Source organism: Mobula birostris, chromosome 7 (assembly GCF_030028105.1).
Source record: "Mobula birostris isolate sMobBir1 chromosome 7, sMobBir1.hap1, whole genome shotgun sequence".
Lineage (NCBI taxonomy): Eukaryota > Metazoa > Chordata > Chondrichthyes > Myliobatiformes > Myliobatidae > Mobula > Mobula birostris.
Window position 1 is genome coordinate 133,894,360 of NC_092376.1, and position 288,358 is coordinate 134,182,717.

Consider the following 288,358-nt stretch of genomic DNA (forward strand, 5'->3'; position numbering starts at 1 on the left):
AATTGATTAATCTTCATGTTTTCAGTCAGAATAATATTACTATTCTGTAAGTTATGGTGTTAAGACCAGATGGAATATTAAAAGCTTAAAAAAAAATTAATCACTAAGTTAAACCATTCAATGAAACTAAATAATTCTACAATGATGTAAACTCATAATCATGCAGATATTGGCATTCTTAAATGAGAACACAAAGTGCTAGAAATATTTGATTGATAAGCTGGTATTTTTAGAGAGAGAAGAACAGGATTAATGGACTAATTTCTGTAGAGGAATGATGATGAACCTGTTTGTGTTGCAGAAGCGAGGTGTCAATTGGCACAAAACAGACCTTTAAATGTCGGGCCCATGTCAACTAATCTAATCACATTTGTCAGAATTTGATCTTAGTTTTCTATGCCTTGCATTTCAAATGTTTGTCTAGATACCTTTTAAATCTTCTGAGGGTACCTGCCTTAACCACCCACACCCGCTTCCAGGAGGGCAGTCCAGATTCCAACCATGCCTCTGAATTAAAAATACCCTCCTCAAATTGCTCCTAAACCTCCAACCCCCTACCCTAAACGTATCCCCACTATTTTTTGACACTTTTGCCATGCGGGATATTTTAATGCCATATATCTTTGTTATGCCCCTCAATTTAATATACAGTATATCTACCCTGTTCCCCTCTTTAGCCTTTTCTTCTCCAAGGAAAAAGTAACAGCCCAACTAGCCTCTTCTTACAGCTGAAACACTTCTTCTCAGGTAAATTCCTGGTGAATCTTCTCCAGTTAAATTACATCTATTGTCATTCTTGCAATTGGTGGAACTTCACATTTCCATGCAGGTGCAGTTTAGAACAACACACCCAAAATGCTAGAGGAACTCAGCAGGTCAGAGGGTCTTGATCCAAAACATTTCCACAGATGCTGCCTGACATGCTCAGTTCCTCCATCATTTTGTGTCTGTTGCTTTGGATTTTCAGCATCTACAGACTTTCTCGTACTTATGATCCTGAAACTTGATCTGACTTCAATTTTATCCCATTTGTACATTAGTTCCTCTGTAAAATATCCTGAAAATGTTAAACATTGTGACTTAAGAATTAATTAATTTGGCAACCACTAAACCTTTATGTTATAATTTCTTCATCTGAATATTTCAAAATATTTAAATGTTATTATTTCAGCTCCTACTTCAAGAACTTTGATGCTGTACTGTGCCTGTGCAATTATATGGAGGCATCTTTTATAACGTTTGATGTTAATTATAAAATATACACTTTTGCCTTTTTTTCAATGAACTGAGAGAATTCTTTAATGTAACTAGCTACTCAGCCAAATTGTAGACATCACAAGTGATGGATGCCAAATACTCTGCAGAACTGATGCTTTTGGGGAGGACATCTCTGTTGGAAACTTCTTTTCAATTTAGCAGTGAGTCATTACTAGTGCCAAATGCTAGCTTTAGATGGATGGCCTTCAAAAATATGAAATGCCTCTGACTCAAGCATTTTGTTTTCTCTATTGTTTTCTCTCAGCAGCGACCTGACCTACTGAGTATTTCCAACATTTTCTGTTTACATCCTACAATGAATTGTTTTGAAAATCTCAATTGATAATATTTGAATGCATTAAAATATTTGTGGACTTACCACAGAATCTTATGCTACAAAGCTTTCCTCACAAAAATGTTGAGCACTTTATAATTTTATTGCATTAATATATATTTTTAAAGTATTTTTATTAATTTTATTCATTTTGTATCCCATTACAGAGCAGAAATGATACGGTATAATGTTTGTGATAGGCTAATCGTCAAGGAGTGGAGAACTCAATTCACCTGCTTTTGTGGTGTCCTTGGATGATTCAGCCACCTGCTGAACTGCTTCTTGAGCTGCCTCCACTAAAAGGTGAGGAAGAAGTTTAACTATTAAAAAAAGTAACATTATTATACTTTCCTGATGTGCCGCATCCACCCCCATTCGTTCTCTTTGCCCAGTTACTAACCTACTGTATCTGACATTCCTTTTGCAGCCGTTTGTGTTCTGCTCTTCAGCTCTTCAATCGACGTTTTTATTGCTGCCATGTTATTCTGCTCTGTCTTGCTCAATGCAGCGAGTGAGCTAGCAGCAACTTCACATTGGGTTTAATAGTTTTGCTGTCTTTGCCCTAAGGCAGAGGCTTGACAAACCACGATTAACGAAGCAGAATGTTTTGCAAATAGAAGAGATTAGTAGAGTGTTCAGCAAAGACAGCTTAGCCATGTATTTTCATTTGATCTTTCTTTGCAAACGAATGCAGTTTTAAATGGATTGCAGATTTAGCACTTTAGAATAATGAACAGCTCGTGATATAACTCAGTGCCAGAAAATGTGGCATCATCTGATTTTCAGTGGGTTGGTCCGAGAAGGACAGCTGCTCGATCTCGTGGAGTTCTAATTCAATAACAGTGAATACCATATGGGTTAGACTAGGTGTGAACTGCATTAATTGGTGATTCTGCTTACCAAAAAGATAAGCTAATGGTTATCCTTATATAGCAATGTTTTGCATATTTATTTTCTCAGTTGGCATTTAGTGTAATATTGTAAACTTGATATTAATATAACATTTTCTTCTTGAATGCTTGTACTAGTGGACAGTTAGATATTATAACTAGAAAATTAGTTACCTTTATGGAGTCCTACAGCATGGAAAAGGGCTCTAACCCCCACGTCCATGCAGCAAACATGTACACCAATCTCACTCTCATCAGCTCCTTCCATTGCTACTGGAAATCCTCAAAGTGAAACCTCCAGAAGAGAAACTAGTTCGATAAAATTATTATTGAAGCTATGGATTTAGCACCAGCTATAATGAAACGATATTGGCAGAGATGGAAGTCCAAGTTCTGTTTAATTATTCCAAGGGATTGGTCAGTTTTTTTGTGTATGTATTGTTTGAATCATACATACAGTCATGGGGATGACCAGCATTCCCTCCAACGAACCAAGAAAGAAGATGGCGAGCCACCCAAGATGACGTGGGAGCAGACTGTTTCACAACATGGAAGACTTAACGTGGTCTTACTTTTCATTCAAAGGATTTGAATTTGATTATCTGGAAGAACTGATTATTTTAGCAAGGACTCTGATAAGTGACTGCATGAGATTTTCATTGTTTTAAAATTGTGATGTTGGAGAAATTGTTGTGAAAGGAGTTAGGCTGCATTTTTGGGGGGGGGGGGGTTGAATTTGAACTTGTAAACCTACTCTCCTGAAACTGAAACTGAGGTTAACCAAAATACTTAAAAATAGGATTTAATCAGCATAATTAGACTTATTACTTAAAAAACAGGAATTCAATTAGCTTTCTAACTAAATAGGGATAAATAAAAAAGCTAATGTTAGACTGTAAAACTTTAAATATTGAATAAAACTAGACCTAATAAGTTAAAGAAATTAGAGTAATAAAAGTTATTCTAATAAACCCCACTGATTTTGATATCTGAGGTTTAGAATCGCAATACAGTGTTGAATTTTTAAATGTCCTAATGTGAATATTTTGTTCCTATTTCCACTTTCTCACCCGATAATCAAAACTTGCTTTCAGAAGTGTGCATTTTCCAGTTACTGTCTCCTATCAATACCTAGAACTTCTGATGGCCCACTAGCACTTTATACTTTATTGTCGCCAAACAATTGATACTAGAACGATCATCACAGTGATATTTGATTCTGCGCTTCTCGCTCCCTGGAGTACAAAAAGATAGTAAATATTAAAAATTTAAATTATAAATCATAAATAGAAAATAGAAATTGGAAAGTATGGTATTGCGAAAAAACCGAGAGGCAGGTCCGGATATTTGGAGGGTACGGCCCAGATCCGGGTCAGAATCTGTTCAGCAGTCTTATCACAGTTGGAAAGAAGCTGCTCCCAAATCTGGCCGTACGAGTCTTCAAGCTCCTGAGCCTTCTCCCAGAGGGAAGAGGGACGAAAAGTGTGTTGGTTGGGTGGGTCGTGTCCTTGATTATCCTGGCAGCACTGCTCCGACAGCGTGCGGTGTAAAGTGAGTCCAAGGACGGAAGATTGGTTTGTGTGATGTGCTGTGCCGTGTTCACTTAGTGTAGTACTAAGTAATTATGTTTTTCTCATGAGTACGGCGAGTACGGCAACCAGGCACACAGGATCAGACCAGCAATACACAGTGTTGCATAAAACACTAAGAACAATTTATAGTGGACAATTAACCAATCATCCAGTAGGACACCAAGTCAGAGGGAGAACATGCAAACTCCACACATACAGCACACAATGTCAGGATTGATCTAGGTCGCTGGAGCAATCAGGAAGTAACACAGCCACTGAGGCACTTTATTTCAGTACCAGTTGGTAATCTAATTTCCGAGTTGTGAAATCTTGTGTGTTTTGACTGTTCTTCAAACTTGTTCTTCCAATACATAATAGAGAACTTACCTGCTACCTTAGCTTGAGCCAGAATATGAAGACACTGGCATTTTGTTGCCCTTGATTGTCCAAGTTTGTATCTATCTCAGTTTGTGTTGAATATTCGTAATACATCAACATTCGCAGACCTTGTGAGTACAAAGATGCATAACACTCTGATAAAGTTTTTCTCATCTTAACCTTGTGCTGCTGACTTCTTTTTCATTAACCATGGTCTCTAGTTCTAGATTATTACATCAAAGGAAATATCCTTATGGGATCTTCCATGTGAAGGCACTTCAGTGGTTATGAAAGAGGAAAAGGATCAGCTCTGGTTAGTATCTTTAATTACAGTATATTGTACCAGATACATATTATATACTTAAAAAAGTTCACTTCCTTTGACCTAAAAAAAACTAATTTGAGGAGTAGAATGGAATGAGCAGTCAGTAATCTCAATTTTAAGCAAAAACATCACAAAATTTAAGTAATACAAGGGGTGATCGATAAGTTCGTGGCCTAAGGTAGAAGGAGTCAATTTTAGAAAACCTAACACATTTTCAACAAAGTCCCCTCCTACATTTGCATACTTTGTCCAGCGGTCCTGGAGCATTGGAGAAAATTTGAAGTTAATGTCCTTCTACCTTAGGCCACAAACTTATCAATCACCCCTGATGAGTTATTAACTTCAAACTTTCTGCATAATCACTCAAAGAGTTGAACTGTATGTGCATGTACTGAGAGCCATATTACTCATATCCTTCTACCTTAGGCCACAAACTTATCAATCGCCCCTGCTGTGGACACTTTCTGGAGGTCCAAGATCCGTATGCACCTCGACCGCTGGACTAAGTGTGTAAATGTGGGAGGGGACGATGCTGAAAAATAAATGTGCTAGGTTTTCTAAAATTGACTCCTTCTACCTGAGGCCACAAACTTATCAATCACCCCTCGTACATCATCTAACTACTTGGTTAACTATTTTTTTAAAAACTGTACATTTCAGAAGTCAAGTGCAATGATTCAATAAGGAAATAGTTTGTGTCATGCACCTGAAAGCATTGAAGCTAATATTCAACAAAAATATAAATGTTCTTCATTAGCACTGAGTTACGATCTTATTTGCCAATGACAGAAAAGGTTTTCTAGCAACTGGAGTATGACATAGAAGTGCATTATTTGATCATTGTGTGGTGTGGTAGCAACCATTCTGATCATGGCCCTGGCTTACGTATTTCAAGGTTGCAGACAGGACTGCAAAACCATTAAACCTTACCAAAGGAACATTGCATTAAATGGATACCAGACATTGAGGCTGTTGTACTCCACACTGAGAAAAGTCCATTTTTTAATTCTGTTGTGGAAATGATCGAGCCTTTTACCTCTTCTCATCTGCCTGTCACTTCCCCCGGGTCCCCTCCTCCTTCCCTTTCTCCTATGGTCCACTCTCCTGTCCTATCAGATTCCTTCTTCTTCAGCACTTTACATTTCCCACCCAACAGGCTTCACCTATCACCTTCCAGCTGACCTCCTTCCCCTCTCCTCCCCTCCCCTTTTTATTCTGTCACCCTCCCCCTTTCTTTTCAGTCCTGAAGAAGGGTCTTGGCCCAAAACATCAACTGTTTATTCATTTCCACAGGTGCTGCCTGACCTGCTGAGTTCCTCCAGCATTTTGTGTGTGTTCCTTTGTGGACTATGTAATGAATTTCTGATTTGTGTTTTCCAATTCAATTTTATTTTAATATTAAAGAACTTGTATTTGCATTGGAGTGAGTGACGTAAATTTTTGCTGTAACTTTGGCACTGTAGCAGTAGAGCCATTTTGAAATATAATTATTTCTCATCATGATCACATATGCATCATTTTAAACAATTTTGTGGCTACTAAATTGGAATTATACAACCCAATAATAGCTATATATTTCTCTGACATTTGTGAAAAGACAGGTACAGAAATGTTTTATACATACTTCATAGAACTGTTTCTGATCTATGATTCATTTACAGTATTCAGTATTTTAGCTCTATTTAATAGGTTTTTCCCAGAATATTGCAATAGACCCCATTTGTTTCAATAAATAATTAAAATTTGTTTTAAAGAATTTCTAAGTAGACGTATATTTTACAAGAAATTTTCAATTGAAGAATTGGAACTGTAGTAAACATGGGTCCTGTCATTGTTCCAATACAGTGACAGATGGATGTGTGTACATTCATGCCATGATTTGCAATGATTGCCTTGTTAGAAATGGCAGACATGTGGTGTGAAGTTAAAGTCTGCTGGAATTCTGTCAAGCAGGAAGTTCATGAAGGCAGTATACAATCATGATTTGAGTCATGTGTACTTATTTGACCAACACTCCATCTAAGTATTCAGCAGCTGGAAGAACACATATAACGACTGTAACCACAGGGTGGACTTTACCAATGACTTTCCAGGTCATTGAAGCCATGAATGTTTGCTCTGGAATCTTTCCATGTTGGAGGTGGATAGATTTGCAAAAATCTGATGTTTGCTCTCCACTGTTCCATGAGGAAAATCACTGACACTTTCTGTTAAAACAACAGACCTGAACTCATTTTATTCTCTTTTACCAGGAAGCAGCAGCATAAGACTGCAGCATTCCCTCCTGAATGCACACATGTTGACTTCGAAATGCACCACACCAAATTTCACTTCCTCAGCAACCAGCCTGTGTGCGACCAAGCCTGCCATTCAATAGTTATTATCCTGCCTACAGCGGTTGTGAAAACTCCTTCCTGCAGCAGCCCACTGCACTCTCCTCAATAAATAAATTGGGTGACAACAGCTATTTACAGCTGCCATGCCTCTTAAATCCATTGCCGGAAACATTTCACATGGGTAAGGTGTCATTCTGCTTGAATTAAATGTGATAGAGCAGCCATGCTCTGACAACAGCTTAATTCCTAGACTGCCCTGGAGAAGACATGCAGTACTCCCGAAGTAATTATTTAAGTGCAACCACAGCTGATCACACTCATACATTACAATATTGATTGCCTTCATTTGTCTTTTACTGGTCTAATGGTACCCACATTTGTGTCTGGTGAATGACTGCTGGCTTTCAGTGGAAGATGGACTGGGTAGCTCCAGAGAATGACTCAGACGAGCTTTAGGACTAGTAAGTCCAGCTTTAGATGCTACATTCTCATCCTGAACATCAACACTGGTCAGGTTGTTTGACATGCAGATGCTGGTACAATGATGGGATGGCACTGCGGGGAGTTCTGCAGATTTGCTATTCAAGGCAGTGCTCCACTCATTATATCACTCATTTGCTGGGACACCTTCAAAGCCCTTTAGAATAGCAGTAACCCAACCCCATTCTGAGTTTGTTTGGCAGTAATCTGATGTTGCATGACAGATGGACATCATGGTAGCATAGTGGTTAGTTTCACACTTTACTGCGCCAGCAGTAAAATTGGGGTTCAATACCCACTGTTGTTTGAAAGGAATTTGTCTCCATGTGACCGCACAGGTTTTCTCCGGATGCTCTGGTTTCCTCCCACATTCCAACAATCTACAAGTTAGGTTTTGTAAGTTGTAGGCATGTTACAACTTGGAAGCATGGCGAAACTTGTGGGCTGCCCCCAGCACATCCTCGACACAAACGATGCCCAGTGGCCACCCGTTTTAATTCCACTTCTCTTTCCCATTCCAATATGTCTACCTATGGCCTCCTCCACTGTTGTGATGAGGTCACACTCAGGTTGGAGGGACAGCACTTTATATTCCGTCTGTGTAGCCTCCAATCTGATGGCATGAATATCGAATTCTCGAACTTCTGGTTATGCCCCTCCCCCCTTCACCATTCCCCATCCCCTTTTCCCGCTCTCACCTTATATCCTTGTCTGCCCTTCGCCTCTCTCTGGTGCTCCTCCCCACTTCTTTTCTTTCCATGGCCTTCTCTGCTCTCGCATCAGACTCCCTCTTCTCCAGCCCTGTATCTCTTTCACCAATCAACTTCCCAACTCTTCACTTCACCCCTCCCCCTTCTGGTTTCACCTATCACCTTGTGTTTCTCCCTCCCCTCCCCCCACCTTTAAACTCATCTTTTTTTCTCCAGACCTACCAAAGGGCCTTTGCACGTAATGTTGACTGTAGTCTTTTCCATAGATGCTGCCTGGCCTGCTGAGTTCCTCTAGCATTTTGTGTGTGTTGCTTGGATTTCCAGCATCTGCAGATGCTCGCTTGTTTGTGGATGCATTTCACAATAAGTTTCAATGTTTTGATGTACATGTGACAAATAAAGCTAATCTTTAAAAATCTTTAAGTCTCTTCTCTTTCTGCCATCCCTAGGCCCCAGGATGCTCCTGATTCTCCTGCAGAGGAAGCTGAAGCATTGATCATCAGAAGCTGGGTCTCCAAGTGTTGAATTGAAGCTGGTAATCACTTCTCTCCTGTAAAGGGTAATCTCCAAACTCTGCTCTCAGTGCTATGCAAAGACCCTGATGTGTGCCCTCTGCATGCATTTAGGCAAGTGAACTTGAGCCCTAAACATTATTTTGTGCATGCTCATTTGCTGTGGCCAGACCTATTGAAATGCTTTCTGATCTCATTCCAGTGAAATTGCATAAGAAGATGCTTCCTGGAGAATTAGGATCTGTGCGATCCTTCCCGCCTGTTCTTGCTGTCAGTTATTCATTCTTAATGACTCACCACACCAGGGGATTCCATCTCTAAGCTAACTTCTGAATTTTGGCAAAGTTCCATGTTGTGGGAGTGTTAAAATGGGTGGTTGTATTTTGTCATTTGCATCATCCATGCTCTCATTCGCCAGCTGCTCAGACTGTATCTATCTCAAAGGGGAGAAACGTGGGGGCTTAGCTGCCATGAGGGGGGAGGAGAAAGTCACTGGGGATGTTTCCACCATCTGTAACTGTGAAGCAAATTGAAAAGGAGGTGGAATCTGAGGACGTGCGTGCTTAGTCCAGATGCAATAGGATTTGCCCGGAGGGTGTTGGGTACCACCAGCTGCCTCTGCTCAGGACTCACCAGCAATACACCTGTTTCACCATCTCCAAGACTCTAATAGTTACAGCAAGTCGCAGTGGCCATGTCTCTGGGATTGAATCTGGATTTGAGGCTCAGAAGGGAAGGGGGAGGAGGAGAGCTGTAGTGATAGGGGATTAGTTAGCAGTAGTTAGGGGAACAGATAGGACATGAACAAGATTTTCACATGGTATGCTTCCTCCTAGGCGCCAGGGTAGGGATGTCAAGGATTGGGTTCACAACGTTTTAAAGGGAGAGGGTGAGCAGTCAAAAGTAGTGGTACACTTTGGTGCCAATGACAGAGCCAGGGAAAGGGAAGAGGGCTGAAGAGTGAATATAGAGTGCTAGGAATGAAACCAAAAAGGTCATAATCTTTGGCTTGCCTCCTGCGTCACATGCCAATGAGGGTAAAAATAGGACAGATGAATGTGTGAATGAAGAGTTGGTGCAGGGGAAAGGGTTTCATGGGGATCTTTTCTGGGGGAAGGTGTGACCTGTACAAAAGGGATGTGCTACACCCGAACTTGAGAGAGATCAATTCCCTTGTGGGCAGGTTTGCTAGAGCTGTTGGGAAGGGTTTAAATAAACTTCACAGGGGAATAGGAACCAAGTGACAGGCCAGATGATGGGGCATTTGGTGAAGAGATAGGAGCATTTTGTGGTGAGATGCTGAGAAAAGATAGACAGTGGATAGGACATAAATACAGTCAGCTGGATGCATTGAAATGTGTTTAATGTGAGAAGTATTAAGAACAAGGGTGATGAACTTAGAGCATGGAATTATAACGTTGTGGCCATTACAGAGACTTAGCTGTCACAAAGGCAGTATTGGCTACTTGATGTTTTGGGGTTATATGTTTCAAAATAGGATAGGGAAAGAGGGAAAGGAGGTGGGGAAGTTGGACTGCTATTCAGAGATAATATCACAACTGTAGAAACGGAGGACATCGTGGAGTGGAGTAAGTCAGTGTGGGTGGAAGTCAGGAACAGGAGGAGAATATTCTATAGCCCCTTAAACACCCCCCCCAAAGCTAAAGCAACACTGAAGAGCAGATACGCAAGTATACGATGGGTGATTGATAAGTTTGCGGCCTAAGGTAGAAGGAGTCAATTTTAGAAAACCTAGCACATTTATTTTTCAACATAGTCCTCGCCTACATTTACACTTAGTCCAGCGGTCATGGAGCACACGGATCCCTTCTTTGTAGAAGTGGTCCACAGCAGGGGTGATTGATAAGTTCGTGGCCTAATGCCAAAAGTAAAAAGACATCCAGCCAATGAATTTAACAAGATGTTTTTGCTCACAGAACAGCCACTCCTGGATTTTTTTTTGTTTTTGGCACCATACTTTGTAAACTCCAGAGTTTGTTGTGCATAAAAATCCCAGGAGATCAGCAGTTTCTGAGATACTCAAATCACCCTGGCTGGCACCTAATTAATTAGCTTGTTTATTTTGGCTTTTTTCTTAAAGCTGTGCCAGACGCGCTCCGGCTAGCACTGCACCCCTGGTCAGATCTCTCAGTGAGTGAGCATTTCAGAGACAACAACCACAACTCCCTAAATTTTAACATAGACTTGGGCAAGAATAGGAGCAAATGGCATGGGAAAATATTTAATTGGTGGAGGGAAAGAACTTGTGAGTGCAAATTGGAAACAGATGTTCTCAGGGAAATGCACTAATGCGGAAATGTGGAGGTTGTTTAGAAATCATTTGCATGAGGTTCTGGATATATTTGTCCCCCTGAGGCAGGGAAAGGATAGTAGAGTGAAGGAACCATGGTTGATAAGACAGGTGGAAATTTTAATCAATAGGAAAAAGGAAGCATATTTACTGTTTAGCAAGCAAAGATCAGCCAAGGCTCTTGAGAGTTATAAGGTAGCCAGAAATAAGACAAAGAAGAGACTTAGGAGAGCTAGAAGGGGATGTGAGAAGGCCTTTGTGAGCAGGATTATGGAAAACTCCAAACACTTGAAGAACATGTGGATGACTAGGGTGAGGGTAGGACAGGTCAGGGATAAAGGGATATACATGTGCCTGGAGTTGGAGGAGGTAGGAGAGGTCCTTAATGAATACTTTACTTCGGTGTTCAGTAGTGAAAGGGATCTTGATGAATATCAGGTAGGCATAGAACAGACTAATGTACTGGAGCATATTGATATGAAAAAAGAGGTAGTGCTTGAACTTTTGAAACAAATAAGTCTACAGGGCTGCACGGGATATACCCGAGGGAAATGAGGAAGAGATTGCAGCTATTTTGAAGATGGTCTTTGCATCTTCACTGGCCCTATGAATAATACCAGAAGATAGGAGGATGGCAAATGTTGTTCCTTTGTTCATTTGCTATTGTCTCATCTTCTGGATTTATTCAAATGGCCATACACATGAACACAAACACACACACATTGCTTTGTGCGAGGCAGGTCGTGTCTTAACAACTTGATTGAATTTCTTGACAAGGTGACAAGAGAGACTGATGAGGGTGGGACAGTGAATGTTGTCTACATGGATTTTAGTAAAGTGTTTGATAAAGTTCCTCATGGGAAGCTAATCCAGAAGATTGATATGCATGGGGCCTGTGGCGAATTGGCTGTTTGGATTCAAAATTGGCTTGTACATAGAAGGCGGAAGGTAATGGTTGGAGGCACGTATTTGAGCTGGAGGTCTGTAATTAGTGGTGTTCCGCGGGGATCTATACTGGGACTTCTGCTGTTCATGATGCATATAAATGATTTGGATGAAAATGTAGATGGGTAGGTCAGTATGTTTGTGGATGATACCAAGATTGGTGGGATCGTGGATAGCGTGGAAGACGGACAAAGAATACAATGTGATATAGATCATTTGCAGCTATGGGCAGAGAAATGGCAGATGGAGTTTAACCCAGATAAATGTGAGATATTGCTCCTTGGTAGGGCAAATGCAAGGAGACAGAACACTGTTAAGGGCAAGATTCTTAACAGTGTTGCTGAACAGACAGATCTCGAGATCCAAGTTCATGTTCCCTTGAAAGAGGATACACAGGTCAATAAGGAGGTTAGGGAAACTTATGGAACGCTTGCTTTTATTAGTCGAGGCTTTGAGTTCAAAAGTCAAGAGGTTATGTTGCAACTTTATAAAGCTCTGGTTAGGGCACATCAGGTGTATTTCATACTATTCTGGTAGCCCCACTACAGGAAAGATCGTGAGGCTTTGGAGAGGGTGCAGAAGAGGTTTACCAGGATGCTGCCTGGTTTAGAGGGCATGTGTTATCATGAGAGGCTGGATAAATTTGGGTTGTTTTCTCTAGAGTACCAGAGGCTGAGGAAAGATCAGACAGAGGTTTATAAGATTATGAGAGGCATAGATGGAGTGGACAGGGAGTATTTGTTTCTCAGGGTTGAAATGTCTAATACCAGAGGGCATGCATTGAAGGTGAGAGGGGGTAGGTTCAAGGGAAATGTGAGGGGTAAGTTTTTTACTCAGAGATTCATGGATGCTTGGAATGTGCTGCCTAGTATGGTGGTAGAGGAAAATACATTAGAGGCTTCTAAGAGATGTTTCGATAGGCATATGGATGAAAGGAAGATGGAGGGATATGGACATTGTGTAGGTAGGAGGGATTAGCGTTTGGGTGTTTTTGATTTGCCTTTTAGCTGGTTCAGCACAACATTGTGGGCCAAACGGCCTGTTCCTGTGCTGTACTGTTCTATGTTTTACGATCATGGGGTAGGTCAAAAGGCTGGCATAACATCATGGCAGAAGGGCTATGTTCCACGTTCTATATTCTATGTTCTTATCTGACTTTAAGAATGGAATTAGTATAAAAATGGTGCTTAATTTAAGAGGTCAATCAATACAATTACAGTTATTGATTGGCAAACAATTGTTTGTTAATTTTCTCTTCCAGAGAAAGATTACAGAAACAGACTAATTGTAATTTTATTGCTTTATTTACAGGTGGGCATTCTTTTCAGCAAGAAGACATATCTTGTTCTGTTTGTTTGATTTGTGACTCAGCTGGATACGTTTACACCACATTCAATATAATAAAGATTCTACTTGGTTCTTATTTGGTTGTTACAGTAAAACATTCAAGTACAACAATGTATAAAAATTAGTATGAAATACTTAGTCACAAACAAGCAATGTACAGCTAGATAGCTATTTAATCTGAAATTCAAACTTGACATTTGCAATCGTATTTGTCCTTAAACACATGAAATCATATTGAAACAGTTCACAGACAATGTCATCTCTACAAAGTCAAGGTCTCATTTTGGTGGGAGGAAGTCAATAAATAAGCCGTGACAGTTAAAATCTTATAACAACATTATGACTAACAAAGAATCCTTTTACACTTTATAACAAATTAATAAAAAGTTAAAGAATCATTGAATCAATAGAAGACAATTAGGGTAATTGTTTTATACCAATTTTTCTTTTTATATTCCTGCTCATGCCTCTGCTTCATATTCTTCATATTCCCCCTAAAAAGGAAAAAAAAGTAGATGTACATTACCTTCCCAATAAGAATTTGTTTCTCACAATATATTGAAGGTCATCACATTTCATCTTGACTCATTTGTAATCATATGCAGTAACTACAGTTCATCCACAGCTGATATTTTCATCACTAAGTTTGAATTCACTCATCATAAATGCTGGGAACAGCATTAGCCTCTAAGTGTGACTTTTTTTTGCCCTCACAAGAATTTTTCACTTTGGCAGGCATTGTGGACCATCTCAAGTCAAGTTATGTTCATTATATACATGTATATAATGTATATAACCATATAATGTATATGGAAATGAGAGAATATTTCTCCGAACCAGGCTCTAAAGGACAGTAGTACTCATTAAGCACAATACACGATAACTTATGAAGAAGGTAAGGATAAAATCTACAGATGAATCACACAATAATAACAAACTAAAGTGCACTAATATTAAATATTGTAAGATACAGAACATTTTGAATACGATCTGGCAGGGAGTTCAGAAGTCTGGGGGAAAAAACCATTTCTCATCCTGACCATTCTTGTTCTTATGCATCATAGTCTCCTGCCTGATGGTAGAAAGTCAAAGAAGACGCTGGACAGATGGTGTGATCTTTGGTAATACTAAGGGCCCTGCGTATGCAGCGCTCCTGATAAATGTCCCCAGTGGATGGTAGGGAGACCCCTATGATCCCCTCAGCTGTTCTCACAGTCCTTTGTAGGGGCTTCTTTCTGGTCACCCTGAAATTTGGCTGCCCAAAGAAGTGCCAAACGCATGGAGACAGGAAGGTTTATGACTGGGGACAAACTCGTATCACTCTATCTTGGGTAACATAATTACTAACAAACTCTTTAAGAAGATGCCGCAATATTGGAAGGGTGACATGAAAGAAAGTTGAAGTTGCTTGTGTACTCAAACTCCTTGAACTTGACTTAGAACTGATGCCATTCATGTGTGACATTGAATTAGGTATTCTGACGTCCTGTGTGACTGAACAGGTTTATGTACATCACTTAGAAAAAAAGGCTGTACATAATGGACCCTCTCCAGGGAAAAAAATGTAGCTCATTACCTTTTGTATTATTTTGGTCCCAAGTAGAGAGGACAGCACTTTTGAAGGGTCTTTTAGCTTATTTTGCAAATTAAAAATAAACCTTTACACAATTAGATGATTATCAAAAACAAAATCTGATATTTTTGCTGTTTCTGAACTTTTGAACTTTTTGCTGTTGGACCCCGGCCATATTCCACTAAGATACAACACTGGGCATCACAGGAGGTTGTTCCTGCCTGTGGCCATTGAACTTTGCAGCTCCTTCCATGGAGGGTCAGACACCCTGAGCCAATAGGCTGGTCCTGGACTTATTTCTATCTGACCTAGTTTGCATTTTGTTGTTTGATTGTTTGTGGTTTTTGTATTGCTATATTTATGCTCTATTCTTGGTTGGTGCAGGCTGTAATGAAACCCAATTTCCCTCGGGATCAATAAAGTATATCTATCTATCTATTTACCTATTTACACTCAAAAGCCAATTAATTTCTGTACATCAAACCTTGAAGGGGATGAGCTACACCTGAACATATAAAATACACAGTGAAATTCTTGGATCATCCTTATGTGAATAAATTAATGCCAGTGACTTACAGTAGGGTGTACAAAAATTAGTTGGCATTTAACCAAATATATTCTTCACATTAATAATCCTCTACCTGCAGAATGAAATTAGTCAAGAGCTAATAAATATTAATTTTAGGAGATGGCTTTGAAGATAGCAGAATAAATAATTTATTTACCAAAAAAGTATGTGAAGCCCAAAGCTCGACAACATGGAGTAATCACAATAACACAGCTTAATTTTTTAAGAATTCTCATTGCAGCCTCCCTTATCTTGGTTCGACATTTTGATTTACCCATTGTTATATATATTACAGTGCATATTTTCAGCTTGATAAATACCTCAGAGTTAATTTGAATATATGTTTGGTATTCCTTTACTAAATGAAGAATTGGAAATCATGGTTAAATTTCTTACACCACAGTCAAAGCTGTAGAAGACTTTATTTTACCATGACTGATGAGTTGTATGTAATTCCAATTACTTCGTGCCATAAAATGCAGAAAAATGCATACCCTCTTCAGAGAAAAACAAATCACTTTTTTTTTTACTTGTGGCTCAGACTTTGTTGGTCTTCAGGGTTTTTGATGTTCATAGAGATAGACTCGGGGACAGGGAGGAGAGTTAGGATTGGTTTAGGGGTTAGGAACAGGGATGTGGGGAATTAGAGGACAGGCCTGAGTCTAAACCTCCACTCCGTGTTTGAAGGCCAGCAAAGTGGACGTGGACAAATGTCGGGCTGGCAGACGGGAAGCCATCAGCAGGTTCTAGGATCAGAGTTCCGTACGGGTAGGAGTTATGAGTGATGGTGACTTCCTAGGTACACGAATCATCAAAACTGGGGTTCGAGCCTCATCATCAGTGGGTCTAGAGTTCAAGGCCTGGAATTCAGATCCTCATCCAGAGTCCTCACTCATTGGCCATTCATGAGTGCTGGGTTGATACTGAAAACTGAAGCCAGAAGGTCCATCAGATGTCCAGATTGAAACCCAAAGGTCCAATGGGAGTCTGGAAGTTGAGCTCGATGGCCAGAGGCCCGAGTCTGTGAATCTTCGCAAGTCTGCTGGGGAAATCAAAGCACAATGGCTGCAAATCCATGAGTCTGCTGGAGGCCGAAAGCAGCCTCTCCTGGGGTTAGAGAACTGTGGATGTGCGTGGGTGGGTGGGTGGTTGAGAGGGAGGAATGGGGCTTGTTCTGCTGTTGTTAGTTGGTCACCTGGTATGTTCTATATTCATTTTTGTTCAGCTGAACATGGTGGGCATGCTATGTTGACAGCCAAATGTCTGGTGACACTTGCAGGCAGCCCCCAGCACATTCTTGGTTGTGTTGGTTGTTAACACCAATGGTACATTTGACTGTAGGTTTCAAGGTACATGTGATAGATAAATGTAAATCTGAACCTCAATCATCAGAACTTTAGAATCGTTAGTGGATTATCGGAGTTTTGCCATGGTTTGATCCTGTAATTTGCTGTGTTATTAAATGCCAAAAGATTCTAAATCAAAGTGAATTTAGTAAATGCTAAATGGTAGAGTACAAGTGAAAAGGAATAATGCTCATTCTGTACAAAAATCCAAATAAAAATATTTTATTTTATCAGCTAATATAATTAGTAATTTCAAATGTAAGATTCTGGATTTTTACTTCCATTACAGATCAACTAACAATCCTCCTATTGTTTTTAGACAATCCTTTCAATTCTTTCTGCTTCTGTTTCCTTTTCATTTTGTTCAAAGGCATCAATCAACCTTTCAGTTGCGTCAGTAGTATTTTTAATCCTGTTACAGAATATATCAAAGTCTGCAACATGCATCAATTTGTCATGAAGTATGACTCTCCTGGTGATATCTTAATTCCTTTGCTCATTTATTATTTTGCAAATTTTATCTTTTATCCTCATTTTAATGCCTGTCCATGCAACATTTTTTGTCTCATTAAATAAGCAAGCAAGCTTTCTTCAGCCATCTTCCAAATTCTTTGTTTGGGGATAGTATGCCAAGAGTAAATGTTTAAAAGTGCTGTTCCAGCCATCATGTTATGGGAGAGATTTGATTAACCAACTAGCTTTTCCCTGTCCATCAGTTTCATTTTTATCTACGCTTTATAAGGTTTGTCCATTGTCATCGATGAAGACCTCGACACCATTAGTACTTTTCAGGAGCTCGAGTTGCTAGCTCGACACAACCTGGCACGGATGGAAAGTGCGCCTGGGAGCGGCCCAACTGGATTCGAACTCAGGAACCTTTGTTCAGGAGTCCAGCGCTGATGTCACTGCGCCACCAGCTGGCCTCTATGATAGTGCCAAGACTAGGGCTTGATTTGGATTTAAGTGAGGGAGAGTTGCGCAGCGTCAGCCTCACTCTCTGTTCCAAATTCCCTTCTGGATCCAGTGGCAAGACAAGAGTCGAGACAGCTAGAGGTAGGACTAGGCGCAGTGGATGTCCAGGACAACTTCTGTGTCTTGTCCTGCTCTACACGTTCCACGACGCTTGCAGAGACCGCCTTCTTGACCATTGGACCTTCCATTGGTCTCGTCTACTCAATCCGCTGAAGTCTGTCTTCACTATGTTTTATACTTTTGCTCTCAATAGGCAATTGTACCTTTGAGTAACTGACTGGGGTAACGCATTGGGCAGATCGCTATTCCAGCGAGAATAAGCTGGAGTAATTGTGAAGTTTGGGCTTCATCAAAATGCCACCAGTTACTTTTTGATTTCAGGCATTTGTATTATTCCACAGACTAGAAGCCACGCAACAAGTACGGTGGGTAATGAGCATAGTGGGGTCCAGGGTGTCTGTGCGGGCAGGGGGGTGTAGAAGGGGGTGGTAAGAAAGGTACCTGAACTAGGCTGTCACTATAGTATTACATTAATAAAGAACTGGTGTAGTCTGAGCTTATTGTGAGTGGGGCTTATTCACTTTGTTGAAAAGCATTGTAGAGATAGACGATGGAAATTCCCACTGGGAATATCACTGCAGAATGTGTTTCAATTTGCTTTGTTTCTGACTGCAAAAACATTGCCGTTATGCTATCAGGAGACTCCAAGGCAATTGCTATTTGGTCCAGGAATGAAGATGTAGCGGTCAGGTACCAAGGTGACTAAGAGATGGTTTGTATGGGATGGCCAGCTTTTTATAAGTGCATGGCATATCCGGTGCAATAAGGGATATATGACAGATATTATTTCCATTTGTTTCCCCTTCTCTGTCTCCCTCTCCGACTCTACTTCCACCTTGCTCACCACAATTCCGTCATTATTCTCTCCATGGCTTCCCTCCTTTACCTTTCTGTATCATCTTGATCTCACTCACATTCTTTGTCTGCTCTCCTTTTTCTTCCTACTCTATCCTGCTGCACAGTAAAGAGGCTTTGAAAGCTGTCTTGGTGGGACATGGCACAGTCTGTGGTCTGAGTAATTCTAGCTGGGCTTGGTTGCCCTCACTATGAAAATTCCTCCATACAGATTCTGAAAGTACTTGTTGGAACAATACTATTTGCTTTTAAGTATATTCTCATTTAATTTTGCTAATAGTGATTGCTGTTGCTGTTCACCTTCAAATGCAAAATCCTGGCTGCAATTCTTGGCCAAAACTCTGACCTACTGTTTTCTTTGTCAGGAAAACTCAAAGTGAAGCAGAGTAAACTGTGAGGCTCTCCATTGGTCAGGATTGTATCCCAGCTGTCTATGTGATGTGCAAGCCAGGGCAGTACAATATGGAGAGTAAACTATGTAGCAGCCTCCCTATTGCCACACAGCTGATGAATCCAAAGGAACAGCAGAAGCCAGTACAGTTTGGCACCAGCAGCATTGCCAGTCAGTGTTGAATTTATCATAGGACCGCTTTGGGGACTCTAGCCCTGGATTTTTCCTTGGTGTTTATTCCCGAAGCCTTGTCTATGAATGGGTATAGCTGCAAGGCAGCCCCTCTGACAACCAAGTCCAGCTTTTGGTCTCCATGTGTAGCTTAGCTGTTTCTACTGACAGGAGAAGGATCAAAGAAGAGTTACTGATGCCTTAACACCAGTCGTTTTTGGCAGATGGGGCTAGTCAGCTGATCTAGGAGAAGGAAAACCCTGATCTCAAACCTCTGCTACTTTGTGGCTGTACCCACAGCAGGATTATAAAGTGTCAAATATGAAAATTGTCCATGAAAGGATAAGAGCGTATTCAAAGTAACAACAAAGCAGGTAGTTTGAAAAATAATCAAGAGAAAAATTGTTAAAAATTTAGAAAGGTTTGAGTTAATTAAGGAAAGCCTGTACAAATTTGTAAAAAGCCTTTTGTGTTTGACTGGATTGTTTATGATCAAAAGAATACAGTGTACATTATCCATATAGATTTTAAGAAAATCATTGAGAAAGAACTGCACAGAAGGCTGGAAGGGATTCAGAAATGATGAGGTACAGGTAATCCACTTGCACCAATCCATCATGGTAGAGAATCAAAGAAACTACTGGAACTGAGAAAGAATTTTGGACTATTAAAAATATTACAAACTTTCTTCTGGTTTCTGCATGAGGCAAAAATTCTGATCTCTTGCCCCAGACTAATGTAAATACAATTCTACCAGCAGCTTGCTGTGCTTAGCTGTCAACAGTAAATTAATTCACCTGAACAGAGTAACCAATCTTGCAATGATCTTCCCATAGGGAATTACCATATACCTTCAGGATTAGCAAGGCAAAAATATTCTGATCGATAGCAAGCTCAGTAAAGTAGCTCACATAAAATGCTGGCAGCATCTATGGAAATAAGTAACCAGTCAACATTTTGGGCCAAGACTCTTCAAAGTTGGAAAAGAAGGGAGAAGGTGCCAGAATAAAATAAGGTGAGGAGATGGGAAGGAGGATAGTAGCTGATTTTGTACAGGGCAAGCAATTTATCTTTAAAAATATGAGGCATCCCAGTTAATATGGGACTGTTGGCAACCTTAGCCCCAGGCAATATTGGATATTCTGCTGGAGTGATGGTAGACTTTCGCGCCATGCTGCCTTCATCTTATGAGAGACGGTGCACCACACGATCAAGTTTATCTGTGCTTGCTTATGCTGTTTCTATGCCTGATGTGAGAACCTACACACAGGATAGAAGCTTCCTTCACTGTGCTATCAGAATTTGGAACAGCCTTCCAGATGTTGTGGTTGGAAACATCTGCGACGATGGGGTCCAAGCCTTTAAGAGTCGAGTGCACAAACACCTATCATCTCTGTGAGGGAAGTCACATGCTTCTTCATAATCATGAAGGGGACCAGGATGGCAATGCTTGGTTGTTGGTAGGTAGGGTTAATACCTGACCTTCAAGAACACTTGTGAGTTATGTTCCGGCTGGACTTAGTCCTTAAACTGCTGGGGAACAGTGCAGAAAGAGCAGGTGCTGTTTTCTCCCGGTAGGGATTAGTTTTTAGTTCCAAGTGCAGCTGCCACGTTTTGTCACCCTGCAACCTTATCCTGCAATCTCTTTGAATTACGGAGGACAGCATGTGTATAAATGTCTCTCTCCAGCAGACTTCATCGTGATCATCATGACTCCAGTATTTCTACCAGTTCTTAATGTTTCTTAATTGTACATATGATTTTATGTGTTCTATTGCCCAGCAGCAATGAACCATCTGATTGGCCTATCAGAGTTCTCTTTGGGAACTAGTTGACGATCAGCATTTCTGATCTGGCTATTGTTCACGATTGCACTTATTAAAAAAAAATTTAAAAAGACCCAAAACTAACTTCACTGATTTGATTTGATGCAAACAACACAATTCATATTATGTTTTGATGTTTATGGGGCAAATAAGGAAAACCTTTAACAAAAAGCTTAAATATTGGTGGATTCTTTTGCTGGGTTACCTATGTGTGTCTATAGTCTAACCAGGCCTGTCCACCAGCATACTCCTTTATCCAGATTTTCACCACAGGATTTTTGCTCCCAGGTGCAGTTCCAGATAAAGGAACAATAGATAATTACTAATGCCAGGAAGAAGGTACAGAATCAGAATCAGGTTTATTATCACAGACACATATCATGAAAATTCTTGCTTTGTGGCAGCAGCACAGTGCAATGCATAAAATCAATATGTTACAATAAGAAGTATATGAAAAATAAATAAAGTGCAAATAGGAGAAGACAATAGTGGAGTAGTAATTATGGATTCATCGATCATTCAGAATACTGATGGCAGAGGGGAAGAAACTGTTCCTAAAATATTGAGTGTGCGTCTTCCGGCTCCTGTACCTGCTCCCAGATGTCAGTAATGAAAAGAAGACATGTAGTAGATGGGAGGGTCCTTAATGATGGATGCTGCCTTCTTAAAGCACCTTTTGAAGGTGTCCTTGACGGTGGAAGGCTTATGCCAATGATGGAGCTGGCTGAGTCTACAACGGTGCATTGGAGCCTCCATTCCATGTGGTGGCACAAGCAGTCAGAACGCTCTCCATGCTACAGTACATTTGCAGAAATTTACTAGAATCTTTGGTGACATACCAAATCTCAAACTTCGAATGAAGTATCGCTGCTGTCATCTTTTCTTCATGTTTGCATCGATACATTGGGCCCAGGATAGACCCTCTGAGATGTGGGCACATGGGAACTTGAAGCTGCTCAACGTTTTCACTGCTGAGTACTCAATAAGGATTGATGTGCATCTCCCAACTTCCCCTTCTTGAAGTCTACAATCAATTCCTTCGTATCAGTGACATTGAGTACAAGGCTTTTGTAGCGATACCACTCATGAGCCTGAAGCCTAAAGACCCACACTTAATGTTTAAGAAACAATTTCTTCCTCTTTACCATTAGATTTCTCACCAGACCATGAACACCTCACTATTCCTTGTATACAGTATTTATTTTTTTAATTCTAAGTGATAGTTTTTTATGTTTTACGCTGTACTGCTGCCACAAAACAACACATTTTATGGCATATGTCATGATAATAAATCTGACCCTGATTCTGATTAATGTATTTAATAGAAGACTAGTATGTTCATAATGTGCCAAAGGGAACTAGGAGTATTACAGAGCTTCAGAATACAAATGGCATTGTAGCAGAGAATAAAAGCTTCACTGGGATGAATGCATTTTCATTATCTTGATTTTTAAAAATACTCTTCTTACAACGTTTTGATATACATTGGCTATTATGTGGTATGAATAGAGACTTTTGTTCTTTTGCTTCTTTTTCAATTTGTTGCATTCACTACTCTGCCAGGGTTGGACAAAATACTGATGGGCCTTGTATGTCAAGTTTTCAGTATTTGGCACAGAGATTTAAAGGGCGGCAGCAAGACAGCAGATATATGGCCCTATAGAATTAAGTACATGTGCATGGAGAAAGGAGAGGATAATATTTGAATTCTTCTTTAAACTTGCTTTGAATAATAAATGAAGATCTTTAATTAACAAAGTAATATTAGTCCACTTGAAACTGAGATAAAGCCATTTTTAGTTCTATTCTCTATTACCCATCAGTGATTTTAACAGACATCTGTGCATGTTGGCCTATCCTAGGCTGGTGGGTCCTGGGAGGCATGAGGGCCACTGAGGCACACGCCTGGAGTTAGGGGTCTTATCATCGGCTACTCCGGGGTTCAAAACCAAAGACCAAAACCCAAACAACTGGAAATCCGGAAGTCGAGGTTTGGTTACTGGAGACTAGAGGCCCATCCTGGAGTTGGAGGACCGTCCATGTTTTGGATGGGAGAGAGGAAAGGGGCCTATTTTGCTTGTTGTCTTCTCTTTTACAGTGCTTTGTGTTTTTCTGCTGAATGTTGTGAGCATGCTACAGTGGCACCGGGATGTGTAGCAACATTTGCAGCCTGTGCCCAGAACAGCCTTAAGCGTCTTGGTTGTAAATGCAACCAACATATTTCACTGAATGTTTCGATGTATGTGCATGCGATAACAAAATCTGAATCTGAAAGAACATGTTGCTGCATCTCAAAGTTTTCAATTCTGCTATAACATAATCATACTGTGGCAAGCAAATAACACAACAAAAACAGCAGTTTGATCTTCATCTCCAATTTTCTTCAGAATTGACGCTGAATAGCAATTTAATGATAAACCATCATCTGAAGAACAAAGATACTGCAGAAGCTGGAATCTGGAACAAACAAAAGAACACTGGAAGAATTCACTGGGCCAAGCATCAGTGGAAACAAAAGGAGTAACCCAATATTTGGGACAAGGATCCTACTTCAGGTCTGATGACAGGTCCTAATGCAGGGTCTTGATCCAAAATGTTGACTTATACCTTTTGCCTGCATGGAATTTGCTTGAGCTGCTGAATTCTTTCAGCATCCTGTTTTTTTGTCCAATTAACACAATTTTGATTCTTCCTGAAAATACTGTATGTCAGTTGCAACTAAGAAAGCTGCTCTTCTTACAGTGCTTGTTACTTGCCAGTGCCGTTCATCAAAATGTAACAAATCACTATATTTCAGGAAAACACAGAGTATACCACTGTAATTTTAAAACCTTGTACACCATAATTATTGATATCAGAAAATATGTTTGGCAATACAAAGGAGATGAAATCCAGAAAGAAGATTATTGGCTGTCAGCACTTGATATTTTATGCTAGCATTTGTAATTGCACTGCTGTGAGAAGTAGAAGTGACTGATGCAGTTGTTTGTTTCATGGCACATTTATCCAGTTCCGATTGATAATATTATTAATGTCAGTATTCTACCCTTGTTTAAAATGACAATGCCTATTTTAAGAAAATTTATACCTGAACTTTACTTTCCTGAGTTTCAAACCATGTTTGTAATTCAATTTGGAAATAACATTAATTGCAGACACATAAGGTAATCCTAGTATAAAGATCAATTCTCCAACAATTTGAAACACGTGAACATGCAAAAAAAATGTAGGTTCAACTGAGTAAATCACTGGTCTCACTTCACTGGCCTGGTGTGTTCTTCCATTGAATAATCTGTGGTATATTATCCTCAGAGGAAGATGCCTGAGGTAGTACAAAATACCAAATGGCAGTCACAACTTGAAACGTATTTGCTAAATGTGCCATTTAGAAGTAGAAGTTAGGGCAGTGGGATGCTCCTCCTGCAAGATGTGGGGCGGGGGGGGGGGGGAGTCGGGGAACCTCACGGTTTCCCTGATCACTATATCTGTGGGAAGTGCACCCAAATGCAGCTCCTGCCAAACCGGGTGAAGGAACTGGAGCTGGAGTTGAATGTACTCAGGATCACCTAGGAGGCCGAAAACCTCATAAATGAGACTTCTACTGAAATGACCACACTCAGGATACGGGTTTCAGATAGGTGGGTGACCACCAGTAAAAGGAAGGGGAATAGGTAGTCAGTGCAGAGTTGCCGTGTGGCTATTACCTTCACTAACAGGTACACCATTCAGATACTCTTGAGGGGGATGTCCTTTCAGGGACTAGCAGCAGTAGTCAGGTCTCTAGCACTATGACTGGCTGTGAGGCTGAGATGGTGGGGTCCGACAGGGAAATAGTGGTAGCAGGCTTAGGAGTGAGGAAGGCAGCCAGGAGATTCCATGATCACAGAAGAGGCATCAGGATGGTGTGTTGCCTTCTGGGTGCCAGGGTCGAGATTGTTTCTGAGTGGCTGCAGAAATTTCTCAAGGGGAGGTTGAACAGCCAGAGGTCACTGTACACGTTAAAACAAAAGGCTTAGGTAGAACAACGGATGATGTCCTGTAGCATGATTATAGGGAGTTAGGTGACTAGTTAAGAAACACAAGGCCTTCGAGGGTAGTGATCTCCAGATTACTCCTGGTGCCCCATGCTACTGACGTCAGAAATAGATTGATAAACCAGATTGGCTTTGTGAAATGGCCAATTGGAGGGACTGGAAGCCTGAGAAGATGTAGTTTCACTAAGGTTCGCTGATCGAGAAGAAAAGGCACCGACTACAGCTTTGAGCAGCAGCCAATCAATGTTCGGGATTGATTGACAAGAACAAATTAAAGTAAGGCAGGGGCAGGCAGGGCGGTCATCATCGCAGTGGTCATCATTGGAGAGGACAGAGTTAAGAGTGGAGATTTTGAGGCTTTAGCTCTTCGAGGGTTTAGTGAAGAGAGGCTTCAGTCACAAAGAAGATTATAAAAAAGGCTGTAGGTAGAGTCTTTGACTCCCTTCTTTACATTTGCTCAGTTAGAACAGAAGAGATGCCAGGCGGGATAGTGGAACGCTGCTCGCGGTATTGGAGAAGGCTGAGAGACCTCAAGTGTCTCTGACAACTACACCTGTGAGAAGTGCATCCAGCTGCAGCTTCTAACACTCCATGTTAAAGAGTTGGAGCTGGAACTGGATGAAATCCGGATCATTCAGGAGGCTGAGGGTGTGATAGATAGGGCATACAGAGAGGTAGTTACACCCAAGATGCAGGACCAAGGAAACTGGTGACAGTCAGGAAGGGGAAAGGGGTTAAACAGCCACTGCAGAGTGCCCTTGTGGCCATCCCCTCAACCACAGGTATATCACTTTGGGGGAGATGACCTAGCAAAGGAAAGTTACAGTGGTCAGGTCTCTGACACTGTCTGACTCTGTAATTCAGAAGAGAAAGGGAGAGAAGAGGCAAGCTGTGGTGATAGGGGATTCATCAGTTAGGGATACAGAAAGGAGGTTCTGTGGTTGAGAATGAGATTCCTGGATGGTATATTGCCTCCCAAGTGCCGGGGGCCAGAACATCTCGCTTGCGTCCTCAGCATTCTTAAGAGGTCATTGTCCATTTAGGTACCAATGACATAGGTAGGAAGGGTGATGGGGTTCTGCAAAGTGAGTTCAAGGAGCTAAGTACTAAAAGGGCAGGGCTTCCAGGGCTGTGATCTCGGGACTGCTACCCATGACATGTGCTAGTGCAGCCAGAAATAGGAAAATTATACTGTTTAAAATGTGGCTCAGGAGTTGGTGTAGAAGGGAGGGCATAAGGTTTTTGGATCATTGGGCTCTCTTCCAGGGAAGGTGAGACCTGTACAGAAGAGACGGTTTGCACCTGAACTTTAAGGGGACTAATATCTTAGAGAGAAGGTATGCTAGTGCTGCATAGTGGGGTTTAAACTAGAGTTGCAGGGGGATGGGAACCAGAGTGCCAGAACAGTCAGCAGAATGGTTCTGCCGACAGTTGATGGGAAGACCTTAGACAAAGTCAGGAATCATGTTGCGACTAGTGCACTAAGCTGTGTACATTTCAATGCAAGAAGTATTGTAGGAAAGGCTGATGAGCTCAGAGCATGAATCCATAAATGGAATTATGACATTGTAGCCATTAGTGAGACTTGGTTGCAGGAGGGTCAGGACTGGCAGCTCAATATTCCGGGATCCATTGATTTAGATGCAACAGAATGGGAAGGAGGGGTGGAATTACCAGTCAGGGAAAATGTCACGGCAATGTTCAGTCAGTACAGACTAAAGAACTTGTCTAGTGAGAAGTTATGGGTGGAACTGAGAAATAAAAATTGTATGACAATGTTAATGGAGCTATATTACAGGCCACTGAACAGTTAGACCATAAGACCATAAGACAAAGGAGCAGAAGTCGACCATTCGGCCCATCGAGTCTGCTCCGCCATTTTATCATGAGCTGATTCATTTTCCCATTTAGTCCCACTCCCCTGTCTTCTCACCATAACCTTTGATGCCCTGGCTACTCAGATACCTATCAATCTCTGCCTTAAATACACCCAATGACTTGGCCTCCACTGCCGCCCGTGGCAACAAGTTCCACAGATTCACCACCCTTTGGATTGGGCAATTAGAAGAACAATTTTGTAGTGAGATCGCAGCAGAGTGGTGCAAAAAAACACAAGATAGGTGATTTTAACTTTGAAATATTGACTGCGACTCCCTTTCTGTAAAAGGACTAGATGGGATAGAGTTTGTCAAATGTGTTCAGGAAAGCTTCCTCAATCAGTTTGTAGATGTCTCAATGAGAGAGTGTGATACTTAGTCTGCTGTTAGGGAATGAGACAGGGGAAGTGACAGAAGTTTGTGTAGGAACACTGTGCACCTAGCGATCATAATGCAAGTAGTTTCAAATTAAATATGCAAAAAGATTGGTCTGGTCCCCAGGCTGAGATTCTAAATCAGACAAAGACCAATGTTGATAATATCAGAACTAAGCTGGCATGGGTGGATTGGGACAGATTGTTTTCTGGCAAGGGTGCACTTGGTAAGTGGGAGGTCTTCAAAGTGAAATTTTGACAGTACAAAGCTTGTATGTGCGTGTCAGAATAAAAGGTAAAGATAACAATTGTAGAGACCCTTGGTTTTCAAGAGATATGGAGGCCCTGGTTGGGAGAAAAAAGGAGGTGCATAGCAGGTGTAGGCAAGTAGAGACAAATGAGGTGCTTATGGAGTATAAGAAATGCAAGAGAACACTTAAGAAAGAAATCATGAGGGCTAAAGGAAGCATGAGTTTGCCTTAGTGGACAATGTGAAGGAGAATCCTAAGGAATTCTACAGATATGTTAAGAGCACAAGGATTGCAAGGGACAAAATTGGTCCTCTGGAAGATCAGAATGGTAATCTAAGTGTGGAGCCAAAAGAGATGGGGAGATCTTAATTTCTTGTTTGCATCTGTATTTACTCAGGAGACGGACACAGAGTCTATATAAGTGAGGCAAAGTGGCATTGACTTCATGAACCCTATGCAGATTACATAGGAGGTGGTGTTTGCTGTTCTGAGGTAACTCAGGGTAGATAAATCCCCAGGGTCTGACAAGGTGTTCCCTCGGACCCTACAGAAGGCAAGTGCAGAAATTCTTGGGGCCCTAGCAGAGATCCTTAATTCATCCTTAGTGACAGAAGAGATACCAGAGGATTGGAGGATAGCTAAGGTTGTTCCACTGTTTAAGAAAGGCTCTAAGAATAAACCAGGAAATTATAGGCCGGTGAGCCTGACATCAGTAGTGGGAAAGTTATTTGAAGGTATTAAAGGGACTGGATATATAATTATTTGGATAGAAATGGACTGATTAAGGATAGTCAACATGACTTTGTGCCTAACCAATCTTACAGAGTTTTTTGAGGAAGTTTCCAGGAAAGTGGATGAAGGCAAGGCAGCAGATGTTGTTTACATGGATCTTAGCAAGGCATTTAACAAGATCCCACATGGGAGGTTGGTCAAGAAGGTTCAGTGGCTTGGCATTCAAAACGAGGTTGAAAACTGGATTAAACATTGGCTTTGTGGACGAAGTCAGAGAGTGGTAGTAGATAGTTGCCTCTTTGACGGGAGGCCTGTGACAAGTGAAATGTCACAGGGATCAGTGCTGGGTCTGTTGTTGTTCGTCATCTATATCAGTGATCTGGATTATAATGGGGTTAAATGGATCAGCAAATTTGCTGATGCCACCAAGATTAAGGGTGTAGTGGACAATGAGGAAAGCTATCATGGCTTGCAGAGGGATCTGGATCAGCTGGAAAAATGGGCTAAAAAATGGCAGATGGAATTTAATGCAGGCAAGTGCGATGTGTGGCACTTTGGTAGGACCAAGCAGGATACGTCTTACACAGTGAATGGTAGGGCAGTGAAGAGTGTGGTAGAACAAAGGAATCTGGGAATACAGGTCCATAATTTGATGAAAGTGGTGTCACAGGTAGATAGGTTTGTAGAGAAAGCTTTAGGTGCAATAGCCTTCATAAATCAAAATATTCAGTAAAGGAGACAGGATTGAAGTTGTATAAGATGTTGGTGAGGCCAGTTTTAGTCATGCACCTACCGGAAAGATGTAAATAAGTTTGAAAAAGTACAGGAAAAATTTACAAGAAAGTTGCTGGGTCTGGAGGATGACAGCATAAGGAATGGTTGAATAGGTTAGGACTTTATTCCTTAGAATGTAGAAGATTGAGAGGAGATATGATAGTGGTATACAAAATTATGAGGGGTATAGATAGGGTAAATGCAAGCAGGTCTTTTCCACTGAGGTTGTTTGGGACTACAATAAGAGGTTACAGGTTAAGGGTGAAAGATGAAAAGTTTAAGGGAACATAAGGGGAAACTTCTTCATGCAGAGGGTCATGAGAGCGTAGAAAGAGCTGCCAGCACAAATGATGCCTTTGAGTTCAACTTCAACGTTTAAGCAAAGTTTGGATAGGTATATGGATGGAACCTATCCATCCACCCGGTGCAGGTTAATGGAGTAGGCAGTTTAAGGGTTTTGACATGGATTAGATGGGCCAAAGGGCCTGTTTTTATACTGTACTTTTCTTTGATTCTGAATTGTGACTGAGGAGCTGGTAGAGGGAGCAGCGATACAGGTTTCTGGACCATTTGGGATCTCCTCTGTGGTAGAGGTGACCAGTACCAGAGGTCCGGGTTGCTCTTGAACCAGGGAAGGACCGAAAGCATTGCAGGGAATTTATTAGTGCTACTTTGGAGAGTTTAAACTGATCAGTGGGTGGGGAGAAGGGAGGGCAGGAACTCAGAGAAATTCCTTGGTTAAAGCAGTAGCCAGAGAGAGCAAGTTTAGTAATCAGGATAGCCAGAGACACAGTAAAGGCAAAGAATACTCAGTTAAACTGCATTTATTTCAATGTCAAGATTTAGTGGTAAGGGAGACTAACTCAGAGTGTGGATTGGCTCTGAGATGTTGCAGCCATAACAGAAACATGGTTAAGTGAAGGGCAGGACTGCTAGCTCAGTACTCCAGGATACAGATGATACAGGCATGACGGAGGTACAGGTAAACAAAGGGGGCAGGGTTTGTTTGTGGTCAGTTTGATAAATAGGACATAACAGTATTACTTAGGTGACATTCTTTGGGCATTGTCCGGTGAGTCCATATGGAGAGAACTTGGAAACTTGAAGGGGAGGGTGGGGGCAGGTACCCTTCCCCTCTAGTACATCCCTATTAGAGAAGGAGCTTGAGGAGAAGGCGTGTCAAGAAATTGCTCTCAGTTGTAAGAGCATTATATTAGTAGGAAACTTTAATTTCTCCTATGTTGACTGTGCCACAAAGAGTGTTGAGTGCCTAGATAAGGCAGATTGGTGAAGTGAGCCCAGGAAAGTTTCCTGAGGTAATATGTAAAGGGCCCTACTTGGGAGAGTGCAATACTGGACTTCATCTTAGGAAATGAGTCAAAGCAAATAGCTAAGGAGTATTTTGGCTCTACTGACCTTAATTCTGTAAATTTTAAGATAGTGATGAAAAAGGATAAAAAAAAAAAGAGGTCCATGTTAGGATCAGAAGCTAGAGCAGGGTTAATTTTGGAATAATTACCTAGCATTTAGCAGAAGTTGATTGGAAGAGTCTGCTTTAAAGGAAAGGATGTCAAATAGGAGGATTTTCTTGTTCTGAATGAATTAGTGACTGTATGATATCCTAAAGAATTCAATGAACTGAGCTGTGAGAATGCAGATACAGCAGGGGCAGCCATCACCAGGGCCCCAAGGGCCCGAGAGCAGAAAATGAACCTGTGCTCAACTCCATTATTCCATGGAAAAGAGTACAGTCGATGTTTCAGACCAAGACCCTTCAGCAGGACTGGAGATGGAAAAGATGAGGAGTAGAGTTAAAAGCTGGGGGGAGGGGATGGAGAAACACAAGGTGATCGGTGAATCTGGGATGGGGAGGAATGAAGTAAAGAGCTGGGAATTTGGTTGGTGAAAGAGATACAGGGCTGGAGAAAGGGAATCTAATAAAAGAGGACACAGGCCCTGAAGCACCAGAGATGGGCATGCAAGGAAATAGGGCGAGAGAGGGAAAAGGGGATGGTGAATGGTGAAGGTGGGGGGGGGGCGCTACTACCAGAAGTTCGAGAAATCGATGTTCATGCCATCAGGTTAAAGCCCTCCAACCTTATATCTCTTTAACCTTGCTTAAGTCTGCTTATGTACATCTAATATTGCTAGCTTTAGTTTCATAAGTTTAATCGTTTCAAGATTATATGTTTTGCTAGTTGCTAATAAAGGATCGAATACATCTCCTTGACTTTTTGAAACATTATTATTGGATTGATTGGAAGGTGCATCATACATGATAAATACCCATGCGGTCATCTGCAGCAGCATTAGTTTGTTTGAATAGCCCCTACAGAAGTGTAACTAAAAGGAGATGAATGAGAACAGCGGAAAGAGAATAAAAATGGTGGAACTGTGTGTTAATAAGATCACTGCAGTTGCTGAAACTTTGAAATAAAAGCAAAATTGTTGGAAATACCAAATAATGCGAGAAAGAAAAAAAGACTGATTTAACATTGTAAGTACTTCCAGATGAGGCACTAATTCACTTGCACACAAATCTTTCATTTTACAGTATTGCAGTAGGAACTCATGACATTGTTTCATCCATGGTGGATAAACCAAACAAAGACAGGGTGACTGATTTGCAGAACACTTTCCTTCAATCCACACAGTCAACCCTGTGTTTCCCACTGTTTTATTTCTCCATCCCACTCTCACTCTGATCTCCATCTGTGGTCACTTAGGCCATTTCACTGAAGTTTGAGGAACTACTTCTGACCAGGCATATTTCAGCCCCGAATCTTAATAGTTTTTAAATGTTTCTGTATGTCAGTTAAATAGTGTTAAAAGCCAAACATTCCAGAATGGGGCCTTAGGACTAAGTCATCTGAGGCCTCATCACACTGAGCTGTGGACTGCAGACAAAGAAGAGGTAGAATGAGTGTAGAGAGAAATGTAAATGATTGGAGGCCAGATGGGTAGTATAGGTGTTAGTTCCAAATGGCAGACTGGGTCCAGGACTGATCATTTTAAATACAAAAATTAGAAATTTAGAATGCTAGATCACATGAATAAAAATGGGCTAAGCAGCCCCTGAAGCTCACTGTGAGAGTTGCACGGTGAATTTCATGCTAGGAAGAATAATGTCAAGGCATTATGTGATTGATCTCGCTGTAGGGTCATGCATTAGCCACACAAATATTTCATCTTCGTCCTCTAGGATACTTGAATGTCTTTCTTAAAAATGTCTGGCAAGACAGTGTTGAAAATGATTCATTCATTCCTATTCAATTTACTTAAAGAATTTTAATTGGAGTGTAAGCAAAGGGAATGTTGCAATCTGTTATTTAGGATTACTTTCATTCCTTTGGTTTAAAAAAAAGCAATTTGATTTTCCCAGAGATATTCAAGTGGGGCTACATGTAAGTCAGTTGTTAAAAACTTAACATTTTCAGTGAATTTTGGAACTGTACAATTAGGCCTCTGAGTCGTGCGAGTTTCAGATAAGAGAGTATCTATTCATTGAGGATGCAATCAACAATGAAAGAAAATGTTGGAAGTCACTGCAGCATTAAAATTATCTAGAAACTTCCACTGCAAATAATTAATATTCTGTTCCTGGATGCAGGAGCAAAGCTCATTGGGATTCTGTGAAAGACCATGTGATATTATATTAACAGCAGTGTACAAATTTGCATCATGACAGGAAAATTAATGTAACAGGTCAATCATATTTCTCGGACGTGCAAATACTAGGATCTTGGGCTTGAATAGTCCTTTCTATGGACTGTTGATGTTGATATGCTGAAACCAACGACAGAATTTCTCTCAGATTTTATTTTTTTTAAATTAAACCCAACGCATTGCTTTTCAAGCAGACTGCAGATATTGAGATCTGATCCAATAATTATAAAGTTTATTTACTTTATACTTGTTCAACAGAAAACACTAGACAGTTTGAATGGTTGCAGAAATCTTATATCTTTCTATAATCACAGTTTCCTAATATTACATTTAACTTGCCTATTTGTTTTTCAAATGTGCTGAGAAGTACTATGATTTTTCCAATTATTTCAAAAATATTACTTCCTTGATTCAATTTGTAATTATATCACATGTCAATATTCTCAGTTCAAGGCACATTACTCTAGTTACAACTTCTAGTTGCATGCTTGTTTCACATAAATTCCTTCAGCTGGAGGTCTTGGTGTTTTTTTAAATATGGGTTTCAGCCTCTCAATATGCAATGGCAGGAGAGCCTTACACTATGACTGTTCTGCTTAGAGACCATTTGACAGCTGCTCCATGCTTCAGCACAACCCTTCATCTTGTTATTCTGGGCTATGGAATCTGCCCATCCACAACATTTGGTCATTGTACTGGAAGATCAGCAGTCTTCAGGCAGACCGTACATCATTTTTCACTAATCTTCCAGCAGCAGGTCATGCTTGTCTGAATGACCATGGAGCAGAGTTTATGCATCAAGCAGTTGTTCAGCATGAATATTGAGAGAGACTACCACATGTCTTTCCAATACTTCTTGGCTAACACACATTTAAGAAGGATGATAATCTCATCTCAGTACATCTGCCATAAGGACAACATGTTGCAGCATTGAAGCTCCTACTGTATTTAATACATCTGATTGGGAGTGCCTTTCTCACCATGAACACCACAGAGGTTGAAAAAATAAGACATATGATCAGAATTGGGCCAGTTGGCCCATAAAATCCAATTCTATTCCATCATGGCTGATTTATTATCCCTCTTAATCCCATAACTTTTGACATCCTGACTAATCAAAAACCTATCAACCTCGGCTTTAAATATATTCAATGACTTGGCCTCTGCAGCCAATTGAGCCATGAATTCCACAGATTCACCATCTTCTGACTAAAGAAATTTCCTGCTCAGCTCTGTTCTAAATGAATGTCCGTCTATTCTGAGGCTGTGCCCTCTGGATCTAGACTCACCCACTACAGAAAACATCCTCCTCACATCTACTCTATCCAGAACTTCAATATTCGATAGCTTTTAATGATATTACCTGTCATTCTTCTAAAAACTACAGTAATTGTGGACCCAGAGCCATCAAATGCTCCTCATATGTTAACTTTTTCATTCCTAGTATCACTCTTGTAAACCTCCTCTGCACCCTCTCCAATGCCAGCATAATTTTTTTCTTAAATAAGGGGCCAAAAACTGCTCCCAATTTTCCCAGTCTGACCAATGCCTTATAAAGCCTCAGCATTACATCCAATGTGGCAGTTTGCTTCACAGCAGAGCAATCATCTGCCCTGGAGTTCCGTGTTCACTGTTTTTGACGAAGGAGTAGCAGATGGGATAATGCAAAGCAAACTCTTTAACGTAATCTGATTTAAATTGGTTTAAACTATTTTAAAATGAGAAAGGAAAGACATGTTTTTATATAAAATCCTTCACAATATCCAGAGCTCCCAAAGTATATCACAGCTAATAAAATATCACTATGTAATGTCGGAAAGACCATAGCCAATTTGTATGCAATGAGCTCCAGAAAACAGCAGTGAAATAAATGACCACATTTTCTGTTTTTGTTTTATTTTGTAGGTTGGACAGTAAACTAAAGGTAGGGTACCTGGAGGACTTTAGTGTCTTCTTTAAATACTACTCTAATATAATATGTTTCTAACATAGGCCTATCTGAGACATACTGCAACACTTTATTCCAGTCAGTGTAGCTCTTCCCAGTACTGCAGAGAAGTGTTAGCTTGAATTAGGTGTTTTGTCACTAGAGAAAGGCTATAAAATCAGACCTTTCACCTCAGAAATGAAAATGCTACCACTGGGGGAGGTGGAGGTGAAATATTGGACTTACAATTAGCATTCCATAATTTCACAGTGCAAGTACATAGATGTCACTGGGCCTGATCATGATTGATTTGAGTTGCCATGTATTTTTGGTCCTGAACCCTCCTTCTGACTGCAACTCTCATTTTGAAGCTTTATGGGACTAATTAACTCCTGGACCCAGAAGACATGGCTGTTCTGTGAAGCAGAGCAAGCCATAAGCATTAGCTGGGCCTCGGGGCCTCTGGATCAGCTGGCAATTCCTGGACTGCTGTAGTCAAAGGCCTTTTTTAACTAGCTTTAACCATCTCAACTAATCAACTAGATTTAAATAACAAACAAATCGATTAAAGAATTGGAAAATAAGTTTCTAAAATGCTTTAAATTAGTAACCAATTCTAGCCACAGAAATAATGTAAAATGAACAAACCACTTAAAAGCACTTAGATTTTCGATAATTCTGTTAAAATGTTTAAAATGAAACTGTTTGTATAGTGGGAGGTCAGGTGTGCCAGCAACTGATCTCCAGTGTGTCTTACACGTTTCATTGCAAAAACTGGAAGTCAAGGATAAACTGTTCCTCAAGGAGGATATTGACAGCAGCTACAGGGAGAAGGCAGGAGAATATGATTGAATCCTTAAAGTATACCCAATGATCTGAATGGCCTAAATTTTACTCCTATGATTTATGAGGTTATGGCCACTTCGGTGGTGATGTGTGTTATCTGTCAAGTCGGGGACCGTGCACAATTCTGATTTGATGGAGACAGACGTGAGAGCACGGAGGAACATCTGGAAAACTTCTGAAATGCTCGCTTTGCTGCCATTGCTACTGTGTGGTAACTGGAATCTCCAGAGCAGAAGGCCCCGAAATTCTCGGCTTTGCGTGTTTCAGCGGCCGGGGCAAGGTCGAAGGTGCTTGGCAGAGGATGGAGCTCGGGAGGCTGTATCGGAGAGGCTTGTCGGAAGCTCGAAGTTTTCGGACGGATGGACTCAGTGTCGGCTGTGGTCAGCTGCTTCCAAGGTATCGGCAAGTTGACGGTGTCTGGAGGTTTATGGCAGGGAGTTTCTCCCTTTTGCCGCCTGCTATCGGGGACCTGGGAGTCAATTGACTCGGGGACTTTTGAGTCTTTATTTACCGTGCCCATGGTATTGCTTTGCACTGCTGTAACTATATGTTATAATTATGTGGTTCTGTCAGTGTTAGTCTTTGGTTTATCCTGTTTTCTGTGATATCACTTCGAAGAAACATTGTATCATTTCTTAATGCATGTATGCATTTCTAAATGACAATAAAAAGAGGACTGAGTGTTCTCATAATCTAATCTAAATCTAAATCTAATTTCTAAGATCATAATCCAGAGACCTGAGGTCAAATCTCACAACAGGCTATCTCACTGAAGCCTCCTCTTATTATTTCAACCTCTAAAAAATACAAGCCCGGCTTGTCGATCCTTGCCTCATAACAGATCCTGCCATTTGCAGATACAGTAAATCTTTCTGAGCTGCTCCAATGCATCAATGCATTATTGGCACCCAATTGCCCACCACTGAGAACATCTACCATAAACCCTGCCTGGGCAGGGCAAAAAGCATTATCAAGGATGCATCTCAACCTAACCATGGACTTTTTACTCTCCTCCCATCCAGTAGGTGCTACAGGAGCCTCTGCTCCCGCAGCAGCAGGCACAGGAAGAGCTTCTTCCCTGAGCCTGTGACCCTGCTGAACCTCACATCACAGCGCTAAGCAGTATTGCACCCATATTGTACTGTCTCAGTACTTTTATATTTGTATGCTGTAGCACTTACTTTTTATTCGCAGTTATGTTGTAAATAATACTATTCTTTTGCACTTCTGGTCAGATGCTAACTGCATTTCATTGGCTTTGTATCTGTACTCGGCACAATGACAATAAAGTTGTATCTAATCTAATGTTATCTAATTTATATCTTTCCTTAAATAAGGAGACCAATACTATACACAGTACTCCAGGTGTGGTCTTAATAATCTTCCGGAGAGCTGAAATGTAACCTTCCCACTTTTGCATACAATACCCCTCACAATAAAAGATAACATGCTGTTATCTTCCTGAATCATATGCTGTATTTTCTTACAATTCATATACTAAAATACTCAAATCCCAAAGATATGCCAGTTGATAGGTTAAATTGCTACTTGTCTGATGATGATGATGATGATGATGGTGTCGACTCAGGCTTGAGAGGCTAGTGTCGGGTATTTTCCTGACAGGGGTTCCAGCCCCAAATATTGACTGATCATTTCCACGTGAAGCACCTTCAATAACTCCAAAAGACTGAAGTTGGGTAAAATACTGAAAGGCTTTTATTCGGTGTACAATACGACCTCCATGGTGAGTGCCTGCCCCCGGACTGAGGGGGAGGGGCAAGGCGGAATCACCTTTATTCAGGAACTGTGGGAGGAGCCACAGGGGCAGTCAGCAGAGGGACGTGTCCAGACAGGTAACCCAGTTACAACATATATATGGTTTACCACAGCCACCCCTCCTTTTTTTTAAAAGAGTCCCACGGGGTGAAGTGACTGACAATATTTAAAACAAGTATATTTGCAGGTCAAGTCTATCAGGCGGTCGAGCCCGTCGCTGTGATCTACATACACTGGCGGTAATTGTATCGGCGACGGCGGTTGTGCTGGCTCCGGCCTGACTTGAGGTGCCAGCACATTAGGCGTTGGTAATCCCTCATGCCTGTGCGTCGCGCCCGATATGGGAGTGTCGTGTGGTGTCTCTGTAGGGCTTGGAGTGTGCGGTGCCTCGTGGGTACATATATCAGTGGATACGGGGTTAATAGTCACCATGGAGTGTTCAGAGTAGGGGCCCGGTGCTCCTGCGGGCGCCAGGTCGCGGATGGAGACCGTGTCCTCCCGCCCATCAGGTAAAATCACATAGGCATACTTGGGGTTCAACATGACATAAGTGAATCCTCTCGACCATCGGGGAGTATTTATCGCTCCTCCCATGTTTCCGGAGCAGCACTGGCCCTGGGGATGTCAGCCAAGTTGGTAGGGTGGTCCCAGTGGACGACTTTCTGGGAAAAGAAAAGAGCCGCTCATGAGGGGTGGCATTGGTGGCCGTGCATAACAGGGAGCAGATGTAGTGGAGTGCCTCGGGAAGGACCTCCTGCCAGCGAGAGACTGGCAGTCCCTTTGACCTGAGGGCTAAGAGTGTGGATTTCCACACCGTGCTATTCTCCTTCTCCACCTGTCCATTCCCCCAGGGATTATAGCTCGTGGTCCTACTAGTTGTAATTCCCCTAGCCAGCAGGTATTGGCGCAGCTCGTCACTCATAAACGAGGACCCTCTGTCACTGTGGATATAGCATGGGTATCCGAACAGAGTGAAGAGCTTGCGCAGGGCTTTTATAACTGATGTGGTAGTGATGTCGGGGCAGGGGATGGCGAAGGGGGACCGTGAGTACTCGTCGATAACGATAAGAAAGTACCCATTGCGGTCAGTGGAGGGAAGGGGGCCCTTAAAGTCAACACTCAGTTGCTCAAAGGGGCGGGTGGCCTTGATGAGTGGTGCCTTTTCGGGTCGGTAGAAGTGCAGTTTGCACTCTGCGCAGACTTGGCAGTCCCTGGTCATCGTCCTGATCTCCTCAAGGGAGTAAGGCAGGTTCCGGGCTTTCACAAAGTGGAAAAGCCGGGTGACCCCCGGGTGGCAATGATCTACATATAGGGCGTATAGCCGGTCAATCTGCGTGCTGGCGCACGTCCCCTGGGATAGGGCATCGGAGGGCTCGTTGAGCTTCCCAGGCCTGTACATGATGTCATAGTTGTAGGTGGAGAGTTCGATTCTCCACCTCAGAACTTTATCATTTTTGATTTTGCCCCACTGTTGGTTATTAAACATGAATGCGACTGAGCGCTGGTCAGTTAGCAGGGTTAACCTTTTGCCGGTGAGATAGTGCCTCCAGTGCCTAATAGCTTCCACTATGGCCTGGGCCTCTTTCTCCACTGCGGAGTGCCGAATTTCAGGGCCTTGAAGGGTATGGGAGAAGAACGCCACTGGTCTTCCCATCTGGTTGAGGGTAGCAGCCAGTGCAAAGTCAGAGGCGTCACTCTCTACTTGGAAGGGAATGGACTCATCCACTGCATGCATTGCTGCCTTGACAATGTCCCCTTTTATGCAACTGAAGGCCGCGCGGGCCTCGGCTGAGAGGGGGAATGTGGTGGACTTGACCAGGGGGCGGGCCTTGTCTGCATAGTTAGAGACCCATTGGGCGTAATATGAAAAGAAGCCCAGGCACCTTTTGAGGGCTCTGAGGGTGTTGGGAAGAGGGAGTTCCAACAGGGGGTGCATACGGTCGGGGTCAGGGCCAATGACTCCGTTCTCCACGACACACCCAAGGATAGCAAGTCGGGTGGTCCCGAGTACACACTTGTCCTTGTTATAGGTGAGGTTGAAAGCTTTGGCTGCTTGGAGAAATTTTTGGAGGTTGTTGTCATGATCCTGCAGGTTGTGACCGCAGATGGTGATGTTATCCAGATATGGGAACGTGGCCTTCAGTTGGCACTGGTCCACCATCCGGTCCATTGGCCTCTGGAAGACAGACACACCATTCGTGACACCGAAGGGGATGCGCAGGAATTGATAAAGCCTGACGTCCACCTCGAAGGCGGTGTAAGGGCAGTCCTCCCGGCGGATGGGGAGCTGATGGTAAGTGGATTTTAGGTCTATGGTCGAGTACACCTTGTACTGTGCTATCTGATTGACCATATCCGACCAAGATGGCCGCCCCATGTCTCGCACGTGGTGGCGGCGTAAAGGGAAGATGGCGGCAGGCAAGATGGCGACTCTCATGTCTCACAAGCGGCGCTGCTCGATTCCGCTCGCGATTTGGACTCACAGACCTTGGCGAAGTGGCCCTTCTTTCCTCAGCTGGAGCAAGTAGCTTGTTGAGCTGGGCAGCGTTTCCAGGGGTGCTTCTCGAGTCCGCAGAAGTAGCACTTTGAGGACTCGTGACTGGCGGCAGCCGAGGTTGATTCGTCGGCGGGTTGCGGGGTCTGCGGGCCGTCAGGAAATCGCATGCCTGGAGAGCCTCAGAGTTATGCAGAGCGGCCTCCAGCGTGTCGGCCAGCTCGATCGCCGAACTTAAGGTAAGATCGGCTTTTTCCAACAGCCACTGGCGCACATACACTGACCTGGTCCCCGTGACAAAGGCGTCTCTCACTAGGAGCTCCGCATGCTGTGCTGCTGTCAGCTCCTGGTGATTGCAGGCTCGCACGTAGGGCCTGGACGAACTCAGCACTTGATTCCCCAGGCCATTGTTGCCATGTCGCTAAGCGATGCCGAGCATAGACGCTGTTTATCAGCCGCAAGTATTGTCCTTTGAGGGCGCTCATTGCGCCATCATAGCTCGGGTGGTCTCTGATCAGCAAATAGACCCATGGACTGACCCTGGAGAGTAGAACTCTGCGCTTTGCTACGGGGTCGGTCGCTTTAATCTCCTCTAGGTACGCTTCGAAGCAGGCCAGCCAGATTTCGAAAGCATTTCCAGCTTCTGGCATTTGCGGATCGAGGTCTAACTTGTCGGGTCTCAGAGAGTGTTCCATGCTTTAAAATTTACAGTGAATAAAATTGAAGCACCTTCAATAACTCCAAAAGACTGAAGTTGGGTAAAATACTGAAAGCCTTTTATTCACTGTACAATACGACCTCCATGCTGAGTGTCTGCCCCCGCACTGAGGGGGAGGGGCAAGGCGGAATCACCTTTATTCAGAAATCTGTGGGAGGAGCCACAGGGGCAGTCAGCAGAGGGGCGTGTCCAGACACGTAACCCAGTTACAACATATATATGGTTTACCACACCACGGATGCTGCCCAACCTGCTGTATTCCTCCAGCGTGTTGTAAGTGTTGCTTGGGCATTTTCATGCCTTACAGGGCACAGATTGGAAGGCTGTGTGGGGCGCCACTCCTCGCAGAGAGATTTTGCAGTATTTATCTTTATTTCACAAGGTCGAGTCGCAAGCTCAACAATCAACCCGGCGCAGGTGGAAAGCATACTCAGGAGCGGCCCGACTGGATTCAAACCCAGGAACCTCCGTTCTGGAGTCCGGCACTGATGTCACTGCGCCACCAGTCGACCAACTTGTAAATTTAGGCTACTTGTAAGTTACCCTAAATGTGGGTGGGTGGTAGGAGGATCACGTGGAAATATGTGAGGAATCGGACAGATGGGATTGTTCTGAGAGATGGTCGTCATCGTGGCTATCGAGAGATGGTATAGAGTTAATGGCACAAGGAAATACATAAAACCTGAAGAAAACAATGCAGAATTCGGTTATTCCACAAGGTGAGTACCTGCTGTTTCAGGTGACTTCCTTGCCTTACCAGTTAAAACCTTGTCGAAAACTAGAAGCACAATACATAAAATTTGGCAGTTTTATAAAATACATTTCTTCTTCAATGTCAGAGGATATTCTCCAGATGTTCAGAACTTGACACCATTTTTTAGTATCATGTGAGTAAAAAGGACAGCAATTATTTCCAAAATGATATTTGATAGCAACCATTTCTACGCCACTCTGTTAATTTAACCAGGCATTTCCAGTTAAGTATTACACTTGTCTTGGTGTCTTTCATTCCTTTACTCACATTAGATTTGTATCATTTTATGCCTTGCTCATTTAAATGCCTATATAAATATCTCTCAAGTATAACTAATTGTATTTGACCCTTTAAGTTCCTCTGGCAGTGAGTTATGGATATTAACCCTCTCTGTGTAAAAAATTCCCTCAACTCCCCTTTAAAACTCCTCCCTCTCACTTTAAACCCATGCCTTCTTGTTTTTAATATCATGGTAAAAATATTCTGACTTTAGTCTATCCCTTAGCTGTGGTGTCTCTATTTTGCTACTTTTACTTTGTGGCTCTTTATTGTTTCCTGCACAACTTTTTGAATGTTTGTTTTCCTGTTACTCTGTAGATTTTCTTGCTCACAGTTTAGAAAAGGCCCTTTAGCCTATGGATTCAATTTCCAGCCCAGTTACTCAAATCCTACAATAATCCCAATGTATTCTCCCCACATTTCCAGTAACATCCCCTAAATTCTACCAGTCGCCTACACAGCAGGGACAACTTACAGTGGACAGTTTATCTTGCAGTTTATACATGTTTGGGATGCAGAGGAAACTGAAACAGCCAAAGGAATTCCTCGAGGTCACAGAAAGAATATGCAAATTCACACAGACAGCACCAGAGGTCAGGACTGAACCTGGTCACTGGGAGGTAAGGCACCAGATCTGCTACCTGCACCACTGTTATTCTTTTATATAGTTCATGGCCTCTTTTTTCTACTTGTAAATTGTATGAAGGAGCCTTTAAATTTACTCTTCTTTAACATGAATGATGATTATAAACCTTATTTCAATTAAAAATCCATATTGATCCTGCTGGATTACACAGAAATGATTGAGAGAGATCCCAGATAAAGATACTACAATAATCACTGCAGAAGTGATGTAGAATAATTCATCAGAATCATTCTTAAATCATGTTATGATGGAAATTATGAATCCTCCGTAAATACAACTGGAACAGCTTTAGTTGATGGAGTGTGAAACATTTAATTATGTTTAATCTACAGCTTAATAATCGACAAGATTTGCCAAACTCATTTTACAGTGGTAAAAGACCTTTGTCTAGTATGTTACATTTTGTCTAGTATCTCATTGAATTAGTGATGCTTTCATGTTGCTTGGAGTAACACCTGTTGGGATTACATTCTTTCAGCACAGTAGAACAGAAAGTAGACAGATTTCCTGCGAAAAAATGTATTTTGTCTCCTCTTTATTTTGAGATGTCTGTCATTCACAATTGTCTTTTCTTTGAGTCATACTGAATCATACAGCATGGTTACAGGCCCCTCGGCCCAACAATTCCAGGCCAACCACGGTGCCTACCCAGCTAATCCCAATTTCCTGCATTCAGCCCATATCACTCCAAGCCCTGCCCCTCCATGAACCTATCCACAGGCTTCTTATGTGATATCATTGTACCAGCAGTAACTCAACCATTTCTTCTGACAGCCCACTCCACATAGTCACCACTCTCTGCATGAAAAAAAATTTACCCCTCAGGTCACTTTTATATCTTTCCTCTCTCACCCTAAATCTATGCCTCCCTACTTTTGGACTCCCCTACACTGGAAGAAAGACTATTACTACCTGTCTATCTTATCCATGTTTCCCCTAACTTTAAATATTTTTATATGGTCACCCCTCATTGTCCTACATTCCAGGGTATAAAGATCTAGGATGACCAACCTCTCCCTATAACTCTCGTCCTGGCAACATTCTTGTAAATCTTTTCTGCACTTTTTATAGTTTAATTGCATTTTCCTACAACAGTGTGTCCAAAACTGCACACCGTACTCCAAGTCAAACCTCACCAATGACTTACAGACTTAAAAGAGGCAGCATGGTGGTGTAGCAGTTAGTTCGACGGTATTGCAGCTTCGGGTGTTGGAGCCCGGAGTTCAATTCTGGCACCCGCTCTAAGGAGTTTGTATGTTCCTCCCCGGGAACATGTGGGTTTCCTCTGGGTGCTCCGGTTTCCTCCCACATTCCAAAGACATGCCGGTCAGTAGATTAAGTGGTCATTGTAGATTGTCCTGTGATTAGGCTAGGATCAGATAGGTGGCTTGTGGGCAGTGCAGCTCATTGGGTTGGAAAGGCCTGTTCAGCGCTGTATCTCGAGATAACATAAATAACTGCAACATATTTTCTCCACTCCTATGCTCAGAGTCCTGACTGATGAAAGTAATGTGCTAAACAATTTTCAACTAGTCTGTCTACCTGTTATTTTGCTTTCAACAGACTATGGACTTGTACTCCTAAATCCCACACAAAAAGCCATGCTGAGCCCCTCCTGTCTTGGACTATCCAAATTTTGGTTGATGCTGTCTCTCAGAACTCTCTCCAATAACTTTCCCTGTGGCTCCCCTGGCTGTTAAACTGCAGAGCAACTTTGGCCATCTTCCAGTCTTCGGGAACTTCAATGGCTAATGATAAAGTAAATATTCCTGCAAGGGCCTCCACAATTTCCCCTCTAATCTCCCACAAGGTTGAAGGATGCAATTGATCAGGCCTGTGGATTTATCCACCTTAGGCTGCAAATACTTCCTCCCTGTAGTATGGATGTCCTCCAAAACATCTGCACTTGCTTCTCTTTTCTCTTAAGCAACCACAAATTTCTCCTTACTAAACTCAGAAGAAAAATATTAATTAAAAATTTCACCTATATCCAGCATTTCAATGTATGTTCTATCAGGGGATATTCTGTACTCTCTCTCTGGTCTCCCTTTTAATCTTAATATAACTACAGAACCTCTTGGGATTTCCCTTAACCTTACCAGATCCATCTCAGATACTCACGTTGTCCTTTTGATTTCCCTCTGAGAGGCATTCTTAATCTTCTTATAATCATCAACGGATTTACTCAATCCTGACCTCTAAAGCTCAATGTATGCCTCAAAATTTCCCATCAGCCAAGGTTCCTTAATCTTGCCATGCTTACCCTTCACTCTAACAGGAAAATGCTGCTCCTAGACACTTGCTATTACACTCTTTAAAGTTCGAAGTCCAAAGTTCAAATTTACTATCAAAGTATGTATACCATATACAGCTTCAGTTTCATCTTCTTGCAGGCAAAACAAAAAAACACAATAGAATCCATGAAAAATCACATACAACGAAGACCGACAAATGTCCAATGTGCAAAAGAGGACAAAATGTGCAAATAGTAAACAAAAGTAACTAAATAATACATAGAACATGAACTGCAGTGTCAGTTCAGCACTGAGGTGAGCCATTGGCTGCGGAGCAGCAACTACTCCTGAACATGGTGCCACCGGACCCAAGACTTCTGTGCCTCCCACCAGTTCGTTTTACCACTTCTGGTCCTCAAAGCTTTAATCTGGCTCGATTCTTTAATCACCATGGAGTTATGGACAAGAGAGAATCTGCAGATGCTGGAAATCCAAGCAGCACACACAAAATGCTAGAGGAACTCAGCAGGCCAGGTGCCATTTATGGAAAAGAATACTGTTGACATTTTGGGCTGAGACCCTTCATCAGGACTGGAGAAAGAAAGAGGAGGAGTAGAGTTAAAAGGTGGGGGGGGGTGCTGGGGGGAGAAACACAAGATGATAGGTGAAGCAAGCGGGCTGGAAAAGGTCAACAGAAGATATGACATCCGATGGGTCTCCAGCTCTAAACTGCCCAGAATGAAGCACAAATACATAACTAAACCTTTTGCTTTTACCATGCCCTCAACCACGTGAATAATTACCATAATTAACATAATAGACACGCTACAAAGAATACAATCCTCCAAGAGATCCACAAGCTTGTTGTAGGGTTTGGAGGCTTGCAGACCTGAACGACCTGGAGAGCTATGTTGGTTGTGGCAGGGCTTTATGCTTTAGCTCTTGATAGGGTCACCCTTGCCCAACAGGTCAAAGGGTGGAGGCCAGACTATTAGTGGTCTACTGATCCTCCAGGTTTGGGGATTAAGCTCAGGGCTAACAACCCTGACTGGTAAGACAAAATTTTTATGGAAACAGCATTGAAGATTCCTTCTACATCTGAGTGTGATGGTATTCCCAAGTGTCCACCTGGACTTGCATTACTAACACTAGTGAAAACCAAGAGAAACATACTGATTTGATGAAGGAAGTCCTGAACATCAGCAGAGATGAAGGACCTTCATTGCTGCCCTGAATGCCAACAGCGTAATGGGCAATATGTAAATAAAACAGAATAAAATGTAGGTAGAAAAAATACATGGCTCCTAAAACTTCCTTGTAAAAATAGGGGACAAGCTCTCCTCTACAATCACTCTGAGCACCGGTGCCCCACAAGGCTGTGTACTCAGCCCCCTGCTGTACTCACTGTACACCCATGATTGTGTAGCCAAGTTTCCATTGAACTCAATATATAAGTTTGCTGATGACACCACAATTGTAGGCTGTATCTCGGGTAATGATGAGTTTGAGTACAGAGAGGAAATTAAGAACCTGGTGGCATGGTGCGAAGACAATAACTTATCCCTCAACGTCAGCAAGACGAAGGAATTGGTTGTTGACTTCAGAAGGAGTAGCAGACTGCATTTACATCCGGTGGTGCGCAACTGGAACAGGTCAAAAGCTTTAAGTTCCTCGGGGTCAATATCATAAATGACCTGACTTGGTCCAACCAAGCAGAGTCCACTGCCAAGAAGGCCCACCAGCCCCTTTCCTTCCTGAGAAAGCTAAAGAAATTTGTCCTGTCCCCTAAAACCCTCACTAATTTTTATAAATGCACCGTAGAAAGCATTCTTCTAGGGTGCATCACAACCTGGTATGGAAGTTGTTCTATCCAAAACCGGAAGAAGCTGCAGAAGATCGTGAACACAGCCCAGCACGTCACACAAACCAATCTTCCATCCGTGGACTCACTTTACACCGCATGCTGTCGGAGCAGTGCAGCCAGGATAATCAAGGACACGACCCACCTAGCCAACACACTTTTCGTCCCTCTTCCCTCTGGGAGAAGGCTCAGGAGCTTGAAGACTTGTATGGCCAGATTTGGGAACAGCTTCTTTCCAACTGTGATAAGACTGCTGAACGGATCCTGACCCGGATCTGGGCCGTACCCTCTAAATATCCAGACCTGCCTCTCGATTTTTTTGCACTACCTTACTTTCCCTTTTCTATTTTCTATTTATGATTTATAATTTAAATTTTTACTATTTACTATCGATTTGTACTCCAGGGAGCACGAAGCACAGAATCAAATATCGCTGTGATGATTGTATGCTCTAGTATCAATTATTTGGCGACAATAAAGTAAAGTAAAAGTAATCTATTAACTGCTATTAACAAGCTTTCAGTATTGTCTCTCAGCCAGAACCACCAGCTACTGTGTCATAGAAACACAGAAAACATAGAAAACCCACAGCACAATACAGGCCCTTCGGCCCACAAAGCTTTGCTGAACATGTCCTTACCTTAGAAATTACGTAGGTTTATCCATAGCCCTCTATTTTCTAAGCTCTATGTACCTATCTAGGAGTCTCTTAAAAGACCCTATCATATCTGCTTCCACCACTGTCACCGGCAGCACATTCCAGGCTCTCACCACTCTCTGCGTAAAAAACTTACCCCTGGTATCTCCTCTGTACCTACTTACAAGCACCTTAAAACTGTATCCTCTCACGCTAGCCATTTCAGCCCTGGGAAAAAGCCTCTGACTATCCACACAATCAATGCCTTTCATCATCTTGTACACATATATCAGGTCACCTCTCATCCTCCGTCACTCCAAGGAGGAAAGGCAGAGTTCACTCAACCTATTCTCATAAGGCATGCTCCCCAAACCCGGCAACATCCTTGTAAATCTCCTCTGCACCCTTTCTATGGTTTCCACATCCTTCCTGTAGTGAGGCGACCAGAATTGAGCACAGTACTCCAAGTGCGGTCTGACCAGGGTCCTATATAGCTGCAACATTACCTCTCGGCTCTTAAACTCAATCCCACGATTGATGAAGGACAATGCACCGTATGCCTTCTTAACCACAGAGTCAACCTGCGTAGCAGCCTTGAGTGTCCTATGGACTCGGACCCCAAGATCCCTCTGATCCTCCTCACTGCCAAGAGTCTTACCATTAATACTATATTCTGCCATCATATATGACTTACCAATATTAACCACCTCAAACTTACCTGGGTTGAACTCCATTTGCCACTTCTCAGCCCAGTTTTGCATCCTATCAATGTCCTGCTGTAACCTCTGACAGCCCTCCATACTATCTACAACACCCCCGACCTTTGTGTCATCAGCAAATTTACTAACTCATAACTCCACTTCCTCATCTAGGTCATCTATAAAAATCACGAAGAGTAGGGGTCCCAGAACAGATCCCTAAGGCACACCACTGGTCACTGACCTCCAAGCAGAATACAACCCGTCTACAACCACTCTTTGCCTTCTGTGGACAAGCCAGTTCCGGATCCACAAAGCAATGTCCCCTTGGATCCCATGCCTCCTTACTTTCTCAATAAGCCTTGCATAGGGTACCTTATCAAATGCCTTGCTGAAATCCATATACGCTACATCTACTGCTCTATCTTCATGAATGTGTTCTGTCACATCCTCAAAAAATTCAATCAGGCTCATAAGGCACGACCTGCCGTTGACAATACCATGCTGACTGTTCCTAATGATATTATGCCTCTCCAAATGTTCATAAATCCTGCCTGTCAGGATCTGCTCCATCAACTAACCAACCACTAAAGTAACCCTCATGGGTCTATAATTTCCTGGGCTATCTCTACTCCCTTTCTTGAATAAGGCAACAACACCTGCAATCCACCAATCCTCTGGAACCTCTCCCACCCCCATTGATGATGCAAAGATCATCGCCAGAGGCTCAGCAATCTCCTCCCTCGCCTCCCACGGTAGCCTGCAGTACATTTCGTCCGGTCCCGGTGACTTATCTAACTTGATGCTTTCCAGAAGCTCCAGCACATCCTCTTCCTTAATATCTACATGCTCAACTTTTTCAATCCATTGTAAGTCATCCCTACAATCACCAAGATCCTTTTCTGTAGTGAATACTGAAGCAAAGTATTCATTAGGTACCTCTGCTATCTTCTCCGGTTCCATACACACTTCTCCACTGCCACACTTGATTTATCCTATTCTCTAATGTCTTATCCTCTTGCTCTTCACATACTTATAGAATGCCTAGGGGCTTTCCTTAATCCTGCTCACCAAGGCCTTCTCATGGCCCCTTCTGGCTCTCCTAATTTCATTCTTAAGCTCCTTCCTGCTAGCCTTATAATCTTCTAGACCTCTATCATTACCTAGTTTCTTGAACCTTTCGTAAGCTCTTCTTTTCTTCTTGACTAGATTTGCAACAGCCTTTGTACACCATGGTTTCTGTACCCTACCATTCTTTCCCTGTCTCATTGCAACATACCTGTGCAGAACCCCACACAAATATCCCCTGAACATTTGCCACATTTCTTCCATACATTTCCCTGAGAACATCTGTTTCCAATTTATGCTTCCAAGTTTCTGCCTGATAGCCTCATATTTCACCTTACTCCAATTAAACGCTTTCCTAACTTGTCTGTTCCTATCCCTCTCCAATGTTATGGTAAAGGAGATAGAATTGTGATCACTATCTCCAAAATGCTCTCCCACTGAGAGATCTGACATCTGACCAGGTTCATTTCCCAATACCAGATCAAGTACAGCCTTGCCTCTTGTCGGCTTATCTACATATTGTGTCAGGAAACCTTCCGGAACACACTTAACAAACTCCACCCCATCTAAGCCCCGCGCTCTAAGAAGATGCCAATCAATATTTGGGAAATTAAAATCTCCCACCACAACAACCCTGTTATTATTACACCTTTGCAGAATCTATCTCCCTATCTGATCCTCGATGTCCCTGTTACTATTGGGTGGTCTACAAAAAACACCCGGTCGAGTTATTGACCCTATTCAGATTCAGACTCACTTGGCCTCCACTCTATCACAAATATACCCTTTCTTCTCTCCACCCCTTGCCCTTCCTTGCAACTCAAAACATGTTTTGTTTTTAATTTTTCCTAATTCACTTAACATGTCACTGACCTGAGGGCATAGCTCTGTTTCTCCCTCCACACACGTTACCTCTCCAGGTGAGTACTTACATCATTTATGTTTCATATCAAATATCCTGCATCTATCCAGATATTTGTTTTTTACTTTACACAACTTTACGAAGCTTGTCTTCTCCATTCTGTGGTCCAAGAAATCCCATCGAAATGCATGGTTCTCAGATTTTTATGCAAGACCTCTTCTGACCTGTTCTGAGTGTAATGAACCTACATAGAATGCAAGCTTGAATCACTGTGACACATAGGGTGGCTGTTGCAATTCAATGAGTCCCAAACAAACTCTGGGTCCAGAACTTATTTCCTGCTAGAACTCATGACCATAGCCAACTGTCCCCGCCCCCGCTGATTCAATTAATGACATCCTTTTATAAATAGCCAGTGAGCTTTATAACCTTCTGCATTCACAAATCTTACTACTCAAGCTGTTTTAATTAATGCTATATTGTATTGAGCAGGCGGAAAAAGATTTTATTGTTCTACAGTTTTGCATTTCTATCCTCTGAATTGCAGATTTGAATTTGTAAATTTGCTACATTTTACAGCTGTTACAGAGTTTCATTCATATGAGAAGGGATGTTTCTCCTAATATATTCATTCATGAGATGCAGATCATGCTGGCATGGTAATCATTTATTGCTTTTTCAAACTGCCATTGAACTGGTGCTGAGCCACTGCAGTATCTTTGTTGAATCAGAACCAAGATTATTGTAACTGACATTAGATGCGATATTTGTTGTTTTGTGGAAGCAGTACAGTGCAAGCATAATAAATTACTATAAGTTACAATACATAGTGCAAAACAAAAGAAATGGCAAGGTAGTGTTCATGGATTCATGGGCTATTTAAAAATCTGATAGCAGAGGGGAAGAACCTGTTCCTAAAACATTGAATTTGTGTCTTCAAGTTCCTGGACATCTTTCATGAGGGTAGTAATGAGAACTAGACAATTCACGGATGGTGAGCGTCCTTAATGATATATACCAAAATCTCAAAGCATTGTCTTTTGAAGGTGTCCTCAGTGGTGAAAAGGCCTATGCCCATGATGGAGCTGGTTGAGTCTACAATACTTGGAATCCTCTTACAATCCTGTGCATTGGTGCCCATATCCAAGACAGTGATGCAACTAGTTAGAATGCTCTAGATGGTACATGCTGTATTCTGGAAATTTGCTAGAGTCTTTCATGAAATACCAAATCTCTCAAACTCATAATAAAGTGTAGTTGCTGGTATACCTTCATCATGTTTGCATCAATATGGTGGGACCAGGATAGATCCACCGAGGTGTTGGTGCCCAGGAACTTGAAACCATTCATCTTTTCCACCGCTAACTGTGAAGGATTAGTGTGTGTTCTCCTGACTTCCCTTTCTTGAGGTCCTCAATCAGTTCCTTGTCTTGCTAACGGTGAATGCAAAGTCCTTGTGTTGACACCACCCAACCAGCTGATCTATTTCACACCTGTATGCTTCCTCATCGCTATCTGAGACTCTGCCAACAACAGCAGTGCCATCGGCAAATTTATAGATGGTGTTTGAGCTATGCTTAGCCACACTGTCATGTGCATAGAGAAGGAAGAACAGTACATCCTTGAGGTATGGCAGTGTTGATTTTGCTGAAGACACTTCGATAACAGTATTATGTAAGGTTTGCAGGTTCTGATGCAGCAGTGTTGACCATTTGATTTGGAAGAGCTCTTGCAAATTGTGTGTTCCAATATGCCCTAGACCATGGCTTCAGTGATGCTGTCAAGATATGTCGGTGTTTACCTGCATTGTCTTTTGTCAATAGTAAATGCAGCAGCCACAGTGCACAGGTACAAGAAGAAAGTTTTTTTTGTAAGTTGGTGAATGGGGAGACAAGAAATTGGGGTTACTTTATGCTAGTTGAAGTCAAACTTCTTTTGTGCTCGTGATATGACACATTCAGTCAAGTGCAGATTAATTCATTTCTAACCAGGCATATAAGCCGTGAATGGTGGAATTCCTCAGTGTTCAGAGGATCTGTCCTGGGCACTGCACGTAACTGCAATTATGATGAAAGCTCAACAGCACCTCTGCTTCCTTAGAAGTTTGCAAAGATTCAGCATGACATCTAATACATTGGCCAACTTCTATAAATGTGCAGTGGACAGTAGATTTACTGGTTGCATCACAGCCTGGTATGGAAACACCAAAGCCCTTGAACAGAAAATCTGACAAACAGTAGTGGATTTGACCCAGTCCAACATGGATAAAGCCCTCTCCTCTGTTGAGCATATCTACAGGGAGCTCTGTTGCGAAAAAGCAGGATCCATCATCAGGGACCCCTACCAACCAGGACATGTGCTCTTCTTCCCGCTGCCATCAGGAAGAAGATACAGGAGCAACAGGACTCACACTACCAAGTTCAGGAACAGTTATTACCCTTCAACCATCAGGTTCTTAACCAGTGGGGATAACTTCATTCACCTTCACTTGCCCTATAACTGAATGGCTCCCACAACCTATGGACTCACTTTCAAGGATTCTTCATCTCATGTTCTTGATATGCATTGCATATTTATTTATTATTGTTTTCTCTTTTGTATTTGCCAAGTTTGTTATCTTTTACACATTGCTCGTTTGTCTGCCCTGTTGATGCGGTCTTTCTTTGATTCTATTGTGGTTTTTGGATTTACTGAGCATGACCGGAAGACAACAAATCTGAGGGTTGTATACGGTGGCAGATATGTTCTTTGATAATAAAATTACTTTGAGCTTTGAAAAGCTCTGGAAGGTCAGGAGATGAGTTACTTGATAAATAATATCCGGTTCCAGACCTGACTAGTTTAGCTTCTGCTTAAGGTTGGCCCTTAGAATGCTGGTTGTAAGAGATACAATGCAATTGAACGTCAAGAGGAAGTCATTACAGTCCACCTTGTTAAAAATGATTATTACCTAACACTTGCGTGGCACAAATATTACATTGCCATTTATTGGACCTACTCTAACTGTTATCCAGGTTGTATTTTACGCAAGTATAAACTTTTTAATTTGGCGAGAAGCTGGAAACAGAACTGAACAATATGTTATCAAAGTACCTCTCATTTCTGATGGAATGATGGAATGAATGCCACCAATGGAGTAATTAAAAATCATTAGCCCTTGTAAACTGCTCTGGGCAAATCTTATAGCAATATCTGTCATGAAGTGAAGCAGATTCTTTTCTCTGTCTGGTTCTTTCCAGATCTGTGTTAACCATAGGTACCATTTTCACCTCTCAGTCAGAAGGTAATGAGTTCAAATACCTTTCCAGACGTTTTGATACAAATCTAGACTGTCACTCCAATGACAGAGAGTTGTGTTGTACTCAGATGTTAACGACAAGGACTGGGCTAACTACTGCAATGCTGCTTTGTCATATAAGTGATTCCATAGAGGTGAATGTTTTTAATGTTTTTGATTGCCCTGCTGTTGTATTTAAGTGGCAAAGTGGCAATGCTAGTAGGGCTGTTGCTTCACAGTTTGAGCAACCCAATTCCAGTCCTAACCTCTGGTGATGTCTGAGCAGAGTCTGTACATTCTCTTTGTGATTGTGTGGATGATCCAGTTTCTTCCACATCTAAAGGGAGGCAGGTTGATGACTTACCTGGCCATTATAAATTGTTCCTCATGTGTGGGTAATTATCAGCTCTAAAAGATTTAATGGGAATGTAGAGAGAATAAAATGGGAATTATGTAAATGGGTATTGTGGCTTTATATAACTCTGGTTAGGCTGCATTTAGGGTATTGCATTTGATTCTGAACACCCATTGTCGGAAGGATGTGGAAATTATGGAGAGGATTCTGAAGATTCTGAGAGGATATTGCCTGGATTAGAGGGCATGTTCTATAAAGAGAATTTGGAGAAACAAGGGTTGTTTTCTCTGGAGTGGTGGAGGTTGAAGGGAGACCTGATAGAGGTTTATAAAATTATGAGAGGCCAATAGACAGCCAGTATCATTTTCCCAGGATCAAAATGCCTAATACTAGAGGGCATGCATTTAAGATGGAGTAGTGTGGGGGGCTAGGATCAAAGGAGATGCGTGTGGCTTTGGTATGTGACTGTGCAGAGGATGGAGAGATGTGGATATGCTAGTTAAAGGGATTAGTTTAATTAGTTAACATTAGTTTAATACTCCAGCACAACACTGTGGGCTAGAAGTTCTATACATGTGTTGTACTGTTCTATGTTCTAACTGAATTCACTACAGAACATTAACATAGGATAATATCTGCATCTTTCATATTTTGTGGTATCTTTTAAATGTATAGATGTTCTAATTATGGAGCAGGAACTTCATAATTGAAAAAATTGCCTCTTCATTGGGAAGAAATGATTTCTTTTCATTTATGGATAAAGACTTCCTTTCATTTATTCAACGTACAATCTTTAGAGCCTGATTATTAACCATCTAAAATATTGAAGTCATCCTCCCCTGACAAATGCTGGTCTTCCCTGAACAGTGAAAAATTTGTCTTTTATTTTGGGTAAAAGTTTGCAGCATTATGGTCATTACTACAATATCCTCCTCAAATATGTTTATGGTGTTTAACTCAGCTAATAAAAATATATTTACTCGATTTTCTTAATAATTTAGAAGGAATTTATCCTATCCTTTCCTAACATGTATTTTTTTTTCCATTTCCCTCCTTGATCAGTATCAGCAATTTATTTTCTCACTATGCAGGGTCACTTATCTGATACAACTTGGAAGACTTCATTGAAGAAATTAATTTACTTCCAATCTGACAATGGAAAAGAAATGGCATTTAGAACAACAAAATATCGCGCCAAGTTTAAGAATGACTTTTGCCATAATATTAAGTTTAAAGTCCTATTAGCCATTTTTACTTTACAGTTTGCAAGTATAACAGTTAAAATAGGTGATATCACTGACAATAATCTGAGTATTGTTGGCTTCAGTGCTCACCAGTTTGTAATATTGATCTATTTGAACAGCATAATAAAATGCCCTTGGGGAAATCAACTGCTGTAGCTAATTTGTGCAAGAAGTACTTCCTATTTTGTTTATGTTTCTCTACAGCGTGTCTCTTCTTTTTTGCTCCCATTTTAAATTTCTCATGGCTTAAACTAGGACAACTATACAGAGTCTTCAGCGATGGAGTCCAGCCTTTCAGGAATTCTCCATTACAGGTTTCCCCCGCCATCCGAAGGTAGAGCGTTCCTATGAAACGGTTCGTAAGCTGAAATGTCGTAAAGCGAAGAAGTAATTACCGTTTATTTACATGGGAAAACTTTGTGAGCGTTCGCAGACCCAAAAATAACCTACCAAATCATGCCAAATAACACATAAAACCTAAAATAACAGTAACATATAGTAAAGCAACTTTGATGTGTGTTGCTTGAATTTCCAGCATTTGCAGAATTCCTGTTGTTTTAAAAACAGTAAAAGCAGGAATGATATGATAAATACACAGCCTATATAAAGTAGAAATACTTTTCCACAATCATTGCTGAACTGTTCTCCGCAGCGAAAGTCTCACGCAAGTTCCGTTGGCAGAAAATCTCACGCAGGCGCTGTTGGCAAAAACACGGCGCAAGCGCTCTCCAGTAACCTTTAAGCTATGAAGCTGCCAAATCATACCAAATAACACGTAAAAATACACAGCCGATATAAAGTAGAAATAATGTATGTACAGTGTAGTATCACTTACTGGAATTGGGACAGCGCAGAGCACACTGATTATGGTGTGTTAGGCTGAGTCGTTGCAGGTTGGATGGTGCAGTGGCCCCCACCCTCCAGGCCACCAACTGATACATTGCCGTGAAGCACGCAGGGGTGCAGTGGTAGCCGGGAGGCACACAGCACATCTTTAAGAAAAAAGCCAAAATAAACATGCTAATTAATTACGTGCTGCCCGACACGTAATTGTCAGCCTAGATTAGTGCTGATTGCCGATTGCATCGCCTCTGATCTGGGCCGACAATTACGTGTAGGGCAGCAACTAATTAATTAGCATGTTTATTTTGGCTTTTTTCTTAAAGATGCGCTGTGTGCCTCCTGGCTACTGCTGCATTCTCCGCGAATCAGTACAGTATCTGTCCACGGCCTGGGTGTTGGGGTGGTGGGACACTGGGGTGTCATCTCGTCGTCTGTTTCCATTAGAGCAGGCAGCTCATCTTCTCCTATGACTGCCTGCCTCAATGTCGAAGGTCGAGGTTCGGCATCTGCTGTGGCTGATGTGGAAGGATTGCTTGACTGCTGAGCCTCGCGCATTTTTCTATCATACAGTTCTTTGTAAGGACTCAAAGAATCTTGCAAATATCCCCTAAACCTACGTACCCTTTCAAAATTAAAGTCATACTTTATCATTACTCATTTGGTTTCGATTGTTATCCTTTCCTCCTCCAATTTCATCAGCTCTTCATCTGTCAGTTCTTGGTCATAGGATGCCAAAACCTCTTCAACGTCATTTTCGTCAGCTTCCACAAGCCAAACTCACTTTGTCCTTGCTTCGTTCACCACGATCGAAACGCTTAATTATGTCTAGTTTTACGCTAAGTGTAACACCCTTACGAGCTTTTTCAGGCTTTTCGGACACCATAGAACTCTAATAAGTCTTGCAAACAACTGCTCACAGGCTCATGTTAAAGTAATGCTGGCGGGAATGCCATTCCGAATCCGGGGGAGAGCGGCTGCTCGGGGTGCATGCTGCTTTTTATCGCGCGCTGAATTTTTTTCGTAACAGTAAAAGCACCTTCTAAAAGCGAAAACAGGGTACTAATGTAGGTCTTTCATAACAGTGAGGTTTCCTAAAGCGAACGTTCGAAAAGCAGGGGACACCTGTATGTGAATTTGAGGAGTCTGATTGTAACTCCTATGCAAGGTTAGATTGGTATGGAATCCACAAACCCATTCATTTTTATGGAGATTTTACAGATGCAAGGAAGGAAAGTAGCATATTTTTAATCACTCTTTGTTCTTAGTTTTGAATACCCTTTGGTGATTCAAATATATCGTTTTATAAGTATAGTGATGTGATAGCTGTGGGCAATAGTTTGCAGTTTGTGAGATATTTTTCTCATCTGTTCTAAGCTCTGAGGCCTTCTTTGATGCAGTAGACACAATATGCCAGCAATTTCATCCTCAGTGATATGAACAATCTACCTGTAGGCCAAATACATAACATTGCAGTGAGTTTGGGCCAGTTTGAAGTCAACGAGTACCAGAATGTTACCACATTGTTAATGTACTATCAGACCCATTTCTAAAAACCAGAACGCTTTCTCAGTTGTATAGATTTTTATATCTATACATGATCTTCTAGGGAATTACAGACAAGGAGTTCAATCTGGCAGAGCTGCTTATTTCACTAATACACATTTTCACATTACTTCACATCATTCAAGAAATTCAACCAGTCAATTCCCAGATGATTATTTTTCAATATCCAGACCAAACATGTATATATGATTTGATTCTTGTGCGACAACTACAAGCAGCATTTAATGAGTTAATGTTGTCCCTGGTCATTAGTACATTTTTATAGTATCTCACTGGGACATCAGAACATACACATGTTGTGTATTTTAATATTTCTGTAGCATTTGAGTAATATTGTAAATATATTGTTCGATTAAGCATTCTTGGTCATTTAAATAATTCACAATGGGTGAAATGTAAAAATCAGAATCAGGCATATTTCATGAAATTTGTTAACTTTGGGACACAGTACTATACAATACATGAAAAATATGGGAAAAAAACTGAATTAAAGTAAGTATATATATGTATATTTAATAGTTAAGTTAAAATAAGTAATGCAAAAACAGAAATAAATTTAAAAAGTAGCGAGATAGTGTTCATGGGTTTATTGTCCATTTAGAAATTGGATGCCAGAGTGGAAGAAGCTGTTCTCGAATCTCTGAGTGTGTGCCATCAGGCTTCTGTACCTCCTCCCTGATGGTAGCCATAAGAAGAGGGCAAGTCCTGGGTGGTGGGGGTCCTTAATAATGAATGTAGTCTTCCTGAGACACTACTCCTCGAAGATGTCTTGTGTGCATCGGAGGCTAGTACCCATGATGGAGCTGACTAGTTTTACAACTTTCTGCAACTTACTTCAATCTTGTGCAGTAGCACGCGCCCCGCGCCCCCCCCCCCCCACCTCCACCCAGACAATGATGCAGCCAGTCTGAATTCTCTCTATGGTTCATCTGTAGAAATTCTTGAGTGTTTTAGTAGACAAAACAAATCTCCTCAAACTCCAAATGATATATAGCCACCACCTTGCCTTCTTTATAGCTGTATCAATATGTTACAACCAGGTTAGATCCTCAGAGGTATTGACACCCAGGAACTTGAAACTGCTCACTTTTTCCACTTCAGATCCCTCTATGAGGAGTGGTTTGTGTTCCGTTATTCTAGACTTTCCGAGGTCTCACAATCAGCTCTTTGGTCTTACTAACACTGAGTGCAAGGATAGACTTAAATAATTTAACCTCTTCATCACGAAGGATGATTGCATTTCTTACTTTAATGGCTAGAAGGTCCATTTTGTTGAATTGGAAAGAGATTAACCCTCCTAATGTATTTCACTGGTTTTCACAAACTATGGTGTGTTTGAACTTGGAGAAAATTAGAAGTGCAGTTTATGACCCCTCCATTAAGTTTGAAAAAACTTGGAGGCCATTCATTCAGCATTTTCATTTGATGTAATTTGATCATTTCCAAACTTGTTTTATCTCTCTGTATTGTTGTTGGAGGGGAATGGAGTTGTTGACGCTGAGGTTTTCTTCTTTTCCATTTTTAAGTTGTTAGTTTTGCCCAAGTCTTTTAGTTTAGTTGATTAATTTTGTTTTTCTTTGGGGATGGGGTTTGTTTTTTTTGTTTTGTTTTTTTTTTCTTTTTCATGATTTTTTTTCCATTTTTTTTTGCTTTGTATTATCCATTGTTAGTTCTACATGATTGGGAGCTTTGTTAATTTACACTACTTGATTTTACAATTATTTTTCTTAAGTGTAACAATATATCTCCTACTATTTGTATTATTGCTATGTTTTGTTTCTATATTTTGAAATTAATAAAAAGATTGAAAAGGAACACTGAGTGCAAGGTTGTTGCTATGACACCACTCAATGAGCTGTATATCTTGCTCCTATATGCCCTCTCATTACCATCTGAGATTCAACCAACATCAGTAAATTTATAGATGGCATTTGAGCTGTGCCTAGCCACACTGTCACGGGTGTAGAGAGAGTAGAGCAGTGGGCTAAGCATACATCCCTGTTGTGTGCCAGTGTTGATTGACAGCGAGGTGGAAGATCCGGGTACAGAGGACCAGATTCTGTTCCTTTTCAATCAGGACTGTAGGAATGACAGTGTTAAATGCTGAGCTATAGTCAATAAACAGCGTCTCAACATAGGCACTTGCATTGTCCAGGTGATCCGAGGCCACATGTAGAGCCATTGAGATCGCATCTGCTATAGACTTATTGTGGCGATAGGCAAACTGCAGAGGGTCCTGGTCCTTACTGAGACAGGAGATAATTCTAGCCATGACCAACCTCTCAAAGCATTTCATCACTGTAGATGTGGGTGCTACTGGACAATAGCTGTAAAGGCAGCTCATCCTGCTCTGCTTGGGCACTGGTATAATTGTTGCCCTTTTGAAGCAGGTGGGAACTTCTGACCATAGCGAGGAGAGATTGAAAATGTCTTTGAATATCATCGCAAGTTGGTTGGCACAAGTTTTCAAGCGTCACTGGATACTCCATCGGGGTCTGCTGCCTTGCGAGGGTTCACCCTCCTGAAAGACAACCCGATGTTGGCATCTGAGAGAGAGATCACAGTGTCACCGAATGCTGCAGGGATCCTCATGGCTTTAGTTTTACTCTCCCTTTCAAAGTGAGCATAAAGGATGTTCAGCTTGTCTGGGAGTGAAACATTACTGCCATTCATGATGCTGGGTTTTGCTTTGTAGCAAGTAATGGGCTACAAACCTTGCCAGAGTTGAAGTGCATCTGACATCGTATCTAACATCTCTCTGTTTCTTAGCTTTTGAAATAGCCCTTTGCAAGTCATACCTGGTCTGTTTGTACTGACCTGGGCCACCCGACTTAATGCCACAGAGCCCTCAGCAGACTACAAACCTCCTGGTTCATCCATGCTTTTGGTTTGAGAATGTACAGCAAGATTTTGTAGGCACACTCATCCACACAACTTTTAATGAAGTTGGTGACAACTGCTGCATACTCAATCAGACTCAAAGATGAATCCTGAATAGAGTTCAATCCACCAATTTGAAGCAGTCCTGTAAGCTCTCCCGTGCCTCCCTTGTCTATACCTTCCTCACTACTGGTGCTGTAGTCTTCAGTTTCTGCCTATACTCAGGGAATAGAAATACAGCTAGGTGGTCAGACCTTCCTAAGTGTGGCCACGGGATAGCACAGCAGGCACTCTTGACCTGAGTGTAAACGTGGTCCAATGTATTGTTTCGTCTGGTACTACAAGTTGCTTGTTGATAATAATTATTTGGTGGCTTTATCAAGCTGGCCTGCTTAAAATCCCCCCCCCAGATGATGGCGAAAGGCATCAGAAATGTGTGAATTGCGTGCATCATGACGTTACCATGAGATATGTGCGCACCTCGCTTAAAGTAAATTACAAACTAAGACTTGCATTTCTCGGCTCTCTTGTTTTCCTTTGAAATAAATTAATCTTTTGAAGTTACAAAACGTAACAGTAGTGACAAAGTACTTTTACAATGAACCCAAGATAGCTACTGACCTGTTGGAGCGCAGTGAGAGGTGCAAGTTTTTTTTTAAAGCAGCGCAGCACACATTCTTTGGAAGGGAAGACACAATCGAGTTAGAAAGAGGCAGAAAATGGAGAAGTTCACGGTTCATAAATAATGAGTACTGTGTGATATGGTCCTAAAAAAGAAATCAGAAATAGCTGGCTACATTGGAAAGATAGACATGATCGATTGCTCCACATGTGACTGACTCATGTATACTGAGATAATTGAACAGTATTTTGAAGCAAATGGAATAATCAATGAGAAACGAGTATCAATTTTGCTCAGTGCATTGCATTTAAAATCATTCAGTTTGCTTCAAAGTTTTACTGTTGCAAGCAAACCAGCAGAAATGACCTTTACTGATATTGTTGAAATAGTGCAGGAACATTTAGAACCAAACCGATTGCTGAATGCAGACTGCTTTAGGTTTCATAAGTGGAATCAAAAGTAAGGGAGTACATTTCAGTGCATATGGCTAAATTAAAGAGATTGTCTGAGCATTGTCAGTTCAATGATGGGCTTAATGATGCACTGAGTGATTGTTTAATTTGTGGTATTTTATAAGAAAGCATTCAAAAATGATTCTCAACATTTAAAAGAGCAATTGAAATATCTGTATCAATGGAAACAGCAGACAGATAAAACTGAGTTGCAGTTAGGAATGAAAGGGATTATGAATGAAATTGCAGCATCTAGATCGAGGCCAACCAGGCAGAATAAATTGTGTTACATTGTGGCATGGGCTCACACACACCAATGCAGATTTAAAGGTGAAACTTGTCGAAAATGCAACAAAGTAGGACACATACAAAGAGTATGTTGGGCAGACAAAAATAGATTGCACAGAGAAGAGAAAAAAATAAAAAGTCAAGTTGCAGTTTCAAAAACAGCACTAATTGCATGTTGTTAATGAAAAATCTAATAATGATGAGAGTGCCACAGAACTGTGTAGCTTGAGACCTACTATGTGGAAACTAACAAAAGGCAAGTAATATGGCTTACACCAGAAGTGAATGGAAAATTAATTAAAATAAAAGGGTGGTGAGAGTTGATATTGGACTACTGGAAAACAATGCTGGTGAGGTAGTAATAGGGGATAAAGGAATGGCAGATGAACTTAATAACTACTTTGCTGTAGTCTTTACTGTGGAAAACACCAGCTATATGCCAGATGTCCAGGAGTGTCAGGGAGCAAGAGTGAGTTCCATTGCTATTACGAAGGGAAAAGTGCTAGGTAAACTCAAAGGTCTTTAGGTGAATAAGTCATCTGGACCACTTGGACTACAACCCAGAGTCCTGAAAGAGGTTGTTGAAGAGATAACAGATGCATTGGTCATGATCTTTCAAGAATCACTTGATTCTAGCATGGTCCCGGAGGACTGGAAAATTGCAAATGTCACTCCACTCTTTAAGAAGGGGGGAATATAAAAGAGAGGAAATTACAGGCCAGTTAGCCTAACCTCAGTGGTTGGAAAAATGTTGGAGTCTATTATTAAGAACAAGGTTTCAGGGTACTTGGAGACTAATGACAAAAAAAGTCAAAGTCAGCATGGTTTCTGTAAGCCAAAATCTTGCCTGACAAAATGTTAGAATTCTTCAAGGAATTAACGAGCAGGTTGGACAAAGGAGAGGCAGTAGATGTCATTTACTTGGATCTTCAGAAGGCTTTTGAGAAGGTGCCACACATAAGGCTGCTTAACAAGATAAAATCCTAAGGCTTTAGAGGAAAGATAATGGCATGGATAGAGGAATGGCTGATAGGCAGAAGGCAGCGAATGGGAATAAAGGAGGCATTTGCTGGTTGGTTACCAGTTACTAGTGGTGTTCCTCAGGGGTCAGTATTGGGACCAATACTTTTCGCATTGTGTGTCAATGATTTAGATAGAGAAATTGATGACTTTGTGGCAAAGTTTGCGGACGATACGAAGATAGGTGGAGGGGTAGGTAGTGCTGAGGAAGCAATGCAGTTGCAGCAGGACTTAGACAAATTGGAAGAATAGGCAAAAAAAGTGGCAGATGGAATAAAGTGCTGGGAAGTGTATGATAATGCATTTTGGTAAAAGGAACAATAATGCAAACTATTATCTAAATGGGGAGAAAGTTCAAACATTTCAGGTGCAGAGAAGCTTAGAAGTCCTCATGCAAAACTCCAAGTGTGGTAAAGAAAACAAATTCAATATTGACTTATATTTTAAGGGGAATAGAATATAAAAACAAGGAGATAATGCTGGAGCTTTATAAGACATTAGTTAGGCCGCACTTGAAGTACTGTCAACAGTTTTTGGCCTCTTATTTTAGAAAGGATGTGTTGTCATTGGAGAGATTCCAGAGGATGTTCACAAGGGTGACTCTGGGAATGAAGGGGTTAACATATGAGTTGCATTTGGCAGCTTTGGGCCTGTACTCACTGAAATTTAGAAGAATGTTTGGGGATTTCATTGAAACTTACCAAACGTTGAAGGGACTAGATAAAGGTGGATGTGAAGAGGGTGTTTCCTCTGGTTGAGGTTAATCGAGAATTAGAAGGCACAGCCTCAAGACTGAGGGGTGACCTGTTAGAACAGAAGTAAGGAGGAATTTTTTATCTGAAGAGTGGTGAATCTGTGGAATGCTCTGCCACAGACTATGGTGGAGGCCAAGTCCATGGGTATATTCAAAGTGGAAGTTGATAGATTCCTGACTGGTCGGAGCATCAAGGGATATGGTGAGAGGGCAGGTGTACAGGGTTTAATGGGATCAAGGATCAGCCATGATGAAATGGTGGAGCAGACTCACTGGGGCTCAGCTGTTTCAGTCATTCCACAAAATGAGTTTGATTGGCATTTCAAAGATACTAAACTAAAGTTGTAGATATCCAATGGTGAACTTATACTGGAGAAAAGATAATGCTTGTGGGAATGACAATCATGACAGTGAAATACAACAAGCAACAAGCCTGGGCTTGTATGTGGTAAAACAGGAAACCAGCATTGTGGGGATGTGAGTGGCTGAGATAACTAGAACTTGACTGGTGATCCATCCACCCCTACATTCCCTATAATAAAGCCATCTGAAAGCAAATATTAATAAAGATCATGGATGATGCCACAACTGCTGCTCATAAGAGGACAAACAGTTGTTAGTGCCAACCTCTGTGCCTTTGATTGTAAAGCATATTGGACCAAGGAAGGACCATGCTGCTCAGTAGGAGCATGAAAGTAATGACAGCACTAGTCTGATTACAACAGTCTTCGTAGGTAACATATCTGAGCAAGTTTCTGATATGTTAATCAGACAGTTACTTATAAAATGTGGCTTGGCTTTCAACTGGAAGAGAGTTCAAGGAACTTCAAGAAAGTTGCAAGCATTAAGTATAAAGTGAGTATAAAGAACCAGAATCTGCTTTGCATGCATTAAGTTTATTGCATGAACTTCAAGAGGGGACAAAAAGCTATTTGTAACAATAAATGCAAAGACCAAAGCTCAGCTGGATGAAGGTAAGGTTAAAAAAAAAGTCAATGAAGATACTGAAAACAAAGGATTCATCAGATAATGTTGTGGATGAGGAAACTAAGAGGAAAGATCAGATCGGAAAGGAATCAATAGAAGGATTAAAAAGAGTGCACTGTAGTGAAGTAAATGCACATTCCCAAGATCAAGATGCACATCCTAGAAAGAAGAAAAGAAATGAAAGGTGTCTACAGTTTAAAGAACCACTTTCTTCAGTCTCAGAGTCAACTTCTACAAACAGCATGGAGGAGGCCCAAGAACCTGAGATTATTTTCACAGCCACAAGTCTCACCTGCCAAGTTGAATGACTTCCCTTGTCAGGAAAGATATTATTCCTTAAGAGCAAGAAATCCTTCACAGTGATTAAATCTTTAGGCTTGAATGGGACAATTTATAATTTACTATGCTGTGGATGTCTGTATAGTAGTTGTATTATTTAGGTTTCCCCTGCTATCCGAAGGTAGAGCATTCCTATGAAACGATTCGTAAGCCGGAATGTCGTAAAGTGAATAAGCAATTACCATTTATTAATATGAGAATAATTTTTGAGTGTTCCCAGACCCAAAAAATAACCTACAAAATCATGCCAAATAACACATAAAACCTAAAATAACAGTAACACATAGTAAAAGGAGAAATGATATGATAAATACACAGCCTATATAAAGTAGAAATACTTTCCTGCAGCGCTGTCTAGCACAGCAAAAATCTCGCGGAAGCGCTCTTGGCAGAAACACTCTCTCCAGTAACGTTTAAGCTATGAAGCTGCCAAATCATACCAAATACCACATAAAAATACACAGCCTATATAAAATGGAAATAATGTATGTTAAGTGTAGTTTCACTTACTGGAATCGGGAAGACTCCAATAAATTGCAGTTTCGTCACAGTTAAACACTTGCTTATAAGAATCACCACCTGACGCAATCGGCAATCGCCTCTGATCTGGGCTGACATTTACGTGCTGAGTGGCACCTAATTAATTAGCTTGTTACTTTCGGCTTTTTTTCTTAAAGATGTACTGGGTGCGTTCCGACTACCGCCGTTCTACTGCATTCTTCGCGGCAATGTATCGGTCCGCGGCCCAGAGGTTGGGGACCATTGCTTAAACTATGAAGCTGCCCTTGTCTCATAAACTGATCAAACCACCTATGACTACCTTTAAATTCCACTTTTGCAACACTTTCATCACCATCGTCCAGTACTTTGTTTCAGCTTATTAAAAAGACTGACTGATTTCTCCTTAAGTATAAGGAAGCTTAATGGAACACCATGCTTTGTACAATTATCAATCCACTCAAGCAATAGACTTTCCATTTTATCCATTATTGGATGCCGACTAAGAGAGGCCACTTTGCTACGAGCAGAACCAACAGTAACATCGGCAGCTTTCAAAATTCTTTCTCTCTGCGTATAAATAGTGTGAATGGTGGACGCAGGCAAGTTCAACGCGCAGACAATGTCCTTACTTCGTTCACCGTGATTGAAACGCTTAATTATGTCTAGTTTTATGCTAAGTGTAACACCCTTACGAGCTCTTTTAGGCTTTTCCGATACCTTAGAACTCATCTTGCTAACGGATGCACAAAATAAATCGAGATAAAGCACGTGTTTAAACAATGCCGGCTAGAATTTCTGTTCCCGGGGGAGGAGCTTGGCTGCTCGGGGCACACGCTGTCTTTTTTCATAACAGTAAAAACACCTTCTGTTAGCGAAAACAGGTAACTAATGTGGGTCTTTCTTAACAGCGAGATGTCATAAAGCAAACATTCGGAAAACAGGGGACACCTGTATAGTATATTGTGTATATAGCTGGGATGCATTCTACACTGAGTTGGAGTTTATAGCTAAGCAGAGAGGAGTACTATGTATTTAATATTTTAGTAATACTTGAGTCTGTCTAGGTACCATATCCAATGCGGACTTTGGTGACCATGGTTTTCCATATAGATCTATCCTTCGTTTTTTCGATGACTTCAATTTCCTCGATGTGTAGCCACCTGGCTAGGCTTTTGATGTACATAAGCCGAGGTCTTCCTCTAGATTTACTCCCCTCAATCTTTCCAGAGAGCATGAGTTTTTCTAGTTCATCTTTCCGCATGATGTGTCCTAGGAATCTGAGTTGTCTTTCTCTTATTGTTGGTATGAGTGGTCGAACTGCTTGGGCTCTTCTGAGAACTTCTTCATTTGATGTGTGTGTGGTCCATGATATTTTTAACATTCTCCCGTAGAACCATAACTCAGCTGCTTCTAGTCTCTTTTCCATTGCTGGGGAAATGGTCCAGCATTCACTTCCATAAGTCAAGATAGAATAAATGTAGCACTGCAGTATTCTGTTTTTAGTGTACGTGCTCATCTTTCTGTCTGTTAATATGGTCTTCATTTTTTTGATATTTGAGTATTATTGTAAATATACTGTTTGCTTATGCATTCTTGTACATTTAAATAATTCACCATGGGTTATATATAAAATTACGTGAATTGCTTATGTCATAACATTACCACCTAATATGTGTGCACCTCACATAAAGGAGAAACTGAGACTTGCATCTCTCAGCTCTCTTGTTTTCATTTGGATAAGTTTAATGTTTTGAAGTTGCAAACCATAACAATAAGTAAATGGGAGCAGGAGTAAGGCACTCAGAATGAGCATGATCCGCCCGAAGCCTCAGTGTCTCTTTAGTGCCACTTCCCCAAAACCCTTGGTTTCCTGATCTTCCAGAAATCTATCTTTTTCTTCTTTAAGTACCCCCAATAATCAAGCCTCCACCTTTAATGATTTCAGAGATTCACCACCTCTGCAAAAAGCCGTTTCTACACACATTAGTTTCAAGAAACCATAATTAGAACTAAACAAAAAAAAGTCAATTTTAATGCAGAGTTGTTTAATTGATTATAGTGTAGCTAAACTGTTGTGATTAAGTGATTAGGGTTTTGCTGGTTAGTTCAAGAACTGAATTTTTGAAGGGAAATAAATGCTCTTGAACCTGGTGGTAATTGTGGGCCTCTGTACCTCCTGTAGCTACGGAAAGATAGTATGGGGCTCTTTGATGATAGGTGTTGCCTTCTTGAAGAAGCAGAATCTTCTATAGATATGATCAGCAGTGGGGAGGGCTGTGCCCCTGATATATGGGGCAGAGCCTATTTCTCTCCGCAGCTTTTTACATCCCTGTGCATTCAACTTGCTGTACCAGACCATGACACAACCAATCACGATACATCTATAAAAGTTTGCTAGTGTTCTATGATAAGCCGAAACTCCTCAACCTCCGAAGAAAATAAAGACCTGGATATGCCTTCCTTATGATTGCATCTGTGTGCTGGGTCCAGGACACATCATCAAATACATTAATATGCAGGAATTTAAAGCAACCATCTCACTCCACCGTTGAATCCCCAATGCAGACTGGTGTAGGTTCACCCCCTGTCCCCTTGAAGTAAGCAACCAGCTCTTCAGCTTTGTTGATGTTAAGCAAGGGATTTTGTGGCACCACTCAACCAGGTGACTTACCTTGCCTTCTGTGTTTCATGCAACAACGGTACTGTTAGCGGCGAATTTGAGGATGACATTGGATCTGATCTTAGCCACAAAGTCTTGCATATTGTGTGAGAATACGCAATTAATTCCAAAGTATTTAATCTCTGGTGCAATGCAATATGAAAACTTATGACTGACAGGTTACGGTGATGAATTTCCAAAGGATAGATGACAAAGCACAAAGATCCCATCATAGGCCCGCTCGCATGTGGTGCCTCTTAAGCAGTACAGGCAGAAGAAATGCTACATGAACAACTTGAGTTTATTTCCCACTGAGGTCCTGGTGGCACCTGGCTGTGACCACAATTGCCTTTTTCAGAATGTCAAGTAAAATACTCTGCAGTGAAGAGGCAAGGCAGGAGAGGATAGCTTTGCCTCTGTGCCCTCAGTTGCTTTGATTGGCAAATGAATTAGGGCCAGCATTGCAGACAGCCTGAGAATGCATGTGCACTGCACTGATAAATTGAATGCACTGTTTTCAGTATTAACAGAATTCTAACACTGATTATCAATGGGATACACTTCATGAAGTTCCTTTTGCTTTAGAATAACATAACCGGTTTATGCATGTATAATTAAATAATCATAAATCTATAGTATTTGAACAAGCTTTTTTTCAATGGATTTAATACTCAGATTCAAGATATTTTTGTTGAGCATAAAATTACTTCATAAGGAGTTTTCCATCATTTACCTCATGATGCAGATTTGATAAATCTTTTTGCAAGTCGTTCTATTTGATTACGTCTTCTATCACTTTCATTGAACTGTTAGCTAAAATTATTCATTAAAACACCATTGTCTAATGTATTCAGTTCAATTTCTACCCTGTTTAATTAACTACAAATAGTGAAAAACTATCCAAAGACTTCATTCCTGGTTCTCCCAATACAGTAATTTCACCAGCATGTTCACATATGTGTACTGTAGCTAAATATGCAATTATTTTACCTGTGGAGCCTCTTCATATGCTTCAGCTTCAATTCCACCTTCTGATTCCATTGCACTTTCCCCTACGGTTTCTTCAACAGCTTCTTGCCCAAACTCTTCAGGCTGTTGTAGGAGAAAAAGTAAATATTCATTCACGAGTTTATAGATTAGTATGATGATACAATTAAAACTATCATTTTAACTCAACACACAAGGTGTATGCCATCTACTTGTATTTTTAGAAAGCAGATATAAAAAATCACATAGAAGTATTGATGGGAGTCATTGTAGTGAAAATAAAATTAAGAATTGGTTTAACAATTTAAAGCAAGAGGTGTTTAAAAAGCTGTTTAAAATCTCGACCAATGAACCTTGAACAAATGAATTTCTGCATGAATTGATTTGATTCTATTATGATTCCTTTTTAAAATAACAAATGGATTACACATTTGCTGTCAAATATTTCAATATTATTAGTTTTGGACTTGTAATATCTTTATATTGATTTTGTAATGTTGGTCCTTTTATCTTCTGGTGCAATAAAATGACTGCATTACCAGTCTAATTCTAAAACCAAATCGTCTTTACATGTGCAAATGTGATAGTGTTAGACACAAAAGATTTTGTGATTTATGAAATATATAAGGTGACAATCTGGAGAGACAATTAGAACATATGCTATTGATTCATCTTAATATGAATAGGGTAATTTTCAAATAGGAAATTAGATTTAAGACTACAACATATCAGTGATTGGTGGCATGGAGTAGTATCTGAGATATTTTGGAGCAAGAAGAGACTTTAATGTTTGGTTCCCTTTACTTTAGTTTACCACACCTTAAATCTGTGACTCTTTGGCAGATTGGAAGATAAGAGACATATTTAGCATATCATCACAAGGTGTCTTGAATTATTTTACAGTTAAAGCAGGATTTAATGTAACTGTATAGTCATATAACTAACATTGTTAATTTAATCCATTTGTTCTGATTGTGTCAGCCACTTTCTTATCTATAAACTGTAACAGCCTGTAATGGCTCACTTTCAAATCTAAGCTAATAAAAAAGACACTGTTGTTGTACCATATAACCTACTGTATAATATAGGACTACTTTATGTTGTACTAATACATCGTATTGAGCACGCGCTATTAGGCGCGTATGAATCTCTATATATGTGTATTCAGTTCAGTTTTAGTCAGTAAAGAACCCTGTTGATTTAGCTCCCGTCTCCAGCATTTTTAGTAATGATATTGTTGTGTAAACTGGCCACATACACAACAAATTGGCGACGAGGTTAATGAACCTACATCGTATCAGAACGCAGCGTTATGAGTGATAACGACACTTGGAAGAAGAGAGCAAGGTATGAGCCAAGGAGCAGGAGAAGGAGGCCGCAAGTCTAAAAGGAAGTGGGAGACACAGTCGGAGCTGCAACACGGCCAGCCGAGACCACAGCCGGCACTGACCTCAGGGGCTGAGGGGCTGTCTGCCCCAGAAGGGAGATTTAAAAAAAGGAGCGACACACGCATCTAGCCAGAGTACGCTTGCGACTCTAGCAAAAAAAAAGGTCACACGAGTCAAAAAGAAAACAAGTGACGGGGCTAAATTCACAAGGGACTGAAGCTAAATTAACATATCAAGGATGGCATTAATTGGAACCATTACAGCATTTGATAGTGGCATTGAAGACTGGGCAAATTATATTGAAAGAAGAGTGTTATATTGTGATGCTAACAATGCTAATGAAGAAGAGAAAGCCAGCGGCTTACTTAGTGTAATGGGCGCAAAAACGTACGGCCTGCTATGGAGCTTGTTAGCTCCTGAAAAACCAGCTGACAAAACGTTCAAACAAATAGTAGACACTCTCCAACAGCATTTAAACCCCAAACCACTGGTCACTGCTGAAAGATTTAAATTCCATAAACAGAATCAGAGCAAATATGAAAGCATTTCTGAATATTGTGTTGATTTGCACAAATTATCAGAACATTGTCAATTTGGAGCTGGTCTATCAGACGCAATGAGGGACAGGTTAGTGTGTGGCATGCACTGTGAAACCACACAGAAGAAGCTCCTGTATGAAAAAGACCTATATTCGAGAAACTGCTAAACATCTCACTAGAAACAGCTGCACAAGGTGCTTCTGAGATACAACAAAAATCTATGGGATATGCCACTGAACAGAAATGAAGGAAAGAAATGTTACCATTGTGGGAACAGGTCACGCGACCCTGATGATTATTGGTTGAAAGATAAAGAATGCAGAAACTGTGGCAAACAGGGCCACATTGGCAGAGTATGCAAAGCTAGTAAACAGTAGAAAAAGGACAAATTACAGAGAAGCAAGAAACCCCAGAAAAGAAAATACAACAATATGCACAAAGTGAAAGAAAACAATGCTGTTGAAAATGACTCAGACAAAGTGAATTGTCTTGTCTGCAACTTCACAATGTGAAAGACACAGGTGATCGAAGAGTAATTTGGATCAATCCACAAATGGCAGGCGTGAGACTGAAAATGGAGTTAACACAGGCTCAGCTTTAACAGTGATCTCTGTACATGACTACAATCAACTGTTTTCTCACATACCTCTGAAACAAACTAAACTACTGCTGAAGACTTACACAGGACATAAAGTGCGTCCCAAAGGTAAAATTAATGTGGCAGTGACCTATAGAGAAAAAAACACAGCAGCTGAACTCTATGTACTGAAAAATGGAGGACCACCATTGCTGGGATGTGAATGGCTCAGGAAAATTCAATTGGATTGGCACACCATCAAGGCACTAGATGTGTCAGCAAAGGTGGGCAGCAAGGCTACATCTGAAAGACTGTCACAAATACTTGCTGACTCTGAAGAAGAGTTCACAAAAGGAATAGGAAAACTTCAGGGCATGAAGGCAAAGATTGAAATAGAGGAAATGCATGTCCAAAATTTCACAAAGCCAGGCCAGTGCCATATGCAATCTGTCCTACAGTAGAGGCTGAGCTGAAAAATCTGGAGCAGACTGGGGTCCTGTCAAAGGTGGATTAGAGTGAATGGGCCACGCCTATTGTTCCAGTGATGAAGAATACCTCCAGCACAAAACCAGGAAAACTAAGCAAGGTGCGCAAATGTGGCGACTTTAAAGTGACTGTCAACCTAGTTCTCCGCACAGTACAGTATTCCCTACCCCGTATTGAGGATATCTTTGCTTCCCTGTCAGGAGGGGAACATTTCACAAAAATTGATTTGACCCAGGCTTAGCTCCAAATGGAAATCAAGGAAGCATCCAAGAAATACCTGACAATAGATGCACACAAAGGACTTTACCAGTACAACAGGTTGGTGTTTGGGATAGCATCAGCGCCTGCAATTGGGCAAAGAGCAATGGACCAGGTTCTGCAGGGACTCAGTGTAACCTGGATGACATCATTGTCACCGGCAACGATGACGACGAACATCTTTCTAACCTAGAACCCGTGCTCACCAGGTTACGAGAATATGGGCTCAAAGCTAATCGACAGAAATGTGAGTTTTTCAAAAAGGAAATCTCATACTGTGGACATGTGATCAACAAGGATGGCTTACACGCCTCCAGACAAGATAGAAACTATGCTTAAGGCACCACCACCTGAAAATGTGTCTCAGCTGAGGGCATATCTTGGTCTAGTGAACTATTACCACAAGTTCTTGCCTAACCTATCCACAGTCCTACACCCAATAAATGCACTATTACAGACAGGGACACAATGGAAGTGGACTGAGAGCTGTGAGAAAGCGTTTTAAGAAACTAAAAGACTCATAACTTCGGAAGGAGTGCTCACACAATTTGACCCCTCCTTACCGATCTGGCTAGCTTTTGATGCCTCACCCCGTGGGTAGGAGCTGTGTTATCCACAAGTTTCCAGATGGTTCCAAAAGACTAATAGCCTTTGCCTCAAGAATGCTAACTTCATTTGAACCCAACTACGCACAGATTGACAGAGAGGCCCTAAGCCTCGTGTGGGGAGTTAAGAAATTCAGTCACTACCTGTATGGCCAAAAGTTTACTCTGTTGACTGACCATCAGCCTCTTGTGTCAATCTTCAATCCAAGAAAAGGTGTTCCAATGATGACAGCACAAAGTCTACAGCGATGGTCCATTTTCTTAGGAGGTCACAGGTATGACATTGAACACAGGGAGGACCAAGCAACAAGGCATTGCAGATGGTTTGTCACATTTACCACTGCCCACTTCCGAGGTAACTACGCAAATGGATTCAGCAGAGATCTTTCACACAACAATAGTTGATCAATTACCAGTGTAAGGGGTTTCTTTTTTTTTAACGTCACTGCGTAGTCTACTTAAAATGGCTTCTTTGTTATGTTATAATTGAAAGGGCTTCTTTGTTATGTTAACTGCTGAGAAAGTCCTTCCTGCTAGCAAACAACAGGAATTCTGCAGATGCTGTAAATTCAGGCAACACACATCAAAGTTGCTGGTGAACGCAGCAGGCCAGGCAGCATCTCTAGGAAGAGGTACAGGCGACGTTTCAGGCCGAGACCCTTCGTCAGGACGAAGGGTCTCGGCCTGAAACGTCGACTGTACCTCTTTCTTCCTGCTAGCAGTTTCTTTGAATCACGTTACTGATAAGAAGATGTTATGAACCAATTGCGATAGTTGTTATGTTTTTGGTGTATCTGTAAGATATTGTATGCGTGAGGTTTTGGGGAGAAGGTGGGAGGGAGAGACAGAGGGTGGACCAGGTGCTGTGAATCCACTAACGGGTCGGACCCCGAGTGGGGCGTTCGCCGAGGAGAGGAGACGGAGACGGACTCGTGTGGAGCGTCTGGTCGACCACCGTTGTTGGTCCCAGGCGGCCGGTCGAGGTGGTCTGAGGGGTCGCAGGGTGAAGAAGACGGGTCCTGAGCTCCAACTGTTTGTGCACGAAGAGATGAACTTTGATAAGTGTGGTGTCTTTGATTTTCCTTTTATATTTTATTCACTATTAATTATATAGTTCCAGTAATATCTATAAACTGTAAATCATTTAATCGTATCTGGTGTATTGTCTGTTATTTGGGCGGGATAGGGAACATCACACAGCATCCACACAAACTAATTTCCCAGTTTGGCGGGGCCAAGGGCTGTTTCCCTAGATGACAGTGAGCCAAGCGACCCTAAGGCTGGCCAGGGGGGTTACATTTTGGGGGCTCGTCCGGGATTGGATCTGCTGGTATGCTGTGTGGTTGTTTAAATCAGTAATGTGTGTCTCTTTGGGTTATTTGCTGGTTATTGCTGCATGCGTGGCAGGTGCTCTTTGTTCAAGTTCGGGCTGGCATTGACGAGTTGGAGGTGGAACTCAGGGCTGTCCATGCTGTTGGGAGAGAGAGGAAAGAGTGGTCTGATTTGGAGGTAGTGTCTGTGAATAAATGTTCTAGCTCTGGCAGGCTCCGCCTGGCGTTTGGGATAGTGTCCACCCCAAGAAGGGCGGAGGCGTGTGAGACGTGGGTGGAGCGGATCTCTCAGTTGTTAGATGAGTGGCAGTGCTTGGTTGAGGGAGAGCGACAGGGATTGGTTGAAAGTTTGAGTAGGCGGGCTGGTGACAGTGTTAGAGCTGTCAGGTTCACATACACAGTAGTGACAGCTGTCAGTTATTTGAAAGAGGGGGGAATGTTTTCAGTGTGTCTTCTCTGGCTAGGAGGGCAGCTAAATTGCTTGCAGTGCCAGGGAGATCATTTCAGGGGATCAGCCCCTCCTTCAGTTGTTCAGCTGATCAGAGAGGTATCAGGAAAGTTAGTGGAGGCCCAGTGGGGGAACGGCTTGGGGTCTCTGGGGAAGCACATTCCCAGCAATGTACCAATGAACTTCCGAATGGAAAAGACCCTATTCCTGAAGGCTTAGAGGGAGCACACACCAGGGTGTCGTTACAGATAGAGGGAAGCGATGCTAAAGTCATCCTCAACCCTGGGGCACAGGTCAAGTTGTTGTACAGTTTGTTTTACAACCGGTGTCTGAAGCATTTACCCTTGACAACCGCAAGGGCACCGGAGACTTTGGGTGCTAGTGGCAGTAGTTATTCAGAAGACGATGATTGGTTAATGACGTTAGAGTTCATGGGGGCATTGTCTGGGCACCCAGCGTGTCGAGTTGCTTCTAAGGACGTGTGTAGCAGCCTTGAGCCGGTACCGAATTTAAACGAGACCTAGCGGTGGTACGGCCTGAGGAAAGTAGCCGAAGGTGAGACCCTCTTAGTAGACGCTCCGAACTACCACAAGGGAGGGGAGTTGACGGCTGAAGACACCTCAGTGAGAGAGAGGTCGCGGCAACTGGACCCTGGCGCTGTGGAAGATGGAGGCAACGTGTTTGTGGATTATGCGACGTGGTTTAATGTGCTGGATCTGAGGAGTGGATGTTGCCAGATCCCAAGGAGTGCAGCTGTCGAGCCGAAGATGGCCATTATTAGTTCCCTAGGATTCTTCCAATCCGAAAAGATGCCCAAGGGCATATCCGGAGCCCTTCATCCTTCCCGCGGGGCATGAGGAAGACCATGGGGGAAGTGAAGGTGTGTGGAGTTTTGACGTACGTGGATGACCGCCTAGAGCTTGGATTCGCCTGCAGGGACTATGAGGCGAGGCGAGTGGCTGAGCCCGCGCGACAGAAGCGAAGTGTCAAATGTGGAAGAGTTTTTCGCCAGAGGAATTTGGTGCAATGTGACAAAAATGACCCGACATACCAGTTGAACTTCCTGGTGTTGGAACAGATGGTGGTGGACCTGGGGATGGAAACCCAGGTCGTCAATCTGAATGAGACACAGGGGAGAGAGGGGATTTGCACCGCTGAACTGAGTGCTCAGAAATGCCGGCCGGAGATTGAGTGCCGCACTTATGGGACGACCATTGCAGACTTGGATTTCACGCTCGTCAACGTGGAGAAGGAGCAATGGAATTCCGAGCTGACACTACAGTCATGTGCTGATGAATTAATCCAGCAAGAAGAAACAATGACCCACCTTCGAAGGGATCAGCAGAAACTCAAGACGTTGATTCCAAAAAGAGTGGAAGACTTAGAAGTTGGGGAAGAGCAAGGAAGTGTTCTGACTAAGGCCAACAGAAAACTGAGAGCCCAGGGAGGGGAGTTTGACTACACTCCCGAAGAGGTGAAGAAATGGAGGACAGATCTCAGAAAAGGGAGGCGGATGCTTGAAAGGAACCTGAAGATGACTATCGACAGTTTAAATGAAGTGGAAAAACTGAAAGCTGACCTGGAAGAAACTGGTGGGGTAACTGCGACCCAGATTGAGATGGCCAAGAACCGTGAGTCAGAACTACTAAGGCTGTGGCGAGAGTTGAAGGGGTCCCCGAAGAAGCTGATGCCTCGACTGCAAGAGGCTGAAGGGCTAGCCCCGACTAAATGTTTCAGTGTGGAGAAGCTCAAACAGCAGCTACCGATCGAGGGAATGAGGAAGAATACGGATTCGAAGGATGATGTGCTGTGCATGTGGTACATGCTGCCTTTCGCTAACTTCCCCGTGTTTGAGGAAGAGACCTTTAACCCTTCTCCCACTGAGTCAGGTGTGGTGGGGAGGGCTAGCTGTGGGCAGGCTGAGTTACGGCAGGACCAGGAAGGAAAAGAAGCGGGGCCCTGGACACAGGACAGGGGGCTCCGAGTTGTAATGGTGGCCTGAGTGAGAGAGGAATCGGCAAGCAAGCCCGAGGTATCCTTAGTAGTGTCTGAGCCTTTAGGGTTTAGGTGAGGGGGTAAGGAGGTCTCGGAGGATTAGGAAGCTCTCAGACGGGTGGAAGGTCCACTGTTTGGGGAGCAATGTCACTGTGTGTATCTGGATGGGTTTCTGTGTCTGTAGGACTGGTTGGCGAGTTATTTAGAAGTCATGAGGACATGACTTTATTTGGTGGGGGGAGAGTGTAAGGGGTTTCTTTTTTTTATGTCACTGCGTAGTCTAACTAAAATGGCTTCTTTGTTATGTTATAATTGAAAGGGCTTCTTTGTTATGTTAACTGCTGAGAAAGTCCTTCCTGCTAGCAGTTTGTTTGAATCACGTTACTGATAAGAAGATGTTATGAACCAATTGCGATAGTTGTTATGTTTTTGGTGTATCTGTAAGATATTGTATGCGCGGGGTTTTGGGGAGAAGGCGGGAGAGAGAGACAGAGGATAGACCAGGTGCTGTGAATCCGCTAACGGGGTCGGACCCCGAGCGGGGCGTTCGGCGAAGAGAGGAGACGGAGACGGACTCGTGTAGAGCATCTGGTTGACCACCGTTGTTGGTCCCAGGTGGCTGGTCGAGGTGGTCCGAGGGGTCGCAGGGTGAAGAAGACGGGTCCTGAGCTCCAACTGTTTGTGCAGGAAGAGATTGAACTTTGATAAGTGTGCCGCCTTTGATTTTCCTTTTATATTTTATTCACTATTAATTATATAGTTCCAGTAATATCTATAAACTGTAAATCATTTAATCGTATCTGGTGTATTGTCTGTTATTTGGGCGGGATGGGGTACATCACAAAGCAAGCACACAAACTAATTACCCAGTTTGATGGGGCCGAGGGCTGTTTCCCTAGATGACAGTGAGCCGAGCGACCCTGAGGCTGGCCAGGGGGGCTACACCAGTAACAAACAGCCTTATTGAAAGAGAAACACATAATGACCCTATGTTGTCAAAAGTGTATAACATCACAGTAAAGGGATGGCCAGCGGGTGGTAACACACTGTTTCCAGCCTTCTCAGTGAAGAAGGAGCAGTTGTCAGTGTGTCAGGGAACACTAATGTGTGGCTCACGAGTTGTGATTCCTCCCAAGCTACGTACCAGAGAGCTGGAGGAACTGCATGAGGGGAACCTGGGTACAATGAAGATGGAAAGTCTTGCCCGTGCCTCTTTGTGGTGGCCAGGAATCGATAAACAGATTGAGGACTTGACCAAGAATTGCTCTGGATGTCAAAAGATCCAGAACACACCACCACAAGCCCCTCTCCATCCATGGGAGTGGCCTTCATCACCATAGCAACAAGAGCACATTGACTTTGCTGGAGCATTCATGGACTCTATCTTTTTAAATTGCTGTCGATGCATATTCCAAATGGCCAGAGGTCATCAAAATGAAATCAGCCACATCAGAAAAGACCATTACAGTTCTGAGGACCAATCTGCACAGACAATGGACGACAATTTGTCTCTGAAGAATTCCAAAATTTTATGAAGAACAATGGAATCAGGCACTTTACGTCTGCCCCTTATCATCCATCCACAAATGGCTTGGCAGAAAGATTTGTACAGACATTCAAGAAAACCATCAAGGCAATGGACAGCAAAAATCGACCACTGCAACACAAAATAGACAACTTCCTCCTTGCCTATCGTAATGCAGTACATGCAACCACTAATCAGACTCCAGTGATGATGTTTTTAAACAGGAACCTGAGGTCCCGCATGGATCTTCTCAAACCAGATGTACAGCGAGATGTGGAGAACAGACAGTTCAAACACTCGAATGCTAAGTCAACACGGAGCTTCAGTGTGGGACAGTCAGTTCTTGCACATGATCATTGGACTGAAAAGTGGCAGCCGGGTATAATTTCTGCCATAGACGGACCACTGATGTATAGAGTACAAGTGGGAGAGAATATATGGAGACGTCATGTGGACCAAATCCTGGACGTTCAGGTGAAAATCACAACAACACCTTGCCCTGACTCCCTGGACATAAAAACAAACACTCCTGATGTGACCACATCAGCCTCTTCCACAGATAAGCCTGTCATCAGTGCTGAGGACCCACTTGATGTACCTGTGGAGACTCATTCCCCAAAGCAAATGTTTCAGGGCAGACGTTACCCAGAGAGGCAGAGAAGACCCCCCAAGAGACTTGAGTTATAATTACTATAATTATTATTATTACATTACTTTATTATAATTTGATATTAGTAAGTTACTAAGTAAACAATTGGTAAGCATTGTATGTTAAGGGTACGCATATTTGTTTAGCATAGTGCCTGCAGTAAAAAAAACAGTTGATACACTATTAAAAGGGGAGGAGTGTACCATATAACCTACTGTATAATATAGGACTATTTTATGTTGTACTAATACATCGTATTGAGCATGCGCTATTAGGCGCGTATGGATCTGTATATATGTGTATTCAGTTCGGCTTTAGTTAGTAAGGAATCCTATTGATTTAGCTCCCGTGTCCAGCGTTTTTATTAATGATATTGTTGTGTAAACCGGCCACATAAACGACAGTTGTGATGTCGGAAACAAAGCATCCAATTTAGAATTATGGAACCATAGAAAAGTTCAGCACAGAAACAGGCCCTACAGCCTCTCTAGTACATGCCAAACCATTTAAACTGCCCACTCCCATTGACCTGTACCCGGACCACAGCCTTCCATACCCCTACCATCCATGTACCTACCCCAACTTCACTTAAAAGTTGAAATCGAGCTCAGATGCACCACTTCACTGGCAGCTCATTCCACACTCTCATGACCATCTGATTGAAGAAGTTTCGCCTAATGATCCTTTTAAACTTTTCACCTTTCACCCTTAACCCATGACCTCTAGTTGTAGTCCTACCCAACCTCAGTGGAAAAAGTTGGCTTGCATTTACCTTATCTATATCCCCCATGATTTTGTATACTTCTATCAAATCTTTCAATCTTTTATGTTCCAAGGAGTAAAGTCCTAACTTATTCAATCTTCCCTTATAACTCAGGTCCTTCAGACCTGAAAATATCATTGTAAATTTCTGCTGTACCCTTCGGTGAACTGGACTGTATTCAGGGATTCATCTTTGAACCTGGATGCGTATGCTGCAGTTGTTACTGACTTCACTAAAACCTGTGTGGATGAGTGAGTGCCTACAAAGACTTACTGTACATTCCCAAACCAAAAGCTGTGGATGAACCAGGAGGTACATCATCTGCTGAAGGCTAGATCTGTGGCATTCAAGTCTGGCAACCCAGGCCTGTACAGGAAATTCTGGTATGATTTGCGGAGGGCTATTTCAAGGGAGAAGAGATAATTTCGAACAAAGTTGGAGGCGACATCAGATGCACGACAACCCTGGCAGGGTTTGCAAGACATTATTTCCTACAAAGCGAAACTCAGTAGCATGAATAGCAGCGATACTTCACTACCTGATGAACTCAACACCTTCTATTCACACTTTAAAAGGGAGAACACAACTACAGCTGTGAAGATCCCTGCTGCACCTGATGACCCTGTGATCTCTGTCTCAGAGGCCAATGTTAGACTGTCTTTAAAGAGAGTGAACCCTCGCAAGGTGGAAGGTCCAGATGGAGTACCTAGTAAGGCTTTGAAAACCTGTGCCAACCATCTGGTGGGAGTATTCAAGGACTTTTTCAACCTCTCACTGCTATGGGCAGAAGTTCCCACTTGCTTCAAAAAGGCAACAATTATACCAGTAACTAAGAAGAATAATGTGAGCTGCCTTAATGACTATCGCCTGGTAACACTCACACCTACAGTGATGAAATGCTTTGAGAGGTTGGTCATGACTAGACTGAACTCCTGCCTCAGCAAGGAGTGGACCCATTGCAATTTGCCTATCGCCACAATAGGATAGCAGCAGATGCAGTCTCAATGGCTCTTCACGCGGCTTTAGACCGCCTGGACAACACAAACACCTATGTCAGGATGCTGTTCATTGACTATAGCTCAGCATTTAATACCATCATTCCCACAATCCTGATTGAGAAGTTGCAGAACCTGGGCCTCCGTACCTCCCTCTGCAATTGGATCCTCGACTTCCTAACTGGAAGACCACAATCCATGTGGATTGGTGATAACATCTCCTCCTCGCTGACGATCAACACTGGTGCACCTCAGGACTGTGTGCTTAGCCCACTGTTCTACTCTCTGTATACGCATGACTGTGTGGCTAGGCATAGCTCAAATACCATCTACAATTTTGCTGACGATACAACCATTGTTGGTAGAATCTCAGGTGGTGACGTGAGGACGCACAGGAGTGAGATAGACCAACTAGTGGAGTGGTGTCACAGCAACAACCAGGCACTCAACGTCAGTAAGACAAAAGAGCTGATTGTGGACTTCCGGAAGGGTAAGATGAAGGAACACGTACCAATCCTCACAGAGGGATCAGAAGTAGAGAGAGTGAGCAATTTCAGGTTCCTGGGTTTCAAGATCTCCGAGGATCTAACGTGGTCTCAACATATCGATGCAGTTATGAAGAAGGCAAGACAGCGGCTATACTTCATTAGGAGTTTGAAGAGATTTGGTATGTCGACAAATAAATTCAAAAACTTCTATAGATGTACCGTGGAGAGCATTCTGACAGGCAGTATCACTGTCAGGTATGGGGGGAGGGGGGGCTACTGCACAGGACCGAAAAAAACTGCAGAAGGTTGTATATCTAGTCAGCTCCATCATGGGTACTAGCCTACAAAGTACCCAGGATATCTTCAAGGGGCAGTGTCTCAGAAAGGCAGCGTCCATTATCTAGGACATCCAGCACCCAGAGCGTGCCCTTTTCTCGCTGTTGCCATTGGGTAGGAGGTACAGAAGCCTGAAGGCACACACTCAGTGATTCAGGAACAGCATCTTCCCCTCTGCCATCCTATTGTAACTGAATATTGAATCTGTGGCTACTACATCACATTTTTAATATATAGTATTTTTGTTTTTTACAATTTCAATCTATTCAATATACGTATACATTATCGATTTAGTTATTTATTATTATTATAATACTTTGTTTTTTTTTCTATATTATGTATTGTCTTGTACTGCTGCTGCTAAGATAACAAATTTCATGTCACATGCTAGTGATAATAAACTTGATTCTGATTCTGACTTCGTGAAGAACTCACATTGACTGAGGAACCTTGACCTGATCACCTTCACGGTATTGTCTGACCTTTCTCTGTCTCTTGGGTGGGTTTTACTATGTTAAACCTCTGCTTCCAGCTTTGCTATCTATCAAACTTGTCAAAAATGTTCTTGACATTCAGGAGAAATTAAATAATTAAAAAAAAAAAAAAAAAAAAAAAATGAAATAAATAATTAAATAAATGAAAAATATTAAAAATCTCAAATATATGTAATCAGTTTAAAATATTCAATGCATTTGAAAAGGAATAAAAGAATAAAAGCAAACAAAACTAGAAAAATAAAAAATGCAGATACTGTTAAAATAAAAGCAGAAACTTTAAATTAAACAATTAAGGTTCTGATACCTATGTTCTTATTAATTAGTGTCCCCATTCACTCATATACAGCTTATCTGTAAACCTCACCCTGGTCTTCCACTACCAGAAATATCAAACCTTTTCCAATATAAAGGGTTACCCTGGGGAGACTTGTTCTGGAGCTGCTCTGGCCTAGAGTCAGGCCACACTTAGATCCCCTCCAGTTTGCCTACCAGCCTCGACAAGGAGTTGAGGATGCCATCGTCTACCTGCTGAACCGTATCTACGCCCACCTGGACAAGCCAGCGAGCACTGTTAGGGTCATGTTTTTTGACTTCTCCAGTGCGTTCAACATCATCCGCCCTGCTCTGCTGGGGGAGAAGCTGACAGCGATGCAGGTGGATGCTTCCCTGGTATCATGGATTCTTGATTACCTGACTGGCAGACCACAGTACGTGTGCTTGCAACACTATGTGTCTGACAGAGTGATCAGCAGCACTGGGGCACCACAGGGGAATGTCTTGTCTCCCCTTCTCTTCACCATTTACACCTCGGACTTCAACTACTGCACAGAGTCTTGTCATCTTCAGAAGTTTTCAGATGACTCTGCCATAGTTGGATGCATCAGCAAGGGAGATGAGGCTCAGTACAGGGCTACAGTAGGAAACTTTGTCACATGGTGTGAGCAGAATTATCTGCAGCTTAATTTGAAAAAGACTAAGGAGCTGGTGGTAGACCTGAGGAGAGCTAAGGTACCGGTGAACCCTGTTTCCATCCAGGGGGTCAGTGTGGACATGGTGGAGGATTACAAATACCTAGGGATACGAATTGACAATAAACTGGACTGGTCAAAGAACACTGAGGCTGTCTACAAGAAGGGTCAGAGCCGTCTCTATTTCCTGAGGAGACTGAGGTCCTTTAACATCTGCCGGACAATGCTGAGGATGTTCTACGAACCTGTGGTGGCCAGTGCTATCATGTTTGCTGTTGTGTGCTGGGGCAGCAGGCTGAGGGTAGCAGACACCAACAGAATCAACAAACTCATTCATAAGGCCAGTGATGTTGTGGGGATGGAACTAGACTCTCTGACGGTGGTGTCTGAAAAGAGGATGCTGTCTAAGTTGCATGCCATCTTGGTCAATGTCTCCCATCCACTACATAATGTATTGGGTGGGCAGAGGAGTACATTCAGCCAGAGACTCATTCCTCCGAGATGCAGCACAGAGCGTCATAGGAAGTCATTCCTGCCTGTGGCCATCAAACTTTACAACTCCTCCCTTGGAGGGTCAGACACCCTGAGCCGATAGGCTGGTCCTGGACTTATTTCATAATTTACTGGCATAATTTACATATTACTATTTAACTATTTATTACTATTTTTCTATTACTAGTTATTATTTCCATGACTATTACTATTTACAATTTACTAATAGTAGTATTTCTATTACTATTTATTACTTATGGTGCAACTGTAACGAAAACCAATTGCCCTCGGGATCAATAAAGTATGACTATGACTACGACTATATAAACTGAAGATTTGATGCATTCTGTGTACATTCAAAGTTGTCCATTGGAGCTGCTACTTCAATCCCAGGTAATATTCCACTGGTGCATTATAAGGTGGTGCATTGATTAGATGTTATAGAGCTTTATGATATCTCTAAACTAAAACCCCAGTATGCAATAATATGCTTACATTTGATATGAACTATTACTATAATGTAATGTTGCACCTGAACTCGAGGGGGAGCAATATCCTTGCAGGTGGGTTGCGAGCATGGTTTGGGAGAGTTTACACTAATTTGCAAGGGGGCTGGGACCCGGAGCGATAGAGCAATGGAAGAAGTGCATGGAGCAAAACCAGATCTAACATATAAGGAGGCTTTGAGGAAAAAGAAGTAGAATAAAGGGTGTAAAGGTAGTAAGGTAGCAGGGCTACCTTAAAGGTAGTAAGGTATCGGCTCAGTGCGTGTACCTCAATGCAAGAAGCATCAGGAACAAAGGTGATGAACTGAGAGCTTGGATACATATATGGAATTATGATGTAGTGGCCATTACAGAGACTTGGCTGGCATCCGGGCAGGAATGGATTCTCAGTATTCCCGGATTTCAGTGCTTTAAAAGAGATAGAGAGGGGGGGAAAGTGGAGGAGGGGTGGCATTACTGGTCAGCGATACTATTAGCTACAGAAAGGGTGCGTAATGTAGCAGGATCCTCTTTTGAGACAGTATGGGTAGAAGTCAGGAACAGGAAGGGAGCAGTTACTCTATTGGGAGAATTCTATAGGCCCCCAGTAGCAGCACAGATACCGAGGAGCAGATTGGGAGGCAGATTTTGGAAAGGTGCAAAAATAGCAGGGTTGTTATCATGGGTGACTTTAACTTCCCTAATATTGATTGGCACCTGATTAGTTCCGATGGTTTAGATGGGGCAGAGTTTGTTAAGTGTGTCCAGGGCAGATTCCTGTCACAGTATGTTGACAGGCTGACTAGGAGGAATGCCATACTAGATCTAGTATTAGGTAACGAACCGGGTCAGGTCACAGATCTCTCAGTGGGTGAGCATCTGGGGGACAGTGACCACCACTCCCTGGCCTTTAGCATTATCATGGAAAAGGATAGAATCACAGAGAACAGGAAAGTTTTTAATTGGGGGAGGGCAAATTATGAGGCTATAAGGCTAGAACTTGCAGGTGTAAATTGGGATGATGTTTTTGCAAGGAAATGTACTATGGACATGTGGTCGATGTTTAGGGATCCCTTGCAGGATATTAGGGATAAATTTGTCCCGGTGAGGAAGATAAAGAATAGTAAGGTGAAGGAACCAAGGGTGACAAGTGAGGTGGAAAATCTAGTCAGGTGGAAGAAGGCAGCATTCATGAGGTTTAGGAAGCAAAGATCAGATGGGTCTATTGAGGAATATAGGGAAGCAAGAAAGGAGCTTAAGAGGGGGCTGAGGAGAGCAAGAAGGGGGCATGAGAAGGCGTTGGCGAGTAGGGTAAAGGAAAACCCCAAGGCATTCTTCAATTATGTGAAGAACAAGAGGATGATAGGAGTGAAGGTAGGACCGATTAGAGATAAAGGCGGGAAGATGTGCCTGGAGGCTGTGGAGTGAGCAAGGACCTCAGTGAATACTTCTCTTCGGTATTCACCAATGAGAGGGAACTTGATGAAGGTGAGGACAATATGAGTGAGGTTGATGTTCTGGAGCATGTTGATATTAAGGGAGAGGAGGTGTTGGAGTTGTTAAAATATATTAGGACGGATAAGTCCCCGGGCCCTGACGGAATATTCCCCAGGCTGCTCCACGAGGCGAGGGAAGAGATTGCTGAGCCTCTGACTAGGATCTTTATGTCCTCGTTGTCCACGGGAATGATACCGGAGGATTGGAGGGAGGCAAATGTTATCCCCTTGTTCAAAAAGGGTAGTAGGGATAGTCCGGGTAACTATAGACCAGTGAGCCTTACGTCTGTGGTGGGAAAGCTGTTGGAAAAGATTCTTAGAGATAGGATCTATGGGCATTTGGAAAATCATGGTCTGATCAGGGACAGTCAGCATGGCTTTGTGAAGGGCAGATCATGTCTAACAAGCCTGATAGTGTTCTTTGAGGAGGTGACCAGGCATATAGATGAGGGTAGTGCAGTGGATGTTTTCTGCATGGATTTTAGTAAGGCATTTGACAAGGTTCCACACAGTAAGCTTATTCAGAAAGTCAGAAGGTATGGGATCCAGGGAAGTGTGGCCAGGTGGATTCAGAATTGGCTTGCCTGCAGAAAGCAGAGGGTCATGGTGGCGGGAATTCATTCGGATTGGAGGGTTGTGACTAGTGGTGTCCCACAAAGATCGGTTCTGGGACCTCTACTTTCCGTGATTTTTATTAATGACCTGGATGTGGGGGTAGAAGGATGGGTCGGCAAGTTTGCAGATGATACAAAGGTTGGTGGTGTTGTGGATAGTTTAGAGGATTGTCGAAGATTGCAGAGAGGCATTGATAGGATGCAGAAGTGGGCTGAGAAGTAGCAGATGGAGTTCAACCCGGAGAAGTGTGAGGTGGTACACTTTGGAAGGACAAACTCCAAGGAAGAGTACAAAGTAAATGGCAGGATACTTGGTAGTGTGGAGGAGCAGAAGGATCTGGGGGTACATGTCCACAGATCCCTGAACGTTAACTCACAGGTAGATAGGGTAGTTAAGAAAGGTTATGGGGTGTTAGCTTTCATAAGTTGAGGGATAGAGTTTAAGAGTCGCGATGTAATGATGCAGCTCTATAAAACTCTGGTTAGGCCACACTTGAAGTACTGTGTCCAGTTCTGGTCACTTTACTATAGGAAGGATGTGGAAGCATTGGAAAGGGTACAGAGGAGATTTACCAGGATGCTGCCTGGTTTAGAGTATGCATTATGATCAGTGATTAAGGGAGCCAGGGCTTTACTCTTTGTAGAGAAGGAGGATGAGAGGAGACGTGATAGAGGCATACAAGATATTAAGAGGAATTGATAGAGTGGACAGCCAGCGCTTCTTCCCCAGGGCACCACTGCTCAATACAAGAGGACATGGCTTTAAGGTAAGGGGTGGGAAGTTCAAGGGGGATATTAGAGGAAGGTTTTTTATCAGAGAGTGTTTGGTGTGAGGAATGCACTGCCTGAGTCAGTGGTGGAGGCAGATACACTAGTGAAATTTACAAGACTACTGGACAGGTATATGGAGGAATTTAAGGTGGGGGGTTATATGGGAGGCAGGGTTTAAGGGTCGGCACAACATTGTGGGCCGAAGGGCCTGTACTGTGCTGTACTTTTCTATGTTCTATGTTATAAAGCCTTAACAATTATACTGAAAATCAAAAAGAAATGAAAATGCTAGAAAAAGTCATCACGTTAGGAAGGATCTGTGGAAAAATAACTGAATTATTGTTTCAGATCAAAGACCCTTCATTCAAGATGTCTTTGCACTACTTTATTTCTTTACCAGAGATGCTGTCTGACATAAGTGTTTAAGAATTACATTGAAGATTCTGATACATTCTGCACATTAATAAATATTCATAAAAATTCAACATATTTTATAAACCTTGCATTATTCTTATTTTAGTTTCTTAAGATTGTAACTACTTGACAGGAAAAAAAAAGCTTGTGTTGGAAAATTTAAAAGGAAGCTCAATACTCAAAGGGTCAATGCAGGTTTGTTCCTGTGGAACTGAGGTTGATGTGCAAGAGAAACAATTTGAAGTGATTAGCAGGAGCAGATGGTGCTAATCATTTGTATCATGTTTAAGTCATTCTTGTTTTCTTTGGAATGGTGGATTTCAATCCAGTCCTAGAACCCTAACCACACTATGAGAACAGTATTTAAGTCTGTAAAGGAAAATCCTTCAGCAGTCCTTATCTATTTAAAAACAATAACTGATCTCCAGCATGAAGTCTATTTAATTGAGCTGCTTGAGTGCTTAGTGGAGATATTCTCTGAGGCACGTTCTCTACGAACTTCAGGAAGTTATTCTCTTGGGCACTAAAAGCACCAAGGCCAGAGTAATTGCATTTAAAATATTAAACGCAAATCTGTTTTCTTTACAGTTACTTATCAAAGGAATCATATCTTGCCTCACAATGCAGCAGTGCAACTAGAAATTATTGCCAAGAAATTGGAATACATAGCACATTTTTCAACACTATGCATGTAAAAATCATTTTTTTTCCTGGAGTGCGATGTGATTAGAATGATTTTCAGTTTGGTTATGCCAGTCTGCAAATTCAACTCCAATGGCAATTGTACTTGTGTTGTCACCATGTTTTCCACATCATAACAGCACGTGATGGCAAAGTTCTCCTGTGAGGTATTGCCATGGAAATTAGATCACACTGTTCTGAGGTGAGTCTGTCTTGAGGACATTAGAACAACAAGGTGTATATAAACTAAAGCAAAGTGATTTTCAATAGGTCGCAGTGCAGCTCCAGAAAACCGAGACTGGCCCGTTTCCTTTTGGTGAGATACTTACCTGCACATTTAGGCTTCCAGATCACACAGATCCTGAGTATAGGTTAATCTGTACCATCCACCTCTCCATCCACTGCTCTTTTCATCAGCTTAACTTTAACCAATTTTGAGGGACTGACAAATTCCGATCCTTGACCCCTGTTGAATGGATCCAAGAATCTCCAGACCTCCTGAGATCCTTATCTACTACCCTGCCGAGCCTAAATCCATGAGCTGATACCACTCATCTTTGGCGACACAAAATGCTGGAGGAACTCAGCAGGTCAGGCAGCATCCATGGAGAGGAATAAATGAACAAAGTTTTGGGCAGAATGCAGCAGGCACCAGGAATGTTAACTTTGGCTCTGGTAAGTAGTGCCCCTTTAGTAAACTCAAAACAGCAGAAACACTGTTTCAACATTCTAATGCTGTACTCCATCAGATTTTGTGGAGGAAGATGGTTATCATAATACATCTGCTTCCTACATCAACATGCATGTGATCAGTCATGTGATTAATGAGATATGCAAACCTATTGTCAAGTAACCTCAATGGGGTAGTGCAGGTATAATTTGTCCATCTATGCTGATCACCCCATCCTTGACTGAGCTGTTCCACTGTGAACACGATCTGTTATGAGTCAACATGATGCTTTCATATCAGGTCATGCATAGCACATACCTCCACCGCACCGCTCAGATGTGTTTCTGGGGTACAGGGGCTAGCGACCCTTGCACCTGTTTTGTGTTCTATCGCTGAGCAGCAGTGAACCATCTGATTGGCCTATCAGACTTCTCTTTGGGAACTAGTTGACTTGATCAGCATTTCTGATCTGGCTGTTGTTCACGATTGCACTTAATTAAAAAAAAACTAATTATGGCTGTAGTTGAAATGGTACAGATGTTATTAGGTGATTGCATTGGTTGGGGACAGAAGTAAATTTGCAATATGGTGGGCAAGGTGCTCCTGATCTTTTATTTTGTCGTTAGTGGGAATACTCACCAATGAGTGCACAGTGTTCAGTTTCAGTCACAACTTTTCAGATGATGAAATAGACCATATTTTGCAAATAACAAGAGCTGGACAATATCCAGGCAATAGCTGATGAACGGCAAGTGATATTGCCCACAAGTACCAGACAATCAATCAACAGCGGCTGAACACTTCTCCTTGACATTCCAGCATTTACCAGTGCTGGATATCCAGAATGGGATTAAACAGAAATATAATGAGTCCAGGCTCTGGAATACAAGACCTCATCAGAAGCTGGGATAATGACTTGCCTCTCAACTTCCCAAAAAAAACCATTCACCATTTACACATCACAACTTAGGAATGCAAAGGTATTTGGAAAAGATGCTGCCTGATCTGCTGAGTGTTTTCAACATTTTCTGTTTTTAATACAAGTATTATTATGTTACTAGATCCAGCTCTAACTACATCATTAAGTTCACTGATGACGCAACAGTAGTTGGCCTCATCAGCATCAATGATGAGTCAGCATACAGAGAGGAGACAGTATGGCTTGTGGACTGGTGTGAGCACAAAAACTTGAGTCTCCATGTGAAGATTGAAGAGATGATTTTGGACTTCAGAAAGGTGAAGGTTGACTACTCCCTACTGCATTTCAATGTCTCTGAGGAAAGAGTCAGGAGTACCAAGTTTCTTGGAGTGCACATCATGGATCTCACCTGGTCCTTCAACACCACCTCTTTAGTCAAGAAAGCACAGCAGAGCTTCCACTTCCATGATGAGTTTGAGGCAAGTGACACTCCCTGTCCCAATTCTAACCACAATCTACCAGAGCACTATCAAAAGTGTGCTGACCAGCTGTATCACTGTCTGACATGAAAAATGCAAGGCATCTGAACGCAATATCATGCAACGGACTGTGAGGACTGTTGAGAGAAGCATTAGGGTCTCTCTTCCCAAACCCCATCCCCATATAGGACTCACAGTAGAAGTGCTGTGTTCGCAGAGCCCTCAGCATTGTCCAGCACCCCTCACGTCCATCTCACAATCTGCTTGACCCCCCACCATCTGGCAAAAGGTACCACAGTATAAGAGAAGGAATTGTTAACAGCTACTTCCCCGGGCTGTGAGACTTCTGAACACTCTGCTTCCGCTCGGTACGCATTATTTATGACAGCGCCAAAAGCAATAGTACTGTATGTCACATATGCACTTTATGTCAACTTGTGCATCTCCAAAATACTTTTATCTGTTAATATTACTGTCCTATTTTATGTGGTGTATGTGATATATGTACTGTGCTTGCTCCTTGGCCCTGAGGAATGGTGTTTACATATACAGTTGAAGGACAAAATCTTGAACTGGGACTTGATTTTTTTACAAATGTGCCATGAATAATAATATTCAGAATGTGAAAACTATTTGATGTTGGCTAAGTGGCCTTCAGTAAAGCATTCCAGTCCCTGAAATAACTAGAAGGAATTAACCTGCAACTAACATACAAGTACATGAAATCAGCTATTGATTGTTGAAATGTCAGTTTTGTGAGGAGGTTAGTTGGATTGTTGAACTCCAAACAATACACATTAAATCCTGGAGGCACTCAACAGGTCAGGCAGTTTCCATGGAGGGAAATGAACAGTTGACATAATGGACCAAGACACTTCATCAAGTCCTCAAACATCGATTGTTCATTTCCTTCCATTGCTGCTGCCTGATGTGGTGAGTTCTTTCAGGATTTTCTGTGTATGTTGATCAAGATTTCCAGCATCTGCAGTGTCTCCTTTGTGTCTGTTCAGCTCCAAAATGGCCAAAACAATATCATATTGGTGCTGTCTGTAGTTGTGGAAGGCAATGACTAGAGGGATATTACCTTTCTCATCAATATGACAGTGGTCCAACTGGGATCACAAATAAATGCCTCTATTGCAGACTCCATTCTGGAAATCTACTCGTATTACCTAAAAAGACAGACTATGGCACAAACCAAAGATGTTATTGTCTTTTTTAAACATCACTGCCGGACATTAAAAACTTCAAATACTGCAAGTCTGCCCTATCAGTGAGTGAGTTGTTTGAAAGGTTAACTTGCCAGTTAAGTTGATAGTAAGGAAGTCAAATGCAATGATACCCCCAGGGGTGCTCGAGAGGGGGTGGGGGGGAGGATGAGCTCCCCAGTCGGACAGACACAACGGCATCAGACCCAGGCAATGAACAAACGACTACGAGGAAGCAGCGCGCACGTGGCAAAATTTGCAAGAATGATCGCGGCTTGGAGATCCACCAAGCGAGGATGAAGTGTCTGGCGGGAGCAGGAGCAGCACAAGGCGCAGGTGTCCAACCTGGTGAGATGAAGGAGGGGCTGGGCCCAGAGTCACCCCATAGTGCCCGGAACCTCCAAGAGTTGCAAACTAATCCCTCTAATATCAAGACTAACACGAGGCGGATCAAATGGCCTACAGCTAACATGACTTCACTGTGGAAGCAATTTGATGATGTCAACCAAATTCTGGAGGCAACAGTGAAGGGAAAGGTCGATAGGGAGCTACAAGCCATGACAACAATCATTGTCAATATTGCAGCTGAACGGTTCGGAGAAGAGGAGAAGGAAGGCTCCAAAACACCTTACTCGAAGAACCAAAGAGCATTGAGGATCCATAACATCAGGCAGGAGATGAAAGCGCTGAAGTCCCAATACAAGGAGGCAGGAGAAGAGGAGCGCATTGGCTTGGCCCAGCTGATGTGCATACTACAAAAGAAGATCAGGGTCCTCCGCCGGGCAGAGTGGCATCGGAGGCGTCGTCGTGAAAGGGCCCGAAAACGTGTTGCCTTTATCGCCAACCCCTTCATGTTCACCAAGGAGTTGCTGGGGCAGAAGCGCAGTGGGAAACTGGCCTGTTCGCAGGAAGACGTAGACCAACATCTGAAGAAGATATACAATGATCCTGAAAGAGTACAGGAGTTGGGAGAGTGAGACATCCTAATAGACCCACCTGAACCGGATGTGCAGTTCGACATGTCAGAGCTGCAACTAAAGGAAGTCAGAGAGGTCGTCCACAAAGCAAGGGCAAGCTCGGCTCCAGGACCAAGCAACACCTCGTACAAAGTGTACAAGAACTGCCCCAAACTCCTGCTGCATCTGTGGATGATCCTGAGAATCTTCTGGAGAAGGGGGAAGATCCCAGAACAGTAGAGAGTGGTTGAAGGGGTGTGGATCCTGAAGGAGGAAAATGCCACCCAGATAGATCAGTTTCGCATCATCTCCCTGCTGTGTGTCGAGGCGAAGATCTTCTTCAGTGCAGTTTCTAACCAGCTGTGCACCTACCTAGTAAAGAACACCTATATTGATACATCAGTCTAGAAGGGTGGCATTTCAGGGATGCCGGGCTGTCTGGAGCATACCGTTGTGGTGACACAGCTCATCAGGGAGGCCAGAGAGAACAAGGGCAACCTGTCAGTGTTGTGGCTCGACCTGGCAAATGCATGTGGCTCCATTCCGCACAAGCTGGTGCAGCTCACACCGACCAAACATCACGTCCCCAGCAGAATCAGAGACTTTATCGCTGATTATTACGGCAACTTCAGGATGAGGGTCTCTTCAGTAGCAATTACATCAACCTGGCACAAGGTGGAGATCAGCATCATCACAGGGTGCACTATCTCAGTGACACTGTTCTCCCTAGCCGTGAACATGCTTACTAAGTCTGCTGAACCAGAGTGCAGAGGGCCCAGAATGAATTCCGCTCAATGGCAACCACCTATCAGGGCATTCATGGATGACCTTGCAGTCATCACAGAATCAGATTCTGCAGGGGCTCAGAAAGCTGGTGGAGTGGGCCCGGATGCAAGGTGGTTAGAGCAGGGATCCAAGTGAGGACTGCTAGGAAGTGGAGGGCAGAGGAAGCTGTTCAGGAGGCAGAGGTGAGGCTGCGTCACAGGAGGCTGGTGGGAGTGGTCACATGAGGCCGAGCTGGGCTAGGATCCTTTCCAACTCCCCAAATGGACACCAGAGGGAAGGAAAGGTGTCGTCTAGTTCAGGAGGAGGTGAGAGCAGTAGTGGAGGAGACAAGAGCCTGCAAGGCAGTGGGAATGAAGCAATAGGGAGCTTGGACAAGATAGGAGAATGCGGTTGAGAGGAAAGTGACCTGGGCTGATCCTTGGAAAGCCGAACCACACCGCATCCAATTTCTCATCCAGGCAGTGTATGATGTGCTTCCAAGCCCATCAAACCTGCACACATGGGGCAAGGCAGAGTCATCTGCGTGCCCACTGTGCTCCAAGCGAGGAGCCCTGGAGCACATCCTCAGCGGCTGCACAAGGGCACTTGGTGAGGGACGGTACAGGTGGAGGCATGATCAGGTCCTGAAGACCACCACTGAAGCCGTCAGCGCAGGAGTTGAGTGGGCAAAGCGGTCCCAACCCTCCAAGCAGACCATTGCCTTTGTCAGAGCTGGGGAGCAGCCAATACCCGCCAAAAGAACATCTGCAGGCATTCTGACCTCTGCAAGGGACTGGCAGCTGTTGGTGGACCTCGAAGGGCAGCTGAAGTTCCCCAACCATATCGCAGCCACCACCCTGCGACCAGACATTGTCCTCGTTTCTGAGTCTACTAAGCAAGTGGTACTGCTAGAGCTGACAGTCCCATGGGAAGATAGCTTGGAAGAGGCCTTTGAAAGGAAGCTCTCCAAGTACGCAGGACTGGTCAGCAACTGTCAGCAGGCTGGATGGAGAGCGAGGTGTCTCCCAGTGGAGGTTGGTTGTAGGGGATTCGCAGCCCGTTCCTTAGTTAGAGCCTTCAGCATTTTGGGCATCGAGGGAGAGAGGAGGAGGAGAGCCATCCGCAGTACCACCGATGCGGCAGAGAGGGCCTCAAGATGGCTGTGGCTCAAAAGAGGGGAGCCATGGAGTCATAAGTAGCTAGCTATCTGGACACAAGCTGGGGTCTGATCAGCCCCGGCTGGGTCACCTGGAGGAGGGTGTATGATGTTGAAAGACCCGAAACACCCGATGATTCCAGGAACATCACTGAAGATGTGTCCAGAGGCATCAGTAGATGTATGTACACAGCTTATCACTCATTTCAAGAGGACTAGAATATAAAAGCAAGGATGTAATGCTGAGGCTTTATAAGGTATTGGTCAGACTACATTTGGAGTATTTTGAGCAGTTTGGGCTCCCTATATAAGAAAAGATGTGCTGGCATTGGAGAGGATACAGAGGAGGTTTAAAAGAATAGTCCTCAGAATGAAAGGGTTAACACATGAGGAGTGTTTCATGGCTCTGGGCGGGTAATCACTGGATGTTTAGGAGAATTGGGGGGGGATCTCACTGAAAACTACTGAATATTGAAAGGCCTCGACAGAATGGATATGGAGAGGATGTTCCCATTTGTGGGAGAGTCTACAACCAGAGATCACAGCCTCTGATATAGAAGGATGTCCATTTAGAACAGAAATGAGGAGGAATTTCTTTTGCCAGAGGGTGGTGCATCTGTGGAATTCGTTGCCACAGATGGCTGTGGAGGTCAAGTCATTGGTTATATTTAAAACAAAGGTAAGGGTGTCAAAAGTTATGGGGAGAAGGCAGGAGAATGGGGTTTAAAGGGACAATAAATCAGCCATGATGGAAAAGTGGAGCAGATTCAACAAGAAGAATGGCCAGACATCCCACCTCTCCCAGAAGTTCCAGGAGTCTCCGGCATATCGATAGTGGCTCCCTGATGCCCGGAAATTATATACAATATCCTGGAAATAGATTTTTTTGAGAGGGAGAGGGAGAGGGAGAGCGAGCGTCCTGATTGGTCTCTCTTCGTGCTAAGCGTGGTCCCCAACAACTGGGCCGCGAGGAAACAGTATGATTTGGCGATATGAAACAATATGAGTCAGCTGCACCTTTCCTCATTCCCTGTCACGCACTATTGAATTTTAACGCACGCGAGGTCATCAGTGACCCAAGATGTGCAAAGGAATGGGTCCGTGACCCATTTGTAAATGTCCCCGGTGAATCATCCAAGTCAGTGCGGGAAAAAGATCAACTCCTCGAGCTTGCAAATGACGGTGGGCTGAAAAGTAGGTTTGATGTAACGTCTCTGCCAGCATTCTGGATCAAAGTCAAGGCTGAATATCCTGAGATAGCCACGAAAGCACTGAAAACGTTGCTTCCATTTCCAACATCATATTGCTGCGAAGCGGAGTTTTCTGCAAGGAATGCAACGAAAACTAAATTGCAGAATAGACTGGACTTAAGGAACCCCCTTCGAGTATCGCTGTCTCCCAACACCCCTTGATAGGACCGTCTTGTTGCAGGAAAACAAGCCCAGGGCTCCCACTGATTCAGTGATATTGGTGTGTTGCAATGATTTTATATGTTCATATGAGGAAAACATGTGCTGTGTGTCTAATACGCAAATGTTACTTAAAATGTTATGATGCTATTGACTTATAAGTGACTTATAATTCAGTGGTCCCCAAACTCCGGGCCGCGAAGAATACAGCGGTGGCCGCACCCAGCACATCTTTAAGAAAAAAGTCAAAATAAACAAGCTAATTGATTAGGTGCCGCCCGGCACGTAAATGTCGGTCCAGATCAGAGGCGATTGCCCACTGCGTTAGTTAGGTGGCACCTAATTAATTAGCTTGTTTATTTTGGCTTTTTTCTTAAAGATGTGCTGGGTGTGTTCTGGCTACCACTGTACCGCTGCGTTCTTTGTGGCCAGGAGGTTTGGGACCACTGTTATACAGTAATTGACTTATCACTACATTCGTGCGAGGAAAATATGCGCTGTGTGTTTAATATTAAATTCGATAGATAAACCCCTTTAGAAACGAAATTGAGTGCATTAGCCATTTACAAGTCACTTATAGTTAACTTATCACCTGTATTCTGGTCACGTTTAACACCGGCCCCACCCTGCCCCCCCACCCCCGGTTGGCCGGTCTGCAAGAATATTGTCCATATTAAACCAGTCCGCGGTGCAAAAAAGGTTGGGGACCCCTGATTTAAACTAGCTGGCTAGCTGCCAAGGAGCTATGCTATTGATGTCCTATGTGATGAGGCCAAACTCCCTGTAGACTTGCTTAAAGTTGTAATAGAATAAACATGACATAATATAAGTACATATTTTAATGTCACATTTGCTGCATATACCCAACTTGGTTTACAGATTAGACGAAATCACTAAACAAAGTATTATATACACCCTTGGAGGTCGATCGGCGGGGGTGCTACCTCCCTGAAATGAATTTTTGCCGGGTGGGATGTCTGAATGGCCTACTTGTGCTCCTTTGTCTTATGGTATTATGGATAGCGGAGGAGTTGGAGGAGCTGGACCTGTTGTGGACCACATTGTTGCCTGCTATAGAAAGGCATTGGATTCAGTGTGTGAAGGTGTTGTGCATTCCAACAGTGAGTGATTGTCTTGGACATTTTTCTTGTAATCATAAGATCCCGTTGGCCGTAGATAATGTAGAATACTGCGTCCAGTTCACTGGTTTATTGGTGAGATCTGATGGCAGGAGGGCTGTGTGCCCTCAGTTGTAGTGGGGACTCATGCCACACTGTTGTAGCAGACATCCCACCCTGCAAAAACTCATTTCAGGGAGGTAGCACCATCAATTTGCGGGAGACTTCCGGGAGAGGTGGGATGTCTACAATAGAGTAGTTCCTTAGCAGCTGGCCCTAGCTAGCTTAAATAACGTTAGCTATGCTAATGAACGAATGACATCTGTTAAACTCACCTCAACATGTCTTTTACAGTCTTAACCCACCATGAGCAATAGAAAAGTCATTGTTGCAAACACTGCAGCGAGCAACACTGTCATTATTTTGACCCCTATTAGGCAGGGGTACACTTTAGTGTAGTCTGGGGTGACGTACGTCTTATATTTTTTTGGAACACTCTGCCAAGGCGCGCTCTCGCTCTCTCTCTCTCTCTCTCGTGGTCGCTCTTGTGCTCTCAAGCGCTCTTGCTTGCTTTCTCGCTCGCTCACCTTTACTCTCGCTCGCGCACTCGCTTGCCTTCACTCTCTCTTGCATGCTCTCTCTCGTGGTCGCTCTCGCACTCTTTCTTGCTTTTCTCTCGCTCGCTCTCAAAAAAATTGATTTCTGTGATATTGTATATAATTTGCGGGCATCAGGGAGCCACTATTCATATGCGCAAGACTCCTGGAAGTTCTGGGAGAGGTGGGATGTCTGGTTGTAGTGAGGACTAGGCCTCATGCCACACTGTTGTAGGGAGGACTAGGCCTCATGCCACACTGTTGTAGTGGGGACTAGGCCTCATGCCACACTGTTGTAGTGGGGACTAGGCCTCACGCCACACTGTTGTAGTGGGGACTAGGCCTCACGCCACACTGTGTTGCCTGTTGCAGCTGCTCAAGGTGAGGTGACACCGGACTGGGGGGACAGCCTCTCCTGTCCGTGCTGCTCTCCAGTGTTCGCTTGGTGGTAGACAAGCTGGATTGTGTTTGTCTGCAGACTGCTGTGTGCTTGATCTTGTGACTGTATGTTCACTGCCATCTTTATGTGCTACATGTGCCTCGTGGTGTTGGTACTAGGTTTTGCACCTTGGCCCCAGATGAATGCTGTTTTGTTTGGCTGTATTCATGAGTATTCATATATGATAATTAAACTCGAACAAGTTCCAACAAACCACATTATGTTTTAAGATGCACAAAATGCTGGAGGAACTCTACAGGCCAAGGCAGCATCTATGGAAGAGTACAGTCGACGTTTTGGGCTGAGACCCTTCATCAGCACTGGAGAAAAAAGATGAGGAGTACAGCTAAAAGCAGGGGAAGGGAGGGAGAAACACAAGGTGATAGTTGAAACTGGGAGGGGGAGAGGTGAAGCAAAGAACTGGGAAGTTGATTGGTGAAAGAGATACAGGGCTAGAGAAGGGGGAGTCCGATAGGAGAGAACAGAAGTCTATGGAAGAAAGGAAAGGGAAAGAAGAGCACCAGAGGGAGGCCATGGGCAGGCAAGGAGATTATGTGAGAGGGGGAAAAGGGGATGGGGATTGGTGAAGGAGTTGGTGAGGGGGGGGACATTACAGAAGTTCGAGAAATTGATGTTCATGCCATCAGGTTAGAGGCTACCCAGACAGATTATAAGGTGTTGCTCCTCCAACCTGAGTGTGGCCTCATCGTGACTGCAGAGGAGGCCATGGATAGACATATCGGAATGGGGATGGGAAATGGAAATAAAATGGGTGGCCACTGGGAGATCCTGATTTTACTGGCAGATAGAGTGTAGGTGCTCAGTGAAGCAGTCTCCCAATCTATGTTGGGACTCACTGATGGCTACAACAGGAGCACTGGACACAGTCTATGATCCCAATAGCCTCACACGTGAAGTGTCGCCTTACCTGGAAGGACTGTTTGGGGCCCTGAATGGTAGTGAGGGAGGTGGTGTAGGGCCAGGTGTAGGATAAGTGCCAGGAGGGACGAATGGACAAGGGAGTCACATTGGGAGCGAGCCTTGCGGAACGCAGGAAGTTGGGGGGGATGGTGGAGGGAATGATGTGCTCGGTGGTGGAATCCTGTTGGAGATGGTGGAAGTTGCGGAGAACTATGTGCAGGATGCAGAGGCTGGTGAGGTGAGAGATGAGGATGAGAGGAATCCTATCCCTGGTAGGGTGACTGGAGGATGGGGTGAGAGCATACATGTGTGATGCATAGATGCAGTTGAGGGCAGTGTTGATGGTGGAGGAAGGAAAGCCCCTTTATTTGAATAAGGACGACATCTCCTTTGTTCTGGAATTAAAGCCTCAACCTGAGAGAAGATGCATCTGCTGATTGTTTCTTCTTTGCTTCAAGATATTTTCTTTTAATTTGTATGCAAATTTTGAGTTCCCACTTTAACTATCTTAAGAACTTTTGCTGCAAAGGTGTTTCTTCCTAGATTTCAGAGCAACGTTTCAATTTCTCAGTGTTCCTTTGGAGAGCTACTTTTCTTCCTGAGTATTAATTTTGTTCTACATTATGCTAATTAAGCATATTTTAAATAAAACATCTGAATTGAAATTACTCACCTGATAATACATACTGTTTTAATTGCCAGGGCTTATTATTAACGTATTTTAGACAGGATATTTTATCCTTAAATGGATCAATGTTTTCATCATATTTCAAGTGATTTTATATCAGAAGCTAGATCAGTTCCCCAAGGAGCAGAGGAGGTTAAGAGAGGTTTATAAAACTATGAGGAGCATAGATTGAGTACACTCAGCATGGGAAGATAAGATTAGCAGCAAACAGGAAAGGATTTGGGAGTGCTAAGTACTTGGAATGCACTGTCTAGGAGAGTAGTTGAAGCAGAGCTACTGACAGCATTTTAAAAAAGTCTAGATGAGCAGTTGGACTGCTTGGGCACTGAAGACTGTGGAGAAAGTGCTGGGAGATGTGATTACTATTGGAGTGAACAACTTGGCCTGATTGATTTGTTTCCATGCTGTACGATTTGATGACTCCATAACATATCAGTTATTTATGGAAAAAAAAATCTATTAAGATTATGGTCAGAAGTTATAAACACTGGAACGTGCTTTTTTCTTGGATTAGGCACAGACAGTCACTTAAATGCTGCTATTATCAGTGACAATCCAGTTGTCATTTCTGGTATTAACATATTTCTAAGATGCAAGAAACATGAATAGATGTATCCCTCTTTATAGTTGGCCTCTGTTAATTCACAGAATATTATCATCCCAAAATTATTTGTCACATTGTCTGGAATCTAATCTAGCAGTCTAATTTGCTACCTGTTGCGTGTGCTGCTGATTGTTATTTTTGGTATACTTTGTAGCACATGGTTGCCAACTATAGCAAATATTTCGTAAATAAGGTCTTGTTGGTTTTGGAAGGCTAAAAAGAGTTTGAAAGCGGTGCAAATACTATTTGTATTCAAGTTAGGTACTTCATTATTCAGGAATTAAGCATAAGAGTTTGTAAGCCGGTTATTCAGACGAGTATATATTTCCTGATGATTTGGAAGTCAGCATTATACTTGGTTAATTGGGTTTTGTTCTGTATACCTTTCAACACCATGGCTATTTTGAGCACTATTTTACATTATATACTTTATACTTTATTGTCGCCAAACAATTGGTACCAGAACGTATAATCATCACAGCGATATTTGATTCTGCACTTCCCACTCCCTGGATTACAAATATTAAATATTAAAAATAGTAAAAATCAGTAAATATTAAAATTTTAAATTATAAATCATAAATAGAAAATAGAAAAATGGAAAGTAAGGTAGTGCAAAAAAACCCAGAGGCAGGTCCGGATATTTGGAGGGTACGGCCCAGATCCGGGTCAGGATCCGTTCAGCAGCCTTATCGCAGTTGGAAAGAAGCTGTTCCCAAATCTGGCCGTATGAGTCTTCAAGCTCCTGAGCCTTCTCCCGGAGGGAAGAGGGACGAAAAGTGTGCTAGCTGGGTGGGTCGTGTCCTTGATTATCCTGGCAGCACTGCTCCGACAGCATGTGGTGTAAAGTGAGTCCAAGGACGGAAGATTGGTTTGTGTGATGTGCTGCGCCGTGCTCACGATCTTCTGCAGCTTCTTCCAGTCTTGGACAGGACAACTTCCATACCAGGTTGTGATGCACCCGAGAAGAATGCTTTCTTCGGTGCATCTATAAAAATTAGTGAGGGTTTTAGGGAACAGGCCAAATTTCTTTAGTTTGCTCAGAAAGTAAAGGCGCTGGTGGGCCTTCTTGGCAGTGAACTCTGCTTGGTTGGACCAAGTCAGGTCATTTGTGATATTGACCCCGAGGAACTTAAAGCTTTTAACCTGTTCCAATTGCGCACCACCAATGTAAATTGGGTCGTGCGGTCTGCTACTCCTTCTGAAGTCAACAACCAATTCCTTCATCTTGCTGATGTTTAGGGATAGGTTATTGTCTTTGCACCATGCCACCAGGTTCTTAATTTCCTCCCTGTACTCAAACTCATTACGTACAGTAGGTGACTCTTATATGGCTACCATTTTATATTAAATATCCAGCCTATTTATAATACCTAAGTAACCTCTTGACATGTAAATTGGACCCTTTCTAAACCAAAAAAAGTAGTAGTATCTGAAAGTATTGTCATTTATCAATTTTTACTCCTTCCCCTCCCCCCATGTTCTTATTCTGACTTCTACCCGCTTCCTTTTCACTCCTGTTGAAGGGTCTCAGCCTGAAATATGGTCTGTTTAGTCTGCTCCATAGGTGCTGCCTGACTTGCTGAGTTCCTCCAGCTTTCTGTGTGTGTCACTCACTATTTGGAAGCTGGAAGACCATAATCTTATGAAGAGCTTTCATGAGAGTCACCTACATAACGATTGGCTATTTATGAAACACAGTAATAAACATCACTGGTGCACGTTGGACTGATCAATATTAATATATGGCTATTTTTGATAGCTGTTGACAGAAACTTTGCAAGTCTTAGCTGTTGGATATTATAGGATTTCTCTTTAATTCATGTTAAAGTTTGCTGTTAGATTTGATATACTTTGCATGATGTTCTTTTGGAAATTCTCCCCTTGATCTCCTTAGTTTATTTTACTGTCTTGTATTTGCGTTAGCTTTTACTTTTCAGATTCAAACAAGATTTTGCATGAGACTGTGAAATTGAAAGCAAATATCAAATGATCGTACCTATCATCATGCCACTATTTGTATTGCACTGCTATGATGTTATACAAATGTTGGGGTCACAGTTATCCTCAACCATTCTGAAAACTGTGGTGTTGTTATTATTGCTCCAGCCACTGAGGAGAGTAATAGTAATTACAATTTGTAAACGACTGTTTATATATTGTTTCTTGACTCATAATGTTGTAGAATACTTCCTGACATTCTTGTAAATAAAATCATTCTTGCAAATAAAACCAAAAACAAAATACATTCTATATACCTTTTGTTTGAACAGAAGCCGTTGGAGATTGTGAACCTGGCCATGTCTTAGATGTTGTGCAGATCGGCCAGTGGGAGTAGTTGCAGACATATTTTACCTCTCTTTGTTTCATTCTTTGGTTCCCACCTGTTTTAAGAAGGCCACTATCATCCTGGTACCTAACCTAAACAAGATAACTCTTTCTAGTTTAACCACATCTTTCCTATAACAGGGTGACCAAAACAAGAAAGCATGCCTAAACAAATGCAGCCCAGTGGCTCTGGCAAGTGCCTTTATGAAGTACTTCAAGAGGATGCTCCTGCTGGTCATGGCATGTATTAACTTCAGCTTTCCAGATAATTTCCACGCACTGCAATTTCACAAACCCCCAAAACAGGTCTATGGCAAATGCCATCTCCCTGGCTCTACACCAATCTCTGGAGCATCTGAACAATAAAGACACTGAAGTCAGACCTCAGCATTCAATACTACAATTCCATACAAACTCAACACTAAACTCCAAACCCTGGGAGTGAATGCCTTCTTCTGCAGCTGGATCATTGTCTTCCTGATCAACAGATCACAATCTGTAAGGTTAGGCAACAACACCTCCAGCACAATTAGTATAAACAGTGATGACTACAAGGTTGCATCCTCAGTTCCCTGACCTACTACCTGCCCCTCCTTCCCACATGGCCAGTTTCAGCTCTAACTCCATCTACTGCTATATTGGGCTGTATCTGAAATAATGATGAGTCAAAGGAAGGAACGGCATTAGAAAATTTAGTAATATGGAGTCATGATAAGCAACCTTTCCCTCAATGTCAGCAAAACAAAAAAGTCTGTCACTGATTTCAGGAATGGGAATGGTACACATACTTTTGTCTACATCAATGGTGTTGAGATTGAGTGGGTTGAGAGAGTTGAGAGCTTTAAACTGCTACAAGTGAACATCACCAATATCCTATCCTAGTCCAATCACATAGATGTCATGGCCAGAAAAATCACCAATGCCTTTGCTTCCTCAGGAGACTAAAGAAATGTGGGTATCCATTTCCCCAGTGATCTTTGCATTTTTTATCAATACACCATAGAGAGCATCCTATCTGAATGCATAATGGCTTGGTATGGCAATTACTCTGCATATGACTGCAAGAAATTACAAAAAGTTGTCGACACAGCTCAGCACATCGCAGAAACCAGCCTCCATGACTCCCCTGCATTCTGCCTATGCTTCCCACTGTCTCAGTGAAGTAGCCAACATAATCAAAGACCTCACCCACCCAGGACATTCCCTCTTCTCCTTTCTGCCACTGGGCAGAAGATATAAAAGCCTAAAACCACATACACCAAGCTCAAAAGTAGCTTCTATCCCACTGTTATAATACTATGAAATGGTTCTCTAACACAATAAGTTGAATTCTTGATCTCACATTCTACCTTGTTGTGATCTTGCCCCTTTTTGTTTACCTGCACTGCACTTTCTCTGATGCTGCTACACCTTATTTTACAAAGTTATTGTTTTACCTTGTTCTACCTCAAATCATGAACTCTGTAATGATCTGATCCGTGTGAACAGCATTTATCTTGGTCCATGTGATATTAATAAACCAATTCTAATTCAAATTTCAACTTAAGAGCATCAAAGATTGCCATATATAACTTCTATTACTTAGAATTGTTCAGAGCAGCTATCTTAGTAGTGAAGTTATAATATGCAGCTATTTTCTCAACTATTAATGCCTAGATAATCTTCTGCACTCGTTAAAATGGCACTCACAGTTTGGTTATCATCCCACTGCATCATACTCCAGCCAAGGCTTTGGTGACAACAAACAGGAGCTGCGCATTTTTGCAAATGTAATTCTCTGTCTAGTCCTCCTTTCCTGAGGCAGGGATATTGAATTTCCAAGCATATTTTTGGCCAGGATCTCAAAGGTATGACAATCATGATACAGTTCAATTTACATGTTATTTTTTATATAAATGTATGTTTTAAGAACTGTAAGCAAAGAAAGCAACTTCATGATTTCATTTTACAATATTCAAGAATTTTTAAGGGCCTCCATGTATAAGATTGTGGAAATAATATTGTCATCTAACACAGACACATTTTGACTGCTGTCAAGAATCATTTGTTCCGCCTCAACTTTCCTTCATGTGCAGGTCTGAATCTAACCCAACATGTAAGGATTATTTTGGTCTGGAATCCAGACCAGATTGAAGAAATCAAGACTTCAGTTCAAAGAAACAGGATAATTAGAAGCGCTGTTCTACTTGTAAACAACAAAGGTCCACTTTTGATACCAACTGTTGTATAGTATATAGAAAACATAGCGTACTTTTACATGTACACGTAGACAAATAACTATATATATTTTTAAAGAACAGAGTTGTTAGTTACTTAACTTTCATTTAGTGTTCAGATAAGGGTGGTCATAGGATAGTGCTGAAAATGTAATAACCTGATTCAGCATTTTCATTAAAATCTGAATCCTATTTTAATGTTTTTTTTATTTAGTTATTTTTCTGTCAGAATTATTGTTAACGTCATTGGATATGCCTTTTCTGTTTTAAAAGTAGGTTTATACAGTATATTTATTTATTTATTCAGGATATATGACAAATTCTTTAACTGCAAAAGAGAATTATACAATAGAATGCGAAAGTAAGTCCATTTCCCATGCCTAATCCAATATGGTTTCAGGTGCTCTCACTGATCATTTATTATACACTTTATTAGGTACACTTGTGCACCTGCCTGTTAATACAAATATCTGATCAGCCAATCATGTGGCAGCAATTCAATGCATAAAAGCATGCAGACATGGTCAAGAAGTTCAGTTGTTGTTCAGACCAAATATCAGAATGGGAAAGAAATGTGATCTAAGTGATTTTGACCATGGGTTGATTGCTGATGCCATACGAGGTTGTTTGAGTATCTCAGAAACTGCTATTCTCCAGGATTTTTTACATGCAATAGTGTCTAGAGCTTATGAGTGGTGCAAAAAAACAAAAAAAAAAATCCAATGAGTAGCAATTCTGTGGGTGAAATCGCCTTGTTAATGAGAGAGGTGAGAGAAGAATGGCCAAATTGGTTCAAGCTGACAGGAAGGTGACAGTAACTCAAATAACCACGTATTACATCAGTTGTGTGCAGAAGAGCATCTCTGAACATACAACACATGGAATCTTGAAGTGGTTGGACTAGGGCAGCAGCAGAAGACCACAAACATAGGCTCACTTGCTACTTTATTACAGGAGGTACCTAATAAAGTGGCAGATTTATCAGATATCACACAAAGTGCAGAGCTGAGCAATTGGAATATTTTGTTCATGTATAAAGTATACATTTTCCCTGATAATTTATGGTCCTGAATTCTGATAGATAACAATATTATTGTAATTAATAAATAATTATTGTTGTAATGAATGCTATGTTAAGGGAGGAGAGATATATTTTGTATTGAAAGCCATCTATACACAATATAGCTGGTATTTTTATTTTTTGGATATTGTTTTCAGCAAGAAATAGACAATTGGATCTAAATTGACCAACCTTAAAATAAGTAAGCTGATAATAGTATGTGACTAATTCATGCCCATTCATTGTTTTATAGTAAGCATGTTACATTATTATAGCCTGCCTTCAGCCAGTACTGTTTACATTGAATAAATTATCGGTAGGGCCCAATATCTTAATGGTCAGGAACCACTTAAAAGCACCTTTCCTTTCTTCAAACAGGGGATCATTGTAGCTACAAAAGATGGTGCGAAGTGAATCATGGCTATGCTATTTTGAGGAATGATTAAACATGATCTAGAAGTGATACTGAAGTTTACTGTCAGTGCATATTATGGGAAAGAATCACAGAGAATCCACAGTGGGAAGAGAGAACTGTCAAGAATATGTGCAGAAAACCAAGCAAAAGAGGAATGGAGATCTTCATTGCTCAGAAAATTGCTTCAAGAAAATATTTAGTGACCTGAAGCAAGTCCATCTTCCACTAGTACACCTCACCATTCTCACCTCTAGCCTCATCCACTGTTCTAATCTCTAAACTCTGACATTTTTATATTTCTCATATTTTCTTACCGCACAGAAGAAAGCAATCCGGTCCCATTCCCTCCACTTATTTCCCGGCAACCTTTTCTGTCACATGACCAATCACATATACACACACACACACACACACACACACACACACACACAATGCATGCACAGACATACAATCATGCCTTCTAAAGATATTTTACAGCAACCATATAGCACAGGATATGGAAAGAAACCAGGACATCCAAGGAATTCCATGCAGTCACAGCAAGAATGTGCAAAGAAGAATGTACGATCTCCACACAAGACAGCAGCAGTGGATAGGTCACTGGAGCAGTGAGGCAGAGGCAGAGGCAGTAGCACGGACTGCTACACTGTGTGCCATTCATCACCGATGTGCTAACCGTCTGTATCCATCAGCACCATACTTCATTTCACATCCTACAGCTCACCTCACATACTCAGAAACATAGAAAATAGGTGCAGGAGTAGGCCATTCAGCCCTTCGAGCCTGCACCGCCATTCAGTATGATCATGGCTGATCATCCAACTCAGAACCCTGCACCAGCCTTCCCTCCATACCCCCTGATCCCTTTAGCCACAAGGGCCATATCAAACTCCCTCTTAAATATAGCCAATGAACTGGCCTCAACTGTTTCCTGTGGCAGAGAATTCCACAGATTCAGCAAATTGTTATTCATAACCTGCAGACATTAGCAGCTATTCACCAGGATAGTACATGATATTGCATGGGATATCAACAGACCCAATTCTCCTTGCCTTACCTCTCCTTATTCTCACAACTTCTTCTGATTCACATAGTTGAAGTTGATGTAGGTACATTTGTACATCTTACTTACCTTAAATAGCAAATACCTCTTCTCCATTTTGCATTTCAGAGGCTCAAGTACTGAACTTCCCCAATTATAAGAGGGAGGAAGAAACCAGTGAGGATAAAGTGATACTGGTCAGAGACATGATATACTTCAAAACAAAGATAACGTTGAGTCTGAATGTGATGAGACCTCAGGTCCATAACATTTAGGGCAGAGGCACGAATGGGAAGTGTTTTAATCTGCTGAAGGTTAGGCCTTGATTAGTTCTGCTCAAAGCACAGATGGTAAAGATAACAGATTTAAGTTGTGCTTTGGAAGCATGGGGCTGCAGCCATATGAGCTCAACTTGCCCTTATTGTGATTAGATACAACTATTTCACTGGCTTCTAAGCTGCAGCAGTTAGTAAATACAGACTAAAGGGTATATTGGCAACTCTGATACTTAAAAAAAGAATGGGAAAGCATTATAAATAGATTAAGGAAGTTGATAGGATGGAGCGTATAGCTCAAAGACGGCATGATTAATGTCAAATCATTAATGCAGACTGTTAAAGTCATGATCTTTCTGTTCTGTGTTCCACTACAAATGGTTAGCTGTGCATACACGAAGTGGCTGAACAGATATGTGAACACATCAGTACATTTTTGAGCATTAGATGGTTGTACAGTGGCTTAAAAATGCATGCTATATATTCAACCCCCAATAATTTTTATGTTAACCTCTATTATATCGAAATCATTAGCAAGAATTTATTTCAAACTCCAAAATGTTTAAAAACTGCTTATGGATATTATTGTCATCCAAATACCATATTTTCAGTTTTATATGTAGTGTAATCTTTCGAAGCTGGGTGTTTATTATTTTTAGCATATGTAAAGCTGTAATGAATGGTTTTGATGTATAATTGCAGCTGCAGAGGGTTGGGTGTACATGCTTGATGAAGGCTGACCTTTATTTCCGATGGGAAATCATCCCTTTTCACTAGACCTGTGGCTGCTGCAATGTTTCCAGCTCCATCCACTGTCTTCTGAGCCACAGCTGAGACTCCTGTGATAACTGCACCACCCACCAAAGAGGCCTGCTCCTTTGTCTTCTCAGCCACTATAAAGCAAGTAAGATTGCTTTAATACATATTTTTAAAAAAACATATCTTATTTCATTTCCTAAATGACACTGTTTTAATCAATTTGAAATGAACTGCTTAAACTGTTTATCTTTTTAGGATCTTTTAAATGTTTATGTCCATTTACTCGATGTTTTATTTCAAGAAAAAATCATCTTGGAATAGAAATGTAATTTTTATTTATAAATGCTGGGAATTTTTAAATGGACTGCCTGCCCTTAGCTGGTTATGCAATATTGATTTTGTTTGAGAAAGCAGAAAGAACTAAAGCCCAACTAATGTGATAGCCTGTAAGAAAGGATAACAAAACATAGATACATAGAAAATAGGAGCAGAAAAGGCCATTCACCACTCCACCACTCAAAATGATCATGGTTGAAACTACTTTCCCAATATCCCTCATACCTCTTAATGATTTTTGTGTTTGAAACAATTCTAGAATAAAGTTCTTATTTGGAGAATTTTAACAAAAGAGTATCATGAGCAATTCAATATCATTAACAGTTGAAACTGATCAGGTTGCATCCTTCAAAATTTCCAAAAGCATTATGAGTTGGTAAGGATATTCCAACAAGATAGTCATCAGCCTCATGATTCTGCTGTGGTTTGAGAACAGGAACATTTAAGGTCAGGCAGTGTTGAAGAAGCTGTTAAGGTCTTAATGACCATCACTTTTTTTTAATCTCTGAGGCTGCTTCCAAGCTGGAACAAGAAACATCAGCTATATTTCACTGTTTGATAAACACTGCAGTATCATGGGGGTCACAGTTAGCTTGGGCTGCATAACAATTGACTTTTTCTTTGTCAAAAAGCAATGCACAGCATGAACTTCCCTAAGACCATGAACTTCCTGTAGGAGCCAAGTCAGAGATTCAGATATAATCCTTAACCATAAAAGCTTCAACTCCTGGAGAGTGCAACTCATCCGTGACTATATACAACACATAGCCATGGTAGAATAACGGTTAGCATGATGCTATTACAGTTTGAAGCATTGGAGTTCAAAGTTCAATTATGGCATCCTCTGACCATGGGTTTCCTCAAGGAGCTCGGGTTTCCTCCCACAGTCCAAAGACATGCCAGTTAGTAGGTTAATTAGTCATTGTAAATTGTCCAGTGGTTAGGCTAGGGCTAAGTCAAAGGGTTGCTGGGTAGTGTGGCTTGGTGGGCCAGAAGCACCTGTTCTGTACCGTATCTCTAAATAAAAAATATAACATCACAATTGCCAGATTTTACATTGATTTTACTGTTGCACCTTTGTCTTTCAGCCACTATGCCAGTCACAACAATGGATATCCTTTCACTGTCCAGACTGAAATCAAAGCATAAGAGCACAAAGTGCCTTCACAAGAACCAACCAGCTGCAACCTAATCAAACAGACTGTTGGCATCCTCAAATGATGCTAGTGCTCATTGAACCATCATGAAGAAGCCTTGTGATACACAGAGTAGCTAGTACACCCAAAAACAATACATGGTTGGATGACAATATTTCAGCCTCCCTTTAAACAGAGCAGGAGTCATCTATTATCTGCATTTCGTAGGACTCCTAATCAGTTTGCACAATACTGGGCAATCAAATAAGCTCAACTTTTCCCGACAATCACAGGTTTACAAGTAAAATGGGAAGAGAAGAAAAAGACACAGGAATAAAAAAAAAAGAGGCAACATATAGGAGTTCATTCTGGCTGAGCAATCAGAGAACAACTGATTATACCATGCATTCAGTTTTCATCTTGTGTTTTCTTTGTTGCTGAACAGCAGTGTTTGCTTGAGAACACTGACAGAATAAAAGCTAATGCTGTCAACTTTTCAAACTATATTTAGACATCCATCCAGAAACAAATCTACTGTATAGAAACTTTAATTAATCACTGTGTACTTTGTCCGGGTTTGTGCCTCCTGCATCTTCCCTTGACCTTGTGCTCTACCAATGGCTACAGCATGTCTGCAGACTGCAGCTGGGAAGACTGCGGACTTTCAGTACAGAGAATATCCAGTAGGCTCAGTGAGATATTGCACCTCTCATCACAAACAGCGGTATCCAAACTGGCTGGTCGATGAGAAACAGCAGTCATTAGAGAGACAGTAGTGAAATCATGAATACTGCTGTCCTGCAGGGACCAACAGATTCATGCTCCACAGACTCACTGTCAATTTCCCAAGGAAAATCTCAGCAATTCTCAAGAACAGACAGCAGAAGAGCTGTGAATTCTGCAAAATCTTTTAAACACTTGCATCTAGGGCCATGACAGTACCAGTTTGAGCTTGCATGGTTGCAAGAAAACCTGACATGAGAGCAGTCTGAGCTTGCATGGTTAATATCTGAGTTTCTACTACAAAATTTCGATAATATGTTAATGATTTGGATCTTGGAATGGATATCTTTGTAGTCAAGTTTGCGGACAATATGAAGATAGGTGGAGGGGCAGGTTGTGTTGAGGAATCAGGGAGTCTGCAGAAGGACTTAGACAGAATGGGGGAATGCACAAAGAAGTGGTAGATGGAATATAGCATATGAAAGTGTATGGTAATGCACTTTAGTAGAAGGAATAAAGGCATGGACTATTTTCTAAATGGGAAAAAACTAAAAAAATAACAGATGCAAAGGGACTTGAGAATCCTTGTGCAGGATTCTCTAAAGGATAACTTGCAGGTTGAGTTGACAGTAAGGAAGGCAAATGCAATGTTAGCATTCATTTGGAGAGGACTAGAATATAAGAGCAAAGGTGTATTGCTTTATAAAGCATTAGTCAGACCATACCTGGAGTACTGTGAGCAGTTTATGTGCTTGCATTGGAGAAGGTCCAGAGAGGTTCATGAGAATGATTCCAGGAAAGAAAGGGTTAACCTATGAGGAGCATTTGATGGAGTTTAGAAGAATGAGGGGGGAAATCTCATTGAAATATATCGAATATTGAAAAATAGAATGGATCCAGAAATGTTGTTTCCTATAGTAGGGAAGTCCAAGACTAGAGGGCGAGCCTCAGAACAGAGGGATATCCATTTATAAGAGAGATGAGGAGGAACTTCATTACCTAGAGGGTAGTGAGTCTATGGAATTCATTGCTGCAGATGGCTGTAGAGGCTAAATCATTGACTATATTTAAAATGGCCATTGATAGGTTCTTGATTAGTCCAGGTGTCAAGGGTTATGGAGAAAAGGCAGGAGAGTGGGGTTGAGAGGGATAATAACTCTGCCATGATGGAATGGCAGAGCAGACTCAATGAACTGAAAGGCCCAATTCTGCTCCTATGTCTTGGGGTCTTGTAATGGATGACTTCTGCTTCTGTTTAATGGGAAGCTGAAATACCAGTCATCCAGCCATACATAGTGACTGGGTGTGCTGGCTTTGAAATGGAGTTTCTGTCACTTTCACAAGAAGAAAGAAGGGCTCCAATCTTAATACAAAGCCCTTTACAAGTTTGTCAAGGATATTACATACATACTTTTGACCAAGCTTACCAATGCATCAAGCATTTCATTATGGAAACTCATTAGCTTGCTTCAGAAGATTGTTTGCCCACTGTTTTTACCTGTGTATGGCCATGCCTAATGAAGAATTGAAGCCTTTATTATTGTACAAAATACACTATCTGTAGGCTATTTGTGTACAGTGACTCACTATATGATGTTGTCTACTCCTAAGCTAATCTCAATGGTAATTCTATGATGAGTTTGTATCTGAACTACTGACAAGTTTTAGATCTCGTGTTGGAGTGCACTCACTTTCTTGTCTTGGTATAAGTCAATGATTGCCCTGGTTTGACTTCCTGGTTAACCGAATGGGTAGTACTGAGATGAAGTTGCTGAGTGCACCACTTGTTAATCATTGGAGAGTTTGAGATCATCAAGAAGTGAACAGCGGGAAAGATTAGGTATAATGTGTCAGTGTCAGTTTTAGCTATGGACATTTTATTGACAGCTCTAATTATGATCTGGATTCTCTCCTTCAGGTAGATCAAAGTAGCAGGTTCTGTCTATTTTTGATTCTGCTCATTGAAAGGTGCCTTCCCTTAAATAAAAGAGGGAAATGTGTTAATATAAAAATGCAAACACGAGGAAATCTGCAGATGCTGGAATTTCAAGCAACACACAAAAATTGCCTGTGAATTGCCTGTGAACGTGCATTGTGAGCATATATACTTGTGCGTTGGTGTGTCTGCGTCGCTCTGCAATTCAGGCACATTGCGCATGCGCACACATCTGCCCGTGCAAGGCTTCATGGTCATGGTAGTCTTTCTCAGGGTAAACAAGTTTAAAGCAAGCGTCTTTTTCGCAAAAGCGAAATGTGTCCATAATTTCAGAAATCTGTAAAGCTTTATGGAAAGCATTGCAGCCAGAGTTCCTTCCCTGCCCTTCGGTTGCCCAATGGGAAGCTATTGCAGCGTAGGAGGAAATGCGATGCTAGCAGGCGGACCAATCACAATTGTTGTGGTCTGCGTTGCCGCGACGCGTAGTTACAATTTGGGAGAGGTGTGTGTCAGGCTACGGCGTAGGGATCCGCGTAGGCTCTGTGTACTGTTCGTGGCTACGCCGTACCTACGGCATCGATTTGACGCAGAAGTATAAATCAGCCTTAAGAAGGTGTGAGATTTGCAAATAATGCTGGAATAGTGGTGCAGCACATGAGGAAATAATGTACTAAATGAAATTTAGGCCCCTGGATGATAGAGGTTATTGGTAGTGAATGATAAGGCCATGTGCATTGAGCAAGGCTAGTGGTTCCTTTGGGGAGATATGGCATTTGAAGATTTGTTCAATGATCTTGACCATGCTTGGGTGATCATTGCATATTTTGTCTCACCACATTCATGTGCTAGGAGCTGCTCTACCCACATGACCCCAGTACTACAATTTTACCACTGCTGCTCTATCTGCCTTGAAGGAATACAGGTCCACTATGGTTAGAGGATCAGTCGCCATTTCTTCCTCACCTACCAAAAATTTGTTACTACATCTGAAAATGTGAGTGCTCATTCTAGCTACACACATTCTGGTATACACTGTGAAGATCTCTGGAATGACTAACACCAATAATACCAACCATAATTTATTTTGTCTTTAAAAAGTACAAATCAGGCTTATATCAACTCTGTTTTGTGCATTTCAAACGCAGCACTAAGACACATGATGAACTACAAAGTCATTCAAAAATGTAATTAGCTTTGTGTACTATAGCAGAAACTATAATAACGAGCAGGCAGTAAAAATTCTATTTGGACCCTAGGTCCCAACCAATCCCAACCAATCCAGTCCCAACCAATTTAACTCCCAAAGATTTATGCACCATTCAAAATGTTCAGCTGAGAAATAAAATAAAGAAATTAGCAATTTGGAATCTTTTCCCTCATTAAAAGCATGCTGTTAACTTGTATAGTCATTTTAGTTTGCAGCTATACCTTTATGTTAAGCACTTTGGAAAAGCAAAGTTGCAGAGTCTAATCTAATCTAGTACTGCATTAAAGTGGTAGAAACAAAAACCTGGGCAGTTAAGGGGCTCGATACTTGTGAATATGAAAGATGTTTTTTAACTATGGTCTCCAGACATTGTGTAGGCATCTCAAAATCATAAATTAACAATGAAATGTACTGGAAACATTCCAAATCTTGTACTGGTATCTTTAATTTTATCCTTGATTCAGCATGTGTTCAACAAATGTATCTATTCCCTCTTCCACATAATTATACACGTAATTTGACCTATGCTTCCTGATCTGGTTGAGCAAACACTGAGAAAATATTGTTCATATCTCTTATTTCTACAATAATATGAACACAGAATGATATGTACAATGTAAATGCAATCTAAACTTATTAATTGATTTTTCATCAGTCTGGTATTAGTCAAATTCAAATGAGTCTATAAACTGCTGTGTTATTTCAACAAAAGTCAATTGAAACTAGCTATATTACTTCATATACTTTATAAAGTCAAGACTTTAACATATTTTAAAAGGTAGTGGATAATACTTCACGAATATATTAAGATATCATATGTTAAAAATCACACGTGAGTGTATCATGCTTCGACTTGTTATTAATTTCACTTTTTTGCAAAAACTAAATCACCAGCACATTTATCTGGAAGACAATCTTTTAGTGGAATGCTTTGCCTGATTGCAGTGAAATTCAGTCATGCATTTAACTTCACTGTTTGCAGCACAATAATCATTGTTAACAATGTACAGGAGAACAAGTTATTCAGCTACAGGTACATCGTAAATAAGCCATGCTGCTGGCAGGAGATTATTTTTACACACGCTCTGTTGAACTATAAAAATTATTGGCATTACTCTACGTCACATTGATGGATTAATCACATTATCGACATTAACAACCTTCCTAAGGTAGAACTAAAGCTAATCTACAATCCTTGATGTAGAGGATAGGAAGCATTATGCTTTCGATGCTGGTTCAAAAATTTAACTTCTGGATTACTATACATTTTAACTCTTCTATGAAAATTGATAAAATTCATCAAAATTTTGCTGAATTTACCTGAAACAACACTTGAAACACCTTCTTTGGTTTTAGACCCTGAGAAAAGATTGAATATAAATATCATTACTTTTATGAGTTTTTGTGAAACCATCAGTTTTCTCAGATTATTTTATTCATTAATATTTATTGCTACATGCCTCCGTGATATTGTTAGCTTTATAGGCAGTGACACTGAAATGAATGTGTTGGATGTATATATAGAAATATATACATGGATGTATACAGAATATATCCTTGGAAAAAGGATATATTTTGCAGGGTTATAGAGAGTGCCATATGGCTGGTCCATCTGCTCAGCATAAATAAGACCTTTGAGACTGAATCAGACTGCAGCAAATAACGAGAGCAGCTTTGGAAGAATACAATATTCTCTCGAGAATAAATATAAACGTTTTTGTTTTTTTTTTGCAACTGCTCCTATTAATTTGAATTTGGAGTATTCATTAAACACGCTTTAGTATATCATACATATCCCAACTATAGATGTCACTTATCAGTTACAGTACTGTCGAAAGGAAGGTTTCGTTGTGAAGATATTGCCTTACTAAACTCAGGGGCTGGTTTAAAATTGACAGTGCCCAGTCTGTACATACCGACGTAAAGAACCCCCTCTTTAGTTTTCTCTGCTGCCTCTGCTACTCCCTGCTTGGTTTTTTCAGCCGCAGCAGCCACTCCTTCCTTCGCTTTGGACAATCCTTTCATAAAAACATCCATTTTGGTCCTCGATCAGTGGAGCACTGCAGAATAAACATCAACTAAATCTGATTTAATCACCCCTAAACATAGAAGGTAATAGGCATCGACAGTCATATTTTTACAAACATACTGACCTTTGTTAAACTGGATAATAATGGATTGGGACAGATTTTATCAAAACACCATGAAGATGGGGGTGCTTTCAGATTAAACGAGGAGAGAGATCATCCTGCTCCGCCGCGATGATGCCACCGATAAACTGACCTGTCAGCCTACTGCTCCTGTGGTGCTGTCTGAAGACTGCTCCCTCAAAGCTCCCGTCCTCTCCGTATCTATCGCTCTTCGGAAAGCGCCTGTGATTTCATCAAAGTGCCATGTAACCACATACGGACACTCACTCACACATCCTCCCCTTTCGAGGAATGTAATTCCCCTAAGAGGGGATACATAATTTTTACCGAAGATCTCGCGTCTTTGCCGTTACCACGAATTCAATTTTTTTCCCAAGGTGTCGAACGGGATTGCGGTGTAACGGTGAAGCCGAGCAAACATCAGTTTTCTTTTTTAAAACATATTTGAAAACGTTCCTCTCTCCACCCCGACAACGACATTTCGCACACAAGTAAAGAATTCTGCGAAACATCGATTGGTTAACGGAGCTAGTTCTAGAAAGCATTATGACAACAATGCTTGGGTGACATAAAGAACACGCTCATACTTTAAGATTAAACGCCCATGGAAAGTAAGAAAATAACATGCAGAAAATAATCAGCAGGTCGGGCAGCATTTGTGGAGAAAGACTCTACATTGGACCTATGGAAGTTAGGGAACTTTAATGCCTTATTTATTTTCCGAACAAATGCTTGCAACTTATTGGTAAATTACATAGTTTATGAAAATCACCACAGCGCAGGAACAGGCATTTTGACCCGCCATGATGCCAATCTAAATTGATCCCTTCTGCCTGCACGTTATCAACATGCTTCTTTTCCTTGCCTAGCTGCCTAAATGCCCCTTAATCCCTGCTATCACATGGACTTCTCTCACCTTCCTTAGCACCTACCACTCTGAGGGGTAAAATCTGCCTGGCAAATTTCCTTTAAACTTCCCTCCTCTCACCTTAAAATTATGTACTCCTATACATGACATTTGCACCCTGGGAAAAAGAATCCGGCAATCTACCTTATCCATGTTTCTTGTAAATTTATATATTTTTAGCATCTCACCCCTCAGCCCCCAACATTCTAGAGAACTGCATACAATACTCCCAATGTGGCTTAAGGAAGGTCTTATACAGCTGCAATATGACTTCCCAAATTTCATACTCAAAGCTCCCACCTATAAAGGCATGTCCTTTTTACCACCCTATCTAGGCCTCGAGTCTTGAGCTGGACACCCTGCTCACTTAAGAAAGGTGCAGTGTTTTCCATGGCCTCTCCCTTACAGGTGTAGTGATCGCCGCAGGACCACTGTTCGGTTTGGCCTGCAAGAGATCACTCGCATATGGTCTCTCCTAAACTACTGTGTCCATAGCAATGCCTTCACTTGGAGTTCCTGATCTTACTGAGTTTGCTATGTCATGGCACAACCGAGTGTCCAGTGGTACAACTGGGCAGGCAGGCTGGGCTTATCAGCCTTGGTTGGCAGTCAGCCTCTGAAAAGGACGGCTCTCATTCCAAACCCAGATAGATAGAACTTGTTAGCCTAGCTAGGCAGCCTGTCTAGGAGAGGAAAAACACCGATACTCAACCTACAGCCTTGTGGTCACCATAGTCGTTGCAGCTCACTGTACCACTGTGGAAGAACCCGGCCTAAAGAGTGGAATCGGTCCATGTGCACCGATCCTCACCTTAAACCTGGTGGGAAGAAAAGTCCTACAGCGATAGACATATTCCCTCCTGATCATCGCAAATGAAGAACTAGCCATCATCATCGACTACATGTAGGGTGGTGGGGTCAACCAAAGGAGATGTAAGATGCTCCTTACCTCCACTAGCCTACAGGTCACCCTTGGCCAAGATGTTGCACCTGCTTGGCCTCTCGATCAAGGTCATGCGAAGCCATGGGAGCAAGTGGAGGATGGTCATATGAGCAGCTGGTGCATCTCACAGTTTCTGATTATGTGACAACTGATGCCAGGTAGACAATCTCTGAAGAGTATTGGTAATAGCTGGGGTCACCCATCTCGTAAAGACACTGCCCAGAAGAAGGCAATGGCAAACTACCTCTGTAGAAACATTTGCCAAGAAAAATCATGGTCAGCAGATAGAAGACCATGATCGTCCATGTCATACAACACAGCACATAGTGATTATGATGATCTACCTGTGTTGCCACTTTCAGGGAACTATGGACTCGCATTTCAATTTCCCTCTGCACATCAAAGCTTCTGAGATTCTTGCCAAATACAGTATCTTTTCCTCTTGCATTTGATCTCCTGAAATGCATCACATCACCATTGTCTAAATCAGAATCAGAAACAGCATCGAGTTTATTGTCACTGATACCAGTTGTGAAATTTGTTGTTTAGTTGTAGCAGCACCACACAGGTATAACAAATTACTATACATTCAGTGGCTACTTTGTTAGGTACACCTGTACACCTGCTTATTAGTGCAAATATCTAGTCAGCAGGTGTATGGGGTGTCAGGAAGAGGTAGCACCTTTGGTGGGGGAACATGTTGCATCCTTTTCAAGGTGGTTAGTCCACCTTTGGTCCCCACCTGGCACTCAGCTCTCACCTGTGGCTCCCCGTAGCTGTTTGCATGTGACAGGAGCCACACCCCAGGCAACGGCTTCGACAAGCCGGCTAAACCAGGTGAGGGTAGCCGATGGGTCTCAAACCCTCAGTGAGATAGGGAGTTGTCTATCCCTGCATGTGAAGACAGACTTCGGCAAATTGAGCGGACGAGACCAATGGAAGGTCCAACGGTCAAGAAGGCGGTCGCTGCAAGCGTCGTGGAATGTGTAGAGCAGGACAAGACACAGAAGACGTCCTGGTCATCCACTGCGCCTAGTTCCATCTCCAGTCGCCTCAACTCTGTCTTGCCACTGGATCCAGATGGGAATTGGGAAGAGAGAATGAGGCTGACACTGCACAACTCTCCCTCACTTACATCCAAATCATGCGCTAGTCTCAACACCATCATAATGGTGTCGAGGTCCTCATTGACGTTGACGATGGACGAACACAATCTAGTCAGCCAATCATGCGGCAACACCTCAATGCATGAAGGCATGTAGACACAGTCAAAAGGTTCAGTTGTTGTTTAGATCAAACATTAGAATGGGGAAGAATTGTGATCTAAGTAACTTTGACTGTGGAATGATTTTGGGTGCCAGATGAGGTGGTTTGGGTATATCAGAAACAACTGATCTTTTGGGATTTTCACATGCAACAGTCTTTAAGAGTTAACAAAGAATGGTGCAAGAAACAAAACAAAATCCAGTAAGTGACAGATTTGTGGGCAAAAATACCTTGTTACTGAGAGAGGTGTGGTAAACCATATATATGTTGTAACTGGGTTAACTGTCTGGACACGACCCTCTGCTGACTGCCCCTGTGGCTCCTCCCAGATTCCTGAATAAAGGTGATTCCACCTTGCCCCTCCCCCTCAGTCCGGGGGCAGACACTCACCATGGAGGTCGTGTTGTACAGCGAATAAAAGCCTTTCAGTATTTTACCCAACTTCAGTCTTTTGGAGTATTGAAGGTGCTTCAAGAGGTCAGAGGAGCATGGCTAGAACGTTTAAGCTGATGGGAAGGTGACAGTAACTCAAATAACCACATGTTACAACAGGGTGTGCAGAGAAGAGCATTTCTGATAATACAACACATCAAACCTTAAAGTGGATAGGCCACAGCAGCAGAAGGACACAAATTATAGGAGGTACCTAGTAAGGTGGCCACTGAGTTTAAATGACAATGATAAATAAATAGATAGCGCAGAAGACAAATAGTGATCGCGTGTTCATGGACCATTCAGAAATCTGATGGCAGAGGGAAAGAAGCTGTTTCTAAAACGTTCAGTGTGAGTCTTCAGGCTCATGTACCTCCTCCCTGAAGATAGTCATGAGAAGATGGTGAGAGTCCTTAATGATGGTCCTTAAAATTCATTTACCATTTCTCTGTCCAAATTTCCAACTGATCTATGTTCTGCTGCATTCTTTAACAACCTTCTTTGCCATCCACAACTCCAACAATTTTAATAATCAAGTCACCTATGTTTTCATCTAAGCTGTGAATATGCTGTATGTTCCAAATAACAGAGGTCCTAGCACTGGTTCTCATTGAACACCAATGGTCTTAAACCTCCAGTCAGAAAACACCCCTCTTCCTTCTTTGACCAAGCCAAATCTGGATCCGGTTTACAACTCACAGTGGATCGACATACCATGAGGGACCCTTGTCAAATGTTTACTAAATTCCCTGAAAAGAACACCCACTGCCTTACCCTCCTTTTCGTGACTTCCTCAAAAAGTCAAACAAATCTGTGAGGCAGGACACATCCCACAAAAGCAAAACTGACCATCCCTAATAAGTTCATTATTTTCCTGTCCTTAAGAACCTGCCACAATCATTTCCCTACTACTGATGTAAAGCTGATAGGCCTAAAATTACCTGGTTTGTCTCTGTTGCTCTTTTAAAACAAAGTGACATCACTGGCTATTTGCCAGTCTTCTGGCACTTCCCCTGTGGCTAAAGAGGATGAAAAGATCTTTGTCAAGGCTCCAGCAATCCTTTCCTTTGCTTCCCACAGTATTTTGGAATAGATTCCATTAAGCCCTACAGAATTATCCAGCTTAATGCTTTTTTTTAAAGCACTGAAGATCTGCAAAATACTCTACCGTATGAACATACCCCCTTCCTCATTTCACCATGTCCTTCTCCTGCGCAAATACTAATTTGAAATACTCATTAAAGATTCCATGCACTCCCTCTAGCTTCACATATACTGTAAATTTCCTTCCTTGTCCTTGGCTTTACATACCCTTTCCTTAGATACCCTTTTACTCTTAATACAGATATACAATGCCTTGGGATTCTGCTTAATCCTACTTGCTGTTACCCCTTTTAGTCCTCCTAATTTTTGGCTTAAGTTCTTTTCTGCTTCTTTTTTTTTCCCAAGGACCTTGTATGAACTCAGCTTCCTAAAAATTTCATATGCATTCTTTGTCGTTTTGACTAAACTTACAAATATATATTGTCATCGAGGTACACAAACCTTGCTATCCTTATTTTTATTTACTCATTTACGGGATGTGAGCGTCGCCAGCTAAGCCAGCATTTATTGATCATCACTAGTTGCCCTTCAGAAGGTGGTGATGAGCTACCTTCTTGAACTGCTGCAGGCCAGGAGGTGTAGGTACACCCACAGTGCCATTAGGGAGGGAATTCCATGATTTTGACCCAGTGACAATGAAAGAATGGTGATATGTTTCCAATTAGGATAGTTAGTGACTTGGAAAGGGATTTCCAAGTAGCAGTGTTCCCAAGTATCTGCTGTTCTCGTCCTTCTTGATGGTAGTGATTATGGGTTTGGAAGGTGCTACCTTAGGAACTTTGGTGTGTTGTTACAGTGCATCTTGTAGATAGTACACACTGTTGCAAATGTTTGTCGATGGTGGAGGGATTGGAGCTTGTGTAAGGGGTACCAATCAAGTGGGCTGGCTTGTACTGGATGGTGTCAAGCTTCTCGAGTGTTGATGGAGTGGCGAGTAGTCCATTACACTCCTGACCTGAGCCTTGTGGATGGTGGACAGGCTTTGGGGAGCCAGGAGGTGAGTTACATACAGCAGGATTCCTAGCCTTTGACCTGCTCTGGTAGCCACAATGTTTATATGGCTAAACCAGTTCAGTTTCCTGTCAATAATAACGCTCAGGATGTTGCTAGTAGGGGGATTCAGTGATGGTGATGCCACTGAATGTCAAGAGATGTATCTTTTGTTCTCACAGGAATGTGCTGGTCATGAACTCCAATCAGTTGGTTATATAATAGACAGTGAATAAAGTTATCCAAGATTACAATAAGATTATGATCAACTGGGCAAGAAGGCCAAGCAATGGTAGTAGGCACTTAATTCAGATAAGCATTTGAGATGTTGCTTGCATTGTGACAATGCACACTAAGTTAGGACTTACACTCTAAACTATATGGCCTTGGGGAGTGTTGTGGAACAGAGAGACCCATGCGTACAGACACATAGTTTCTCAAAAGTGCAGACACAGGTAGACAGGGTGGAGAAGGCGGCATTTGTCTGCTTGCCTTCATTGGTCAGGATACTGAGTACAGGAGTTGGAACACCGTGTCACAGCTATACAAAACATTGGTAAGGCTAATTTGAAGTACCGTATATTGTTCTGTTAAGTCTGTTTATTGAAAGGACATTATTGAACTGGAAAAGTACAAAAAAAATTACAACAATGTTACCGGGACTGGAGGGATTAAGTTACAAAAAGTGGCTGGATAAGCTAGGACTTTTCATCCTGGAGTATTGGAAATTGAAGGGTGACCTTATAGAAGTTTATAAAATCATGAGAGGTATAGATAAGGCGAATACTGATAGTCTTCCCCCCAGGAAAGGGGAGACCAAAATTAGAGGGTATAGGTTTAAGGTGAGATGAGAAGATGTAAAAGGGACTTTAATGGAGAAGATGTTATGCATATGGAATGAGTTTCTGAGCACGTGGTGGAGAGTGGTACAATTATGATATTTAAAACAATACATTTGGACGGGAGTATCAATGTGAAAGATTTGGAGGGACTGAGGCCAAATGCAAACAAATGGGAGTAGTTCAGTTAGCCAACTTGGTTGGCATGGATAAGTTGGGCTGAAGAACCCATCTTCCATGTTGTATCCTCTCTGAGTCCACACCATAAAAGTACTACTGTATAACAGCAGGTAATAATTTTTGCAATTATGTTCACTTTCATTACAAAAGAAATGACTTATATGATGTTTTCTACTTAACATCAATTGTACACTCACCCTATAGGCTTGATGTCCAACCTTCTCCTCAAGGACATCTGGCTTCCTGAGGCTAATTTAATGTTCTGTTCATCTTGCGGACAGCCTGCCTATAACTTCCACGTAGACACCTTTGGCCTGAATTTTCTAATTGCAGAATCTGCAAAACTCCAGGCATTCTAGTTCCTCGAAAATAAAGTGATCCAGCTTGCTAAAGACCTAAACAACATCCATGCATGGGCTGACTCCCATCACACGAATGCAAGGCATTGATAATCTCCAACAGGAGGAAGTCTAACAACATACCCATGCTATCCAATAGATTACCACTGCCCAAGTGACCCAGCATTAACATCTTGAACTAGACAAGCCACGCAAGTATTGTGGCTACAAGGGCAAATCAGTGCCTGGCAGTCCCCAGAAATGTTATAGCCTTTCCATAAAGGCACTTTCCCAGATGCAGTTCCCACAACACCCAAGAAGCTCATCACTGTCCGGGACAAAGTGACGTACTAGACCAGGGGTAGGCAACGTTAAGCACAAATGATTTTCTAGCATGCGTTATTCATTAATTTGAGGCAAAACATAACTAAATGTATTTAAGTGGATAATTCACATATTTCAAGTTTTTTATGGCATTTTTCTGGCCTACCGTCCACTCATTAATACGCAATCCAGCCTACAGAGGCAAAAAGGTTGCCGACCCCTGTACTAGACTGACAACACCAAGCATTCATTTTTTCCTCCACTGGCTACAATGTGTGCCATCAGAAAAATATACAACAGTTCTCGTTGAGGTAATTCTGACAGTGGTTCTCAAATCAATAACCTGGGAGGATGAGAGCTGCAGGCATGCAGAATCCACCAGAAATGTATCTCAAAGCAATTGAGCTGTTTCTCAAAGCAATTCCATTAGTCCCATTGCCACACTTATTTCCTGACAGACTATTCACCCACACAGAGTCATAGCGCAATACAACATGGATACAGGCCCGTCAGCCCAGTGAGTCCATGACAACAATGGTTCCACCCAATTAGTCCCAATTTCATGCATTCATCCTAATATCCCTTATCCTTCCATGTACCCATCCAAGTGTTTCTTGAATTATACTATTGTACCTGCTTTAGCCACTTCATCTGGTAGTTTGTTCCATATATTCTACACCTTCTGTGTGAAAAAGGTGCCCCTTATGTCCCATTTGATCCTCAATCTAGGTATCCTTTTCTTGGTCTCCCCTGCTCTGGGAAAAGACTGTTATAATCCATCTTATCTATGCCTCTCATAATTTTACACATTTTTATGAAGTTGCCTTCATTCCCCTATATTCCAAGGAACACAGATACAGCCTGGTCAATCTCTTCATATAACTCAGGTCCTCTAGCCCTGGCAACATCCTCATAACTCTTTCTGTCCTCTTTTTAGTTTAACCACATCTTTCCTATTACAGGGTGAACAGAACAAAATAGTACTCCTAAGTGACTATCACCCAGTGGCTGTGGTATCTACCATCATGAAGAGCTATGAGAGGCTAATCATGGCAGTAATTCCAGCCTTCCAGACACCCTCCACTGTTCATTGACTTCAGGAAGGTTGGTGTTCATGCTGCTGTCTACATCAGCCGTATGGAGGTTGAGTGGGTTGACAGCTTCAAGTTCCCAGGAGCGAATATCATCAATCTTCTGTCCTGGTCCAATCACGCAGATGTCACAGCCAAGAAAGCTCACCAACAAGAATAAGCCCTTCAAAGTAGGGAATCCACCATCTGTACTTAAAAAAGATGAAACTTAAAGAAAAAATTTTCGTAAAAAAAAATTATGTAGATAGCTAGGATGGCAAAAGATTAAATTGTGTGTGAAAGTTAGAGTATATTTATTCCACTGTTTTTGAGACTGGGGAATCAATAATGGAAAACAAGGAATTGGCGGATGAATTAAAGCAAGAACCTTCACTATAGAGGACCCAAGTGATATCCCAAAACAGCTGTATAATCTGAAATTGGGAAGGAGGAGTGAATTTAGGGAAATGTAGAGGATTCTATCAAATGGAAAAATAACACAAGTAATCCCTTCATCCAAAAAATATCAACATCTTGAACCTACAAGCCAGTTAGCTTAACAACTTTCTTGGGGATAAACAGTTGTAGCTATTCTCAAAGACATTATGGCAGAGCACTTAGAAGACAATCAAAGTAATGCACCCAGTCCTATGGTGCACCTGATCTGAGAGTGAGTGTGCGGGAGGTGTTGTTGCTAATCCGTACCAACTGGAGTCTACCAGTGAGGAAATTGAGGATCCAATTTCATAGGGAGGTACTGAGGCCCAGGAACTCAGAACTCCACTATTTAAGAAAGGAAGGAGGCAGCAAAAAGAAAATTACAGACCTATTAATCTGACATCGGTAGTTGGAAAGATATTGGAGTCAATCCTCAAGGACGAGGTTATGAAATACCTCGAGGTGCATGACAAGATAGGCCGAAGACAGCATGGTTTCATGAAGGGAAGATCCTGCCTCACCAACCTATTGGAATTTTTTGAGATAATCTCCAATAAGGTTGACAAGAGAGAGGCTGTGGATGTTGTGTATTTGGATTTTCAAAAGGCCTTCGATAAGGTGCTGCATATGAGGCTGCTTAACCAGATGAGAGCCCATGGAATTATAGGAAAGATATTGAAATGGGTGGAGCATTGGCTGATAGGCAGAAAGCAAAGGGTGGGAATAAAGGGATCCTATTCTGATTGGTTGCCAGTTACTAGTGGTGTTCCACAGGGGTCGGTGTTGGGGCCGCTTCTTTTTACGATGTATGTCGATGATTTGGATTATGGATTAAATGGTTTTGTGGCTAAGTTTGCGGATGACACCAAGATAGGTGGAGGAGCAGGAAATGTTGAAGAAACGGAAAGGTTGCAGAGAGACTTAGTCAGTTTGGGAGAGTGGGCAAAGAAATGGCAGATGAGATATAACGTTGACAAATGTACAGTTGTACATTTCAGAAGAAGAAATAATCAGGCAGATTATTATTTAGATGGGGAGAAAATTCAAAAATCGGAAGTGCAAAGGGACTTAGGGGTCCTCGTGCAGGATACCCTAAAGATTAACCACCTAGTTGGATTGGCGGTAAGGAAAGCGAATGCTATGTTGGCATTCATTTCAAGAGGAATAGTGTATAAGAGTAAGGAGGTGTTGATAAGGCTCTATGGGGCATTAGTGAGACCTCATTTGGAATACCGTGTGCAGTTTTGGGCCCCCTATCTTAGAAAGGATGTACTGATGTTGGAGAGAGTTCAGGGAAGATTTACGAGGATGATTCCTGGAATGCAGGGGCTAACATATGAGGAGCGTTTGTCAGCTCTTGGACTGTACTCGTTAGAGTATAGAAGAATGAGAGGGGATCTCATAGAAACATTTCGAACGTTGAAAGGGTTGGACAAAGTAGATGTGGAAAGGTTGTTTCCCTTGGTGGGTGAGTCCGGGACAAGAGGAAATAGTCTTAGAATTAGAGGGTACCCAGTTAAAACAGAGATGAGGAGAATTTTTTTTAGCCAGAGGGTCGTGGATTTGTGGAATTCGTTGCCACATACAGCTGTGGAGGCCTGATCATTGAGGGTGTTTAAGGAGGAGATTGACAGGTATCTAATTAGTCGGGGTATCAAGGGATATGGGGAAAAAGCCAGAAATTGGAACTAGATGGGTGAATAGTTTAGCTCATGGGGGAGTTGCGGAGCAGACTCGATGGGCCGAATGGCCTACTTCTGCTCCTTTGTCTTGTCTTGTGAACTTAGTGATGAGTTTTGAGGGGATGATACTTTTGAATCCTGAGCTGTAGTCAGTGAGGAGCATTATGATGTATGTATCTTCATTGTCTAGTTGTTCCAGAGCTAAGTGAAAAGCCAATGAAATACCCCTCAAAGTTCAAATTTATTATCAATGTACATACAGCTTATGTCACTATATATTATTACGAGATTCATTTTCTTGCAGGCATTTACAGTAAATGCTAAGAAATGCAATAGAATCAAGAAATCACTGCACACAAATAAAAACGGACAAACAGCAATGTGCAAAAGACAACAAATTGTTTAAATACAAAAAAGCAAAAAAAACAAAATAATAATTATAATAAATAAGTAATAAATATTCAATCTTAAACCTGAATCCTACTTCCATTCTGACCTGCCTGTCTAAAGATATCTTCACTGCCACGGTGCGGCCCACATTCCAAAAATGCACGGGTTAGTAGATTAATTGGTCACATGGATGTAACTGTGTAGCACTAGCTCACTGAGCTGGAAGAGCCTGTTACTGTGCTGTATCTCCAAAACAAAATAAAATTATCTTCTCCCAAGGCACTTTGCAGGCCTTTGAAATGAACTTTAAATATTCCAACTTCAGTAAACTGCTCTCCTTTCCCATTGTTGTGCTTCTGTCTCTTTCTCACCCTGTTTCTTTGAAACGTCTGCATTCATGTTTATCCCTGGATACACATTAACCTCTCTCCAATTATGCTATTGTTTTACACCTCACTTGATCTCCAATTTTGCTTTGAAAACCATAACTCCTGCATTTCCCTCACAGTTCTGAGGAAGTTTCAGAGCTGAAATGCATCTGCAGGAGTATTTTGTGTTTATGAAATGTTAACTGGTTTCTTCCTCCAGTGATGCTGTTTGACAGGGTGAATTCTTTCAACATCTCTGCTTTTGCTTCCGATTCCACCATCTGCAATTCTATTTGTTTTCCATTAACTGTTGATGCAATTTAATAAATACTTTCCGCAGATCTTTGCAGTTACTAAAGTCTATGAGCTATGATCCAGCAGCTGCTGGAGTACTTTGAATTGCTTTTGCACAAACCAATTGCTGGCAGACATGGGAACATTTTCCTTACAGAATACTATGTCTAGGAGAATGAGCTGGCAGCACACAGAGCAAGTTGCTTGGTTCAAAAAAAACAAGAGGCATAGGAATCCCAACAGAAATACACATTTAGCCATAGTTTTCTTCCACCAAAATATCAGATACATGAAACCTCTGTGCTTTTATAGAACCTTTTTATTGAAAGATACAGTGCCTATAAAAGGTATTTACCCCCCTTGAAAGTTTTCATGTTTTATTATTTTACAACATTTAATCACAGTGGACTTAAAACACAAAATAATTGATTGCATAAGTATTCACCCTTTAATATGACACACCAAATCATCACTGGTGCAGCCAATTGGTTTTAGAAGTCATAATTATTTAAATAGAGATCTGATTTTGAAGACCTGCGTGCAGTTAAGATGTTTCAATTGATTGTAGTAAAAATACACCTGTATCTGGATGGTCTAACTGCTGAGGAGTCAGTATTCTGGTAAAAAATATACCATGAAGACAAAAGAGCACTCCAAGCAACTCCGCGAAAAAGTTATTGCAAAGCACAAGTCAGCAGATGGATCCCAGAAAACTTCCAAGTCACTTAATATCCCTTGGAGTAAAATTAAGTCAATCATCAAGAAATGGAAAGTATGTGGCACAGCTGCATATCTGCTTAGAGCAAGCCATCCTCAAAAACTGAGTAACCATGCAAGAAGGGGATCAAGGGACCTTTGACAACTCTGGAGAAGTTACAAGCTTCAGTGGCTGAGATGGGAGAGACTGCACATACAACAACTGTTGCTTGGGTGCTTCATCAGTCACAGCTTTATAGGAGAGCGGCAAACAGAAAGCCACTGTTGAAAAAACTCACATGAAATCTCTGCTGGAGTTTGCCAGAAGCATGTGGAAGATACTGAAGAAGAGAAAATCTGCAGATGCTGGAAATCTGAGCATGCCGAAGGGTTTTGGCCCGAATTGTCAAATGTACTTTTTTCCATAGATGCTGCTTGGACTGCTGAGTTCCTCCAGCATTATGTATGTGTTGCTGGCAGATTCTGAAGTCGGTTGGAAGAAGGTTCTATGGTCTAACGAAACTAAAATTGAGATTTTGACTAAATATTAACAAAAAACACACCATCGCTACCATGAAGCTTCATTGCAGCAGGCCCTGGAAGTCTTGTGAAGGTAGAGGGCAAAATGAATGCAGCAAAATTCAGAGAAATCCTGGAGGAAATCCTGATGCAGTCTGCAAGAGAACTGCAACTTGAAAGAAGATTTGCTTTCTGGCAAGACAATAACCCCAAACATAAAGCCAAATCTACACAGGAATGGCTTAACAACAACAAAGTTAATGTCCTGAAGTGGCCACGTTACAGTCCAGACCTCAATACAATTGAGAATTTTTGGCTGGACTTGAAAAGGGTCATTCACTCACAATCCCCATGAAATCTGACAGAGCTGAGCAGTTTTATAAAGGAGAATGGGGAAAAATTGCAGATGTGCAAAGCTGATAGAGACCTATCCACACAGACTGAAGGCTGTAATTGCTGCCAAAAGTGCATCTATTAAGTACTGACTTAAAGGGGGTGAATACTTACGCAATCAATTATCTTGTGTTTTATGTTTGTAATTAATATAGATCACTTTGTAGAGTTCCGTTTTCACTTTGACATGAAAGAGTCTTTTTCTGTTGATCAGTATCAAAAAAAAACATATTAGATCCACAGTGATTCAATGTTGTAAAACAATAAAGCACAAAAACTTCCAAGGGGGTGAATACTTTTTATAGGTACAGTACTACCTGTTTCAACCTCAAATCTAATCTCTGAGCAATATGAGGACTACTGTTATGTGCCTTTGATAGAGTTATAGAAGTTTATAGCATTTAGTAGTTTTACAGGTAAGGTCTCCACCGCCAGGGCGAGGCCCAACATAAACTAGAAGAAATCCAGGGACTTGTCAATCCTCATTATTTCACATTACGAATTTCCCAGTTCTAAGGAAGAGTCACTGATCCTAAACATCAACTGTTTTTTTTTTCTTTTCACAGATGATACTTTACTGGATGAGTTCTTCCGGCATTTCTGGTTTTGTACAAACGGTAAAAGTTAAACCACCTCCAAGTGATTGACAACCCCTTTAACTCACAGCGTGTACATGCGTGCGCGCCTCCGAATGGTTGGGTCGAACGAGGGGAGGTGAAGGGAATTTACCTGCTGTAGATATCCAGACATAAACTGAATGATTTAGTAGAAATGATATACACTTGCAGCTGCTTGTGTAAGGGAGAAAAAATCCTGCGGTTTTCCATTATTTGCCGCGGGTATCGGCAGGAACATAATAATACTCCTATCCCTATTGGCGGTCGGCATGAACACCGCCATGAATGTACACACTAATCACACCATTTAAGTTAAATCAATGTTCTTAGCATCCGGGGGTGCGATTAAACCAAAATTTGCATTTAAAAACAAACAATTCATAAATAGCATTGATGCCCTGGGCATTTTAAAATCTTTGTGTAAAAAAAAGATCTCTTGATACTCCAGTATTTTGTCTTGACTTTATCTGACAAAAATGATTTTAAATGACTAAAAGAAACTTTGAAAGTACTTATTATCATCGAGAAAGTTATTGCAACTATAATATTAAAAACAGATTTAAACAGGCAGTCCTTTAGGCGTATACTCAAACTAATTGTTTACAATCTCATTTTCTGATAAACTTTTTACTTTTGGACCGAGATTTCCTTCAAGTAAATCACACACACAAAAAAAAGAAATAAAGCTCTGACGACTTGTCGTCATCAGGGGAGTTTGAGAGTTGCGTCGCTCTTCCCAAAAAGCCTTCTGGTTGGAGCAGAATGGTTAACAAGTGATCAATTAACTCCTTAAAAGGGGATTGATAAACTAACTTGGAGATTTCACGATTCAGTATGGCGGTCGCACAGCCGGTAAACGCGTTTGTGTGTTCTCCATTTGGGGGAGGGGTTGTTGGTCGGTAGGAGGTGGCTGAAAATAAGCTTTCGACTTCTCGTGGAAACTAGTCCGAGGAAGTGGCACTATAGCTTCTTTCACTCAAATTATTGGACTATCTCATATGATAGCTAAGGATAAGTGCAAGGAACAATTGGATGAATGGTTCTTGATCGGTGAATGTAACTACAACAGTTTTCCATTCTATTTCTTTGCTTTTTTCATTACAGTAATATTTCCTCCCCCCCCCCCCGCCCACGGAGTACGTGTAATAGGGTGAAGAAGCTGCCTTTTATTCTCTTTAAGTGATATTATTCCTTACTGTAGACTTCTATATACAATGTTTAGTGTTGTAAACTAGTTCAGACATTTAATTTTGGCGTAAGATCATCCTAATCCAATTAATTATGATCACAATGCAGAAGGATTGAAGGTACGGATATGCAAGGTAACTGCCCATTAGAGAAATTTGACACTCTTAATATCAGATTTTTCTTGAAGCTTCTGAATAGGCTAATGTTAAAATCATGTTATGAATTCAACCTTTGAATTCTTGAATTGAAGAAAAGGTGTTTAAAATGAAGCACGCATTTGAATAATTTGCATGTTTATAGGAAACATAATCACACTGGGGAAGTTAGGTAGGTGAAACTAATTCAACTTGATCTTTATATGGATGATGTAGATTATAATGACCATATTGTGTTATGCTGTTTGTTTCTGTTTAGTGCATTCAGCTTGATTAAGTTGAGGAATATTTTATCACTTGCACTAAAAATATTTTGTAGCTTATGTTTCACTCTAAATTTTCTTGTTTGAAGGTAATAGGTGTCTCCTCTTTCTCCCCCCCCCCCCCCCATTGTGCTTGAAAAGGTGATGTGATTTCTTTTGGAGAAACTATGTCGATAGTGATGGCAGGTTGGCATTTTTGCGTTGTAAAAGGAAGTTAATAGTTCGAGTTGGAATGGTGTTTGGCTTGTAAGGGGAAATTGGCGATTGTGTTCCTGAATGCAACTCCTTCACTATTTGGAAATGGAGTGTTGGGTAAAGTAATGGGTGACAGTAACACATTGTTCATGATAGAAAATGTTTACATAATTCACAAACATTGTTATTGAGTTTGTGTTCACTTTAAGAGACCGTAGCTGACTTAATGAAGTTAATGTAAAGTGGTTTGTTGATAAATGGGAATAAAAGGCTAAGACTTTTATTTAGCACGTGAAACAACTGTTGCATGTTTTATTCACAAAATCCTATATTGGTGACCCCGACGCTCTTGGATGGTTTCAGAATTACGCAACGACATGTCGACTGACAAAAAGTCGATTTGCGACTGCTGGAGGTTTGGCAGCAATATGCTGCCATGTGGTTTACACAGGCGGAAGCCCAGTTGGCACTGTAAGAAATTACTGGATGATACCGAAATTTATTACGTCGTAGCATCACTAAGTAGTTTCACTGTAGCCGGAGTAGTAAGTCTACTAGGAGACATGCCTGCCTGAAGACTCTGCAAACTCACCTTTTATAGACTCTTGGACTATGAGTCTGAGCGTGCCAAACATCTGCTCTCATTTCCTGACCTGGGTGACGTTCGTCCTTCATGTAAATTTCCTTGTAACACCGGACTACAAAATTATATTACTGATCTTTAGACCTCACGTTCCACGGTTAAATGCAGAGTATTCAATGGTTTTAAAGACCCATTTAAAGAGCCTTTAAAAGTCAATGCCTAGGTCAAGGCCGAGAACACAGTAGGAGAGACAGAGTTCGAACTGGGCTGAAGCACACGGCTATGAGGCCTCCTCTGCCTTCCATCTTTTTGAGGGAATGTACAGTCACTCAAAAATGAGACTGACAATCTTGGGGCAAGGCTGCTCTATCAGTGGCAGATGAGGCAGGTCTCAATTGTTTGTTGCATTGAGACTTTGTTAACAGCTCTCCGACCAGAAGGTTTACGATTTTTAGAATGCATCGATCCTCGAATTTTGGCAAGGGAAAGAAGTGGCGGCGTATGCTTTTTGGTGCATAGACATTGGCATTATGTTGACTTCTTGCTCCCCTGACTTAGAACAGCTAACAATTAAATGTAGAGCAGTCTACTTGCATTCGAGATCCTGACTGCAGTTTACATACAACCAACAGTTGATTATAAGCAAGCGCTCCTGGAAGTGCTCGATGCTGTCTGTAAACAAGAAAAGGCCTATCCTGGCGCATTTCAAATTATAGTCGGTGACTTTAACCCGGCCTGTTTGAAGAAAACTCTGCCCAATTATCACCAACACGCAACTTGTTGCACCAGAGGTCCCAGCACACCAGATCACTGCTAAATTATGATAAGGAATACATATTCCCTTCGCCCACGAGACTACGTTTTGGCAAGTCGGATCTTCATGACCTGCGCATAGAGCTTCAACAGCAAGGCTCCAGAAATGAAGACAACCAAGAGGTAGTTGCTGGAGGCTGAGCAGTGGTTACAAGATTGCCTTGAATCAGTGGACTGGGCCATGTTCACGAGCTCGTCTGAGGATCTGAATGACTGCACCAGTGTAGTTACAGACTTTATTAAAAACAGCTGTGAATGAGTGTGTCTCCATGAAATAGTTCAGGCTTTTCCTCAATCAGGAGTCCTGGATGAAGGATGAAATCTAGAACCTGCTAAGAGCCAGATCGGAGGCACTTTAAGTCTGGAGATCAAGAATGCTACAGGAGGTGCAGATATGATCTTTGGAAGGCCATCTCTGAGGTGAAGTGGAGGTTCCAGACTAAACAATGAGGGATGCTCCACAGCTGTGGCAGGGTTTAAGTGCTATAACACCTTAAAGTTAAAACTTGTGACAAGGGGGTCAGCAGAGCTTCGCTTCCAGATGAGCTCAATGCCTTCTATGCTCACTTTGATCAGCAGAACACCCCCATGTCTTCCAGTGATCATTTGGTCTCCGTGTCTGAAGACAGCATGCAGGCTGCCTTCAGGAGTGAATCCAAGGAAAGCATCTGGTCCAGGCCGAGTGCTGGAGTCCTGTACCGACAACTGTCTGGTGTATTAAGATATCTTCAACCTCCTTGCTCCAGCAGTGTGTGGTACCCAACTGCTTCAGTCATGCCGGTGCCCAAGCAGAGTGTAGTAACCTCTCGAAATGACTGTTGCCCAGTGGCACTTGCATCCACCGTGGTTGTGTTTTGAGAGGCTGGTGTTGAAGCACATCAGTGCTTGTCTGAATGGCGACTTGGATCTGTCCCAATTTGCCTACCAAAGCAACAGGTCTACAGGACATGCTATCTTGTTAGCTCTTCACACAGCCCTGGAATATATGGTCAGCAAAGATGCATACATCACGATGCTCTTTATGATTATAGCTCAGCATTTAACACCATCATCCCCTCAACTAATTGGTAAATGCCAAGACCTAGGCCTCAATGCCTAGTTGTGCAATTGGATCTTGGATTTCCTCATTTGTCCTCGGTCAGTTTGGATTGGCAAAAACATTCCACAATCTCATCAGCACAGGAGTACTGCAGGGATGTGTACTCAGCCCCCTGCTCTACTCGCTTTACACCTCTGACTGTGTGTCTAAGTGCAGCTCCAGCACCATATACAAGTTAGCTATTGACACCACTGTTGTGGGCGGTATCAAAGGTGGTGATGAATCAGCATACAGGAGGGAGACTGAAAACCTGGCTGAGTGGTGTAATAGTAACAATCTGTCACTCAGACCAAGGAGCTGATTGTAGACTTCAGGGGAGGGAAACTAGAAATCCATGAGCTATTAATCATCAGAGGTGGAGTGGGTCAGTAACTTTAAATTCCTAGGTGTCACTATTTCAGAGAGAACTGTACTGGACCCATCCTATAAATACTATTGCCAAGAAAGCATGAGAGTGCCTTTATTTGCTCAGGACTGCAGAGATTTGTCATGTCATCAAAAATCTTGGGAAATTTCTATCAATGTGTGGTGGAAGGTGTGCTGACTGGCTGCATTATAGCCTGGTATGTGAACACCAATGCCTTTGGTGGAAAATCCTCCAGAAGGTAGTGGATTCGGCCCAGTACATCACAGGTAAAGCCTTCCCAACCAGTGAGCACGTCTACATGAAACATTGCCATAGAAAAGTAGCATCCATCATCTAAATCCTTACCTCCCAGGTCATAGTCTCTTCTCGCTGCTGCCATCAGACAGAAGGTACAAGAGCCTCAGGACTCGCCACCAGGTTCAAGAACATTTACCACCCTGAACCATCAGGCTCTTGAATAAAAGGGGATAACTACACTTACTCACTGTTATTTCATCCTTGTTATTTATTGCTATTTATTTATATCTGCATTTGCAGTTTGTTCACAGTTCCTGATGTTTCGTTACTCTTCTGTAGATTTGCTAAGTATGCCAGCCAAATAATAACTTCAAGGTTGTTTAAAAACGCAAACAAGAGGAATTCTGCAGATGCTGGAAATTCAAGTAACACACATCAAAGTTGCTGGTGAACGCAGCAGGCCAGGCAGCATCTCTAGGAAGAGGTACAGTCGATGTTTTGGGTTGAGACCCTTCGTCAGGACTAACTGAAGGAAGAGTTAGTAAGAGATTTGAAAGTTGGAGGGGGAGATCCAAAATGATAGGAGAAGACAGGAGGGGGAGGGATGGAGCCAAGAGCTGGACAGGTGATTGGCAAAAGGGATATGAGAGGATCATGGGACAGGAGGCCCAGGGAGAAGGAAAAGGGGAGGGGGGGGGGAGAGAGAACCAGAGGATGGGTAAGGGGTATATTCAGAGGGAGAAAAAGGAGAGTGAGAGAAAGATAAGTACCGGATGGGCTACAAGGGGGAGGTGGGGCATTAGTGGAAGTTAGAGAAGTCAATGTTCATGCCATCAGGTTGGAGGCTACCCAGACAGAATATAAGGTGTTCCTCCAACTTGAGTGTGGCTTCATCTTTACAGTAGAGGAGGCCGTGGATAGATATATCAGAATGGGAATGGGACGTGGAATTAAAATGTGTAGCCACTGGGAGATCCTGCTTTCTCTGGCGGACAGAGCGTAGGTGTTCAGCAAAACGGTCTTGCCAATATATATAGAAGGCCACATTGGGAGGACCGGACGCAGTATATCACCCCAGCCGACCCACAGGTGAAGTGTCGCCTCACCTGGAAGGACTGTCTGGGGCCCTGAATGGTGGTAAGGGAGGAAGTGTAAGGGCATGTGTAGCACTTGTTCTGCTTACAAGGATAAGCGCCAGGAGGGAGATCAGTGGGGAGGGATGGGGGGGGGGGGCAAATAGACAAAGGAGTCACGTAGGGAGTGATCCCTGTGGAAAGCGGGGGGGGGGCGGGGGGGAAAGATGTGCTTAGTAGTGGGATCCTGTTGGAGGTGGCGGAAGTTACTGAGAATAATATGTTGGACCCTGAGGCTGGTGGGGTGGTAGGTGAGGACCAGGGGAACCCTATTCCTAGTGGGGTGCCGGGAGGATGGAGTGAGAGCAGATGTGTGTGTGAAATGGGGGAGACTTTGCCAATCACCTGTCCAGCTCTTGGCTCCATCCTTCCCCCTCCTGTCTTCTCCTATCATTTTGGATCTCCCCCTCCCCCTCCCCCTCCCGCTTTCAAATCTCTTACTCACTCCTCCTTCAGTTAGTCCTGACGAAGGGTCTCGGCCTGAAATATTGACTGTACCTCTTCCTAGAGATGCTGCCTGGCCTGTTGCGTTCACCCAACACACATCAAAGTTGCTGGTGAACACAGCAGGCCAGGCAACATCTGTAGGAAGAGGTGCAGTCGACGTTTCAGGCCGAGACCCTTCTGCTGCATTCACCAGCAACTTTGATGTGTGTAACTTCAGGGTTGTATGTGGTTACAGGTATGTACTCTGATAATCAATTTATTTTGAACTTTGAACTTCGAACTTCAGAACTAATGGACCATATGCTATCTCTCTTGGGCAATAACTATCCTTGTTTTATCTTTCAAGAAGTCTTTATGCAACAACACCTGATGAAGTTCACGAATCCTTGCTAATACCCCTGAAAAAGACTATAGGGAGCTTGCTAAAATGGCCCATAGTCTACAGTCAGCCAGGCAGAGGTGCATCCTTCCTCCTCCTTTCTGTTTCAGTAAGCCTTGTCCACAGAGCCTGCAGCGGACTCACACCCATGGCTCCGAACCATCGAACACCGGGTTTATGTTTCTACTACACATGCTTCAGCACGAATGCCAAGAAGTGCCGACCACCATGCGGCTTCGACAGTGCCAGTGCATTGGGACATCGGAGGTCTGAACACTTTGGGTTCCAGTTGTCAGGGTCGTCTGTTGTCCATATGGGCATCCATCAAAAGCGATGACACGGGCGTACAGGTGAATGCGCTGCCAGCATTGCCCATTGATAGAAGGCAGAGGGCTCCAGATAGATTCTCAATGCCTGTTTAGGTGAATTGTGTAGAAGATTCTATTATGACTAATGTGTCATGTGACCCACTAGTTTTAAGGTGCTTGGAAGTAGATACAAGGGGGATGTCAGAGGTAAGTTTTTCAGAGTGGTGGTAGAGGTGGATACAATAGGGTCTTTTAAGAGACTTAGATAGGTACATGGAACTTAGAAAAATAGAGGGCTATGCAGTCAGGAAATTCTAGGCAGTTTCTAGAGTAGGTTACATGGTTAGCACAACATTGTGGTCTGAAGGGCCTGTAATGTGCTGTAGATTTCTATGTTCTATACATCATCCTCCACAAGCTTGGGGGTTGGGTGGGAAAGAAACGGGAGAGGCACACATATTACTGATAATAGAAACTGTTCTACATAATTTGCAAACAGCATCATTAAGTTGTGTTCACTTTAAGAGACTGTGTCTGATGTAATGATGTCAGTGTAAGGTGACTGCTATTGGTTTGTTGGTAATGTAAATAATGGGTTGTGGCATTTGAACACAACGATTCTCGCATACTTCATTTACAAAATCCTTCAGGAGTAGGTTTGACAAATAACCATGTATTTTGTAGGTGAGATATGTTGAAATGGGTTAGCAAGGTCAGCCCATCGAGTCTGCTCTGCCAGTCTATCATGGCTGATCCCGGATCCCACTCAACCCCATTTCCTGCCTTCTCACCACATCCTTCGATGTCCTGACCGATCAGGAAATGATCAACTTCTACCTTAAATGTAGGCACGGACTTGGCCTCCAGTGCAGTCTGTGGTGGAGCATGCCACAGATTTACTACTCTGGCTTAAAAAAAATCCTCCTTGCCTCTGTTCTAAAGGGTTGCCCCTCAATTCCCCACCATAGGAAAAATCCTCTCCATATTCAGCCTATCCAGTCCTTTCAAAATTTGGTGGGTTTCAATGAGATCCTTCCGCATTCTTCTAAGTTCCAGTGAGTACAGCCCCAAAACTGCCAAATGCTCCTCATATGTTAACCCCTTCATTCCTGGAATCATTCTTGTGAACTTCCTGGACACTCTCCAATGATAACATAACCTTTCTGATATATGGGGCCCCAAACTGTTGATGATACTCCAGGTGCGGCCTGACTAGAGTCTTATAAAGGCTCAACATTATTTCTTTGCTGTTGTATTCTATTACCCTTGAAATAAATGCCAACATTGCATTTGCCTCCTTTACTACAAACTCAACCTGTAAATTCACCTTCTGGGAGTCTTGCATGAGGCCTCCTAAGTCTCTCCAGACCTCAGATGTCTGAACCTTCTCACTGTTTAGCTAAGTCTGACCTATTGTTTCTTTTACCAAAATACATTATCATACATTTCCCAACACTATTCCATCTGCCACTTTTTGCCCTCCCCCCCCCCCCACCCCCATTTGTCTAGGTCCTGCTGCAATTGCATTGCTTCCTCAGCACTACTACCCTTCCACTTATCTTTGTATCATCCGCAAACTTTGCCACAAGGCCATTAATTCAGTTATCCAAATCATTGACAAACAATGTGAAAAGTAGCAGTCCCAATACTAACCCCTGAGGAACACCAGCCAACCAGAAAAGGCCCTTTTTATTCCCACTCGCTGCCTCCTGCCTGTGAGCCATTCCACTATGCATACCAGTATCTTTCCTTTAATGTCACAGGATTTTATCTTGTTAAGCAGCCTCATGCATGGCACCTTATGAAATGCCTTCAGAAAATCCAAGTAAATGATATCTACTGCCCCTTTGTCCACCCTACTTGTTACTTCCTCAATGAACTCTTAACAGGTTTGTCAGGCAAGATCTCCCTTCACAGAAACCATGCTGACTTTGACTTGTTTTGTCATTCGTCTCAAAAAGTACCCTGTGTCCTTTACTTTTGGATGGTAGAAGCAGTTGGGATGTTGTGGCGAGTGACTTGCCATGAGATGCCTAGTTTCCAACCTGTTCAAGGATTCTGGTGATGAAGGGACTTTTTGATGTTAATGTCATTAAATGGCAAGAGTAAAAGGCCAGGCCTTGCACTTTGTCATAGAATTGTGTGGTTCAAAAGTTATTTTATCAGCCTATCCTGGATCTATTGCATGCTGTGTGGAGCAACTCTCCTTAGATCTTGGATATATACTGTGCAACTAAGACCGTAAGGCAAAGGAGCAGAAGTTGGCCATTGGGCCCATCGAGTTTGCTCCGCCATTTTATCATGAGCTGATCCATTCTCCCATTTAGTCCCACTCCCCCGCCTTCTCACCATAACCTTTGATGCCCTGGCTACTCAGATACCTATCAATCTCTGCCTTAAATACACCCAATGACATTGCCTCCACTTCTGCCCGTGGCAACAAATTCCATAGATTCACCACCCTCTGACTAAAAACATTTCTTCGCATTTCTGTTCTGAATGGGCACCCTTCAATCCTTAAGTCATGCCCTCTCGTACTAGACTCCCCCATCATGGGAAACAACTTTGCCACATCCACTCTGTCCGTGCCTTTCAACATTCGAAATGTTTCTGAGGTCTCCCCTCATTCTTCTAAACTCCAAGGAATACAGTCCAAGAGCGGACAAACGTTCCTCATATGTTAACCCTCTCATTCCCGGAATCATTCTAGTGAATCTTCTCTGTATCCTCTCCAAAGTCAGCACATCTTTTCTTAAATAAGGAGACCAAAACTGCCCACAGTACTCCAAGTGAGGTCTCACCAGTACCTTGTAGAGCCTCAACATCACATCCCTGCTCCTATACTCTATTCCTCTAGACATGAATGCCAACATTGCATTTGCCACCTTCACCACCAACTCAACCTGGAGGTTAACCTTAAGGGTATCCTATATGAGGACTCCCAAGTCCTGTTGCATCTCAAAACTTTGAATTTTTTTCCCCATTTAAATAATAGTCTGCCAGTTTATTTCTTCTGCCAAAGTGCATAACCATACACTTTCCAACATTGTATTTCATTTGCCACTTCTTTGTCCATTCTTCCCATCTATCCAAGTCTCTCTGCAGACTCCGTTTCCTCAGCACTACCAGCCCCTCCACCTATCGTCAGCAAACTTAGCCACAAAGCTATCTATTCCATAATCCGGATCATTGATGTACAATGTAAAAAGAAGCGGCCCCAACACGGACCCCTGTGGAATACCACTGGTAACTGGCAGCTAACCAGAATAGGATCCCTTTATTCCCACTCTGTTTCCTGCCAATCAGCGAACACTCTATCCACGTATGTAACTTTCCCGTAATTCCATGGGCTCTTATCTTGTTAAGTAGCCTCATGTGTGGCATCTTGTCAAAGGCCTTCTGAAAATCCAAATATACAACATCCACTGCATCTCCCTTGTCTAGCCTACTGGTAATTTCCTCAAAAAATTATAATAGGTTTGTCAGGCAGGATTTTCCTTTAAGGAATCCATGTTGAGTTCTGCCTATCTTGTCATATGCCTCCAGGTATCCTGTAACCTCATCCTTGACAATCGACTCCAACAACTTCCCAACCACCGATGTCAAGCTAACAGGTCTATAATTTCTTTTTTGCTTCCTTGCACCCTTTTTAAATAGCAGAGTGACATTTGCAATCTTCCAGTCCTCCGGAACCATGCCAGAATCTATCGACTTTTGAGAGATCATCGCTAATGCCTCCCCAATCTCCACAGCTACTTCCTTCAGAACACGAAGGTGCATTCCATCTGGTCTGGGAGATTTATCTACCTTTAGACTATTCAGCTTCCTGAGTACTTTCTCTGTTATAATTGTGACTGCGCACACTTCTCTTCCCTGCCACCCTGCTGATGTCTTCCTCAGTGAAGACTGATGCAAAATACTCGTTCAGTTTCTCCACCGTCTCCTTATCTCCCATTACAATTTCTCCAGCATCATTTTCTATTGGTCCTATATCTACTCTCACCTGTCTTTTACTGTTTATATACTTGAAAAAACTTTTAGTATCCTTTGATACTATTTGCTAGCTTCCTTTCATAGTTCATCTTTTCCCTGTTAATGACTTTCTTAGTTTCCTTTTGTAAGCTTTTAAAAACTTCCCAATCCTCTGTCTTCCCACTAATTTTTGCTTACTTGTATGCCCTCTCCTTTGCTTTAACTTTGGCTTTGACTTGTCAACCACGGTTACATTCTTTTTCCATTGGAAAATTTCTTCTTTTTTGGAATATACCTGTCTTGCACCTTCCTCACGTCTCGCATAAACTCCAGCCACTGCTGCTCTGCCGTCTTTCCCGCCAGTGTCCTTTTCCAGTCAACTTTGGCCAGTTCCTCTCTCATGCCACTGTAATTTCCTTTACTCCATTGAAATACCAACACATCAGATTTCGGCTTCTCTTTTTCAAATTTCACAGTGAACTCAATCATGTTATGATTACTGTCTCCTAAGGGTTCCTTCACCTCAATCTCTCTAATCACCTCCGGTTCATTACACAATACCCAAACCAGTACAGCCGATCCCCTAGTGGGCTCAACAACAAGCTGTTCTAAAAAGCCATCTCGCAGACATTCTACAAATTCTCTCTCTTGAGATGCAGTGCCAACCTGATTTTCCCAATCCACTCGCATGTTAAAATCCCCCACAATTATCATAACACTGCCCTTCTGACAAGCCTTTTCTATTTCCTGTTGTAATTTGTAGTCCACATCACTGCAGCTGTTTGGAGGCCTATAAATACCTGCCATCAGGGTCCTTTTACCCCTGCGATTTCTTAGCTCAACCCATAAAGATTCTGCACCTTCCAATCCTATGTCACCTCTTTCTAATGATTTAGTATCATTTCTTACCAAAAAAGCCACGCCTCCCCCTCTACCTACCTTCCTATCCTTCCGATACACCGTGTATCCTTGGACGTTCTGCTCCCAAATGTCTCAGCACGTGCTTTTTTTAAAAAAAATCTGTAAAGTGAAGATGTGTTCAAAAATAATAATGAAAAGTTTCTGAATATCAAAAAATGTTATAAAGGGCAGTGAAGTTTAAAAAAACTAAATCAAATCAATATTTGGTGTGGCCACCTTTTGCCTTTTAAAACAGTACTAATTCTCTTAGCTGCATAGTTGTGCAGTTTTGTAAGAGAATCAACTGGTAGGTTTTTTCAAGCATCCTGGAGAACTTGCCAGCGATTTTCTGCAGACTTTGGCTGTCTCTCCAGATAATCGCAGGCAGCCTCATTGTGATCAGGGCTCTGTGGAGGCTGTACCATCTGTTGCAAAACTTTGATCTTTTCACTGAAGATGGTACTTTATAAGCTTGGCTACGTGCTTGGGATCACTGTTCTGCTGCAGAATGAAATTGGGACTGATCAGATGCCTTTCTGATGGTATTACCTGATGGATGAAAATCTGCTTGTACTTCTCAGCATTGAGGATTCTGTTAATTCTGACCAGGTCATCAACTGCATTTGCAAAAATGCAGATCTAAACTTGCAGGGAACCTCCTCCATGCTTCGTAGTTGGCTGCAGATACTTATCCATGCAGCACTCTCTTCTCTTCTATGGATAAGGCAACATGCACAATGCTGGAGAACTCAGCAGGTCAGGCAGCATTTATGTAAGAAATAATCATGTTTTGGGCCGAGACCTTTCATCAGGACAGGTTTTCTACGGACAAACTGCCCCCTGTTTGAGCCAACATTTTCAAATTTTGACTTGTCAGTCCAGTGCACTTGCTGCGTTTAATCAGCACTCCAGTCCTTGTATTTTTGTGTGTAGGTGACTCCCTTGACTTTGTTTCCACTTCTGAAAAATGGCTTTTTGGCAGCAACTCTTCCATGAAGACCACTTCTGACAAGATTTCTTCAGACTATCGAGGGGTGTTCTTGGGTTCAAGTGGTTTCTGAGTTTAGAGCTGCTGAGCAGTGCCGGACATCTTCCGATTTAGAAGGGATGTCAGTTTGATATATATCTCTCATTTGCTGTACTTAGTTTCTGTAGCTGACCATAGCATTTCTAGTCCACAACATTGCCTGTTTCTTTGTGCCTTTTCAGAGTTTGGACAGCATATCTTGAAACTCCTGTCTGCCATGAAATTTCTGCTTACTAAGCAGGATGACCACATTGGGTCTTGTTGCTAAGCTCACTTTTGCCATGGTGTAAGGATTGAGGGTTTGAAGTTTAAACTGTCACATCTGCCACACCCTCACCTTTTAATTTGGTTGTCCTTCACTCATTTTTGTTCCTTCTACACCCATTTCTGTTAAGTTGATCAGTTTAGTTCATTCTACTCATTATATCATTGATCATTAGTACCTGCTTGTTATCTTTGTTGAATCGTACTAGGTTATATACATAGTAAAAGTAATCACATTTTTGAAAATTGTTCTGTATATTATATAATGTTACTAGAATAACTACTTGGTTTATTGTAGATCCCTTTTTAATAATTTGTCCCCTCTTTTTGGGGTTGGTTTGTCATTCTAGCCTTCTACTTTCAAACTCCCTAAAAGTAAAACTTTTAAGGGCAGTGGGTATCTTCCCTTTGCCTGTGTGGACCCTTCTCTCCTCCACCCCTCACATGCCTACTGATTTCTAAAAATGGTTGTTTTGTTTTCTGTGGAGGATGATGTTGAGAATTTTTTTTTTAAATTTCCAAGGGTGATTGTAGGAGCTACATATCTATTTTCTGTCTATTGTGTTTTGGGTGTTTTTATTTGTTACGGTAACTTGTCTTGTGGGTTTGGGCATGGTAGAAGTAATGAGTGTAGTCATTACTACTTTGTGCCATTGGTTGGATGGAGTAGGGAATGGGTAATTTTTGTTGATTGCTAATTCCACCATTGCTACACTAGTTTTTAATTGCTATTTTTTGATTTGTCTTTCTTGGCTTTATAATAAAGGTTTGAATGTACTCTTTTTGATGGAGTGGGGAATGGGTAATTTTTGTTGATTGCTAATTCCATCATTGCTACACTAGCTTTTAATTGCTATTTTTGATTTGTCTTTCTTGGCTTTATAATAAAGGATTGAATGTACTCTTTTTGACTTAGAAGTCAGTTATTTGGAAGTGCGTCAGAGTTAATTCCCTCGCTCGGTCTCAGTGGTTTTGATTTGTTTTTCAAGTAACTGCTACAATGATGTTGGGCCAAAAGATTGAATGGTAACCATTCCTGCTTTGCAGTTGTTCTCCCAACTTGTTTAGTAAGATATTGCAGCATTTTGTTTCAATACAAATTTTCTACTAAAATATCTTGCATTTATGAAATTTTTGTATACAGTTTGTATTACAAATGTACCATTATTGATCTCTAAAGGTTCACGTGACAGTTCGAAAATCTGAGAAAACAAAATCCCCCGGGAAAGAGAATCTGATTATTCAACCTTGTACGAAACATCCTTTACAGAACAGGTACTATCTTTACAGCTGTGATTTTTTTTTTGCTGTAAAATTTGTTAATTGAAGAAAAATAAGTACAGACTATGATAGACTATGGATACTGAAGTCTGGTGTTTAAAAAATAATAATAATTATAGACCAGTTAGCCTAGCCTCAGTGGTTTGGAAGATGTTGGAGTCAGTTGTTAGGGATGAGGTTATGGAGTACTGTACTTGGTGACACAGGACAAGATGAGTCAAATGCAGCATAGTTTTCTTAAGGGAAAATCTTGCCTGACAAACCCATTGGAATTCTTTGAGGAGATTACAAGTTCGAAAGTTAAAGGGGATGCAGTGGATCTTGTATATTTGGACTTTCAGAAAATCTTTGACAAGGTGCCACACGAGCCTGCTTATCAAGTTAAGAGTCCGTAGTATTACAGGAAAGTTACTGGCATAGATAGAGCATTGGCTGATTGGTAGGTGGCAGTAAGTAGGAATAAAAGGATCCTTTTCTGGTTGGCTGCCAGTGACTAGTGGTGTTGGTGTTGGATCTGCTTTTAATGCTTTATATCAATGATTTAGATGATGGAATAGATGGCTTTGTTGCCAAGTTTGCAGATGATATGAAGATTTGAGGAAACAGGTAGGCTGCAGGGGACTTGGACACAGGAGAATGGGCAAGAAAGTGGCAAATACAATGTTGGAAAATGCATGGTCATGCACTTTGTTAGAAGAAATGTATAGACTATTTTCTAAATGGGGAGAAAATCCAAATATCTGAAATGCAAAGAGACTTGGGAATCCTTGTGCAGAACACTCTAAAGGTGAACTTGCAGGTTGAGTCGGTGGTGAGGAAGAGAAATGCAATGTTGGCAATCATTTCAAGAGGTCTGGAATGCAAGAGCAAGAATGTGATGCTGAGGCTTTATAAGGCACTGGTGAGCTCTCGCCTTGAGTATTACGAACAGTTTTGGGCCCCTTGTCTGAGAAAAGATGTGCTGGCATTGGAGAGGGTTTAGAGGAAGTTCAAAAGGATGATTCTAAGAATGAAAGGGTTATCAAAGGAATATTTAATTGCTCTGGGTTTGTACTTGCTGGAATTTAGAAGGATGAGGGGTGCCCATTTAAAACGGATGCAGAGAAATTTCTTTACCTAGGGGGTGGTGAATTTGTGGAATTATTACCACAGACAGCTGTGGAGGCTAGCTCATTGGGTACATTTAAGGCAGAGCTTGATAGATTCTTGATTGGACACGACACTAAAGGTTACAGGGAGAAGGCCAGGGAGTGGGGCTAAGGAGGAGGGAGAAAAGGATCATGCATGATTGAATGGTGGAGCAGACTCGATGGGCCAGATGGCCTAATTCTACTCCTACGTGTTGTGGTAAATCCAGTCCAGGTGAAGGGTCTTGACCTGTAACATTGAATTTCCATTTCCCATCACAGATGCTGTCCAACTTACTAAGTTCCTACAGCAGTTCCTTTGTTAATTTTACATATTGGAAGAAATTAAGGTTTGATATTTGTTATTTTTGCATATTGGAAGAAATTAAGGTTTGATATTTGCCCCTATTTTAAAAAAAAATATAATATTTTACAACTGTTTGCTTCACTCTTTAAAATATGGACAATTGCTGAGTATAGTTGCACAACTGCAAGCAAGATTGAATGTAAACTTGAGTAAAATATCATCCATTTGATTGCAGAATAAAATATCTCCTTGGCAGATACACAGGTTTTTCTGTCTTTTAATCAAGCACATGTACGCTTTGATTTTTTTGTATTTTATTGATGTTAATCAGAACAGTATTTTTAAATGTACTTTTGTTTATTTTGAATATATTGATAACTGTTTCTTTGAAAGCCAAATGCCATGTTAATTGGTGCATAGAAATGAATTCATTTGAATGAATATCTTCTTGACTGTCTTCATGGTCATTCTACCCTGCTAACAAGGGGTGGAGGTCCAAAATTTGGAAATATATTTTAGATGTAGCCATACTTCAACAGACAAAATTTGCTGCTCTAGTAACTTTCCTAGAAATATCACTTACCATTCTAGGCTGTTGGCAGATGAAGTGCATGCATTGAAGTTTGATGTTGTTGGATACAAGGTTTTTATGATCCTGATTTTTGTTTTTGCCACAAAACACCTCATTGGCTTAGACAGGTTCAATGGATAGTTTTTCTCTACATGGAGAAAATAATTTTCATATGCTAATTGAGTTTTTCAGTTATTTAATCTTGACTGTGCTTATTTTATGATTAAACCAATATTTGTCCATTTGCTGTAGCATTTTTGTTCGCAGGATTTGATATCCCTATATTATTCTCCTCCATTGATTCTGCCTGCATTTCTTGCTGCTTGAATGCAGCAGCTAGCACAATCAAAGATCCCACCCACCCCGGACACTTCCTTCTCTCCCTCCCTTTGGGCAGAAGATACAAAACCTTGAAAGCATGAACACTAGGCTCAAGGTCTGCTATTGTACTAAGTTATAAGGCTATTGACTACTTCTCTAGAACAATAAGATGAGGTTTCTATCACAAAATCTACCTCATTGTGACTTTGCACCTTGCTATCCATCTGAGCAGCCCTTTCTCTGTACTGTAACCCTTTACTCTGCAGTGTTTTCCCTTGTACGACCTCAATGCACTGTAATGAATTGGTCTGTATGGATGGTATGCAAGACAGGTTTTTCCATTGTACCTCAGTACATCTAACAATAATAAACCAGTACACCATTTTAAGGAGATGGTATTTTATGGTGTTGCAACATAGTAAACTTTGCTTGTATTTGCATATTAATTTGCTTTTCAAAATGAGTTCAGTAGTATTAACTGGTTTATTTGTATTAGTTTTCTGCATATTTTGTGTTCTTATTCCAAATGCAGGTGGACACTTTGGTTTTTCAAAAATGATAAAAGCAAACCCTGGCAGGCAAATCTTCGTCTGGTTACTAAATTTGACACTGTGGAGGATTTTTGGGCGTATGTATTAATATTTTAAATAGAACAATATTTATAAAGTGGAAAATGTTTAATTAAAATTTTAAACTTTTGATATTGTGCTGCTACTCAGGCCAGCTACGGAGATGAAGCGTATCTGGATGCTGAATTAATTAAAGCAGCTTATCTTGTTGGCTAATATTACAGTACCTGATTTGATAGAATGAGACTAAACAGTGGATTCTTTTCTCCCTGGTAGTCTAAAAGGGTTGGGAGGGTGCAGTGATGGGTAGATTCTATAGAAGGAAATGTATTAAGAGAAACAGAAACAGATGTGTTGATACTTACCTCATGATTACCTCATGTGGCCCTGCAGGCAATCACTTGTGCTGCTTGCAAAATTCATTAGTGCATGTACAATGAACGTTAACAATAGGTTGGATTATGTTTTGGGTTGATTTTGAAATAGTTATTTGTTATTTCTGATTTGAATTCTGATAACATTTGACAATGGATATCAGATTGGGCATTTAAATCTCTTGCTCCATTTCCAGTGCAGCGTTAAGCTTTAAGTGCAAGGAGAACATAACTAGTGGAAATTAATAACTTGTTCTGATATACTTTTGGGAGCATAATCAAAATTATTCCATGTGTTTTCCTGCTTGGTGCTAGTAGTTTCAAACAATAGTAATTAATTTGAGTGCTTTATTTTTATTATAAATGCTTTGCAATCCTTTCCAGTAAGATACAGGTATGCAGTGGGGGGGGGGGGGGGAGAGTAACTGAAAGTTGACTTGTATATGTAGAACAAAGGAACTGGTTATGTTCTTTCACAACTGGTATCAGATCTTCATAGATAATGTGTATTTTGCAATGCAATTGTAGTGCTTTATTGCTAAACTGACCTATCCAACCTGCTACATCTGTGGCAATGCAGATTATTTCTAACTATAATGATAGTGGTTTATAAATTTTAGTATTCCAGTCAGTGAGCAAATTTTGGTTTGTCTAACTTGTGTTGATCTTTAGTGCATTTTAACAATGATTTTTCTACTCCTTATAGTTTAAAGATACATAAATAGTTTTTATCATCATTCCAGATTATATCTTTCACACTCAGTATTTCCTTCGCTCAGATTACTTGAGGCACTTGGTAAGGACAAATTGTCTCTAACAGTGCTTTTCTACCTGATTGACATTTGATTATATTTATTTTTACTTGCAGTGCATTAGTCTTCTGAGTTAAATGTTCAAATAAGGTTTGCTTCAGTTTTGAATTTGATTCCTTTCTTTCTATAATTTAATTTTTCTTCTATTTCTGTTTTAATAGATTATACAATCATATTCAGGTTGCCAGTAGGCTGACGTCAGGTTGTGACTACTCACTCTTTAAGGTTTGTAAACGTTGATAACCTTAGTCCTGGTTCCAAAGGAAAATACATGGACTTGTGTAAATTGTATATTATTAGATACCTTAGTTACATTCATGAAGTATGTAGTTTAAAGTGCAGCATGGGGGAAATCTAAAAGTGAGTGGAAAGTAATTTGAATTGCTTTCGTCAAGTAGGGTTCTGCCTGAACATGTAAATAACAATCAACCAATATTCTATGATCTAAACAGATCAAGACTGCTTGTTTGAAAATTCGCTTGAACAAAGTTAATTTTTTGCTATTCCTCCCTTGCAAAATGATATCTGCTCTAAAGTAGTCAATTTCGCTATTGAAATTAGAAACCTTTTTGATTTTATTATGCAAAAGCTAGTTAGTCTGAGAATTAAACTTGAAATATACACACATTGTAAGGGTAAGAAATAAAGTTAAAAGTTCAAATTAAATTTGTTATCTCTGTGTGTGTGTGTGTGTGTGTGTGTGTGTGTGTGTGTGTATGTGTGTGTGTGTATATATATATATGTCACCATATACAACCCTGAGATTCATTTTCTTGTGGGCATACTCAATAAATCCAATAACAATAACAGAATCAATGAAAGACAACACCAATTGTGTTTTCAACCAGTGTGCAAAAGACAACAAACTGCAAGTACAAAAAGAAAGAAATAATATTGAGCAATAATGTCAAACTTCTAATGAGGAGTCCTTGAAAGTGGGTCAATAAGTTGTGGAAACATTTCTGTAATGGGGCAAGTGAAGTTTACCCCATTTGGTTTTGGAACTTGAGAGCTAATAGCCGTTCCTGAACCTGGTGGTGAGTTCTGAGGTTCATGTAGCACCTTCCTGATGGCAGCATTGAGAAGGGCTTGTCCCAGCTGATGGACGTTCCTGATGGATGCTGCTTTCCTGTGATGGTTTTGTGTAAATATGTTGGGGAGGCCTGTGCTTGTGATGGACTTGACTGTATCCACTACTTTTGTAGGATTTTCCATTCAAGGGCATTGGTGCTTCCATACCAGGCTGTGATGCAGCCAGTCAATATTCTCTATATATTTATAGAAGTTTATCAACATTTTAGATGTCATGCTGAATTTTTGCAAACTTGAAAAGGGTATAGAGGAGATTTACCAGGATGCTGCCTGGTTTAGAGTGCATTATGATCAAAGATTAAGGGAGTTAGGGCTTTACTCTTTGGAGAGAGGGAGGATGAGAGGAGACATGATAGAGGTATACAAGATATTAAGAGGAATAGGTAGAGTGGATAGCTAGCACCTCTTCCCCAAGGTACCACTACTAAATACAAGAGGACATGGCTTTAAGGTAAGGGGTGGGAAGTTCAAGGGGGATATTAGAGGAAGGTTTTTTACTCAGTGGTTGGTGCATGGAATGCACTGCCTGAGTCAGTGGTGGAGGCAGATACACTAGTGGAATTTAAGAGACTACTAGACAGGTATATGGAGGAATTTAAGGTGGGGGGTTACATGGGATGCAGGGTTTGCAGGTCAGCACAATATTTTGGGCTGAAAGGCCTGTACTGTGCTGTATTATTCTATGTTCAAATTCCTTGGGAAGTGGAGGTGCTGCTGTGCTTTCTTCATAATTTCATTTGCAATGTTCCCAGGACACTTAAATTTAAAGTTGCTGACCCTCTCCACCTCTGCTCCTCCGATGAGGACTGGCTCACAGACATCTGGTTTTCTCCTCCTGAGGTCAATTAGCTCCTTGGTCTTGCTGACATTGAGTAAAAGGTTGTTATGGCACTACTCAGCCAGATTTTTCAATTTTCTTCCTAAATACTGATTGATCACCACCTCTGATTAGGCCTACCACAGTGGTGTCATTAGCAAATTTGAGTATTTGTCCTTGGCCACACAGTCAAAGTGTAAAGTGAGGCAGGCAGCTAACAACACAGCCTTGTGGTGCACCTGTACTGATGGAACTCAGAATCTGGTTTATCATCACTGGCATCCATTGTGCAATTTGTTAACTTAGCAATAGCAATTCAATGCAATACCTGTTAATACAGGAAGAAAAAAAAGTAAATCAATTACAGAAAGTATATATGTATATTAAATAGATTAAAAATAGTGCAAAAACAAATAATACATTAAAAAAGTGAGTGTTTATGGGTTCAATGTCCATTTAGGAATCAGATGGCAGAGGGGAAGAAGCTGCTGCTGAATCACTGAGTATGCCTTCAGGCTTCTGTATCTCCTTGACAGTAGCAATGAGAAGAGAGCATGCCTTGGGTTATGGGGGTCCTTAATAAAGGCTGTCTCCTTTCTTAGGCATTGCTCCTTGAAGATGTCTCAGATACTGTGGATGCTAGTACCCAAGATGGAGCTGACTAATTTACAAATTCCTGTGGCTTCTTTGGGTGCTTGTAGTAGCCACGCCTGCGTACTAGACGGTGATGTAGCCTGTTAGAATGCTCTCCATGGCACATCTGTAGATGTTTGTGTTTTAGGTGACAAACAAATCTCTTCAAACTCCTAATGAGATATAGCCGCTGTCTTGACACTATAGCTGCATTGACATATTGGAACCAGATTAGATCCTCAGATCTCAACATACAGGAACTTTTGAAATTGCTCTATCTCTGCACTTCTGATCCCTTTTCATGCAAGACTCCCAGAAGGGAATGAGGCATGAGAGAGGAGCTTGTCCAGGTGGATTGGAGGAGAGTACTGGCAGGGATGATGGCAGAAGAGATGGCTGAAATTCACAATGTGCAGAATAGGTATGCCCTACAGAGGAAGTTCTCAAATGGCAGGGGTAGGCAACCATGGCTGACAAAGTTAAGGACTGTATAAAAGTAAAGGAAAGGACGTAAGGTAGCAAAAGTGAATGAGAAGTTGGATGAGTGAGAAGCATTTAAATTCCAACAAAAGGCAAATAAGAAAGTTATAAGAAGGGAAGAGATGAAATATGGGGGCATTCTAGCCATTAAAACAGGATACCAGAAGTTTTTTTTTCAGCTATATAAAGAGTAAAAGGGAGGTTCGAGTTGATATGGGACCACAGGAAAATGATTCTCGTCGGGTAGTAATAGGGGATAAAGAAGTGGCAGATAACCTTAATGGGTGCTTTGCATCAGTCTTCATTGTGGAATACACTAGCAGTGTGCCAGAGGTTCGTGGGTGTCAGGGGCAGGAGTGAGTGCCATTGCTATTACAAAGGGAAAAAAATGCAAGGCAAGCTGAAAGGTCTTCGGGCAGATAAGTCAACTGGGCCAGATGGACTACATTGCAGAGTCCTGAGAGATATTGCTGAAGAGATAACAGATGTATTGGTCATGATCTTTCAAGAATCACTTGATTCTAGCATAGAGGATTGGAACATTGCAAATGTCACTCTACTCTTTAAGAAGGGAGGAAGGCAAGAAAGAAGGAAATTATAGGCCAGTTAGCCAAACCTCAGAGGTTGGGAAAGTGTTGGAGTCTATTATTAAAATAAGGTTTCAAGGTACTTGGAAACTAATGATAAAATAAGTCAAAGTCAGCATGGTGTCTGTAAAGGGAAATCTTGCCTGTCAAATCCGTTAGAGATCTTTGAGGAAGTAACAAGCAGGGTGGACAACGGAGAGGCATTCGATGTCATTTACTTGGATTTTCAGAAGGCGTTTGATAAGGTGCCACACATGAGACTGTTTAACAACATAAAAATCCTATGACAATACAGAAAAGATACTGGCATGGATAGCAGAATGGCTGACAGGCAGGAGGCAGCGAGTGGCTTCTTCTGGTTGGCTGCCAGTAACCAGTGGTGTTCCTCAGGGGTCACTATTGGGATCGCTGCTTTTCACATTGTCAGTGATATGGATAATGGAATTGATGGTTTTGTGGCAAAGTTTGCAGATGATGTGAAGATAAGTAGGGGATAGGTAGTGATAAGGAAGCAATGTAATTGCAGTAGGACTTGGACAAATGGGAATGGGCAAAGAAGTGGCAGATAGAATACAGTGTTGGGAAATAAATGATGCATTTTGGTAAAAGGAACAATAGTACAGACTGTTATCTAAATGGGAAGAAGGTTCAAATATCAGAGGTGCAGAGGGACTTGGGCATCTTCATGCAAGACCCCCAGAAGATGAATTTACAGGGTGTGTGTCTGTGAGTTTGTGTGTGTGTGTGGAAAATGCAATGTTAGCATTTATTTAAAGGGGAATAGAATTTCAAAGCAGGGAGATGATGCTGAGCCTTCATAAGACACTAGCCTGGCTGCACTTGGAATATTGTCAACTGTTTTGAGCACCATATCTCAAAGGATGTGTTCTCGTTGAAGAGAGTCCAGAGGAAGTTCATGAGGATTATTCTGGGAATGAAGGGGTTAACATGAGTATTTGTCAGTTTTGGGCCTAAATTCAGCAGAATTTAGAAGAATGTGGAAGGATCTCACTGATACCTACCAAATTTTGAAAGGACTAGATATACAATGTGGAGAGGATGTTTCCTCTGGTGGGAGTATCAAGAACTAGAGGGTACAACCTCACAATTGAGGGGCAGCCCTTTAGAACAAAGTTAAGGAGGATTTTTTTTTTAAATCAGCGCATAGTAAATCTGTAGAATGCTCTGCCACAGACTATGGTGGAGGCCAAGTTGGTGTGTGTACTTAAGGCAGAAGTTGGTCATTTCCTAATCAGTCTGGGCATCAAAAGATATAGCAGGCAGGTGTGTGGGGTTGAGTGGGATCCTGGATCAGCCATGATGGAATGGGGGAGCAAACTCGATTGACTGAATGGCATTTTTCTGCTGTTTTATGGTCTTGTATATGAGCCCAGTCAGTTCCATGAGAAAATTGAGAATTCAATTGAACAAGGGGGTATTGAGGATAAGGTCTTGGAGCTTATTAGTTTTGAGAGCATGATGTTGTTGACTACTGAGCTGCAGTCGATAAGGAGCATCCTGATCTATGCACCTTTGCTGTCTGTGCTTCTGTGTTGACTGAATAGCCAATGGGATGGCATCTGCTGTGGACCTGTTGCTCTGGTAGGCAAATTGGAGCTGATCCAAATGGCTTCTCTGGCAGGAGTCATTGTTTCATCACCTACCTCACAAAACACTTCATCATTGTGGATGTAAGTGCTACTGGATGATAGTCATTGAAGCAGGTCATGACTTTCTTCTGGGGCACTGGTATCATTGAAGCCTGCTTGAAGCAGGTGTGTACCTCCTACTGCTGAAGTAGGACGTTAAAGATCTCAGTGAACACTGCAACCAGTTGATCAGCACAGTTAATTGGTACTTGGCCAGGTCCTCCATCTGGGTTGGATGCTTTTCATGGGTTCATCCTACTGAAGACTTGCACATTGGTGTCAGAGACTGAAATCACAGGATCATCAGGGGCTCTGGGAGTTTCTGATGGTTCCTCCATGTTTTTGTGGTCAAAGTGTGTGTGTAGAAGGTATTGAGCACATTTGGAAGCGAAGCCCTCCTGTCGTCTATGTTACTTGATTTTTTTTTTTAAACCTTGTAAGAAGTGAGAACATTCAAACCCTGCCACAAATGTCAAGCATCCTTTGTTGATTAAAGTATAGTCTGGAATTGCCATTTTGCCCGTGAGGTGACTTTCTGGAGATTGTACCTGGACCTCTTGTAACTTGCTTGCTAGACTTGAATGCTTCTGAATGCCCTCAGCAGATTGTGGATCTCATGGTACAAGTGGAGTTCTGATTAGAGAAGACTCTGATTTTGTAGGGACACAACCGCATACAACTGTGTTCATAAAATCTGTGACAACCATGCTGTACTCATTCAGATCCACGGATGAGTCCTTGAGCACGACCCAGTCCACTGACTCAAAGCAATCCCGTAGCTGCTCCTCTGCCTCCCGTGACCACTGCTTTGTTGTCCTAATCTCTGGAGCTTTGCTCTTTCTCCTGTGCCTGTATGCAGGTAGGAGGAGGACAGCCAAGTGATCAGATATACTGAAATGTGGTGTGGTTATGATATGGTAGGCATTCCTTATCTAACAGTGCTGTACTGTTTTGAGACCTCTAGTGCTACAGGTTATATGCTGATGGTAATTGGGCAGGGTTTTCTTCAAACAGGCCAGTTGAAGTCCCTGACTACGATTTGAACTGCATTGGGATGGACTGCTTCTTGTTTGGTGACGGCATTATGCAATATTTCAAGTGCATGATTATAGTTGGCCACTGGTGCAGTCAGGATTATAAAAGTAGGTAAATGTATTTTGGCTTAATATCAGCATCCTAATTTTCATTCAGAAGAGGAAATCTACAAATTGCAGAGAATTTAAGATCTGAATCTTGAAACTGACCTTACTGATTTTTTTTTTTTAACTTTTTGATTTTTGTACCCTGTAGGATGGTATTGAACCCATGTGGGAGGACAGCAAAAACAAATGTGGTGGAAGGTGGTTAATTACTCTGTCAAAACAGCAAAGGATGCTGGAACTAGATCAATTCTGGCTTGAAACAGTGAGTTAAACCTGTATCTTGTTAATTTATTTTTGAGCAGTGCACATCTATTTCCCTTTAAACACTTTTTTTTGTCTAGGATCTCCTATAATCATTTCATTAAGAGAAAAAATGACAGCATCCCTTGTTTAACTTCTATTAATTTTCCTCTTGCATTGTGCTATGAGTTGATGTATCTGAATTTGAAATATTTGTGGAAAGTTCCTCAAAGTAGAGGTACTTTTATGACAACTTAGTGCACTTGTGATGGTAAAGACCCTTTCATTATTAGAAATTGTCTGTCCCCAAGTCAAAGTTGTAGTTTTAAGCTGTGCTTCAAGGATTTGATCTAAAAAATCTTGATCCTTGGCCTGTACAGTACCATATTGAAGAGGTTCAGGACTGTTCCCAGTACAGTCTTAAAGCAACCAAAGTAGCTCCTTTCCTGAGTGGATATGAGATCCATTGTAACATTTCAAAAAGCAGGGAAGTTATTCCTAGCCATTTTTTTTTTTCTGATGCCTATCTACTCTATCATGGTTATTTGATCATAGTCGTCTGTTTTTTTGGGAAATTGCTGTGGACAAATTAGTTGTCTTGTTTCATACTAGTCTGCTTAATTGTAAAGTGCTTTGATATTCTAAGACCAATTAGATTTTTAAAAACTCACATTTTAATTGTTGGATTGAATTAAAATTTTCTTCCAATCTTTAAAGAGATGCTGTTATTCAGTGAGATATGTATTCAACCCTTTCAAAGTACAAACAAATTCAATAAATCTTTTGTATTTAATATTTTGCTAGTTGTTGTGCCTTATTGGAGAAGCTTTTGATGAATATAGCAATGATGTTTGTGGTGCTGTAATTAATGTTCGAGCAAAAGGAGATAAAGTAGCAATCTGGACCTGTGACACTGAAAATGAAGCAGCTGTTTTGCATATAGGGTAAGTTGATGTTTGGCTATTCACTTAAAACCTGAGCAATGGAAGGTTTGTCAGCTGTTTTGCCTTATCAATGCTCAAATCTGAATTGTTTAGTTCATTTTCCATGTCAATTTTACCCTGTTATGTTATAATTGATGTGCTATCTCCTCTTCAATTAATGGGTTTTGCTTGAAGATACAGTTAATAGCCCTTTTATTTCACTCTCTAGTGTAACTATTTTAATCACTTGAATTGGTTTTATTTTGGATAGCTTCATCTTGAGTCTTGCTAGGAAAACACTGTCAAATTGTAGTGCATGATGCACAAAAAAAGGATTAAAGGTTCTGATGAAGGGTCTAGGATGCTACCTCACCTGTTGAAATTTTTCACATTTCATATTTATTTCCAGCATCTTCAGCTCTTCTGATTTTCAATCATTGGACTAAATGAACTTTAGTGCAAACCAATTTGAGAACTAAATTTGGAATTAATTTTGTTATAATTTTAATGGTTGCCAAATTTACAAAGCCCCCTTTTAATCTATTTCCTGTGTTTTTAATTGTGAAGCTTTAGAGGACCCAAACAATCTGTTCAAACAAATTTCAACCAGGTATTTCCAGTTTAAGTTGGTGCAGGTGAAGCACAGTGACGACTTGCTGGCAGCAAACAAAACTACTATTAATCACTTTTTTCTTTCTTGAAAATTATCACTGCATTCAATAGCCTGTAACTTCCTTTTCAGAGCTGATGTTATGAACCGCCTATACAACCCTACGCTTTTGCAGTGTGAACTGAGTTTCAAAGGTGCAGGATGGTTGTGGCGTGTACCTGCTGAATTGAGGTGGCAGGGCCTGGGGTCAGAGAGCAGGGAGTGAGCCGATGCATGGTCATTCCTGTAGCAGACTTGGAAGTGATTCAAGGTGGCAGAGCCAGGTCCAAGAGCAAAGAGCGCCCCACTGTTTGACCGATTTGGCATCATGCCAGATTGAAATGGCCAGGTTGTTGGGGCCAGAGAAGAGGGATGGGCTTATGTTCAGCTTGTTGTTTGTGTGGTTTACTCATCTCTGTGCTCAGCTAAGGCTTTGGCCTACAACTAATGGTCTGGAATCGCTGTAACTGGCTTCGTGGCTGTGAACTCACTTTCATGAGCTTCAGTTCTGAATGTTTGCTTTTATTGTTTACACTTTTTCTGCACATTGGGTATTTGGTTGCTTTTTTAAAATGAGTTCTATTGGGTTCCTTTGTTTTGTGGCTGCCTGTTCAGAGATGAATATCAAGGTAGTATATAGCACATACTTTGATTACATGCTTTGAACCTTTCATTCAACTGGCATACAATATCAAGTCAATCAGAATTGTATGGTGTCTCTTGCCATCTGTTTCTTTGATCCTTCATCTTTTTCAGATGCCATATTCCCTATTCGTATCAATTTGTTTTCCTTGTTCTTCCATTTGATTTTTGGAGGATTTATTATTCTATATTTCTTAAGGAAAACAAAAATTAGTGCTCCTCAAGATGTTTCTTCACGTGAACGAAAGCTGATTCTTTCGCACTCCAAATCATGAAAAATTTAATAGCTTGAGGACAAAGCTTAATATTTCCACTAATTAGGACAGTATAAATTTGCTTGTAACTTTAATTTTCCTGCATGAGCTGAATTTGTATTCCTACAACTCAATGTTTTTAATATAGTGTGTATCACAAGCAATGCAGAGCTACCTCACTTATACTATTTTGCTGTATGGTTATAAGTATTAAACATACTGAATCAGCAATTTAAATTTTGCAATTACCTATATAATATTTTAAATATCAGTAAAAAGCAAACTTTAGCACTAATGTATCAAATGCAGAAGAGCCTGAAACTACTGCATAAGAATTAAAAAAAAAAAAAAAAAAAAAAAAAAAAAAAAAAAAAAAATCGGCCTTGATAGCAATACAGGAAAGACAATTGTTTGGAATTCAGGCGAAATATTTTCACTTTATTTAAAAAAAAAAGTTAACATTTTTGTATGCCAATCCATCCCGAGATATTGCATGAGCATTGAAGTGAAATTTTAACTCCAGGTCACATGAAATGTGAATTAAGGGACTGAAATCATGGACCAAATATGATGGTAATAGTTTGGTGTGAAATTCCATACTGTACCTTGGTGCCAAGGTGGTTGAAAGCATGGCTATCAATAGCAGAACAACATCTTTCAAAATTTGTAACTTAATTAGCTGAATATTTAGATGCATTTTTAATTGGACCATGAATATAAATTACAGAACCCTGGGATACTACATTTGTTTGAAATAATATAATAGAATTTTACTTGTTTAAAAAAATTTGTTTTTTCTCTTGTACAGAAAAATCTACAAGGAAAGACTTGGCCTTCCTGTTAAGGTTGTGATTGGATATCAAGCACATGCAGATACAGCTACCAAGAGTGGAGTGGGAGTTAAAAACAAATTCATTGTGTGAAAATCTTTAATAGTAAAACTAAAAGTTTCATATAAATTTTGGGAGTACTTAATCAGTATTTAGACTTAGACTAAATTAAACAGTATTAAAACCATAGCTGTTGCTGTCTGGATTTAATATAGCAATTGGTTTATACTCAACTGTATGGCTTTTACTTGTCACATTGGACAACACATGAATGCTACAAATTATTTTTGTTTAAATTATGGGATTTTGAATTTTCTTTCAAGTATAGTTAATGTTAAAGCAACGAAGTCTGCAAATAGTCTTGGGTGTGTAATTATATTTTACTTGCAGTTTCTACTATTCCTCAAATACTGAGGGTAATGGAAAATGATCCTTTACATTATAATATAACATATATGCCAATTACTTTTGTACATTTGCTATAATTAAGAATGAATAATTATAAGAGTTTGAATCACTTTCAATATAGTATCTAAATTTAGCATGCTTTTCAAAGATGTAAACTTGTTTGAAATAAAGCATTATTTCAGATTTTGCTTCCTTGTGTTAATTTTAAACCAGCTTTAAGGATGTGAATGCACTTGAGAGGGTGCAGGGGAGATTCACCCATAAGCCGCACTCACAACACGCTGGAGGAACTCAGCAGGTCAGGCAGCATCTGTGGAAATGATCAGTCAACATTTCAGGCTGGAACCCTTTGTCAGGACTGTAGAGAGAAGGGGCAGAGGCCCTCTAAAGAAGGTGGGGGGAGGGTGGGAAGTAGAAGGCTGGAAGATTCCAGGTGAAAAACCAGTAAGGGGAAAGATAAGGGGGTGGGGGAGGGGAAGCAGGGAGGGGATAGGCAGGAAAGGTGAAGAAGGAAAAGGGGAAAGCACAATGGGTAGTAGAAGGAGGCGGAACCATAGGGAGGATTGTGCTTTCCACTTTTCCTTCATCTTTCCAGCCTCGCCTCTCTCCTCCCCCGTTCTTTATCTTTCCCCTTACTTGATTTTCACCTGGAACCTTCTAGCCTTCTCCTGTCCACCCTCCCCCACCTTCTTTATAGGGTCTCTGCCCCTTCCCTCTTCAGTCCTGATGAAGGGTTCCGGTCGAAACGTTGACTGATCATTTCCACGGATGCTGCCCGACCTGAGTTCCTCCAGCGTGTTGAGTGTTGCTTTGACCCCAGCACATGCAGAGTATTTTGTGTTCACCCATAAACCACATGGTATGGAATCTATCTTCTATGAAGAGAAATTGCTGGATTTGATTTCCTTTGAGGTGGGGGAAGTGGAATATAAGAAAAACTTGAGGCTTGTATGAAATGTGAGGAAGAACCTTCACTCTGATTGTAGTTGGAATCTGGAATACATTGCCCAAGTGGATGATGACAAGTACTATCTCTATTTTAAGAACTTGAGTCACTAAGGCATGGAAAACTATGGACCAACTGCTGATATGGGATAAGTCTAGATTGATATGTGATGATGGGCATGTACATGTCTGTTTCTATGCTGTATAATCTGTGCTTCCAATGTATTTTTTTTTGTATATGTATTTTTCTTGTTCTTGATTTAACCAAAAGCTTTGCTAGTGTTTGGAGGGTTGCTTTGTGCTTTAATGTGAAAATAAAAAGTAATTGGATTTAAAGTTTTGTTCAAAGCAACTGTAAAAATGATCTGTATATTTCTTAAAACCAAAACCATGTTGTGGACACTAGATTTCTAACATTAACATGTGCCATTGCAGTTGAATTTATAATATCATTTGACTTGTCTCTGAAAGCTAAGAGTAATGATGCATGATCTCTTTGGAAGTCTGGAAACAAACTGGTGTAGATTTGATCGCATCTAGCCTTGATCTGATCTCCAAAGTGATTTGAAAAGTGCAATTGGGATTCATCAGTTAAGCTATATATGGTCTCAGCCAATAAGATCTTCTACCATATCTCTACTAACTTTTACCAGCCTTAGCCTATCTTTTTGGCTTTTTTTTGGTTTTGAGGTGCTATTACTACTTTATTGTGGGTAAATTCCACATTACAATCACTTGCCTGAAAGGATAAACTGAAAATTTTAGCTCTCAATCCTGAACTCTCCTACTTTCAATTACTTCCTCCACCTGCTTATCTTAAATTTAAAAAAAAATCATTAAACAAACTTGATCTTCTAATAACAGCCTACATCTCTGTTCTTTGCTTCTTCCAGTAACAACCCTTTTACCCAGTATATTATGTATTCTGGCATTTCATACCAGATGTTGCTTGGTTAATGAAAATCATTTAATAGCCTTAATCTGCCTCTGAGCTGTTAAAGCCCTTATTTTGGAGCTGTAGTTAGTGTGTTATTGATGAGAATTCTAATTTTTGATGTAGTAATGTATTTCTTTGGTTAATTTTTCTCAGAGAACATACAGGTGATTTATGTTAGAGTACACTTATTATCAAAATGTTTGTCGAACACAACTGAGATTTGTCCTCCTGCAGCCAGTCACAAAACAAACACTATGGAGCCTGTTCAAAGAAAAACATCAAACACCCAGAAAAGAACTAACTACACAAATGGCAGAAAGCGAGTGAACAACAAAAAGAATATGAACATCAAACCAAGAGTCCAGGAGCATTCAATCTAGTTCAGTTCAGCTCTGCTCTTAGAGCCAACTGCAGATTGCAGCCTTCACTGAAATGCCCCAGTCCACATTGATCAAACCACTCAAAAACAAAGTACCCAGAAACATGGAATATGAACTTCAAAGTCCCCCAAAACAAGTCCACAGCTGGGAGCATCGTTGATCAATCCTGGCAATGTGGATCCCAAGGCTCCTGCACTTTCCTCCTACAGCAGCTACTGAGAGGAAGAGGAGACAAATGCAGGCAGATGGTGCTGAACTTCTATCTGCCCTCCACTCTTGTCTTTGTCAACTTCAACCTTGCTCATCTCAAGTGGAGAGAAGCAAAGGAGTCGATCATTGGCTTATGCCCCGCCATCAAGCAGCATACTCTACTCCAAACTTCACCGAACTCCCTTGGAGACTGAAAAGTGCCAGATTGCTCAATGAGTGCAAAAAGATTATCAATGTGAATTGCAAGTTCCATTGCACACAGCTTAGTAGAATCATGTTTGAAAGAAGTAGTAAGAGTAGTTTTGTGAACTACCTGCAGGATGTCACTGCTAGTCACGTAGTTTGGTGCTATCTTGACAAGATGACAACAGTTCTTGGTGATAGGTGCTACATGTTTAGGAATGTATAATACATTTTTACAGCTTGGCAAAATTTGTATCAGAAGAAACCTTTGCTTATTAATTGTGCAGACAGAAAACTAGCTCCTTCATTATCTGAAAGAAAATTTGCTATTAAGAATTGAAGAAATTGAATGGAAGCAGGAATAGGCCATTACTCCTGATTCAGTAAGGAGATGCTTGTTGCTTTGGTGCCATTTTCCTATACTAATCCTTGTGTGTTTTTTTTTCCCTACTAGATAAAAATCTATCAAGCTTGCATATACTCAGTAACTGAGCTTCCACAGCCCTCAATGGGGAATTGGAAAGGATCACTTCACTTTTTTTTGCATGCATATGAAAGCTTTTACAGACTATTTTGATGTTTCTTGAGCGATTGCACTAATTTTACTTTTGCATACCAATGTCTGCTTCCTCCTGCTAAATTGTAATTATCCCAATCCATTAGTTTACATTTTTAAATATCACTTTATTTTGATCTGTAAGTGCTTTGTTTCCCTAATGATGTATTTGTTTTGAGTTGTGCATTAATTTAAAGTTTGGCCAATTTGTACCCAATGCTTCAGTTTGCTTTGTTTAAAGTGGACTATAATTTCTAATTTGATTGTTTTAACTATATTAATAATCCTTTCTCGGTGCAAAAGGCTAGCTGTAAAATCACCTCTTAGTTCCTCATATACTAGTTTGGAAAACTATCTCTTGTAACTTCATCCACTACACATACTGTTAATTTGGTTTGCTCGGGTGATATGTAAATTGATTTAATATCTTTGATACACCTACCTCTAATTAGGTGACATATCTTGCCAGGTATTTATGAAAACTTGGATGCATATACCTATACCTCACCAAATCTGAAGGTGCAGGAGAGATGCATCCCAAAGAAAAAAAAATAGTATTCTAAATGCAAGCTGCCACAGGGAAGTCAAAGTTAAAGGCAAATGAGGGCATAAAGTAATAGAGCAAAAATTAGTGGGAAGTTTGTGGATTGGGAAGCTTTTAAAAACCAACAAAAGCCATAAAGACCAAAAGGATGAAATATGAAAGTAAGCTAGCCACTAATATCAGAGGATACCAAAAGTTTTCAGACACATAGAGTAAAAAAGAGTCATAGTCATACTTTATTGATCCCGGGGGAAATTGGCTTTCATTACAGTTGCACCATAAATAGTAATAAAACCATAAATAGTTAAATAGTAATATGTAAATTATGCCAGGAAATAAGTCCAGGACCAGCCTATTGGCTCAGGGTGTCTGACCCTCCAAGGGAGGAGTTATAAAATTTGATGGCCACAGGCAGGAATGACTTCCTATGCCGCTCTATGCTGCATCTCGGAGGAATGAGTCTCTGGCTAAATGTACTCCTGTGCCCACCCAGTACATTATGTAGTGGATGGGAGACATTGACTAAGATGGCATGCAACTTAGACAGCATCCTCTTTCCAGACACCACCGTGAGAGAGTCCAGTTCCATCCCTACAACATCACTGGCCTTACGAATGAGTTTGTTGATTCTGTTGGTGTCTGCTACCCTCAGCCTGATGCCCAGCACACAACAGCAAACATGATAGCACTAGCCACCACAGACTCGCAGAATATCCTCAGCATCGTCCAGCAGATGTTAAAGGACCTCAGTCTCCTCAAGGAATAGAGATGGCTCTGACCCTTCTTGTAGACAGCCTCAGTGTTCTTTGACCAGTCCAGTTTATTGTCAATTCGTATCCCTAGGTATTTGTAATCCTCCATCATGTCCACACTGACCCCCTGGCTGGAAACAGGGTTCACCGGTACCTTAGCTCTGCTTAGGTCTACCACCAGCTCCTTAGTATTTTTCACATTAAGCTGCAGATAATTCTGCTCACACCATGTGACAAAGTTTCCTACCGTAGCCCTGTACTGAGCCTCATCTCCCTTGCTGATGCATTCAACTATGGCAGAGTCATTCGAAAACTTCTGAAGATGACAAGACTCTGTGCAGTAGTTGAAGTCTGAGGTGTAAATGGTGAAGAGAAAGGGAGACAAGATAGTCCCCTGTGGAGCCCCAGTGCTGCTGATCACTCTGTCGGACACACAGTGTTGTAAGCACACGTACTGTTGTCTGCCAGTCAGGTAATCAAGAATCCATGATACCAGGGAAGCATCCACCTGCATTGCTGTCAGCTTCTCCCCCAGCAGAGCAGGGCGGATGGTGTTGAATGCACTGGAGAAGTCAAAAAACATGACCCTCACAGTGCTAGCTGGCTTGTCCAGGTGGGCGTAGAGACGTTTCAGCAGGTAGACGATGGCATCCTCAACTCCTAGTCGGAGCTGGTAGGCGAACTGGAGGGGATCTAACTGTGGCCTGACCATAGGCCGGAGCAGCTCCAGAACAAGTCACTCCAGGGTCTTCATGAGGTGGGAGGTCAATACCACCGGTCTGTAGTCATTGAGGCCGCTGGAGTGTGGTGTTTTCGGCACAGGGACGAGGCAGGACGTCTTCTACAGTACAGGAACCCTCCGGAGCCTCAGGCTCAGGTTGAATACATGGCGAAGTACTCCACATAGCTGAGAGACACAGGCTTTGAGCACCCTGGTACTGATACCATCCAGTCCTGCAGCCTTGCTTGGGTTGAGACGTTTCAGCTGTCTTCTCACCTGTTCAACCGTGAAGCCCACCATGGTGGTTTCATGTGGGAGAGGGGTATAGTCATGAGAGCAGGGTGGGGGACTGTGAGGAGGGGTAGGAGGGGAGAGTGAATATGTGTTGGTTGGGGGCCGACAACAGATGGCTCATGTGGGGGAACGGCAGGGGTCACAATGTCAAATCTGTTAAAGAACAGGTTAAATTCGTTGGCCCTGTCCACACTGCCTTCAGCTCCTCTGGTGCTAGTTTGCCAAAACCCAGTGATGGTCCTCATCCCCCTCAAGAATTGATATTGAGCCACTGGAAAATGATGTTAGAGAGTTGTGATGGGAGACAAGAAAATGAGAATGAACCAAATAAGTATTTGCATCAGTCTTCACTGTCCTGAGTCCCAAGTCACCTTTGACCTGCTTGAGCTGTGATTTGAGCTTCTTTAATGGTTTGTTGATGGTATTAATCTGGTATTTCTTCAGGATTCTGGTGATCCTTCTAGAAACCATGGAAACATAGGGAAGATGGGCAGTAGTGACAGATTCAAGATGGCTTTCGTTTACTTGATTCCCTGTGACTGCAGAGCAGCATATAATGGCCTGACAGGGTGCACAGAGGAAACCTGTATCAAGGAGCACAGGAGGTGTATATGTTTGGATTTCCCAGAGAAATTGGCGGTAGTAGAACATTGCATTCGCAACGGATATAAGATTGACTTTAACGGTAGAACTACTGTGCTATGTCAATGGTTTTTGGGACTGCCTGGTGAAGAAAGCCATTGAAATAAAACTATAGAGAAAAAGAATTTTAAAGACAAAGGTCTTGCTCTGAGTGAGAATGGAATTTGGTTGTAAACAAAGTGGGAGAGTGGAAAACTGGTTAGTCCTCATCCAATCAGGAGGGATTGATTGGGGGGGGGGATGTAAATACCACCAGACTAGACATGCCCAGGCATAATCCCTGAAGAAGATGGCAGAGTTTGTGATCAAAACATTAGTTAAAATCAATACTGGTAGCTGGCTGGAAGCTGGAGACTTTTATTCGTACATGTCTAGGGAATTGGGCCTTCTCTAAGCGAAGTAATAATATGCAACTTCACCCTACTTCTCTGCTCTTTCCCTATAGTCTTGCAGTTCATTTCTTTTCAAATGCTTATCCAGCTTTCTTTTAATATAATTGAATCTGCCTCCTTTGTATTTACAAAATTGTTTATGCAGTTCACTCTATGCAAAGGTTTTTCTTCCTTCTGCTCTTTTCTTTTGCCAATTACCTCTATTCTTGATCCTGTGGTCATCGTGGCTATCCCTTGAGGTCGAGGGTGATGGTCTTCATTCTGCTGATCTACTTATGGGCTCTCAAGTGGCTTATGAGTCCAATCTTGGCTTTGAAAGTTCCTCCACATTCAGGACAGGTAGTTCCAGATGGCAGCTAGGGCTTTGGTTGTTGCTGCCTCTTTCCATTTTCTTCTCTTCTAATTCTGCACATCTGTTGGCTTTGAAAGTTGCTGTTCCTTCTTGGATGATGGCTTGCCAGAGTTTCCTGTCCTTGGCATTGATTTCCCAATTGTTGATGTCAATGTTACATTTCTTCATTTTGGCTTTTAAGATGTCTTTGAATCTCTTCTGTTGTCTGCCTCTTTTACGTTTGCCTTCTTTAAGCTGGGAGTAGAAGATTTGTTTCGGCAGACGTTCGTCTTTCGTTTGAACAACATGACCGCTCCATCTTAGTTGGTTCTTGATGATGTAGGCTTCAATGCTTGTTGGTTTTGCTTCATTTAGCACACTGACGTTGGTTCTTCTATCTTCTCAGCTGATATTTAAGGTGTTTCGAAGACAGAGTTGATGGAACTTTTCAAGTGCCTTCAGACGCCTCCACCAAGTTTGATAAATCAAGCAGACACGTCGAAAACGGGGATTACATTGTGTTACTTTAGGTAGGAAGAAACAGAAAAGGGTACTATAAAAGAGATCTTTGAACTTAATGGAATTTTAATTTCATTGAAAGTATCAGGGCAAGTTGAGAAAGTAGTTTGAAAAGACATATAGGATCTTGGTCAATCCAAATCCAGCCAAGGAGCAAAGAGGTTGTAATAAAAAGTGGTTCACATTGCAAGGAAGCCAAAGTTGATGCATATTTTTTTTTCAATCTGGGCAACACATTTTAGAAAAGAGGTCAAGTTATTGGAAAGGACGCAGTAGAGATTTGAAAAAGCAATACCTGGTATTCCTTAAATTTGACACAAATTCACTAGTGTATCTGCAAAGTAAATTTATTACCAAAGTATCTACATTACCATATACTACATGAGATTCACCTTCCAGGTAATTACAGGAAAAAGTATACTAAAATTTACAAACTATACATAAAGAGGAGCAAACACTGAAAACATGAGTTGCAAAGAGTCCTTGAAAGCTGTAGCAGTTTTAAAAAAATAGAACAGGAAAGATCCTGGAGGAACGGAAAGAGGTGTGAGTGAAGAGATAAGGCAAACTATTCCCATTGGTGGAGGAATAATACAGTTCCAATATCTGATGTTCCTCCATGGCTCTTTACAATGCATACAGTAGATAAAAACCTGCAACAACTTTTAAAAAAGTGTAACTATGGAATCAAACAGATAATACAAAAATATATAGACTCGCATTTTAGAAATGAACTTGTAATATTTACGAATGGGTCAAACGACCCTAGATCTGGCCACACAGGTACTGCAGTCAACATTCCTCAGTGCAAAACTAGTATCAGGAAAAGAATATCAAACCATTTATCAGTGTATGCAACAGAATTAATGGCAATATTGGGTGTATTATCTTAGATAGAAGAAAATAATATCAAAAAGGCTGTAATCAGTTTATCTGCATTAACCTCGATCAAATCAAGAAAATCAGGAAGTAGACAGGATATTTTATTGGAGATTTTATGCAAGTTGTATACACTGACCAAAAATGGGGTAGAAGTAAGCTTTCTTTAGGTTCCTGCTCATTGTGGAGGGTAATGAAAAGGTGGATAGTATTACAATCGCTCAAATCGTCTGTAATAGACGTCCAGATCCCTCATAGCAAAGCGGAAGTCAAGAGCATTATTAAAACACGTATTGAGGAGACATGGTAGAAACATTGGGATGAGAGTGAAACAGGGAGACAACTGTACAAAATACAGAGGCAAGTCAGATACAAAAGATTGTCAAGTGGATATAGAAAGACAACTGATCATCAGTCGTTTTAGAATTGGATACATTAATCTTAATTACACATTACACAAAATAGGGAAACATCCAACTGGGTTGTGTGAATACTGTAATCAACCAGAAACAGTTGCACATGTGTTGATAAAATGTAAGCAGTATCAAAAAGAAAGAGTGAAGATGATAGGAGCGCTTAAGATAAACAAAAAAAACTGATGTGGGTATAGAAGAAAAAAAGTCCTTACGAAGGGTCTCGGCCTGAAACGTCGACTGCACCTCTTCCTACAGATGCTGCCTGGCCTGCTGCGTTCACCGGCAACTTTGATGTGTGTTGCTTGGGTATAGAAGACATTTTAAGTGGGAATTCAAGAGCAATACAGATCCGTATCATGAAGTATCTGAAAAGACTCAGGTTTATTATATAGAATATAAGGAACGCAATTCTTTTCCCTTCTCCTGTTTATCCAACGATCCACACTCAGTCTAGCAGGTGGCGGCAATGCACCTTAAAGCTGGTTTGCCGAAGAAGAATATGCGGTTGACTCTCGGAATTTCCAGGAGAGGTGGGATGTCTGTTGTTGATCTTTTCTCATCCTCTCCTGTATCCTTCTATTTCCTCCCTTTGCTGAGCTTCCTGTAATCAACTTGACTCTTGGGTTAGCATCCTGATGGCAGTGATATACTTTTTCCCCTTTTCTGCTTTCTTTTACACTTGAAAGTCGTGCTTGTTGACTGAAACATTGCTATCTCTTATTCCATAAAAGTAAACCATACCAAAACACCTTATAACTACATATCAGCTTGTTTAACTTCAGTGGGAGGTAATAACCAAGCGTTCTTCGTATATTGTATGTTGTGGGATGACGATTGGGGTTGCTGGGGTTGTCTTGCGTCACAAGAGTGGCAGCTGAAAGGAATAAACCATTGGCCACGGTGATCTTCAGGCGGACCTCGGACTGGTTCATTGGGGACGAGAAACTTATCCCACTCGCATGCGCTGGGTCTGAAGGACGCTTGCGCAGTGTCGATTAAGGTGCACAGAAAGGGGTGATGGATAGCCGGGCAGCCGTTAGCGGGATGGAGCTGTGAGCTGGGTCAGACTCGTCCCGTTGACCGGCTGTTGAGTGCACGCAGCTCGATGTTTGATCATACGGTATCTGGATGAGGTGGGTGGGCGGGCCTTGGCGCCTGGCTTCTCTTGTTGGGTGTTGATCCTGAATGAAGGCGTCCGTCGGCTCCGGCGTTCCCTGTTCCACCGTCCGCTGCCTCCCGTCTTCCCGCTCACCATGTCCGGGAAACACTTCAAGGGACCCGAAGTTAGTTGCTGCGTCAAATATGTGCTGTTCGGCTTCAACATCGTGTTCTGGGTGAGTGGGGACGCCAGCGTCGGGTGTTAATGCAAAGTCTTTTGTCCGAGTCGTGCTCTCGGAGTCTCTGCTGATCCGCAGCATTGACAACAGCGGCCAGAACAAAAAAAAACTTCTTCAACAAGCCACTGTACTTGCAACACGTTTGTACAAAACTCCTAGTAGCCGGAGAAACAATGTGGAGTATTTATAATTGGAAGAGGGTAAGGTTAGGTGGTGGGCGTCGAGGGAACTCCCTCCTTTGGCTTCATTGCTGAAGCATAACAAAAGCTGAAAAAGAACCTGATCAGGGTTATTGAGAAAGAAACAACATTATGGCAATTGTATTTTAGTTTTGAGTTACTGTTTCCCCCTTTGTGTATGTTATTCAGGAACTGCCTGCTGCTGCTTTTGTTTGATTTTTAATACGGAAAGGCAGGTGGTTGGAAAGGGTGTCATTGTTAATTTTGTAACTTTGCGCACATATCATTAGAGAACATTTTTATTTTTAAAAACCTTTAAATTATCAATTAAAATTCTTGATGCACCAACGCTGCATAATTTCTTGCCTTATATTAAATAAGGTTTGTAAAACTATGTTTGTAGTGTGAAAGGTAGTTGAGAAGGCATGCAGCGTATTTTATTGGCTGAATAAATATAGGGTTAAGCTAAAATTGTGTAATATAATAGGCCACAGCTGGAGTACTGTACAGTGCTGGTCACATTATAGAAAAAGGGGTAATTAATTTAGAGTAATGATCACTATTGTTCAAGTAGGGGTGACTATACAAAAATATTCAGAGGGCAATATTAACTTCTGAACATTGCTCACTGCCCTGTAATGATGTAATTTTAACTAATACCAAGTCTGCTTGTATGATTGATGTTAATTACATATATGGGATTTAAAAGGCACCAATGGACAATTTTAGAGAATATAATCACTTATTATATAAAGGTATGGTTATGTACCTACATTGGCAGAATACAAAGAAATTAGTGCACAAGATTAAAGATGAAAAGTCTAAAGATTAGCCTTATTTGTCATATGTTCATCAAAGCACACAGTGAAATGTGTTATTTGCATTAAATCATTCAGTATTGTGCTGGGCACCCCGCAAGTGTTACTATGCTTCCAACTCGAATGCCGCATGCCCACAACTCACTGACCCTAACTATAAATCCTTGGAATGTGGGAAGAAAGAGGAGCACCAGAGGAAACTCGTGCGGTTACAGGGAGAACATACAAACTCCTTACAGATGGCAGCAGGAATCTAACTGATCTTGCAGCAGGCATCGTATAGTGTTGCATTAACCTCTTGTACTACCCCATGCAAGCTGGCTTCACACACTATTTATGCTACTTCTTAAACTTTCACACCCCCATGATCTCTATGGCTGAATCCCTTCCCCACCCCTATATTCTGCATCTGCACAGACATCGCTTCAACCCCTGCACTTTTTTCTTCGGCACATGCAGCCGCTTCTCTGGGGCGTTTTTTCCTCACTCCTACCATGCTTCATCTTCATTGCTCTGTCCTGCCCCTGTCTTGTGCTTTATCTTTTTGAGCTACTTTTTGGGTTGAGGGGAACTGCCATGGAATATGGCAAGGCATGTTGCTGAAATTATTTCTCCAAGGAAACATTGAATAGGCTAGGCTTATTTCAATGAAAAGAGGAGGCTAAGGTAAGGGTCACTGTATAAAATCACAGGCTTATTTTGGGTTGATGCACATTCTTCCCTTATAGAATCTGGGGTCACATTTGGAGATGTTAACAATGAGTTTTCCATTTGGAATGCATGTGTCTCTAGCTGAGTAATACAGATGGAAATGCTCAATAAATTTAAAATTTAAAGTAGATTTAAACTTGAAGCCAAAAAATAAACAGCTGGAAAATAGCATTTGGCAGGTTAAGAGCTGCATCAAGCGCTAAAATGAATGTCTGTAAATGTCCGTAATCTTACAGGCTAGTTTCATGTATTTACATTGTTACAGATGTTTTTAATTTTTTTAACATTACAGTGGCTATTCTATCAAGTGATGTGGTGGGTGGATCAACCTTTAGGCTTCTCTTTCCTATATCTTGTAATAATATTTCATATTTAACATAATAAAATATGAGAGTTCAAAGCAGTGCTGTAACATACAGCTGTGTAATTGTGTGTTGGAGTGGATGGCTTGAATGTTGGTCAAATAGGAAGGTTTTAAAGAAGGAAAGAAAATGAGATCAGCATGGCAACTCGGGTTTGAGATGAGAACATCTCAAGAAATGCTCAGTAAAGGCGAAGCTCGTGATGTTTCAAACTGGAGGAGCATATCTGCTTGTGGATTGTAGAATAGGATGAAGTTACAGACACAAGTAATTTTATGTATAAATAAATATATATAAAATACATATTTTTAAATTGAAACAAAGGGTATCAAATTAGGTTAGTCATAGTAGAACTGATGGATTTGAGTTATGGTAGATTGAGTTTGATAGTTTTCAACGCGATCAAGTCTACAGGAATAAATAATACAGGAATAAATAATAAATGTGGGTTAGAGGCGGGGTCTTTTCAGAGCCTGTTTTACTTGTTTTCTGATGTATTGGGACATGAGTATACTTTCATTGGAAATTCAACCTGTACAGACTGAAACATATTCCTGCCTGTTTTCAAATTCTTTCTGGTTTGACCAGCACCATCTGGGTTGGGATGTGGCCCTATAGATGGTTCCTAAATTTTTAGTTCCAGAAATTCAGTATTTTGTCTTGCCTATGTTTGCATCTGTAGTCTGTTAATAAATGGCCTAATGTATTTAACCATATTAAGTGGACCACTTTTGGCCAAAAAAATATTGTTTGTAGTAAAGAATAATCTGTTCAGATGTATTAATTTAAGAATTCCAGATAAGGATACTTTTAACTTGTACAGTTGAAGTCAAGTTTACATACACCTTAGCCAAATATATTTAAACTCAGTTTTTCACAATTCCTGACATTTAATCCTAGAAAACATTCCTTGTCTTAGGTCAGTTAAGATCACTACTTTATTTTAAGAATGTGAAATGTCAGAATAACAGTAGAGCGAATGATTTATTTCAGCTTTTATTTCTTTCTTCACATTCCCAATGGGTTAGAAGTTTACATACTTCGTTAGTATTTGGTAGCATAGCCTTTAAATTGTTTGACTTTGGTCAACCATTTTGGGTAGCCTTTCACAAGCTTCTCACAATAAGTTGCTGGATTTTTGTTTCATTCCTCCAGACAGAACTGGTGTAACTGAGTCAGGTTTGTAAGCCTCCTTGCTCGCACACACTTTTTCCGTTCTGCCCACAAATTTTCTATCGGATTGAGGTCAGGGCTTTGTGATGGCCACTCCAATACCTTGACTTTGTTGTCCTTAAGCAATTTTGCCACAACGTTTGGAAGACCCATTTACGACCGAGCTGTAACTTCCTGGTTGATGTCTTGAGATGTTGCTTCAATATATCCACATAATTTTCCTTCCTCATGATGCCATCTATTTTGTGAAGTACACCAGTCCTTCCTGCAGCAAAGCACCCCCACAACATGATGCTGTCACCCCTATGCTTCACGGTTGGGATGGTGTTCTTCGGCTTGTAAGCCTCACCCTTTTCCCTCCAAACATAACAATGGTCATTATGACCAAACAGTTCAACTTTTGTTTCATCAGACCACAGGACATTTCTCTAAAAAATAGAATCTATGTCCCCATGTGCACTTGCAAACTGTAGTCTGGCTTTTTTATGGCAGTTTTGGAGCAGTGGCTTCTTCCTTGCTGAGCAGCCTTTCAGGTTACGTGATGTAGGACTCGTTTTACTGTGGATATAGATACTTGTCTACCTGTTTCCTCCAGCATCTTCACAAGGTCCTTTGCTGTTGTTCTGGGATTGATTTGCACTTTTCGTACCAAAGAACGTTCGTCTCTAGGAGACAGAATGCGTCTCCTTCCTGAGCGGTATGACGGCTGCGTGGTCCCATGGTGTTTATATTTGCCTACTATTGTTTGTACAGATGAACGTGATACCTTCAGTCGTTTAGAAATTGCTCCCAAGGATGAACCAGACTTGTGGAGGTCCACAATTTTTTTTTCTGAGGTCTTGGCTGATTTTTTTTTGATTTTGTTTGAAAACTTCTGACCCACTGGAATCGTGATATAGTCAATTAAAATTGAAATAATCTGTCTGTAAACAATTGTTGGAAAAATTATTTGTGTCGTGCACAAAGTAGATGTCCTCAATGTCTTGCTAATACTATAGTTTGCTAATATGAAATCTGTGGAGTGGTTAAACAATGAATTTTAATGACTTCAACCTAAGTGTATGTAAACTATTGACTTATGTAGTTTAATTATAGTCTTAAATTGCTATAACAAAGAGTTAAGTTCTTGGAGATGTAATGCTTTCCAAAAAAAGTATTTCTAACTTTAAAAACATTACTACAAACACATCAGAAAAACATTTTTTTTTCACACTTCAATCATTAGTATTTGTGCTGATGATTAATACTGCTCATAATAAGAAAGGAGTATCACATATAGATCTCTCAGCTTGTGATTGAAATAAGAAACATCAGGAATGGTACTTGTCCTTTGCAGATTAATTGCCAACATTTTGTTTACCTTTTGGAGGAAAATTATTTGGTAAATAATTTTGATAAATTTATTTCAGTTGTTTTTTCCCTAAAATTACTTGGGACAAGAGCAAACAGACAATGGACATTGTTTATCTTTACATTGAGCATCCTGCTTCAGTGAAGGTCACAATTTTAAGCTTTAACAGTATAAATTCAACTGTCTCTGAGAAGTATATCTGGATTGTTATGAAATCTTTTCCTTAACTGAATGTAGTTTATTGAGTTAAAGTAACACCTTCCAATTTTCTCGCTTTCTAAAGAACCCTTGAGGATGTAAAATCTCTTGATGTTTATGGAGACACAAGATGCTGTCAGTGCTGGGATCTGGACCAATAAACCATCTGCTGAAGGAACTCAAGTGAATTGAACAACATCAGTGGTGGTAAAGGAACTGTTAATGTTTAGGTGGGGTCCGTACTGATTCAACTTAAAATGTTGACAGTTTCTTCCACTCTTCCCCCACCACCCCCACAGATGCTGCTTGATCCACAGAGTTCGTCCAGCAGATTGTTGCTGTTGATATTAATATCTTGTTTTATCTCCATTGTCTCATTTGGAGAACGAAGGGCTTCATGATTCTTTGACCTGGTCCCTCTTGGGCTTCACAATAACTTTGGGTGTCAGTAGTATTATTCGGTTTCCATATTCCTCTGATAAGTTGCAATGTTTATTTCAAAATATACTTTATTTGACAAAAATTCAAATGTATCCAACAGTGATCAGTTCAACATGTTCATAATATCTTATTTCAATACTTTAATGTATTATTAGTGATCATGTAATTAGTTATCGTTAACAGTCCTAAAGCAAATAGTTCATGAGTTTTGTGACACAGATTTCAACTAATTTGTGTGTAATTACAGGATTACACACACAAATTACAGGAAATACACAAAAACTATGGCCCTTCCATTTAGAGCCTTTGCAATGGGAGCAGCCACCTGAACGTTCCCAGTACCACGTCATTTTGGACCTTTGAACATGAAAATTTGCACTACTTGGTCATAGAGAATACCTTTTTCTGGAATATCAGCAAAATTTGGGCATACAGGGGATGCCTTTCATTGTTTTATTGTTTCCCAAAAATAGTTGACACTTGTTTCAGTATATGCTCCTGGAAGCAGCCCAGTCAGCAAATTTCTTATGTAGGGTCCGGGTCTGATACATTGACAATCCCTGTTCCTGTACTGCCGAGTTACTCCAGCAATTTTATTTTATTTGCTCTAGATTCCAGCATTTGTATTCTCTTGTCTCTGCACAAAAGTGTCCTGTGTCGTGCAGCTTTTCACGATAAATCTTTATAAATACCTATTGTGTTTCTTCCCAGACTTTCCTGGCAAAGATGTGTTCTCTAAGGAGATTGGCAGTGATCTATTTCCAGTGCAGCCATTACAGGTGCAGAGAGATGTGTGGCCAATACGTCAACCTTGGAGGAAAGGTTGAATTGGAAAGCCTTTCTCACTGACAGCCAAAGCCTTGGTGCTTTGAAAATGTTGGTTCTGAGGCATTCTGTTCAATCGCTTTGCTCATGAAGCTTCCCCAATGGACCCACTGTATTTTCTTGCAAGTCTATGATGATGCTTGGTGCAGGTTACTAACTGATTTGTGATCACAGGTGTTCTGCAAGGACAAGTGACTTTAAATAATCCAACTAAAATTAACTTTCTGAGGCAAAATCTCCATACCCATTTTTTACCTCAGTTTGGGATCCTCCTGTCATTGCACACAAGTCTTTAGATTTGCATTAAAACTCCATGGACTACTTAAGGTTGTAAATGAATGACAATTGATAATGTGCTGCTAAGTAATAGGGATAAAATATTATGACAATGCTTATATGAATGTTCTGGGCATGGAATGCGAGGATGAGGGGAACCCTCTCCTTGGTCCAGCTGGGGCGAGAGCAGTTGAAAGGGGAAGAATGGGAATTATAAGGATACAGTTGAAAACCATATTGGTTATGTGGAGGAGTAAACAAGGTTATGGAGAAAGGAAGACATCTCCAAGGCATTGGTATCGAATGTCAAGAAAGCAGCTATACTGGAGGCAAAGAAACTGGGAGAATGGAATTAAATCTTTACAGGATACATGACAGAAAGTGGTGACGTTAAGAAAGCTTTTGGTGTCTTTAGCCAGCATAGATATGTTGGCTGAAGGGCCGCCTTCTGTGTTGTGTAAATCTGACTCCATCAACTACGCAAATGTAGATGCTGGATGGAACTTGGTAGCATGTGTAATGGAAATTTTGTGTATCAAACGTGCAGGACGTAGCATCAATACAGTCATCAATGTATTGGGGAGAAGTAATTGCGGGAAGTGTCCTGTATAGGACTGAGGCTCGAGCTTGTGTATGTCTTTCCCAAAGAAATGGGTTTAGGCTAGCTCCACAAGAGCTACCATAGCCATATATTTATGTAAATGAATGGAGTTGAAAGAGAGTTCTGTCATTTGTAGAGTGGGATTAATATGCAATAGTGGGACAGGGAGGTAAGAGGAAGTGTCTGAGAACTGTCCTTCTGCTTCTCCAAGATAAGCAGCTCTCAAGTACTGCTTTTCAGCAGTTTTGATGCCAGTGTTGGGGCTGGCCTTTAATAAACAGAGTGCTGCACATTGAAGGGTCTAGGTCAGTAAGGGTGAACAAGGGGTGTGGAAAAGGATCTAACTTTCAGTTACCTTTGGTTGATCCTTCAATGTGTGGAAAATGTAGAATGAAGATTAGCAAAAGAACCAAAATTACCATGAGGAAAATCATTTTTGTTGGAGCAAGTGATTGGGATCAAAATGCACTGTCCAGGATGATTGGGATGATCAATTTTTTTTTTGAAGTGTAGATTACAAGGAAGAATAAAACAATAGTTCATGTTTGGGAACAGAAAGAAAACAACTGCATTTGCACATTCCCATTGGATCTTCATGATGTCTTAGAATCCTTCACAATCAGCTGTTCATTGCACTGATTTTCAGTGGATTCTGAAAACTCAACAGAAGTACTGTTCTTAAAAATGCAATATATACTACAACGTATGTAGACTGTTATTTCAAATGGTGGGAGATTGTTACAGGTATGTTACTGAATGGTGAGTTTTAGATTGTCTGATGTATGGTAGCTGCATATGCATACTTAATGTTTCATTGTATTCTGTTTTCTTTTGCAGTTGCTGGGAGCTGCATTTCTGGGAATAGGCCTCTGGGCTTGGGCTGAGAAGGTATTTTGTATATGCATACGCTTGAAGCTGTTTAACTTAATTTTTATCATAATCTATTCTTGGGAAGTGGTAGTATGGTATGGAATGTTTGAATGTTTTTTTAAGAATTTAATCACTCAATTTAAATTTGGTTCATATTAAATAAATATGTTCACTTAAATATTTTAAGAAGAAACAAGGTAGTGAATTTATGTAACACATTAAATGTCCTTAGCACACCTGCTGGTTTCTGTCTTTTGAATGTTTCATTTTGTAAGATCCTTTGAAAATTCATTAATCTGTTTTTCGACCTATAGATGTCAACTTACCTGATGAAGATTTCTATTTTCTTTCTGATTCAGAATATAGTAATTTTTTATTTTCAAAACTGCTTTGGAATTTATACTTCCAAAAAAATGTACATTTGATTTCCATATATTTACAGTTGCAAGAGAAAGTTTGTGAACCCTTTGCAATTAACCAGTTTTCTGCATTAATTACTTATAAAAATGTGGTCATATCTTCATCTATGTCATAATAATAGACAAGAATAATCTGCCTGAACTAGTAACACACAAACAATTGTACTACTACTTGTCATTACCGAGTACACCATTTAAACAATCACAGCCTAGGTTCAAAAAAGTATGTAAACTTCTGGGGTAATGCCTTCTACAAAAACTACTTGGAGTCAACTGTTCCAATCAATGAGATGAGATTAGAGGTGTGGGTTGTAGAGGTACCCTGCCCTTTATAAAAGCCACACAAGGTTAGGTTACTGACAGAGCCTGCACTTCTCAATAAAGATCTCGTTATATGCACCATGCCTCGATCAAAACTACCTTCAGAGGACCTTGGAAGAAGAATTGTAGAGATGCATGAAGCTGGAAAAGGCTACTAAAGCATTTCTAAAGACCTGACAGGAGAAAATTCAGTACTGTTGCTACTCTCCCTAGAAATGGGTGTCCTGCAAAGATCACACCAAGAGCACAATGTGCAATGCTGAAGGAGGTGAAAAAGAATCCAAGGGTAACAGCAAAAGACCTGAAGAAATCACTAGAAGCACACTATGGAGGAAGCCACTGCTCTCCTCCCAAAAAATACTATATGTCTCAAGTTTGCAAAGACCATCTGGATGTTCCACAGTGGTTCTGGGACAATATTCTGTGGATAGAGGAGGCAAAAGTTGAACATTTTAGCAGAAATGCATACTGCTATGTTTGGAGGAAAAAGGGCACCAAAACCAAGATGTCATAACAGCTGTGAAACATGGTGGAAGGATCATCATGGCTTGGGGCTGCTTTGCTGCCTCAGGGCCTGGACAGCTTGCAACTTGTTGAGAGAACAATGAATTGAAATTTGTATCAAGACGTTTTACAGGAGAATGTCAGGGTAGTGGTCTGTCACCTAAAGCTTGATAGAAGTTGGATAATGCAGCAAGCATATATCAACAATAGAATGGTTTAAAAAGAAGAGAATTCATGTTTTGGAATGGCCAAATCAGAGTTCAGATCTTAACCCAATTGAGATGCTATGGCATAACCCGAAGAGGGCTGTTCATGGAAGGTATCCCAGAAGCATTGATGAACTGAAAGTTTAGTATGGAGGAATGGTCTAAAATTCCTCCAAGCTGACGTGCAGGACTAATCAACAGTTACTGGAAATGTTTGGTTGAAGTTATTGCTGTACAAGGGGTCACGCCAACTACTGAAAGCAGAGGTTCACGTACTTTTCCAACAAATACATGTAATTTTCTCAATAAATAAATGAACAAGTATAATGTTTTTTTTTGTGTTATTTAATTGGGTTCTCTTTATTTAGTTTTAGGACTTGCATGAAGATCATATTTTAAGTCATATTTATGCAGAAATAGAGAAAACTCTAAAGGGTTCACAAACTTTATCGTGCCACTGTATACATACCCAAACTAACTTCTGCTATGAACTCAATCTTATTTCAGCACATAATTACACCATTTATTAATAAAATGTTGTAATCATCTACTGAAATAAGATTTTGTTTTAGCTAAGTAACATTTACATGGTGTATTTTTAATCTGTAATTCATCTTCAGAAGGTTTTCATTCTCATTTGGTACCAGTATAGTTTCTACACTGGCAGCTTCACCCATCCTACCTTATAACTTGCGTACTGCCACACAGCTTCATCTTTAACTCTTTGGAGTAATAGTTATATTAAGTTCTAATATTCTAACCACATTGCTCTGAAAGGAGGGTGATTTAGAGACTTGTTATCAATTTCTGTAATTGAAGTCATGCTAACAAGATAATCTCAAAGCATTAATCTTAGTCTAACCAGCTCTGATTTAGCAAATGATCAGGTATACGAGCAAGGATTCCATTTCTTTATGCATTCCTGTGAGAATTCTGTCAGAATCAGCCACCTACTCTGATTGGATGCATCTTTCTGCTTATCGAATTAAATTAGAAACATAGAAAACCTACAGCACGATACACACCCTTCGGCCCACAAAGCAGTGCTGAACATGTTCTTACCTTAGAAATTATCGAGGGTCACCCATAGTCCTCTATTTTTCTGAGCTCCATGTACATGTCCAGGAGTCTCTTAAAAGACCCTATTGTATCCGCCTTCACCACCGTCGCCGGCAGCCCCTTCCGCGCACTTGCTACTCTGCGTGTTTTTTTTTATAAAAAAAACACAACTTGCCCTTGATATTTCCTCTGTACCTACTTCTAAGCACCTTAAAACTATGTCCTCTCTTGCTAGTCATTCCAGGCCTGAGGAAAATCACTTGCTAGAACATTGTCATGCATTTTGTCCCTTACTATCCTCATGTCATCTACACATTTCTCTGTTGGTAATTAATCTATGTTCAGAAGTGTGAAGACTGATAAGCCATTTAAAACCTTAACTAAGATATGAGTATTCACTTAGATTTGCATTGAAAAACAAATCTGAAGCCCCTTGACTGTTCCTTGATTCTCTAATCTGTCTGTAAAAGATTTTTACAATAGAAAATGCCTTCTTTGTGACACCAGTTGTTATCTTTTATGCATTGACTACTTTCTGTTATATGACAGAATTGATTATTAATGTTAGGCCTTTTCCGTGTTTGGGAAAATTAGTCTATTTTTCACTTTGAATTTGAAATTCATGGGAAGTAGCGATATTAGGATGTTTACTGCGCCTTTTGAATGTTAATCACATGCAATACTCTTTTTCAGGGTGTGCTTTCTAACATCTCTTCTATCACAGACCTGGGAGGATTTGACCCAGTGTGGTTGTTCATTGTTGTTGGTGGAGTCATGTTCATTCTTGGATTTGCTGGTTGTATTGGTGCACTGCGTGAGAATACTTTCCTGTTGAAATTTGTAAGTTCACATTGTCACTCATCTATGGAGTGATTGATGTACTTATAGATGTTATAAAGTTTTAGAATTAAGTATTTCTGAAATAACTGCTTAAATTGCTTTTCAACTTTTAAAAAATGTTTAGTTTTTTCTTTAAATTTAAGTTGATAAACATACATGGGTAAACTCAAATTTTTAAAAAATTCCAAATATTTATTAAGCTACTTCAAACTTCCACTTATCCATATTTGACCATCATTTATAAATAGTTTGGAATAGCTGATGATAAAAATAGAAAATTTGTGAAAAGAAAAAACTTTTAAGAAACAGATTGGGATCAAAATTGTTTTGATGACAAGTATGAATTGACGTGAATTGGCCATTATAGTTGTGAATATTAAAATCTGATGTGTCAATGGATTGTTAACACAACTATGTGTGGTTTTCTCTGTGAGGAAATAACAATGTTAATTAGTTTCAGCTGAAATGATTTTGCCAAACAAAATGTCACTGATGCACTTTTAATTGCTGTTTAAAACATTTTACAAATGATAACCAACTGCAGCTCAAATTCCCTTACTGAATTTACCTCAGCAGTGTGGCAAGCTTAGTGGTATATAATCCAAACTTCCTGTAAACTGTTGGTTCCTTGTGTATATGATGTTCCTTTTTTAAATGTAAGTGATGTGAAATCAAAATCTAGCATTGGGAAGTTTAGAAGGTCTGCACTGATTTTCTTTGGTGAGTTAGCTCTTCAACTACCCTGGTAGTGTCATAAAGACATGATCACCTTCCGTCCCAGCAGTTGCCATGTTGCTAAAGAAAGTTTGGATAGGAAATTTCAAAGGTTCAGTGCCCTCATATTGAAGAAGTTCTTTTCACACCTTATTTTTAAGCAACTCTTGGTTCTAAATCCCCCATCAAGGGGAAAGCATTTTCCCTGCATCAGTATTTTTAAGCTCTGAAAGAATGTCATGCTGTTTGTGTGATAGCCTCTCATTCTTCCAAATTCTAGAGATGTTGCTTTGCACTGCATCTATCATAACTATTTCTATCCTTTGGTCCTAATGTAATTGAAGTAAGACACTTTACACTCATATTCAAATTCTTTTCCAAAGTAACTAATGTGCAGTCTGTCTTCTTAATTGCTGTTGAACCTACATATTATTTCCTAGTGGTTCATTCATGGGAACACTGAGATCCTACAGAGCATTATTACCTTTCCAAGTTTTGCCATTTAGAAAATGGTCTGCTTTTCTATTATATCTACCATGTGGATGGTCTCAGAATTTTTGATGTTGTCTGCAGTACTGTGCGGAAGTCTTAGGCACGTGTTTAAAAAAAAAATCTGTAAAGCGAAGACGCTTTCAAAAATGATACAACGAAAAGTTTCTAAATATCAAAAAATTTACTCTGAAGAACAGTAAGCAGTAAAAACTAACTCAAATCAATATTTGGTGTGACCACCCTTTGCTTTTAAAACTGCATCCATTATCTTGGCTACACTGTCATGCAGTTATATAAGAATTGGCTGGTAGGTTGTTTCAGGCGTCTCGGAGAACTTGCCATGGTTCTTCTGCAGACTTTGGCTGTCTCACTTGTTTCTATCTCTCCAGGGAATCCCAGACAGTTCAATAATGTTGAGATCAGGGCTCTGTGGAGGCCATACCATCTGAAACCTTACATTTAAAAAAAAATCTAGGGTGCCTAAGAATTTTGCACAGTACTTTATATTCTCCTGAACCTCTGTGACTTGCTCATAGTTCCCATTGAGATACAACTTTGGGAATCAGAAATCTTGGACATACTGCACTTAGTTCCCTTCATCAAATCATCACTTTAGATTGTGAGCAGCTTAAGCATTGGCACTGGTTCCTCTGGAACCCCGCTATCTACGATCTTCCAAATGAAAATATCCTATTTATTCCAGCTGTTTGTCATTTGTTAACCAATCCTTAATCCAAGCCAGTATATTAGCCTTAAGCTAAGGTGCTCTAATTTTATTTAATAACTTGTTATGTGGTAGTTTTAAGTCTTCTAAAATAATCTTAAATTATCTGCACTTTTCTGTCATTCTTCCTCCATGTCTTTTTTTCCTTTTTCTTTCATGCACTCTTCTAGTTTTCTTCTGAATCATCTGTTTTTTTTATCTTCTGCAGTTAAGTATTTTGCATTCTAACTACTTTGAATTCAGGTGTTTATTTCTTACAGTTTGGATTTGAATGTCGTCTCCTGTATTTATACCAGTGGTGTTGGGTATTCCAGTGATTGGAAATAATCTTTCAACATCTTCACTCTCGAATTCATTCATAATGTTAAAGAACTTTAATAATTTCTGTTTCCTCAAGAGGGAAGGCCAGTGATGTTGTGGGGATGGAACTGGACTCTTTCACGGTGGTGTCTGAAAAGAGGATGCTGTCTAAGTTGCATGCCATCTTGGTCAATGTTTCCCATCCACTACATAATGTAACTGGGTGGGCACAGGAATATATTCAGCCAGAGACTCATTCCACCGAGATGCAGCGCAGAGCGTTATAGGAAGTCATTCCTGCCTGTGGCCATCAAACTTTACAACTCCTCCCTTGGAGGGTCAGACACCCTGAGCCAATAGGCTGGTCCTGGACTTATTTCATAATTTACTGGTATAATTTACATATTACTATTTAACTATTTATGGTTCTATTACTATTCATTATTTATGGTGCAACTGTAACGAAAACCAATTTCCCCCAGGATCAATAAAGTATGACTATGAATGCTTCAGCTAGTTCATAGCTGTAATCTCTGGTTTTATCCTTACTGGAGTCTGATTTGATATCTCCTGTCTCTCACCTCCATGGTCTTCATAAGAAAACTAGAACAGTTACACAGCTGTCTGTGGCTTGGACATGTCCCCTTTTAGACTTAATTTTGGATTTTCTTGATACCTTACTACCTGAAAGAATTCCCACTATTTTGTAAACATTGTTCTGCAAAGCTGAGTTTTTAAAAATTTAATGTATTCCTGTGCCTATACATTTAATATATTTTCTATGATGTATATAAGTTCCATATATATCAAAGTTGATCTTCAATTTTTTGCATTAAAGTTAATTTGCTTCCTAATTGCTCAGACATACCAGTTAGAATCAAAATACAAAGGTGGACTGAATTGAATTAGAAGAGATGCAAAATTTAAAAAGTTGTAGAAATATACTTTAAATTAAGAAAGTGATTTTTTTTTCAGACATCCTAATGGTACGTGGATGCACTAATGCATTTTATAGTTTTCTCCATGGCCTTGAACCAATGGTCCATTTTGAAGGTTTTGTTTTAAAACACAGAAGATTATTACATATGTGCTGATTATAACGAGAAGCAATGGCTTTGTTTTTTGATAAAGGTTATCCAGGGCCATATCATTGTAATATGGAATGATACGGCATATTATTACTGTGAAGTGCCATACCTAGAACTATAAACATGACATTTTGTGGATGCTGCATGTCAAAGGAACACAAAAAATACTGGAGAAATTCAGCAGGTCAGGCACTGTCCACGGAAATTATCAAATAAACAGTCGACGTTTCGGACTGAGACCTGCCATCTGAAATGGAAACAGAAGCTGGAAGGTGAAAGGTTGACTCTCCTGTCCTATCACATACCTCCTTCAGTCCTTTACCATTTCTACCTATCATCTCCCAGCTTCCTACTTCATCCCCTCCCCCACCCACCTGTCATCTCCTATCACCTTCCAGTTTGTAATCCTTTCTCTTCCCCACCTTAATCTGGCATCTTCCCCCTTCCTTTCCAGTCATGAAGAAGGGTCTCATCCTGAAACGTCGACTGTTTATTCATTTCTATAGACGCTTCCTGATCTGATTTTCTCCAGCATTTTGTGTCTGTTGCTGTACATAAAACTATTATTAAAATGATATTTATAATTGAGATTTAAAATTTCTGTGGGATTTTGAAGGTCTCTTCTTTGGGGGATACTATTTCAAGATCATCTGCTTTGCATAGCATGCGGTCTGGGGTAATTACAACATGCTTTTTTTTTGCATTTGAGTAGTATATCAAATACTTAAAAATAAGTTATTTGGAAAATTGAATCCAGATGTTCTGACATTTTGAACATTCTATGGTGAAAATCCGTCAATTGAGAAAATATCCCACGCATGAGCTATTATTATATTTTGGTGCAAGCTACATTTGTAAGGAGTTTTATTTTTCAGTTTTCAGTATTTCTGGGTCTAATTTTCTTCATGGAGTTGACAACTGGGATTCTAGCATTTGTCTTCAAGGACTGGATCAAGGATCAACTCAACTTATTTATCAACAAAAATGTTCAAGCTTATAGGGATGACATAGATCTTCAAAACCTTATTGATTTTGCACAAGAATATGTAAGTAACAAGATGTACTACTTAAATTCAACCAAACCTTGGAAGTTGTATCTGACATAATGTATGGAGTAGGTACTTATTCCAGTATAATGCAGTAATATGATTATTCAAGAACCATTATCCTGAAAGTGCTTTGATTGCTCATTCCATCTGCAAACCCGAATAATAAATACAGTTCAAAAGTAATTATTGGAACTGATTGTGCTGTACCATTGCAATTATTCCCATTTCATAGTAATGTCTATAGTCTTTAATTTTGGATGAAATAGGTGTGTTTTAGACAACCAGCCAATCACTTTATCCATGCACAACAATGGGTAGTATGAGTTCAGAGTTGATTTATTTCTATTCACTTAGGCACTCGAAGGCTATTCAGTTGTGAATATGCATTACCACTGTAAGAGGCCTGAGTGAATTGTGTGGAAGTTGGCAAAAGAACGATACTGGTGCTGTATTGGAATTGGCTTAACGTGTCTTGGATATTGTAGAAGAAGCTTTAATTTGCCTTTAATCCACACAGTCCTGATCTGGAAGTGTATCCTTGACAATTCAGGGACTATCTAACACAAAAATCTTAAAGAAAGTGACTGAAAATGTATATTTGTGTACATCAGCTGTTTTAAAAGCAAGAAGTTTTTCTTATTTCCTTGAGTAAATTATTAGTCCACTTTTAATCTATCAAAACTGGGTGATCCCAGATGCATTTCCATGGCTAATGATAGCGAAATGTATGCTTTGATGGAATAAAATAATTCAGTAATATTAAGTGGAGTTACCATTTTACATCCTTATTCTGCCAGATAGCAGTCTATACTTCTCAAATAATACTTTTTATTTTTTTTATTTTAATTTTAATTTGTTTTACAGGATCTTTTAGGAATTTTTCATTACAGGGTATAGTGAAATATGAAATAAGTGTAACGTGGGTAGTAAAAATGGCATACACTATGCATTCCTTCATCGATCAAGTAATTGAGTATAAAAGTCAAGAAGTTATGTTGCAACGTTATATTTTTATATATATATATATATATATATATATATATATATTAAAAAAAAAGTTGATTAGGGCACATCTGCAGTTTCTTGTGCAGTTCTGATCGCTCCGTTACAGAAAGGAAGTGGAGCTTTGGGGAGGGTGTGGAAGGATTTCACAGTAATAGCTATATGGAGTGGTTGAGTAAATTGGATTTTTTTTCTTAGTGCTGTCAGATGCTGGGGAGGGATCTGATAGAAGTTTATAAGGTCCTGAGAAGATTGACTAACCTATCTAATCTGTTTCCTTGGGTGGAAGTATTGAATATTATAGCTTTAGGATGAGGTGAAAGGTTTAAAGTAGTTAAAAGAGGCAAATTTTCTTGCACAGAGAATGGTAAGTGCCCGGTCAGTGCAGATTCATCCGTTCCCTCAATATTTTTCCTTAATTACTTAATCTTGACTGTCAAACCTATTAGCCTATTAGACTTACCAACTCATAGTTGCATAATGCCCTGAAGTAAAGGTACCATATTTTTTGTCCTCTCGTCAAGTGGCGCCTCTTCTGTGGCCAGTGTATACTTGAAAATACCTGTCAGAACACCAGTATTTTCCTCCCATATCTTTCATTGCATCCTAGGATAAATCTCATAAAATGCCTTTCTGTTAAACATCTAATAACTCCTTTTTTAAATAACCGTTTGTTGTAGAATTGAAATTGATTTGGTTCTGCAGATCACAGTATAGATGTGATAGGGCTTTATGTATTTAACAAGGAGCAAGTTGGGGAGTGTCAGAAGCATTTGCATTACAAGGGCAAGAATGTTATTTTACAAGCAATGTTTAGATATCTTCTATAAATATCAATGCCATGCAGTAGCTTGCAAGAAGGTGAAAGGATGTGCTGAGCTTTGGTACATAATATTTCCTTACAATTCTAGATATAATTGGGCAATCAACTTTAAACAAAAGTAAAGCTCCGAATCTGGTTTCTGATTGTTTGAAAATCCTTACGGATTGTTATCTAGTTCACTCGTTAGTCCACAAAGTTCTTGTTTATCTGCAGATCCACATATTAACCATTCTGTAACATTGGGAATCTGGGTTAGGTATTCAGTCAGACTTGGGTTCAGGAACATGGTATTTAGAGCAGAATGTATTTCATATTTCTTCAAGATGGTTCTTAGTGGTGAAAGAGAATGTAGAATTAGTTTTTCCCTTTGATAGTCATGCTTTCACATTCACTGATGTGATCTGTTCCTGGATTTGACATTATTACCTGACAAAAAGTCTTGATGGAGTTTTTTTTTGGAGTTGAAGATGCTTGTATGTATAATTTACTACACTGAATATGAAGTATTTTGAGCATCTGTGGTGTGTAACTTATTAATTCAGATTCTTTTACTTGTTTAGTAAACAAAAGCACTCTGGTAAAGGGCTGCTGGAACATGTTGGTATCAGCACTCTGAAAGCAATATTCTGCATCATGAATTTCTACATTAATTACCTCATTAACTACGGTAAAAGTTGGTGAATAGAGTTGGGACCTTGCAGCAACAATCAACCTGCTCCGTATTCAAATATCTGTACTTCAAGTGATGTTATTAGAGAGGTGGAAGTTGGATCCCTTGTCCTTTATAAGTTAGCTATTATGCAAGTGAAGAGTAAGATTTCTCAGAGTGCTGCCTGCACTACATTGGATTTTAAATGAGATGTATCCTTTATGTATGTTGAGTTTGAGCGCTGGCTACCTTTGTTAATAGTTCCTTTAATTGAAATATCTCTTATGTCCATATCTTGCATGTGGCATTATCCTTTTGTATAATGATGATGTAACATAATTGGATTTTAGTTGACTTTCTTATTAGAAGAATGTGAAACATCTTGAAGCAATTCTCTTTAACCATAGGGTGAGGAGCATTAAGTATTTTGGAACAACTTTTTATGAAGAAAAATATCTTCTGTCTGAGTCAGCTCTTGTGTTTGTTAAAGTTAATGAAGGTTTATTTATCTTGCATCTGCATTTTAGTATTAAATGAAATGTGATGGTGTTATAGTCTGTTGTTTGCATAGCTCTAATATTTTTGTTCTTTGTTATAACAGTGGTTGTGCTGTGGTGCTCGAGGGCCCATCGACTGGGACCTAAATATTTACTTCAATTGTACAGATTTCAACCCAAGCCGAGAGCGATGTGGTGTTCCATTTTCTTGCTGTATAAAAGACCCTGCGGTATGAATATACTTCATAAATTATATGTTTTATATGTACATTATAACTTTAATTGAGTAGACTTTGCTTCCTTGAATTGGAACACAACTAGAAACAAAATATTTTTACTTGATGTAAGCTTGAGAACACTGACTTTGAAAGTTGATTATGGCCATATGAAGTAGGAATAAAAGTAGCCTATTCTTGAGTCTGCTTTCCTCACGCTTGTGGTTATGGCTGATCTGACAGTTCTCAGTTCTTTCCTAACTTCTCCCAATAATAGATCCCTTGCTGATTAGAAACCACTCTGAAATATACCCAAAATTTCCTTCAGCTCTGTCAAGGAATTCCAAAGAATGTAAATCCTCTGAGAAGTTCTTCCTTCTATGTTTATCTCTTTTTTGCTAAGATTGTCTTCTGAAGAAGTACTTTAATAACATTTATTTTATTCACCCCCTAATAATCTTGTGTTTCAATAAGAGTGTCTCTTTCTTAAATCCAGTAAGTGACATCCCAGTCTGTTTAACTTTTCCTCATAGGGCAACCCCGTCGTGCTCTGAATCATTCTCTAAACTGCTTTGAATTAAATATTTTTTCCTTAAACAGGTGCCAAAATTGCTCACAGTACTAGTTACATTATTGATTAATACAACTGCAATAAAACTTCACTATCTTTATGCTTCTGTCTCTTGAAATAAAGGCCAATATTCCATTAGTCTTTCCTAGAACCTACTACACATGTGCATTCTGTTGTTCAAGCTCAAGGATGCCCGAATCCTTTTGTGTGCAACTTTTCAGTTTTTTTTTTGTTCTGTCCAAAGTGAACCACTTTATATCTTCTCACAATATGCCCTATTTAACAATTTATTACTGCTTTCTTAAACTTTAAAGCAATTTGTATTCTCACAACTTTACATTCCATTCACTTTTGTTTTCTGTAAATGTAACTACAATGTATTCTCTTCCTTCAAGTTATCAGTACTATAAACAGTCATGGTCCCAGCCCATATTTTGGTAGCTTACTATTGGTCAAAGGTTGTCACTTTGAAATTCTCACCTCTTATTCCTATTTGCTGCTTCCAGTCTGTTGGGTGTATGTAAGCCACAGTGCTATCTCCAACACTATGGCACTTTTTCTTGTGACTTTAACCAATGCGAAGCAACTTGAATGGTATTGTCAAATCAAAAAAATAATAAACCCAAGGCTTTGGTCAAGACTTTCCTAAGAAATATCAATCAGACACTATTTTCCCATCATAATGGCATATTGACTCTGCTTGATTTAATTACAATATTCCATATGGGCTATTATTTAATAATTGATTCTAAGACATCATTCCAGTAGGAGATGCTAAGCTGAAAGATGTTTTTTTTTTTAAAAACCAGAATTGTCACATTGTTTATTTTCCATTGGGCTGGCATTTGTCCATAACTAAAACATTCTTGGAAGATTATGGCAAACCTTAGTAACAACTTTTAGGATTCCAGGATGGAAGCTTTCCAGGCCAGGGATTTTACCCCATTTGTATACTAGTATTAGTTCTCTGTAGTGGTAATGCTGTATTTCTCTCCAGCGTTACTTATTATCAATGTGATATTCAAAGTACTTATTGTCATAAAGACTGATATGAAATATGTGTTCAACTCTTTACACCCTGTCCTCGTTATATGTGAGGGATACGTTCCTCGAAGTTGACGCATAATGTGAAATTGCATAATGTGAATAATTATTTAAATGGAGCAAATAAGGATGTGTTCCAGAGGGCTTCCTAAATATGTTTTATCTGTAATTTATTCACATTTTTATACCAATACGACACAAAAGCAGTACTACAAGACATTTGTATTATATTTAATCAATTTAAGGTAATATTTGATGTAATAAATCATAGAAAGTTAACATCCTCTGGTGTACAGTACTCACCAACAGCAGCAGGTGTGTTCGCATCAGGAGATGAGTGGTTATTGTGGCAGCTTTACACGGATAAGGTGGATGGTTGTGGTTGTCAGGATAATATCAAGCACAGCAAGGGGTGAAGGAAGACTCACAGAACTCTTAGAACTGCCGGCAGCAGAAGATTACAGCGATTTGCATAACGTGGTGAGGGTTGTTTGCTTGGCAGCATTTTGTTTTTCAGCATAAATCTGCTTGTAGGGAAGAAAGGTTGACGGCAGGGAAGGAACAACTGAAATGCTGACTCCGTTCTAAACTTGAGTCCATGTCCATCGCCATTTGTGCCAAGTGTTCCGACTTCCACCATTCCCTCACCGTTGGTAAACTCCCAGGATTTTCAAGATCGTCTGTTGCTTGCAGCATTTGAGAGATAGTTCGCCGTAAAAAAAAACGTACGCCTTGAATGTGGATCACACCTTGGTCGAGTGGTTGAATCAGCGATGTTTTGTTAGGTGGCAGGAAACGCACCGTTATGTTAGGATAAATGCTGCCCAAATGTTAAGGATGGGCTGGCGCATTGTCAAGCAACAAAAGGACTTTAAAGGCAAGATTCTGTTCCTGGCAGTAGTGTCTCAGAGCTGTGTTACCTTCAGCTGATGCTGCACTGTTTATAACTTACAACTTTTTTTTCCCAAGTGTTAGAGCAGTTCTCTGCCGCTCGGCTGACGGCCCAAGACATGACATCGGATGCTTAGGAGGCATAGTTAAATATTTCAAGTACAAACTCATTGCACCTTAGGTAAAACCAACTAAAGTTTAAGATCGTGCATCCACACCTTGCCAAAACCAATACGAGGGTGGTGGGAGAGAGATTGTGAGGCGCGCGCACCTGACTTGTATCGGGGGGAAAGCGGTGCTTCTCATCCCAACAGTGAGACTGTGAAGCGTGCACACGTGACTTGTATTGGCAGGAAGGCAGTGCTCCTCGCATAACTGTGAATTTTGGATGCATACAACGAGACGTTGGTAGAAATAGGTTCCTAGCATAACTGTGAATCTGCATAGTCTGAAGACACATATAATAAGGATAGGGTGTAGTTATTTCTTTGTTCCCACTACCATTCCCTTCTTCATTCTCTAGCAAGCCAATGTTCACTTGGACCTCTCTCTAGTTACTTATAAGAAATTCTTATTGTCAGTTTTTATTTTTCTCTGTTACTTTTTCCGCAATAATTTTCCTAATTTATTGAGGTCATTTGTTAAACCTTTCACCAAGGGCACCTGTTCATTGACTTCATAATGTAGTGCTAAAGACATCTACCCTGAATGCATTCTGTGCATTTGCTCATGGATCTAACTTTCCAGCTTGATTAATCTTCATGCAGATTGGATCAATATCTCAATTTATTAATGCATTACACTTTTTACGTGCCTTGTTTGTTGAATTTTCCTTTTTCGTGCAGGATGGTTATTGTTTGGGAGCTAGACATTGCTTTGACTAATGTTTTCTTTGATTACTTTTAAACTTTTATCCAAGGTGGACTTAACATCTTCTGCGACAAGAATGTTTCTGACTAATGTACTTATTTCACCTCTTGATGTTGTTACCCTCTATTTTCTCTTCCTACATGCATACATTTGGTAATTTTCTGAAATGTTTTGGTGCTGACAAGATTCTGTATTGGCGTATTTTATATTCTCTAACCATTTTAATTTTTTTGGCCTCCCAGTTTTGTTTTATTGGACTAAAACCTGAAATAATTGACGTAGCTTTGATGTGGAGGTGGTAACGATTGAATGCATTCTGTAACTCCATTCTTTCTTGATGCCAATTTTGAATATTTTGTGAAGCTTAAGTACTGGAAAGAAGGCTACCAATTTTGTTTTGGTGTTTTTAAGGATTCAATTTGAATAGCTCCAATCAGGAATAAAATATAAATTGGTGAAGCTTTGACTGATGAAATGGTCACTGTCAAATATTTAGGTAGAAGTGCTCTGTTTGATAAAATTTAATTTTTCTTCAGTCTCTTCATGCTGGTGTGTGATGTATTTTGTTAGGGTAGTAGTGCAAATTTTTAATATATTTAATATAATCTGCTTAGCTCTTAGCAAGGTTTCATGTTAGACAAAATTATTCATGGAAAGGAATAGCATTGTGAAGTGTGTATGGCTAATCAGCAAATAGAATATTTTGCAAAGCTGGTGTTAGTTGACAGCGATAGTGGCAATGCTTTGCGAGCAGGTCAGATGGAAATCATCAATTGTTCCTGTTCAGAACTACTCAAAAGCTGAAATTTATAGTCACAGCCATGGGTATTTCAGTAAGCAATATCAGTTTAAGACTTTTTTTAAAAACTCTATCGATACTCAAAATCGTCAGATTCCAGATGAGAGACTCGAGTCATGACTGCCGTTCCACTTTAAGAAAATGAATGCAGGAAGATGTGCAGATCCACAGGTACAATGGAAACACAGAGGACTTAGACTCCCACTCCTGACTATCCTGCTGGCAAATATACAGTGTCTGGAAAATAAAATTGAAGACCTCAGAGCGAGATTGCAGTACAAGAGGGTTGTCAGGGACCCCCGTACTGGATGCAGCACAGCAGTCTGATGACTTCAGTGCAAGGACAGGACAGCTCAGTCTTTTAAAGCTAGATGAGGTGGAGTATTCTTTATGATTAACTCATCTTTGTGCACAGATGTGGCAGTTTTTTTATTTCAAAATATACTTTATTCAAAAATAAAATTATATACAATAAACTATTCAATGACTCTCAATCCTTTATGTACATTTCCCTAATGGTCTCTAGATATCCTTACTTCTGGTCACCCACATGGCACTCCATTGGTTCACCTTACCACACCATTGTTGAGGGGTATACTCCCCACCACTCGACCCCTCCCACTCCCGTGGGATGAGGTCCCTGAACTGTGGTCCTTCCCCACCGGGCCCTTGCGGTGGCTGCACCAAATTTCAGCGTGTCCCTCAGCATGTATACCTGCAGCCGAGAATGTGCCAGTCGGCAGCATTTTGCCACGGACATCTCCATGTGCTGGAAGATCATCAAGTTTCGGGCCGACCAAAGAGCCCCTTTCACCGAGTTGATGATCTGCCAGCAGCACCGGATGCTGGTCTTCGTGTGCGTCCCTGGGAACGTCCTGTAGATCAGAGAGTCCTCTGTTACGAAGCTGCTGGGGATGAAACGTGACGCTAGCCCGTCCATTCACCTCCACACCCTCTTTGTGAACTGACAGTGTGCAAAGAGGTGGGTCACTGACTGCTCCTCACTGCAGTCCTCCTGTGGGCAGCGAGGTATGGAGATGACGTTCTGGGCGTACAGGAGGGATCTGACGGGGAGGGCCCCTCTCACCACCAGCCAGGCGAGGTCCTGGTGCCTGTTGGTGAGGTCTGGCGATGAGGCATTTACAGATGTGGCAGTTGTCTCAATCCAGCTTGCCTGACATGAAACATCTAGCAGTCAAAGGTCATCCATTTTATCTGCCGGAGGGATTTTCCTCCATCATCCTGGTAGTGGTGTACGTTCCACCTCAGGCCAATGGCAGACAGGCACTGGAGGAACTGAGCACCGTGATCAACAATCACGAAACAGTGTTCCCTGCTGCCTTCCCTATCATTGTGGGGGATTTCAATCAGGCCAGCTTGCAGAAGTATTTCAACATTAACCACCAACATATCACTTGTGGAACCAGAGGAGCCAACACACTTGACCACTGTTATACCACCATCAAACATCCCATTCCCACACTTAATCCAATCACCTAGCTATACCTCTACTCCTAGCATAGAGGCAGAGACTAAAGAGTGCAGCACCAGTGCTGAGGACCAAGAAAGTATGGTCAAAAGAGGCAGAGGACCACTTACAGGACTGCTTTGAGCCAGTGGACTGGACAATTCCAGGATTCATCTTCAAATCTGAATGAATATGCCAGGTTGTTACTGACTTCATCAAGACCTGTGTGGATGAGTGTGTTCCTATGAGAACATACTGGACATACACAAACCTAAAGTCTTGGATGAACCAGGAGTTTTATAGTCGGCTGGGGGCTAGGTCTTTAGCATTCAAGACCTGTGATCTAGAACTATGCTAGAAGCCCAGGTATGACCCGTGGAAGGCTATTTTAAGAGCGAAAAATAACTGTGATTGAAGTTAGAAATGGAATCAGATGCATGTCATCTCTGGCAGAGTTTGCAGGTCATTATTTCCTACAAAGCTAAACCTAACATCATAAGTGGCTGTGGTGCTTCACTCCCAGATGAGTTCAATGCCTTTTATGCACTGTTAAGTACCCTGTAACTGGGTTGCCAAACCAGCAGAAATGGAACACTCATTGGAGTCTGGATTACTAGGAACTAATAAAGTTTTATTAAAGAAACAAATAATACAGTGCTCTAATCGTAAGGATATAAATGCAACAAGTTAGCAATGATAATACACACATGTACACAGAACTTGGGTAATAGTGATCAACCAAGCTGTATTGCAGTCTAGGGGTAAAATGATCAGTCTCAAGTGACGCAGAGTTCAGTTCAGCTTAGTACAGTTCGCAGTAATTGCAGTTGTGCCGTTGGAGGAGGGGGGGATGCAATTTGGTTCAGTCAGACCTTTGATGTCTTTGCAGTTGGTTTCGGGCAGACCCCTTTTGATGTCTTCTATTCCGCTGTGGTCACCAACTGTGACCCCTCCGTTCCGGATACGATCGTTCTTCCGTGGCGAACCCGGCACCCAGGTAAGGGCGGACACACACACCAGGTTCCCACCGATCGTACCTTTACACCCTGTGAGCCTATGGTCGGTTCCTGCGAACCGGACCGCCAAACTCCCACCAACTTGTGGGGGCACACCGCTCTTTCCAGGGTGTCGTTATCTCCTGGTGTCCCGTGCCTTAGCGAACCTGCTCTTTTTATCCCCCTGCTGGGGTTATCACCTGTCCATCAAACTTCAAACAGTTCAGGTTCAAAGCAACCGGTCTGTCAATATTCCGAATTGTGTTTCTTTTCCGTTAATCCCTTCTCCTCTCTTATTAGCATTTTGAATGTTTCTTCATTGTCTCTATTATCTCTCTCATTAGCATCAATCGTCCGATAGCTTGGTTTGGCATCACAGCACGCTTTGAAAGGGAGAATAAAACTACACTGGTGCGAATCCCTGCAGCAGCTGGGATCTCTTACTTGGAGGCTAACATCAGAATATCTTTTAAGAGAGTGACCCCTCTCAAGGCATCAGACCATGATGGTGTATCTGGGGTAGGGCACTCAAAAACTTTGTCAACCAACTGGTGGTGGGTGTGTTTAACATAGAAACTTAGAAAACTTACAGCACGATACAGGCCCTTTGGCCCACAGAGTTGTGCCGAACATGTCCCTACCTGAGAAATTACCAGGCTTACCTATAGCCCTCTATTTTACTAGCTCCATGTACCTATCTAAAAGTCTCTGGAAAGACCCTATTGAATCCGCCTCCACCACCGTTGCCGGCAGCCCATTCCACGCACTCCCCACTCTCTGAGTAAGAAACTTATCCCTGACATCTCCTCTGTACCTACTCCCCAGCACCTTAAACCTGCGTCCTCTTGTGGCAACCATTTCAGCCCTGGGAAAAAGCCTCTGACTATCCACACGATCAATGCCTCTCATCATCTTATACCTCTATCAGGTCACCTCTCTTGAAGGCATCTTCAACCTCTCACTGCTACAGTTAGAGGTTCTCACGCACCTCAAAGGGTGACAATCACACCATTGTCTTAAGAAGAGCAGGATCAGCTGCCTCAACGACTATCATCCAGTTGCACTCATTTCTTCTGTGATGAAGTCCATTGAGAGATTGGTCACGACCAGAATCAACTCCTGCCCAAGCAACGATCTGGAGCTGCTGCAATTTATTGATTGCTACAATTGGTCTATAGTGGATGCAATCTCACTGGCTGTGCATTTGGCCTTGGATCGCCTGGACAATAGCAATACCTGCATCAGGCTGCTGCTTATTGATTACAGTTCAGCATTCAATACAATCATACCTTCAGTTCTAATCAACAACCTCCAAAACCTGGGCCTTTATACCTCTCTCTGCAGCTAGATCCTTGACTTTCTCACTGGGAGACCACAGTCAGTGCAGATTGGAAATAACATCTCCTCACTGACAATCAGCACTGGCACACCTGAAGGATGCGTGGTTAGCCCACTGCTCTACTCTTTCTACACTCACGACTGTGGCTAGACACAACTTAAATGGCATCTATAAATTTGCCGATTACACAACTATTTGCAGAATTTCAGATGGTGTCAAAGATGTTTGCAGGAGTGAGATAGGTTCACTGGTTGAGTGGTGTGGCAAAAGCAATCTTGCGCTCAACGTCAGTAAGGCCAAAGATTTCAGGAAGGGGAAGTCGAGGGAAGACACAGTGTTCGAGGGATCAGGCAAAATGTTGACAGCCAGGAACTAGAAGATCTACCCTGGGCCCAGCATGTTGATTCAATTACATGTTATCAAAGACTCTTGCAAATTTCTAAAGATGTACTGTGGAGGGTATTCTACCTAGTTGCATCACCATATGTTATGGAGGGGTTGCTGCAGAAAGTTGTAAACTCAGCCATCTCCATCATGGGCTCCCAGCCTTCCCAGTATCGTGGACATTTTCGAAAGATAATGCCTCAAAAAGGTGGCATCCATCATTAATGACCCCCATCACCCAGTATATTCTCTCTGCTCATTGATACCATCAGGGAGGAGGTACAGTGGCCTGAAGAGAGAGACTCAATGTTTTAGGAATGGCTTCTTCCCTTCTGCCATCAGATTTCTGAATGGACAATGAATCCATGAACACTGCCTTACTTTTCTCCCCCTCCTTTTGGAATACTTATTTAGGTTATTATTTCTATATAAATTTAAATTTTTTTTTATTACGTATTGCAATGCGCTGTTGCAAGTAACAAATTTCTCAACATATTGCCAGTGATATTAAACCTGAGTTTGATCTTCTGATTCTATATAAATACTGCCTGAAGTTCTTTATTTTGAATCTGAATAACCTGTGGCAGAATCCTCTACTGCTCACTTAACTTCCATGTCTTACCAACCTTCAATAATAATCAAATCTATTCAATCTGAATATGTAGCATGAAATTCATGAGTGGAGTAATTCTGAAAGGATTGCAAATTTATTCTTAAGTGCTTCCAGTCATATTACTGTTGTTAGGACAATTTTAAAAAGCAATATTTATTTATTTTGGCACTTTTGTTAGAGCTCTGATTGCTTAACATTGCATTTGCCTTGTGCCTTTTTTTAAAAATATCAAATGTAAATAAGATTGTCAGGGAATTCTAGCAAATCTGTCAAACTGGTTGCAGTAAATTCTGAAGTGAAATGTACCATTGCAGGCAATTCTTGCTTCAAATATTTGAGATTAATGCCTTCTTTTATTGGGCAACCTCCATTCAGCACCTAACGGGTGAAGTTTGTTGCCATTGTAAATTTATCACTAAGTTTTAGAATGAATGTATGAAACTCGTCACTTTAGGAATATCCTGGCTGAATGTTTTACTTTGATATGTAACCTTTTTTTTGCAGGAGGATGTCATTAACACACAGTGTGGATATGATGTCAGGTCGAAAATGGTAAGTGTTAATAATTCATTTCCTTGTTGAAGGAAGAGAGGGTGTAATTTGCTGTTGCTGTTATTGCAGTTGAATAAACGGTATTTCTTGATATTTGAAGAACCTGATGCCTACATTGTTTTAGCTTTACAGGAAGAATTTTTGGTCTTGGCTCATTGTATATAAATTACTTATTCTTCTAAGCAGATTCAGCTTTTATTCTATTTGTAAGTTTTTAGACCATTGACTTGTCCTTCACATTCATTTGTGGGAATGTTCCACAAGTTCGTTGCCATCTGGCTAAAGAAATTTCTCTTCAACTCTGTTCTCAAGGGACATCCTTGTATTCTGAGGATGCATCCTCTGGTCCTAGATTCCCCCGCTATAGGAAACATCTTCTCCATGTCCACTCTTATCTAAACCTTTCAATATTTGATAGGTTTTGAAGAGATTCGCCCTTCATACTTCTGAACCCCAGTGAGTACAGACCCAGAGCTATTAAATGCTCCTAATGCATTAACCCTTTCATTTCCAGGATGATTCTCGTAAACCACCTCTGGATGCTCTCCAATACCAGCACACCCTTTCTTAGATAAGGGGCCCAAAAATGTGGTCTGAATATCTCTCAAGCCTCAGCCTTTATATTCTAGTCCCCTCAAAATGAATATTAACATTGTATGTATCTATCTTCCTTACTGCTGACTTAACTATCAAGTTAACCTTTAGGGAATCCTGCATTAGGACTACTAAGTTCCTTTTGTACCTCTAATTTCTGAATATGCTCCCCATTTAGAAAATAATCTGTGCCGTTTTTTCTTCTACCAAGCTGCATGACCATACACTTACCTGCACTGTATTCCATCTGACATTCCTTTACTCATTCTCCTAATCTGTCCAAGTCCTTCTGCAGACTCCCTGCTTTCTCAATACTACTTGCCTCTCCACCTATCTTCCTATCGTCCACAAACTTAGCCACAAAATCATCAATTCCATCTTCCAGATCATTGACATATAATATGAAGACAAGCATTGTCACACTGACCCCTGTGGAATACCACGAATCACCAGCAGCCAATGAGCAAAGGCCCCCTGTATTTCCACTCTTTGCTTCCCGACAGATAGCCAATCTTCTGTCTATGCTAGTTTCTTTCTTGTTGTACCATGGGCTCTTGTGTTGTTTAGCAGCCTAATGTGCACTATCTTGTCAAAGACCTTCTGAAAATGCAAGTAAACAGCATCCACTGACTCTTCTTTGTCTATCCTGCCTGTTACTTCCTCAGAGAATGCTAACAGATATGTCAGGCAAGATTTCCCCTTAAGGAAACCATACTGACTTTGGTCTATTTTATCATGTGCCTCCAAGTACCCCAAAACCTCATCTCTAATAATGTACATCTAGCCAACCAGTGAATTCAACCTAACTAGCCTATTTCCTGTTATTCACTTCCCTCCCTTCTTGGAGTGACAATTGCAATTTTCCAGTCCTCTGGAACTATTCCAGAAGCTAGTGATTCTTGGAAGATCATTACTAATACCTCCAGAATCTCTTCAGCTACCTCTTTTGGAGTCCTAGGGAGGAGCCCATCTGGTCCAGATGATTTATCTACCTTCAGACCTGTCAGCTTCCCAAACACTTCCTTAGTAATAATGATTGCACACACTTCTGCCCCGACATGCTGAAATTTCTGGAGTGCCTCTGGTGCCTCTCTCTGATGACTAATGCAAGAAGACTGGTGTGAGTATGCTGGGAAGAATTCAAGAATGAACTTGAAATGACTCATTTACAACAACTGTGGAATATGTAAAACTAAAATGTGAATTTTGTAATGAACATCTTTTGATTGCAAAATATGTTCAGATTTTCGTGTTTCTGTTCACAATATCACAGACTTGAAGTTGCAGTGGTACGAATTATAAATTATGGCCAGTAGTTAATGTTCGTGTGTGGTGGTGGATTTTATTGATATATAATGCGATGCTTACAATGGATTCTAATCTATGCCATCTAGCTAAATGTTGTCATTTCTGACTATTAGAAATTGAGCAAAATGTATCCATTAATTCTCTTTAATCCTATTCTGATTACTTGCGAAGTGGACTGTCTTGAAATGGCAATGAAGCTTGGTGTGTTTTATAAAAATCACTAAATAAAATTCCTGATTGTTTTAGGAAATAGATCAACAAGATTATATTTATACCAAAGGATGCGTTGGCCAGTTTGAGAAGTGGCTGCAGGAAAATTTGATTGTGGTTGCTGGAATTTTCATTGCTATTGCTTTACTGCAGGTAAGCAATTTATGTAGAGAATACCAAATCCAAACAAAATCAGTATGGAAAAATGAAGGACACAAAAAAGAATATAACTGGTTATCCAGCATTACAAGAAAGGATCAGCTTATAGTTTTAACAGAGTGAATGTTTTCAAGTTTATTTTTTTTTTATCTTGGTGTACAAATGTCTTTAAAGTATCATAGTATGTTGGTCAAATCTGTTTTAATAGTAATACAAATGTGTTTAAAGTTCACAAATTTATTTCCCTTTTGCAGATATTTGGAATTTGCCTGGCACAGAATCTGGTCACTGACATTAAAGCTGTCAAAGCCAATTGGTAAAATTTCACTGAAGTTAATTATGTTTGATTGATAGAGCTGTTGAAAGCACATTTGTAAAAAGCACATTGGATGAATGTCACCTGTAGAGTATTTGTTAATCTCTTAATGCTCCAAGACCTGTGGATATTAACTATGTGGCTGCGATTAAGCAGTTGAATTTTTTTTACAATGATAGTAAGTAAACAAAATTTGAAGCTCCACGATTTTAAAGGGAAGTTGAACAATTTCTAGTTAATGGTTACTCTGAAAAATTGCATGTCTTTGATGTAAAGTACCATGAATGTAAAGTTTCTTACTGTTAAAGATGGTGTGACTGAGATGTCTTTTAGGGGGAGGAAAAATGATTTACTACAACTGCTGATCCACTTGAAAATAACTAAATAATTTTTGGGCTATAAAGTAGTCTAGCCCTGACTACTTTGCAGAAAATTTGGAATCTTTGTGATATTAGTATTAAAAAGATAGTAATTAGTATATGCAGATCTAAAGGATTAGATTAATGAATACAGATTGACATGTTTATATGTATTTCAGACAGTGAACATAAATGGCAACACTTTTAATGATGCCTCTTTGATAGAGAAAAAAAATGAGTCGTTTATCATGGCAGTGCTCCAACGTGGATTATTACAGATTTTTTAAATTTCCTCAAGTTCTGACATAACTTGCTTATTTTGAAGAAAGACTGTGAGAAAGTCAACAGTGTCAAGTGCTTGTAAAATAAATTTATAGGTGGTAAATATGTAAGTGTTACTTTGTTTCTTTAAATAACATTAACACATTTATTGCACTAAAATGTCATTTAAATTGGTGGTGCAAACTGGTAAACTCAGGAAATTTACTGTTTTATTTAGTACGTTATTAAATGCTGCATGGTTGTATTTAGTTTCACAAGACTGCAAAGGGGTGAATATGCAAACACTGGTCTGCTGCTACTTTTAACAACTGGCCTTTAACTTGCAAAAACATTTCTTGTTGCTGCCACTACAAGCTTTCAGTTTTGGTATGTAGACGCAAAATTTGATTAGGCTATGACTATTCCTAAACTTCTCCTGAGTAAATGCTGGAAAGTAAAATCTGTTAAAATCTTGGGGGTGTGGTTGTGATGTGGGCAAATATTGATGTATTAATGGGGCACATGTCATTGACTAATTTGTTATTAGTTAATTACTTTAGGCATGAAAGCAGATGTCTTATCCATCAAACCATAATTCATGCACATTAGTCACAAAGTGTTTAAGATAACTGGTTCCATGTACTTTACATTTTGGGTATATGTTTAAAACCAAACCAGATTAGATATTAATATAGGAAATTTTCTTAGTCTGGGATTTTTTTTGACAAAAGTAATTGTTTAATTTGAGCATACCTTTTATATATTTCTGTATGAATTTCCTCAGTCTTATGTGCTGGAAGTTTAAACTAATGCTATGACAATACTGTTATTTCAGCATAATTATAAGGATTTCAGCTCATCATATTTGTATATCATATGTTTTGCTTTCACATGGTCAGTCCCATTGCATCAAATACTTAAGGAAAATTTCTGCACCGGTACTTTTTGTTCATTGCCATGCAGTCCAGTAGAGATTAAACCTAATTGATTTAGTCTAAATGTAAATAGATTATTTTAAATACACTGGTAAATACATAATTTTACATTGTTATAAGCTATCATTATTCTGACATGAAGTAAAATAACATGCACTGTTCCACCATACATTTCCTGTTATCCAAGATTTGTTTAAGGCTATTACGGCTATCTTCTAAAATTGGTGTAAATTGATATTTTTTTCATGAACAATAATGTTAAGGATCATAAGTGGAAATAACTTGTGCCAATTCATTTCAGTTTTTGAACCGAGTTGTAATTTTTAAGCTCTTTCTACTTTACAACTACTGTTTTAAAAAGCTTTTTATGATGGTAAAATTTTTAGTTTTATATACATCACAGCAATATTATAAGTAAATCAGACCAAAACATGCTGTTTGCTCTTCTGTGGCAAAACCATAGTATTACTCTTTTGCAAGATTAGTCTTTATACTTGCACTTTTCGCAATCATTGTAGAATGTAATCTGACTCAATGTTGATATTGTTAATGCAGTTTGATAGAGCTGCCTCAGAGTCCCTTTGGAATATTGTATAGCTGGATTTCTAAGTGGCAAATTTCTGGAGTGTAATTTTTTTTCTACAACGGTTTTCATTTTACATTCTAATTGGTACTTAAGTCGAATTGAGTTAAAATGGTGTAGTCAGTAACAGAATCCAATGCAGTTGTTCTCTTTTATTGCTGGTTACTTTAGGTATTTCCATGTGATGTACAATAGTTAAACATTTTGCTCAAAGTGATGTCTCGATTTTTGAGGCTTTCAGAAAACTTCTAGTAATTGCAAGATTTTGGCTTTTTTCTCGCACAGAAATTAATTCTATAAGCAGTGTTTATGTTGTCCATTCTTATTTTGTGTAGAGTATCCGGATAAATTATTTCAAAGGTTGTCAGATTTGAGTAGATCCCAATGTGTGATTTGCAAATAGCTGTGTTACATTGTTTTTGCACAGTATTAAACTTTATGAAAATCAGAGTTGTTAACATGCATTGCACATTGTTTGTGATCATTGAGGTATCAAGATTACAATAAAGTTCTGTTATTTACTTTGTGTTATTGGTAACCATCTTTGTGTCTTTTCTTGGTATTTGGTTAAACTTAAAATATGGGTATTGAGAAGATAAATTAAAGTACTTTCAGTTTAATGTTGATTTCCTTCTGTAATTTCCTATTAGAAAGTAATAAGTACTTCTCTAGCAATCTCTAATGATTCTGCAGTACTGTAATTCGCCTTCCCTATACCATTCAAGTGTGATTTTTAATATTGATTTGACTTTGTCACTCTAACCACTAAAATCCCAGTCTTTTACCTTTGGTACTCCAATCAGAATGAGGTTTAATATCACTGGCTTATGTCATGAAATTTGTTGACTTTGCGGTGGCAGTACAATGCAATCCATAATAGAGAAAAGGCTGACTTACAGTAAATATATATGTAATAGTTAAATAAGTAATGCAAAATAGAAATTTTATAAAAAGTAGTGAGGTAGGGTTCATGGGTTCAATGCCCATTCAAAAACTGTTTGGCAGGTGGGAAGAAGCTGTTCCTGAATCTTTTCTCTGCTATGACATGGCTTCTTTAATTTATACTTGGTGTTTAATACTAGAGTCTTTTAAACCATTATAGTTAAATAGTTCCATGTAATATCAGAGAACGTATACCATATAAAACCTGAAATTCTCACTCTCTGCAGACATCCTCGAAACAGAAGAAAAGCTCCAAAGAATGAATGACAGAAAAAAAACTTAAAGAACCCCAAAGCCCCATACCCCACTCCCATGCACAAGCAGCATCAAAGCCTCCCACTTACCCACTTATTCTAGTGTAAAGCATCAGTATTACCACCACCCACAGTGCAAGCAACAGCAGAGCTCCCAAAGAGACCATGATCTACAATACATCAAAAACTAACTCTTCACTCCAACATTTTGGACATCTCTTTTGATGATTGCTATTTTGATGTTACAGACGGTCTGTAATGTTGCTTTTTATTTTAAGTTCCCTAACTCGAGTATCAGCTGCAAACTCTCCCTCACCATTGAGAGAAAGATCTATTACTGAGTGCAGAGCTCTCCGACAGCTACTCTCACTGTTTACGATGTTCCAGCTCCTGCTGCGCTTCAGTTTGCGACACCAGTGAGAAGCTGAATCCACGGGGACTGGCAAGGCCTCAAAATTGCCTGACTTCAAGCCAGACCTGGACACACTGAAACGTGGCCAATAGGCGAGCTCCAATAACAGGAACATGCCGTAGTGCAGAACTGCAGTTTGAGTGCTGCAGTAGATCAAAGATACTTAAAGGATCCCAGCCACCCTGAAAAGTAAAATAGAGATATTAGAATAGGAAGAATTTAACTATTTTGCTGATGAGCTGGGAGAAGTTGCCCTCTGGTGCCATTTTTAGCTCCAGACCCACAGTATGTGTCCATATTGGAAAAATTCTTTGATAACAGTATTTAACAGATTTTATTTTTGGCAGCTTTGGCATATTGGATTGGAAGCTTTACAACTTGCCAAGAGTATACCTTAAGAAAAATTGTTATAACTTCCCAATTAGATCTCATGCTTCTGTTTCTTCTGTAGTGGGAATATACTTCAAGTTTGCTTCTGATAATTGGTTCCAGAATAATAACTGGGAAATCTGTCCTTTGTATGGACTAAAAAAAAATACACTGATTTGAATTAATATTTTGTTTAAAAATCCAGTCACAGACACTGAACAGTGAATCACATATGAAAATATCAAAGGTTACAGGTATGAAGTCTGGCATTTGTGAAATATTGATTGTGCTAATACTGGTGGAAGTCAAAACCTAATTGGATATTTTTGTTTGAGAATTAGCCTTCCAGTGTGTTAACATATAAAAGATGCAAAACAGGATGATTGGATGAGGTTTTTCATTAAGGAACACCCAGTGTTGACATTTTTCATTGAAGCTGAAGCTTCAAATTATACAGATGAATTGTAAGCTTTATGAGTGAGATTTGGGAAGGCAAATCTGATGAGCTTCATCCTAGGATCTTAAAAGTGATTAGCAGAATAATTGCATTTGTTTTAATTTTCCAGATTCCACAGATTAATGGAAAAGTTCAGTTGAATTAAAAAAGAAATCAACTCCATAATAGAACTCCTAGTCAAAAGGGAGACAAAGTGGGTAACTACAAGCCAATTTGCTTAACATTAATAATATAGGAGATGTTGGAAGTATAATTAAAGATGTTAAAGTAGGGCACTAAAAACATACAAGGTGATTAGGCAAAGTGAAAGTTTTGGTTTTGTGAAACCAAAACTTTCATCAATTTATTATATCTCTGTTAAGCAGGATACTAAAGGAGGCACCTTTGTAAATTATTAAATGATAATTGATTGGTTAATTACCTATTTGACAGCAACCTGTAAAAAGATAGGGTCAAATGAATTGGCTGTTCCCACAATGGACCAGTAACTAGAGTGGAGAGCTGAGCCTTTGGCTCATGAGGCTTCAGTGTGAGGAGGTGGAGTAAGTGGCCTGAGAGCCACTTTGGGGGGGGGGGGGGGCTTCAGAGAGAAGGCAGAGGTAGGGTTTTATTTTGTGTTGCCTTTGGCTTTAGTTCAAAAGGTTTCAGTGAGCAGAAGCCAAGGTAAGGCCTTTTTGTTTTTTGCTTATTTCGAAGTTAGAGCTATGATATGGCAGTCAGGGCAGTAGTATAGTCCTCTGGTAGGATATGGGAATTCGGGGAGAACTCTGGTGTCCCTGATGCCTACACCTGTGGCTGCAGCTGCCTACAGACCATGTTGGAGCTGGACACTGATGACTGTGTCAGGAGAGGAAGGGGGAATAGACCATCAGTGTAGGTTACCTCTGTGGCCTTTCCACATTCCCCTCAATAACAAGTGTATAATTTTGGATAGTGTTGGATGGGGGGTGGGGGGAGGAGGGTGGAGTAAACAGCCTAGGAGAGGAAAGCTACAGCGGTTAAGTCTCTAACACTGAGTCAGGCTCTGTAGCTCAGAAGGAAAAAACAGAGAGGAGAGTGGTAATGATACAGATTTATTTAAAGGGGATTTGATGAGATTCTGTGAATATGAACACAATTCCCAGATGCCAGTGTCGGAGATGTCTGAGTCTACAGCATTCTTAAGGGGAGTGTGAGCAGCTGAATTTGTGGTACACATTGCTTTTACTGACCTAGAAAGGATAAGGAAGGAATGAGGTCCTGAAGAAGGAATATAGGAAGGGAGCTAAGCAACATGACCTGAGGGGCAATAATCTATGGATTGCTGCCTGTAGAACTGCCAGTGAGGAAAAGAATATGACAGATGAATGACTGGCTGAAGAGTTAGTGGGAGGGGGGTTGCATAGTTTCAGATCTATGGATCATTGGGATCTCTTCTAGGGAAGGTATAATCTGTACAAAGGGACAGGTTATACATGAACGCGAAAGACACCAATGTCCGTGCGAAAGGTTTCTTTACGATGTTGGGGTGGACTTAAACTAGGTTGGCAGAAAGGTAGGATGGGCAAAAAGAATGAGGAAGGATGGGCAATGGATAGGGTATAAATGCAGTCAGCTGGATGGGTAGAAATGTGTTTAATGTAAGAAGAATTGAGAATAAGGACGATGAGCTTAGAGCATGAATCAATACGTAGAATTACGATGTTGTGGCCATTACACAGACTCGGATGTAACTAGGGATAGGATTGATTGCTTGTTCCAGGGTTTAGAATTTCAAAAATATATAGGGACGGTGGAGGGAGTGTCTTTGCTAATCAGAGGCAGAATCACAGCTGCAGAAAAGGATGACATTGTGGAGGGATTGTCGACTGAGTCAGTGTGCGTGGAAGTCAAACAGGAAAGGAGCAATCACTCTATTGGGAATATTCTGTAGCTCTCCCACACCCAATATCTACCCATGGGAGTCACTGAGGAGCAAGTAAGCAGGCAGATTCTGGCAAGGTGCAAAAATAATAAGGTTGTTGTCATGGGTGACTTCAACTTTTTTAATATTGATTAACACCTCATTAGTGCTAGAGTTTAGATGGGGCAGAATTTGTTAAGTATGTTTAAGAAGGACCCTGACACATTATGTGGATAGGCTAACTAGAGGAGAGGCCATACTGGATGTGGTACTAGGTCAGATGACAGACCTTTCAGTGGACAAGCATTGTGGAGATAGTGACCACACATTCTTTACTTTTAGCCATGGATGAGGATAGGAGAAGATAAAGTATTTAATTGGGTGAAGGCTAGTTATGAGTTTATTAGGCAGGGTGTCCGGGGTTGTGATCTCAGTCTTGCTTACCTGTGCTAGTGAGGCCAGAAATTGGAAGATCATACAGGCTAAGTTTTGGTGCAGGAGGGAGGGATTCAGATTTTTGGATTATTGTGCTCTCTTCCAGTGATGGTAGGACCTGTATTGAAGGGATGGCTTGCACCAAGCTGGAGGATGAATGATATTCCAGTGGGAAGCTTTGCTCGTGCTGCAAATGGGGGACAGGGAGGGGGTTAAACTAGAGTTGCAGGGGTATGGGGACCTGAATGCCAGATCATATAGTGGAGAAGTTGTGGAGAAAGATGATGTTAAGCTTACAGGTCAGGAATCGAAAGATTGAGCATGGTGGGATTAATGTTCTGACCTGTGTATATTTCAATGCAAGGGGTATTGTAGAAAAGGTGGATGAGCTTGGGCCAAGGATCAGCATGTGGAATTATGCTATTATAGCCATTAGTGAGACTTGTTTGTAGGAGGGGCAGGGCTGGCAGCTCAGTGCTTCAGAATTCTGTTGCTTTAGACATGATAGAGTGGGAAGTGTGGCATTTCTAGTTGGGGAAAATGTCATGGCAGTGCTCAGTCAAGTCAGGCTGGAAAGCTCATATAGTAAGGCTTTATGGGTAGAATTGAGGAATAAGAAAGGTATGATCACTTTAATGAGGTTATAGATCACCCAGCAGTCCGTGGGGTTTAGAGGAGCAAATTTGTAGAGAGATTGCAACAAGAAACAAGATTGTTATAGTCGGTGCTTTTATCTTTCCACTTACAGACTGGGTCTCCCATACTGTAAGAGGACTGGATGGGAAAGAATTTGTCAAGTATGATCACGAAAGCTTTCTTAATCAGTACATAGAAGTCCCAACAGAGAGAGAGAAAAAAACAACTAGATCTCCTATTAGTGAATGAGACAGGGCAGGTTGCAGAAGTTTGTGTAGAGGCACACTTTGCATCTAGTGATCATGATTACATTAAGCATTTAAAATTAGTAAACATTAGTTTAAATGTAATCATGGAAAAGGATAGGGTTGGAGCTTGGTTTAGGATTCTAAATAGGAGATAAGTAAATTTGGATGGTATCAGAAAGTATCTAGCAAGGGTGGATTGGGATGCGCTGTTTTCTAGCAAAGGTATATTTAGTAAATGGGAGGACTTCAAAAGTGAAATTTTGACAGTAGTGTTTGTATGTTCCTGTCAGAATAAAAGACAAAGATAACAGGTTTAGGAAACACTGGCTTTTGAGAGAGATTGAGGTCTTGATTAAGAAAAAGGAGGAGGTACGTAAGAGGTATAGGCAAGCAGGAACAAATGAGGTTCTTGAGTATAAGAAAAGCAAGAGAGCACCCAAGAAGGAAATCAGGAGGACTAAAGACGTGGGGTTGCTCTGGTGGACAAAGAGAATGAGAATCTTAAGGGCTTCTACAGATATATTAAGAGCAAAAGGAGAGCAAGAGACAAAATTAGTCCTCTGGAATATCAGAGTGGTAATCTATGCGTGGAGCTGAAAACAATGGGGGAGAACTTAACTTTGTTTTGTTTTTGCATCTGTATTTATCTGGGTGACAGACACAATCCACAAATGTGAGGAAATGCAGTAGCAAGGTCATGAATCCCATACAAATTGGAGGAAGTGGTGTTTGCTGTCCTGAGGCAAATTAGGGAGGAGAAATCCCCAAGGCCTGACAAGATGTTCCCTTGGACCTTGTGTGAGGCAAGTGCACAAATGGCAGGGGCTCTTGCAGAGATATTTAAATCTTCTTTAGCCACGGTGAGGTGCCAGAGAATTGGAGGATAGCAAATATTGTTCTGTTATTTAGAAAGGCTTTAAGAATAAGCCAGAAAATTATAGGCCGGCGAGCCTGACATTAGAAGTGGAAAAGTTTTTGGAAGAATTCTAAGGGACTGGGATATATAAGTATTTGGATAGACAGGGAATGATTAGGATTATTCATTATGGCTTTATGAGTGGTAAGTTGTATCTAACTAATCTTATAGTATATTTCAAAGAAGTTAACAGGAAAGGTGATGAAGGCAAGACAGTGGAAGTTGTCTACATGGACTTCAGCAAAGCCTTTGACAAGGTTCTGCTTGTGAGGTTGGTCAAGAAGGTTCAGTTGCTTGGTATTCAGAGGTGGTAAATTGGATTAGACATTGGCTTCGGTGAAGAAGGGAGAATATCAAAGCTTGCAGAGGGATCTGGACAAGCTGGAAAAATAGGCTGAAAAATAGCAAATGGAGTTTAATCCAGATAAATCTGAGATTTTGCACTTTGGGAGGACCAACCAATGTAGAATTGTATCATGAACAGTAGGGCACTGAGGAGTGTGGTAAAACAGAGGGATATTGGAATACAGATCCATAATTCCTTGAAAGTGGTGTCAGAGGTAGATAGTGTCATTTTAAAAAGAAGAGGACCGAAGGGCCTATTTCTGAGCTGTAGTGTTCTGTGATTTGAATGAGAAAGTAGAAGGGTGGATTCCTAAGTTTACAGATGACACAAAGGCTGAGGTGTTGTGAATGGCTTAGGTGATGGTTGTACCTTACAACAGAATATAGAGAAGATGTGGAGTTGGGTGGAAAAGTGGCAGATGCAGTTCAATTTGGAAAACTGAGCTGATGCACATTGGAAGATCAAACTTGGAAGTGGAATACAAGGTCAGTGACATGATTCATAAAAGTGTGGAGGAATTGAGGAATCTTGTGATCCATGTCACCAGATCCCTCAATGTTGATGGGGTGGTTAAGAAGGCATACAGTGTACTGGCCTATGTCAGTTACTGGACTGAGTTCTGGAGCTCTGAGGTTATGCTGCAGCTCTAAGAGAGGTGACCTGATAAAGATGTACAAGATAATAAGAAGCATAGAGTGGACAGCCAGCAGCTTTTCCTCTAGGGGTGATGACAGAGAAACATACATGTATGGAGGAAAACCTGAGGGAAATGTCAGAGGTAGTTTTTTTTTTTTAAAAACGAGTCTCTGATGTCTGGAACACAATGATGGGTGGTAGTAGATGCTGATAGAATGGGACATTTAAGAAGCTCTTGGGTACATGGATGTAAAAAAAAAAATGGAGGGTTGAGGAGAACATTGGTAAAGGTTGGCACAAAATTGTGGGCCAAAGGGCTGTGCTGTTCTATGTCTAAATGTAGCTGCAGATGTTGAGAAACAGTGGATGTAAGGTATATATATATATTCCAGAAGGAATTTGATAAGGTGCTTTTTTTTTTATAAAAAAAAGGTCATTAAGGAAACTAAAATTAATTCAGTAGTTGGTAATGTATTAGAGTGGATGGCAAACAGAAAATGAAGAGTAAATATTAATTATTTTTCTGGTGAGCAAGATGTAATCGGCGAATGACAGGGATCGGTACTGGGGCTTCACGATTTACATGTATCAAAGGTATGATTACTAACTTGGCTTCTGAAGCCAATATTGTTATGAAAGTTAAGTTGTAAAGATGACACACAAATGCTACAAAGGACTCTTGGCTCATTTTCAATTCAACTAAGATCATGATATGTGAAAAAATGAGCTTGTAAATTAAACAAGAAGTACTTATGTTTTGAGAGATTGCAAGAGTTCCAGGCCTCCTTTCTGTTTTGCCTTGAGAAATGGCTTTTTTGCTAGGCACTTTGTTTGGTTAGCCTTCTGTATCCAAAATGGATTAGTACAGATGTTGAGTATCATCAGCAGCTCAGTCTGGCACGTTGTTTTGAGTGTGTCAGTGGTTTCACTAAAGTGGTGATTTTTGGATGGATATATATATATATATATATTAAGTAGTGCAAAGATAGATATTTAAAAAAAAGTAGTGAGGTAGTGTTCATGGGTTCAAGGTCCATTCAGAAATTGGTTGGCAGAGTGGAAGCAGCTGTTCCTGAATCATTAAGTGTGTGCCTTCAGGCTTCTGTACCTCCTTCCTGATGGTAGCAATGGTCATGTTCAGGGTGATAGGGAACCTTAATAGTGGATGGCACCTTTTTAAGGCATCAGTCCTCAAAGATGAGCTGGATACTATGGAGGCTACTTAAGTTTACAACTCTCTGCAGCTTACTTTGACCCTGTACAGTAGTGCCCCCCTCCCCCATACCAGACGGCGATGCAAACAGTTAGAATGCTCTTCACGGTTCATCTGTTGCAAGTGTTGTAGGTGACATGCCAAATCTCCACAAACTCCTAATGAAACATGCCTTCTTTCTGGCTGCATCAATATGTTGAGTCCAGGTTAGATCCTTAGAGATATTGCTCACTCTTTCCACCTGATCCTTCTATGAGGACTGGTTCTCTTGCCTTACCCCTTCTGAAGTCCACAATCAGTTCTTTGATCTTACAAAATTTGATTGCAAGGTTATTGCTGCAACACCACTCAACTAGCTGGTATGTGCCACTCCTGTATGCCCTCTCATCACCATCTGAGATTCTGCCAACAATAGTTGTATTATCAGAAAATTTATAGATGCTGTTTGAGCTGTGCCTAGCCACATAGTCATGGGCATAGAGAGAGTAGAGCAGTCAGCTCAGCACACATCCCTGAGGTACCCCAGTGTTGATTGCCAGCAAGGTGGAGATGTTATTTCCAATCTGCACAAATTGTGGTCTTCTGGTTAGGAAGTCGAGGATCCAGTTGCAGAGTGGGGTACAGAGACCCAGGTTCTGGAGTTTTTTTGATCAGAGTTGTAGGAATGGTGGTTTTAAACACTGAGCTGCAGTCAATAAACTACATCCTGACAGGCATTTGTATTGTTGAGGTGACCTCTGAGGGAAATTTATTGTTATCCCTTGTTTTTACGTGTGTTAGAACAGCTGGACGGATAAGTAATTTGTGTCTAAGGTATTTTCCTGCCCTGGAAATTTTCTGTGGTGGATAAATTTAATTAGGATTATTTGCACTCAGGAAATCTGGCAGATAAGGATTGAGGATTGAATCTTTAATTCAAGTGATTTTACAGTACTGTTTTCAAACAAAACTGACACATCAATGGTTTGACCAGGCCTACCAAACAGTCAAGTAAATTAGCAGCGCCTCTCCTCCAACATCTGCCAGATGAAACCTCTTCTCAACCCAGGCTTGCTCCCAACACAGCTGTTACCTTACTCTGTGCCAAATTAACATCTATTCAGGCTTCCATCTACATTGCTTATGATTGTTACTTTTGTGCTATTTTTAAAAGTTGCAGGATGCTGAGGAGCACATTTATTTATGTTTCTCCAGCCGCGAAGTCTGCATTTACTTTTATTTTTGGACAAGTGTAGGCCAACGTACTAAAACTGTAAGTTAACCATCGAGAGGTTATAGTGTGGAAACAGGGCTTTCTACCTACCAAAGTCCAGCTGAACATTAACCACCTACTTTCACTAATACTTAACTGATCCCATTTTTAATCTCCCCACAGATTTTACCAGTCATCTAACACTAGAGGAATTATAAACAGCCTAGCAACCCACACAACTTTTGGGATGTTGGAGAAATCCAATGTGGTCTCAAGGTGCAGGCACCACGCCAGGCCAGGATTGAACCTGGGTCTCTGCTGCTTCGGGCTGTGGCTCTACTGGCATCACTGAGTGTTTTTTTTATAGATCTGAGGGGAAAAAATACAGAATATCATTTGTATGCCTTTATTCAATGTATAAAATGAACAGACCTAACAAACAATGTTTTATAAACCCTTGCCATTGCTTGCCTGAAGAGGGAGACATATTACATCCAGTTTTAAGCAGTGGGTATTCCATAATTCCTGGCAAGTTGATAGATGTTCTGTAAATAACCCACACACAGAAAATGAATATTGAATACCTTCTCAATAGCTGTTATTTTGAACAAATTATTTACTAAAATCCAAAAATTTCAAAGCAAAACCAAGAGATGTAGTTAAGTCAGGTTATTGTGATAATCATGCCCTAATAATTTATCATTCTATCAAATTTCACCTCATTCTCCTCCACTCACGGAAATAAAGTCCTAACCAATTCAACCTTTCCCTATAACTCAGGTCCTCAATTCCTGGCAACATCCTTATAAATTTTCTCTGTACTCTTTCAAACTTATTGACATATTTCCTTTAGGTAGGTGACCAGAACTGCACGCAATACTCCAAATTAGGCCTCACTAATTTCTTATTCAACTTCAACATAACATTGTAACTTCTCTACTTAATAATTTGATTAATGAAGGCCAGTGTGCCAAGAGCTCTCTTTATGACCCTATCTACCTGTGGCACCACTTTCAGGGAATTATGGATCTGTATTTCCAGGTCCCTCTGGTGTACCACACTTACCAGTGTCCCACCGTTCTCTGTAATCACTACCCTGGTTGTTCTCCCAAATTGCAACAACTCATGCTTATTTGTATTAAATTTCATCTACCATGTTTCAACTCATTTTTCCAGCTGGTCCAGATCCAGTCTCCAGCATTCCTTACTGTCCACTATAGCCCCAGTCTTGCTGCCACCTACAAATTTGCTGATCCAATTTACCACACTATCACCCAGGTGTTACTGTAGTTGATAAACAACAACAGACTGAGCTCCAATTCCTGTGGCACACCACGAGTCACAGTCAGACAGTCAATCATCTACTAGCACTCTCTGGCTTCTCCTGTGAAACCAATATCAAATCTAATTTGCTATCTCATTCTAAATGCCAAGCGACTGAAATTTCTTGACAAAACTCCCATGTGAGACCTTGTCAAAGGCCTTGCTAAAATCTACGTAGACAACATACACTTTCTTTCCTGGTAACCTCTATAAAACTGATTAGACATCACCCTCCACACATAAAGCCAAATAGACTATCCCTAATCAGTCCCTGTCTATCCAAATAATTGTATATCTGGTCTCTTAGACTACCTTCCAATATCTTATCCACTACTTATGTCAGGCTCACTGGCCTATAATTTCCCATCGTATTTAGAATCTTTCTTGAGCAACAGAGCAACATTAGCTATCCTTTGTCATTTCGTCTATATTGCTAAGGATATTTTAAATACCTCCGCTAGGGCTCCTGGAATTTCTGGACTAGCCTCCGGCAAGGTCTGAGGGAACACCTTGTCAGGCCTTGGGGATTTATCCACTCTAAATTGCCTCAAGACAGCAAGCACCTCCTCCTCTAGTTCATACGCAGTCTATGACCTCACTGCTGTATTGCCTCAGTTCTATAGACTTTGTGTCCAGTTCCCAAGTAAATACGAAGAATCCATTTAAGATCTCCCTGATCTCTTTTAGCTGTATGCATCAATGGCCATGCTGATCTTTAAAAGGACCAATTTTGTCCTTTGCTATTCTTTTGCTCTTAATATATCTGTAAAAGTTCTTGTGATCTTCCTTCACTTTGTCAATGCAACCTCATTTCTTCTAGCCCTCCTGATTTCCCTTGTGCTTTTTTTTTGCACTTCTTGTACCTCATTTGTTCCTTGCTGTCCATACCCGCTATGTGCCCCCTCCTTCTTAACCAGGCCTTCAATATCTCTCAAGTACCAAGCCTTACCTTTTATTCTGACAGGAATTTACAAATCCAGTACTCTCAAAATTTCAGTTTTGAAGGCCTCCCACTTACCAGGTACACCTTTGCCAGAAAGCAAGCTGTGCAGGTGCATCTTCTATGCAACAAAACAAAGGCTATTGTTCTGGCTAAACAATAGAAGTTCTAGATTTCTACAAGAGGCAGATTAGTTAATTGAATATGAGAAAATCATGGAAATGATCTCACTGCTATCATATTCAATACCGAAAACTACTTGAAGTTTCCTTGATGAAACTTCGTTGTCTTGAGAGAGTGACAATAAAAGGCAAGAGGAAAATCAAGGCCTAACTGTGCTGTGTGGCTCATAAAATTTCCTTTTAGCTTCTGTACATATGGTGCAGGCATCTAGATGTGGAGTGCCACTCATTGTCATGTAGCCGTCACCTGGATGCTATATCTAGGTTCTATGTCCATAGGTGGTCTGTGCTGTCATTAGTGAAAGTAGGAAATGATGCTGCTTGTGAAGTCTTTCTTTGGTATTACTCAAAGGACACCTGTGTAGGTATGAACCAGTCAGTGGAATTTCTTGCTATAAACCTCCCTTGCATATAAACCTCCCTTGTACACACTGTCCTCATTATATGTGGGGGATACGTTCCTCGAAGTCGATGTATAATGTTGAATAATTATTTAAATGGAGAAAATAGGGATGCGTTCTGGAGGGCTTCCTAAATATGTTTTATCTGTAATTTATTCATATTTTCACACCAATATGACACAAAAGCAGTACCACAAGGCAACATTTGTATTATATTTCATCAATTTAAGGTAATATTCAACATAATAAATCATAGAAAGTTAACATACTAGGGTGTATAGTATTCACCAACAGTGGCAGGTGCATTCGCTCCAAGAGATGAGTGGTTGTAATGATGTTGTGCAGCTTTACATGGATGAGGAGGATCATCAGGATCGTCAGGATCATCAAGGACAGCAAGGGGTGAAGGAAGACTCACAGAGCTCTCAGTACTGCCGACAGCAGGAGATGACACCGGTTTGAAGAAAGTGGTGAGGATTGTTTGCTTGGCAGCATTTTGTTCTTCAGCATAAATTTGCTTGTAGGGAAGAAGGCTTGACTGCAGGGAACGACTGAAATGCTGACTCCGCTCTAAACTTGGGTCCATGTCCATCTCCATTTGTGCCAAGTGTTCCGCAGCCTTAAAAAATTCTGCCAGTTGCTTCAGAATGGAAGACATGACCTCTTTCCATGATTCATCAATATTGTTGATGTTCCGGTGATGGCATTTCCTCTTCCGGCCGCCATTCCCTCACCATTGGTAAACTCCCGGGATTTTCAAAGTTGTCTGTTGCTTGCAGCATCTGAGAGATAGTTCACCGTAAAAAAAAAAAAAACGCCTTGAATGTGGATATCACATCTTGGTCGGGTGGTGGAAACAGCGATATTGTATTAGACGCATTAGGGTTAGGGTTATGTTAGGATGAATGCTGTCCAAATGTTTAGAATGAGCTGGTGCATTGTCAAGCAACAAAAGAACTTTAAAGGAAAGATTCTGTTCCTGGCAGTAGTGCGGCAAAATGATTAGCAAGCCAATCTTCAAATATCTGACCAGTGACCCATGCTTTCTTGTTAGCTGCCCAGTGGACAGGAAGCATGTTCTTACTCAAACCCTTAAGAGCATGGGGGTTTAGTGAATGGTAAACTAAGAGAGGCTTCATCTTAAAGTCTCCTTCGGCATTGGAACACATAAGCAAAGTCAATCGATCCTTTGCTGCCTTGAAACCTGACGCAGTTTTTTCATCCTTACTTATGTAAGTGCGTTTCTGCATATGCTTCCAGAAAAGCCCAGTCTCATCTGCATTAAACACCTGCTTTGGTGTGATGCCTAACTCAGCTATCATAGCCCGCAACTGCACCTGGTAGTGTCCCAGAGCTGTGTTACCTTCACCTAACGCCGCCCTGTTTATAATTTCCAACTTTTTTTCAAGTGTTAAAGCGGTTCTCTGCTGCTTGGCTGATGGTCCAGGACTTGACATTGGATGCTTAGGAGGCATAGTTAAATATTTCAAGCACAAAATCACTGCTCCGTAGGTAAAAACAACAAAAGTTTAATAGCGCAGGATCAGACATCCATACGTTGCCAAAACCAATGCGAGACTGGCGGGAGTGAGACTGTGAGGCATGCACACGTGACTTGTATTGGCGGGAAAGCAGTGCTCCTCGCATAACTGAGTTTTGGACGCGTATAACGAGAAGTTGCTAGAAATAGGTTCCTTGCATAACTGTGAATCTGCATTGTCTGAAGATGCATATAATGAGGATAGGGTGTATATGTCTCCTTGAGGAATATATTGAACATGTTAAGGTCCCAGGGAGAAATAGATAAGTATATTCCTAGAACACTTGGAATTCCACACCTTCCCCCCCCAACCCCCAGCACTCATCTGGTGACTTGATGCAGTCTCGCAGAAATGACTGCCACTCTCCTTACTCTGATCAAACTACCCTTGCTCTGACCACTTGGCCAACTTAATGTCCCATTCACCTTTGGCTCAGCTCAATGACCTTTTGAATATCAGTCCTCTCCCACCACTCTCTGTTTGCTAACTCCCGTGCTCCACTTTCCCCATGGTTTGTAACCTGCCATCTCCAGCAACTTAACAGATTCCTTTGCGAGCTCTCCAGTGTCAATGCACTTAAAGGAATGACCTTTCTGTAAGTAAGGCTTGCTCATTAGTGCTTAATAGCTTGGGCCATGGGTGCCATTAAATTTCCCACAAGCAGAGCCTTCAATAAATCATTTGATTTCTGCTGCACTTTGATGGTTTGTCTGCCTCCCAGTTCTGGGACATTCACCCTATAAAGCAGGGGATCCCAACCTTTTTATAATGACATGGACCCCCGCCATTAATTGAGGGGTCTGTGAACCCCAGTTTGGGAACTCCTGCTATAAAGGGAATAATACAAACTTTTTAACAGAAGAAACTTCAGGACCATGGAAAATGATCACAGAAAAAATGTACTTCAATACAAGTGATTGAAGGTAAAGCATCTCCGTTTATGGCTCGAGTTCTACAACAAAGCTGGTTGAAATCTTTTATGGGTGTATGCCTTTATGCATTCTGTAATTGATGTGGGTGAATTTAATCTAGTTGAATATGCTAATTACCAAGTTTGCAATAGGAGTGCTCTGATCAGGGATAGGAGGAGGAGTACAAATAGCAGGTGAAAATGCGAGGGAGGTAATTTAATGATTGGAAGGAAGAAATCTGAGGAAGCAAGTGTTTGAGGGTGAATGTGTGTTTGTCAACATTCAGACAGTAGAACCTGGTCTCCAATCTGCCACCAGGCATAACTTCACTGGCAACCCTACAATAAAAGTAATCGTGTACAGCAATTTCCATTCCTCAATGAGAAGTTCAGGACAGGATGGTTTGAACCCTTGTGGACATCCTTGAGAGCTGTAGTGTTAATATACCTGATTAAGCAAACACTTTGACATTGAAAATAGTGAACAAAGGGTAATTGCAAGTATGTGGTTGAGGTTGCACCACCTATTGGACAGACTGGGAAATGAATCGTAAACACAAAATAATCTGCAGATGCTGTGATCAAAGTAACACTTTCAGTACGCTGGATGAACTAAGCAGGTCGGGCAGCATCAGTTAGAAACGATGAGTCAACGTTTTGGGCTGGAACCCTTCATCAGGACTGAAGAATGAAAGATGAGGAAGGATTTGAAGAGTGCTTGTAGCTTCAGTTGAAAGACCAGTCAGGATGTGGTCGAAGAGTCGGAGAGAGGCAGAGATCACAGAGGGGGAGCAGTGAGAGAGGGTCTCACTGATCTCCCGTTGAAGAGAGGATTTAAACTTCAGGGTAGGCATACCTCGAAGAGACTTCGCAGCAGAGAAACGAACCGTAAACACAAAATAATCTGCAGATGCTGTGATCAAAGCAACACTTCCAGTACACTGGATGAACTCAGTAGGTTGGGCAGCATCAGTTAGAAATGATGAGTTGATGTTTTGGGCCGGAACCCTTCGTCAGGACTGAAGCATGAAAGATGGGGAAGGATTTGAAGAATGCTTGTAGCTTCAGTTGAAAGACCTGTCAGGATGTGGTCAAAGACTGCCTACGAGGCGATGTTACTTTAAATTTCTAGACCAGCAGTTTCTCATGTCCCCTTGTAGGTGGTGTTCATTTCCCAGTCTGTCCAGTAGGGGACATGAGAAACTGCAGGTCTAGAAATTTAAAGTAACATACAAAGTGCTGGAAGTCAGCAGGTCAGGCAACACATATTGACGGAAATGAACAAATGATATCTATGAAACTTTGTCAGAAGTGAGCTAGTTTGTTATCTTTTTGACTCCACAGTGCAATGGCTGCTTTCCAACTGTTAAAGCACAGGAGGTACTTAATAAAGTGACGGCTGAGAGTATGTTTATTGTCTTCTGCTGCTGTACTCCATCCACTTCAAGGTTCAATATTTTGTGCATTTGGAGATGTTCTTCTGCATGCCACTGTTGTAATGCATATTTAGAGTTACTATTGACTTCCTGTCAGCTTGAATCATTGAAAGAATCTTAATAGACATGTAGATATTTTCTATCATCTTTTAATTCCAATGGCAAAATCCTTTTATTTTTAAGAAAAGCAGGTAGCTGGATGAGTTTGAGACAGGGATTGTCTCAAATTATAGAAGATAGGTGAATTATAACTGAGGTTATTTAAAGTATTTTGTGGGTTTTCTGTAACTCTTGCAGTTAAGGTTTGTGCTCTAGGAGGTTGATGATTAATTTGTGGATCGTGTTTTGTTTAATGGTTTTCTTCTACCTTTCAGTGTTTCTGAATTTATTCAGCAGGAGAAATGCAAGAATATTCTGGTTGGCTGATGAGAAATTCGTCAGTTAGTGCATTACTTTTCAAGTAAACTCTGTAGTATTTCAAGCCTGAGCTTCTGAAGGATTACTCATTTCAGTGAGAAGCAAAGGCTTTTGACAAACTCGGCTCTTTTTGTAATTTTCTTTTGAGAAGGCTGTCTTTTATTTTGAAAATTCTGATGAAGTACTGGGTATATATCTTGAAGTGATATTTAATGCTGTGAATTTTGAGTGATTGGGTAAAGAAGGCTATTCACTGTCAGGTTTAGTCAATGTTGAAGCTGATTTTAACTATTTATGTTTAATGCAATTAAATATTTATGGTAAAGTTTGCTTGTATCATTTGTATTCAGATTTGTCTTGGTTCAAAATAGTAATTATGTGATTATGCACTTTAATTGGTTTATTGTCACTTAGGTGAATATATGTATTTTGTGTAAGATTCTGAAATATTGCTATAATGGGACCTATCCCAAAGTGTCTTGCAATATTTTTCTGATAAAGTGTTAAATAAATGCAAGTTTTTATGGTAGTTGGGTATCAAAGAAATAATCTGTTATTAAGGTAAAGTTAAATGTTGGATTTAATTCAGGCCTATTAATTATTCCACACAGGAAGTATTGTGAGAATGAATCTTGAAATTGTGTTGGATTCCACAGTTTTTGAGGAGTGATGTATACTGCTTGCACTGTTACAAACATAGCCAAATGAGTCACTTCATCACAGGAAGCATCAAAGTTGCACTTCTATCAGGTAATTTATAGTGTATAATGCTAGAATTTGAATTTCTAAGGTGCCTTGTAAGAGCATACTGTGCATGTAGCATTGGCCTCTGTTACAATCTGAATAATGCTACCATCCTCCACTACACTGTAATTCACAAATATTACAAGTCTAAAGAGTTTTGGAAGGGAAAGAAAGGGTTTGTTTTCACTTCTACTGTATTATTTCCATTTAAACCTCTCATAATGGGAGTGGAGCTTTGCCAGATTCTGTTATGACAAATTGAAAACAGCTTTATTTTTTTTTTTGCCTATCATTCTCTTTCCCCCTTCATCCAATCCAATATTTTGTATAAAAAAACTTGAAAATAATTTAAGCCATTTGATGGGGTTAAGGTCCATTCATGTGCACTCTTTTCTAGGTAAGCATGAACTGGATGGCAGATCCTGTAAATTTTGTATCACTGGCATTCTCATTGGCGCTCATTTTGCACTACTCGGTTTTATTCCATGATTATTTCACAGAGTACTGGGCTGAATTGAACTGACTGGCAGCTGGTGGTTTGTAGGTTAATGCACCTGGACCTGCTATTCGGTCAGACCATTGATAATCTGATGTCTCGCTTTTACCCCAGGGTTGACTGACTTAAGCGCAATGAATTCATGGCAGAGTGTTTAAATTACTTTAAATTGCACTTTATTTTTGTTTCATAGAATGTTTATAATTAAATTTATTTTACAATTGTTGTCTTTTTCTAAAAATATATTAACTGATTTAAATAGTCTTTAATTGTCTCCGAGAATCAGGTATTTAAAACAGTACAGAAGCTTGTGATATAGCAAACTGACAAAGGTGGCAAGACATTATTTGGTGGAGTCTCAATTATTCACTGCTTCTCTGCTGATTGTATCGAGCCTGCCCTGCCTTATTTAGCCCTCTTCATTTGTAAAAGCTGAGTCTGAATGAATAAGGACTACAGGCAGAAAGCCTGAACAGCGAATCGGAACCAGTGATTGGTCCAGTATAGATTTTCTTAACCCACTGAAAAGAATTGTGCATGAATGATCTAAGCATTAAAAAAGGAGAAATAAACAATTCCAATTCCAGTTGATGCAAATTAATTAAATGCTAGAACATTATTTAAAATTGAACAGATGGAAGAAGTTTTATTTGCAATTAACACTTTGTGGAGGTGTAACCTCCACCAGTAACTCTCTTGTACTTGAGGTGCAATGCATCATTGTAAGATATGAGCTAAGCCATGTGTTCAACAGCTGAAACCAGATAGAAATACCTGTATATGCTGATTCCATGTGTAGACTTTGGATACCTCAAGTGTCATGATAGTTGTTCTTGGGTATAAAAGGCCCTAGATTAAAACCACAGTGTTGTATAGTGATACTGTCATTAAGATGCGATCAAAATAAATACTGGTCTATTTAAAAACAGCTGAAGAATTGAAACTATACATCGGATGCAAGTACCTGCAAAGTTTGCTGATCCATGGCTGGACCTCATTGGAGATTTTCAATTGGATATTTTCTTAATCAACAATGTTTAAAAGAATACTGATACAGATATTATATAATCTTATTATTCTTTCCATTGCCTACTGTACCGATTTCATTGAATAGAGTATCTGATTTTTAAAAAGGGTAAAACTGAACTCCATTAATAATAGAGATATTGGATGTTTGTTGCTAAATGTGGACCTGCTTCAGGGAAGTAAAGACATTTTTCTGGGAGTGGAATGATGCAGTTATGATTGTGAATACATTTGAATGCACAAGAAATGGGGGAACGTGAATGTTACATCTGAGAAAAATCCTAAAATAGTGGAAAATAATGTATGTTTAAAAAATGTAAGGTCAGAATTTGAAGTTCACCATTTCTGGAGGGCTGCATTGATAAGCACAATATGAATATGTGCATGTGTTCTTAATCTACTTAGTGATTATTGAAGCGGCTCTTGCTATTTCCTTTATCCTATAAGTGAAGAAATAGCAAAGAAAAAGTAATAATAGGAGGAGTGGAGCCTGTGGAGCTGGTGAAATCTGTGCTATCACTTTCTGTGTTTTAAACAATGAATAATTATCATCTTTTGTCATGCAATTTCATTTGGTGGAAATAATACAGTACAAGCTCTTTCCTATGAGCTATCACAGTTAATTTAATGCACAAGGGCAGGATGAATCTTGTGTATTAGATGAAGATGAGAGCAGTTGAATCTTTTATGCCTACCAGCAGGAATATCACAGACAGCGATGTGAATGGAAAGAGCAATTTAATTACAGCATTAAAGGAGAAATTGGTGAAGACACCAGTCAAAAAGTACTTTGAAAATTATGAAATTAACACCTCATGACAATAATAAATAACAGACTGAAAAACCAAAAATAATATGCAAAAAATCCTGGCCAGTTACATTTTATCAGCAGTTACAAGTTTCCCTTCAATGACGATTTTTGCTAGTTAATTATCCAGATAAAGAAGACCCTAAGTTTCATTCCTGTTCATTATTGAGCCAAATGATTTTAGATCTTGCAGCAGGTGAGTTCCAAAGTTTGTCTTCTATGACCCTGGATTAGAGCAGAAAAAGTAGGTTGGGTTCTCCATTATTCTTAGCTCTTTTGCAACTTTGCTGGCAACATATTTCCAGTCAGGTGAGGAAAAGTCATCATGCCAGTTCTGTTCCACAGTTGTGCACCTTAGTGAAAATAGAGATAATCCATGTGGTGGAGCTTCCAAAGTGCAACTGCCACTCACTCAATGTGGCCCAAGTATGGAGTGAATTGCCCAGGGAAATTCAGAAGAAAAAATACTGTTTAGAAAAGTAGCGCCTTACTTCCTTGCATCATGGGCTGATTGACTCCAAACTGGCACCATTCAATTTTGATTAACAGAACGCTTACCTTTTGAGCTATCTAAGCAAAATAAAAAGATGAAAGGCCATTTTTATTATTTCCAAGTTTTCATCTTAAATCACCTTATGAACATTTATATTGCATTTAGTCCGGCAAAGTCTGTTTATACCCCAGAAGACAAATTCCTGTTACACAACACTGATACTTTTTTAATTCAAGTTTTAACATTTTTGAAACTTCATCTAAAAGTCATAATTTATCATTAGCTGCACAATGAATGGTGAAAGTGGCTTAAAATTGAAAGATTTATTTCACTTGAATAACAACCCAATGGTTATGTGAAAATATAGAATAAAAACTACATTGAATTGCCTTATGCATTATCTTGGGTTCTTTCACTGTAATTTCACCAATAGAAATCAAATTATCTTAAATGAGCATAACGTTTATTAAATGCCTTAAATGGAAAGGATTTTTGAATGTGTTTTTAAAAATGTATTCCCAGAGAAAATTAGAACTAGAGATAAGAAATCATGATTAGGACAAACAGCGAGGTGCTATGATTGCTGTCATTGCAGCATACAAGTTAGGAAATTTCTGTACCATCCTTTATTGCAATAATTATGAATAAGAAATAATTTTATTCTTTGAGATGGTAGTCATCTTCTGAGATCATTTTTCAAAAGGGAGTGGCAATGGTTTATAAAATGATTATATTTTTGGAAACTTATAATGTATGGTTAGGATAATTGCAGCCCAAGGATAAAATTTGAAATCAGTATATGCTGAGCTACAGGAAATCCAAGGGTCTCAATAGATTGTTCTGGCAAAAAGCTAACACAAGTTCAGCTGACCCAGTCACCTCTTGGGGTAAATTTCTTAGTGACTACTTTATGGGGGAAAAAAACCACTTACCCATGTCTCAAAAATCCTTCTCGTTAATGTTATGTTTCATGAGAAAGCTTGTGTACTCTCTGCCATGTCCAACAGATGGCCCCAGAACCCAAGTTATTTCAAAATTTGCATCTTGTAGTGTCAAGAAAGAACAGATTGAACTAAGAGTTTATTTCTTTTTATTTTTTTAATCCTTGTGAAAGGTCTGAAACTAATCGAATTAACTGTATTGCACAATGTTATTAAGGTTTTAGATTAACAAACATGTCTAAGTGATTTTAAGTCCTAAATTACATTAAGGAGGTTAATTAAATATACTTGAGTTTCATTTGGAGACAACCAAATTATCATTCTAAATTAGGTTTTCGTTTCAATCAAACAGCAATCTCATAGGGCAGTCTTGTTATATTAAAGTTAGAAAGTTATTTGTGTATTTGTTAGTGATGTTTTATTCATATTTGTTGCCATCAAAATGGATCTTTACTAATGTTGCAGGTTTAATTTGTCTTACTACGTGAAGGATTCATTGACGTTATTCTATATCTGTCTTCTAGTTGTAATTTCCTTTCCCATGTTGGCACTTAATCCTTCTATTAAAATGGTGAAATTTTATAATACAAGTTCATATTGTGCTGTAGGATCTTTGAACCATTTTGGAAGTATTTTGGACTGTGCTTTATTAGGTAAAAATCTGAGGCTGAGACAAACATTATAAATTTCTTGGCATTCATCAAGGTAAAATATAACACCACTACCATACTTTGCCAGCTGCTATTATTGTGTGAAGTGTTTTTGTCTTTCAAAACTGACTCACCCACCTGTTATTGTTTGCATATATTAATAATAAATAGGCATCCGTTAGTCTCGTGAGACCATGGATTTGCACCTTGGAAGGTTTCCTGGGCAAGGTCGTATGGAAGACCGGTAGTTGCCCATGCTGCAAGTCTCCCCTCTCCACGCCACTGATGTTGTCCAAGGGAAGGGCACTAGGACCCATACAGCTTGGCACCGGTGTCGCCGCAGAGCAATGTGTGGTTAAGTGCCTTGCTCAAGGACACAACACGCTGCCTCAGCTGAGGCTCAAACTAGCGACCTTCAGAACACCAGACCAACGCCTTAACCACTTGGCCACGCGCCAACACATGCATATATTACAGCTATCTGAATACTGGACTTTCAGATAAAGAATTTGTGTTTCCTTTTATTTGAACTGGTGTATCTGTTTAGTTTCTTGGTATTTGTGTGCTAAGTTAATGGTAAATATGGGAGAGTTTCCACTGTAAAATGACATCCACTGAAGACAGAACTAATACTGACAGAAGTCATTTCTTCAATGAAACCTAAGAACTTTTTCAAAGAGGCATAATGGAGGATTTTATTCTCACTATCCAAATTGAATGTAATCTAGATTCATCATGAAGGTGTGACAGGTTTTCAAATGTGTTTTTTAAAAAAATATATTGTACAGGCCAGTGACTCCTTAGTTCATTACATACAAATATTCAATCAAATTTACAATGATTTCAGAATGAGATTCAGATTTATTTTATCCCTGACATACGTTATGAAATTTAATTTGTGCCAGCAGTTCATTGCAAAGGTTAAAATTACTATTATGTTACCCAAAAAGAAATGGTTCCAAAGAGGAACTCTGATTGCAGAGGTGAAGATATTCACGTTTGTAATCTAACTCTACACATATATATAACTAAACAAAATAATGTCCCTCTGGATCACAGTACACCCACACAACATGTATCACACACTGCACATAAAACACAATATTATGCTATAAGTTAATAAAATATATTTCAAAATGCATGTCGTAAAGCGCAGCACAGGTAAATAGTACAATTAACAGCTCGCTGTCCTGGTGATGAGATGTTGGTGGTGGCAGGGTACTCAGTAGCCTCATAGCCTGAGAGAAGAAGTCCTTACATTGTCTGATAGTTCTAGTCCTGATTCTTCTCTACCTCCTTCCTGATGATTATGATACTGAAAGATACGAGTACTCAGAAAGATTGTGGGATGGGTGGTAGAGTTCGTCAACAATCCTTTGGGCCCTTTGTCTGCAGCACTCTGATAAATGACACAAATATGGGGGGGAGGGGGTGGGATGGAGACCCTGATGATCCTCTCGGCGGATTTTACTGTCTTGTAGCATCTTGTCGTCCGATGCCTTGCAGTTTCTGTACCACACAGAAACCGTTCCTAAAACGTTGAATGTGAGTCTTCAGGCTCCTGTACTTCCTTCCCAATGGAAGTAATAAGAAGAGGGTGTGTCCCGAATGGTGAAGGTCCTTAATGATTAATGTTGCCTTCTTGAGGCACTGCCTTTTGAAGATGTCTTCAGTGGTTGGGAGGGTAAAACCAAAGTATTAGAATCTGAGATTTGTTCATCACTGAACCTGATCCCTCTGCTACACCCAACAGAATTAAATGAACTTGTCTCTTGTTGATTTCGGATGTCTTCATGCTTTTTAAGGGCTTTTTGTTTTATTGGTTAAATGGTAGTGTCTACTTACAACTACTATATCTTAACATTGAAAATATACTATCTATCAATGTTGCACCACTCAACCAAATTATTGAATTACTACACCTAATTTTTTACATTGAATGTTGTCTATTTTTCATTCATTGTAAGAGTTTCATTGGACTTCAGCAGTATCCATCAGTTTTCTTGGTTCCATAGTTTTATTATTTTTTGATCTTCAATTGTATGCAGATTATACCTTCTATTGTGACTACCTTATACAGTAATTTACTTTTTAAAACATTGTTTTTAAGGGAGCACTGCATCAAAAGCTGAAGGATGGTATTGCTAGTTATGATGGTTAATTGTATTGATGTACTTGCTAATGTAATCAATAACTCTGCTTACCATAAGACCTTATGATTGACATCCATTTTTTTTTAACCGTGCCCACGGTCTGTTCTTCTATCAAGTTATGGTATTGTTTGCACTGTTGTAACTATATTATAATTATATGGTTTGACAGTTTTTCAGTCTTGGTCTGTCCTGTGTTTCTGTGATATCACGCTGGAGGACATTATATCATTTTTTAATACATGCATTACTAAATGACAATAAAAGAGGACTGTGTGTCCTCATAATCTTAAAAAAAAAAGAAATGACCTTCACCTAATGTTAGATAAAATTAACTGAATGTTGAGAAGGCAGAACTGCTCAACGTTACTGGAAGGTCCTTCAGCCACCTGACTTAAGCTCTGGAATTCACTCCCTAAACCTATCTGATCCTCCAAGCCTTTTTTGTTTTAAACTGATCTCTGTAACCAAGTTTTTAGCCATTTCCTAATACAGTGGATTCTGCTTAATTGGGATACATCAGGCCCAGTACATTTTGGCTTATTTAAGCAGCTACCCCAAATAGCTGAAATTTCATGGCAATAGTTAAGGGGGTATATATTTTAAAAAAAAGGCATACTGCAGTTTAACTGAGTAACAAATCTCCATGGTGCTGAGGCTATGAAGACTGTGCTGGGTGCTGTGCTCTGTGCCTGCTAATATGATGTACTGATGAGCAAAACTTTAGGCCTGCTCCAGGGTTCGGATCTGAGGACTCAATTTTGGTTCAGAATGCTGCTGTTCGCTTGAATTGTTTGCAAGGCTTTTTTTTTTTCTCTTGCACATCAAGTGTTGGTCTTTTATTTTTATTTTCATTAAGTGTTTCTTTAATTGGGTCCTTTCAGGTTACTTGCTTTGTGGCTACTTCTGGGCAAGCAAATCTCAAGGTTGTATAATTTATGTAATCTTTGATAATAAATGAATCTTAAATCTTTGAATCTTGAATGATGTACTGAAATGAAATGCCGAGCAAATTAGAACACTATCACTCCTACTACAGTACTATAAAAGAGTATTACTTCCTAATAGTTATCAACAGAAAAATTCATCCAGTATACATTGCTGTGTTTGGGGTGTCCAGGGAGGGGTGCACTTCTGGTGTCATGTCCATTAAGAATTAAGGCAGCTCACTCACCTTTGGTCCCCGCCGGACACTCAACTCTCACCTGTGGTTCCAAGCAGCTGTTTGCGTGCGACAGCGGCCACAACCTGATACACCACTTCAACGAGTGGGCTAAACCATGTAAGGGTAACCGTCGGACTGGGTGGATGAGATCAACTGTAAGATCCAATGGCCAAAAGTGTGGTTCTGCAATGCCTCATGGAGAGTGAAGGGCATAGTAAGGCCCAGAAGTAGTTGTGGTTATCCACTGCATCCAGGGAAGACCCTCGTTTACGATGAATGCTCGTAACACCAGGCTGGGATTCGAAGGTTGTGATAGTGGAACTGTCCCAGTACAATGGCTTGCCCACGTAACAATCCTTCCATACAGGTTTCTCTGTCACCATCGGATTTGTCAGGCAACCAACATGTTGCCATGTTCTTTTGATTGACTAAATGAGCAAATTAGTGCAGACTCCTAGTGCACATAATAGGCTGCGTTCATGCAATACTTTTGAAGATTGCAAACTCCAAATCTATATTTTCATTGTAACATTCAAGCCAATTGTCGATGCCTTCAAATTCTTCATAGTTCATAACTTGTTGGAGTAGTGAAATCATTTTATTTTCGCTCCCAGCTCTTTCTTGCACATCCAAACCTGAATGCTTGAAACCGCAATGAGCAAAACAATTCTAAGTTTTCTTTATGCTTACCCTTCAGCAACTACCAGTGACACAAGTCACTGCTTTTTGAACACAAACACATGCAACTAATGCTATTTAAAAATTCTAGGCTGTAAGTATGGTGTAGTTTCTAACAGTCACATAAGTTCACACCACCAACACTTAGAAATTGTTCAGTAATAATCTCCTGTATCAATTAAGCAGCGTAATATTCCAAATAAATGAAGGGAATCCCAGCAATTTACTTGATTAGTTTTCCTTCATTAACTGATGGAACAATTAACTGGAATCTGCTGTCTTTTCTAATAGAGCTCAAATTCATTTTTTAAAATTGTGCATCTTGAGTTGTTTGTGTCACATGAATTGTGTGACATTAATAGAAGTTGCTGTTTTTCATCTTTGATTTAATTGCACCAAACTCTATTCAGCTATCAACCTTGTACTCACTGTCCTAACTTTACTCCATGTTAAGTATGAACTCAATTTTAAAGTACTCATTCTTGTTTTAAAATTTCTAAAGGTATTTTCCATTTTTAATCTCTCCAATACTAACAGCCATACCTTCGTCGATTAATTTCCCTACTTAATCCCCTTCTGAATGCTGCACCACTTTCTTTGTGTTTTGCTTGTCTACCTTAAAATATTGTCATATTTTATTTGTTAATTCTTCTGTTGAAGAATATAAAATTCTTCTATGCTTCATTGTCAAAAGGAGTTCTTGTAAACTAACTGCATTGGTTTTAACATTTATTTATTTATTTATTTATTTGCAATAATTTCTTTTTGGGAAAATCAGAACCAGGTTATTGTGACATTTTCATTTTCTGCTTTATTTTAACCAATCTACTAGTATTCTAAGTAGGCTGCATCAGTTGAACAATAAAGTATCTATCTATTTTACAGAAAGCAATAACTGGTTCCTTTGGTGATTACGTGCCAAGCCACAAAGTTATTTAATCAAGGTATGAGAATATTTATTGGAGAAGGGATTGGACAGATTGTAAGCATTGCAATGCCCAATTTCAATAAGAGCTGATACAGATGTATATTTTGACTCCCAATAAAGTACTGTGATATACCCTGCCTTGTCTAAACCAGCTTCCTGAATGACTGAAATTCATAAGATTGGAGCATTTTGTTTTTGCAACAGACTTGCTTCTTAAAGAAGGAGAATTAATACCAGTCTTAATTAAAATACTTGCAACCTGTCAACTTTACTTGCATTAATAGTTGAATCCAAAGGCAGAATAACATTTTTTGAAGTTTACCACAGTGCTCCTCCATATTGCTGCAAATGTCCATTGGGAAATGGGCAAATGTGGAAGTTTCATTAATGTTTGTTGGTAGCCATTTTTGACCTTCTATTGCAGGGGAGTTCTGAGGAAACTATGGCATGAAATTTGTAATTTATAAAGAATAAATCAATAGGGGAGTGAAGGATATACTGCAAATCATAGAAAACTACAGCAAAGGAAAGAAAACCTTCAGCCAGTCCACAAAGTAGCTATTTATGTAAGACCCTATTTTAGCTCTCAGTCCATAGTCTTGTGTATTCTCATTGTATAGTTAGTTTAGTTTTTCTGTCTCTAGTACACTTTCAGAGAGTGAGTCCAACCTCATGGTTACCAGTTGCTACCCCCAACCCATTCACCCAACACCCACACGCTCCTTGTAATCCTTGGGTGAATTTCTTTTACTTTAATTCTTACAAAGTTTAACATATTTAAGTCTTCTGGTCAATGAGCACTCTGTTAAGGGAAATGTGCCTTTTTCATTAATGTTTAAAGTGCCTCTCACAGTGCTGTACACATCAATCAAATTTTCTGTCTCTTGTTCCAAAGAAAACAACCATTCTCTCCTAATAACCATAAATCTACACTCTGACAATATCTTTATCAATCATCTTGGATTTCTTCCACCCTATCATACCCACGTACAGTAGTGTGACTGCAGATTGACACAGTACTCTGATGTAAGCTATATAACTAGTCATTTATAGAGTTCTACAATGATCTCCCTGCACCTTAATGAAATCACCTACTTGTTCTGCTATATACAGAGATTTGTCTATATGTGTTCCAACATATCTTTGTTTTTCTACACATAGCATAGTGTAGTATTCTACTATTCATTTAATATTTCTTTGTCTTGTTTGTCCTTCCCGTAAAAACGTTTGTATATTCCAAGATGCTTCTGAATGAAATTTAATTTGATACTTAGAACATAGAACATAGAAAATAGGTGCAGGAGTGGGCCATTTGACCCTTCGAACCTGCACCACCATTCAGTATGATCATGGCTGATCATCCAACTCAGAACCCTATACCAGCCTTCCCTCCATACCCCCTGATCCCTTTAGCCACAAGGGCAATATCTAACTCCCTCTTAAATATAGCCAATGAACTGGCCTCAACTGTTTCCTGTGGCAGAGAATTCCACAGATTCACCACTCTCTGTGTGAAGAAGTTTTTCCTAATTCTTAAAAAAAAAAGTCAACCTATTCAGTTTATTAATTTCTTCTAGTAGCCTACAGCATTCTCTATTTTTATCAATTGCTTTGTCAATTTTGGTATTATCTGCAAAATTTGTTATCAGCCCTCTACTTGTTGAAGTTAATGACGAGAATCTAGGGTTCTGGAATAGGCATTCCAGAAACTAAACTCCTGGTAAGCATGGCCCTTTGCTTTTTCACAACGAGCTAATTCTGAATCCTGCGGGGCTACATTGTTGTCAATACATATGAATTATATCAAATGCTCAACACTCATCAATTCTTTGTTACTTCCTCAAAATATTGAAACAATTTGGAAGGAGGCACAAGAGATTCTGTAAATGCTGAAAATCTTGAGCAACACACAGAAAATGAACTGCCAACTGTTCATTTTCCTCCATATATTGTATGCTGCTGAGTCTACTGAGTTCCTCCAGCCCTTTGTGTAAGTTGCTCAAGTTAAAAGGAAGCAGATTTTCTTCAATAGATCCGTACTGACCTTGATTAAACTGTCTCTCTTCACGTTGATTCATCCAGACCTTGATGAATATTTTGCCTAACTAGGGTGACTGGCTTGTAATTAGTCATCCTTTCTTACTTCTATACAACTTTAGACTACAGCCAAAATGGATTAGAGTCACCACTGTTTTCTTCCTTGCTTCTCTAAAGAGCCTGGGATACATTTTATCTGAGCTAGTTAATGTACTCGCTTTTAAAGGCGTTAGGCTATATCATATTCCCTCTATTACAATAACCTCCTCCCCAGTACTAAATTATTGATGTTCACTTTTGTTCCTCCTTAAATCGATGACAGAGTTATCTCCCTGTTCTGCGAGGGCAAATGCTAGTATTCATTTAGAACTAAACACATGTCTTCAACCTCCACTATCAAGATTCTGTATTGGTCTTTAATTGGCTCTATTATTTCCTTTGTTATTCTATTTTCTTTTGTGTCTGTAAAGCACATTAAGAATTTCCTTCAACCTACCAATATTTGTTATATTTGTTACATTCTTTTCCTTCTGAATTTTCTTTGTATTTTCATCTCTCAGCATCCTGTAGTGTTGAGCTCTCAATTCTTTTTGCTTAACTTATTTTGTATAATAAAATTTCCAGAGAGTCTGGATTTGAGAATTCTCTCTCTGTATTTGTTTAATACATATTTTATTTGAATGTTTACTCATCACTGAATCCCTCCCATTGATCTGATTTACATTTGAAGAACCATTTCCAGTTATTTTTGCTAAATCATGTTTTGGGCTAATAAGTTGTCCGCTGGTGAAACCAGTATGGCTTATTGCAGCTCTTTCCTGCAAAAACGTTCGTGCCATTACTAGGGCAGGCAAGAGAAAAGGTATGAAAAGTACCTTGCTTAGTTGCACCAGAAAAAAAATGTCAACTGCTGCTGATAACCTCTCACACCCTTTCTTAAAATAAGAAAAATTACAATTATTGAATCTCTGGAGTGAGCTAGCTGCCCAACTTTTATATTCTTAGCATTTGACTGCAAGTATTCCTTTACTTCCTCAAAAACTGACAGAGTCTAATTGTGTGCTGCATGAATCTGTTACCATGTTTTATTTTATAGATTGCTTGCTGAATCTTTAGAATTGTCTTGAGGTGCCATGGAAACAGCAATTGAAAGAGATTGAAGGTAGGCTTCTCCCTCTCCAATATTGCTTTTTAGAACATGTCCTGACACTCCTGTCAGCTGTGCATTTGATTCACTGAAAATAGCATTCCTTTAAAATAAGATCTGCCATGTCAAGTAAAAACCAATGTATCCCTAAGCTTAGGGATCAGCATTTCACTGTATGAAGCAAAACCTGCATGCAAATAAATCTGTGGAATTAAGTCTGCACCAGGAGTGAAATAATTATCATTCCGGTCTTGTAATGAAATACGGGAGGAGATACATGATGATTCTAGCTTTCAATATAGGGAGGGAAAATCTATCAAGGTTTCTGTTTTCAATTGTTATCAGGCAGCCTTTAGAAGTGTACATTTGGGCAATAGAATGGCTTGATAGTCCTTTTACAGCCTGCTTGTAAACATGAATATTTGTCAGGTAGGCAATGTACAAAAGAGCAGCAAGAAATTCAGGGAAAAAAAAACTTCCATCTATTAATTTGAATTAATGTGGCACCTTGTAAGATAGTAAGATGGTAGAAATCAACAGGAAATTCCTATAAATTCTGAAGGACATTGCACATGGATTTTCATAAAATTACAATAAACATGCATCTTCCAGTTTAATAAGCACAGGATGCCTATTATACAAACAGTTGATATTTTTATGAAGCAACAGCATTTTTAGAAGACACCACACTAACCTCTGTTCTTTTGTTTTTATTGTCTGAGATTTAATATTTTGTTGATACATACTGAACTGCATTTTTCAATTAGATATAATGCAATTATTTTACATATATGCAGCTCTTTAATGTAGTAGAACATCTCAGGACATTTCATGAAAGTATTATCAAGTTAAATTTGATATTATTTCATAAAGCGAGATTAAAGTAAGTTGTAAGGAGCATCCTTTTGGAGGAAAGTGTCGAAAGGTGATGACACTTGGAAAGCCTAGGACATTGATAGCTGAAAGCGACAAGTGATAGAATAGTTACAATTGGGGATATACAAAAATGCAATCTTAGGAAAATGTTGCAAATGTGCAGCTTTAATAGCTTAAAGAGATCAGAAAGGACCAAGTTTTAGAGGAACGTGAAAACAAAATTTTGAGTTCTTAAGTCAAACTAATATAGATCAGTGAGCACAGGTGAATGGGAATTTGGTGGCAGAGGTTAAATTTATGAAGTGCAGAAGCTTGAAGATCATCCCAGAGTGTGTTGGAATAGTCAAACCATTTCCTTTTTGTGTTATCAAATACAAACGTGATTAATTTAATTCTGCATTCATGGAAATAAATTTATTTTGCAGGAAACGAAATGATTTCATCCTCAACATAGAAGTAATTAACAATATACTTAAACTTGTGGGAATTTAATTTACAAGTAAATGAAATGCAGTGAGGTGATTCCAACACTGCACAGGAATTTCAGGAGACTTTGTATGCCACCAAAACCTCTTACAAATTTTTATAGATGTGCACTTGGAGAATATTATGGCTACATCACAGCCTGGCGTGGAGTCTCCATGTAGGATTGCAAGAAGCTGTAGGGGTTATAGACTTAGCCAGTTCCATCACAAACAAACCTCCCCACCGTCAAGTGCTAATGCCTCAAGAAGGTGGCATCCATTATTAAGGATGCTCATCATTGGGAGATGTCCTTTTCTTAAAGAGAAGCAATTCTGCAGATGCTGGAAGTGTAGCACAATAAATAACAAAATGCCGGGGAAGCACAGCAGGCCAGGAAGTATCTATAGAGAGGAATAAACAGTTGATGTTTTGGGCCAAACCCTTCATCAGGATAAGAAAGGAAGTTGGAAGGAGCCAGAATAAGAATATGGGAGATGTGGAAGGAGTACAAGATGGCATGTGATAGAAGAAGCCAGCTGGGAGGGAAGGTATATTGGTGAGGGAGAGGGAATGACGTGAGAAGCTGGGATAGATGCAAAAGGTAAATGGCTGAAGAAGAAGGAATCTAATAAGAGAGGGAGGTGGACTGTGGGAGAAAGGGAATAGAGGAGAGGCACCAGAGGCAAGTGATGGACAGGTAAGGAGAAGAGAAGGGGTAAGGGGAGAGCCAGATTGGGAGAGGGGGGTGAAATTTTTGTTTATGCCATCAGGTTGGAGGCTACTCAGATGGAGTATGAAATGTTGCTCCTCCAACCCGAGAGTGACCTCATCGTGGCAGTAGAGGAGGCCGTACACTGACATGACAGAATGGAATTGGAAAGTAGAATTAATATGGGTGGCCACTAGGGAAAATCCCACAATTTGTGGCAGATGGAGTGGAGGTTTCCAATGAAGCAGTCCCCCTATCTATGTCGGATCTCACCGATGTAAAGGAGGACACATCAGATACAGCAGATGACCCCCAACAGACTTGCAGACTCACATGCTCTTTACTTGTTGCTACCATCAGGGAGGAGGTGCATGAGCCTCAGGATCCATACTCAGTAATTTTGGAACAGTTTCTTCCATTCTGCCATCAGATTCCTGAATGGCCCATGAACGTTACCTTGTTATTACTTTCACTTTTACACAATGTTCTTTTTGTAATTTACAGATTTTTGTCTTTACACTGTACAGCAACTGCAGAACAAGAAATTTTATGTGTTACCATATTTGATTTGGATTCAGATGAATCTGAAACTATCTTGACACTTAACCATCAAACATTCTTGCTAATCAAAATATGACATTTTGTACTATAATTCAAATATAATTTATATTAAACTAAGTAACATTTGCAGATCTAGAAAGTTTTGAGTATCCCATGAATATCACCTCCATCATGTACTTGATTTGCATTATACACTTGTACATTTCCTGCAAATGGACCTGCTGTTGAGGTTGTGCAAGCACATTACAAGAGTGAGTTCTAGATTGCAATTGAGCTGAGTTATTCGTGATCCAAAAATGCCTGATGCTGTTAATCAATGTTTAGTGGGAAAACCTTTCAATGTATAATGCTGTTATCCTGTATTTCACTGAGCACAACATTTAGAAAGATCTGTCTGAAGAAAGCACAATTTATTACCGTGATGCATAATTCTTATTGTGTATGATTACTATGCTTTTAGTTCTGTGATTTATTATTTGTCTGTTGAAATACTAAATTTAGAATCCTGATGTTCCTTATGCAAGACCAAAATGTTGGAATGAAAATGATGTCAAGCTCAGTCAAAAATGACAAAAACACTTTTCTTTACTGAAGACATAGTTTAGCAGCATGACAGATAGTAACACTTCTCAGCATCAGAATCTTGTCACTGAATAGAATTTTAATGAGAATTTCTGGTAGAAATTGAGCTTTTCCCCCTTCACAGCAACAAGTAAGAGCCACCTAGAGTAAATATTGTCCATGTTTGTTAATCACTAGGAATTCTATTACTGTAAACGGTGCAAATTATTTAGTTTTAAAAGCACATTAATTAGAGGGTGTGAATCTCCTATACGAAGGACATTCAAGTATTCACATATGTGGAATCAAGTCAGTTTGAATGAACATAAGAAGCAGTAGTGGAGCCAATAGGCACTTCAAGCCTGCCTCATCCATCGTCAGGATCATGGTTGATCCAATTTTGAGCTCAGCTCCACTTTGCAGCTCTTTTCTTCATATCTCTTGATTGTCCTGCAGCTCAAATCTAGCTTCCACTTTGAATATGGTCAACAACTCCAGCACTACACATCTGGGAGAGGGACTTGCAGAGCATTTGGTGCTCCAGAGAGGAAAATAATCTTTCGCATTTCTATCTTAAATTGGTAATCCTTAATTCTAGAATTATGACCCCTGGTTCTAGATACCCACACTAAGTTAAGATATCTTTTCAACACCTATCCTGTCAATGTCCATCAGAATCAAAATACCTTTCAGTAAGATTATTTACCTTTTTTTTTTGGAAAATCAGAGAATCATTGCACTACTTCCAGTGGAAGAATATCAGTGACTCAGTTAACAGGGAGTTGGGTAAAAGCTGAAAAACAGGACTTCCAAGGCCGTAATCTCTGGCTTGCTGCCCATGTCACGTGCCAGTGAGGGCAAGAATAGGATGATTTGACAAATGAATGTGTGGTTGAGGAACTGATACGGGGGGAGGGTGTCAGATTTATGGACCGTTGCAAAATGGACCTATTTATGGACCTTCTGGGGAAGGTGTGACCTGTACAAAAGGGATGGGTTGCACCTGAACTCAAGAGGTACCAAAATCCTTGTGGGCAGGCTTGCTAGAGCTGTTCAGGAGGATTTAAACTAATATGGCAAAGGGATGGGAACCGGAGTGAATGTGCTCAGGATGGGGTAGTTGAGGCAGTGTGTAGAGAGACTGCTAGCAAGGAGAGGCTGTTGATAGGGCAAAATTGTGGTCAGCAGGATGAGTTGCAATGTAAAAGGCAGATAAAATCCAAAATGGTGAATGTAGAATTGAAGGTGTTATATTTGAATGCACACAGTATATGGAATAAGGTAAATGAACTTGTAGCACAGTTACAGATTGGCGTACATGACGTTGTGGGCATCACTGAATCATGGCTGAAAGAAGATTGTAGCTGGGAGCTTAACGTCCAAGGATACACATTGTATTGAAAGGATAGGCAGGAGGTGGGTGGCTCTGTTGCTAAAGTGAAATTAAATCATTGGAAAGAGATGACACAGGATTGGAAGGTGTAGAGTTGTTGTGGATAAAGCTAAGAAACTGTAAAGGTGAAAAGACCCTGATGGGAGTTGTATATAGAACTCCAAACAGTCGTAAAGATGTGGTATACAAATTACAACGGGAGATAGAAAATGCAAAAGGGCAATGTTACCAATAGTCATGGGGGACTTCAATATGCAGTAGATTGGGATCTCAAGAGGGGGATTTTCTAGAATGCTTATGAGATGGCTTCTTAGAGCAGCTCATGGTTGAGCTCACTAGAGGATCAGTTATTCTGGACTGGGTGTTGTGCAATGAACAGGAATTGATTAGAGAGCTTGAAGTAAAGGAACCCATGATCATAATATGACAGAATTCACCCTACAGTTTGGGAAAGAGAAGCTAAAGTCAGATGTATCAATATTGCAGTGGAGCAAAGGGAGTTACAGAGGCATGGAAGAGGAGCTGGCCAAAACTGATTGGAAAACTTTTTTTTAAATAGAGAGAAAAAAAAAAAAAAACTGATGTGCAACAGGACTTGTGAGTCCTCATGCAGGATTCCCTAAGGGTTAAGGTATGGGTTGAGTAAGTGGTGAGGAAGGCAAATGCGATGTTGGTATTCATTTCTAGAGAACTAGAAATAAAAACAAGGATGTAATGTTGAGATCTTAAAACGCTGCTGAGTATTGAGCAGTTTTGGACTTTATCTGAGAAACAATGTGCTGATGTTGGAGAGGGTTCAAAGGAGGTTCAAGAAAATGATCCAAGATTGAAAGGCTTATCATATGAGGAGCGTTTGATTGCTCTGCACCTCTACTCATTGGAATTCAGAGGAATGAGGTGTGGAAACTTATCAAATGTTGAAAGATCTCAATAGACTGGATGTTTCCTATGGTGGGAGAGTCTAAGACCAGAGGACAGAACCTCAGAGTAGAGGGATGTGCTTTTAGAACAGAGATGAGGAATAATTTCTTTTGCTAATAGAGTGGTGAATATGTGGAATTTGTTGCCACAGGTGGCTGTGGGGGCAAAGTCATTGGGTGTATGTAAGACAGAAGTTGTTAGCTTCTTGATTAGTCAGGGCATGAAGGGATACGGAGAGAAGGCATAAAATTGGGGCTGAGAGGCAAATTGGATCAGCCATGATGAAATGCCAGAGCAGACTCAATGGACCAAATGGCCTTATTCTGCTCTTAAATTTTATGGTGATAAAATAGCTCTACGTTTACAGATGATATGGAACTGATTGGATTTTTGAGCTATGAGGAAGGTGCAAAAGGATTCAAGATTTAGTTAAGTTCATTGAGTTTCCAAAAAATTGGATACACGTTTTTATGCCATTCAATGTGAAGTTACTTTGATAGAGGGATAAAAGAAATGTATATTGTCATTTAAATAGTATTAGATTGGGAAATACCGATGTGCAAAGTGACTGGGTTTTCTTGCACATTACTCACTGAAAGCAAGCATGCAAATTGAAAATATCATGAATCAGACAAATTGATGCTGGACTTTACTGTAGGAGGTTTTAAAAGCAGGAGGAAAGATGACTTGCTGGAATTGTGAAGAGTCTTGGTGAGACCACCTCTGGAGTATTGTGTGTTATTTTGGTCGTCTTGCCTGGAGAAAGCCTATCCTTTCCATGGAGGATGTGGAAGAAAGGTTTATCACACTGATGCCTGGGAATGCAGGACTTTCAGATGAGGTGACTTTGGGTTGATGAAGCTTGCATTCACTAGAGTTAAGAACAAGTGATATCATTGAAATGCACAGAATTCTTTCAGGGCTTGTCAGGCTGGATATAGGACGAATGCTTGCCCCTAGCAGAAGGGTTAGGAGTTTTTCAAGCCAGAAATCACAGCAATACTCCAGGATAAAAAGTAAAGAAGTTAGGTCTGGGATAAGAAATTTCTTTGCTTAGAGAATAGTGATCTTGTGGATTTCTGTACCACAGAAGACTGTAGAAGGCAGGTTACTGAGTTTGTTTATCCATCATCAAAGATCCCCACATTTTCTAGTAGCTACCATCAGGCAGGAGGTACAGAAGTATGAAACCCATACCATCTGATTTAAGAACAGCTACTTCCTTCCAGCCATTTAGTTCTTGAACCAAATGGCACAACCCTACCCACTGCAGTTTGGCAACATGACTACTTTGATCACTTTGCACTAAATGGACTTGTGCCCTAATTGTGGTCTTGAATTTTCTGTATGCTTTTTTTTTAATGCTACTCCTATGATGCCATATGCCAGTTATGCTGCTGCAAGTAAGTTTTTAATTTCATCTGTGTATACATGTGCTTGTGTATATAGTAATAAACTAGACTTTGACTTCAATAGAAATAGGGAGAGAGCAGCAATATGGTATTGGGTCATGGGATCATCCATAATGGTACTGAATGGGAGCAGGCTCTAAGGGATAATTGATCCTTTCATGCTCCTTTACTTCTATTTTTTCATTTTTTAATTATATAACAGGTTTCTTAGAATCAGTCAGGAGTCGCACTCATTCATCAGAAGCATAATGTGAATCTAACTGCTACGCTAACTCATTTAGTTTCATGGTTTGAGCTGTCTCTATATTCTACCTGCCCTGCTGCTACCTCCTTACTGATGGATTTGTATTCTTTATTTCCAATTCTAACAAAGAGTCCTTGGACTTGCTGTTTCTCTACAGATGTGGCCTCATCTGAGTCTTTCCAGCATTTTCTGCTATTACAGATTTTCAGCATATGCAATTCTGATTGTCATTCATTCATCTTTGTAGCTCACTTTTACTGAATTTTCAGGAGTTACTGGATTACAGCTCACCAAACTAGTGACTAGTGTCTTATAAAGCCTTAGTCTTTTCTTGTTTTTATATTCCATTCCCCTTGAAATAAATGCCAACATTGCATTTGCCGCCTATACCCCAGACTCAACCTGTGAATTAATCTTCTGGGAGCCTTGCATGAGGACTCTGCCCCTCTGATGTTTGGATTTTCTCATCATTTAGATAATACGTAGTCCTTTTCCAAGAGAACATGAGACGAACAAGGAGATAATGCTGACCCTTTTTAAGACACTAGTCAGGAGTATTGTCAACAGTTTTGGGCCCCATATCTCAGAAAGGATGTGTTCTCATTGGAGAGAGTCCAGGGAGGTTCACGAGGATGATTCCAGCAATGAAAGGGTTAACATATGAGGAGTGTTTGGCAGTTTTGGGCCTGTACTCACTGCAATTTAGAAGAATATGGGGGAATCTCATTGAAACCTACCGAATGTTGATGGGACTAGGTAGGGTGGACGTGGAAACAATGTTACCTATGGTAGGGGTTTCCAGAACTAGAAGGCACAGCCTCAAAAATTGAAGGGCAACCCTTTAGAACAGAGGTAAGGAGGAATTTTTTTAACCAGAGAGTAGTAAGTCCATGAAATGCTCTGCCACAGACTGCTGTGGAGGGCAAGTCCGTGCATATATTTAAGGTGGAAGTTGATCGTTCCCTGATCGGCCAGGGCATGAAAGGATATGGCAAGAAGGCAGGTATAAACCTCATTTCCAGAAAAGTTGGGATATTTTCCAAAATGCAATAAAAACAAAAATCTGTGATATGTTAATTCACGTGAACCTTTATTTAACTGACAAAAGTACAAAGAAAAGATTTTCAATAGTTTTACTGACCAACTTAATTGTATGGCATTCCCACTAGTCGGCCTGTTCGCATACTGTGACAGGAATCCGTCCTGGACACACTTAACAAACTGCTCCCTTCCTGTTTCTGACTTCCACCCACACTGACTCAAAAGAGGATCCTGCTACATTACTCACCCTTTCTGTAGCTGTAATAGTATTCCTGACCAGTAATGCCACCCCTCCTCCCCTCCCCCCCCATCCCTTTTAAAGCACTGAAATACGGGAATATTGAGAATCCATTCCTGCCCTGGTGCCAGCCAAGTCTCTGTAATGGTCACTATATCATAATTCCATGTATGTATCCAAGCTCTCAGTTCATCACCTTTGTTCCTGATGCTTCTTGCACTGAGGTACACACATTTCAGCCCTTCTACCTAACTGTCTTTACACCGTTTATTCTGCTTCTCTTTCCTCAAAGCCTCTCTATATGTTAGATCTGGCTTTACTCCATGCACTTCTTTCACTGCTCTATTGCTCCAGGTCCCACCCCCTTGCAAATTAGTTTAAACCCTCCCGAACCATGCTAGCAAACCTACCTGCAAGGATATTGCTCCCCTTCGGGTACAGGTGCAACCCATCCAATCTGTACAGTCCCGCCCTCCCCAGAAGAGATCCCAATGATCCAAAAATCTAAAACCCTGCTCCCTGCACCAACTCCTCAGCCACGCATTCAACTGCCATCTCCTCCAATTCTTACCATCACTGTCACGTAGCACTGGCAGCAATCCTGAGAACGCCATCCTTGATGTCCTGTTCTTCAGCCTTCTGCCTAGGTCCCGAAACTCACACTTCAGGACCTCATCTCTCTTCCTGCCTATGTCATTGGTACCAACATGTATCACGACATCTGGCTGCTTTCCCTCTTGTACCAGGATGTTGTGCACCCGGTCAGAGACATCCTGGACCCTGGCACCCAGGAAACAGCAAACCATGCGGGTGTCCTTCTCACGTCCACAAAATCTCCTGTCTGCTCCCCTGACTATAGAGTCTCCAATGACAACAGCTCTCCTCTTCTCCTTCCCACCCTTCTGCACCACAGGGTCAGAGTCAGTGCCAGAGGCTCTGCCACCGTGACTCACACCCGGTCGGTCGTCCCCTCCAACATATCCAGGATGGTAAACTTATTATTCAGGGGAATGGCTACAGGGGTGCTCTGCACTACATGTCTGCTCACCTTTGCTTTCCCCCCTCTGACTGTCACCCAACGACCTGCTTCCAGCAGCCTAGGTGTGACTACCTCATTCTCCCTTATGAAAATACAATATATTTTCTCTTGTTGGGTTATGAAACTTTGGAAAGCTGAGAGAGCTTTTGAGATTGGTTCAACATTCAAGATTGACACAGACAAGTCTTTGTTGTATAAGGAACTGAGGGGTTATGGGGACATGCAGAAAAGTGGAGCTGATACTTAAATCAGATCGGCCATAACCGTATTGCATTGTGGAGAAGGCTTGACTGCCCAGGAGGCCTGCTCTTGCTTCTATTTCTTTTGGTTTCATTTAACTGATTTTCACAGTGCTTGAATCCAAGTATGCTCTGTGGAACCTTTCACACTGAACCTTACTGTTTAAAAATGTTCCAAAGTTTTATTTAATAAATTAGTTAGACTGAGGCTTTTCAGATCCACCCATCCGTCAGCAGGATGGATTTGCATGTTTTTTAATTGGTGGTAGCTAAAGTGCATTAGCAAAGAGTCAAATTTGACCTTTAAATTTGGTTTTCAAGTTACTTCTTATAAAACTGGAATTCACTTTAGTAACAGTGATGGGAAATTGCATTAAAAATGCAAAAGAACCCCTTTCGGGCACTGTCATAAATTCACTGATCTGAAACATTGACACTGTTTCTCTCTCCCCAGCTGCTTCCTAACCCGCTCAATTTTCCCAGCACTGAGTGTATATCTTTTCAGGTTTCATGCAGTGGCAGGGTTTTGGTTTGAGAAATTAGGTCAAGTTCCTCTGTGAAGTAATTTAGGTTAAATGAACTCCAGTGGTATTAGCAGTGGTATTAGTCCAATGAACAAAAGGTAATATATTTGACAAAGGCAATGGAATGCATTACTCCAAAAGTGAATTTCAAGATCCATAGGATTAGTCAGAACTCTCAGTTCAACATTTGAGAATAGTGTTTTAAATCTTCAGTGATCATGTGGTAAAAAGGAACACAGGAATATTTTATGGATAACCTATCAAGAATTTATGTTATACCATCTATCATGTATTTTTAGAAAAATAGACCAGGACAGACAAATCCTTTGTTTCAGAGAGACCAATAAAATGATAAATTAGCAGTAGCTTTATTCCACTTCTACGAATGCATGCTATGGAATTACACTGCATTGTTCAAGTTGTAAATCTTCCATTCTCTCTTTCTTTTCAGTTTGTCTTCCACATTAAATGGACCTGCCTGAACACTTGAAATTGTTTTATTGTATGAAAGTCAAAAGCATTTGAAATGATTACATTCATACATGTCCTCTTCTCATTGTTACCATCAGGAAGGAGGTACAGAAGCCTGAAGGCATGCACTCAGCGATTCAGGAACTGCTTCTTCCCCTCTGCCAACCAATTTCTAAATGGACATTGAACCTGTGAACACCAGCTCACTACTTCTTTTAAGTTTCTGCTTTTGCACCACTCATCTTAATTTAACTATTTAATATACATATATCTTGCTGTAATTCTTATACTCCAATATTTATCATGTATTGCATTGTAGTGCTGCTGCAACGTTAACAAATTTCACAACATATGCTGGTAATATTAAACCTGATTCTGATTTTGGGATAACAAATAGTCATTTTGAAATTCCTGTCGCTGACAATAGGAGTAAGGAATGGGGATGCCATTTCAACAAATCCTCTAATGCAAAAATTTGATTGACTCAGTTAAAGTGCCTCAAAAATGTTCATGTGATGTGCTCTTGAGCTTAAATAAAATATAAAAAGTCTACAAATCTGAATAATGGTTTGTGTTACATTTTTAATAGCATCAGTCAGAACTGAATAGTTCTGGGCAAGTTTTATTAAACCAAGACGAGATACGCACATACCATGTATTAAACAAATGCTTGCTAAACAATACTGTTGAAAAGCACCAGCTCAGATCTCAAATGGAGGTGAGAAAATTCCAAGCATTTAATTGTGCTCTGTATATTGGACTGAGATTAACTGAAAGACTTGTATCTTTCTAGACAATACCGTTTGGAAAAGGACAAGTTGTTTATTTCACATGTATTGTTTGTGCCACTGAATGAAATTTTTGACTTTTAGGAGCATGATGATGATGGTTTGTCTTCCAGAATGTTGCTCGAGTGTGTCGATGCTCTGCAAACTGCTTGCAGTAGATCTATTCTTTACATTTACTTTAAATTACAATCTCTGCTTGGAGTAAGCAGCATCTTGACCAAAAACTGATGCCCCTGCTCTTGAAGGTGAAACAACGATAAGATATAAAGAAAATCGATTATAAACACAAGAAATTCTGCAGATGCTGGAAATCCAAAGCAACACATACAAATCACTGGAGGAACTCAGCAAGTCAGGAACTATCCATGGAAGCAACCAATCAACATTTCGAGCTGAGACTCAGCTTCTGGAATGGAAAGGGAGGGGGAAGATGCCAGGATAAAAAGATGGGGCAGGGGATAGGGGATAGATAAGAGGTGATAGGTGAAGCCAAGTGGGTAGGAAAAGTGAAGTGCTAGAGAGGAAGGAATCTGATCAGAGAAAGGGAAGGAGGAAGGGACCTGGAGGGAGGTGATAGGCTAGAGTGGGAAATAGAGAAGAAGAGAGTGGGAGGGAATTTTTTTTTTAACCGGAAGGAGAATTCGATATGCCATCAGGTCAGGGACTACCCAGACAGAATATAAGGCGTTATTCCTCCATCCTGAGAGTGACCTCATCGTGGCACAAGACAAGGCCATGGACTGACACATCGGCATGTTGGAATGGGATTGGGAATCGGAATTAAAATGTTTGGCCACCGGGAAGCTTTGCTTTTGGTGGATGGAGCAGAGGAGTTCGATGAAGCATTCCCCCAATTTACAACGGGTCTCACCAATGTAAAGGAGGCCACGTCGGGAGCAAAGGTCACAATAGACAACCCCAGCAGATTTGCAGGTGATACGTTGCCTCACCTGGAAGGACTGTTTGGAGCACGGAATGGAGGTGAGGCATGAGATGATCGGGAAGGTGTAGTACTTTGGCCACTTGCATGGATAAATGCTGGGAGGGAGAACAGTAGTTTTATAGGTGGAGCATCTCCCAAATAAAAGCTTTTGATAAGTTAAGGTTGCCTTTGTGAGGCCAATTAACTCAGAGAATTGCAAAACTTTTACATTCACTCTAAAACATAAAAATTGCCTTTAAGTTCAAAGTTTAAAGTAAATTTATTATTGAAGTACATATGTCACTATATACAACTATGAGATTCATTTTCTTGTGGGCATATGCAGTAAATCCAAGAAACACAATAGAATCAATGAAAGACCGCACCCAACAGGATGGAAGAAAAAAACAATGTGCAAAAGGCAACAAACTGCTAAGAGAAAACAAGATAATAATATAAATTAATAAGCAATAAATATTGAGAACGAGATGAAGAATCCTTGAAAGTAAGTCCATAGGTTGTGGGATGAATTCAGTGATGAGGTGAATGAAGTTTCAAGACCCTGATGACTGAGAGTAATAATTGTTCCTGAAACTGGTGACGTGGGTCCTGAGGCTTCTGTACATTCTTTCTGATGGCAGCGGCAAGAAAAGAGCATGGCCTGGATAGTGAGGGGTCCTTGATGTTTGCTGCTTTCCTGAAAAAGTGCTTTGTGTAGATGTGCTTAATGGTGGGGAGGGCTTTAACCATGATGAACTAGGCCATATCCACTACTTTTTGCAAGGTTTTTTGTTCAAGGGCATTGGTGTTTCCATACCAGACTGTGATGCAAATAGTCAACATACTTTCACTACATAGTATCTATAGAAATTTGTCTAAGTTTTAGATGCCATAACAGATCTTTGCAAATTTCTAAGGAAGTAAAGATGCTGCTGTGCTTTCTTCATAAAGGCACTTATGTGCTGGGTCCAGGACAGATCCCCTGAAATGATAAATCTGGTGAATTTAAAGTTGCTGATCCTCTCCACCTCTGATTCCCCTGATGAGGATTGGCTCTTGGATCTCCAGTTTCCTCCTCCTGAAGTCAATAATTAGCTCCTGCTGACACTGAGTGAGAGGTTGTTGTGGCATCGCTAAGCCTGATTTTCCATCTCCCTCCTCCTGCTGATTCGACCAATGACAGCAAAGCTAAGTATGGCATTGGAGCTGTACTTAGCTTCATAGTCATAAGTATAAAGTGATTAGAGCAGGGGGCTAAATGCACAGCCTTGTGGTGCGCCTGTGCTGATGGAGATTGTGGAGAAGGTGTTGTTGCTAATCTGAACTGACTGCAGTCTGCAAGTAAAGAAATCAAGGATCCAACTGTACAAGGTGGTATTAAGGCCAAGGTCTGGGAATTTATTGATTAGTTTTGAGGGGATGATGGTTTTGAATGTCGAACTGGAGTTGATAAAGTGCACCCTGATGTATTCACGCTTCTGGTTGGGGAAGACTCTGGATGATTACATGGGGACACACTCAACTACAGCGGTCTTTATAAAAAGTCCATGACAACTGTGATTTATTCATTCAGATCCTCTGATAAGTCCTTGAACGTGGCCCAGTCCATCGACTTGAAGCAATCTCATAGCCACTCCTCTGCCTCCTGCAGCCAGCTCTTTGTTGTCCTTATCTCTGGATCCTTGCTCTTTAGCCTCTTCCTGTATGCAGGTAAGAGAAGCACAGCAAAGTGATCGTATTTCCCAAAATGTGGTCTAGGCATGGAACAGCAGGCATTACTTCTCGTGGTATAGTAGTCGTCAAATGTGTTGGAACCCCTGGTGCTGCAGGTTATATGCTGATATAATTGGGCAGCGAAAGAGTCAGGGTGAGCTGTATCTTCTTTGGTGGTGGCAGCATTCAATATTTTGAGTGCCTGATTACCGTTGGCTTTTGGGATTATGTAAACTACTGTCAGGATCAAGGAGGAGAACTCTTGGTAAGTGGAATGGTTGGCACTTAATCATTGGATGCTCCAGGTCAGGGGAGCAAGAGTGCGACAAAACTGCCACATTCAAGCACAATAACGGGTTTATTGTGAAACACATACCCCCACCTTTTCCCTTCTCTGAATTAGCAGTCCAACCTATCCTGTGTATGGAGAAGCCTTTGGGTCTTACTGATGAATCCAGAGTGAGCCATGTCCCCATGAAACACAGGATAAAGTAATTCCTCATTTTCCTCTGATATAGCAATCTTGCCCTTAGGTCCTCAGCCTTGTTTTCCAGTGACTATGCATTTGCCAACAAGATGCTGGGTGGAGGAGCTTCCATTGCTTGGAAGTGCATTAATCTAAGAACTGCAAATGAGGGTGATAAATATGAGTACAGGTTGTCAGAATTGATTATGATTCAGTTACTGTAACTTAAGACTAGTTTAAAGAAGGAGGCTAAACCTTGGTAAATGCAGTTTGTTTGGCAGAAGCAATGAAGAAACCATAGTTGAGCTTCCGGTTAGATAGCGCCATGCTGCGGCCTCTCGTGGGCCAACCGAAGGTTCCTTTCTCGCTTTGTTAAATGTGTTTTTATACATAGTAAGACTATTCCCTACTCCAATAACTTTGTGTACAGCAGGTCTACTGCATCAGTTCATTGGTCGGAATATCCAGCTGGGGTGTCGTAAGAGCTGGACGGCAGTTCGGAGAAGGAGAGTCGGGCTGCTGGGCTGAGGGATTCTCCGGACTGGGTTCGGATGAACTGACTTGGGTGCAGTCCATGCTGCTGCCTGCTGCTTTGTGGCACCAGAGTTGGTGCCTTTGAGTTGACGCAAAGCTGACATGTATTGAAACTGTGAGGGACTATCTCGGACATTTCTTTTGCAATTGCAAGACCCAGTTGGACATTGATTGCCATAGGTCTGCTTCCCTTGTTCGGTGGAAAGACAGGCAATGAGGCAGCAGTGTCATCTCAGTTGCAGTGAAGACTAGGCTCAAGCCACGGGCTTGTATTGTAGCATGATATCAGGGCGTGGTTGGGGCGCCCACTCCTGTTGGTGCTGCCCTTCAGTGTTGGATCAGTGGAATTACAGGCTGAACTGCTAGGAACCATCAATTTGGGGGACTTGTCGCTCAGGGTCTTGGACTTAAAATGTGACTATGTTCTTTTTTTCCCCTTTCCCACTATTTTGGATGCACGTGTATTGACTGTATCCATGTATGGTTTGAAGGATAATTAAACTTCATTTGGTACTGTTATTGATCAAGAATAATAAAAAAGATGATTCAGAATCAGTCTGAGGTTTACTACCGCTGATATATGTCAAGAAATTTGTTATTTTGTGGCAGCAGTACAGTGCAAGATATAAAAAAACTATAAATTACAATAAAAATAAAATAAATGAATAGCAGAAAAGAGGAATAGTGAGATACAGTTAATGGGTTCATGGACCATTCAGAAATCTGATGACAGAGGGGAACAATCTGTTCCTAAAACATTGAGTGTTGGTCCTTTGGCCCCTATACCTCTTCTCTGATGGTATTAATAAGAAGAGGGCATGTCCTGGATGTTGACAGTCCTTAATGATGGATGCAGCCTTCTTGAAGCACCATCTTTTGAAAATGACTTCAATAGCGGGAAGGCCTGTGCCCATAATGGAGCTGACTGTGTCTGAAACCCTCTACAGCCTCTGAAGATCCTGTGCACTGGAGCCTTTGCACTAGGTGGTGATGCAATCATTCATAATACTCTCCATGGTACATATGTGGAGATTTGCTAGCCTTTGGTGACACACCAAGTCTCTTCAAACACCTAATGAAGTATAGCCACTGGTGAGCCTTTCTTTGTGATTGCATCAATATACTGGACCCATGATAGATCCTTAAGCCCAGAAATCTGAGGTTGCTTGCCCTCACCACTGACTCCTCAAAGAGGACTGGTGTGTTTTCTCCTGACTTCCCCTTATTGAAGTCCACATTTAGTTTCTTGGTCTTGCTAACATTGAGCACAAGATTGTTGTTGTGACCCCACTTGGACAGCCCATCTATTTTGCTCCAGTACGTCTCCTTGTGCCATCTGAGATTCTGCTAGTAGCAGTGGTGTCATTGGTGAATATATAGATGGCATTTGAGCTGTGCCTAACCACACAATCATGAGTGTAGAGAGAGTAGCTCAGTGGGTTAAGTATGCCTCTTTGGTGATGGTGCCGAATGCCGAGCTGTAATTGTTTAACAACTGCCTACCATCAGTAGGTATTACGGTTATCTGAGTGGAGGGCCAGTGATATTGCATCTGCTGTAGACCTGTTGTGGTGGTCGGTATATTGTGTAGGAGGTTCAGGTCCTAGATCAGACAAGAGTTATTTCTAGCCATGACCAACTTTTCAAAGCACTTCATCACATTAGGTGTGAGTGCCACCGGGTGATGGTCATTGAGACAGCTTACCCCGCTTTTCTTGGTATGACTTATGCTCGTTTGATGCAGGTGGAAACTTCCTACTGCAATAGTGAGAGGTTGAAGATGTCCTTGAACACTGCAGCCAGCTGGCCGGCACAGGTTTTCAGTAGCCTGCCCGGTTCACCATTGGGGCCTGACATTTTGCGAGGGTTCACCTGTTCTCTATTGGCCTCTGGGGCAGAACAGCCAGACACTGTGGGGATTTGCACAGATGTAGTGTTACTCTCCCTTTCAAAGTGTGCATAAAAGGTGTTGAGCTCACCGGGGAGTGAAACATCTCAGCCATTTACGCTGTTAGGTTTCACCTTACAGGAAGCAATGGCATGCAAAGTCTGCGACAGCTGTCACGCATCCAACGTATAAGATTTCAGTAATTACAGAACAGAAAATTAGTTGTTACATTGCTGGGTATTCACCATGTAACCCCAACAGAGAAAAGCAGTTTGAAATTTTGCAACAGATTTGCCTGTCTCAGATAAACACATAAGAAGGCAAAAGTCGCACATGGGAAAGGTGAGAAGGTAATATATTATAGAACCCCAAAGTGTTGTAATATACTGTACATATACGCAGAAAGCAAAAGGAATGCTGGCACCAAAAAGGGGAAGAGAAGGAATTATTTTTGTAGATAAGTTTATTATTGAAGTATGTATTTATATGTAGGGGGTGGCAGGGTGAAAATATGTCTCCACCAAAGGAGGTTTGAGGCGCAAGGCACCCTTGGGTGTAAGGTGCAGCAGCTGCTTAGTCCTCCCCACCCAATTCCACCCAATTAAGGTCACGTGAAGCCATGAGAGCAGGTAGTGAATGGTCATATCAGCTGCTGGTGCATATCACAAGTCCTGGTTAAGGAACCTGCTTTGGTTAAGTTTTGAAGTTTCCCCATGGAAACAAAATCCTAGCAACCGAGTAAATGTTATAAAAAATATATAAGTGAAATAGACAGCCATGTGGGGAGGGGGAGATGGTTGAGAGATATTAGCGTGATTAGAGAGATTAATGAAAGCCAAATCAGAATAATTGAGTCACTTTCACATTTACAGGTTATAACTAGTGGGGTGTGACTAGGGTCAGTGCTGGTGGCTCCACTACTTATTTGAATAACTGATGTAAGTAACACAGTGGATCACAACCTGATTCACATCTTCTGTGTTTTAAGTTATAACCACATTTATTGAGAATGCAAAATTAATGAGGGCACCAGACTTATTGCCCGAGTTGCAAAAATAAATTTTTTAAAGAACAAAAAACACAAAAGAAATGGCAATACAACATGGCTAACAAAATAAATTAAAGATTATATTCAATAAAAAGAGGAGACTTAAAAAGATGCCAGAAGCAGCAATGTAAAAAAAAATTTATTACCAAGTCCATGCTGTATATGTTACCATATACTATCTTGAAATTCATTTGTTTGCAGGCATTTACTGGAAAAAATAAATACAATGGAATTAATGAAAAACTATACATAAACAAAGATTGACAAGAAGATAAATCTTGCAAATAAAACAAACTGAAAACACAAGTTGTAAAGAGTCCTTGGAAGTGAGTCTGTAGGCTTTAGTATCAGTTCAGACTTGTGAGTGAAGTTATCCAGGAGCTTGATGGTTGTAGTGTAATAACTGGTGTTCTGGTGTCTAAGGCTTCTGACCTTCTAGTCCGATGGTAGAAGCGAGCAGAGGACATAGCCTGGGTGATGGGGGAGGGTGGGATGGGGGGTAGCAGTTTGATGATGGATGCTCCTTTCTTCTGGCAGCACTCTATGCAAATGTACCCACTGGTGAGGAGGGCTTTACCTGTGATGGACTGGGTGTATCCACTACTCAAATCAATAAACATCTCTTTGGTTTGCTGACATTCAGTGAGAGGTTGTTGTTGTGGGACCACTCAATCAGATTTTCAATCTCTTCTATATGCTGACTCTTCAACAGCTTTAGGGATATTTTACAGCTCAACAGAGAAGGACCAGGAAAGCCCAGAAAGAATGTGAGTGTAGATTAGTGAGTAGCAAAAACATGTTTTAAGTGCTTTTATAAATACATAGTAAGTAATATACTTGCAAGTGCAAATGTTGGCTCAGTGCAGAGCAGTTATAATGGGAAAGAAGGAAATGAAGCAATGCTTTTATATCAGTCTTCATGGAAATCTTGCCAGATAAATTAGAGAACTGATAAAACATAGAACTAGATGGTGAGTCTGAAAGCTGATAAATCTCAACAACCTGTTGACCCACAGTACATTCCAGAGTTTTAAAGGAGGTTCAGTGTTTCTATTTAATATTAGAGAATGTAAACAATATACAACCTGAAATTCTTACTCTCCGCAGACATCCACGAAATCAGAATTAAAAAAAACCCAAAGAATGAATGGCAGGAAAGTTTTAGAAACCTAAGGCGCCCCTCCCACGCACAAGCATCGACCATCCCCCCCACCCCCACCTGCCTCAGCAAAAGTATCAGCATGCACCACCAGGCATGGAAGCAATAGCAAATCTCCCAAAGAGTCCATGATCCAGAGCCCATCAAAAACCACTGTTCACCCAACAGTTCGACATGCCACAGGCTCTTCTGCCACACTGAGAGGAGAGACCACTAGCTCACTGTTTCAATGTTACAGTCCACACAGCGTTGCTTTTATTTCAAGTTCCTTGATTCAAGCATCACCAGCAAACTCAGTCTCACCATCAAGAGAGAGATAGCAATGGCTTGTGCGCAGAGGCCTCCAACAGCCATATCCACTGTCTCGATGTTCCTATCTCCCGCAATGCTTCAGTTGGCGACACCTGCAAGGAACTGGTTGTCCACTGGGTCACACAAGGCTGCACCCCAAAGGGGCACATTTTCCAGGCCACTCCTGGAGGTATTGAAAATGGCCGCTCAGTGACCTCCAAGAGTGGGAACCCACTGCTGTGAAGAGCTGCAGTTTGGGTGCAGCTGTAGATCACAGACTCTGGCAGGACCCCAGCCACCATGAAAAGGAAATGAGATATATTAAAGAGAGGTGATGAGGGCAATTTCTATTGCCCTCTCCTGCCATCTTTAGGCTTCAGAGATTGTAGATGTTCTGTTCAGCTTTTGTTTTGTAGATTCTCTGCATTTTGGAGCAACACACACAAACTAGAGTCTCTGGTTCTGACATCAGCCCCAACTGCCTCCAGGCTGACACCTCACTGCTGCTGGGTTCTACTGCTCCTTTTCTTCCAACATTATAGGCTCCATCTAGTCTCTCAAACTCCTCTGTCCCTAAACCCACCCTCCTACACTTCTCTATGCCTGAATCTCCCTTCTTCCCCACTTTCCCTGCCTTCCCCCCTCCCCAAATCCTCTATCTGTTACAGTATGCACCTGTTTATGCTCCGATTCCCTGGAGTATCATTAGCTGGTGCCATTCCTTTAAAGATTCTGGCCAGATCCACCAATTGGTGACTATGTTTTGGCATCAAGATTTGGATATTTAAAGAACCCCTGAACTTGGGTTCAGTGCTCAATCATCAGCTCAACTTTGGTTCAGTCTACGATTGTGTTTAGGATTTCCATTTTGTTGGATTGTTGTCTAGTCTAGTCAGGTTTTCGTCTACGATCCTGTCAAGAACCCTGTCCTTGTCTCAGTCTCAAAATTGTGTCTCCATTCTAATCTCGAATACTCTAGTGTTGGGTCCTTACCATCCTTGCCCAGGCCTTTTGTCACACTATCCTCCCCTGACTCCAGCTCCAAAAACTGCCATGTCTTCATCATCCCCTCCATCCATCCCCCTTCTAGGACAGAACATCTGTCTTTCGCAAGGGCCTTACCTTACCTGCACCCACACCACAATGATTTCTGTGCCAGCCATGATACCAACTTCTTCATTCATCACCTACATCTCCAGGCCTACCTTTTTGGCAAGGATTCCTCACCTCTACTGATGACCCACCCTAAGTCCTCTTCTTCCTCTTGGACACTCTTATCTGGCTTTCTGCCTGCTCTGGATCGTTTCATCTCTAACAGTCAGCAGGACATTAACTGTTTCAATTTTACCACCCCCCTCACCTATCCCAACCTTCTGAACGAACTGCCCTCCAAAGTAATGCCAAACTCACCATCTGACCCACTGAACCCACTGACAAGGGTGGTGCTGTTGTTGTCTGGTGGACTGATTACTACCTTGCAGATGCCAGATGGCAACTATCAGATGCCTTCTCTTATTCATCCCTGAACCAGGTCCCCATCAAGAAGCATCAGGCATTTGCCTCCCGATATTTTACCTGTAGAGGTCTACCCATCAACAGACTCCAGCTTTATAGTTCCCACTGTAATCACTGATAATAACCCCTTATCCCACTTGAAAACTGCCAAGTTGGGAGCCGTGAAGCAGAGACGGATCTCACAGCTGTGAGTGTTTGATTTCGATGTCCAGTATCATCCGGGTCGGAGCGATATCGTGGCTGATGCACTCTCTAGGCAGCCATTTGCAAGGGAGCCTGAGCCTGTCTCAGAGGATGTCGAGTTTGATGGGTCTGTGGCGATCTGTAGTTTGAGCAATCGCAGCACTGCTCTTGACCCGGCACTGGTTACCGCTGGTCTTGACAGCTGTAGGGTTAAGCAGATTCGAGCCTGGGAAGCTGGTACTAGTGATGTAAGTGGTCCGATGCAAGGGAACACTCCAACCCTCCTAGGTTATTCTAATAGGGACTCGCATACTTTTCAGCAGCAAGACCCTGTGTTAAGAGACTTATAGGATCAGAAAAGAAAGCTGAGTGGCCAGGAGTGTAAAACTCTGCCTAAACCTGTTTTGTCTCTGTTAAGGCACTGGGACAGTATCAGGGAGCGTAAAGGGTTACTGTATAGGGTAGTTGAGGATGAGAAGCTTGGGGAGTGTTTCCAGCTTCTGGTACCTATCAGCTTGAGGAGCAAAGTGTTAGAGTATGTACATGTCTCTGTGGGCCATCGAGGCATAGAACGTACTCTGCAGTTGTTGAGAAGCCGACGTTTTTGGGTGGGCATACACGAGGATGTGGCATGGTGGGTCAAAAATTGTCCACGTTGTATGCTAACTAAGATGCCGCAACCTATGATCCATCCCCCATAAAGTCATTTCTGGCTTCTAGGCCGCTTGAAGTTGTAGCTGTAGATTTCACTGTGTTGGAGCCGGCAACTGACGGGCATGAGAATGTCAGAGTTCACGGATGTTTTCACTAAATTCACCCAAGCATTTCCGACTTGGGATCAAAAGGCAGATACCACAGCAAGGATGCTCTTGAGGGAATGGCTCATGAAGTACGATGTTCCTGAGAGATTGCATTCTGACCAGGGCCGGAACTTCGAAAGTGAGGTCATAGCGGAGCTTTGCAAGCTATACGGGGTAAAGAAAAGCCGTACCACACCTCATCATCCTACTGGCAATGTGCAGTGTGAGCATTTCAACAGGACGGTGCATGATTTGTTGCGTACGTTGCCTCCAGAAAAGAAGCGCAGATGACCAGAACATCTCACTGAGTTGGTGTATGCATATAATGCGACAGCTCACACAACCACCAGGTATTCACCTTACTATCTGTTGTTTGGGGTGGATCCCTACTCGCCCGTGGATGATCTGCTGGGGCAAGAACAGACTGTGGACTGGAAACATAACTGGCTAGCTGTACACCAGAGCCAACTGAGGGATGTGCCTGCCAGAGCAAAAGAATACTCTGAACAGAAGGCAGCAGAATGCATTGCCTGGCAGGAGGACAAAGTGTACTGTCACAAAGTTGATGTGGATGTGCTGGTTTACCTGAGGAACAGACCATTAGGCCGTAATAAGATCCAGGATGCTTGGAACTCAACCGTCCACAGGGTGGTAGAGGCACTGGGCAACACATACACTGTGGAACCTTGGGAGGGTGGGCCTAGCAAGAGGGTGAACAGGGTAGACATCAGGCCCTGTGAGAACCATCCCACTCCAGCTACCTGAAGGAGATTGCAAACTCCAGTAACTCAGGCCACCTCACCCCTGGGGCATGAATCAGATTCTGAGGATTCATAAAATGGTGTGATATTGGTAGAAGATATGTCAGAACAGGATGCACAGAGTCTTGACCCTAGACTAGACAGCATATCTTCCGAAAATATGACACCTTCTGGAACTGAGACTGGGGAGCTGACGACTGCTAATGCAGGGACGGAGGTCGGTAGCCCTCCTGTGGCAGCACCCTGCAGCAGTAAATGAATAAATGCTGGACAGCACCCTAACCCACATCGCGAACCAAGGTCAGTCCTTGATGAAGCCTCCATAAGTCCGGCAGCAGTGTCTGAGATCCTGGCTAGTCTCAGTTCAGTTCTCCTTAGAGAAGCAGTTAAGGAGGCTAAAAGTACCCTTGTAGTGAGCGGGTAATCGAGGATGATTACTTGAATGCAGGGGAGAATGTAATCGGGTGAACCTTATTCATTATCATTAAAAGTGTACTTAGGCATTCATCTGGGTAATGCTAGAATAGCTGTCTCTGCCTTTAAGTGGAGACGCTGATGTCATTACGCATGCGTGGGATAGTGGGGAGACCATTTTTGTTTTCTGCAGAAGAAGCTGGTGGGGCTTTGGGATTAAGTTCCTCCCAGAGATACTGGGCATGGTGAGGAAAGTTGAGTATTAATTGACGATATCCATGTGAATTCATTTATGCTTGTTGGCGAACCGAGGATATCAGTAATTTGACATGTTTTACATGTGGATGCTTTAGATTTTCACGAGTGAAGGTATCAGCGCTGGACAGCGTGGCTTGTGCAAAGTTCCTTACCGGCCAGGTAGGTCAGTCTTCCTGTAATTTAACTACCAGGCAATCTCTTGTGAAAGTTGTGGCAAAGTGTACCTTTTGTCTGACTTTATTGTATCAGGACTGATTGTGCATGTAACTGCGTAACGTGAATGTTTAGTCTCTGTTTGGAAGTTCAGCATGTGTGTACTAAAAAGTAGTAGACGTCTTAGATGAGATGTATTTGCTTACATTTTCACTGCTATGTATAAGGTACAGGCTTGGTGGGATTCTAATGTTGTTTGTATTGTGTTCCTTCAGAATTGCCACTACCGTGCTAACTCTGTATTAGTTCTGTATTAGTTTTGTGCAGTTTGCTTTATGTATTTTTATACTGCATATGCAATTCGTCGATACACAAGGGTATGGATCGAAAGTTAAACTGAGATTGTAATGGCAGGAACTGGGTGTAAATTCGTTTGTTTTGTTTTGAGACCCTCTTCCGGCATTAGAACATCTTAAACAGATAAAGGAAATAAAACCTGAAAAAGTATTTGTTGTCCTGAGTGTGTGCTTTTCCCTAGGCTACATATATCTTTTTACAGGAGCTCCCTGACCTGCTGAGCCCCTCCTGTAGTTTGGTCTTTGTTTTTGTTCCCGTTTTCAGCATCTGCAGCCTCTCGTGTCTTTTTAGAATAGTGAAGCAGACTCCAGATTGCCGATGACCTACTCTTGCTCTTATTTTCTTTGTAACATTTGCACTTTAATGTAGATAAGCACACTGAGAGATAAGGAAAATGTTTTATAAATAGAATTAATTTGAGGGCAGTGTGAGGGCCTTAAGGGTACTTAAATATGATCACAAATATTTTGTGTTGTAATTTACCAAGTTAAATCGTATGCAGCTTGTATTTGTTATTGAAGACATTGATCACAAAACTAGGAAGTTATGTTGAAACTTTACTGTCATTGATTATGATTACAATTCTACAATTCTGGGCACCATGTTTTATGAAGAATGGCAAGGCCTTGGAAATGGTACAGAGGAAATTTATCAGGTTGATAGCCGGGCTGAGAAGCTTGCATTAAATGAAACAAAAGAAGAAGCTGGGACAATTCTGGCTAGAGCAGAGAAGGTTGCAAAAAAATATTGACAGACATTTTCCAATTATGAGAGTTTTGCATAGAGCATATGTGAAGAGACTGGTTCTTCTGACAGGAATCTTTTGTATTTATAACTATTTTAGATACTGTCATGGACTGAATGACTTTGGCATGTGAAATATACAGCATATTGGGAATCTCATCAATTCTGAAATATGAATGATGAATTAGAAAATATTGATCAAAGAATTGTACAAACCTATAACCCAAATAAATTAGTTATCTTCACTGCCCACAGGAAGATTGGAGCATAGCAAACGTTATTTCTTTGTTCAAGAAATGTAATAGAGATAATCCTGGGAATTATAGAGCATTAGTGTAGACTAATTATTAGAGACAGAATTTACAAAGATTTAGAAAAGCATAGTTTGATTAAGGATAGCCAACATGGCTTTATGAGGGGTAGATCATGCCTCATGAGCTTGATAGCTTTTTTCTGAAGAAGTGACAAAACAAATTGATGAAAGTAGAGCAGTGGACATAGTCTATATGGATTTTAGTAAGTTGCTAGACAAGGTCCCCCCTCTTAAGCTCATTCAGAAAGTCAGGAGGCAAGGGATTCATGGAGATTTGCCTGCCTGAACTTGGAATTGACTTGCCCACAGAAGGCAGAGAGTGGTAGGAGATGGGCCATGTTCCACCTGAAGGTCAGTGATTAGTAGTTTTCTGCAGGCATCTGTTTTGGGATCCCTGGTGATTGTGAGTTTTATAAATGACTTGGATGAGGAGGTGGAAGGGTGGGTTAGTAAGTCTGCCAAGACATGAAGGTTTGTGGTGCTGTGGATGGAAGGTTATTGTAGGTTACAGTAGTACATTGATAGGATGCAGAACTGGCCAGAAAAGTGGCAGATGGAATTCAATTCAGAAAAGTATGAAGCGATGCTCTGTGGAACGTCGAACTTATAAGCAGTACACGATTAATGGCAGGATTTTAGCGGTGTGGAGGAACAAAGGGATCTTTGGACCAACATCTATAGAATAATCAGCCTATGATTTGTAACAGCAGGGTGCTTGTTGCCTCCACTTGGCTGATACAAACATGAGGAATTTGGCCCAATGATTTTTGTACACTTAGGCAAAAAAATCTAACTATTATGCATATAGTTAATCAAACAAAATATACAGTTCTGAAATAGAAATACAAAAAAGTTACTCAAATGTGAAATGCAAACATTTGAATTAGAGCCTGAGTCATCTACTTGGCCACTGTACATGTCAATTAAAATCATAGCTGATCTGAATATTCTATGCACCTCCTTGATCAGGTGTCTATCCACCATTGCCTCCTCCAGTTCTGACTGAAATCTTTCAATCTGAAAGTTTCGCTAAGTCTCTCAAAGTTGTCGCAAAGATAATAGGGTGTTAAGACCATAAGATACAGGAGCAGAATTAGGCTATTTGCCCATCAAGTCTGTTCTGCCATTTCATCATGGCTCATCCATTTTTCCTTTCAAACCTGATCTCCTGCCTTCTCCCTATGCCCCTTCATGCTAATCAAGAATCTATCAACTGCTGCCTTAAATATACCCAATAACCTGACATTCGCAGCTGCCTGTGGCAATGAATTCCACAGATTCACTGCATTTACTGCATTATAAAGCCTCTATATGACATTGTTGCTTTTATATTCTAATCCTCTCAAAATGAATGCTAACATCACATTTTCTTTCCCCACCATTGACTCAACCTGCAAATTAACCTTTCGGGTTCCTGCATGAGAACAGCTCAGATTTTTGAATTTTCTCTCCATTTAGAAAATAGTCTATGCTTTTATTTCTTCTACCAAAATGCATGACCATACACTTCTTGACACTGTGTTTCATTTGCCACATCTTTTCTCGTTCTCCTAATCTGTCTGACTTTTTGTAGTCTCTCTACTTCCAAAAGACCACCTGCCCCTCCATCTATCTTCATGTCATCCACAAATGTGTCTACAAAGCTATCATTTCCATTATCCAAATCATTGATATATAAAGTATAAAGAAGCGGGCCTGATACGGACCCCTGTGGAGTATCTTTAGTCACTGGCAGCCTGCAGAAAAAGGCCCCCTTTGTTCCCACTCTTTGCCTCCCACCAATCAGCCAATGCTCTGTCTTTGCTATAATACTATGCTGTACTTGTTAAACAGCCTCATGTGCGGAAACTTGTCAAAAGGCCTTCTGAAAACCCAAGTACATAACAACCACCAATTCTCCTTTGTGTATTCTGCTTGTTATTTCTTCAAAGATTTCCCCTTAAGGAAAACATGCTGACCACTGCCCATTTTATCATGTGCCTCCAAGTACTCTGAAACCACATCCTTAACAATCGACTCCAAATTCTTTTCAACCACTGAGGTCAGACCAACTGGCCTATAATTTCTTTTTTTTTCCTCTCTCCTTTATTGATGAGTGGAGTGATATTTATAATTTTCTATTCCTCTGGAACCATGCCCGAATCAATTGATTCTTGGAAGAGCATTACTAATGCCTTTACAATCTCTTAAGAAGATGTATGAAGTTAAGTAGGTCTATGCTGTTTTGATTTTCATTAGTTGGGGGTTTGAGTTCAAGCACCATGAAGTAATGCTGCAACTCTATAAAATTCCTGTTAGACCCTTCACTTGGAGTATTGTCTTCAGTTCAGTCACCTCATCATAGAAGGGATTTGGAAGCTTCAGAGAGGGTGCAGTGATTTACCAAAACGCTGCTTGAATTAGAGGGCATGTCTTATGAGGAAAAGTTGAGCAAGCTAGGGCTTTTCTCTTTGGAGTGAAAGAGGATGAGAGACAACTTGATAGATATGTGCAAGATGAAAAGGAGCATAGATCATATTATAGGTTCTTATGATACATAGACAGCCAGCATCTTCATCACAGGGCCGCGGTGCTTAATATGAGAGGAGTTATTTGGAGTAAATATTGGGGGGTGGGGGGATGTGTGTGAGTGTGGTAAACCATATATATGTTGCAACTGGGTTAACTGTCTGGACACGCCCCTCTGCTGACTGCCCCTGTTGCTCCTCCCTCAGATTCCTGAATAAAGGTGATTTCACCTGGCCCCTCCCCCTCAGTCTGGGGGCAGACACTCAGCATGGAGGTCCTATTGTACAACGAATAAAAGCCTTTCAGTATTCTACCCAACTTCAGTCTTTTGGAGTTATTGAAGGTGCTTCAGTGGAATGGTGTCTCAGTTTTTTTACATAGAGTCGTAAGTGCATGGAACACACTGCCATTCATTTGAATTCCTATTCCTGCACCCATTTAAGTGGGTACAGCAGTTAAAAACAAGTCATCTGATTTTGCATCCACTAAGTCTGCAAGCATTCATAAAAAAGAAAAGTTGACTTTAGGCATACTTTTTTTCTCCTCTTAGACCTTCACAATCACCACCACCCCAACCTATATTTTTGGAAACTAATACGGAACTCACATTCCAGCAGAATAGTTTAGAAAATTACCCTCAAAGTTGACTGATCTTTGTCGATGACGGCAATAGCATCATGTTCCTCCGATTACTTTCTAAGTTCCTTTAGTTAAGGAGTAAGTGACAGTTCCTTGTTATGACTGTATCAGTTTTTAAAACTTGAGTATTGAAATTCTGACTCCAACTCTGTGATTTTAATCTTGGTTCCTTCTGGTATGGAGTGATGTTCGGTCGTGTATAAATATCTGAAAGTTGCTGATACACTGGTCCTCCACTATATGTGCTGTTGTCCACTTTGCAAATCCAAACCAACACATAATTTGTGATTAAAAGAACAAACTGCAAGAGGAGTTTGGTGGGTCGGGCAGCAACTACGAAGGCAAAGGGAATGGGAACACTTTTGTTTTGATGCAGCGTCTCAACCTGAAGCACCGGCCATCCGTTTGCTTCCTGGTTCACTGAGTTCCTCCAGTGCTCTGTATTTTGCTCCCATTCCTAGCATCTGTAGTATCTTGTGTCTCCATAATTTGTGATCTGCTAGAGTGTAAAAACAAATGAAACTGTAAAGTTTTGCTGAATAAATTGATGTTACTTCTTAACACCTCCAAGAGGACAACATCATAACCTTGTCATGGATTGGAGGACTAGGTACCCCAATGACCAGGAGATCTATGCTGGCTGGAGTCAGGACTTTATGCTTTGGCTCTTGGTAGGGTCACCCATGCCAAACATGCCAGACTAGAGTGGTCCACCGGCCTTCAAGGTTACTGCTTCCAGGTCATTGCTGTTACTGAACCAGCAATGAAAGGGGAACGTCGACTCAGACCATGAGAGGCCTGCATCAGGCATTTTCATGCCTTACAAGGTGCAGATTGGAAGTCTGTGTGGGGCGCCACTCCTCGCACAGACACTAGAGCAATGTGTGGTTAAGTGCCTTGCTCAAGGACACAAACATGCTGCCACAGCTGAGGCTTGAACTAGCAACCTTCAGATCACTAGACGAACGCCTTAACCACCTGGCCACATGCCCAACACATGCAATGAAGAATCCTTCTATATCTGTATGTGATGGTTTTCCAGAGTTTCCACTGGGGATGTCCATGGCTGACAGTAACGAAAACCGTGAGGAGGCTACTGGCACAATGAAGGAAGCCTGCACACCACCAAGATCAAGACCAAGATGACCAAGGACAGACAGAGATGGAAGGCCTTCATTGCAGCCCTAAATGCCAGCCATGTAATGGGCAGTAAGTGAGTACTTCTTATCAGAGTACCAAATCATAATAGCTTCTCTAGGTTCTAGACTCTGGTCCTGAAAATGTAAACAAGATATGGGATTCAATTCCATTAGTATTAGGTATTCCGAAATATTTTTTTACAAGAAAATACAAAGAAAACATCTTCATTGTAGTTTTATTTTGGAAGTTTATGATATTTTATATTTCACCCATGCTCCATATTATAATGTCTTAATCGTTATTGTGTTTTTTGCAAAATGATTAATAAATAATTTATCATTTGCGCTTTTGATTTCCAGCTTGCCTTCTGGAAGAATTCTTTAATCTGATTGGCTGTTTAGAATGATTTATAATTTTATTGCTGCTGGATGCCACAGATCCTTAATAAAAGTTAATCATGTTTGAATAAGGAAAATCCATGCACTTGACCATGGTCAGTCTTTGTAGACTGCTTTTTAGAGGTCAGTGGTGAGAACTGCACCTTAACCATTGATTGCAAAATCCAAGTCCGTAGTTTTAATAGATGTTATTGTTGAAAGAAAAGAAAATCATAACAGTGGTGAATATAATGTCAAAAACAAATCCCATCTGTACAATTTTGATAAATACTGCTTTAATTTGTGGCTAAAATGATAGACTATATCGTGTCTGGTTATTTTCAGTAATATTATAAAGATATTATAAATGACAAGTTTATGTTTTTGCATGATATAAAATGGAAGTCTTCACCCTAATTTTAATAATATTTAAGATTCCTTAAATTTAATTAAAAAAATTAAAATTTAAGTAACACCTGAGGAAATCATGTATCAGTGATTTGAAAGGTTCACAATGTGTCTCCAATTTGGAGCAATTACTGTATGGTTAAGAGCAATAAATAGCTGCTATTGTATTTGCTTTCTAAATTTTGAACAAATGGAATCAAATGTTAGGAAAATATTGGGATTGGTTTATTATTTTGATGCAATAGATGCAAGAGCAAAGATTTAGTGTTAATGGAAAAATACTAATTTTATTTGTAACACGTGAAATGCTGGAAGAACTCAGCTGCTCAGGCAGCATTTATGGAAAGGCATACAGTTGACATTTCGGGCCAAAACCCTTCAACAGGAAAGGTTCCTCCCACATTTTGTGTGTTTTACTGGGATTTCCAGCATCTGCAGATTTTCTCTTGTTTAGAAGTTCATTTGTATGTCAGTTCCATTGCCCCAGGTGCAATGCTGTTTTCTGGTAATGCCTGCATGCAGTTTTCACATTCTCTGTGTGATTACTGATGTTTCCACCAGGTGCACTATTTTCCTCCAACATGTCAAAGATATGTACAGTACATTGGTTAATCGATCACAGTAAATTGTCCCTATTATGTGAATAGTACAGACCCAATGGGCCATATGGTCTGTTTCAGTGCTGCACGACTCTATGTTTGTTGCCAATAACTATTTAACTCATAATAGATCATATATCTTTTATGTCTTGTACTAGAGTTTGGATTATTTCTTTGTAATATTTTGCATGTCACTAGAATCAACTGCTGGGATCTTTTCGACAATGCATCACTGATTCAAATCTTAAGGTTACCCAAATGGCTGTGACATGCAGTTAAGAAGGTTTTTGACCTTGAGTTTCTACCTATTCATACTTAATGGTTGAAGAAATTTATCACTGCAGGAGATACATAGTAGTATAATATATTGCAGTATATTTCCAGAGGCTCAGCTGGCTCTGGCTGACAGTACCCAGTATGGGCCCCTATCCAGGGTTACGGATCCCACTGCCTTGTGGGTATCTTCGGGTGAAGAGAAGGCTAAGGAGTAAACCCTACACAAATCCGGAGTGGAGCCGCTAAGGCACTTGGATGACGTATCATGTCACCTCCCGGCAGCTCCTGCAGCCAAGCTGATGCCAAATGTACTGCTACGCATTCCTTTGGACCACATCCGCAAGGCTGAGAGGGGGATTTTGATGTCTGGGCAGCCCAGGATCTCCATATTCATCGCCCAGGTCTGCGCCCCGGAACTGGGCGCATCCATTATCTACTTAGAGAAACGGAGCCATGATGATATGATTTCCAGAGCAATCCTGATAATAATTGTCACAGTGAAGTTAAAATAGGCTTGAGTGACTCCCAGTAAGAAAAAAGAAAAACAGAAAAGGTATCTAAAAATGATATAAATGCTATTTATGCAATTTTTTAGGTCTTTTGTAGCTTTTCAACTGCAATAATGGAAGGACTGAAATGTACCAACTGAAAATTCATCCATGAACTCTTTCTGAAGATGACCTGTTTGGGTCATCTTTACCTCATTCTTAATGAGCACATGAAGAAATTAATAACTAACCATAACTTAGAAAACTGGCAGTTTCATTTAAAGAAGCTGTAACATGATTGAATAAATTCATACTGATGAAACACACACAAAATGCTGGAGGAACTCAGCAGATCAAGCAGTACTTACGGAAATAAACAAGCAGTCGACCTTTCAGGCCGAGACCCTTCGTCAGGAATGGAAAGGAAGGTGAAGACGATAGAATAAAAAGGTAGGAGGAGGGAAAGAAGCATAACTAGAAGGAGATAGGTGAAGCCAGGCAGGTAGGAAAGGTCAAGGGGTGGAGAGGAAGGAATCTGATATAAGGGGATAGTGGATCATAGGGAAAAGGGAAGGAGGAGAGGATCCAGGGTTGGGTGATAGGCAGATAACAAGAGGTTAGGGGCCAGAGTGGAGAATAGAAGAAGAGGGGAGGGGAAAGGATTTTTTAAAGGAAGCAGAAATCACTATTCATGCTATCAGGTTAGAGGCTATGGAATATAAGGTGTGGCTCGTCCACCCTGAGGGTGGCCTCATCATGGCACAAGATGAAATGTTCTTTTGTTAGAATTAAGGTGCTTGGTTCAATTACTTACCTGCACTTGATTTCTATACATGGTAGAATTTGGGAAAATATGCTATTTTTAATTTTTGCCATTGTTCAGCTGAATGTACACAACTAGATGGCAAAATAATATTCAAAATATTTCTAAAATTAATTCAGTAGTAACTTTCCCTGACCTAAATTTGTTAATTTAATTTATTGAGTAAAATCCACTCTATTGATTATATTAGTAACTTAATTTAAACAGTGGCACAGAGCCTGATTTGTAAAACATCTCTGACTTCACAAGGTCATTTGTGTAACAACTATCTTTTCCATGTAAATGTGCAGCTGTGGATTTCTTTTTCTAGAAGTAATGATTGAGAGTCATAAATATCCTGGGAAATTTATCTTTTAAGCAATAGAATAGGGAAAAATGCAGAAGAAATCTATTTTTGAAAATCCATGCATGACTTCACTGACTCAAAGGATGCAGTAAGAAAATTTATAATTCATTTCATTGTTGATCTGATTTTAGAAATAATGGTTTAAATAAAATACTACCTGTAGCCTTATTGCTTCTGTTGTGGATTATAAATTTCAGCTATAATGTTTAAAATGTCATGCAAAAACCTGTTCCACCTGCAGGTGGTCTTTGAAATGACTCATGTTTCGATGTTATACTCTTATTTATGTAAAATATTTCAAATGGGAAAGAGTAATTCAGGAGCTTTCTAAATTTAATTAGAATAGTCTTCTGTGATGAATGTTTAATGAAAACATTCTGCGATTGTGCTGTGATTTTTTATACACTTTGAAAATGCATCAATAAAGAATTTGAAGAAAAGGAACAATTGTCATGTTATTTGAAGGACAGCATATTGAAGGATTTGTATATCTGTCTTGCTATTATTGTTCCACTTTAGTTTAACATCTAGGCAGGTTACCATAATGCACCAAGAATTTTAACTGTTTGCAAAAGTGTAACATGATTTTGAATATAGGTGCTCATTATTCACATTATAAAACAAAATTTTTTTGTCATTTAGAGTCAAGCAACATAATCAAGAGAGACATATTTTCCACTTCTGTGCACTGGCAGATTGGGGGTGTGGGGATAGACAGGTAGAATATAATACCTGATGCTGAGGCTGAGCGTTGAAAATTCATCAGAACTTTTTAAGCAATTTCATATTCTTTATGAATCACGAGATTTAATTGATTATTTTTCTGTTCTTATTATTTAACTATCCATAAGTCAGTTCCATATTCATTGGTAAACAAGTCTTGTTGGTAGGATAGGATTTCCTTTAGGAACTTTCATACAGGTGCTGGGGATAATATGCTCCAATCCTTTGGGAAGACTGCCCTGAGGTCTGCCTCGCAGTTACTTTATGCAGCTCCATGTCTATTTGGTTATTAATCAAAATTGAAATTAAAACTGCATTATTCTGTAATTTTAACTGAATTTGTTCTTTGTCTCCATATTGCATTCTTGTCAGCCCACTTATGCCAACTGTTTCTCCTTTTGCATTTGCCTTGAACAAGACTCATACGTTTACAAAATCCATTTTGAGATTTTGATGAAGGTTGATACAGTATTTGCCCTTATTCAAACCGCATTATATGCCTGAAGCATCCTCTAAGTGCTTCAAATACATTATCACCACCAAATTCTCCATCCAGTGTTCATTGTTAACCAAGATTTTAATGGAATCAGTCACATGAATACTGCGACTACAACATCATTACCTGGTGCAGATTGCAATGACTGACTTCCCTCCTGATTCGCACTCTACAAAGCACACATCAAAAATTGATGGAAATAAGGAAAACTCCACATTCATCTTAGTAATTGCAGCTTCGACAATATACAAAAATAAAAATGCAGTGAAGAACAAGTAAATAGATACCTATTGCCCTCCCTACTGCTGAGTCCGATTTCTCATTCACATACGGGCGTGGGGGGTGGTGACAATATGATCTGCCTCACAAACTTCAGCAACTGTGTTTAATCCTGACCTCTGGCACATCCTCTGCATGATCATGTGGGTTTCCTTACAGGTCTGAGTGCTTAATTGGCATCTGTAAATTGCCCCTGGTATATGGGTGAGTGGTATAATCTAAGGGGGGCCTTCAAATTCCAACACCTCCCCCTCCTCCCACCACAATAATGAAACTTGGTGTCCCATTTTCATGCATATTTTCCATGATATAGAAGGGCATCATTTGTCCTGTCAGTATTTCCATCAGTTTTACATTCCCACTAATGTACCCCTCTCACTTGCTCATTAACATCCACCCTTCCCCCTGATTCTCCCACTAGGGAACGTTTACCTATTAACCTGATAACCTACATCCCTTTGGGATCTAAGAAAGAACTGGAGTGCCCAAAGGAAACCCATACAGTCATAGAGAATATGCAAAGTTCACATTTACAGCACTAGAGGTCACAATTGAACTCCTGTCACTGGAGCAGTGTGACAGCAGCACTGCCTATAATGCCTTTGTGCCACCCTGCAGTGCAACCCTGTTTGTGTTCGGATGAGCTACTGACCTCATTGCCTGACTGTGTGCCACCCTGCGGCGCAACCCCGTCTGTGTTCCGATGAGCTACTGACCTCATTGCCTGACTCTTCTGCTTTGAATCACCTGCTGCTGGAAGCCTTTGTTATCTCCAGGCTTTACTACTGCATCCTCCACTTCCATTTGAACGTCCAAAATTCTGCTGCCAGCAGCTTGCATCATCTCTGGTTAACATTTACTCCAGTGTGACCCCCTCAGTTTCAAAGCATACTTGTTTTCAGATCCCTGTATGACCTTGATTCCATCCCCCCTACCCGTAATTTCCTCTTGCCGAACAAACCTTTGAGGTGTGTACAGTCCTCCATTTCTGCTTTATCGTGCATCCTTGAGTTTAGACAAACTTCCATTGCTTGCTGTGATTTCTACTTGTGTGTAAATCTAATTTGTGCTTTAGCAAACATTGTGTGATTATTGCCAGAAGTAGCAACTGTGGAATCACAGAAAATTAGAATTCATGAGGAGGCCATTTGTCCCATTGCCAGACGTTGAGAAACTGAGAACCATGGAGGAACAGAAGGCTTTAGGGTATATATACTCACATGGCTAGAAATGAAAAATATATTCACACAAGATAATTGGGATCGACATTTGCCTATGTCTCACAGGGGTTAGAACTGGTGGAAATGTTTAGTAGACAAAATCAATGAAGCAGAATACAAAATTAACGTCCCAGGTTAATGACCATCTGTGAGAGCTAGTCGGAAGTATTAGGCAAAATGGTACTTGATTTGACCCACAGTGCCCTTGTCAGCTTCATGGCTGCACTAATCTTTTGCTGCATGTGACTCCCAATAACCTTTGGACTTCGTTTGTCCCATCAGCCAACAAAGCCACTTAGTGTCACATCCTGAGACCCTTTCTCCAACTCGGTGCCAAAGTCTTTTGACAGCTTATGCTTTCAAACAACTGCTTCACTGATATGTATCCGAGTCATTTAAAAGAAATTGAAATACATTGAAATAATTAAAATGATTAAAAATTATTTTTAAAGCTAAGGATAAATTGAAAAACAAGGAAAAATGAACATATCTGACCTTCATTTATCTTTTCATAGCTAGTATAAAGGGAAATGTATGTAGTGCCTTGGTTTAGCCCCTGGACTAGGTATGGGATGGGATTCCAGAATGCACTGACACATACAACAAAGTAATTCTCATTTTGCTGTGGTGCAATGGTTAGTTGACTATGCAAGCTAGCCCCTTTTGGCCACTGAAACTAGGAAAGGTGTATTAGCCATTATGGATACAACATAGATAGAATACATGACACATGATAAATTATGAGGAGATGCTGCAAAGATCAGATATAGAAAAGTTACATCATCTAGTGGGTGATCACATCAAAAATAACAATCCACAAAATCTATTATTTATAGTATATGTGGACTATCCAGAAATAACATCAGTTTTCCTATGAAAAGCAACTAATACAGCTTTGGAATTTGTCCTTCTAAAAGATGATTAAAACACTCTACTGTCTGTTGTAATATTGATGATTGCAAGAATCAAACCTTAAGCCCTCCAGGTCAATTATTCACCATTACTTTGCTATTTAAACTGAAAGTGAAATTGAAATAAGTAATGTTTTGTTTATTTTGGCTCGTATTTCTGAGGAGTTTCTTCATGTTATTCTACTATTTAAAATAATTAGAACACATTATTCAGTGCTCCTTAATTAGAATACAGAGAATCCCTGAGTTCCTTAATTGGAGTAGAAAGAATCCTAGTGTTCCTTTATCCAGGTAAATTTCTTGTTCTAATAGACTTCTGGTGACTAAGGGACTGAATTTGCAGCATTGTTTGGATTGAGTCATATGTTATTAAAAACAGCATACTTATAGAATGATAAAATATTCCCCTGTTTGAAATGGAATAAAGATTATCAACATAGAAGGACAGGACAAAGTCATTTGGTCTATTGAACCTCTCCTGCCATTCAACGTAATCAAAGCAAATTCATTAGAGCCACAAGAGACTGCGGTTGCTGGATTGTAGGGTAAAAAAATAACAGAGTGCTGGAGGAATTTGCCCTCTACATATGCTTGCTGTTGAGTTTTTCCTGCATTTTTGTTTTACAGTTCTCTGTTCCTGTATATTCCTTGATCCTTTTAGTCTGAAGAACTGTATCTTCCTCCTTGAACATATTTAATGAATTGGTTTCATTGCTTTACGTGGCAGGGTTTTTCTCAAGTTCATCACATGTAGGTTGTAATTTTTGCTCACCTCAGCCCTACATGAATTGTCCCTTATCTTTAGACTGTGATCCTTATCTTGGCCTCCCCATAATTCTTCCTGCATTTAGTCTGTCTGCTCTTGCTAGAATTTTGCATATCTTAATGGCATCCCCAATATCTCTTCATACTTTAGTCCTGCTAGCCCAGGAAGTAGACAAAACTCTGTCGCACTCCTCCAGAGCAAATGTATTTCTCAGAGTAATGTTTCACTGAGAAAGACACTGATCGTGTGGCCTTGCCAAAGCCCTGTACAATAGTGGTAAAATATCCATTCTCCTGTATGCTGGCCATTTCCTTGTGAAGGACAACATACCAGTTGCCATCAATGTATGTTGCACCTATGTGATTATATTCAGTGAATGGTGTACAAGAACACCCAGGTCTCAGTACATAACAGTATGATTAGTCTCTCTACTATACTCTCTATATACCCATGACTGTGTGGTTAGGCATAGCTCAAATACCATCTATAAGTTTGCTGATGATACAACCATTGTTGGTAGAATCTCAGGTGGTGATGAGAGGGTGCACAGAGTGAGATATGCCAACTAGTGGAGTTGTGTCACAGCAAAAACCTGACACTCAATGTCAGTAAGATGAAATTGCTGATTGTGGACTCTCGGAAGGGTAAGACGAAGGAACACATACTCATCCTCATAGAGGGATCAGAAGTGGAGAGAGTGAGCTGTTTCAAGTTCCTGGGTGTCAAGATCTCTAAGGATCTAACCTGGTCCCAACATATCAATTCAGTTATAACGAAGGCAAGACAGTGGCTATACTTTATTAGGAGTTTGCAGAGATTTGGTATGTTAACAAATACACTCAAAAACTTCTATAGATGTACCACGGAGAGCACTCTGACAGGCTGCATCACTATCTGGTATGGGGAGGGGAGCGGGGGGGCTACTGCACAGGACCGAAAGAAGCTGCAGAGGGTTGTAAATTTAGTCAACTCCATCTTGGGTACTAGCCTACAAAGTACCAAGGACATCTTCAAGGAACGGTGTCTCAGAAAGGCAGTGTCCATTATTAAGGACCCACAGCACCCAGGGCATGCCCTTTTCTCATTGTTACCATCAGGTAGGAGGTACAGAAGCCTGAAGACACACACTCAGCGACTCAGGAACAGCTTCTTCCCCTCTGCCATCCAATTCCTAAATGGACATTAAACCCTTGAACACTACCTCACTTTTTTTTAATATATAGTATTCATGTTTTTTTGCATGATTTTTAACCTATTCAATATACATATACTGTATAAAGTATACTGAATAAGATTTACTTATTATTATTTTATTTTTTTCTTCTATATTATGTATTGCATTGAAATGCTGCTGCTAAGTTAACAAATTTCACGTCACATGCTGGTGATAATAAACCTGATTCTGATTCCTTGTTCCCAATCTTTCGCAGGTGAGAATTTTCCCTCCGATTTTGTCCTGTCCCTCAACCTGTCCAAAAGCCTCTCTATATCATCCCCACTGCCCACACTCCCACCCAACTTATGTCATTTGCAAACATAGAAATACCACATGTAATCCCTTCATCTGAATCACTAATGTAAAGGGAATAGCTGGGATCTGATCCCTGCATTCTCATTGTCCACTGTCTTGAAAAAGTTGTGTTTATTCCTGATCTTTGTTTCCTGTCTACCAAAACGTTCTCTATGCATGTCAGTAGCTTACCTAAACCACCTATACTTTTATATCTATTCTCTCATCCAGGACATTCCTGAAAGTCTTCTGAGGCCTCAAATACACAGTGTCCACCAATTCTCTTTCTCTATTCTATTAATTATGTCATCAAAAAATTCCAGCATATTTGTCAAATTGGATTATCCTTTCATAAATCCACAATGACTATTTGATCCTTGCACTGCTTTCTGAGTCCTCTTTTATCACATCTTTTATAATAGCTTGAGAATTTTCCCTACTACTGATATTAAGCTAATTGGTGTATGATTTTGATTTCTCCCCTATCTATTTAAAACTGAGGAGTTATATTAGCTATCTTCTAATCCATTGGCACTGTTTCAGAGTCTGTAGAACTTTGGAAAATGGCCAATGATGCATTGGTTATTTCTAGGGTTATTTTGAGATGTACATCAGATCTTGGGGTTTTATTGCCTTCAATCCTTCTCCACCAGTACTGCTTTTATTTGGTCCCCCTCCCCTTACCAGATTCTGTGCTTCCTTACATTTCTTAGAGATTATATGTGTCATTCTTTGTGAAGATGGAGTTCAAAACTGTAATTAATTAATTAATTGAGATACAGCATGGAGTAAGCGTTTCCGGCACTTCAAGCCACGCCACCCAGCAATCTCACAATTCAATGCTCATCTGATCCTGGGACAATTTATGTCCAATAACCAATTAATCTACCAACTGGTATGTCTTTGGACTGTGGGAGGAAACTAGAGCACCTGGAGGAAACCCACGTGGTCATGAGGAGAATGTGCAAACTCCTTAGAAGCAGTGGCAAGAATTGAACCTGGGTTGTCTGTACAGTAAAGTGTTGTGCTAATCACTACACTGCTGTGCCGCCTATTAATTGGCATCCCATTTCGTAGTTCCCGATTATAAATTCCCCCGATTCTGACTCTAAGAGACTTGCCGTGGTGTTCATTAATCTTTTATCTGGTCATCTATTCTCTCTATGGAAGGAATACTCAACTAATTAAGCATGGTAAAAATACAACAGCAAGATGCTGCAGATGGTGGAAACCTGCAAACAGAAAATGATGGAAATGTTCAGTTATGAAACTCTGCTTAGATCACACTTGGAGTACTGTGTTCAGTTCTGACCGCTTCATTATAGGAGGATGTGGAAGCCTTAGAGAGGATGCAGAGACCGCATGTCTTAATGAGGTTAGGTTGAGCGAGCTTGGACTATTTTCTTTGGAGCAAAGGAGGATGAATGGTGACTTGATAGAGCATTATAAGACAATAAGAAGTATAGATAGAGTGGACAGCCAGTTATTTTTTTTCCTGTGTGGAAATGCCGAGGTGGAATAATTTTAAAGTGATCAGGAAAGTATAGGAGAAATGTCAGAGGTAGTTTTTTTCTTACACAGAGAGGCACAGGTATGTAATACACACTGCCAGGAGTGATGGTGCAGGCAGATACACAAAGGACATTTAAGAGGCTCATAGATATGCACATAGATGAAAGGAAAATGGAGGGCTATGTGGGAGGGAAGGGTTAAATTGATCTTAGAGTAAGTTAAAAGGTTGGCACAATATCGTCAACCTAAGGGCCTGCACTACGCTGTAGGAGTTCTATGTTCGAATACTGTTAATAATGAAATATAATTTAATTGGAGAAACATTGTTTCTGAACTGTAAATTAAGATGAATCTGGGCTTCCTATAAGGGGAAACAAGCAGCTAAGAAAGTGTTGCATTTGTGATTAATGTAGTAATCAAATTTCGAAGCAATAAAATATCAATTTATTTCATAATTTGCTGGGGTTAGGGCATACCAGTGTAAAAGTAAATCCAAAAGCATATGATATGATTTCAGAACAATCAAAGCCACATGCAATAAGTTAGTACTAGAAGCTGAACTTCTTCTGGTCTAAGGCTTTGTGAATATGCAATTGCTCTCACGACTGTGAAAATTATTAAAAACAAGTTCAATTCACATGATACAAAATGACAGAGTCATGATTCAAATTTTGTCCATCATTTGTGATTAAGGATGTGTGGCCTGAAGAACTGGTCTTAGCAAAAGCTTAAAAGAACACATATTTCAGCCTCTTTGTTGAGAAACTGTGCTCAGCTGCAGTTTCTGAAAAGGCAGGCACTACCAAGTATTCAGGACATGAACATACTGGAGCTAGAAGCAATTTTTGTGACAACAAGAGAGAATTATGATTTAACCATAGTCCACAAGGTATATCTAAAGCATGAGACTGTGCAAGAAAGACCGTCTTAGGAGGAAAAAGGATAGTAATGAAGCATACAAAAAATGAAACAAACAATCCCCTGGCATAAATGTTATTAACCCCGCAGCACAGAGAAAGAGGTATCAAACATATGAGGGAGTTATGGAATACTGAATGCCACTAGCCTTTAAACATTGAATGCTAGGGTACATATTCAAAGAGATATAGATAATTAAACATTCAGTAATCTTCATTAATGTTACAACAACCAGCATGCAGCAACCATTTTGACTTCAGAAGCAGCACACGTCAAAGTTGCTGGTGAACGCAGCAGGCCAGGCAGCATCTCTAGGAAGAGGTACAGTCGACGTTTCAGGCCGAGACCCTTCGTCAGGACTAACTGAAGGAAGAGTTAATAAGAGATTTGAAAATGGGAGGGGGAGGGGGAGGGGGAGATCCAAAATGATAGGAGAAGACAGGAGGGGGAGGGATGGAGCCAAGACCTGGACAGGTGATTGGCAAAGGGGATATGAGGGGATCATGGGACAGGAGGCCCAGGGAGAAAGATAAGGGAGGGGGAAACCCAGAAGATGGGCAAGGTGTATAGTCAGAGGGACAGAGAGAGAAAAAGGAGAGTGAGAGAAAGAATGTGTGTATAAAAATAAATAACGGATGGGGTATGAGGGGGAGGTGGGGCTTTAGCGGAAGTTAGAGAAGTCGATGTTCATGCCATCAGGTTGGAGGCTACCCAGACGGAATATAAGGTGTTGTTCTTCCAACCTGAGTGTGGCTTCATCTTTACAGTAGAGGAGGCCGTGGATTCAGATTGCGGCCCCTGCCATTCATCTCACCGGCTCCAACACCTCAGGGCATATTCAAAACTTGGACTCCAGCAACGACCATGGACACCTTCAAAGCCATTGCGCAACCACCAACTGCGACGCCAGCCTTGAGCCTATGTGCTGCTATTGTGACTCCCGTCTCCCCTTCCCCCACCAATGCTCTGCAATCCCGTCTCCTTCAGATCCCATCGTCAGCTCCTGGATCCTCAGAGGCTCCATCTTCCTCTCACCCCAACCCTCCCCTCTCCATTGACACCCCCAGCCTCCCCCTCCCCCCTCTGATCCCAGCTCTCATCCGTGCCAGGTCTTTACCATCCCCTCCGACCTTCAACTGTCGGAGACAGAATGCTTTGTCCTCAGTGAGGGCCTCACCTTTGTCCCCCTTCGCCCACACCTCAGCGAGTTCCGTGTTCGCCACAATGCGAAACTCTTCTTCCGCCGTCTCCGTCTCCGAGCCTACTTCTTCGGCAAGGACTCTTCCACCCCCACCGACGACCCCTTTTCCCATCTTCAACCCTCCTCTTCTTCATGGACACCCTGCTCTGGTCTTCTGCCTGCTCTGGATCTCTTTATCGCTAACTGCCAACGGGACATCAACCGTCTCGACTTCACCGCACCTTGTTCCCATTCCAACCTCACTCCTTCGGAACGCTCTGCTCTCCACTCCCTCTGCACTAATCCTAACCTTATTATTAAACCTGCTGATATAGGGGGTGCTGTTGTAGTCTGGCGTACTCACCTCTACCTTGCCGAGGCACAGCGACAACTCGCGGATACCTCCTCTTATTTACCCCTCGATCGTGACCCCACTAAGGAACACCAGGCCATTGTCTCCCACACCATCACCAACTTTATCTGCTTAGGGGATCTCCCATCCACTGCTACCAACCTTATAGTTCCCACACCCCGCACTTCCCGTTTCTACCTCCTACCCAAGATCCACAAACCTGCCTGTCCTGGCAGACCTATTGTCTCAGCTTGCTCCTGCCCCACTGAACTCGTTTCTGCATACCTCGACACGGTTTTATCCCCCCTTGTTCAATCCCTTCCTACCTATGTTCGTGACACTTCCCACGCTCTTAAACTTTTCGATGATTTTAAGTTCCCTGGCCCCCACCGCTTTATTTTCACCATGGATGTCCAGTCCCTATATTCTTCCATTCCCCCATCAGGAAGGTCTCAAAGCTCGCCATTTCTTTTTGGATTCCAGACCTAATCAGTTCCCCTCTACCACCACTCTGCTCCGTCTAGCGGAATTAGTCCTTACTCTTAATAATTTCTCCTTTGGCTCCTCCCACTTCCTCCAAACTAAAGGTGTAGCTATGGGCACCCGTATGGGTCCTAGCTATGTCTGCCTTTTTGTTGGCTTTGTGGAACAATCTATGTTCCGTGCCTATTCTGGTATCTGTCCCCCACTTTTCCTTCGCTACATCGACGACTGCATTGGCACTGCTTCCTGCACGCATGCAGAACTCGTTGACTTTATTAACTTTGCCTCCAACTTTCACCTTGCCCTCAAGTTTACCTGGTCCATTTCCAACACCTCCCTCCCCTTTCTAGATCTTTCTGTTTCTGTCTCTGGAGACAGCTTATCCACTGATGTCTACTATCAGCCTACTGACTCTCACAGCTATCTGGACTATTCCTCGTCTCACTGTCTCTTGCAAAAATGCCATCCCCTTCTCACAATTCCTCCGTCTCCGCCGCATCTGCTCTCAGGATGAGGCTTTTCATTCCAGAACGAGGGAGATGTCCTCCTTTTTTAAAGAAAGGGGCTTCCCTTCCTCCACTATCAACTCTGCTCTCAAACGCATCTTCCCCATTTCACGTACATCTGCTCTCACTCCATCCTCCTGCCACCCCACTAGGAATAGGGTTCCCCTGGTCCTCACCTACCACCCCACCAGCCTCCGGGTCCAACATATTATTCTCCATAACTTCCGCCACCTCCAACAGGATCCCACCACTAAGCACATCTTTCCCTTCCCCCCCTCGCTTTCCGCAGGGATCGCTCCCTAAGCGACTCCCTTGTCCATTCATCCCCCCCCATCCCTCCCCACTGATCTCCCTCCTGGCACTTATCCTTGTAAGCGGAACAAGTGCTGCACATGCCCTTACACTTCCTCCCTTACCACCATTCAGGGCCCCAGACAGTCCTTCCAGGTGAGGCGACACTTCACCTGTGAGTCGACTGGGGTGATATATTGCGTCCGGTGCTCCCGATGTGGCCTTCTATACATTGGCGAGACCCGACGCAGACTGGGAGACCGCTTTGCTGAAAACCTACGCTCTGTCCGCCAGAGAAAGCAGGATCTCCCAGTGGCCACACATTTTAATTTCACATCCCATTCCCATTCTGACATGTCTATCCACGGCCTCCTCTACTGTAAAGATGAAGCCACACTCAGGTTGGAGGAGCAACACCTTATATTCCGTCTGGGTAGCCTCCAACCTGATGGCATGAACATCGACTTCTCTAACTTCCGCTAATGCCCCACCTCCCCCTCATACCCCATCCGTTATTTATTTTTATACACACATTCCTTCTCTCACCCTCCTTTTTCTCCCTCTGACTATATGCCTTGCCCATCCTCTGGATCCCCCTCCCACTTTTCCTTCTCCCCGGACCTCCTGTCCCATGATCCTCTCATATCCCCTTTGCCAATCACCTGTCCAGCTCTTGGCTCCATTCCTCCCCCTCCTGTCTTCTCCTATCATTTTGGATCTCCCCCTCCCCCTCCCACTTTCAAATCTCTTACTAACTCTTCCTTTAGTTAGTCCTAACGAAGGGTCTCGGCCTGAAACGTCGACTGTACCTCTTCCTAGAGATGCTGCCTGGCCTGCTGCGTTCACCAGCAACTTTGATGTGTGTTGCTTGAATTTCCAGCATCTGCAGAATTCCTGTTGTTTGACTTCAGAAAGACAGGATTGCAACTGACCAACCTCCCTTGGATTATTTGAAGACTCTGTCACATGCCACTAGACTGGGTATCCAGACTTTCAAAGATAATTTAATCAAGCTCAGTTTGGAAGTTCTACTTCTTGGTGTTAAACCAGTTGAAATTAGACCATGGAATGAATAAATAATTAGCTTCTGGGTATACGTAATGGTACCTGTAAGAACAATGATTTGGTCCAGGAGCTGTTGTTCAGAACATTAATATTTCCTATTTACATCAGTGATTTGTTCTCAATAACTATTTTTTTGACGATTTACAAATGATATTGGATCAAGCTTAACAAGTACATTGTACTTTGTGGATTGTGGCTATGGATTTTTTTAAATCAGAGAAAATGGTTCAAGTAATATTTGTTGCCAATATACTCACCACAAACAATTCAATGTTAAACTTTTTTTCATATAAATAAAGCATCAGCATCAAGATTAGCAAAGTTAGTATCTGTTGCTTTCAGCTCAAATGAGTTATTTGACTATATAATCTGTAAATTGTTCCTAAGTTTGTCATAGCTGGGGGTGGTAGTGGGGATAAGCTCTCACTACCTGTAAAGTTCTCCAAATGGCGTGCATCTCTAACAGCCTCTGACAACCACGTCCAAATCTTGGCCATCAGGTGTGGCTTAGCTACTAGGCCCCGCGGAACTGTTTCTACTGATAAAAGAAGGGGCAAAGGCGGACTACTAGTCCCTCAAAACCAGTTACTTCGGGCAGGTGGGGCTCATCAGTTTTGGATGGCAGCCCACCTAGGAGAAGGAAAACTCTGATTTTAAGCCTCCACTACCTTGCGGCCATATGGGAAAGATTTCGGGAGTAAACCCTGAGGAAGAAATCCAGAGCTGGGATCACCAGGGCGGTTTGATGTTATTTACAACTTCACTCTTGCAAACTCTGCGATGTCACTGCTGCCAAGCTGTATCGGCGCTTGCCCTTCCCTTGGACTATATCAGTAATGTGGAGAGGGGGAGCCCACGGCACGGGCAACAGCCAGTTCTTCAAATCTTCCCACCCAGGCTTGCGCCCTGGAGAGGACACAGTCCACCAGAGGCACAAAGACATGATTCCCTGGGATTGACGGCTGCTGATGAATCTGTAAATTAAATAAAAGGAAGCCAGTATATGTAGTCTATTTGTATTTTCAAGAGGCAAAGTAAAAGTGTGCCAAGCTTTCTGCGATGCTGAACTTCCGGTATTCATCATAAGCTTCCCCATCCTAACTTATTCTGCTGTGCATATTCTTTGAAATATCGGTCTAGATTTAGTAACTTTCCTGTTTTTTTCTTTTGTTGGGAATATCTCTCTTCCCCCACCCCCTTAAAAACACAATTTACCTTCAAGTAGCTAATTCCAGTTTATTTTTGAGAACTGATGCAAAAATATGTTACTCCAGATGGAAAATTTCTGAAGAATGGCCAACTAAGGAAAGGGCATTAAAAACACTTTAAAACTTGCAGGATAAATACACACAGAATTCATTAAGTGCCTGTCAAACAAAGAGACTGATATTCGAAGACTCTAATTAAAATGGAATTAAAACATAATTTCTGAATTTTCCTCAGTGCATTGTGACAAAAATTTGTGAAAGAAAAAATCTAAAGCATATTTTGAAGGAGAAAATGCTAATTAATAGTTGTGACTGTTTTGAAAATTGTATACATAGGATAAATTATTGAAGCATTATTTATGATATGGTTACATGGACATTTGGCAGGTTTTTGCAAAATTCCAGACCAGTGGCTTCTAATTTATGATTAAATGGCTCCAGAGTAAGAGTTGAAGCTGCATTGCTGATAACCAAAATTAGGAATTGCCAAGTTTGTCCAAGAAATGACAGAACAGGGATATATTCTGCTGATCGGAGTTCTCTGGGGCTAATACTTGGGGATGTTTGTTCTTAACAACCCATGTGCAATATGTTAATACTAATTGAAGTCTTTCACATTTTCTGAAGGTTGTAAAATGGGCAGAGCACTGAAATACATAATATACAATAAAATTAACTATTGAAACATTAAGATTAATTGTGCAAACTAGTGGAAAATTGGCAAAATTGGAACTTGCAATGATAACTAATGTAAATATAGTATACTGCATCAAGCAAGAATTGTAGTCTTTAATTATTGGAATAAATTTTGCAGGTAAAGAATTAGAAAATAACCTGGGAGCAATAGCAAGCATGCCACTTTTACTGTTCAAAGTGCCAAGGTTAATAACATACTCAGATGGACAATCAGTATAGCATAATACAACTCTGCAGAAGTCATACTAAAACCTCATCACACAGCTGTTAAGCTAGAGTGCTAAATTTAATTTAATTGCCATGTTGATTTACTATATTAGACCATAAGACATAGGAGCAGAATAAGGCCATTCAGCCCATCAAGTCTGCTCCACAGTATTCCATTTTCATTGTTCTGAAAAATGATACCCTCCTGAATTTAAAATTTTCATCTGTCCTTATGTCTACATAGTCAATTTTGTACCGTTTTACATACTTCTTTCTGATATCCTGTGTTTAAGTCTAAATAAAAAAAATATATATATATATAAAATAAAGAGCTAGAGACTGAGCTTGAACAACTCCACACCCTCTTTTAACATCCTTTCAGTTTCAAAAACATCTATCAAACATTCCATCTTTTTGTGATTGAACCAGTTTTATATTTAGTTTCCCTATGATCCTATGCAGTTTTACTTTTTCCCTCCAGTTTATCATATGAGATCTTGTCAAAATGCATTGCTGAAGTCCATGTGGTCTGTATTAAATTCATTACTCTCATTGAACAACTTTGTAACTTCAAGATTTCAATCTTATATTCCCTGAAAAAATCCATGTTATTATCTTTGATTATCGTTATAAATCAAAGTTAATATTATCTCTTAGAAATGAATCTAATGTATTGTTTCAGATAAAATGAACTGTAATTACTAACTTGATGGTCAGCATGATATTTTTCATTGTTCGCTATCCTGCACTGCGTAGCCCAGTAATAATCGTATTCCTAATGATCTGTCAGGTTGTCGTTCACAGTGGTGTATGGCTGCTTGTAGCATGGTATTCATCTAGAGTATTGAATCACATTGTTGATAGTCAAACAGATTAGAGTTGATGCTCTTAATAAAACCCCTTCCTCACACTCTATTTCTGTATTTTCATTTACCTCCATGTCTGACAGCCATGGATAGAGGTTCTTTAAAGTCTGAACACCTTCTCAGCCATCAGCACTGCAATGATGCAGCAACTTGAGTGCTGTGTTCAGTTCCTGATAGGAAACACACAGGTCCTGCTTTCAAACATAACCTGATCTTAAACTGCCACAACAAAACTTTCAATGTATTTTTACACAACGTTGCAGTTTTGCTGTGTATTGCTATTACGGTATACAAAAATGCATTCTTAGTGCAACCAAAGATAAGTCACCATTTCTAGTTATACTGTTCATTTATAGAATGTATATTGAACAAAGCCAGTTTATAATGTCAGCTGCAACAAAAGAGCCTCTGTGAATATTGTGAATTGGTAAATTGGTTTAATATTGTTACATGTACTGAGCTGTAGTGAAAGGCTGTTATGCCATCAATACAGATCATTTCATTGGAACAGGGTGTTGGAATAATACAAAGAAAACAATAACAGAATGAGGAATGAAGTGTTTCAGTTGTAGAGAAAGTGCAATGCAGGCAGACAATAAGGCACAACGTGTTCTGGTCATAAGGCAGGTTGTGAGGTCAAGAGTTAATTTTATCGTGCTAGTGGACTGTCTTATAACAGGATAGAAGCTGTCCTTGAGCCTGATGGTACGTGCTTTCAGGCTTTTGTATCTTCTGCCTGATGGGAGGGGAAAGAAGAGAGATTATCCTAGGTAGGTGGGGTCTTTGATTATGTTGGCTGTTTTACTGAGTCAGCCAGAAGGGTAGACAGAGTCCATAGATGGGAGGCTGGTTTTTGTGATTTGTTGAGCTGTGTCCTCCACTCACTGTGGTTCAAGATTGTGTAAGGTCATTTCCAGTAGACAAGTGTAAAGGAGAATGAAATAATTGTTACTCCAGATCTGATATACCACAAAAAAAAACAGTAAGATAAAGAACACAGTAATGATAAAAACACAATAACTATAAATACATAAAAAAGCTTATATACATAGTTTGATTTTATGTTCATAAAGTGACACGAGGTACAGGAGGGTCAGTACATTAGGTGATTAACTGAAAATGAGAAAATACTTGTAGTTGGGGGTCTGGAGTTGGGTTAGTGGGTGAAGATGCTAATCAGCCTTACTGCTTGGGGAAAGTAACTGTTGTTGAGTCTGGATGTCCCGACTGTTCACTCTTTTCCATAGATGCTGCCTGGCCTGCTGAGCTCCTCCAATCTTTTGTGAGTATTACTTTGATTTCTAGCATCTGCAGATTTTCTCATTTGTGAAAGTAACTTAAGCCTAATTTATTATCATCATAAAATAGAAAGCACAATTGAACCACACAAATTACTACATAGCAAGTCACGAAGATTCCAGGGCCTATGATTTTTAGTCACCACTTGATAATTGCAGTTGTTGGAGTAACTCCGAATTCTGATTCACCTGTGAAACCACTCCTAGCTCTCACGCACTGATCACGATTTCCGGTCTGGGCAAAGTCTGGTGAACCTGGTCATCCCAATAAATACAAGTTTCAGAAGCCCAGAGAGATCCACAAGACAGTCAAACTTGTTGACCTTTTATTCTCATACCATTATCTCAGCCTGGTTTCTTTCATTTAAACCACATGTGTTCATTAACACAATGTTCAGCATATCCTTATAAATCAATTAGACACTTTAATGGTCAATCCTTATTCATTAGTCCACCAATGTTTTGGACATAACATTCCTTTGGCTTATAAAAGAACATTAATATTACATTAACTGTCAGTGATAAGTCTGAATCCAAAAAAACAATCCATCAAGCCAACTTGACAGACAATGTGAAAGGATCCAGCAGCCTAGATCTCAAAGTGACCAACAGACATTTAGTCATTAGCAGACTTCCTCATGTTAATGCAACACACACAAGATGTTGGAGGAACTCAGAAGGCCAAGCAGCATCTATGGAAAAGAGTAAACCGTTTATGTTTCAGGCCAAGACCCTCCATCAGGACTCAAAGCATTTTGTGTGTGTTTGCTTTGAATTTCCAGCATCTGCAGATTTTCTCATGTCTGTGTCCTCATGTTAATGGTGCTAGAGACTAAGAAAGAATCCAGCTGCTATCGGCAAACATTAGCCATGAACAGACTTGCACTGTTTATCTTGTATAGACACTAACAGACATACAGACCCCACTTGCTAAGGATTCAGAAACAGTTGCAGTCTCATTTAGACATTTATTCAATGTTTTACAAAATTTAATATAACACAAATGCATGTGGCAAGACAAAAGTTCGAGAGAGCAGAATGTTCAGAATTAGTGAATGGGGGTGATAGTAGTGGTACGTATGCAGTATTTTAGGTCACGGCCATGGAACGTGAGAGGAGGCAGAGAAGAAATTTGAAAGGACTTGGTCAGTGTAGGACTGTAAGCAGCATGAAGTGGAAATATATAATATTACCTGGTACCACACTGATTTTTGCATGTTGCCACATTGTTTTGGAGGCTGTTTGTTCCTGTGAAGAAAACCACTTTAATGTACTTAGAGCAATTTAGGTTCTTTAATAAATGACAAACTATTGTTTGCTGGTTTCTATTTCCTTCTACAGTCCAGTGTCTTAGAAAGCGAGGGAAGTAATTGACGACCGAAAAGATTGCAGGGTGAAAGGAGTGATGGGTGGGAAGACATAATACAGGAGAGGAGAAGCATCATAACCTGGAATATATTGCAGATATAGTCTGGTTGAAGTGTTGGCCTGCTTCATGATTCTTCTTTAAGGACCAGGGAGAAAAAAAAAATCACCATGCAATAGCTGCTAAATAAATTTAGAGGTTAAATCTGAAGTGTGCTACCTCATTGAAATGTTTAACCACACAACCTGCTCCAGAGAACTTGCTCTGTTCCTCTGCTCCACCTTCTTTAAAACCTACAGAGGGTCGATTCTGAGGCTGGCTAGATTCAGTTTTCAGACTTTTTAAATCTTAATCTGTTGTCTCACCCAAATGCCTTGGTTTCAGTTTACCCGAGGCAAAGGGAAAGATTGGATGGTGAAAAGACATTAAAGTAAGAAAATATTTGAAGCAACAAATGGAAAAGCCTTGTAATCTGGACTAAACCTTCTTCAAACTAAAGGTGTAGCTATGGGAACTCGCATGGGACCCAGCTACGCCTGCCTCTTCATTGGTTATGTGGAACAGTCTGTACTCCAGACCTATTCTGGTACTGCTCCCCAACTTTTCCTTCGGTACATTGACGACTACATTGGTGCTGCTTCCTGCACCCATGCTGAGCTCGTCAATTTCATCGACTTTACTTCAAACTTCCACCCAGCCCTCAAATTCACTTACTCTATCTCTGACACTTCTCTCCCCTTTCTCGATGTCTCGGTCGCCATCTCTGGAGCCAGACTGTCCACTGACATCTTCTACAAGCCCACTGACTCTCATAACTACCTTGACTATACCTCTTCCCACCCCGCCACAAGCAAAAATGCCATTCCCTATTCCCAGTTCCTCCGTCTCCGCCGCATCTGCTCCGAGGATGAGGCTTTCCGTTCCAGGACATCTCAAATGTCATCTTTCTTCAAGGATTGTGGTTTCCCTTCTACCGTCATCAATGACGCCCTCACCCGCACTACGGCCCTCACCCCATCCTCCCGCAACCACAACAGGGACAGAGTTCCCCTTGTCCTTACCTACCACCCCACCAGTCTCCGGATCCAGCACGTTATCCTCCGCAACTTCCGCCACCTTCAACAGGACCCCACCACTAAGCACATCTTTCCCTCTCCACCCCTCTCCGCTTTCCGCAGTGATCGGTCCCTCCGTGACTCCCTTATCCACACGTCCATCCCCACTAATCTCCCACCCGGCACTTATCCCTGTAGCGTAAGTGCTACGCCTGTCCCTACACCTCATCTCTTGCAACCATCCAGGGCCCCAAACAGTCCTTCCAGGTGAGGCAACATTTCACTTGCAAATCTGTTGGGGTCATCTATTGCATCTGGTGCTCCCGGTGCGGCCTCCTCTACATCGGTGAAACCCGACGCAGATTGTGGGACGGCTTCGTCGGGCGCCTCCACCCTGTCTGCCACAACAGACAGGATCTCCCGGTAGCCACCCACTTCAACTCTGCTTTCCATTCCCATTCAGATATGTCCATACATGGCCTCCTCTCCTGCCATGATGAGGCTAAGCTCAGGTTGGAGGAGCAACACCTCATATACCATCTAAGTAGTCTCCAGCCCCTTGGTATGAGCATAGAATTCTCCAACTTCCAGTAATTCCCTCCCCCCCCTTCCTCTATCCCTATTTAACTCTACCCCCTCACCCAGCTCCCTCATGGTTCCGCCTCCTTCTTCTACTACCAATTGTTTTCAGGGCTATGACGTCGATGCTTCCCCTCCCCCACCCCTTTGTCTTTCAAATTACAGGTCTTTCAACTGACGCTACAAGCATTCTTCAAATCCTTCCTCACCTTTCATTCTTCAGTCCTGACGAAGGGTTCCGGCCTGAAACATTGGCTCATCGTTTCTGACTGATGATGCCCAACCTGCTGAGTTCATCCAGCGTACTGAAAGTGTTGCCTTGTAATCTGGTAATGCTTGGGAACTCTTGTACATGTCCTTGTGAATGATTGAGTAGTCAAGTGTATATGTGAAAAGTACATATTTTACTTGTACGGTGTATTTTGATGGAATATATCTAATTTGAATTTCTGAGTATTAGAACAGTTTTCTGAGAGGTTTTTCCTTCCGTCATAGAAACATAGAAAATAGGTGCAGGAGTAGGCCATTCGGCCCTTCGAACCTGCACTGCCATTCAGTATGATCATGGCTGATCATCCAACTCAGAACCCTGCCCCAGCCTTCCCTCCATACCCCCTGATCCCTTTAGCCACAAGGGCCATATCTAACTCCCTCTTAAATATAGCCAATGAACTGGCCTCAACTGTTTCCTGTGGCAGAGAATTCCACAGAGTCACCACTCTCTGTGTGAAGAAGTTTTTCCTAATCTCGGTCCTAAAAGGCTTCCCCTTTATCCTCAAACTATGGCCCCTCGTCATCTGCAAGACGATGGGTGACAAAGCCGGTACAAAGTTACACCGAAGATGTTTTAATTATTTTCAAATTTTTAAATTCTTTAGGAACACGAGATTTTACAGCTGTGTTTCTTCCTTTTCAAGGCCTTTTATTTTGGGTGTCCTGTCAGTGCAATAAATTTTGTCATTCTCAGGCACCTTGTATTATGAATTAACTGCTCTGAGTGGTAGCAGTGATTACAATGCATTATGGCATGAATCCATCCACAGCCAGGTGTGCAATTAATTTTAATTGAGACACTCACAGTGAGGTGAGGAATGTTTTTGTTTAGGTAAAGATAAAGGTGGAGAGGCATAAATCATCTGTCAATTTGTCAGATAAAGAGAATCAGATGGGCTGAATTCAAGTAGCCCCTGAAACTGCTGTGAGGATTGCAGGTGGCAATTAATTCATACCTATTGTTTCTGATGCAGTTTTGAGCAGACTGCCCTTTTGCTCATTTATCCAATTGCAGTGTACAAGCAGAGTAACTGTGCTGTTTATTGCCTGACTACCTCCGCAAGAGACCCATTATCCTAAGTTGGCTAAAGACAGCCTATATTATTTAAAGCCTGTTAGTGTCTCTTATAAAGGATGTGTTGGCAGCCATTCTGCAGCCAAAGGTCTGTACGAACTTCAAGAAAGTTGCACACACAAAAACAACTAGCATGCTTCACATTTTTCAGATCGTACTTTGGAAGCCTTGGAAGTAGAAAGAAGTCTATTACCACAGAGAGGAAGCTTGCCTCATAGACAGTCAAAGTTTAGGGCTGGGGGAGGCTACAGTTATGGATATCGATATCAGGGGTTAGGAACCAATAACCCTGATACAGTTTTACAAGAAGTTCAATGATGTTGCAGTGAATGCATCTTCAAATATTGTATCAAAACACCAGAACCATTGGCTGCATAAAGTATTCTTTGCATCATATCATGATATCATAGAGAGATACAGCACATAAACAGTTCTTTTGCCTCATTAAATCCATGTCAACCTCCAAGTATACTTCTACACTAATCCTATATTCTTCTTGCATTGCCATAAGCGCCTGAACTTCCACCACTTGTCTACACACAAGAGGCAACTTACAGCTAATTAACAAATGAACTTGTCTGGTTTTGAACTGTGGGAGGAAACTGGAGCACTGGAGGAAACCCTCATCTTCACAGAGAGGATGTGAAGACTCTCCACAGATGGTGTTCAAAGGCAAGGTTGAACCATGGTGTCTAGTGTTATGAGGCTTTCCACTTACTTAACATCAACACCAGTCAATAGGAATCATACCCTGGGTATGAGACATGCATATGCTCCGCTCTACCTTCGGGCATTAATCAGTACTGCAATCCTCACCCTTCCCCTCAAAGATAACACAAACTGCTGGCTGTTCTGTCATATACAGTGTGGGACTTTCAAAATACATTGCAGTGCCGGAGAATGGGTTGAGAGGGATAATAAATCAGGCATGATGGAATGGCGGAACAGACTCGAGGCGTCGCGTAACCCAATTCTGCTCCTATGTCTTATGATCCATTTTAACAGTTTACCTGCATTGTCTAAGTGTCAGTGTGGGGTTGGGGTGGGGAACCACAGTTCTCTGCATTGTGAAGCTTTGCTATCTCTCCTTAGGGGAGAACTTTCATATTCCTTCCAAGCACAACCCCTTTGCCAGTTCCTTTGCAGTCATGCATCAGCCGACCAGCCTATTCCAATGTTACCTGCCAAGTTTGAAGCCAGTCTTTCTAGGGTCATTCTCTAAGGTCCTCTGCAGTCATATTCTCTGAGTCACAACAATCTTCACCCTGTTGTATGACTGCCAATCAGCCGATACAGCATGTGCACACTAATTCAGTGATTAGCTTGTTAGTGGAATTCAGCAAATTTTGTATGCAGTGTTTAGTTTGTATTATTAAATTTGTGGTAGGTTTTGATCATTGTTTCTGAATGAGTGCTGTACTGGTATCTGAAAGGGTTGTGTGTATTTGTCATCTCGTTGAATGGGGTGGTAAAGGCATGCCCAGCAAATAGGGTTATTCCTTGCTCTCTTCCCTTTCCCTCCCTTACTTCCTTCAAGTTTTCTTTTGCTAGTCTGTGCCTAGCTGATCACAAAGTCTGCTACCTCTTGATGGAGAAGCCATACACCATGCAGCACTAAACATGTTGACTACTGTAGACTTGCTCTTCAGTGGCTCAGATAGCAGAAGCATTGTTTCAACATGTCAGCGTCTGCTTTATCACATTATGTCTGGAAGCACGGCCTTCATGGAGTGCCCATGACCAATCTGTGCATGGGGATAGTATGGTGGGATTCAGAAACATGTTGTTAGTGTTTAGCCCTTGGTCCCAGAAGGGATCCCTTGCTTTATTTTTGACAACAGTTCAAATCTAGTGATGGAGCAGACTGACATAGAATGAAGTCATCATGACAACTTCCTAGATAATGAGTACAGCCCTGCCTGAAACACATTGTTTGCTCACACATCAGGTGGACATGGACATCCTGCTTGTGGAATGTTCCAGAGTTAATAAACAACATCTACAAATTGACAGGTGCAGTTAATAATACCTTTATTGTAGTGGTATCTGAATCCATTTACTTATTCACTGCTGCTGCTTAGCAAGAGAGAATGAAATTAAGTCAGCTCTCCTGGAATAGAAATCGATAATCCCCTTATGAAACAATGAAAAGCAAGCTGCAAAATGACTGGAAAGATCTCCACATATAAAAACACAATGACCTTAACAGTCATTGACAAGGTAGTCTTGCTTCCTTAAGGCTGTAACTGTAGTTAGATCAGAAACCATCAGATGGATTTTAGTGAGAAATTCTTACTCAAGCTGAATTGTTTCACATAATTGTTGGCAAGGATTAGCTAAGAGCATTGGTCTCTGAATACACTGCAGGTTTGTGTCCTCAGTAGTGGTTAGCGTAATGCTATTACACCACCAGCTGTAAGATCAGGGTTCAATTCCTATTGCTGCCGTAAGAAGTTTGTGCCTCACCCCTGTTTCCTCTGGGTGCTCCGCCTTCCTCCCACTTTCCAAACTATGGTAGGCTTGTGAGTTGTTGGTACTGGAAGTATGGCAACACTAAGATGCTGCTCAACACAAACCTCACTGATCTGATTTGTAGGCTTTGATGTACGTGTGACAAATAAAACTAATCTTTAAATCTTTAATCGTCTTTCTCTGCCTTCTCATTCTCCTCTGTTCATTATCCTGTTCTGCATGATGCCTCTCAATTTTGCAGTACTTCAAAGAGAAATCTAACTACCGTTTGTTGGGATGGGAACAGCAGGCTTACGCAGAAATTAAGGAAGCTTTATTCAACGCCCGCATCTCTGTGGGCGTCAGTGACTGCAACCAGATTTGAAAGCACCTAGTCCTTGTTCAATTGTATTGATTGACTGGCAACTGCTCTTTTTAACTAATACCTGTGGGGACTTCCTCTTTACTGTTGAACACTTTTAGCTGTTTGAGGTTATGAATAAGAATGGAGCACTGGTTGATAGTACAATTGACCATTCTGCATAATGTCAGCAGATGTTTGCTACACATGCTAATACTCTTTCCAGTACTGGCAGCTAGTGCACTATGTATCACAACTGTGCTTGTTAGTATCAGTTAAATATGAAACCTTTGACATCTGTAACTCAAACAAGATATTCTATGAAACCAAATTGCATGGCTAATAGCTATCATAGCTTTATGCTAGTGTATGCCAGGAAAATCAGTACTTGCAGAGCTTTTATATGAAATTAAGAATGTTTGCTGCCAGAGTAAATGCTAACTTTTAGTTGAAATATGCAAATTACCAAATTTGCAAATGTTATTTAAAAGATTTAGCTGTTTGTTTTATAGGACTCATTTTGAATATTATTCATTTCACTCTGTGGAACTAAAAACATTAACTGGAGTTATAGTCACATTGACATAACCTTAAACATAAGAACTTAGAAAATAAAAATTAAAGTCTGAAAGTTTTAATCAGTTTGATACCTCAAATAAAATAAAGAATGAAGGAATGGGATACAAATGTATTAAGTATTCATACACTAATGTTGTACTAATATTTCAAAGCCAGTGTAATTTGTGTGTCAAACGGTTGTTGTGATGTGTCTTGTGTGGTAGTGTAGTGGGTAGCGCTTGTCACTCTGACTTTCAGCTGGCTAGCAGTCTTGAAAAAGGAGAGCTGTATGCTTGTCTCTCTCTGCCAGTACATAGCCTCTCCAACTGCAAGCCTCATGTAGTGTCTCCTCGCTGAACTCCTTTCAGACTCAGGCTAAACAACAGAGGACGGGGAGGAGGTCTGGCCCCTGCCCACGTAGCATGCAGGCCCATCGGTGTGTGGACACCCCCTGGTGCACAAGAACCACATCCCCAGCTATGGGTAAGTAGCCCCACTGCCTTGTGGAAAGCCTTGGGAGGGACGAAGGCTATGGGAGTAAAGCCAGACAGCAAATCCGGAGTGGGGTCGCTAAGGCAGCTGGACGTCACTAGACATCCTTCTGGTAACTCCTACAGCCAGGCT

General features: G+C 40.8%; 4 protein-coding genes across 8 annotated transcripts in view; 2 read left to right on the top strand and 2 right to left on the bottom strand.

Moving 5' to 3' along the window:
- adirf (adipogenesis regulatory factor) overlaps window positions 1–2,070 on the bottom strand; it is a 3,000-nt gene extending 930 nt beyond the window's left edge. The window contains exons 1-2 of the mRNA XM_072264604.1: window positions 1,992–2,070; window positions 1,825–1,887 (exon numbers count right to left, since the gene is read on the bottom strand). Of these exons, the coding sequence (XP_072120705.1) occupies window positions 1,825–1,887; window positions 1,992–2,070 (142 nt within the window). The remainder of the gene's footprint in view (window positions 1–1,824; window positions 1,888–1,991) is intronic.
- An 11,787-nt stretch (window positions 2,071–13,857) lies between these two features.
- sncb (synuclein, beta) lies at window positions 13,858–114,636 on the bottom strand. The gene is made up of 5 exons (XM_072264605.1): window positions 114,516–114,636; window positions 113,920–113,958; window positions 107,244–107,395; window positions 68,441–68,542; window positions 13,858–13,890 (listed from the first exon to the last, which is right to left on the bottom strand). The coding sequence occupies exons 1-5, from the start codon at window positions 114,634–114,636 to the stop codon at window positions 13,858–13,860; spliced, it is 447 nt and encodes a 148-aa protein (XP_072120706.1).
- Window positions 114,637–129,362: 14,726 nt separating this feature from the next.
- On the top strand, window positions 129,363–157,693 carry LOC140200824 (eukaryotic translation initiation factor 4E-like). Its single transcript, XM_072264447.1, has 7 exons — window positions 129,363–129,391; window positions 143,050–143,144; window positions 146,009–146,104; window positions 147,393–147,456; window positions 153,780–153,893; window positions 154,676–154,815; window positions 157,148–157,693. The coding sequence occupies exons 1-7, from the start codon at window positions 129,374–129,376 to the stop codon at window positions 157,260–157,262; spliced, it is 642 nt and encodes a 213-aa protein (XP_072120548.1). The 5' UTR covers window positions 129,363–129,373; the 3' UTR covers window positions 157,263–157,693.
- A 9,552-nt stretch (window positions 157,694–167,245) lies between these two features.
- tspan17 (tetraspanin 17) lies at window positions 167,246–242,157 on the top strand. 5 transcript variants are annotated; one of them, XM_072263788.1, is made up of 13 exons: window positions 167,246–167,612; window positions 175,388–175,438; window positions 178,623–178,769; window positions 182,963–183,133; window positions 186,212–186,337; window positions 195,801–195,848; window positions 197,997–198,113; window positions 198,374–198,435; window positions 218,273–218,411; window positions 225,854–225,895; window positions 227,698–227,756; window positions 230,874–230,939; window positions 241,599–242,157. In XM_072263788.1, the coding sequence occupies exons 1-9, from the start codon at window positions 167,532–167,534 to the stop codon at window positions 218,295–218,297; spliced, it is 828 nt and encodes a 275-aa protein (XP_072119889.1). In that variant the 5' UTR covers window positions 167,246–167,531; the 3' UTR covers window positions 218,298–218,411; window positions 225,854–225,895; window positions 227,698–227,756; window positions 230,874–230,939; window positions 241,599–242,157. The 5 variants fall into 5 exon arrangements, with proteins under 5 accessions (XP_072119889.1, XP_072119892.1, XP_072119891.1 ...); XM_072263791.1 differs by having other exon boundaries at window positions 241,717–242,156; XM_072263790.1 differs by lacking the exon at window positions 225,854–225,895.
- Window positions 242,158–288,358: the final 46,201 nt, after the last annotated feature.

Bases quoted from the DNA above. Each gene is read 5' to 3' on its own strand.
- sncb (XM_072264605.1), bottom strand. From the start codon at position 114,636: ATGGATGTTTTTATGAAAGGATTGTCCAAAGCGAAGGAAGGAGTGGCT. The intron at 107,396-113,919 runs GTAAATTCAGCA...CTTGCTTTATAG, and splicing joins TGTTTCAAGTGTTGTTTCAG to TGGCTGAGAAGACAAAGGAG. The intron at 13,891-68,440 runs GTAAAATAATTG...TTTCCTTTTTAG, and splicing joins CATATGAAGAGGCTCCACAG to GGGGAATATGAAGAATATGA.
- LOC140200824 (XM_072264447.1), top strand. The intron at 147,457-153,779 runs GTTTGTAAACGT...TGTACCCTGTAG, and splicing joins GTGACTACTCACTCTTTAAG to GATGGTATTGAACCCATGTG. The intron at 153,894-154,675 runs GTGAGTTAAACC...ATATTTTGCTAG, and splicing joins ATCAATTCTGGCTTGAAACA to TTGTTGTGCCTTATTGGAGA.
- tspan17 (XM_072263788.1), top strand. From the start codon at position 167,532: ATGTCCGGGAAACACTTCAAGGGACCCGAAGTTAGTTGCTGCGTCAAA. The intron at 175,439-178,622 runs GTATTTTGTATA...ACTCTTTTTCAG, and splicing joins TCTGGGCTTGGGCTGAGAAG to GGTGTGCTTTCTAACATCTC. The intron at 178,770-182,962 runs GTAAGTTCACAT...TTTATTTTTCAG, and splicing joins ATACTTTCCTGTTGAAATTT to TTTTCAGTATTTCTGGGTCT.